This window comes from Daldinia vernicosa, assembly GCF_022497035.1.
Source record: "Daldinia vernicosa strain CBS 139.73 unplaced genomic scaffold F5Y00scaffold_39, whole genome shotgun sequence".
Taxonomy (NCBI): Eukaryota; Fungi; Ascomycota; class Sordariomycetes; order Xylariales; family Hypoxylaceae; genus Daldinia; species Daldinia vernicosa.
Window position 1 is genome coordinate 2,228 of NW_025953955.1, and position 243,647 is coordinate 245,874.

General features: G+C 47.5%; 74 protein-coding genes across 74 annotated transcripts; 44 read left to right on the plus strand and 30 right to left on the minus strand.

Annotated features, from left to right (window-relative positions):
• Nucleotides 1–926: 926 nt before the first annotated feature.
• On the minus strand, nucleotides 927–3,915 carry F5Y00DRAFT_128082 (uncharacterized protein). Its single transcript, XM_048004165.1, has 2 exons — nucleotides 3,805–3,915; nucleotides 927–3,340 (listed from the first exon to the last, which is right to left on the minus strand). The coding sequence occupies exon 2, from the start codon at nucleotides 3,234–3,236 to the stop codon at nucleotides 1,389–1,391; it is 1,848 nt and encodes a 615-aa protein (XP_047862777.1). The 5' UTR covers nucleotides 3,237–3,340; nucleotides 3,805–3,915; the 3' UTR covers nucleotides 927–1,388.
• A 4,789-nt stretch (nucleotides 3,916–8,704) lies between these two features.
• F5Y00DRAFT_264066 (CBF/Mak21 family-domain-containing protein) lies at nucleotides 8,705–10,442 on the minus strand (the record flags this gene model as incomplete). Its single annotated transcript, XM_048011592.1, has 3 exons — nucleotides 8,705–8,845; nucleotides 8,904–9,789; nucleotides 9,841–10,442. 3 exons carry the CDS (start codon nucleotides 10,440–10,442, stop codon nucleotides 8,705–8,707), a joined length of 1,629 nt encoding a protein of 542 aa, XP_047862778.1.
• Nucleotides 10,443–10,693: 251 nt separating this feature from the next.
• Nucleotides 10,694–11,884, plus strand: F5Y00DRAFT_242672 (uncharacterized protein). Its single transcript, XM_048008551.1, has 3 exons — nucleotides 10,694–10,838; nucleotides 10,902–11,573; nucleotides 11,623–11,884. Exons 1-3 carry the CDS (start codon nucleotides 10,808–10,810, stop codon nucleotides 11,646–11,648), a joined length of 729 nt encoding a protein of 242 aa, XP_047862779.1. The 5' UTR covers nucleotides 10,694–10,807; the 3' UTR covers nucleotides 11,649–11,884.
• On the minus strand, nucleotides 11,846–13,817 carry F5Y00DRAFT_242675 (ubiquitin-conjugating enzyme E2-binding protein). The gene is made up of 2 exons (XM_048008552.1): nucleotides 13,151–13,817; nucleotides 11,846–12,817 (listed from the first exon to the last, which is right to left on the minus strand). The coding sequence occupies exons 1-2, from the start codon at nucleotides 13,754–13,756 to the stop codon at nucleotides 12,182–12,184; spliced, it is 1,242 nt and encodes a 413-aa protein (XP_047862780.1). The 5' UTR covers nucleotides 13,757–13,817; the 3' UTR covers nucleotides 11,846–12,181.
• Nucleotides 13,818–13,981: 164 nt separating this feature from the next.
• On the plus strand, nucleotides 13,982–15,675 carry F5Y00DRAFT_242676 (uncharacterized protein). The gene is made up of 3 exons (XM_048008553.1): nucleotides 13,982–14,609; nucleotides 14,660–15,295; nucleotides 15,352–15,675. Exons 1-3 carry the CDS (start codon nucleotides 14,120–14,122, stop codon nucleotides 15,459–15,461), a joined length of 1,236 nt encoding a protein of 411 aa, XP_047862781.1. The 5' UTR covers nucleotides 13,982–14,119; the 3' UTR covers nucleotides 15,462–15,675.
• Nucleotides 15,676–15,762: 87 nt separating this feature from the next.
• On the plus strand, nucleotides 15,763–19,204 carry F5Y00DRAFT_242678 (Rad17 cell cycle checkpoint protein-domain-containing protein). The gene has a single exon (XM_048008554.1). It carries the CDS (start codon nucleotides 16,117–16,119, stop codon nucleotides 18,796–18,798), a length of 2,682 nt encoding a protein of 893 aa, XP_047862782.1. The 5' UTR covers nucleotides 15,763–16,116; the 3' UTR covers nucleotides 18,799–19,204.
• A 693-nt stretch (nucleotides 19,205–19,897) lies between these two features.
• On the plus strand, nucleotides 19,898–21,104 carry F5Y00DRAFT_128348 (uncharacterized protein). The gene has a single exon (XM_048004167.1). It carries the CDS (start codon nucleotides 20,058–20,060, stop codon nucleotides 20,550–20,552), a length of 495 nt encoding a protein of 164 aa, XP_047862783.1. The 5' UTR covers nucleotides 19,898–20,057; the 3' UTR covers nucleotides 20,553–21,104.
• Nucleotides 20,874–22,797, minus strand: F5Y00DRAFT_128337 (S-adenosylmethionine synthetase). The gene is made up of 3 exons (XM_048004166.1): nucleotides 22,473–22,797; nucleotides 21,735–22,400; nucleotides 20,874–21,656 (listed from the first exon to the last, which is right to left on the minus strand). Exons 1-3 carry the CDS (start codon nucleotides 22,539–22,541, stop codon nucleotides 21,195–21,197), a joined length of 1,197 nt encoding a protein of 398 aa, XP_047862784.1. The 5' UTR covers nucleotides 22,542–22,797; the 3' UTR covers nucleotides 20,874–21,194.
• A 1,644-nt stretch (nucleotides 22,798–24,441) lies between these two features.
• Nucleotides 24,442–25,903, plus strand: F5Y00DRAFT_242683 (GPN-loop GTPase). The gene is made up of 2 exons (XM_048008555.1): nucleotides 24,442–24,738; nucleotides 24,889–25,903. Exons 1-2 carry the CDS (start codon nucleotides 24,691–24,693, stop codon nucleotides 25,753–25,755), a joined length of 915 nt encoding a protein of 304 aa, XP_047862785.1. The 5' UTR covers nucleotides 24,442–24,690; the 3' UTR covers nucleotides 25,756–25,903.
• F5Y00DRAFT_242685 (uncharacterized protein) lies at nucleotides 25,904–27,336 on the minus strand. The gene is made up of 2 exons (XM_048008556.1): nucleotides 26,804–27,336; nucleotides 25,904–26,610 (listed from the first exon to the last, which is right to left on the minus strand). Exons 1-2 carry the CDS (start codon nucleotides 26,844–26,846, stop codon nucleotides 26,087–26,089), a joined length of 567 nt encoding a protein of 188 aa, XP_047862786.1. The 5' UTR covers nucleotides 26,847–27,336; the 3' UTR covers nucleotides 25,904–26,086.
• A 1,169-nt stretch (nucleotides 27,337–28,505) lies between these two features.
• Nucleotides 28,506–36,729, minus strand: F5Y00DRAFT_271516 (P-loop containing nucleoside triphosphate hydrolase protein). Its single transcript, XM_048012812.1, has 6 exons — nucleotides 35,063–36,729; nucleotides 34,184–35,005; nucleotides 33,554–34,029; nucleotides 30,361–33,502; nucleotides 30,031–30,312; nucleotides 28,506–29,871 (listed from the first exon to the last, which is right to left on the minus strand). The coding sequence occupies exons 1-6, from the start codon at nucleotides 36,585–36,587 to the stop codon at nucleotides 28,904–28,906; spliced, it is 7,215 nt and encodes a 2,404-aa protein (XP_047862787.1). The 5' UTR covers nucleotides 36,588–36,729; the 3' UTR covers nucleotides 28,506–28,903.
• A 313-nt stretch (nucleotides 36,730–37,042) lies between these two features.
• Nucleotides 37,043–38,542, minus strand: F5Y00DRAFT_271518 (uncharacterized protein; the record flags this gene model as incomplete). Its single annotated transcript, XM_048012813.1, has 2 exons — nucleotides 37,043–38,151; nucleotides 38,200–38,542. 2 exons carry the CDS (start codon nucleotides 38,540–38,542, stop codon nucleotides 37,043–37,045), a joined length of 1,452 nt encoding a protein of 483 aa, XP_047862788.1.
• Nucleotides 38,543–43,667: 5,125 nt separating this feature from the next.
• On the plus strand, nucleotides 43,668–45,048 carry F5Y00DRAFT_271523 (uncharacterized protein; the record flags this gene model as incomplete). Its single annotated transcript, XM_048012814.1, has 3 exons — nucleotides 43,668–44,338; nucleotides 44,399–44,696; nucleotides 44,755–45,048. 3 exons carry the CDS (start codon nucleotides 43,668–43,670, stop codon nucleotides 45,019–45,021), a joined length of 1,236 nt encoding a protein of 411 aa, XP_047862789.1. The 3' UTR covers nucleotides 45,022–45,048.
• F5Y00DRAFT_128462 (P-loop containing nucleoside triphosphate hydrolase protein) lies at nucleotides 44,802–47,512 on the plus strand. Its single transcript, XM_048004170.1, has one exon. The coding sequence runs from the start codon at nucleotides 45,139–45,141 to the stop codon at nucleotides 47,401–47,403; it is 2,265 nt and encodes a 754-aa protein (XP_047862790.1). The 5' UTR covers nucleotides 44,802–45,138; the 3' UTR covers nucleotides 47,404–47,512.
• Nucleotides 47,513–47,539: 27 nt separating this feature from the next.
• F5Y00DRAFT_128457 (PEBP-like protein) lies at nucleotides 47,540–48,695 on the minus strand. Its single transcript, XM_048004169.1, has 4 exons — nucleotides 48,423–48,695; nucleotides 48,330–48,358; nucleotides 47,781–48,284; nucleotides 47,540–47,714 (listed from the first exon to the last, which is right to left on the minus strand). Exons 1-4 carry the CDS (start codon nucleotides 48,566–48,568, stop codon nucleotides 47,677–47,679), a joined length of 717 nt encoding a protein of 238 aa, XP_047862791.1. The 5' UTR covers nucleotides 48,569–48,695; the 3' UTR covers nucleotides 47,540–47,676.
• A 622-nt stretch (nucleotides 48,696–49,317) lies between these two features.
• Nucleotides 49,318–52,867, plus strand: F5Y00DRAFT_242701 (uncharacterized protein). Its single transcript, XM_048008557.1, has 5 exons — nucleotides 49,318–49,882; nucleotides 49,974–50,068; nucleotides 50,126–50,243; nucleotides 50,297–50,395; nucleotides 50,447–52,867. Exons 1-5 carry the CDS (start codon nucleotides 49,691–49,693, stop codon nucleotides 52,343–52,345), a joined length of 2,403 nt encoding a protein of 800 aa, XP_047862792.1. The 5' UTR covers nucleotides 49,318–49,690; the 3' UTR covers nucleotides 52,346–52,867.
• Nucleotides 52,868–56,948: 4,081 nt separating this feature from the next.
• Nucleotides 56,949–59,615, plus strand: F5Y00DRAFT_271527 (uncharacterized protein). The gene is made up of 2 exons (XM_048012815.1): nucleotides 56,949–57,809; nucleotides 57,939–59,615. The coding sequence occupies exons 1-2, from the start codon at nucleotides 57,474–57,476 to the stop codon at nucleotides 59,373–59,375; spliced, it is 1,773 nt and encodes a 590-aa protein (XP_047862793.1). The 5' UTR covers nucleotides 56,949–57,473; the 3' UTR covers nucleotides 59,376–59,615.
• A 643-nt stretch (nucleotides 59,616–60,258) lies between these two features.
• On the minus strand, nucleotides 60,259–62,013 carry F5Y00DRAFT_128531 (Sec20-domain-containing protein). The gene is made up of 2 exons (XM_048004171.1): nucleotides 61,512–62,013; nucleotides 60,259–61,441 (listed from the first exon to the last, which is right to left on the minus strand). Exons 1-2 carry the CDS (start codon nucleotides 61,844–61,846, stop codon nucleotides 60,490–60,492), a joined length of 1,287 nt encoding a protein of 428 aa, XP_047862794.1. The 5' UTR covers nucleotides 61,847–62,013; the 3' UTR covers nucleotides 60,259–60,489.
• Nucleotides 62,014–62,301: 288 nt separating this feature from the next.
• F5Y00DRAFT_264083 (putative ribosomal protein YmL44, mitochondrial) lies at nucleotides 62,302–62,664 on the plus strand (the record flags this gene model as incomplete). Its single annotated transcript, XM_048011593.1, has 2 exons — nucleotides 62,302–62,482; nucleotides 62,549–62,664. The coding sequence occupies 2 exons, from the start codon at nucleotides 62,302–62,304 to the stop codon at nucleotides 62,662–62,664; spliced, it is 297 nt and encodes a 98-aa protein (XP_047862795.1).
• Nucleotides 62,665–62,978: 314 nt separating this feature from the next.
• On the minus strand, nucleotides 62,979–64,060 carry F5Y00DRAFT_254322 (inorganic pyrophosphatase; the record flags this gene model as incomplete). Its single annotated transcript, XM_048010150.1, has 4 exons — nucleotides 62,979–63,204; nucleotides 63,258–63,601; nucleotides 63,684–63,803; nucleotides 63,878–64,060. 4 exons carry the CDS (start codon nucleotides 64,058–64,060, stop codon nucleotides 62,979–62,981), a joined length of 873 nt encoding a protein of 290 aa, XP_047862796.1.
• A 2,998-nt stretch (nucleotides 64,061–67,058) lies between these two features.
• On the plus strand, nucleotides 67,059–69,910 carry F5Y00DRAFT_128584 (uncharacterized protein). The gene is made up of 6 exons (XM_048004172.1): nucleotides 67,059–68,162; nucleotides 68,211–68,349; nucleotides 68,422–68,759; nucleotides 68,815–69,112; nucleotides 69,168–69,362; nucleotides 69,424–69,910. The coding sequence occupies exons 1-6, from the start codon at nucleotides 67,560–67,562 to the stop codon at nucleotides 69,555–69,557; spliced, it is 1,707 nt and encodes a 568-aa protein (XP_047862797.1). The 5' UTR covers nucleotides 67,059–67,559; the 3' UTR covers nucleotides 69,558–69,910.
• A 119-nt stretch (nucleotides 69,911–70,029) lies between these two features.
• Nucleotides 70,030–71,967, minus strand: F5Y00DRAFT_254323 (Ppx/GppA phosphatase family-domain-containing protein; the record flags this gene model as incomplete). The annotated part of the gene is made up of 3 exons (XM_048010151.1): nucleotides 70,030–70,219; nucleotides 70,268–71,722; nucleotides 71,861–71,967. 3 exons carry the CDS (start codon nucleotides 71,965–71,967, stop codon nucleotides 70,030–70,032), a joined length of 1,752 nt encoding a protein of 583 aa, XP_047862798.1.
• A 3,882-nt stretch (nucleotides 71,968–75,849) lies between these two features.
• On the plus strand, nucleotides 75,850–78,961 carry F5Y00DRAFT_242732 (uncharacterized protein). Its single transcript, XM_048008558.1, has one exon. The coding sequence runs from the start codon at nucleotides 76,567–76,569 to the stop codon at nucleotides 78,313–78,315; it is 1,749 nt and encodes a 582-aa protein (XP_047862799.1). The 5' UTR covers nucleotides 75,850–76,566; the 3' UTR covers nucleotides 78,316–78,961.
• Nucleotides 78,962–80,041: 1,080 nt separating this feature from the next.
• On the plus strand, nucleotides 80,042–84,193 carry F5Y00DRAFT_271533 (ankyrin repeat-containing domain protein). The gene is made up of 4 exons (XM_048012816.1): nucleotides 80,042–80,344; nucleotides 80,395–80,594; nucleotides 80,682–81,020; nucleotides 81,084–84,193. Exons 1-4 carry the CDS (start codon nucleotides 80,187–80,189, stop codon nucleotides 84,095–84,097), a joined length of 3,711 nt encoding a protein of 1,236 aa, XP_047862800.1. The 5' UTR covers nucleotides 80,042–80,186; the 3' UTR covers nucleotides 84,098–84,193.
• F5Y00DRAFT_128693 (arsenical-resistance protein ACR3) lies at nucleotides 84,052–85,925 on the minus strand. The gene is made up of 6 exons (XM_048004174.1): nucleotides 85,904–85,925; nucleotides 85,819–85,852; nucleotides 85,402–85,761; nucleotides 85,180–85,322; nucleotides 85,007–85,093; nucleotides 84,052–84,946 (listed from the first exon to the last, which is right to left on the minus strand). The coding sequence occupies exons 3-6, from the start codon at nucleotides 85,694–85,696 to the stop codon at nucleotides 84,290–84,292; spliced, it is 1,182 nt and encodes a 393-aa protein (XP_047862801.1). The 5' UTR covers nucleotides 85,697–85,761; nucleotides 85,819–85,852; nucleotides 85,904–85,925; the 3' UTR covers nucleotides 84,052–84,289.
• Nucleotides 85,926–85,960: 35 nt separating this feature from the next.
• F5Y00DRAFT_128720 (GTP cyclohydrolase 1 type 2/Nif3) lies at nucleotides 85,961–86,794 on the minus strand. Its single transcript, XM_048004175.1, has 3 exons — nucleotides 86,325–86,794; nucleotides 86,182–86,254; nucleotides 85,961–86,098 (listed from the first exon to the last, which is right to left on the minus strand). The coding sequence occupies exons 1-2, from the start codon at nucleotides 86,618–86,620 to the stop codon at nucleotides 86,200–86,202; spliced, it is 351 nt and encodes a 116-aa protein (XP_047862802.1). The 5' UTR covers nucleotides 86,621–86,794; the 3' UTR covers nucleotides 85,961–86,098; nucleotides 86,182–86,199.
• A 1,174-nt stretch (nucleotides 86,795–87,968) lies between these two features.
• Nucleotides 87,969–89,070, plus strand: F5Y00DRAFT_264091 (uncharacterized protein; the record flags this gene model as incomplete). Its single annotated transcript, XM_048011594.1, has 4 exons — nucleotides 87,969–88,038; nucleotides 88,116–88,131; nucleotides 88,249–88,469; nucleotides 88,529–89,070. 4 exons carry the CDS (start codon nucleotides 87,969–87,971, stop codon nucleotides 89,068–89,070), a joined length of 849 nt encoding a protein of 282 aa, XP_047862803.1.
• A 1,429-nt stretch (nucleotides 89,071–90,499) lies between these two features.
• Nucleotides 90,500–91,860, plus strand: F5Y00DRAFT_128757 (uncharacterized protein). Its single transcript, XM_048004177.1, has one exon. The coding sequence runs from the start codon at nucleotides 90,705–90,707 to the stop codon at nucleotides 91,608–91,610; it is 906 nt and encodes a 301-aa protein (XP_047862804.1). The 5' UTR covers nucleotides 90,500–90,704; the 3' UTR covers nucleotides 91,611–91,860.
• F5Y00DRAFT_128751 (uncharacterized protein) lies at nucleotides 91,849–92,817 on the plus strand. The gene has a single exon (XM_048004176.1). The coding sequence runs from the start codon at nucleotides 92,087–92,089 to the stop codon at nucleotides 92,669–92,671; it is 585 nt and encodes a 194-aa protein (XP_047862805.1). The 5' UTR covers nucleotides 91,849–92,086; the 3' UTR covers nucleotides 92,672–92,817.
• Nucleotides 92,587–93,866, plus strand: F5Y00DRAFT_128766 (uncharacterized protein). The gene is made up of 2 exons (XM_048004178.1): nucleotides 92,587–93,331; nucleotides 93,416–93,866. Exons 1-2 carry the CDS (start codon nucleotides 92,805–92,807, stop codon nucleotides 93,735–93,737), a joined length of 849 nt encoding a protein of 282 aa, XP_047862806.1. The 5' UTR covers nucleotides 92,587–92,804; the 3' UTR covers nucleotides 93,738–93,866.
• A 110-nt stretch (nucleotides 93,867–93,976) lies between these two features.
• Nucleotides 93,977–96,424, plus strand: F5Y00DRAFT_242750 (phosphatases II). The gene is made up of 2 exons (XM_048008559.1): nucleotides 93,977–94,403; nucleotides 94,497–96,424. The coding sequence occupies exons 1-2, from the start codon at nucleotides 94,306–94,308 to the stop codon at nucleotides 96,241–96,243; spliced, it is 1,845 nt and encodes a 614-aa protein (XP_047862807.1). The 5' UTR covers nucleotides 93,977–94,305; the 3' UTR covers nucleotides 96,244–96,424.
• Nucleotides 96,425–100,390: 3,966 nt separating this feature from the next.
• F5Y00DRAFT_264094 (uncharacterized protein) lies at nucleotides 100,391–100,785 on the plus strand (the record flags this gene model as incomplete). Its single annotated transcript, XM_048011595.1, has 2 exons — nucleotides 100,391–100,534; nucleotides 100,603–100,785. 2 exons carry the CDS (start codon nucleotides 100,391–100,393, stop codon nucleotides 100,783–100,785), a joined length of 327 nt encoding a protein of 108 aa, XP_047862808.1.
• Nucleotides 100,786–102,204: 1,419 nt separating this feature from the next.
• Nucleotides 102,205–105,394, minus strand: F5Y00DRAFT_242751 (uncharacterized protein). The gene is made up of 4 exons (XM_048008560.1): nucleotides 104,990–105,394; nucleotides 104,635–104,928; nucleotides 104,473–104,582; nucleotides 102,205–104,419 (listed from the first exon to the last, which is right to left on the minus strand). The coding sequence occupies exons 1-4, from the start codon at nucleotides 105,131–105,133 to the stop codon at nucleotides 102,559–102,561; spliced, it is 2,409 nt and encodes an 802-aa protein (XP_047862809.1). The 5' UTR covers nucleotides 105,134–105,394; the 3' UTR covers nucleotides 102,205–102,558.
• A 1,759-nt stretch (nucleotides 105,395–107,153) lies between these two features.
• F5Y00DRAFT_242753 (uncharacterized protein) lies at nucleotides 107,154–108,133 on the plus strand. The gene is made up of 3 exons (XM_048008561.1): nucleotides 107,154–107,423; nucleotides 107,495–107,636; nucleotides 107,787–108,133. Exons 1-3 carry the CDS (start codon nucleotides 107,242–107,244, stop codon nucleotides 107,997–107,999), a joined length of 537 nt encoding a protein of 178 aa, XP_047862810.1. The 5' UTR covers nucleotides 107,154–107,241; the 3' UTR covers nucleotides 108,000–108,133.
• Nucleotides 108,134–108,369: 236 nt separating this feature from the next.
• On the minus strand, nucleotides 108,370–109,875 carry F5Y00DRAFT_242754 (uncharacterized protein). The gene is made up of 2 exons (XM_048008562.1): nucleotides 109,171–109,875; nucleotides 108,370–109,110 (listed from the first exon to the last, which is right to left on the minus strand). Exons 1-2 carry the CDS (start codon nucleotides 109,415–109,417, stop codon nucleotides 108,527–108,529), a joined length of 831 nt encoding a protein of 276 aa, XP_047862811.1. The 5' UTR covers nucleotides 109,418–109,875; the 3' UTR covers nucleotides 108,370–108,526.
• A 341-nt stretch (nucleotides 109,876–110,216) lies between these two features.
• On the plus strand, nucleotides 110,217–112,186 carry F5Y00DRAFT_242755 (Bicupin, oxalate decarboxylase/oxidase). The gene is made up of 3 exons (XM_048008563.1): nucleotides 110,217–110,880; nucleotides 110,940–111,279; nucleotides 111,331–112,186. Exons 1-3 carry the CDS (start codon nucleotides 110,494–110,496, stop codon nucleotides 112,017–112,019), a joined length of 1,416 nt encoding a protein of 471 aa, XP_047862812.1. The 5' UTR covers nucleotides 110,217–110,493; the 3' UTR covers nucleotides 112,020–112,186.
• A 3,752-nt stretch (nucleotides 112,187–115,938) lies between these two features.
• F5Y00DRAFT_254329 (sulfate permease) lies at nucleotides 115,939–118,145 on the plus strand (the record flags this gene model as incomplete). The annotated part of the gene is made up of 3 exons (XM_048010152.1): nucleotides 115,939–116,275; nucleotides 116,344–117,233; nucleotides 117,324–118,145. The coding sequence occupies 3 exons, from the start codon at nucleotides 115,939–115,941 to the stop codon at nucleotides 118,143–118,145; spliced, it is 2,049 nt and encodes a 682-aa protein (XP_047862813.1).
• Nucleotides 118,146–118,697: 552 nt separating this feature from the next.
• Nucleotides 118,698–120,610, minus strand: F5Y00DRAFT_242756 (putative methylenetetrahydrofolate dehydrogenase). Its single transcript, XM_048008564.1, has 4 exons — nucleotides 120,343–120,610; nucleotides 119,985–120,205; nucleotides 119,174–119,906; nucleotides 118,698–119,116 (listed from the first exon to the last, which is right to left on the minus strand). The coding sequence occupies exons 1-4, from the start codon at nucleotides 120,592–120,594 to the stop codon at nucleotides 119,024–119,026; spliced, it is 1,299 nt and encodes a 432-aa protein (XP_047862814.1). The 5' UTR covers nucleotides 120,595–120,610; the 3' UTR covers nucleotides 118,698–119,023.
• A 260-nt stretch (nucleotides 120,611–120,870) lies between these two features.
• On the plus strand, nucleotides 120,871–124,976 carry F5Y00DRAFT_242759 (Dos2-interacting transcription regulator of RNA-Pol-II-domain-containing protein). The gene is made up of 3 exons (XM_048008565.1): nucleotides 120,871–121,153; nucleotides 121,221–123,694; nucleotides 123,747–124,976. Exons 1-3 carry the CDS (start codon nucleotides 121,060–121,062, stop codon nucleotides 124,746–124,748), a joined length of 3,570 nt encoding a protein of 1,189 aa, XP_047862815.1. The 5' UTR covers nucleotides 120,871–121,059; the 3' UTR covers nucleotides 124,749–124,976.
• Nucleotides 124,977–126,086, minus strand: F5Y00DRAFT_242762 (SPC25-domain-containing protein). Its single transcript, XM_048008566.1, has 3 exons — nucleotides 125,885–126,086; nucleotides 125,527–125,810; nucleotides 124,977–125,412 (listed from the first exon to the last, which is right to left on the minus strand). Exons 1-3 carry the CDS (start codon nucleotides 125,922–125,924, stop codon nucleotides 125,068–125,070), a joined length of 669 nt encoding a protein of 222 aa, XP_047862816.1. The 5' UTR covers nucleotides 125,925–126,086; the 3' UTR covers nucleotides 124,977–125,067.
• Nucleotides 126,087–126,235: 149 nt separating this feature from the next.
• Nucleotides 126,236–128,042, plus strand: F5Y00DRAFT_242764 (uncharacterized protein). Its single transcript, XM_048008567.1, has 4 exons — nucleotides 126,236–126,399; nucleotides 126,461–126,494; nucleotides 126,558–127,080; nucleotides 127,145–128,042. Exons 1-4 carry the CDS (start codon nucleotides 126,353–126,355, stop codon nucleotides 127,324–127,326), a joined length of 786 nt encoding a protein of 261 aa, XP_047862817.1. The 5' UTR covers nucleotides 126,236–126,352; the 3' UTR covers nucleotides 127,327–128,042.
• F5Y00DRAFT_264104 (RNA polymerase III subunit Rpc25-domain-containing protein) lies at nucleotides 127,437–128,278 on the minus strand (the record flags this gene model as incomplete). The annotated part of the gene is made up of 5 exons (XM_048011596.1): nucleotides 127,437–127,665; nucleotides 127,724–127,787; nucleotides 127,846–127,932; nucleotides 128,020–128,215; nucleotides 128,267–128,278. 5 exons carry the CDS (start codon nucleotides 128,276–128,278, stop codon nucleotides 127,437–127,439), a joined length of 588 nt encoding a protein of 195 aa, XP_047862818.1.
• A 1,112-nt stretch (nucleotides 128,279–129,390) lies between these two features.
• On the plus strand, nucleotides 129,391–131,200 carry F5Y00DRAFT_254333 (uncharacterized protein; the record flags this gene model as incomplete). Its single annotated transcript, XM_048010153.1, has 2 exons — nucleotides 129,391–130,313; nucleotides 130,372–131,200. 2 exons carry the CDS (start codon nucleotides 129,391–129,393, stop codon nucleotides 131,198–131,200), a joined length of 1,752 nt encoding a protein of 583 aa, XP_047862819.1.
• A 1,229-nt stretch (nucleotides 131,201–132,429) lies between these two features.
• F5Y00DRAFT_128902 (ribosomal protein S8e) lies at nucleotides 132,430–133,734 on the minus strand. Its single transcript, XM_048004180.1, has 3 exons — nucleotides 133,513–133,734; nucleotides 132,911–133,437; nucleotides 132,430–132,793 (listed from the first exon to the last, which is right to left on the minus strand). The coding sequence occupies exons 1-3, from the start codon at nucleotides 133,513–133,515 to the stop codon at nucleotides 132,541–132,543; spliced, it is 783 nt and encodes a 260-aa protein (XP_047862820.1). The 5' UTR covers nucleotides 133,516–133,734; the 3' UTR covers nucleotides 132,430–132,540.
• Nucleotides 133,735–133,847: 113 nt separating this feature from the next.
• Nucleotides 133,848–135,032, plus strand: F5Y00DRAFT_242771 (uncharacterized protein). Its single transcript, XM_048008568.1, has one exon. It carries the CDS (start codon nucleotides 133,994–133,996, stop codon nucleotides 134,645–134,647), a length of 654 nt encoding a protein of 217 aa, XP_047862821.1. The 5' UTR covers nucleotides 133,848–133,993; the 3' UTR covers nucleotides 134,648–135,032.
• Nucleotides 135,033–135,056: 24 nt separating this feature from the next.
• On the minus strand, nucleotides 135,057–138,510 carry F5Y00DRAFT_242772 (kinase-like protein). The gene is made up of 2 exons (XM_048008569.1): nucleotides 136,426–138,510; nucleotides 135,057–136,345 (listed from the first exon to the last, which is right to left on the minus strand). The coding sequence occupies exons 1-2, from the start codon at nucleotides 138,304–138,306 to the stop codon at nucleotides 135,491–135,493; spliced, it is 2,736 nt and encodes a 911-aa protein (XP_047862822.1). The 5' UTR covers nucleotides 138,307–138,510; the 3' UTR covers nucleotides 135,057–135,490.
• Nucleotides 138,511–138,984: 474 nt separating this feature from the next.
• On the minus strand, nucleotides 138,985–140,085 carry F5Y00DRAFT_242773 (60s acidic ribosomal protein-domain-containing protein). Its single transcript, XM_048008570.1, has 3 exons — nucleotides 139,552–140,085; nucleotides 139,359–139,488; nucleotides 138,985–139,300 (listed from the first exon to the last, which is right to left on the minus strand). The coding sequence occupies exons 1-3, from the start codon at nucleotides 139,708–139,710 to the stop codon at nucleotides 139,254–139,256; spliced, it is 336 nt and encodes a 111-aa protein (XP_047862823.1). The 5' UTR covers nucleotides 139,711–140,085; the 3' UTR covers nucleotides 138,985–139,253.
• Nucleotides 140,086–140,555: 470 nt separating this feature from the next.
• On the plus strand, nucleotides 140,556–142,745 carry F5Y00DRAFT_242775 (uncharacterized protein). Its single transcript, XM_048008571.1, has 2 exons — nucleotides 140,556–141,012; nucleotides 141,081–142,745. The coding sequence occupies exons 1-2, from the start codon at nucleotides 141,007–141,009 to the stop codon at nucleotides 142,332–142,334; spliced, it is 1,260 nt and encodes a 419-aa protein (XP_047862824.1). The 5' UTR covers nucleotides 140,556–141,006; the 3' UTR covers nucleotides 142,335–142,745.
• Nucleotides 142,746–145,491: 2,746 nt separating this feature from the next.
• Nucleotides 145,492–152,327, plus strand: F5Y00DRAFT_128965 (Ion transport protein-domain-containing protein). Its single transcript, XM_048004181.1, has 5 exons — nucleotides 145,492–147,300; nucleotides 147,352–149,730; nucleotides 149,789–151,551; nucleotides 151,605–151,694; nucleotides 151,747–152,327. Exons 1-5 carry the CDS (start codon nucleotides 145,705–145,707, stop codon nucleotides 152,231–152,233), a joined length of 6,315 nt encoding a protein of 2,104 aa, XP_047862825.1. The 5' UTR covers nucleotides 145,492–145,704; the 3' UTR covers nucleotides 152,234–152,327.
• Nucleotides 152,328–152,691, plus strand: F5Y00DRAFT_128966 (uncharacterized protein). Its single transcript, XM_048004182.1, has one exon. The coding sequence runs from the start codon at nucleotides 152,421–152,423 to the stop codon at nucleotides 152,634–152,636; it is 216 nt and encodes a 71-aa protein (XP_047862826.1). The 5' UTR covers nucleotides 152,328–152,420; the 3' UTR covers nucleotides 152,637–152,691.
• A 544-nt stretch (nucleotides 152,692–153,235) lies between these two features.
• Nucleotides 153,236–155,382, plus strand: F5Y00DRAFT_242779 (uncharacterized protein). Its single transcript, XM_048008572.1, has one exon. It carries the CDS (start codon nucleotides 154,706–154,708, stop codon nucleotides 154,994–154,996), a length of 291 nt encoding a protein of 96 aa, XP_047862827.1. The 5' UTR covers nucleotides 153,236–154,705; the 3' UTR covers nucleotides 154,997–155,382.
• A 366-nt stretch (nucleotides 155,383–155,748) lies between these two features.
• On the plus strand, nucleotides 155,749–157,839 carry F5Y00DRAFT_242781 (Ferroporti-1). The gene is made up of 4 exons (XM_048008573.1): nucleotides 155,749–156,114; nucleotides 156,177–156,229; nucleotides 156,291–157,293; nucleotides 157,362–157,839. The coding sequence occupies exons 1-4, from the start codon at nucleotides 155,944–155,946 to the stop codon at nucleotides 157,812–157,814; spliced, it is 1,680 nt and encodes a 559-aa protein (XP_047862828.1). The 5' UTR covers nucleotides 155,749–155,943; the 3' UTR covers nucleotides 157,815–157,839.
• A 9-nt stretch (nucleotides 157,840–157,848) lies between these two features.
• Nucleotides 157,849–159,715, plus strand: F5Y00DRAFT_128999 (uncharacterized protein). The gene is made up of 2 exons (XM_048004183.1): nucleotides 157,849–159,272; nucleotides 159,329–159,715. The coding sequence occupies exon 1, from the start codon at nucleotides 158,390–158,392 to the stop codon at nucleotides 159,110–159,112; it is 723 nt and encodes a 240-aa protein (XP_047862829.1). The 5' UTR covers nucleotides 157,849–158,389; the 3' UTR covers nucleotides 159,113–159,272; nucleotides 159,329–159,715.
• A 343-nt stretch (nucleotides 159,716–160,058) lies between these two features.
• Nucleotides 160,059–160,856, plus strand: F5Y00DRAFT_264114 (uncharacterized protein; the record flags this gene model as incomplete). The annotated part of the gene is made up of 1 exon (XM_048011597.1): nucleotides 160,059–160,856. One exon carries the CDS (start codon nucleotides 160,059–160,061, stop codon nucleotides 160,854–160,856), a length of 798 nt encoding a protein of 265 aa, XP_047862830.1.
• An 813-nt stretch (nucleotides 160,857–161,669) lies between these two features.
• Nucleotides 161,670–162,485, plus strand: F5Y00DRAFT_264115 (uncharacterized protein; the record flags this gene model as incomplete). The annotated part of the gene is made up of 1 exon (XM_048011598.1): nucleotides 161,670–162,485. One exon carries the CDS (start codon nucleotides 161,670–161,672, stop codon nucleotides 162,483–162,485), a length of 816 nt encoding a protein of 271 aa, XP_047862831.1.
• Nucleotides 162,486–163,529: 1,044 nt separating this feature from the next.
• On the plus strand, nucleotides 163,530–164,275 carry F5Y00DRAFT_271539 (uncharacterized protein). The gene has a single exon (XM_048012817.1). It carries the CDS (start codon nucleotides 163,721–163,723, stop codon nucleotides 164,246–164,248), a length of 528 nt encoding a protein of 175 aa, XP_047862832.1. The 5' UTR covers nucleotides 163,530–163,720; the 3' UTR covers nucleotides 164,249–164,275.
• A 220-nt stretch (nucleotides 164,276–164,495) lies between these two features.
• On the minus strand, nucleotides 164,496–167,549 carry F5Y00DRAFT_242784 (A/B/D/E cyclin). Its single transcript, XM_048008574.1, has 5 exons — nucleotides 167,167–167,549; nucleotides 166,915–166,977; nucleotides 165,560–166,804; nucleotides 165,366–165,504; nucleotides 164,496–165,315 (listed from the first exon to the last, which is right to left on the minus strand). The coding sequence occupies exons 2-5, from the start codon at nucleotides 166,921–166,923 to the stop codon at nucleotides 165,209–165,211; spliced, it is 1,500 nt and encodes a 499-aa protein (XP_047862833.1). The 5' UTR covers nucleotides 166,924–166,977; nucleotides 167,167–167,549; the 3' UTR covers nucleotides 164,496–165,208.
• Nucleotides 167,550–168,290: 741 nt separating this feature from the next.
• F5Y00DRAFT_242786 (ribosomal protein L2) lies at nucleotides 168,291–170,030 on the plus strand. The gene is made up of 3 exons (XM_048008575.1): nucleotides 168,291–169,587; nucleotides 169,647–169,720; nucleotides 169,783–170,030. The coding sequence occupies exons 1-3, from the start codon at nucleotides 168,576–168,578 to the stop codon at nucleotides 169,891–169,893; spliced, it is 1,197 nt and encodes a 398-aa protein (XP_047862834.1). The 5' UTR covers nucleotides 168,291–168,575; the 3' UTR covers nucleotides 169,894–170,030.
• A 276-nt stretch (nucleotides 170,031–170,306) lies between these two features.
• On the minus strand, nucleotides 170,307–172,404 carry F5Y00DRAFT_129048 (carbohydrate-binding module family 18). The gene is made up of 4 exons (XM_048004185.1): nucleotides 171,933–172,404; nucleotides 171,706–171,873; nucleotides 171,310–171,645; nucleotides 170,307–171,246 (listed from the first exon to the last, which is right to left on the minus strand). The coding sequence occupies exons 1-4, from the start codon at nucleotides 172,304–172,306 to the stop codon at nucleotides 170,763–170,765; spliced, it is 1,362 nt and encodes a 453-aa protein (XP_047862835.1). The 5' UTR covers nucleotides 172,307–172,404; the 3' UTR covers nucleotides 170,307–170,762.
• Nucleotides 172,405–175,713: 3,309 nt separating this feature from the next.
• F5Y00DRAFT_254343 (acid phosphatase/Vanadium-dependent haloperoxidase) lies at nucleotides 175,714–177,092 on the plus strand (the record flags this gene model as incomplete). Its single annotated transcript, XM_048010154.1, has 2 exons — nucleotides 175,714–175,889; nucleotides 175,961–177,092. 2 exons carry the CDS (start codon nucleotides 175,714–175,716, stop codon nucleotides 177,090–177,092), a joined length of 1,308 nt encoding a protein of 435 aa, XP_047862836.1.
• A 637-nt stretch (nucleotides 177,093–177,729) lies between these two features.
• On the minus strand, nucleotides 177,730–180,193 carry F5Y00DRAFT_242791 (casein kinase II, regulatory subunit). Its single transcript, XM_048008576.1, has 3 exons — nucleotides 179,744–180,193; nucleotides 178,959–179,204; nucleotides 177,730–178,901 (listed from the first exon to the last, which is right to left on the minus strand). The coding sequence occupies exons 1-3, from the start codon at nucleotides 179,801–179,803 to the stop codon at nucleotides 178,425–178,427; spliced, it is 783 nt and encodes a 260-aa protein (XP_047862837.1). The 5' UTR covers nucleotides 179,804–180,193; the 3' UTR covers nucleotides 177,730–178,424.
• Nucleotides 180,194–180,346: 153 nt separating this feature from the next.
• Nucleotides 180,347–184,152, minus strand: F5Y00DRAFT_242793 (RIC1-domain-containing protein). Its single transcript, XM_048008577.1, has 3 exons — nucleotides 183,570–184,152; nucleotides 181,323–183,494; nucleotides 180,347–181,271 (listed from the first exon to the last, which is right to left on the minus strand). The coding sequence occupies exons 1-3, from the start codon at nucleotides 183,990–183,992 to the stop codon at nucleotides 180,573–180,575; spliced, it is 3,294 nt and encodes a 1,097-aa protein (XP_047862838.1). The 5' UTR covers nucleotides 183,993–184,152; the 3' UTR covers nucleotides 180,347–180,572.
• A 240-nt stretch (nucleotides 184,153–184,392) lies between these two features.
• On the plus strand, nucleotides 184,393–186,566 carry F5Y00DRAFT_242794 (WD40 repeat-like protein). The gene is made up of 6 exons (XM_048008578.1): nucleotides 184,393–184,697; nucleotides 184,831–184,904; nucleotides 185,024–185,262; nucleotides 185,313–185,682; nucleotides 185,738–185,782; nucleotides 185,845–186,566. The coding sequence occupies exons 1-6, from the start codon at nucleotides 184,585–184,587 to the stop codon at nucleotides 186,006–186,008; spliced, it is 1,005 nt and encodes a 334-aa protein (XP_047862839.1). The 5' UTR covers nucleotides 184,393–184,584; the 3' UTR covers nucleotides 186,009–186,566.
• Nucleotides 186,567–187,771: 1,205 nt separating this feature from the next.
• On the plus strand, nucleotides 187,772–191,052 carry F5Y00DRAFT_129176 (uncharacterized protein). Its single transcript, XM_048004187.1, has 7 exons — nucleotides 187,772–188,232; nucleotides 188,304–188,646; nucleotides 188,700–188,777; nucleotides 188,869–189,138; nucleotides 189,191–189,854; nucleotides 189,914–190,156; nucleotides 190,216–191,052. The coding sequence occupies exons 1-7, from the start codon at nucleotides 187,926–187,928 to the stop codon at nucleotides 190,924–190,926; spliced, it is 2,616 nt and encodes an 871-aa protein (XP_047862840.1). The 5' UTR covers nucleotides 187,772–187,925; the 3' UTR covers nucleotides 190,927–191,052.
• Nucleotides 191,053–192,054: 1,002 nt separating this feature from the next.
• On the plus strand, nucleotides 192,055–195,579 carry F5Y00DRAFT_242803 (uncharacterized protein). Its single transcript, XM_048008579.1, has 7 exons — nucleotides 192,055–193,279; nucleotides 193,333–193,849; nucleotides 194,089–194,183; nucleotides 194,239–194,416; nucleotides 194,484–194,564; nucleotides 194,626–194,751; nucleotides 194,807–195,579. Exons 1-7 carry the CDS (start codon nucleotides 192,558–192,560, stop codon nucleotides 195,062–195,064), a joined length of 1,977 nt encoding a protein of 658 aa, XP_047862841.1. The 5' UTR covers nucleotides 192,055–192,557; the 3' UTR covers nucleotides 195,065–195,579.
• Nucleotides 195,580–196,440: 861 nt separating this feature from the next.
• Nucleotides 196,441–200,171, plus strand: F5Y00DRAFT_242805 (uncharacterized protein). The gene is made up of 2 exons (XM_048008580.1): nucleotides 196,441–198,522; nucleotides 199,433–200,171. The coding sequence occupies exons 1-2, from the start codon at nucleotides 196,935–196,937 to the stop codon at nucleotides 199,471–199,473; spliced, it is 1,629 nt and encodes a 542-aa protein (XP_047862842.1). The 5' UTR covers nucleotides 196,441–196,934; the 3' UTR covers nucleotides 199,474–200,171.
• An 829-nt stretch (nucleotides 200,172–201,000) lies between these two features.
• On the minus strand, nucleotides 201,001–203,748 carry F5Y00DRAFT_242813 (cell cycle control protein). Its single transcript, XM_048008581.1, has one exon. It carries the CDS (start codon nucleotides 203,580–203,582, stop codon nucleotides 201,558–201,560), a length of 2,025 nt encoding a protein of 674 aa, XP_047862843.1. The 5' UTR covers nucleotides 203,583–203,748; the 3' UTR covers nucleotides 201,001–201,557.
• A 193-nt stretch (nucleotides 203,749–203,941) lies between these two features.
• Nucleotides 203,942–206,384, plus strand: F5Y00DRAFT_242815 (pre-mRNA splicing factor). Its single transcript, XM_048008582.1, has 2 exons — nucleotides 203,942–204,457; nucleotides 204,561–206,384. Exons 1-2 carry the CDS (start codon nucleotides 204,134–204,136, stop codon nucleotides 206,070–206,072), a joined length of 1,836 nt encoding a protein of 611 aa, XP_047862844.1. The 5' UTR covers nucleotides 203,942–204,133; the 3' UTR covers nucleotides 206,073–206,384.
• Nucleotides 206,385–215,621: 9,237 nt separating this feature from the next.
• On the plus strand, nucleotides 215,622–217,475 carry F5Y00DRAFT_129465 (uncharacterized protein). Its single transcript, XM_048004189.1, has one exon. The coding sequence runs from the start codon at nucleotides 215,920–215,922 to the stop codon at nucleotides 216,745–216,747; it is 828 nt and encodes a 275-aa protein (XP_047862845.1). The 5' UTR covers nucleotides 215,622–215,919; the 3' UTR covers nucleotides 216,748–217,475.
• A 1,178-nt stretch (nucleotides 217,476–218,653) lies between these two features.
• On the minus strand, nucleotides 218,654–220,712 carry F5Y00DRAFT_129498 (acetate kinase). Its single transcript, XM_048004190.1, has one exon. It carries the CDS (start codon nucleotides 220,302–220,304, stop codon nucleotides 219,057–219,059), a length of 1,248 nt encoding a protein of 415 aa, XP_047862846.1. The 5' UTR covers nucleotides 220,305–220,712; the 3' UTR covers nucleotides 218,654–219,056.
• A 3,170-nt stretch (nucleotides 220,713–223,882) lies between these two features.
• Nucleotides 223,883–226,621, minus strand: F5Y00DRAFT_264131 (uncharacterized protein; the record flags this gene model as incomplete). Its single annotated transcript, XM_048011599.1, has 3 exons — nucleotides 223,883–225,196; nucleotides 225,263–225,414; nucleotides 225,466–226,621. The coding sequence occupies 3 exons, from the start codon at nucleotides 226,619–226,621 to the stop codon at nucleotides 223,883–223,885; spliced, it is 2,622 nt and encodes an 873-aa protein (XP_047862847.1).
• Nucleotides 226,622–230,654: 4,033 nt separating this feature from the next.
• F5Y00DRAFT_264132 (SFT2-domain-containing protein) lies at nucleotides 230,655–231,826 on the minus strand (the record flags this gene model as incomplete). The annotated part of the gene is made up of 4 exons (XM_048011600.1): nucleotides 230,655–230,807; nucleotides 230,863–231,013; nucleotides 231,282–231,402; nucleotides 231,598–231,826. 4 exons carry the CDS (start codon nucleotides 231,824–231,826, stop codon nucleotides 230,655–230,657), a joined length of 654 nt encoding a protein of 217 aa, XP_047862848.1.
• Nucleotides 231,827–237,523: 5,697 nt separating this feature from the next.
• F5Y00DRAFT_254350 (uncharacterized protein) lies at nucleotides 237,524–239,149 on the plus strand (the record flags this gene model as incomplete). Its single annotated transcript, XM_048010155.1, has 1 exon — nucleotides 237,524–239,149. One exon carries the CDS (start codon nucleotides 237,524–237,526, stop codon nucleotides 239,147–239,149), a length of 1,626 nt encoding a protein of 541 aa, XP_047862849.1.
• Nucleotides 239,150–240,222: 1,073 nt separating this feature from the next.
• On the minus strand, nucleotides 240,223–242,906 carry F5Y00DRAFT_129627 (nitrogen permease regulator of amino acid transport activity 3-domain-containing protein). Its single transcript, XM_048004191.1, has 3 exons — nucleotides 241,950–242,906; nucleotides 241,484–241,880; nucleotides 240,223–241,394 (listed from the first exon to the last, which is right to left on the minus strand). Exons 1-3 carry the CDS (start codon nucleotides 242,776–242,778, stop codon nucleotides 240,275–240,277), a joined length of 2,346 nt encoding a protein of 781 aa, XP_047862850.1. The 5' UTR covers nucleotides 242,779–242,906; the 3' UTR covers nucleotides 240,223–240,274.
• Between the last annotated feature and the right edge of the window lie 741 nt (nucleotides 242,907–243,647).

Consider the following 243,647-nt stretch of genomic DNA (forward strand, 5'->3'; position numbering starts at 1 on the left):
GTTTTGCTTGGTTGCTTGGGGTATTCATATTCATCTCGACGTTTCGCTAATAAAACTGACTGATGAGTTACAAGACGAACAGCCGCAAGTGAGCTCCACCATGGATCGCTCTGCTATGCTATGCTATGCTGTCCCCTTCCATCCCCCCCAAAAAAGAACATGTCCCTTTCTCAGCTACTGGTAAGCTGCCTGTTCTTCATGCTGCCCCGATGTGCTGTTTGTCCGTGACATATCTTCGTCATTCTCGTATGATGAGTCTCACACATCCAATAAACCGCCCCTTGGCTTGAGTTGCCGCCCTTTCCATGGGAAAAAAAAAAAATAATACTAGGAAAAATATGTAGGAAAGAAAGGGAAAAAACAAAAAACAAAGCTAGACGTCTCCGTTTCATTGCTCTCGTCAGCTCACTCCCAGTACCGCCCCGCCCCTTTGAGTGACCCAACTAAGACCAACCCCCCATTATGTCGCGTCGTGAGACTGAGACCCAACCATATTTCCCCTCCTAAAAAAAAAATAAAAATAAAAAAAAAGTCCCGAAAAAGAAAATACCCCGCTTTGGGCGCGGACCTATTCAGCAAGGTCCCCGTCTCGTCTATGAGACTACGCCCACTCGCCAGAGGGTAGCACGAAGAGAAGGTGTAAGGAAAAGCCAGCGACCCGAATGTGAAGAAAGAACCTCGCCGTTTCGGGTTTCTCTGACCCTACCCCCAATTCCCAAAATGATCCCTTAGAACGTTGTACAAGAAAATACGTAGCCTCGACAGCCGGGCTTACATGCCAAGGTAATCCCGCTCCCCAATGACCGACCCATTTTCGCCATGCAGCACGTTTGTCTTGGTTTTTTTTACCGATGATGATGTATCGGGAAAAAAAGAGAGAAAGACATAGAGAGAAGATTTGGCGTGCAAAAAATATGAATAAACAATAACCAAGTTATTTCAATAATGGGACAATCGAAGATTAAATTAAATCAGAATGCTGGCTCGCTTGCTAAGTTTCGACACAAAATAAACAATAAGATTGACTTTGATGATGATAAGTTTCGATTCGAGATAGACAAAATAGATGATGATGCTGGTGATGATGTAGATAATGTAGATGATAATGATAAGTCGTCGTAGGTCGTTTCGGTGTGCGTGAGCACCGTCGAATCTGGATTTTGATGCGCGGGAGCGCCGTGTAAAAGCTGTATGAACAATGGCAATTGGAAAAAATAATCGATATTTAAGTTACCAACAAGCGAAAATATCCAAATTGTAAAAAGAAAATAGAAAAAATAAAATTGGCTGTTGACTCGAAGCCGTATAGTAGTAGTAGTGGTAGTAGTAGTCGTCGTCGTAATAAATTCGTTCTTTTCGTTAATATGTCGTTATGTCGTGAAATCGTCTCATGAGTTTGCGTCGTTGCCGTTCTGACCACCGTTCGCGTTGTTGCACTCGGCCACCATCTTGGCAAAGTTCCTGACTACGTCGCCCGGGATCTGGTCCCACAGCAGTGATCGCGTGTATACCTCAGCCGCCGAGTGCTTCTCGGCGTGGCGCATGTTGCTTAGCGCGTCGGCGAGGTTCCGGCGGTTCTGACCCGTCGATCGCGTCGGTGCCGTTCGAAGGAAATCTTGCGATGTCACACTGTTATATTGTGCCGGTGTGAGTGAGAAGATTTGCTCATTCGTCTGCTCCTGCGTCGGTTGGGTGAGGGAATCCGCCAGGTCACCAAGCATAGACGGTGCTACACCCTCCATAGCGCCGCTGGCCATCGGCACCGAAGCGCTTGAGGTCCAGTCCGCACCGGACGGCTGGGGAGCCGAGGGTACGATGGCGTTCTCGGCGTTGGCGACGCCTGCGTCCTTGAAGATGTTGTTGAGAAGCGTTGTCGAAGCTTCGCGAACATCTTCCGAGACGCGGGGGATCGTCGGGGCCGACCTGTTGGAGATGACAAAGGCACCAACGAGGAAGAGCATGAACAAGAGACCTCCTTGCGTGGTGGACTTCTCGCCATCGGATGAGAGCTGGACTTCGGCCTTCTTCTGGGGAACGATCTGGAGCTCTTGCTTCACTTCGGGTTCCATCTGGAACTCGTTCATGAAGCCCATGTTGTCCCAAGACGTATCCATAGTAAGGCTGTCCATATCGGTATATCCGTTGGAGTAGCCCGTATTGCTGGGGATAGCGGCGTGCTCGAGCCTTTGGACGTGGTCGGTCAGGACGCTAATCTTCTTGCGCAAGTCGCCGGTCTCGATGGTGTGGTTTCGAATCAACTCTTCCTTTTCCAAGGTCAAGTTCTCGACGTGCGCCACCAAGTACTCTCTCTCTCGCCTCTCCTGGTCTAGCTTTATGTGAAGCTCGCTCATCTCCTCTTCCATCGAGCTGATGAGACTGGTGAAGTGCTTCTTTTCATCCTCTAACCTCTCCGTGTGCATCTTTTTCCTTTGCCTAGAGTCCAATGCAGCTTGCCGGTTGCGAAGTAGTCGCTTTTGCTGCTTCAGCTCCTTGATTTCCTGCTCGTCAGTAGTCGATGCGATAAGCTGGTCGATGTTGCCGAGATTGCGCTCCGCGGGAATGTCAAACCTGGCATTCTTCTTGCGGATGCCATCACCGCGACGTAGCTCGTTGTGCGATCGGATGGTGGGAGTTTCCGGTCGCATGCGCTTGACTAACGAGGGGTTCTTCAAGTCCTGGCCCATCCAATCCTTCTGCGGCGAGTTCGGCATGGGAGGATTGTTAGGACCAACTGTAGCGAAAAGCGGCACTTGGTGGGCAGGATTGCTGAAGGGCGTTTGCATCTGAAGAGGTCGTTGTTGGAAGATGGATTGGTTGTTGTCGAATGCGTTCTCAAGGCTGTCATACTGTAAGGGTGTGCATGTACCGGAACCTTGACCCATTTGCCATTGCTGATTTTGCGAGCCGTATACGGCTTGCGGGTCAGCCCTCGTAAACGGGTTGTTGTTGTTCTGGGGCTCTAGGAAGGGGTTATTTGACGGGACCGACTGCATGTCGACGGATTGCCAATCTTCCGTCTTCGGTGAGAAGATCGAGCCGGGTACAGTGAACGAATCCCTCCTGCTGCCAGCCATGGGCGGCGACATATCCAGACCCGAGTCCATTGCGTTGCTGTCTAGGATGTTCTCGTCGAGGATGTTGCTGTCCTCTTCATCAAAGTACTTTTGCGCATGGCTGGTATCGACGGATAAGTGATTCGACCGGTAGAAGGCCGGCATCTGAAATGTTGAGACCATTGCTGGTCTGTGTGTGTATGTGTGAAGGTGGTGTGTGTCTTGGAAGAGAAGCGAGAGTTAGGAACTCTGCAGGTTGTTGTATAGAATAGTCGAAGAGGTTGGATCTGCTCTGCAGGGATGTGTGGTTAGTGTGCGTCGAGCGGTGAATGATTAAAACTAGTAGCGGTGGGTCGTTGATGGACTATTCTCTGTCTCCTCTTTCTTTAAAATCGAGTCTCAAGTTGGAACAACAAGATGCTTCGAGACGATGATTAAGAGTATATGTGTGTGTAGGTGTCCGTGTATGTGTGCATGTATGCGGGAGTATGTGCGAGAGAGACAATGGAGAGGGGGAGGGGGATGTTGCAATGATTAATGGGAGCGATAAGAGGTTGGTCGGCTTTGGAGGTGTAAGTGGTAGTAAGATGGTGGTAGTATTTGGTTGCAATGGTGGCGGCGGGGGAGAGACTTGCAGGGTAGGAGGAGCAGAGATGTCCGGCAACTTTAAAAAAGAATAAAAAAAAATAAAAATTTGAAAAATAGAAGGGAAAATTAAGGGAGTGGGAGTGTGTGTTACTACACAACTTACAACTTCTTCGGCTTGGGAGATATTCTTATGAATATTCGTGTGTCGTACAGGTATTGTCGGCCTGAATCCGTCTTACAAAATCTATGTAAAACAGAACGAATGTAAAAATGAGGGGGATAAAGTGGTTGTAATAGATGCTGTTAGGAATCGCGTGATTCACAATCTCAGCAACAATCAAGATGTTTTCTTATAAGTTATTTCCTTATGATCGGGGGGGCGATATTGATGGGGGGTGAAGGAAGGGCCTGGGTACTTAAACAAGAAATGGTCAGGTCCTTCTTTGACTGTCAGGATTTGCTTGTGCTAAGAGGACGGGGGTCAGTCACTTAAGCATTGTAGTGGGGAAGATGGAAGCCCATGAGACTTACCAACTGACGAACGGCATCTCTTCTGCTTGGGTTCGCGGTGCAGTGAGGTGAGGGTGTGTGGGAGGACGTGGGTATGGTCCCTTGTAGGTAACGGTACGGGGGTGTGGTAGCGAGATGGATGCTGTTCCGGGCCACTGGTTGATCCTCAGCCAAGGAAAACATCTCTCCACCGTCTTTTACCTCACTGGAGAGAGAGAGACGGCCGTTTTTGACTCCAAAAGTCTGTGAAACAGCAGATTTGCATCTTGGAGCAGCCCAGCTATACGGTTGGGTGGATTTGTACTAGGACGGGAAGCTATACATTCTTGTTAGTCAGGGATCTTGTACTATGCCTCTGGCCACTGGGAATAGGTGCCAGTGGTCTTGCAGCTAGGGACTTTTTAGTTACGGTAGGGCAACGGATAACTGTAGAACCCGTACATCTGCCCGTACATGATGATAGATGAGTAGGTATACGCCGGTGGAGATTTAATAGTCATCTTCTGACTGGCTACGTTGTAGATCGGACAAATAGAATCGAGATGGATTGCTATGCTTACGGCTCCGGAGTAGATCGAAAACCAATCGTCTCCAGAAGCGGAAACGCTAGATGCTTGAGCTTGAACCGGTAACCCATTACGAGTGAGCTAAGGATATCATAGGCTAGAAGTCGTTAGCCCTGCTGGGTTGGGCATCGATGACCTTAGGTGCAATTGCTACCTAAGACCATGCACTCAGCACCCACGAGCACGCTTCTTGCGCCCACTAACAGGACGCTGAGTTCGTTTTGGGCATCCCATTGCTCAGTAGCTCTTGGTGGGGTGACAAGAGATCTTTTTTTTGCTAGGCATTCTTACACTTACGAGTCCACCGGATCTGTCGATACAATAGACTAGTATCCTGCTTCCTGCTTTCGAACGGCCAAGCAGACTTTCCCGAGCCGTACATTAGTTAAAAGCAGTTTTTTGGAGTAGCTATGGGTCGTGCCCAAGATACAAAGATACGGTTCAACGCGATGAGCGCTGTGAGATGACGAATGTCCAGATACAATCCAGACGCTGAGACGAGGCTGCGCCATACAAAAGCGCGACGTGCTTCCCCGGGCTCCTACTGGAGACCTGAGAGCTCGGATACTAATTCTTCAACTGCTCAGTGCGACTGGTGTCACATGATTATGACTGATTTCTCTCTGGTGTTGTTTGTGCTGAAGCCGTGAGACGCCTGGAAGCCGGTACATAAACATAAAGATTGCAGCCCGACGCTTTGTGCATCCGAGGCTCCTACAGCTTACAGTCATGTTATGACTGCCAGCTGCGTCTCGATGTCAAGCAAACACTAATCGCGTTGTACCTAGGACCGCTAGGAAGCTATGCGTCGCCGGTTATCATACCTAGTTTGTCAGTAGATCACGAGATAATTACGACTACATACAGTACAGCCATTGATCGTTGCATTGAAGGGCCCCTCTATGACACTTTCTACACCTTCCTCTACGGTACCATGCTCAGATCTCGGAACGGGACGGCGGCAGTATCAAGTGTCAGATTGGAGCGAGACCGGGAGCCTGGGGCCGATCTTGCCTCACCCATGCTCGGAGGCAACTCTGCTACGACCGCACGGCGCTACTGCAATTACTTGGAAGAACATTGACGTTCTCCGTTCGGCGACGGCTAGATGAGTTCCTCTCGCCCGTCCGCTATTCTTGCCGATTATGAGCCAGTCCGCAAAGGTGTATCTAGTTTTCTTGGTTGGTAGGTTCACACGCGGGATTCTTGCGGTGAGGGCGATATTAGTCAAATAACGTTAAAAATAGCCAAGAATAAGAACGATTAAGCCGTGGAATCTTTGAGCACAGACAATGGGTCCATCTTCTAAAATCTTCGAGTCCTCCTAACGGATTTGACACGATGGGGCATGCTCCCCCTGTTGGCCGGCGGGTCTTCCGGAGCCAGGGTCCAGATGCGCGCTATCGAGCGTTGGAGAGATGCTAGGAAGAGAAAAAAAAAATTGCATTTTGGAAGAATTCTCTGGAAACTCAAGCTCTTCGGAGTTAGTACTAATTCGAATGCTAGCCTGAATTGCTGTCGCGAGAGACGCGAATACCTATACCAGCAACGACAATGATCGATCAAAACACGCTCCGCCACCACCGCGTATACGGCAGAAGGAATTCATAGAGCAGCCAACAGGAAATTGTCCGGTTTGAGATGACGTACAGGTGTAGATCCCCGACCAGCTTAGTTAATGGGAGCCTTGTGGAGGCTCCGTTTTGAGATTTACATTGTCCTAATATCTCCTAGTATCATGGGGACGGTTAATCGGATGGATCCCAAGATTCTGTTATAGGCAAAGATTGGAACGAGTCAATTTGATAAGAGTATGTATAGGCATGGCCGACGTTTTGGCTACAGCCTTCTAACATCAAGAACCGGTACAAGTAGGTATTTTCTGCGAGCCACCGTAACCGGGTTTGGTGGTAATGGGCTCAGGGTGTTTGCAGCCGAGACAGCCAACCGGAGAAATGATGAATAAGTCGTTGGCGACAACAATGTAATGCAATTGACGCCTGAATGATACGAGTAAAAAAAAAATCATGATCAATCAGCTCTAGTCGATTCAACCCGAGGAAAAGAAGCGCGAGGGAGAGTTTCAACGCACTTCAACGCACGTGTATTCTGCTGCAACTTCATGCTGAAGCGTTCGCCTCGTCTGAGTGATTGGCTGTGAATGAAGCAAGCTCTTGCGGGTCGGCTGAGAGCCAGGCCAAGCTTGGCGCATCGCGTTTCTGCTCTACCCGCGATACGCAAAACTGAGTACAAACCGGTTGAATATGAACCGGACGATTCTAGATCAAAACAAGGAGCGCCGGTAGCTTTTAGGCCTTATCTGCTTCAATGACGCACCGAAGACCTCGCCACTACTCGCGGGCGCGTCGCGGTGTGGACGAAATAGGCCGTCTTGGTTGGACCGGCGCTCAATGTATCGTACTATCTACACCGACTGTGGTTCTTATTCCGGACTACCGACGAGACCTCAAGGCTTGAGCACTTGCTCAGATTGGAATAGCTCTTTGGTTAGGCACGAACTTCTTACATCTTCATACATGCAGCTACTGTGACACCTAGCGGGCCGGCTTTTATGCGGCCAGAGGCACATAAGATGGATCACATCCCCTTCTGGTACGATCTGAAGGTGATGAGAGGACGAATTTGGGGTTGATGGAGAACACTAAGTTTAACTGCTCTCGTCCGTGCAAGACATGTGCGCCAGTCGGGGATTCCCAATGCCCAAAGGGGGATAGTTCGTAAGCAGCGGTGAGTGGCATTTTCGACCAACCAGCTTCCGGAATCATCGATCTTAGTATGGAACACTATGGCAGATAGTCAAATACGAAACCACCATTTCTGCCCAAAGGGATGAAAAATCAGGGCGTCATGGAGCCATCGACATTTGAATATGTCGATTTTCGAGATGATCCTAAGTCTGCTCGGGCGAGCCTGTCCAAAGAGTTCAGCTGCTCAATGCGATTGTTTATGCTGCTGATGTGGACGTGTTCGGAGGATGATAGCGACCATTGGGTCTATTTAGCGGCCTACATACTTCGTAGCCGTTTCTCAGATCTAACTTTTCATCGGAGACCTGCAGCTTCATCGCGACTCGTCAGTAAGGTACCGTCCGGCTCCACTAGCCACATGCGGCATTACGTTCAACCACCAGGACCCCGATAATCGCTTGCAGTATGCTTAAAAGGGGGAGAATAATGAGTCACATCCATGTAAAAATCTTGTCACACTAGGGAAGAGCGACGTTGATGTTCTCGTTCTGTCTTCGTGCAATTGCTATTTCATTCTGCCAAGTTGAACTGAAGTTCGTGTTTGCTCTAAAGGAATATCATGTTAGGACTCAGCCAACATGGCGGTGTAGTCCCGATAGTTCGGGAAGGCCTATGCAGACTTGGAGTTCAGACTAGGAAGTTTCTTTGAGAGTAATGTATAGTTGAATCCTTCCTGCGCAATTCAACCACTTATCTCCTTCGAACTTGAGCATTCTGAAACGAATTTCTCGCCCGACTCGAACACCTGAAATAGCGTTTTTCTCCACTTCGCGTTACGTAGTGCAGAGTGGAGTTCTGAGGCTGCGCGTCGAAGCAAATTCCAAGATCGAACGGTACGTAGCAGGCTGTCATCCTGTGCCTTGCACTGGAGGTACTTGAGTGATACGACCGTAGTAGTACAGAGTCGCAAGAAGCCGCGAAGTATTATGGCAAATTCATAACAATATCTCGCGATCCCGAGCGGAGAATATGGACCGCGACGGTGGCGACATATATTTAGTTGGTTGAGGCGGTGAGTGGCTTTGTAGCCAGATCGAATCCGTCTCCTCGGCATCGACCCGCGGTGGGCTCTCCATCGGATCGATGGCGTGAGTATCCCTGGATCGATAGCCGTAATAATCTCGAACCTAGTAATAACAGAAGGGTAGCTGCCGAGAATTCCAGGTTTAGGTAACGCACGCTCCGAGACTATCCTAGACCCTAGACGTCAAAGCGGCGATCATTGGAAGTCCCAGAGTTTCGCCAGAAGATTGTCCTCTACCCCCGAGTCTAGATCCTGAGGAAGGAACACTTTTTTGGGTATCATAAACTCCACAACAGGAGCCTTTTTGACTTGCTTGGACAGCTCCGCATCGAGTAGCTAGAAATACGTAAGCAAAACAAAACTAGTATGTGGGACGGTGGCACATGGGACTTACGCTGCTATACGAATGGTCCAAGAAATCCTCGAGGTTGTAGGACTGCTTAGTGAATTGCTCCGATACTATTTTCGCGATAGTCGCAACGTTCGGGTGGTAGTGTGACTGCAGCTGAACGACCTCCCATAAGCAGCTATCGATGGCGCAAGTCTCCATTGGATCTTCTTCGTCAGCAATGAACGGGTCAGCCATCCCTTCATTTTCCAGCGCCTCCTTCTCTTCCGGCGACCTAGGCACGCGATGCATCATGAACGTGCAGAGCGGGTGCTTTTTGAATAGATTATAAATCCAGGGTATGACTACAACGATAGCGGCAGGGGGAGCGCTAAGGCACAGCCTCGTAATTCGCTTGATGAAACTTGCGACAAGGACGGCGGGAAGATGCGTAGAAGAGAGGAACGTGTCCAACAGCCGAAAGAACCTGGATCGATGTTTTGAATGTAGGATATTTGCATCTAATAACGAGTACAACTTCCGATAGAACGACGGATAGTCCAAGTTCCGCTCTTGTATGAGATAAAAGACTCCCGATAGAGCTAGTAGAGAAATCGCGCCTCCGGCGTTATACGAATCCGTCAGAAAGTCCATCAGAAGCTCTGGTTTGGTAAACCACGGAGCAATAGACTTGGTCATGATTTGGAGCACCTTTTTCCTTTGCTCCCGGTTGAGGCCTAGGTCAAGCAGTGCTATCCAGGCTTCTTGAGCTTGTTTCTTCTGTTGGTTCAAGGATGCGACGGGATGCGACTTCTTTTTCGGCGCATCAATATAGAACTCGCCCATTTCTTCAGCAGAAGCCGGAACATCCTCAAAGAAGGATAGCAAGTCGAACACGTTATCAAATAGTGTTTCGTTAGAGGATATTAAATGTTCCTCAGAAAGAATATCTCTGTATATAGGTTAGTACCACACACATGTCAAACAGGAGTCAACCACGTACTTCAAGGTTTTGAACGTGTAAAATCGTATATCCGCATACTCGCCCAGAAACTTCTCACAGAATTCTTCTCTAATGTCTTCGGACTCGCTTAGGATAAGCGCTTCCACCACTTCTCTGAGGAAACCCTTCGGAAAGCTGTATTCATCCTTGTCGTTGGTGTGTTTGCCTTCAGCTTGCAAGATGCGCATAGCTAACGTCAACGCAGTAGACGCGGTATCCTCCCGACCCAATTCTGAAAGGATGATCTTCTTGAAGTCTGCAAGTCTTTTTTTCAGCCATTGAACGACTACGATATCTTTTTCCGACTGCCCGTTCCGTCGCGCTAGGTTGCCTGATGCAAACAGACGCAGAAATACTCTGCATAGCGATACTACTGCAAGCTGGGTAGAATCGTCGTCGCCGTCATCTTTTTGCGCGAGGTCAAGAAGAATTGTTATGTTATTGTAATTCTTCTTGGATTCTAGAATCTCGTTTTCGAGCTTCAAGATCTCAGCTTGGGGATCATGTTCGTCGCTGTCCTTTGGTTTAGCTCGTTTATTTGCCTTTTCAGGGACTTTCGATCGCTTCCTCTTCAGGGACTCCTCAGTAACGGACCCCGACATTTTCGCGTAGTTACGTAGTTGAAATATATAACTGGGCGTTGCAGGCGTTTGAATAGTGTAATGAGGAAATGATTAAAAAAGTTTAATTGCTACCAGCCTTGAGAAAGAATAATGCAAGGCTGACCCAAAAGTGCCAACAGCGCCAAAATCGAGTTTGAAGTGGGGAGGAATGGATAAATCACGTGTCTGATTGACCAATCACGGAAGTCGGTTGAACTGGATTGAGGGTTCAACTGGGTTAAGTGCAAGTTCGTTAAAACCTCATCGACTTCAATTCCGAAGCTCCTCTAGACAAGTAATAATTAAATAATTACTCCCATCTCCCCTCACCCGAATCCCGGTTTCTCTTGTCATTCAATTTCGCAATGGCCTCCCGCTTGGCTACCCGTGCCTTCGGTAAGTTCTTGCATTGCTATTAGCATGCCAATTAGGCCATGTAAAACTTATCGCGAATTGTAGGAGCCGCCCGTCTACGGCCGTCGGTCCCTTCGCGAACTCTTCCCGCAGTTACCACCGCATTCACTGCTACCCGACCGGCATCCAACGTTCCTGATCCTAAGGTCAAGGCACAGTCTATCATTGATTCTCTACCTGGAAACTCTATCGTTTCCAAGACTGCCATCCTATCCTCCGCCGCTGGTCTGTCTATCTACGCCATTAGCAATGAGTACTACGTCGTGAACGAGGAAACCGTCGTCGCCTTCTGCTTGCTCAGCGTCTGGGCTGCTTTGATCAAGTATGGTGGTCCCATGTACAAGCAATGGGCCGAGGCTCAGAACGAGAGGATCAAGAATATCCTGAACGCCGCGCGTGCCGACCACACCCAGGCCGTCAAGAACCGCATCGAGAACGTTCAGCAGATGCAAGGTGTTGTCGACATCACCAAGGCTCTCTTCGAGGTCTCCAAGGAGACTGCTAAGCTCGAGGCCAAGGCATATGAGCTCGAGCAGACTACTGCTCTGGCGGCCGAGGCCAAGTCGGTTTTGGATTCGTGGGTGCGATACGAAAGCCAGGTTAAGCAGCGCCAGCAGAGGGAACTGGCCGAGACGGTTATCGCCAAGGTGAAGAAGGAGCTCGAGAATCCCAAGGCTCTTCAACAAATCCTGCAACAAAGCGTTGCCGACGTAGAGAGTAAGTGTTGTTACTATCGGTTTTATAGTACAAGCTAACAAGTTTCCAGGAATTGTGTCCTCTAAGACTCAATAGACAAAGTCAGTTTAGACAGATACTCCATGGCGCGGGCGAAGTTCTCTTTTGTCCCTCCCTGTGTTTATAAACACCTTGTGCATTAGTCAAAAAGAAACTATCCTTCCAATACTAACTCTGCAACGTTTTGTGACACCTAATATGGCAGTCCTACATACCTGTATAGTATGGGAGCTTATAAAATATTTGAACATAGACTACGATAATGGAAGAATGATCTGCTCTTTTGTGATGAATATTAGTGAACATGGCTAATTAATCTTTAAGCTGCTGTTAACTACCTAACTTAAGAATCGGCCCTATGTTCTGAACCCATTTCGTTCGAGTTGCTTGGGTTCTTAAGCTTGTCTCATATGAAATAAGCGTGAATGAATCTCGGTACACATATGAGCCATCACCAAGTAGACTCATTAGATTACTTTCTGTAGTTTGTTGGGATCGTAGCTGTAGGACTTGGATTATGGCGAATATCTTGTATGAGGATACATGTCCAGACGGTAGCTTACACAGCTCAGCCACCACCTAGGTAGTATTCACCCGTCTTTCCCTTCCCACTTCTCTAGAAGACTGACTTTCCATTCCTTGAATTGACGATCACTCTGGGGTAATAGAAGGTTGTTACTGTTCAGGATATCCTTTACCTTTTCGATTGCCTCAGCCGGTAGCGTAATGTCTTGTACATCTGACGTCATAGAGTCAAGTAATTTGTCTGCTTCACCTTGGTTAACCATGCGATAAAACACCTTTATAGCCTTGATGGGCGACCTTCCTTCCCCCGTGGAAGAGAAGGAGATGTTGTTGAATACCCAGATGTTTAATAGAGACTGGGAGACGCTCTCTGCCGGCTGGTCTTTCAGTTTCATTGGCAGCAAGATGGATTTTGAACAACCGGAGCGGGCTATCGTCGAAAGGAGAATAGAGCCGACCCAGTGAACCAGATTGGGCGAGTTACTAGGGCCTCGTGGGATTTGCTCATCCACGTAGACCTGCCACTTGAATAGAGTAACGGCGGCTCCTAGTTCGTTCAGTATTCCTAATTGATTCTTACAGGATACACAGGAAATGGATATGCTTTCTGGCTGTGAGTTGTGCGGTTCTCCATTTTCAGTTACCTCATCATGGTGTTCTGATTCATTGCGTGACTCTAATAGGGATGGAACTTTTGTTATCTGAAGAAGCTTGCATTAGCAAACCTTCTGAGACAAGACACTCGATAAAAATGGTTAATATATTAGGTAGCTAAAAAGCGTGAGATGTACCTCTGGTTAATCCCGGAATTTCCACGTCCAAGGAAATTCTCAGTGAAAAACAGAGGGGTCTCCTAATACATCAATGCCAAATCCCTAGGGCGAGACCTCGGATTCGGCACTTACATACCAGGATAGGAAATTATGTTATTCTAGGGTAAGAGTATCGGTAACCATGCCACTGAGGAGCAAAAATGCCTGCTTGGCCACCTTCTATATACCCATTTCAAGCAGTTAATGAAAGGAAATACTTACAGCAGACGCAGAGATATCTGTCTCCGATAGTAGAAAGGAAGAGAGATCCACAAACCCGACACCTGGTTGGGCGGATATCCTAGAATTTGCACCATACGCTTTAGAAGCAAGACCATCATCATGATCGTGTCCGTGATCATGAGGTTTATGGCAATGCCAGAATTCCATCATTTCAGCCCAGTTCTCGCTAGGCAAATCTTTCCATACTTTGATTACACCGGGTTCAACAATGGTAGCGTGGCATCTTCGACACGTAATACGTGATTCTGGCTGAAGATCAGTTGCGGACCACGGAACTATTTGTTCCCCCAGCGTAGAAAAAGCGTGGTGCTCTAAACTTGAGGCAAGAGGTAATCGACAGGAGAGGCGCTTCTTGCCGATACTCTGTATTGGTAGTTGTTGAACTGAGACAACCTGTCCAGGGAGACGTATGGAGGTCTCTACGCCATCGTGGTGAATTGTGAAGAACCAGCCATCAGATGAGACGGCGGCTCTGGTATCGGGTGAGCTTGGTGTATACAGCTCGCATGCGACAGATACCCCTTGTATACGCGACAAAAGTTCGGCATATATAAGAACCTGACGTGATTCATTCATGTTGCACATAGGGAAATGGTTAAAACCCGAAAAGATGGTTTGACGCGATACATTTTGTAGTATTTCGGTGATGCACAGACCAACATTAAAGATGACTGCAAATGACGACAATGGTTTATACTTTTTCCTTAGCGCATTATTTAGCTAAAGCATTTTAGCCTCATTTAATACACCTCTTAATTGTATAATACTTCCTATCAATGCGATATCTGGATTTGCAACTTTTCATTTAAATGCATACCTATCTACATACAATAACGTCTTTGGATCACGCGGGTGGCACTTTCGATTTTTACGTCACTTCAACTTCAACCACTTTAGCCTTCTAACAGTTAATTTTCGTGATGCTCTAATTCTAATTTAAGACCAAAGATGGCTTCCGTACTTTCTTACGTTCCTATCGTGAACCGACTCGTCTCTAATACAGGTCGCACTCGGACCATTGACATCCCACCTGTTGAGGTTCACAATGTGGAGACGGCAGCTGAGAAACGACCAAGGACCCTTAAGCACCTATTGAGGGCAAACCACGTTAATCATTCCATTCTCTACCACAATTTGGAGTTTCACAACCATCTGCCCCATATCCTCGGGTCTGCTTATATCCTTGGAGCAGATGTTCAGCAATTGCATAAGATCTACGATGTAGAAGCACAGGATCTGGAGTCATGGAAAGAATCGCCGGCTGAAATAGCCCAGGAGGACTGGAGAGACTTTCTCGGAGAACCAGAGTACCAGCGTGCCTATGTTGATTTCTTCGAAGATTCTCTAGCATTGAGGCACAATTACCAGTGGAGAGGTGTAGTGGAAGAGTACATATATGGGGGCAAGGAGCCCTTAGTAAACTGCCTCATCGGAGGCCGTACGTTCAACCCCTAAAACTTCGTATATGCATAAACTGACCTGTATTAGTTGGGCATCCTCTCATTCACCTGGGCTATGCTTATGAGGTAGACAGTCGCGAAGTTGCCATGGAGGCACTTGGCATGGCGGCTACGCAATACAACTTCCTTCATAAGTATATTGACGATGCTTCGTATTCGAAGCCGTCTTCGATCAAGCCGTCTTCGCCCTTGGAGCTGCTCTTAAAACTGAGGAGTGATAATCGTCTGGATGGAGTCTTCAAGGAACCAGGACCTGACAACATTGAGCCGCTATTCAAGAAGCACGAGGATATTGTTCTAGAGTACTGGAACGCATGGACACTCGACGATCCGGTAAAGGACTTCGAACAATCCCAGGAAGCTGCGGTTGCTATCCTAATTGCCACAGTTCCGCCCGGAACTCATTCATATAACTTCTTTCTTTGCCACGTGCTGACGACGAGTCATGCCGTCAGGATACTGCTTCCATTCATCCCATCGGAATTTCGCATCAACTTAGTTAGGCAATGGTGGCTATTCGCAATTGCCGTTTATATCGCTGAACTCCGCCCGAAAATTGACCCTGATTACATCAAGCGCGAAGATGTTGCTGGGAAGCAATGGAATTATGTGGAGGACAAGGCATTAAATGGACCTTATGCCACTGACGCTCATTTTGTTAAGGGTAAGACTCCTAAACGAACCAAATATAGGTTACCAAGGTACTAATTTACTGTATAGTTGTGCGTGCTATTAAAGAAGCGGCTCGGACTTGGGGCGACGTACATGAACGTTATTTGGCTGCGGCCGTCCGGTTTGCCGATGACTTCCAGGGATGGACCTTTTCATAGTATTAGGTCTCTTGATATCTGTGTTGTAATACGAACTGTGAAATATGTATGAATCATGAGGATATTTGGACAAAATTGATCGCCGAGCTAGCCTGTTGTTATTGTTGTTAACAACTATGGGACTATTTAAAAATGTAATAAAATGAAATAAAATAATAGCAAACCATGATGATTGAAGCGTAACCATACATGAGGGGAAAAATATATATATAAGCATTACTGGACTATATCACGAATGTACTGAGACCGACTTACATATGAGAGCAAATGGTGGTACTTAGAGGTACATACGTATCAGGTAGCGTGATGCAGGTTTAATTGATCACATGATGGCGCATCGAAGTTACTGCAGGCTAGGTCTCTAGGAGACGCGCTATAAGCAACCCGCCCGCGACAAAAGGTTCCATTAGGTTGGGAATGACGGAAGGTACCCAAGTTTCAACTCAGCCGTGACTCAGCCGTGACTCAGCCGTGCCGTCTATTTTGTCCATAACGGCCACCAAATCAGTTCTTTCCTGGATATTAAAGTTTTGAGATTCCGATCGTCGCAACCAAACGAAATTGCATTACTAACCTTCATTATTCGTTTGCCTTCTCCATGTGAGCAATTACGCCCACTAGCAGATGCCGTGCATCTCACATCCACCCTATCGCCATGGCGCCACCCGCAAAACGCCGGAAGCGAAACATCGTTTATGCCTCTTCAGACGATGAAGAAGAGTCAAAGCCGAAGCCTAATACCCTTACCAATTACCTCCTTTCCTCGCCTACTCAAAAGTGCGCTTCTGCGACAGATGCCTCCCGCGCTACAACGCCTTCGCCACGCCCTGCAAGGAAGTCGTCTCGCTTGCAGGCCTCTCAACCGCCGAACTCAGCTTCGACTTCTATGCCACTTCACCAAAGGAACAATGGATTCAGGGGTTTTAGTACGAGTCCGGGGAAGCCCAAGGCCCAGTCATTTGCAAAAGGGAAACGAGTGGAGAAAGAGAAGACGGCGGATCTTGTGACTATGTTTTCTAGACAGGCTCAACGGGTTCCGACGGCGTCCCCGACCAAGAGGGACGATATTATCAGCGATCCAATATCAGACGATGACGATGTAGGTGAACACAGGGCGGCAAGCACCAGTCGAGTCGGGCAGAACGCCCGTAAGCGTTTTCGGGATACGCCCCAACCGAGTAGCGGCCCGATAATTACATCAAGTCAGAAATTCCTCAAACCGCCCCGTCCTCAACAGGACCCAACTACGGGCGACGAGCAACGGCCCTGGTCGGAACGGTTCGGCCCTACAAATATAGAAGAGCTCGCAGTTCACAAAAGGAAAGTAGCAGATGTTCGCCGGTGGCTTGAAGATGTCATGGCCGGCCGGATGCGACAGCGGCTTTTAATTTTGAAGGGCGCTGCTGGAACAGGGAAGACAACTACAGTTCGACTCCTTGCTAAGGATATGCGCTGCGAACTACTCGAATGGAGAAACCCTGTTGGTTCTCTAGGCGCAAATCAAGGGCTCCAGTCAGCCTCAGCGCAGTTTGAAGAATTCATGGGGAGGGGTGGAAAATTCGGGCAATTAGAAATTGATCTTGACTCGACTCCTCCGAATCTCAGCAAGAACGATAATAATGATAATAATACGAGGAAAATCATCCTCATTGAGGAATTCCCAAACACTTTTACACGCTCGTCAATGGCTTTGACGACCTTTCGAAATACTATTTTGCAGTACTTGGCCGCTAATACGCCATCTCTCGCTACTTACGGTCGGCCAACTTCCATAGATTCTATCACGCCTGTCGTTATGATCATATCAGAAACCCTTCTAACTACTACTTCGGCGTCTGCGGATAGCTTTACGGCCCATCGCTTGCTAGGGCCTGAAATCACTCGACATCCGGGCTCTTGTATTATAGAGTTTAACGCTATTGCGCCTACTCTCCTCGCAAGCGCGCTCGAGTTAATCGTACAGAAAGAGGCGCGGAAGTCTGGACGGCGTCGGACGCCGGGCCCACTCGTTCTAAAGAAGCTGGGCGAAATAGGGGATATAAGAAGCGCAATCTCCTCACTCGAGTTTCTTTGCCTTAAAGGTGACGACGATGCGGACTGGGGCTCAAAGGTAGCCTTCACAAAACCCAAACGCGGATCTAAGAATGAAGTATCCTTGACTAAAGGCGAGGTGGAAAGCCTAGAGCTCGTCTCGCAACGCGAAGCAAGTTTAGGAATATTTCATGCTGTCGGAAAAATAGTATACAACAGACGAGATGAGCGTCCGATGAGTCAGCAAACTCCCGAGGGTCAGGCTGAAATATTACCTGACTTTATGGCTCATCATTCTAGGCCAAAACGGTCCGAGGTCTCCGTCGATAGCCTCATTGATGAGACTGGAACTGATACGCACACCTTTATTTCAGCGCTTCACGAGAATTACGCCCTGTCCTGTGAACCTAGTGGGCCTTCCGATCCAAGTTCCTCACTTGACTACATAAACAATTGCATCGAGTTCCTTTCCGAGAGCGATCTACTTTCCCCATCTTGGGATATCTTCTTCCGGGGCCGAGGGTTTGGCGCTTCGACATTCTCAGGACGAGACTCGGCTAGCCATGTGCTAAGACAAGATGAGATTACTTTTCAAGTCGCGACTAGAGGATTACTATTCTCACTACCAAATCCGGTGAAGCGAATCGCGAAAACCTCCGGACGCGGTGGTAGTGATGCTCACAAGATGTTCTATCCTACAAGTCTCAAGCTATGGCGGGAGAAGGAGGAACTTGAAGGAGTCGTAGACCACTGGGCGTCAAGATTGCTAAAAGGAGACGAGACTGGCCAGAATCTCACTCAAGGTGCTTCTGCCTTTAGACGGCCTAAGTCAGCAGCAAGCGGCGGTGGAGATTGGATCAGTAAACACCAGGCTTCTACACAACGCAATAGCAGCCAACAAGCCAAAAAGGCCGAACAGGACCAGGATCAACAGACAGCCCCATTGCTCTTCCTTGGGAACTCAGCTCGTAGGGAATTGCTACTAGAACGACTACCATATATGGCCCACATAGCACGGGGACGTAGAAGCGCAGTAGGTAACGTTCGGTTAAAGGAGATTGAAAAGGTGACCTCTTTTTCCGGCATTGGAGAAGCAGCGGACGATGACGCCCTCGACGGAGATGATAATATGGAGCAGGCGGGAGAAGCATGGGCAACTGACAAGCCTACCGAAGAATCATCGCCACGAAAGAAGAGCGTCGCCTTTGGCATACGGCAAAAGAGCGATATGCCTTCCCTTTCTACCGCGGCAATACCTTCCATACAGAAATTGGTTCTAAGCGACGATGACATAGAGGACGATTGATCCGCCCATTTTATTTCGTCCCATCCCAGATATGCTACGCAGGATATAGCTTACACGGTGCTTTCCAGGCTCCGATGTCTTGAAATAATGGCTATTCCCTCAGGTTAGGCTATACACACAGATGGAGTGTGCGGCGTTTTGGTGTTTTACGTGGAAAGGGTAGGGATGTGTGTGTCTATATATGTATATGTAGAATTGGGAATTAGGGTCACTGCTGTTGAAGATCCGGGGAGCTTGTGTATGAAGAGCGTGCCGTTCGGCTGCAGAACGGGGATAAATCGCATTCTACTACTATTCCGTAGAGCATATGTCTTAAGTGCATAAACAGTGTTTTGACTGGACTGGTGTGCTTGTTTTCCCTAATAGCTAGGTATCTACCTTAGGTAATGCAATTTTTAGATCTTGTTGAAATGTAGTTCTGTATTTGCTCGTAAAAGGAGTGGAAGGACCCGGGATGCCGGATATAAGTAGCCAACCGTGGACCCGGTCGGTTGGTTGCGTCGTATTTCGTATTGCTCGCTTTTGATTAAGCGTGCAGCAGACGCCGCGGCTCACGCCTAACCTGGTCTAAGCCCGATAGAGCCACGAGGAAGAGCAGGTATGTCCACCAAAGACCAAGGTTATCGGGGCAATAGGTGACATTGTGCTTTTGGAATATTGATACCCGGCTCGATTTAGTTATTTTTTCACTTTCATATTTGCGTAGTACGAGATGTCTAGCCATATCTTCCAGTGCTTCTTCACCCTCGCTTCCTAGTGCCATGATAGGTCGATCTTAGGCTTATGCGGTATATGTTGAATCGTGGCTGCAGCAGAGCTATTCTGTTGTTCGTCCGTATTCTACTTCTGCGTATACGCGGCAGCCGTATAGCTCGCGATGTCCTATGTGAGAGGATAGATCAGATTCGTTTCTGGTGTCCTCTGGAGTTACCCAGATAGATCCCCGAGCAGGTTGAGATTTCGCGTAAGGAGCCGTATGGTAATATGTTAGTGTTATATATATATCTAGTCTAAGTACCTTAGGAGCAATAGTTGTTTCCTACTTGGACGTAGAAAATATGGCGTATAAAATAGCAACTTTATTCCCTGCACTATTATAAACTACTTCACATATCCATACTTTGTTAGACCCCTACTTCTCTAATACGAACCATAACTTTCGGGAAGCGTTTATCTACCACAAATATCAACTATAAACGAAGAAGAACCGTTCCTAGTACGAACATCATATTATATTTAAAACAGAAAAATTCCAAGCTATGAAACCCGAGGGAAGATCGTCGCCCTCTACCCTCATCTTCAGAATCCGTGTCCTTGACGCCGTCATCGAAGTTCCCATCAAACACGATACAGCAGAGGGATCCGGAATAGAAGACGCGAAAGAATTGGATCTATTCCACAAACCCGACCACTCTGCATCCGTATCATCATCATCAAATAACGACGATGGAAATAATAGTCCCACACATACCACATCCATCGACGACCACACTGTCTCGCCATTACCACGCACCAGCCGCTCCCAAGACGACTTCCTGGCTCTCCTCACGCTACTGCCCGTGGAGCGGTATCTCCCATCGCCATCTTCGTCCACATTCTCCTTTTGTTCAGCCCACTACTTCGATCACGACGAAGGAGATGCAGGGAAGGGAAAGAACAATTCTAGTGACAGTAGGAGTAACAGTGAAGAGGACACTAGCAAGGTAACACTGGGAAGCCATGAGCTACTTACAACAGAGACAGCGCAGTCATGAACGTTATGTAGAGTCTAAGGGATGCGAGCGGATATAATAGTACCATCGTATCTTCAATTACCAGAATAAGATAGGGACATTTTCCGTGGACAATGACTATGTGAAGCTCTTTAAGTAAAGTGATGACAAGGCGCAGAGTCCAATATTCCGCAAATTCTACAACGAGAACACTTGGGCTAAGGAAAAGGGGCCGAAATACCGGCCTGATTAAGAATTCTAACACCTTACGACGTGATGAAATAGACGAGTGTAAGTTGATAGGCGGTCACTAAATAGTAAATATTCACAATATTTAAATATCGGTATAGAGGTACGACAAATTGGTATCTTTATTTTTGTCCCTTTGGACGTATTGCCGTGTTGAATAAATGCAATGCGGATGTTTAAGGTATTTTATCCGCCTTTACCAGACCGGTGACCCCATAGATGCCACTTTATCTGTGCCTTTGCCCAAACCAGGTATGTTGAAACCGTACGCCATGCTGCCATGCCCAAAATTTTCATGACATTTTCCGATGAGGGAATCCTATGTCTTCTAGATAACACACCCAACAACGCCAGTCGCAATGCAGAAAGAAGTTGATTCTTCCGCTACTATAAATGTGACAAGATCCCCCCAGCGGAACTCTACAATTCATTAGCTTAGAACTTGAGCGCCTTGGGCTGCTCCCAGGTGAATTCCTGGTTGGTACCGAAGTGACCGAACTTGGCTGTTTGGTTGTAGATGGGGCGGATTAGGTTAAGTTCCTTGGCGATAGCGCCAGGTCGGAGGTCAAAGTTGGCCTTGACGATCTCGACTAATTCCTCGGCAGTCTTGTCAGAGGTGCCGTAGGAGTCGACGTAGATAGAGCAGGGCTCAGCTACACCGATAGCGTAACTGAGTTGGACCAGCGCTCGCTTAGCGAGACCGGCAGCGACGAGAGACTTGGCAACCCATCGAGCAAGGTAGGCAGCAGATCGGTCGACCTTGGAGAAGTCCTTGCCGGAGAAAGCACCACCACCGTGGGCTCCCCATCCACCGTAGGTGTCGACGATGATCTTTCGGCCGGTAACACCGGCGTCACCCTGGGGACCACCAATGATGAATAGACCACTGGGTTGGAGCTATGAATAATTGTTAGTATTGCGTACACAGAATCGGAAATCACAGTCGGAATGGACTGATTGGGGTACAAAACTTACATGGAGGATAGTTTCATCATCAATGTACTGCTTGGGGATAACGGTGTCGATGATCTTGGACTTCAGCTCCTTTCGGACCTGTTCTGTGTTGACATCGCCACTGTGTTGAGCAGAGATGACAACAGTGTGGACTCTGAGGGGAACGACAGCGCCGCCATCGTGCTTGTACTCCATAGTGATTTGGGTCTTGGTGTCAGGTCGGAGCCAAGGGAGAGATCCATCCCGGCGAGCGTCAGACATAGCCTTGTTCAGCTTGTGGGCGAGAAGGTGGGAGAGAGGGTGTAGTTCGGGGGTTTCGTTGGTGGCATAGCCGAACATAAGACCTTGGTCACCAGCGCCCAACTCCTCGAGGGCCTTCTCGTAGTGAAGACCCTGAGCGATATCGGGGGACTGTTGCTCAATGGCAACGAGGACGTTGCAGGTCTTGTAGTCGAAGCCCTTGTCGGAGGAGTCATATCCGATGTCCTTGATGGCATTTCGGATGACGGCTTGGTAGTCGATGGTGGCCTTGGTCGTGATCTCACCGAATACCATGATCATACCGGTCTTGGTAGCCGACTCACAGGCAACCTTAGAGAGGGGGTCTTGCGCCAAGCAGGCGTCTAGAATGGCATCTGAGACCTGATCACAGATCTTGTCGGGATGACCTTCACCGACGGATTCGGACTACAATTGATCAGTTTGCTGTCCCCGAACTTGCTAACGCCGAGAAAGAAACATCATGTAATCCGTACTTACGGTGAAGAGGAAAGCCCCGGGGTTTCGGGGGGTGCTCAAGGAGCTAGCATGGCCGTTGGTAGCAGGCATTGTGACGGTAGAGTGTGAAGTAAGAAAGTACGAGTTGATTAATTCTATGCACCCAAAGAAAATGCGTAGCCCAAGAGTGTCTCTCGGAAGAAATGAAAAGTTGGGTTGGATGAGGGGGGGAAGGAGAGGTTTATGAAGGGGAGAGTAGAAAGCGGGAGTTTTTCCTTTGGGAATTTTTATTGGGCAAGAGAAAAAAATCGGAGGGGCAGGAACTGAAAATAACAACTCGAATGGCGCAATTTTCCTCGCTTGTCGCTTGCACTATATGCCGACGTAGACTTATGTACTATGGCATACTTTTATACTATGGTAAGCTATGTACTTCTATACCTTAGGTACGAAGCTAGGTTAGTGGGTTAACCAAACCTAGCACTAGCTGTCCCTGAGCCGTGGATCGTGGCATCTAGACTAACTGTTGGTAGGAAGGAAAGACTACCTGAGTGGGGCAAGCCGAAGGAATTTTCTCAGGAGGAGTAAGAGGGGCGCAAATAATATTATGTATACTATGTACTTTAAACCTACAAACACTACAATTTAGTACATACGAAGGAAGACTCGGAGTAACAGTAACTTCACTAGTAAATCTTATCTAGATCACGTAAAGTAACTCCATTTGGTAAGGTAAGTTGGTATTTTATTTAAAAGCAACCATCTTATCGGATATCAATAACTTTTACATTTCCCCGTGCGAACGTGCAGGCTTATCTTCCAACACATGCTCACTGCGGTCCCGAGCACACGCAGTATCTACGTCAAGTTTGGGAACGATCTTTACCCGAGTAGACCGTCGAGTATAGAACGGGAGTGTTATACATAAGCTTCAGAATGCAAGGCTTTTGTGCCGCTCGTTCGCATCCTGTCAGCATATACTTGGATTTCGTAGTAACTGGGGAATATTCCTTTGAATTCGACAAAACTAGAGCTAATAACCTGGGAATACCTAGGCTGTTTACCTAATTCTCAGTCTCTTCAGTCTCTAACAAGATGTGTAAGAGCCATCCAGGTCTTTTTCCGACTTCCGTAACCTCCGTCCTAGGTCTTACCGCATCCCTATGAAGGCATGTACTACGCGGGGCAGTTCCATAGACTGAAGCTCATTCTCAATTATCCATTACCATTGATCCATTCGGGACCCTTGGCTGCCACGTCTGCCCCTCTCGAAAACGTGCACTAGGTCCACCGATTGACAGGGGCTCCAACTTCGGCACCTGTCTTGGAGTCTCAAAGGTCTACCACACTGCCACAGTAGTCGGGCTGACAGTAGTATGCTACAAAAAATCGGTCGAACACTTTCGGCGTTCGGCCGGCAAGGTTTACATTCATATAATACAGCCCGGCTCATCATATATCCAATAACTGCCCTTGCAGCTATTGCGTGCTATATAGAGCACTAGGTCGACTTTACTAAGCGAAGGATTCTCAGCCCTCCTTCGCTCTATCTCTCGTACCTTGGATTTTCATGCCCCAGAAGCAAGGTCCGCAACCGGTGGCCTACAAAGCTTGCTTACATGTATTACACCTTCGTAACCCACCTTATATTCCTGTAGCATCTCGGGGAGTGTGGCATCTCAGCACGGTACAGGATGGAACATTTTGCCGGAAAGCGGTAAATTCCATTGGCATCGGAGCGGTCCATATTCCGGAATTTCAGAGTCGAATTCCGTCAAGGCGGTGAGAGAATATTTAGCTTCAGGTACATACTATAGTAAAAATCTAGGTATAATGCCCATCAAAGCTAATCGTGACACTTATACCTGCAAGATTAAGATACAAGATACATGTTCATATTCATCTTATTCTTTATGCAGTAAGAGAGGAAGCTTACGAGATAACTTGGTCAGCTCAGCCCCACTCTACATTTTGGACCCTCAGTCTCAGACCCTTTGATTCTAACCCTTGCCCCTCCACTATCCTGCTATCTCAACCGTGCATCATGCAGTATCGTTTTTACCCCACCATCTAAGAAAAATTCCTCGACTGGCGCTGAGTGTTTACTATGTACGCCACGGTCAAGACGAGGCTGAACACTTACTAGGTCCAGTCTTACCAGGCATTCCGTTATTCCCTTATCCGATCAACTGAAACCGCCCAGGCTGCGACGTAATCGTCTCATCTAGATATTAAATAAACCTTGGTAATACACTACATCATGAGTAAGTTTGGGGTTATGGTAATGGGCCCCGCCGGGGCTGGCAAGGTATGTAATGGTTTCTTCTTTGCGCTACGTGTAACCTTCCCTTATCATCACGATGCTTGTCGAGTTTATCGAGCTTGTTGAGATGCTTGCTGGAGCTTTGTGCTATCTGGAGTTCGGATGATGGATCAGTATTAACGTTGCCGTCCAAAGTCTACCTTTTGCGCCTCCCTCATAACCCACCTACAACTTAACCGTCGCTCTTGCTTCTACGTCAACCTCGATCCCGCCGCCGAGTCCTTCGAACACACGCCAGATCTAGACATCAAGGATCTAATATCGCTTCAAGATGTCATGGAGGAGATGGGCCTTGGCCCGAATGGCGGTCTTATCTACTGTTTCGAATTCCTCATGGAAAACCTCGATTTCCTAACGGAGGCATTAGACTCCCTCACTGAGGAGTATCTAATCATTTTTGACATGCCCGGTCAAATCGAGCTTTATACCCACGTTCCCATCTTACCCGCCCTCGTCCGATTCTTAACACGATCCGGCTCTCTTGACATTCGGCTCTGTGCTGCCTATCTCTTAGAAGCTACTTTTATCGTGGATAGAGCCAAGTTCTTTGCTGGTACTCTGAGCGCCATGAGTGCCATGATCATGTTAGAGGTCCCTCATATCAATATTCTGTCAAAAATGGATCTCGTGAAAGATCAAGTCCGCAAGAAAGATTTGAAACGATTCCTCACGCCAGATACTGGTCTACTGGATGATGACCCAGATGAGCTTGCTCGGCGAAAGGCAGAGGGTGTGACAGAAGAGGAGGACGAGGCGGCAAACCCCCAGGACAAGGACGCCGTCATGCGAGGTTCAAGCTTTCGACAGCTCAACAGGGCAGTTGCAAACCTGATTGAGAACTTTAGCATGGTTAGTTACCTAAAGTTAGATGTGCAAGATGAGGACAGCGTTGGGGCCATTCTCAGCTATATCGATGACTGCATTCAGTATCACGAAGCTCAAGAGCCAAAGGAATTAAAGGACGATGAATTTGACGACATGGATGATGGTATGGACGGGTGATTTCTTAGTAGCGGACAAAAAGGATTTGCCCAAGTATAATTCAAAAAGAAATATGGCATAGGGATTAATCACTAAGGGCAACGTTGGACACATGTAATTGCATAGCGACGGCGTACTGGCTTGAGGCAATTCAGATACCAAAAATTGGAGTACATTTGGCACATACTGCATACTGTCATGCTGTTTATTCATTCTGTACAAAAAGAAAAGAAAAAGCAATTCGTAGTCATAACTCATTCCCAACCCGTGATAAAACCATTAAACGACGAGATGCCCTAACCCCTTTTTTATTTTTCAATCACACGCGTAGCACTAACCCTGTCCCGAGTCATCACCAGGCACTATTTCTCGACCTGGTGTAACCTCCCGAAGGTGCTCCCCGGGTCCCAGCAGGGGCTCCACCGCGCTTGGTCTGGGCATCAAACTTCTGGTATTCAGACCACCAGATATCCTTGACAAGAGAGGCGTAGCCGGCCAACTTGCTGACAAAGACAACCACATCGCGGATGGTGGCTTCGGGGCCTCTACCCCAGACAAAGGCTAGCAGGGCGAAGAATAGAGCCCAACCCATAAGCCGGAAGGCTAGACGCGTTACGTACATCATGGTGCGCTGTACGAAGGATATGACCTGGATGACAAGCACGAAGGCGGCTAGGACAAAGGCAAGGACGACTAGGTCGGGCGAGTCGTGCAGGGCTTGCATGCCGCGCTGGACGAGGGGCGCGAGAACGGGCGATAGTGTTGCGGTTGCTTTTTGTGTGAGGGTGGTGGTCTGTTGCCATATGGCTCGAAGGGCGGTCTGTGGGTCCTGCATGTGGGCTTGGATGAGGGTGAGGGTCTGTTCGGGCAAGATGCCTGGGGAGGAGGAGGGGTTAGCGGCTTGTTCGGATAGATATTTAGGAGATGAAGATGTGGAGTAGTGTAGGTGTGTGTGATAAATACTTCGTAGCACGGATAATAATGATATAAGACGGGGGAAATGGATTGAATGATTGAATAGAGATGAAGTTATTCTGAACGTGAAACGCGGTGAATGAGAACTACATACCTTGTAAGGCGTCGAATAACGCGGAATCACTGCCTCGGTCCATGGTTGGGATTGTGTTTATGTGTATTTCGTCCGGACTAGCCTTCTCTAGGTAGGCAGTAAAAGGAATGCGATGGTGCGACACCGAAGCTGTGTCGTGAAAAGTGAATATCGCAGAGGGAAAGAGCCGAGCTGAGCTGGGCTTGTTTTCGCTGAGAGAATCGGGTCACCGCTAGACCCCTAGAGCTAGCTACCTTGATTGAGAAAGCTAGAAGTGATAGGTATTGTACAAAGACGCTAACGGTGGCGAAGGACGACAGAGCAAAGGTGAACACGACGTCGACCTATGCGATAACAGATAGTTGTTGTCGTTATGTATAGGTAGGTGAGGGAATAGATGGGAAAATATAACACGTCGGCTGGATTGTGGGAGGAAAGAACAAGTTTACCGAGCTTTGATGGTGGTGGTGGTGGTGGTGTGCAACTCTCTCTCTCTTTCTCTCTTTTTTTTTTCTATGTATTATTTACTGACCCCAGGTCGACAAATGGGTTCACGCGATTGGTAACAGGCGGTGATGACGATAACTGGCGATAACTGGCAAAGAAGTGGAGGGATTTTCGCACGGCAAGATATGATTGGCTTAAATGCGGGTTCTAGAGCAAGGGATGATGTCTGTGCACAGGGTTCTTTGTGGGTCTGCCTTTTTTAAGGGGTCGCGAGATCTCGATTTTCACGTGCCGTAATGTCTTTCTCTTTCTTGTCATTTGTTATTCGGAGAATTAAAGTAACCATGTGCCTTATTCGAGGAATACATAGGTGTACATACCTATATATATCGAAGAACAATCGTGATGATTCCTCTCAATTTTTTACATTCGATGAAGATCTAGGCAGGAAATTGTCAGGGTTAAAACCTAACATGCACCCTGAATGCATCGTCTGGTTCCTTCTGGGGCTCTCCACGGTCTTTGTCCACGAATCTGACCTATCAAACTCCCCGAGCGCTGGCCGGGCATCGGCTTGCTTAAGAAATCAGGCGTTGTTAGCGACATGCCCGACTTCCTCTGCAGCATCATACGTGTAAAATATCCATTATCCAACATTTCCAATATCTTCATTTGATGCCTGAGTGGGACCCCAAGTTCGAGACCATAATTCTTCGCGCTTTATTGTAGTACCGAATGCTGTTGATGGCGTTACTTAGTTTAAGGCCCCACGGCTCCACCTGGGTCACTCACGTTCGTCTGTCACGTTCACGATATAAGCTTCTGTTAGAGTATTGTCATTATAGGTATGCGATCCGCGGGTAGTTGGGGCAAGAATATTATCAAATATTTCTAGTAAGGCCAGAGTCTCGTAGGTAAAAGAGGCACTTTTACTAAATTAAGTTTTTCTATGTCGCTCTATTGTAATGTTGCTCTATTGTAATGTTAAAACTACTATAGAATTATGCAGTGAATAGTATATTCTTAGCCTTTTAAATTGTCTACATAGGCTTCATTTACTTGAAGTCTTTTGAGGGGTTGTGATTGATATACTAACTATAATTGCTTAGTTGAGAGTGTGGACACCCAGCCGAGTCTACCTATTATCGTGAATATCGGACTCTCTTAAATATATAAAAGTGTTAGTTTAATAAGTATAATGGGCTCTGAAAAAGGTTAAGGGTCATTATATTCTAACAATAGCCCTCATCTCTATTCTTGATCCTTCAAAGGTTCACCATCCTGTATAGCCCGTAGAGAGTTACCAAGTAATAACTGTAACTAACAAGAAGCTCTTATTGGTTCTCGTACTAAATCGCACCAACAGTGACTGGATTCAGACATGGCCTTTTCTCTCTTCATTCCAAGATCCAGCTAGACAGTTACTTAGAACGTAGACATTCTCATACCGTATCATGATTCATGACATCCACATCCTTACCATGACCATAAGAAAAACCACATGCGCCATGAACCTAATCTTCTAAAGTGCCAACTTAGTAGTGTACAATTCCCAAATATCCATACACGATGCATCATCATATCCCATATATCCAGCTGAACATGATCACGCCAGGCACCTCCTTTCCCTCGATATAGGGGTCTCTCTCCTAACTCACACCTCTTCCACCAAACTTAAATCCCCAACTGCCCATTCGACATAAAATGCGAGCCCCCAGCACACCTATACCCATCTCCCTGCGGAATCCACTCGTAACCCACCGGACACCTCCCCATCCTCATGAGCTTCTCCTGCATCGCCTTCTCCTTCTTCACCCGTTCCTCCTGTTCGCGACGTGCCCGCTCCGCCAGCTCGTGTCTCACACGCGCCTCCTCCAGCTTCCGCAGTTCCTCGCGGCGCTTCGCCTCGTCCTTTTCACGCCGCAGCGCTTCCTCTTGCAGACGCAGCTGCCGCTCGAGTTCCTCGGCTTCGCGCTTCGCTTTGGCGAGGTCGAGCTGCCGCTGCTCGAAGGCCGCTCTGTCGCGCTGCAGTTGCTCCCATACTGCGTCGGAGACGCCGGCGTCGCGGATGCTGGCTTTGCCTTTTGGTGGGCCGCCTGGGCCGTCCGAGTCTTTCTTGGGGGGTTCTTCGTCTTTTTTCTCGGCGGCTGGAGCCGTGTCTATCGCGGTCGCGGTTGAGATCTTCGGCGGTGGTGGAGGGTCCTGGAAGGCTTGCTGGAGGGGTAGGGAGGAGAATGGAAAGGGGTTGGGGTTGGCAGTCTTGGCTCGCTTGGTGCGTTCGTCGAGCATGGTTTTGATGACGTCTATGACGATATCCTCGGGTACCGTGCGGCTAGGATTAGGCGTTTTCGACTTCATGATCTTGGAGAAGATGGACTTGACGAGTGTCTGTACATCGCGAGCGTTGCCCCAGGATGGTGTCTGCGCAAGTGTGCCGAATAGACTTAATAGTTTGCCGTCTAGTGTAGGCGATGCCTCTAGATCCTTTGTGTCTAGCTTCTTCTTCTGTAGGCATTGTAATAAGAGGTCCCGACAGTGGCGTGGTGGAAGGTTAGGGAAGGAAATTGTCTCTGGGAATCTGCTGGTCAATCCGGGGTTTTGGTTCATTAACCGATTAATGTCATTGTCGTAGCCCGCGAGAACTAGTATTTAAAGTCAGCGGTTACGATTTATAACGGTATTGGGAGTAGCTTTGAGCTATAGTTGATTTAAATCATAGTGTCGTAATATTAAAACTCATCTTCGAGGATGTAATTTAGGAATTGGTGCAAGAAAGATAAGCACTCTAGGATGATACTTACTGACTACAAGTTTATTGTGGTAACGTTCCTTGGTTAGACAATCGACAATCTCATCCATCGCTTCCTTGGCAAAGTGACCTTCGGCAAGCCTATAGGCCTCATCGATGAAGAGTACTCTTCCCAGGGCTTCATCGAACTTCTTCTGGACTTTGGGTCCGGTGTGGCCAACGTATTGGCCTATTAGATCTGTTGCCGAGCAGTCCACCACAGTAGCATCCGCGAGGAATCCCATATCATAGTATACCTTACCCATTCTTCTCGCCGTCGTAGTCTTACCGGTTCCTGTCATGGATTAGAAATAGTTAATACACGCCGGGGAAGGCGATTTACCTGGCGGTCCACGAAAGAGGAACCCGAAGGGGATTTGTGAACAGGGATCCATATCCATGGCTTTCATGTTCTGGACGACTTGTTGGTAGCCTTCCAACTGCTCGACGATTTCTTCGCACCCAATAACATCTTTGAAAAGCATACGGATATTAGTTCCGGCACGCTCGCTTCTGTCGAATTCAGGGTCAATATCCGCAGGAATTAGGACGTCGGTGTTCTTCTTTTGAGGGGACATCGACAGACGTTTCTGTTGACTATCTTTAGCCCGGTCGAGGATGATATCGACTTCGCCCGCATTGCCAAAATTGGGTCTATTACGCGCACGTCGGAGGACTTCGCCAACAACCCTCTTTGCAGGTTCTCCGGCCCTAAATCCCTGTTGTTTCAATTTCAGGTCGAGTATCTGCCGAAGTTCACCATCATCATAGTCTTGGAAGTTGAACCCAGATGACATGGGGAACCGTCGTGTTAAACCCGGATTGACCTTTTGGAACATATCCTCCATCATCTCCTTGTAACCGAGTAGCAAGACACATCTATCTTCGAGTGCGGTACTTTGGACTTCGGCAACGATGGTATCCACAACCGCTGTCTTATACGGGTCACTAAAGCCCCCTGAATCTGAACTCCCACCAGCAAGCATGTAGGCTTCGTCGATGATAAGAACCTTCCCTTTAGTAGACTCGAGAATAGCTTTAGTATTCTTCTCGGATTGACCAAGGGCCGCGCCAACAAAGTCTGATGGGTTTTTAATGACGACTTCACCATTGCTCAAGAGACCTAGGGCTTTCAATATCTTGCCGTAGAGCTTTGCAACTGTTGTCTTTCCAGTTCCAGGGTTCCCGAAAAAGACTTTATTCAAAGAGCATTCGACAGGGGGTTGTTCCTTCAACTCTCGCTCGTAATTTGTCTGTAGGCGGTCGACGAGAACCATGACCGACTGCTTGACCGAACCCAGTCCGATCATGCTTTGGAGTTTCTGCCAGTCTTTATTACTAGAAAATTGCTTGCTTGGTTCTGGGCCGATGAGATCAATTTTCTGAAGCAACAAGTCATTCGGTCGGTTTCCCTGACGCCTCTCGTGATGTAGGCGATCCGCCTGTCTTCTGAGGATAATTGTCAGTACGTTCTCCACCTGGCGGGCGTTGCCGAACCCTTCTCTCCCTCGACCGCGACCAATACGCCGCGCCGCAACCCGCATGTACAACCCTTCAGATCCGCCCTCGACCTGCATGCGGCCGTTGTACTTCTTCGTCAGCTGATAGTTCATGATTTTGAGCAGTTCATCATCTTCGTAGTCCTGGAAACTCATCTCGATGGGGATACGGCTAGGGATGCCTGGATTGTGGGCGAAGAAACCCTCCATCTGTTTCCGGTAGCCGGCGAAGACGAACACAACCTTGCCCGTGAGGTTCTCTATCTCTGCGAGAAGGAAGTCAAGCACCTGAGCGCCACCAAAAGAACTTCCAGACACAATTTGGTAAGCCTCGTCCAAGAAAAAAACGCCACCACCTTTTTCAAGGATCTTATCTATCAACGCCTGGCAGCCCTGTATACCGTCATTAGCCAACCTTGAGCCGGTAGTCTCCTCAAAGTGGTCACCGGGGATCGCCCCAACGGAAGATAGGAACTTGGCGTATAATCTGGCAACTGTTGTTTTGCCTGTGCCAGGATTCCCTAGCAAGGCGGCCCCGAATCTTTCATTTTTGGTGTCTACCCCCTGGCGAACGGCGGTATCGATCCTTGCCTTTATTGCTAAGAACTCCTTCTTCACACTCTCTAACCCAATCATCTGAAATAGAGAGTCGAGAGCTTCATTGAAAGCATTCTCGTACTTCTTCTGATACTGCCAATCTGTTTCGGCTGCTGAAGGTCCCCTAGATGGGAACGGCTGACCTTGAGGGGTTCCCGGTGTGCTACCACCAGGGCTATCATTCTCATCGTGATCAACGTGCTCACTATTGTGACTATCATTTTTACCATCGTTTTTACCGTCATTGCTAGCGCTATTGGTACTGCCATCATGACCATTCCCGTTACCATTGTTAGTATTGTTCTTGTTGCCGTTGTTGTTGTTATCATCATCGTTATGTTTCGTACTCGGAGTGGATGTATTCTCGGCAGGCCATTGGCCTGGCATGTTCTTGGTAGGTGGGTTTTCAGGTCGAGGTGTTTGGTTATCATCTTTACTAGGCTTGCCTGAATCCTTAGTCGGTTGTCGCTTACCTTTGGTGTCTGGTACAGGATTGCTATTGTTAATGACAGGTTTCCGGGCCTGTTTTGTCAACTCAGCAAGTTCAAGGCGATGCTGCTGTAGAGTCTGCTCCTTTATTCTCTCCTCCTGGGCATCTTTAATGATCTTCCTCTGCTTTTCGATGTCTTCTTGGAGGACCTTCAGCAGCTTGGCGTATGCGAGCTGCTTTGCTTGCCGCTCAAGTTCTAGCTCTTTGTCTCTGCGGGCTCTTCGGGCCTTCTCTTCCTGCTCTCGACGGCAAACTTGACAGGCGGGTGGGGTCTTGTTAAAACAAGCCCATGTCAGTTTATGCTTCTGTGGACAATGATCGTTGATGATCGCGTCGCAAGGCATTTTGGAATGGTCGACTCGTATATGACATCGCTTCGAGCACGTATGCTTACCGCAAGATAGCAACTCGTTGCATGGCAAAGTGCACCCCCCGTCTGGGCAGTAAAATTCAAATTCATCAGGTGAACGAACAATATGCTTCGTCTCTGGGTGCTTTTCGCATCTTAGCGGGAATCCGTCCTGGATTCTCCCATCCTTTTTCAAATGGTCAAACAATCTTATCCATTCATCTCGCCCCTTCTTAGCATTCATGAAGGTGCTCGCGTTACCGATCATGATCAACGCATTTCGAGCTCTGGAAATAAGCACGTTGAGCCGTTCTGGGGCACACATGAATCCAATATCTCCATCGTCATTACTGCGAGTCAATGAGGCAACGACGATATCACTTTCTTCTCCTTGGTAATTATCTATAGTTGAAAGTCGAATAGCCGTTTTATTTACTTCTGCACTTGCGGCTGGAATTTCTCCGGCTTCGACAAGATCGTGGGAGTCGAGGTCGTTCAAGGTCGGATCATGGTCCTTGCTGAGTTTGTTCCTGAGTAATGATAGCTGGCCCTATGGTATATTAGCGACTTCATGCTATGCAATTATTTGATCGACACTTACTAGGTATGGGGTCAAAATTACTATATTCGAAGTTTTATAATTTTGCTGTCCCAAGTAGCGAACACACTTCAAAACCATATCCGCTTCGAAAATGTTCTGCTTACTTGATCCAGCGGTGGGATCAAGCTTGTCGACAAGAATATTGTGCTTCGCTTCGAGGTTATTATGATTGATGAAGACAACATTGTCTTGAAATCCCAAAAGTTGTGGTCGACCTTGTGTATCGTTTGCGTCTTCCAGATCAGGATAATTATGTCTTATCAAAGCCGAAATCTCTGGCCTCATTCTGTGTTGGTTTAATAGTGTGCAATGCGGTTGCCCCTGGACTATGAGCCGCTCAAACAACGACCGGTTGAGATCAAACCCGTGTCCAGCTTCCACGGTAAGCTTGAAGTTCTTTACCTTCGGTCGAAGCTGCTTGTGGTCGCCGATTTGGATGAGCTGTTTCGTGCTAGGCCCCATAGCCGCGAGGATGTCTTGAATATCTCGAATTAGCGACTCATACTAAGAGAACAAGGCAACAGGATTTCTCTGTTACAACAGTCGACATATCTTTGCATAAACATGGATGACCACAGATATACCTGACAAGGGGATAGGGGTTGGTAAATAGCTTTGGAATATACGTACGGCTTTCTAAGATTTCTCCTGCCTCCTCAACGATAATAATCCCGGGCGCAGCGGACTGTATCTCTTGTGCATACATTGATGCTGCCGTAGTAGTACAGCAGATAATCCGCTTGCTCTGAAGAGTTTGCTCTGTTTTCTCCTTTCGCAAGCTTTGCAAGGTCTTGTAGGTTTTGTTGAAGTCAGTAATCCACTTGGCGAGCGTGGAAATCCTCTCTCGATGAATTTCGTGTTTCCACTCCTCGATCTTCGCCTGCCTATCTTGCTTCTTCATGGCCCATACCTCCTTAGATGAAGCTTCTGACTTATCCTTAGCGAACGGACCGGGTTGCTTTCCATTTGCCCAGAGGTCGAAGAGATAGTCGGGTTTCATCGAGGCACCTTTCTTTCCAACACGGGTCTCGCCATCCGCTGCTTCTGGAATTTCGAGCGCATCAAAAAAGTGACTCTCCGTGTCTGAGAACTCGAGAAATTCCAATAGATCATTATGAGATATTCTTGCTTCCGAAAAGGAATCGAAATGTTTTTCTACTCCTTCAGCCAATGACTGCAACTTGGCTTTCTCGGCGTTAATCAGGTCGTGCCGAGTCCTCGATAATCTAACATAGCCGGCCGTCTGAGAATTTTTCAAGGTAAGAGATTCAGTTCGATCAGTGAACTTCGATCCAAGTCGGACAATAGCATTGCGGTCAATCCCAATGTCGAGCAAGTCCTCAATGAATTGGTCAAGTGCATGGTTCGTGAATGATAAAACCAGCAACGTCTCCTTTGTTTCATCGAGTAAGATCTTCGTTAGAAGAGCGCCGACCAAGGATTTTCCAGTTCCTGTATTATAGGTTAGAGTTTATAGCCTTATAGCAGCCGTTCTCGGGACTTTCATACCTGGTGGACCTTGTATCTGGCATGTTTGATATTGTAACCCGTATATGAGGGCTCTAACTTGCGATGGATCTAGGTTGATGTTCTTTTCGGCATTAATAAGCCGCTGTAAATCAGTTGGGGTAGCTAAAGACGCCTCCAAGGCATCGATGATGGCCTCCGGCTTAATTGGCGACTCCTGTGGTTCCTTCGAACGAACTAGGATATCGTGGTCAAGTTCAACATCAGTCTTCCGCTTAAGTCTCTCCAGGATTGGCTCGTAGGCGAAAATAGGGGTTGAAACAAGTAAAAAGTCAACTGTGCCTCTTTGCAAAGCAAGCAAAAGGTCTGCAAGCATACTATCTTCGCCTACAACCTGTAAGCAGATACGAGGTGGGTTAAGCGATAGTTTGTCTTCGTTCCTATCCAGAGATGCAAATGCGAGGAGAGCATCATCCTTCATAAAACAACCAAAGCTTTGGTGCTTTAGGAATGCTGGCGTCTTCTTCAACTCCTTTTTCCTATCTTCGATGCTCGCTTTCTTCATGTTCAAAATATCCTCCGAGCATCTGAGCACTAGATTGCACGGTCGGTCGTTTGTCATCGATTCCTTGTGTATATCCTCCAACGAGAGATCTTTAATGACCATATTTCTCCAATTCTGCCTTCTGGCTTTGTTCCTCATGTTCTTGAGATCTTCGCGCATATCTGCGAGCATATCTTCTCTAAGGAGACGGAACTGGTTATCGAGATGATCAAGCGCACGATTTATGTTCCCTTCTTCGAATGCCACCCCAGCCTGCATGTAGAAGGGCCTCTCGGTAGATTCCATCTCGGCCCTAGTAGGAAGGATTGAGATATCATGGTAATTAGCAAAGTCGTTATCATGGCGGCCCCCTGGACTAAATTTATTGACCAGGTGAGAATTCGCAACAGACTGCGAAGGCTGGACTAATGCCCGGATCTTCTGAAATATGCTTCCAGATATCGGAGATGATGATTCCTCGAGTTTCTTGAGAGTGTCGTCCTGGCAGAGCGACAGTGCAGTTTCTCGGAACTTGGACGACCGCGGCTGTGGCAATAGTATTAACTGCAATAGTAGCCAAGCGAAGCCTTCCACGACTTGAGTCTCAAGTTGATCAGACTTTACGTTCTGGATTAAGCTATCCCAGAATAACGATGGGTCAACCATAACCCAGAGGACTTGGTTGAGGAGTTCTCCCTCGCAAACCCTCTGCAGGGCAGGGTCCGCGAGGAATTTCAAGAGATTGGAAACATGACTGTTGATGAATTGAGGGGAGGTATCTATAGTTAATGACTTATGGAGGGCTTCTTGACCACTTTTTGACGAAGCCAATCTCTCGATGCAATCTGGCCTGTCAGTTCTGTTCACAATGGACTCAAGGAACTTTTGTGCATCTCTAACCCCGGTTACTTTCCCTTTCCCTTCAAGTATTCTATAGAAAAACTTGTCAAGCGCTCGAGATCGGAAGCTAGTGTCCTGATCTTGATTTGGCGATGGTCCGCTCACAGCTGCTTGGTATGACATGGCGCTGTCGTCGATAATGAGCAATGTTACCTGATTAGAAGATTGACGAAGCTTTAGGAGAAAGTAAGGACATTACTTCTTCCACCAAAAAGAAGTAAAGCAACATAAGGCAAACAGTTGAGACTTTCTACTAGTTGTGGTGACAGACTTGATGCCCCTCGATTTTCGAGTCCAAGTCAATAACGTGGCTTTCGAACCGGCAGGCCGCATTATCTCATATAGGTACCTATCATATCTCATATTTCCATAGCCAACATGCATACATGTAACACAGTACCGTGCGGGATTCAACTCGATCATATAACAAGTGTCTATCATTTGGCCTAAGTGCGGAGTAAATTATGCCTATCATGCGGGCACACGAACACAAACACGCAAACGCGCGAACGCGCAATAGAGAAAATGGGAGATTCCTCATACTACTCGATGCTACTTGATGCCAACACACTTCATCTTTAGGCACACTTACCGCAATATCCGCAGCTAGGATCACACGCTGTGAAATCTAGCGAGAAATCATCATCAGAATCATCCGATTCGTCAGATTCGCCCTTCCGAGAAAGCAGGCTGGGATAACTGTCGTCCTCGTCCTCATCACTCAAGCAGGCTGTGCCATCGCTGCCTGGTCCCTGATTCTGCCTAGCCCATATATCCCTCCAATCACTTGGAAGTACTTCCCGAGGTTTACCGGCCTGCTCCCTTAATTCGAGTGGTCCTGAGTCAGTTCGACACAGTTCGAGCTTCAAATGACCTGCCCGTTTGGCCTCAACAATCAATTGGCGTAGAATGGAAGCGAATTTCTGGAGTTCGGATTGATGGCTACTTTCCCAATCGAGCAATTCTTTCTCGACGGCTTTTTCTTGAACATCTTCGAAGTTTCCTGTAACGTGATATGCCGTGACGAAGTTAGGAATTTGACGAAGCCATAGCCTAGGCAATTGCTCATCCATATCAACTGGCGCACCGACTTGAGATCTTGCCTTAGATCTCGTCTTAATTTCAATGATTGACTGCTGAGGTATGATCGCTCCGGCTGTCTCGATAGCGGGGGATTTTGAAAGGTTCAAGCCATCTAGTTTAGTAGTCGTAGCAGTGAAATCCTCTCCATCACTTGCTAAATATCCGTCGCATTCAAAACGAACGAGACATTTCAGCCCGCTGAAGGAATAAGAGACGATACGCTGATGTGATTTTGTTTCCCGCATCTTGGGTTCATAAGAAGTGAAGGAATCTAAGAAGGAATGGCCATATCCACGGACGTCAGGAATAACTTGATCGCGACAGTTACGAATCAGGAATAAAGTATCTCCAACCATTTCAACATCGAATCTGAAGGTTAAATTGACCGATCGTACGAACCGGAGAATGTCTCCTAGGGAACTCGCGCAACCCATAATGTCAACTCCTGAAGTGTCAAACCCTTCATTCAGAGAAAGAAGGGAATGGACAGAGGGCAGCATGGGGTGTTCGGGAAATCTTGCTCCATTGTGATCTCGAAGATAATCGCCACGATCTCCAGGAAGCTGCGAAGGTAATTGAGGTGGCGTCCATTTTGCTGGTTCTCCTATTTATCGTGTTAGTATTTTGGTGGCTATTGATATTGGTGACATACCTGGAACGATAATTTTGGGTGTTTTAGAGTCGACTAGAGAGTACGATGCTGCGTATTTGCAATCGCTAATCTTCGCATCACCCGCTTGCGTGTTATAATTTGAAGCACTTCCTAAAGTAATCTTCGTGATAAGCCGGCCGAGAGGGGCATCATCAATAGTACTCCTAGATGGTTGATCTTTGTTTCGGCTCGAGTTAGGACCTTGTTCTCTCCCACCATTGCCTCGTCCTCGTCCTCGCCAGCTACCACTACCACTACCAGTACCGCGACCGCGACCGCCACCACGGTCCCGCCATTGACCACGGGCGGCGTTCGAAGGCCCTCTAGGAATCAGCGTGCTCATATTCGAGTAACGTAAACCGAGAATTTGAATAGATGGTGAAGAGTATATTGCTGTGAGTATCTTTGAGATAGTAACTTTGGGATTACAACTAACTTATATAAAATGATACCTAGGTGATTTCCGTAGGCTCTAAGAAGTAGAACAGCAACGATGCATATGAAGAACTGTGGCATGTCTATTGGTCATGGATTCATGCACAATCATATGCAAGTTTCCGTTACACAACTCATTACCTCTGTCTACCAAAATTCGGGTAAGACGAGTGACAGCTTTCTCTCGCCTTGCCCGCCATACCCCGCGAAAAGGCAACCAACATCAAACCGACCCATGGCCACTGAGAAGAATTACGACGACATAGCATTTGGATCGTGCTTAATATTACTAAAATGAAGGCTAACTTATTGATTTACCGTGGACTTATGTGATGGGTGAGATAAACCAAAAAGGGGGTGAAGTATGAAATCGAATGAACAAGATAGGTAACCTGCCAGCAATACACCTAACAGGTACCTATACAGTATTACTACTTCAGGCTTTCTCAAAACACAGTGCGAAAAGTGCATAATAAGTAAAGATCACATATGTTGAGTTACTTCAGCTATAACAAGACTAAATACCTAAGGTACATCAAGGATAAAAATTAACTCCAGTTAATATTCACCTATTCTCTTACATGACTTTCAATCTCGTATAGCTATTATTTACTAGTCTGTCTATAAGTAGGTTCTTTTGCGAAGAGGTTATATCAAGGCCTACGCTTATTTGTACTACTATCATGAACTTCCAAACCGACCAGCCACAGCAACTGCCTCTTGATGATTATCCCCTATCCTTACTGCGTAACTTGCCAGAACCTCGATCTAATGAGCAATAGCCATCACCTTCTATCAAATAGTCTGAATTCTACTCTCAAAAATAGCCGCATGGTTTGATATGGACGACCCGTGCCCACCGGATCCGGTGAAACTTGCCGTTCATCCACTACCCCAAGCTCCCTTCCCACGACAGCTAGTACGGCATCGACGAAAAGTACTCCAAGTTATTTAAATCATAGGACGTTCCGGACTTGTACGCTCCCCCAAAATGGAATCGAACTGCTATGTCCTTACACCACGCTTCCAAATTAAGTTCAGGAGCATATCGACCAAGTGAATAGTGTAGAAGGGGACGATATACTCACAGATATAGATAAGCTATACCGTAGCTATGCCCGAATTATAATACGTTGGCTCTTTACTACTCTGAATCTTGAACGACAAAACCGGACCGATGATTCCCTAGTTCTGGAAGAAGAAACGTGCCCGTCTTCGTTACCGCTACGCGCTGTATCAAGAGACGCCAAAGAGCGATAGTATCGTGTACGTAATGTAGTAGTATATTGTACGAACTTTGGAGAGTGAGTTCTGGCTATCTATCTAAATGAGTGTATAAATAGGTAGGGTAGCCTAGCTAGCCCTGCATATCCCCCCCTTCTCTTTGAATCCTTCCCCCATTTAAAGGTTGGCGGATACTCCCGATCCTAACACCACTTGCTGGCCTACCCGTCGGAGACTTGAAGTGGAAGCTTTGAGTTAGTACAGGAAAAATTTTTGCCTTCGGGCATTTGGTCAATTTGAAACGATACAGAGAAGATTAGCATGGTGAGCCCCACTATTCAATAATAGACCTTCACTATGCAGAATTTATATACTAATTGATCGCAGGCCCCTGCACTAAGGGTGACATTTTCGAAGGAACACTCTATAAGTTGCTGGGTTTATCATACATCACTGTCTACAACTCCCGGAGCCGGCCCTAACGGAATCCTTCATGGTGGGCTATATCGTAGTTGACATATTCTACCCCGTTTATGGCGTCGAGAAAATCTATCTACACTATCAGTTTCATTTGCAAGCTAGCTGTTTTCATACTGAGGGAACATGCAACCCAAATAATCAGTCTTAAATTACGTTTCCGTTAAGTAAACCATTTTGGATATAGACAAGGTAAAAGTCATCGAAGGCACGTTTCCTTGGAGTCTTGGAAACTACCAACTGACTATTCGTAGCCTTAATGAGCCCGAAATATATTCTTTCTCGAGGTGTAAAATGGATAAGCCGAGATTGTAAGTATATAATAGGTACAGTGGAAGCGTAGCGAGATAGCCACGAACATCCGGCTTTGTATAGCGATGGGTGGCCTCCGGTATAAAAAATAGCAAATTCCAAGCGACCGCGGTCGTGGAACTATTCTAAAATAGAACGAAGAGTCCTACCCAAACATATGGCGTCAGCTTCGGCTTTATCATCTAACTTAAGATAAGACATCCTCCCTTGACAGATTCGTATAAAGACGACCGCACTGGCGGTCGAAAGCTACGTATAATTTATATACGTTTTTCGCAAAATCTTTAGGCGTCCGAGACTTGGAGGCAGAGCTTATTTCTTGTCTCCTATATTCTTCATTAACTTACCTCGTTTCGTGCTTCCCCTAATCCGGGAGATGATAAGCTAACTATTACCTGTTTCAAGTTTTATGTATATTTTGTATAACTTCGGATTGTTACCCTTATAGGGATTCTCGGTCTTGAAGTTGGCTGCCTTCAACGCTCATTCTCATGAGGATGTGCTTTTCAAAATATTATTATGATTGCTGAAATTTTTGTATCTAGATCGGTCGGTAGATAATAATTGCATACATATATATAATGCCTAATAGTAACTTCCGAATACTATAGTAGTCAATATCGTTCGTATTCATGCGTAGTAGGTACCTAGGTAATTAGTTCGCAGAGTTCACAACAGCAACATGAGTTGGAGCATATGTCATGATCTTGTTGTCAGGACTCTAGATGAGACATCTAGAATAAAGGACATGTTTATATAAGAGCCGTAGGCTCGTCAGACAGGTTAGAGTTCCTCGCGGAACAACGAAGTTGTTCCCTTACTTCTCGCTCCACCTCGTGGCATGTAGGTAGGGAGAATGTGGTGATGAAATAAAAAGCGGACTTGTTGAATAAATCATGTATTGATTGACTAATAATCTAAGAGATATTACTTGTGCTGTCTACGTAAACTCGACGACCGCACCCTAAAGGGTGCTGCGCTTTAATTAAGGATTGGCCCTGTAATTCGGGATTGATCCGAAATACTTCCGAATGGGAGGGCTTCCCATAGATTCCAAAAGTATTTTCAAACTTCCATCCATTTTCGTAATATTTCGTGATATTATGAAAATATTGTTTCCTTTTCAGGATTTAATGAAGGTGGGAATAGCCTCTTATTCGCCCTAATCCTTGTACGCTATCCCCATTTACAGGGCTAATCCTTAATTAAAGCGCAGCACCCGAAGGGGGCGGTCGTCGAATGTATGAAGACAGCACAAGTATTATTTTTTTTTTACAAACACTCAAGATGAATCTGAATGCCTGAATGACACGTGACGATCAGTCACGTGTTGAGATGTACCTTGGTACATCTCACAGGACTCTTGTCAAATCGAGGAAGGAGGTGCTAAAAGAAAGTTACGCTAAGGTGTTTTCTACTGAACTCGAACGCCCTTTCTTCTGGATTGGCGCCCCCACAATTTTAAGTTTTTCCCTCGGGTACTCCTTCGGAAAGAACCTTAGATGTCCAAAAAAAATTTTGAAGCTCACTTTGATTAAGCGTGTCATCCTTAGTGCAGGGGCCTGCGAACAATTAGTATATAAATTCTGCATAGTGAAGGTCTATTATTGAATAGTGGGGCTCACCATGCTAATCTTCTCTGTATCGTTTCAAATTGACCAAATGCCCGAAGGCGGAAGTTGCCTCGCTCTTTCCGTATATAAATTCGGAAAGTACGCATTGCACCCGAAATTTGCCCGGTCACGCCTTCCTTCTAGTAATTTATTATTACGTAATCTTGTCGTTATCTTATCGAAACTAACTTCTATGATCAGTTAGCATGGCCCCTGCACTAAAGATGACACGCTTAATCAAAGTGAGCTTCAAAATTTTTTTAGGCCCGCGCTCGCAAGCTCGCGCGGGGCGTTTCCAAGTGCTCGCAAGCTCGCACGTGAAGCTTTATAAAGTCATGTGCGCGTCTTATCAATTTTCCAGCTATTTTTACGTAATCCTATCTAAATTCCTTATTAATGACCTTATCAATTTCCAGAGTTTAGGCGCAATATTCTTTCAGAAAGATTAAACTTTAAAATCTTTAAAAAAGGTACTTGCCAGACTCGCTTTAGGTAGGTACCTAGGTAGTAACTGCTTAAAAAGTCATCTCTATATTGTTGGGTAATCACCCGTGTGCCAATCAGCTGGCAGCTATTCAGTACGCACCTGTCATAACGTACCGGGCTAAACTACCTACATAAGGCTAAATGCCAAGGCCATGCTTTCTACATACATACTATGCAGTCAACTTCATCCTCTAAACCGCGGTTTTTTACCTGGTCGCATTCTACCATCATCATACCTAAAACCCCTTGGCTAGGTCTTTCAAGTCAAATTTAACAAATACAAGTCGAAACTACAGTAGGTTGTCTTTTTATCTTATCTGTTGTGATCCGTGTCTTCTATGGTCTGTGCACGCGCCTCTATTTTGATTTCATCTGATTTGTGGGGAAAGAACCTAGGGCAAAGCTCTGATTGGCAAAATTCTCTCACCGCCCGACAGGCAGAAAAGGCCGTCCCGCATATCCATTTGCACAATTTGCACAACTCTTCCCACAAAATTTTATTCAACTTTCTCCGCAACTTTCTCTCACAATTAACCACACTTTACACTACCCGCAACCTCTCCCCTTGCGAAACCTTACGAAACATATTCGTTTATTATATGTGCTTGCCGGCGCGAATATTATACTTCGCGTTATCAAGTAGTTAACTTAACGCTAACATTATTAATAACCAAGCCTATTAATCTTTTTATACCTACTTAATGTGAGTTTGTTTAATCATTTATTTTATCTCTTTTGTTTATCTCTCTTGCATTGTGCATAATTTAAACTGACATTCTTTTGTTAGTAACTACCTACTTATAACTACCTTAAAGTTATCAAGGTCTTGTGGCCTTCAACCGATCGCCTCGAGTAAGTACATCATTATTATTGCATACCGCATACGTGAGATCATATGTAATTAACGATGCTTTTCTAGTCATGCCTCCCCGCAAGGCGGGCACTAAGGCCTCCGGCAACCCTAGCGCCAAAGCTGGAGGTTCCGCCCCTAAGGGACGACTCGATCGTAGACCTTGTGTCTTGTGGGCCCCCCAGACTAAGGCATTCTGCGGCGGTGGCAGTATGCTTGATGACCTTGAGGGTCACTACAAGTCGTGGTTTGTATGGAACGCCATCCAAGAATCCCCTCCTTACGTCGGCTTCACCATTCATTTCCCCCGTCGTGTGGATGGTGTATATCAGTATTATGCACGAGGTGCTGATAGGCCGTCCGACGTTCACAATATCTTTTTCGGCGCCCATCCGGGAAAAGTAGAGCTTACCTTCGCGGAAATCGCGCCCGATTCGGACGCCCTTCCCGAACAGCTCCGAGGTAAGGTGGATCAACCTTGGCTCAGCATAACCATGACCCTTCACGACGACGCTGAGTTGATTTGTGAAGGCTGGCCCTGGCCTTTCGAGGGCCGCGACCAGGCTGCCGACGCCGCTTTCCACCGCCACGGACGCGTTGATGGCGCGCCCATCACCCTCTCGCAAATGCAGCAATTGCGGACCTGGTCCTTCCTCATGAAAGCAGCCGGAAATCAGAGATATATCAGCGCAGCTCGTGACTCCGTCGTGGGCTTCGAATTCTCCTATCCATTTGGAAACCAGTAAGTGGCTAATCAATATTTTACCTTATGCTTGATGCTAATGTTTCTGTCTTAATCTAGGTTTCATTGGGATATGAAACGGTACCTACAGACCATCCCCAACTTCCGGGCAGAGAAGCAATTAAAGAAGGTATATGTTCATGCCTCTTTGAACAATGCGCTTACCTGCTTTACCCAAAGCGTCGTTCAAGATGCTTTCCCCTTGCTTCAGGATGCAAACCAGATTTGTGGTATGGAAGTACAGGCTGGCTTCATGATCCCCCAGAACCCGTCTTTCTCATATGAAGCTGGTGGTGATACTGAGTCGGAGGTGATCGAGGAGTACGAAGTGGTTGCTGAGTTAACTCCCGAAATCCTTGTGAGTCTATAATACCATTTCTACCGTAACTAACATTCGAGCTAACGATGATTCATAGGCATTCAGAGACGCCTTGCGCATCCTGACAAAGCCCGGTTGCCCCTTGAAGATCTTCTTTCAGCCGCCCCAATTTATCGATGGCGAGGTCATTGAAAACGAAAACTTCTGGGAGGGTACCATAAGGGGATTGGACACAAACGGCTTCCTCAGGTTCCGTGCGTGCCGTCCTAGAGATCCCGAGAGCCCACAATACAGGACACATGAACAGGCTATAAAGGTCGTGGAGAAATCCAAGATCTCAGATCAGAATGACCGGGTCAACTAGGAGAAGATCTGGGTGCTTTTTGATCCATCGCTGTCTGTGGCAAAACTGCGAGTTAATGCAGCCAATAATTTGGCTAAACGCGGATCTTTAAACGCAATTTTAAAGCATTTCAACAAAATGCTTAAAATGCCTAAAGAGGACCAAATGCCTGAAAAAGACCAAGTGCCTGAAAAAGACCAAGTGCCTGAAAAAGACCAAGTGCCTGAAAAAGACAAAGTGCCTGAAGAGGACCAAATGCTTGAAGAGGACGAAGAGCCCGAAGAGCAGACTAATAGGTCCGACAAGATGGACAAGTTGCTTCGCCGACGCCTCCAAGGCGAGATCCTTCAAGGGGCCTCTCTGACCTCACTCTTGCCGGGCTTTTCGTACGCCGCGGAAAGCCCGGGTCCATCTAGCTGGGATGAACTTCTCGCGCGCCCTGACCCCCAGCAGGATTCCGAGTATGGCTCCTACCTACCCGGATTCTCCCTCCAGCCTCGCGGTCATTGTGGCCAAGGCATCGAGGCGGACGTGTCGAAGCCAAGCTTTAAAGACAAGCAACTTTCTCCTGCATTCAATGCCGTGGGTGCCTTTTATAAAGAGAAATGGAAGAATCCAAATCTCGTGGATATCATTCTTAGACCTATCGGAAAGGATCTGCCCAAGTTCAAGGAGCTCCTTTCTAACGTCCCCTTGAGCGTGCTGCCCATCCTTGGTTTCCCGGGGTCTGGCAAGACGAACATGCTTGCTACGATTTTAAACATGTGTTTGCAGGACCCGGAACACGACAGAATCATGGCGTGTGCTCCGACCCATGTTGCCGTTAGCAGCCTCGTCGAGCGTATAGTACGGCTGAATAAAGAGGCAGTCGACCACTACAACAAAAATTACCGAGGTTCTCAGTGTTCATATGCAATCATTGTCCATGTCACCAACGTGGATGTGAATATTGCAGCATTTATAAACATGGTCCGATCTGGTCGTAATGATACCTCTGTTTGGGAACCCTTGAAATCGGGCACTATACGCCGATGGTTCCACGAAAACTCGCTGTGCGAGTGGGCGTTGAAGGTAGTCTGCTATAAGGGCTGGGGTCTCGAACGTAACGATGACTCGGCCCTCTATGCAATCCGCTCGCGTCTCGAGGAGGATGATAAGTGGACCATGTTTCTGTCTTGGGTTGACGGAGAGACGAAATGGGATGCGCTAATGAAGGACTCGAACGAGAAGATGGCGGCTTGGGAGCGAGAGTTCGGAGAGGAGCCTGAGGCCACCCAACCCCCTAAGCCGCTATCGCCGAGGGGATTTGTGAGGAAATTGATGGAGGAGATCTGCCTTGCATCACACGTAGTCGCCTCTACAACCCATGGAAGCAAGGACAATCCCGTGGCGAAATTCAACCGCGACATAGCCAAGATGACTGCATTGGACGAGGCTGGCTGCATGGGCATTGCCGAAGCGTGCGTCCCCTGGATTGATGGCCGACCTGTCGTGATGGCGGGAGATCCACGACAACTCCCTCCTACGGCCATGACTGCATTATGGCGCGTGGACGGAAAGTATGCGAACATGTTCGCACAGATGGGCAAGATTTCTGTTCTGGAGCAACTCAAATTGATATGTTGGCCGTGCTTTGTCATCAACCGTCAGCGTCGTATGGTTATCGGTGGATTTGATTTAGTCTACGAGTTGTTTTACAAGGATGTTTTCGATTTCTCCTACGACGAGGACCTCTGCGCTAGCTCCAATCACACAATTGCTATCATGGTGGAGAATTGGCTTGCGAAGTTTGGTCTCAAAGCAAACTACGAGAAGTTCTGGCCTGTGTTCTTTCACTGTGAGAACACTTCTTGCTATGTTGACGAGTCCGGATCGGCATTCAATCCCGGACAAGCAGCACACGCTCGAAAACTAATCTCCGACGCTATAACAGCCAAGATCACTACTGCAAAAAACTTTGTTGTTATTGTTCCATATAACGCCATGAAGAAGTATATGCAGGAGCAATGGAAGTCGGACCCATTGCTCTCAACTATCCCCATCAGTACCACAGATTCTTTTCAGGGCAACGAGAGTAATATTGCAGTCTTCATTATGACTCGCACGAGCAACCCGGGATTTCTTAAGGATGCACAGCGGCAATGTGTAGCTTTTACCCGACACAGAGATGTTCTTTGGGTTGTTGGTGACAAAGACGTCTGTGGTAGCTTGGATGCCCCCTATGAATCTGTCAGGCCGAAGGTAAAAGGTACCGAGTATGCTGAAGATGGAGCGGAAGCTGTGTACACGAGCAAAGCACTTCGACTAGCGTTGGAGTGGTTCCGTGACCGTGATCGCATAGTACACCTGACGCCTAGAGAGATAGTCACAACTACACATGAGGAGATGATGATAACGATGTAGGGGTAGATGGTGGTAATGGGGTCGGAGTCATGAATTTACTTATGACGATGATACGCATTGGTGAGATGGTGGTGTGGAATGGATGACAATGCTCAAAACTACCTCTTAATTAGTGAGCAATTAGAAAACACTTATGCTTCTCGCTCGATTATTCCCGCTTAATTGAAACTTTACTCTCATAATAAACGCCTCATGAACGATATTCATAGCATAAGTGCTTAATACCACTCAAAACATAGGTATTTATGGAGAGTACGGAGGGTATGGAGGTCATTATTGTGCCTCATTCTGAGCATAGATAAAATTCGCGGCTACGCTCTCGTTAGTATCGAAAGTGCCATGAGGATGATATATTGTCGCGTTATTCAAATACCTACCGACAGGTTTAAGGCCATTCTCCTTTGCCCAATCCCTCACGCCATGTCTTGCTTTACCCGTGCCCCAATGCTTTCTGTCCTCCGGCTTGGTCAGGTGAAGCGGGTCCGTAGTACCGTTCGCGGGAGCTAATAGCAGGAACACGTATCTATGCTTTCCAGTCTTGGGTGGCGGGCCAGGCGGCTTGTACGGTATAATGTCCTTTAAGCTAGATAAACGGAGAGCAGCGGGCTCCGATGATGAGATATCCACCCCCGTGGCGATGAAGTGGCAGAATTCGGACCACTCCGGGTTATCGCGAGATGGAGCGTCCGGATCAGTAATGATGATTGTGTAGGTCACGCTGGAACGCTGCTCAGCCGACAACAATGAAGAGTGGCTCTGACGTACTGTGATGGTGGGTTCGTCTTGAACGTCGTCCACCTTCACGGTATTCCCTAGCTCCGTACGCTCTCCTGACGGCCATTCCGCGTCGAGGAGAAAGGAGGGGAGGAATTTGTCAACGACTATCATTGGTTAGCCATATATTAGATCTGTAAGTAGAGACTTACCTGTTGGAAAGATTTCTGCCTTTTTCAACCTGATATTGGCTCTGTTAGTTGGGTCCTACGTTGGCTGTTATTGGTATGCTGAGATGCACGTACTCATGCTGGACCTCGTATACGTCTGAATCTAGCCGATGCTGCTCAGATGGAGCAATGATGATCTGCTCGATAGGTTGGTGTTTACCGGTCACAGGTAAAGCTTCTAATAAGAAAAGGAGTATGCATGTGGGTAAATAGATCAACATGTTCTCAGGTTTCAGTCTTTGGTTTTTATTTATTTCATTGGTAATAAACTTATTAGAGTTCCGGGTTTCGAAGATATCCTCCAAGGCTTTTAATATTGAAAATGATGTTGCTCCGCCCCCGCATTATATTGTCGTGATGTCACTTAACCTACTAGGTACCTAGGTATAAAGTGGCAACCCTTATAATTACTGTTAGGATTGCTATTAATTTGATTTTTGAAGCCTTTGGAACGATTAGAAATTATCATTTAGATCTAGCACCTGCAAAAGACTACGGTGTTTATGTCTAAACCATCATCGGCGGAGATAGTAGTTAGTGAAGGCTGGAGGGTCTCTAATGAGAGTTGATGTTGTTTCACGGGATGGTTAAACAGTATTCTAGGATATAATAGGTGATTATACGGTATATGATATAGATAAGTATACACTACGGATATAAAAGTCTTCTTATAATCTGCAAGTCAAATCATGACTTGGGCTTGAGCGTCTCATGCCTCTCTAGCATTCATTCATTCGTTACCTGCATATGCATGTATAGTATGAGATAGGTACGTACCTAATATACATCTAGACTCTGTGGCTTGGCCCCACGGTCTCCTCTTTTTAGGTGGGCTGCGGCGCGTAAGTGAGATCCACATGCTATTCTGCTTGCAGGTAAGTATCAATTCTGGGTGTACATTTGCGTCGCGTAAAATAGGCCTGAAGTGCAAACTCCCAAATCGCGCCTAGAAATTTATTCCCCAAAGTTACATACCTACCACAGCTATGTACATATAATCAACTTCACCTCACGTCACTCTATTAATTGCCGAATGTAGCTGTGCGCTTTTCTAAATGTCAACAATACCCACGACGTATCCTGCCCAACTTATTTTAGGTACTGACCATAATCAAACTCTACTTCTCTCGTCGCTATGAAATATCTCATTCTATCTGTACCTACCCATCTTTAACTTCCCTTAACCCTAATTCTATCTGCCCTCCTCTCGCCTGCCGACGACACTGACCACACCGACCAACTCCCACTTTATTTCTAAGCCCGCTTAAACCTCCCTTGAATCCCCTGCGCATTTGTTAACCGCATATATTTCGGTCATCAAAAACTGCGGTGCACTCGTCGTCATGGTTTCATCAAGGAAGCGCGCCTTGCGCGATACCGAACCGGAAGCTGAGGCGCGAGGGCCTCCCAAGGAGTCTCCCAAGGAGCCATCTTTACTTCATCGCATCAGAAATACTTGGCAATTTGCCAACCTGTTCCAATGGATATACTTGTTTGGCAAAGTCGTGAAGATAGACGATAATCTAGAGATAGATGTACGTGCTCTTTGTCACTCTTAACTTCAGCTAATAGTCCCTGTCGAGATCTTTAATATCGATCCGTAGCGCTAACACTGTGTTGTGGTAGGATCTGGAAGCCGAGTTCCTAAAACCCCGTTCGACTGTTCTAATTAACATTGGCCTCGCCTTGCTCAAGTTTGTATCGTCGCATCGCGGCTTAACGTATGTCTCATCGCAGTACACATTTCCAAAAAGTTATATTGTTGACTCATCTTTAAGACCGGACCTCTTCGACGAATATACGCGGCGGCAATACGTTGCTAAGGCCCCCGATCGAAATCCGTTTGGTACCGCGGACACGCCCGCCAAGTTCGACGACTTCGACGCTTTCACAAAGGTTTGTCGGTCGCATAGTAGACAATCGTACAATACTAAATATTTCGACTGTAGATCAAAATATTGCAGCAGCTTACTCAATGGGTGATGTTGCATCCCGAAAGAATTCGAGAAAAGATGGATGAGCAGAAGCCAAGCGATCAAACAGAATGGGTACGAAGATCTCTCCCGAGATTTGACAAAGAAGCGCTAATATTATATCAGAGAATCGAACCCTCTGGATGGGATAGTGACGATCGCATTTACTATATCCTAGACGATAACCGAATATACCGCATGACAGAAGCCCCGCCGACCCCTGCGCCCTGGAAACCCAAGAAAAATACCAAAAAGGCCAAAGCAGCAGCAAGAGCTGCCAAACGCCGACGCGTATCAAGATCCGCAGCGCAAAACGGTGGCGATGATGATGACGGCTCTGCTTCCGACGTGGATCAACCTGCTGAACCGGAGGATGACGGTCTGGGGGGTGCGAAGTGGGAGTGCATTGCAGCGAGCCTCACAGAAGTACAAGAATTCCTTAATACCATTCGAAAGACCCGTGACGACAATGAAAAGGTCCTAAAGAGTACTATCGAAAACCACCTTTTACCTATTCTAGAGAAGCAAGAGGAATCTCGAAAGCGCAAAGCCTTACAGAGGGAGAAGGAGCTTCTCAATCTCGAAAAGATGGCACATGCCAAGCGTTCGAGCCGCCTTGCTAATAAGGCCGAACAACAACGTTTGGAGCAGCAGATTAAAGAAGAGGAACAGAAACGCCGAGCGGAAGAGGTGACGGCTCGAAAAGAGCAACAAAAACGTATAAAAATGGAGAAAGAACGCGACAACCGCATGATGTCTCGGGAGCAACGACTTCGAGAACGGGAGGTCCGCCGGCGACAGCACGAAGAAGAATTAGCCCAGCTGTCTGAGGATAGTAGAAACCTCAGCGCTGGGACCGGTCGTTTATCGGAGAGGCGGTTGAAAGCGGAAATCGAGAAGAACAGGCAAGCCCTGCAAGAGCTTGAGGAGGAAGAAGATGACTGGATTTTTGACTGTGTCTGTGGCGTCTACGGCCAGGTTGATGATGGAACACACAGTATTGCATGCGAGAGATGCAACGTCTGGCTGCATAGCAAATGCGTTGGCATTAGCGAAGAAGAAGCCGATCGCGATGATTTTCATTTTATCTGCAAGAGTTGCCGCCGAAAGAGTTCAACGCCAAAGTCCGCTACGGTCATCAAATTAAAGGTTAATCGACAGGATGCTTCATCTTCACCTCCTATCACAAAGTCGGACGGCTCGCCTACTCCAGACCGTGCTCGACTCACCCAAGGCTCTGGCATTGCGGTCGAGATACCGGCGAGACTTACTAGTACGCAGCTCACTACTCAGCCGTTGATCCCCGTAAAGCAGGCAGGTCAACCTAACGCCCCTCCTCCATCTTCACCCTTCACTAATGGTGATGGGCTTCATCCATTCTCTTCGCCGCACCCAAATTTATCACCTCCAGAGCAGTCGCCCAACAAAGCAAGGGCCTACTCAACCATGTTCAATGCGTCGCCAACCTCTGGAAGTCGTTCCGGAGATGTCCGGGCGCCGCAAAAGGGTGTATTCCGCGTGTCACCAAAAGCTAACGGCGTACCTCAATCCGCACAGTCGAGTAACCTCCCGCCTAATGCGGACACCTCTATACCTCCCGTGGCCGCCAGAGCTGATTCGCCTTTGAAGCAGCCTTTTGATGCCGCAAGCAGTAGTCTTCCAGTTCTTTCGCCACCATCTGTATCATTTCCCGCTTTAGCACGCCCTTCGAGCAGTGACACCAATGCTCAACAGGCAATACTGTCTACTCCACAGCTTAAGAAGTTTGACCAAGCAGGAGCACGGCTTGACGCAACGCCTAGTCTGCCGCCGATCCAAAATGGGATCTCGCCGCTAAAACGCTCGCCGCCTCCACACCAGCAATCGGGCAACGGCCTATTTTCGACACCAGCATCTTCGATTCTTCCCCCAGTGACGGCTCTGTCCCCTTCACCTTCACAGCAAATACTGACGCCTCCTGTCAAACCTTCCGACCCTATACGGCCGGCATCACAGACGCCAGGTGGTATCACTAGGGATGAATAGTCAGAAACGTCTTGGGATGATGGCTTAGTTGGCCCGCCAACTAGGCTGTTACAGGCCACCAAGAGTAGACCCATCTGTCATGTAGTCTAGAGACTGGTCATATTTTCAGCACAGTCTTTTCGGCACCGCGAGTTCGACCGCGTCCTAGTTGAGATAGGATACAGGTTTCATATGCGCCCAATTCTAGCATTGATATTAGGCAGCTTTCTTTAGCATACGGATGCAAAGGTGGATAAGCTTAGGCGTTCTAGTAACGTCGATCTCTTCCCCGTGGAATGGGAAAGGGATGCGTCTGCAAACTCGTTAGAAGCATGCAGGAGTAGGGGTTTCTGATTGGTTTAGACGGATAATGCATTTTAAGGCGCAGAAGACAGGTAAACCAAGCCTGAAATGTAAACTAGAAGGGAAACGTTATAATACGTTGTTTTTGCATGCATTAACGCATAAGTAGTGCTGAGCCTGGTAGTTTTCTAAGGTTATAGCGCAACATTCAGGAGAATACAAGATATTATGAGGGACCCATTTTAAAGATTCTCAGCAAGTACCTACAATTAGGTACATAAGGTAGTCGGCAGCAGCCGTGTGAGGTACATGTACCCGCCTACATGCATGTACTAAGGTTGGGTCGCGACGCCTTACCGCTCATTGGAAGTCTCCTTCCCTACGGTAATTACTTTTTAGCAATTACTTTTTAGGGGTCGATACTTTTCTAAATCGTCGTGCTAATGAAAACAAGAACACGAATTCATCACTTTTCATCTCAGTTGGCATCATGTACCTAAGGTAAACGAACTGTTCAGCGTATTCCGTACCAATAACAGATATATCGCTTGCACTTTAAGTGTATCATTCTATTTCGTCTCCCCATCTACTTCTTACTTGTCATCTTCTATCGTGGTATTTCTCATCTTAATGTCTAAAGCAAAGCTCTCCCAGTGGTAGACAGCTACACCGACTCCACGTTTCTCTCCTCGGTAAGCTGCAGATTGCATACATAAATGCACAGCAGTTCGCAGCTCGAGCGGGTCTAAGCATCCTACTAGACAGGGCATATTTCCTAGAGCCTAGGATAAGCTGGCCGGTCCTGCATCTGTCAAGAGATTTATTGGAAAGCCCAACCTAATCAACCCCAGACTTCTGGTAGCTATTATTGGGTAATGCGTCATGCCGTCGAAGTTGAGCTGTCACACAAGTCCCGAATGTTCGCACGAACTGTTGGCCAGAGCGCTGAGACAGAATAAGAGCAGACTGGTGCGTGCGGAAACGCTATTAGCAACGCAAAAGCAAGTTGGATGGTGCGCACTTGCTTGTATGCTTCTAAGTGCCATTACCTACCTAAAGTCAAGCAAGCAAGCGAACGAACAACGCAAGACGAAGGAGTCATACACGCTTGATAACCAGCATTACTAATATCTGATTAAATATTATTGTATGGAGATGTTGAAGGTGAGGGGACAGCTCAACTAGGTTCTTTCTAATGGTTTCATTGTTATAGCTCTACACATCCGGGTTATGAGCAAGACAGTACATAGCAAGGGAGAAAAAAAAGAGACCCGAGAAGAGCTAACTGCGTGATGACCTCAAAGACAGACCCCGAGTCCAAAAAAGACGAAAGAAAAGAAGAGAATACAAGCCGGTCTTTCAACCAAGTGGCCAGCTAGTATATATGTATGGGCGCATACGCGATGCTGCACGTTAGCATCCTTCCACTATGATGCCCATCCATTTCTTACATACCTCTCTTCGAAGGAAGATGATGATTAAGCCTCCTTAAGCCATGGTATTTTTTTTTCCCTCAATATTCTCTCAATACGACTAGAACTACCGATACTGCTTTTACTAAACTAATTTACCTTCTTATTCATCAACATAAATGTACGTCAATTTTTAGTTGTTGGGCTTTCCCCCTTTTAGCACTTCTAGGACCGAGGTTCAAACAGTCTGCGGAGCTAGTGCAAATACCCGTCGCACGGTACAGGGATGCGGCTGCAAACAAATGCCCAGGCACGATCTGATCTGCCAGTCATACATGCTCGTCACTAGGAAAGGCAGCACTAACAGCCGATGAATACTGCAGTTAACGTCCATATTGCAGATAAACGGGACTAATCAACAGCCAGTAGGACCCTCTTGCTTGGCTACGGAGCTGATGCCGAGATTAACCCACCCCCAGGATAAAGGGGTTGGCCTATAGAGCTATGAAGACACTACATGTTGAGAGCTCGGAGATGGTCTCTTCACTCTGCTACCTCTCTGGTGTAGTTACTAAGGCCTATTTAGCGGTTAGTAGCAACGCGTCATGGCCGTCTTGGCCGGCCGCTTGTACGCTGCGATCCGGCTAGGCAAAAGAGGGTACGGTGAAGAGGGGAAGAAAGAATCCAGTGCCAGTCTGTCTGCATTGGGCTAATCTTCTCAGCAAATTCTCAAAGGAATGTTGGGGTATGCGCGCCACTGGAGAATTTAGCTGTGGGAGACACGTTTTCGGGACTTATACAGGAACCAACATTCCAGTCCCTCACATCGACCAGGAGTAGCTACGACGGTACCCAGTGATGGCAAACCTTCAGAAATCAATGTCAAAGCACTACCAAAAGCAACTCGTAGTGGGCAACTGGATGATAATTCCCCCCTAGTCGTATTGAGGATGTGGCAAAAAAAAAAAAAAAGCTGGGTTGCTCGGGGATCAAGTTCATTCAGCTCCCCGGTCCCTTATGCAGCATATCTCATGCAATCTTGCATGTAGTCTATCAGCCCAGGATCTGCGGCCATTAGTATCATGTGGGTACAATACGCTATCCTTTTATTTTATTTTATTTTTTTGTACATGTCTTACCCTAGCGGGCAATAGTTAAGTGGGAGTCCATCGCTATCGGCGTTAGCAGGTGTAAGAGCATATGTGAAAGCGAGAAAGGGAGAGAGAACTAGGTATAGGCTACATTTCATCTACGTTAGGAAGCACAGCACTAACGATACCAGTTACGCTCTCTCTCGCTCTCTACCGGCCCGGAATGTTCGGTGCCTAGCATAAGTACAGTTCCTAGATTCTCTCCCTTTTGCCCCCGAACACGGCTAGGGCTACCATAGCTCCATAAGTGATCTAAAGTAATTTTCTAGGCCAGCACATGTTGTATAGTTGTACAATGCCTCGCATTTTTCCCTCTTGCGTTCCGAAAGCGGTAATGTGCAACCTTGCGGCCGCATTCTACCTCCCGAAGAAAGCCGCCATACAAATACTATAGCCCCAGGAATACTACTTTGAAAGGGAAGTTTAGAAAGATGTTTCTTTTTGTTGTTGCTTGTTACCTATCGCTGCTTTTCGTCGTTCGTGCTGGGTCAACAAAGGCGGCATCTAGCAGTAGTTCTCTATCTGGTCCTTTCCACTTATCCATCTATACATGCAGTTTATTGTCGTGCTATACAACTTGTTGGGTTGATAGGGATAGGGAAGGATGCTTATACAGTTGGCCGGCAATAATCGATAACTTTACATGGTCGATATTCAGATCAATTTCCACGCGCTCCATCAATTTATCTGGCTCAAGGAACCGGGATCCATTTCAAGAGAACAGTCACATCGATAGCCAAATTGCCAGCCTTACGGAGATACTAGTTCCTCTCCTGCTACTTCTGCGGCACGTGGGTAGCTGAAATTCCTTTGGCGAGGGAGTGGAAACAAAGAAATAAAGGAAGCTCGTGCGGACCATAGGCCGGGGAGGCTGCATCAATCAGTAACTCGTTGTGCCTACCTATTGCACTGTACCCACTAAGAAAGGGGTGTGAACTCATCAATCAATCACATACTTCACCCCTCGGAGAGAGAAGCCTTACACATATCTCTCTATCCCAAGACTCTGGTTCAGCTTCTGCCATCGGCTCTCCAGATTTAACAACGAGACAAAGTGAGGAAGCACCCACATATAAGCGATAGCGAGAGAAAAGAGAAACCTCGTCGCGGCGCTGCTAAAGCAAGGATATTACAGACAGCTCAACATCCCATCAGGCAGATATCATGCAATAGGTACGTCCTTCTGGGTCTCTACGCTTCGTCTTTCTCCTCTCTCCTGCTCACATGACCGAATGCGGCTGCATGCCCTCTTCCCTTGCAGTGTCACGGCCAGAGACAAACCTGGTTTCTGATAGATCTATGCCTGCGGCTGCAGGCTACACTATCAAGAAACGTATCCTATGTTGTCTGGACGCGCACATTGCTTCTCCAGTTGCAGAAAGATACAGCTTGATGGCATATATGTGGCGAAGCAGGAAGGCAATGCAGGCCACTAGAATTGAAGACTTACTCACCTATTCACAGACCGAGAAAGTCCAAATGAAAGCACCGGCATCTCTGTAGTTGGAACAACCTCAAAAGTGGTAACCCGAACCGGTTGCCCGTTACATATTCGATATTCTTCCAGGATATCTGAATCAATAAGATACTGATTTCTGCTTTGAGACGTCTTCTTCCTTGCCTCCTTGCCTTCTTGCTGTATATGTCTCTCTCGACTTTACTCACTATTTGATCTCACCCGCGGCCTTATCGCGTCCACTACGCTCTGGGTTATTAATATCAGAGACATATCTGAATAGACAAGTTAGAGACTGGCAGCCAATCTACGTCACGGTAAAGCTGGTGGAGACCATACACAAGCACGGAGACGCTGTGTACTAGTCCCTCCTTGTACCTACATTCATCTTATCGGTCTTCCTAGTTGGCAACTCATATCCGAAGATATTCGCCACCATCAGTACTTCATCTAGGTTGACGGACTTGGGTATTGGTAGATGAACGTAATATCCATTACTCACCAATCTTTTATCTGATAATAGTCAAGCAAGAGTCTGGCCGGTTGCTGGTTGTTGGTTAAGAGGAAGGAACGAAACAGAACAGGCAACTAGTTGACGAGAAGACGCCCTCTAGTTTCCCTTACACGTGGGCGTACGCTGTCTCTATCCTTGCTCAGGGGAAATCCCGCGGCTCTTTGAAAGTGGCCTCCTTATTTATCTTCAATCTTTACGGTTATCCATCTTTCTTCAATATTTACTACAGTTTCTCACTGTCCCCCCTAAAGATCGATTTCAACGACCTACTCCCGCTTGTCGCATAATAGTGTAGTACGAAATAACCTATGACATGGAGAAAGCCGGTCCGTCATCACCAGCACCCTCAAACAGTAACAACCCCCCTTCCTCTACAACCGCCGACGACGTCCTCCAAAACCAATTCCAACAGCTTATACAGCATAATGCGACCGTGTCGTCGGTCCAGGTGCACGGCCAGATAAATTCAAAACCGCCCTCCCGATATTCAAGTCCGGCTCCGGCTTCGGCTCCGGCGCCGCAGCAGCAGCAGCAGATGGCCATGCCCATATACGACCACGTCACTACATATAGTAGCGGATATCAACAGCAAAATTATCAGATGGAGCCAAGCCCGTATCCTCAATTGCCCGATACAGGCTCGTCGTTGGTATGTTATTATTAGAAATAAAGGACATTGATCAACTTCAATAGACGAACAATCAACTTGATTTCCTTTTGTTCTTTATTGTTATATTCTCTACTGAGATCAATCTTTACTAATGTTTTCTTATAAAAGACACCCCACAATGCTTATAGCACTCCCGCAACCTCACCACCAACCCCTTTACAAACAGACAGCATTAGAACAAGAAGCGGACGAGCTATAAACCGGACGCGCGAAGGGACACCGATGATGAATTCTCGAGGTCTCAAGAGGCAATCCCCAATGTCAGGGGGAGAAAGCATAGGCGCAGGCGCCAAGAAGAAGAAGAAGACTAAGGGGCGATCAGATGAGCCGTCAGTAGAACTGGACGCGCCGCTAAGTGTCTTAGTAAAAGATATTACGACAGTGCAGGACACCAATATCGAGGACTACGTAAACCGAGGCGCGGAGGTGCGGCAAAGGGAAGTAAGAGAGTCGAAAGATGGCAAGGTGAAGCGGCCGATGAACGCATTTATGCTTTATCGAAAGTCTTACCAAAATCGAGCCAAGGAATGGAGAAAACACGACAACCACCAGGTCATCTCACGGATCTGCGGTGCAAGCTGGGCTATAGAGCCACCGTCTCTGAAAGAGCAATTCGACACATATTCCAAGATTGAACGGACAAATCACGGCATTGCTTTCCCTGATTATAAGTTCGCGCCAGCTAAGGCTAAGAACAGGAAGACCAGTAGTAGAAGCACCACTGTCCATGAGTCGGATGACGATGGGTCTGACCTGGAAGGTTACCATTGGGATACCGCACCGCCGTCAAGAAGTTCCTCAAGACCGATGTTCGACCCGGATAGTGAATATCGACCACCAGGGATGAGAGCAGGGTATCAGACGTACCAGTCACCAGTCATGCATCACTCACGACTGCCACATCCAGCACACCCGTCCTCGTTCCATCACTCAAACCCGGGCAAGCCTCGGCCAGCCGAGTACGGGGTTGGACTTGGACAGAACCAGTACTATCAACAGACGAGCGACTACATGCGCCCAACTTATCCACATCATATGTCGCCGTACGGCAACCAAATGTCAGGACACATCACCCCCTTTGTCGAGAACGTCTATATGAACAAGACAAACTCGCCCTCGGGGTCATATCATAGCTCTCCTATCGACCACTACGGCAATATCATGGGATCCGCGTACCCGCCACCACCTCATCCGCACCAGCGCCCCAACGAGCATCCTATAGACCCGTCACTCATGAGTCAAGGTGGCGAGCACTTCGACGCGCTGGGTATCTTCGGACTAGGAGGCCAAGGTGAGGGGCTCCAACCTCACTACACGCTGGACCAGGGGGGAAATCTAAGCGGACACATAAGCGAGGAGCAACACCACCAACAACAGCAATTCGAACAGGCTTTCCACCATCCTAATCAACCCGTACCCGAGGAACGGCCATCGTGGCACGACGACGTGCCGAAGCTGGCAGAGGGCGAGTGGGAGACGCTGGCCGCGGGTACCGACTTCGACATCGACGGCATTCTGGGGACGACGGAAAGCCCGGGGGGTTAATTTAATATATCCCTGGATAGATAAATGTGAAGATCAAAGACGGAGATGATGATTGATAGATGATACAAGCGAGAAATAAGTAAAACGGAATAAGGAACTGGAACGCAAAAAAATATTCTGCGTTCGGAGTTTTGGGAGTAGACACACACTTTTATGTATTTAAATTTGACCTTGCTTTCTTTTCTCTCTCTCGCCATGTTTTCTCTCCGGCGCTATTGTGCCTTGGCTTACATGTATGTTTCTCCACACGCTTGTGTGTGCTGTGTTTGTATGTTTGTTTGTGTTTGATTGTGTGTGTGTGTGTCGGGTTATCCGCGCTCGGGGCAGTAGTTTCGCGGCGTCATCATCGTTTCGTGGACATAGACTTGGGCGGCTTGGCTGAAGCGGTGGTGATGATGATGATGATACCCTCCCCCCTTTTCCCCCGTGGCCTGGAAGTTGGTTGGAGATCTAGAATGGATGGACGTCAAGTCAAATTAAGTTAGTGAGTCGGTTGGTCAGATAGACGGACAGACAAACAAACAGACGGAAGCCGCATCGGAATTTGTTTTTGGGGGGTTTTCAAGACGGCTGCGTGCTTTTTATTAGTTTGGAGTAAGTAAGGAGGACTTTGGGGATTAAGATTAGTAGAATGAAATGAAAATTGCTGCATAAATGTACCTAATGTACGAGGTAGCTAGCTAAGCCGTACCTTGTTTAGTTGCCCTGAGTTAGAAGTTAGGAATAGAAACGAGAATGCTCTCCAGGAGTAACAAAAAAAAAGCAAAGCAGACAGACGATCGTATATATCAAGCCACTCCGCTCATCTCTTTTGTCCCTAACCATATCAAAACACCTACGTGGCTATCTATTTGACATCGCCCACCCTCCACCAGCCGCCTTTTCATTGTGCAAGTGAAATGCCGCCCAAGTCAATAATAAAACGGTCGAGCCCCGTCTCCCGCGCGGGGACAAAGGAATGTTTAAGCCTCAACTTACAGGAGCTTTCCGCGGCCGCGGGCCTTGAAAGGGATTAATATCCGTCGAAACAGACAGAACTATATACCGCGGGAACGCAAATAAAGAATTTGGACTGGATAGTGGTAAGGATTATGGTTATTCGTTTTTCTAAATGTTACAGCTCATCCTTGGGTCTTTCTTCGCTGCTGGGGGACTGGGGGCCCGTATGCTCTTCTACTTCTACTTCCATCACGCGCTTCTTTGGATTAGGGGGTTCGTCATCGTTGCGCTCCCTTAGCACGGTTTCTTCCTTTTCTTCTCCCTCTGCTTGCGCACCGTCTTCTGCTTCCGCCCTAGGGGGTTCTCCTTCCGCCGTTTCGTTATTAATAATCCTATCGACTTCCTCCATGATAGCTTCTGTGCTCTCACGTGACACCTCCGACTGATAATTGACTTGCGCCGTCTGGACTCCCTCGTTATTCATATGTACCTGCGGCGACCTAGATTGCGTTGTAGACGCGTCGAGGTTGGGACTTGATACTTGTGCGTTTCGCCGGGAGACCGTATTCGACACGCCTACTGCGCCCTTGAATATGAGCTTTAAGGGGAGCCAGACAAGCCACCATGTCGGACCCCAAAGCAGACGCCGGAATATTAGCCACCCAATAGTGACCACCAATATATAAAAAGCTGACTGCAAATACCAAGTATCAGTCTTCTGGCTCTTGAGCAGCGTACCAAGCAGCGCTCTCGAATTCGACAGCATGGTATCCAGACTCGAGTAATTCTCGGACAGCTGCGACAGCGCGGCCGTCGACTCTTTCAGCGCATTGTGCGCGAAGTCGCTCTTGGACAGCTCGGCGGCCATCATATCATGAGTCCTGCGCATCGACTCCGTCACATCGCTGCTAGCGCTGAGCATCTGCTCCTCCTTGGACATCTCGGCGCGGGCGCGCGGTTTCCTTCGGCTGGGCGGTAGCAAGGCAGCTGATTCAGGGGGTAAGGGGGACGAGGCGCCGGATCGGGGGCTCGAAAAGGAGGCGTAGAGAAGCTCGCGCTCTTGGCGCTGGGCTAGTTGTAAGTTGCGCTTCGCTGAGACTTGGGCTCTCCTAAAAGCCTTTCGACAACTATAAGGAGTTAGATTGAGTACCTAGATAATATCATAAATATAGCTTGTGTGTAATCCCCCTTACGTACTTCTGCAGCTCCTCCTCAAGCCGGGTTGCGCCGTCTTTCAGCCTATCCTTGTCATGTTGTAAACCGCCCCCTGGCTTTCCCGGGCGGATATCTATTATTTCCTCATGCAGCAACTCGAGCTCCTCTTCCTGTTCGCGTAGTATCTGGTTGATTTCCGAACCGAGCTCAGACCCGACATTGTCTTCGTCGCTTGCGCCGAGGGGCACAGAGCCCGGCTGGAACTTGAAGTTGGCTAGGCGGTCGATCAGCACCTTGAGCTGGTTAGTCGCATCTTGCAGGAGCGCGAGACGGACTTGTAGATCGGTGAATCGCTTCTCTAGAGCTTCGGGAGACATGTTGTTGTTGTTAGTCGAGTAAATCGAGCCGAAGCCCTTTATAGGGGTTGCGTGGCACTATTCATAAAGGATAAAGGTGAAGTGTGGAATTATGAGACGTGTAGGTTAATAGGTAAGAGTACTTGTATGGAAATTATTAGTTAAGGATTATGTATTTATTGTTAACGGTGACGTTGCAGGTTCCGCCAAATTGAATTGGAAGCTATGGCGTGGCTAGTGTAAGTGATGCACGGCCACATTCCCTACATCCCACCCGCTTATCAACACCAGCCACACCCCGAATTGCCGGCTCCAGAAAATCTTCGGAAGCTCCATCGTACATCGTGAATCTCTTACACTAGCACCGGAGGGACGAGCCAATTCGATGCACAGGTAAGTAACACAAATTAATTCAAAATACAATATACGGTTAGACGTATTAATAAATCTACCTTCATAAACAGACAGCCGGCACAATGATCACGCGCTTCATCACCGAGGTGAACACCAAGTTCAACCCCTTCTCCATGCGCTCGCGGGCCACGAGGCTATTCCTCAGCGTTCTCCCTCCCAATGCGCGACAGCACGGCATGCAGATAAACACCACTCTCCTACCGCGAAATTCTACTTTACCAGCTACCCTAACCGTCAAATTTAGTGCGTACAGTCCCAACGGTAGCGTTAGGCGTTTGTCATTCGGGCTTTGCTAACTACTTGTTTAAGAGGATGGGAAGGAGATGGCCTTGGATGGCGAGCAGTTGGGTATCAAGGGCATAATCGAAGAAGTCGATAGACATTCGCGGGCCTTGCAAAAACAGGCAGACTTGACAGATGGTTAATGGAACAAATTTATTCCTATAATTTATCCCTCGACTTAATAAGCATTGGCCGGCGTCTTGCTTGGGTTGTTATCACGGAGCACTCTTCAACTGTACATGCATTTATAATTGCACGGGGATGTCATTGCATTTGTCATTTATGGGAACGGATTGGGCAAATTCGATGCCTATTTTACGAATCACCATCTATTCATCCTAAGCCAACGCATGCGGTCGGGGCATGTCAGACGGATATGCTACCAAACAGAGCTCTTTTAAGATTTACGCCCATCAGTGCGCCAAACTTTTCTCTACCGGACCCTAGAATATCCAGCTTACGCGGCAGCACCGCTGATGAAAAACCACTTGTCGATCGAGCTGTCGATCTTCTCGGGCGTGAGGTCCTCGTTGGGAGGTAGGGGAGGCAGCTGCTCGGGTCCGACGCGGCTCGGCGAGTGGGACACGGTCAGGTTGGTCGTAGAGATGCCGCCGGGCTGCGTCTTGCCGGTGATCAATCGTTCCCAAGCTTCACCGCATTCGCGAATGACATCTAGGGCGTAACTACGTGCTCCGTTAGCAGTAAATCCAGTATAAAAACAGGGGTTAACACTCACGCCTTGTTCTTGCATTCGCCAGTGAAGGCGAACTGGTTCTCGGGCTTTCCATCGGGGATCTTGTAAATACGGAACCACTCGTTGGTGGCACGGAGGAGACCGGGGAGGTGTCGCTCAACATCCTCGACGTCGTTCAGCTTGGAAGCCAAGGGGTCGTTGATGTCGACGACGATGACCTTCCAGTCGGTCTCCTCCTCGTCGAGCAGAGCCATAACACCGAGGACCTTGACTTGCTTGACCTGACCCACGTAGCCAACCAGCTCGCCGATCTCGCAGACGTCGAGTGGGTCATTATCACCCTTGGCCTTGGTTTCCGGGTGAATGGAGTTGGGGTCTTCCCAGGTCTACGTAAGGTACACATGGTGTTAGTGAATACCTAAATTAAGCAAACACGCAAGAGGTACACAACGACGTGGAATGTATTACCTGGGGGAAAGCACCGTAGTTCCAGAGATAACCCTTGTGGGGGAAGCAGTTGCGGACGTATCGTAGCTTGCCCTTCTTGATGTCCTGCTTGATGGGGTTTAGGAGCTCGTCCTTGGAGATCTAATAAAAGGAAGGCCCTAGTTAGTAAAACAAGCTGCACCAATATGTCAGAGCTATCCTGGCATGGTGCATACCTCAAGCTTAGCATTGGTCCATCGGGGAATCTCAACGATCATGTTCAGGATGGTCTGCTCCGCGTTGGCGAAGAGAGGGACGTCGTGGAAAGGAGAGACGGGGACGCCATCCTTCTCGATGTAGACTCGGTGCTCCAAGGTGTTGGGAGCACCGACCTTGCGAACGCCATAAGACGAAGCCATTGCGGATGCAGATGCTGAATTACCCGAGTTCTGGTCGACGGTCGAAGAAGGAGAGCCCTTAAGGTGTTGGGCGAGTTGAGTAGTACGACGAGACGCAATCTTGGAGGTTGGGTCTTTAGGAGTTGAGGAAATAGGAGAAGGTTTGATATGTGGATTTGGATTTAGTTGGCGAAAGTTAGAATTAATTAGGGGCAAGTGGTCAGAGGTGGCAGAAGAAGGAGGGGGAGGGGTCGAAGACGTGTTGCTGCAGTGGACCGCCAGCTTGGTCGAGGGGATGACGTGATTGGCTTGATAATTCCGTTGTATTACTAGTCGTCCAAGTAGCAGCCGTTTGTGTGGATAACGTGCATAATGATAGGTGAGCAATCTTTTTTCTAAAGAAAAAGTCTGCTGGCCAACTCTTGGTAATAACATACGGGATAGCCTTGTTGAAAAGACAAAAAAGGGAAGAGAGTTAAACAAATAAACAAATAAACAATAAAATAGCTGGTTATTATCCCACAAGACGAGCCGAAGTTGGCCGTTTTCCTTTTTACCGCTTTCTTTACCGTGGTTGCTGGTTGCTTAAACAAGTGCACGATTGATTAGATTAACCTAGGTCAACATTTTTACTTAGGTTCTCTAAAAAACTATATCCCCGAAAGACTTACTATGCGAGCCACAAAATCGGTCCGGTCAAGTGTGGCTCGAACGCGGGCTTTATTACCCAATTAGGGATATCTTACTAGCCACAGCTCCCCGTCGGTCGTATCCCAGTTCCGATATTTTAATAGGCCCTACCTAGGTAGGTTAGTTACGTCAGCCTACCTTTAACATATCAATATGCTGATATGCAAACAGCCAGTTCTAAACTGCCTCTCACGCAAACTTGTGCATCGCTTGTTTAAGTATAAAATTTTAGTTACGGGCGGATATGTAATATGATAATTGAGCTGTCAGCAGTCGACTATTCTCGAGGATACGTACTTTGTGAATGGTTGACCCTCATTGAGATACGACACATAAAGCTGCATGCCACCATTCGAGCAATCATTGCCAACACCCTCATGAAAGAAAACTAAAGAGTGTTTGTTGTTGGTCGTAGATTTCTGTGGCTTTCGGAGTAGAAATTAACTTACATAACTCGAGTCTCTAGATCCTGAGAAGATATTGCTAAAGAACCTCCGCCTTAATCAAGACTTATTGTTAGATCCTCAGACTACTAAGAAACCTATGACAAAGGGGTTCTTTAGCTATGCGGGGAGCCTAATTTGAGCTATGTTGACAGCTTCTCATACTGAAATACAACTGTATTCTTACTCACACATGACCTTGCAGTGTGTTTGGACAACTAGAAAGCCATAGCTCGAACCTCGAAGTTTTGGTGAATAGATCGATCTCGTGTTGCTAGCGATGGTAAAGAATCGGACGCCTTTCTAGCGATTGAGCTTGGCTTAATTAATATCATTTGACCCTTCATCGCGTAGATATCACATAGCAACAAGTCGTGAGTGGTGTTTCCAACCTGAAGTATCCTTTTAAAAAATTTCAGGTTTCGGAGGATAACATGTTAGAGCTGAAGCGGCGGCAGGTCAGCTTGTTCCCGAAATTAGCTGTCATACCCAGCCCCGTCGCCTGTCATCGGGTACTCGCAGAACCGGGCCACAACAATGAATATACTGCCTACAGGTAAGTGTCTTCTAATTTGAGAAGCTCCCTAGGCCCTTGTTGACTTGAAATGAGCCCATATCGATACCGTTGCCTCTCCAGTTCCATTGGATGCGTGTGCTCTCTCAATAGAAATATGTTGGAAGAACCAAGGCGCGTCTATACCAGGCTCGTCGTCTCAAGTATACCGAGCTATTTCTAGGATCAATTCTCAGCGGGAATTAGCTCGGACGTAGCAGGAATGCTTACTTGGCGTATGATCCAGGTAGCCATAGGTCCAAAGTAGGCCCATATCAGCTTAGATGTAGCAGGAATGCTACGAGACCTACTCCTGGAAACCGTTCAAGCTCTGCGTCGTCGAGATGAACACCATACTCAACCTTCCTCAATTGAATGAGAATAGGGTTGGAAACCTAGCTACCGCGTGTGATGGTATTGTCGGAATAGATCCCTCTCGCGCGAGTAAACGGGAAAATACAGCTCCGAAGACAATGCCTTCAGATAACGAGAACTAGGCACTTACCGGACTGCTCACGCCATCCTTTCAGGATGGAGAACATGGCCATTGATGACTTTACTATTGACTCACCATGTGTCGCTCTCAGAGCTCGTCGGCGACTACTGGTACCCAGTTCCACTTGGGCCAGTCTGCTTCCCAGTCCGATTTCCACTCGGAAATATCTGCGCGCACCGGCAGGAGGATTGGGAGGATAGAGGAAAAGGTCAAGAGTTTGGGAGAAAGGATAGTCGGGGGACCAAAGCCTTATATACCAGACCTCTAGCCCATCCAGCCCATCCGGCCCATCGATCCATCGATTGGCAACGTGGGGGCATTCCCTCGGAAGGTTGATACGATTATGCAACCACTTGCCCAAGTTCGGTGAGAGACTGGAGTCTGGAAATCTGGATGGGAAGGATCATGGATCAGGGGTAAGCCAAATGCTGGTACGGAAACGGCCTGGCAATATTCGATACCCGCTGCTACATCATACATGGAAATGCACACCCTACCTACCTATGTAGCTACTCATGTAGGCGCGGCGTTGGAGTCGTCTAGCACTCCAATAAATACACACCTGGTACGTGTGACAGAATATTCAAAAAGTAACAAGTATGCGAATTGTGCAGAGCGACTGGGTTACCTAGCAAGGCCTGCACGGTCCTTGATTGGACCCCAGTAAAATTTCCCTATCTGTTAGCGACTCTGTCGGAAGAGCTATTACTGGGATTTTGGAGTCTTTTTTTCTAGTGTATTTGGAACTTTGTAGTCCAAGACATCTATAATTGTCTTCAGTTAGACTATACACCAAACCCCAAATTTACTATGGAGTTGCGATTTCTCAACTCTACATAGCTTGGAGATAATTGGCTAGCCCCCAATAATAAATGTCTAAAATCGGTGCTTCAGCCCAGAAGAAATTCCGTCATGGGCTGCATGCTGTCACATGATTTCAGGACCCAGCGCCTTGGGTGCGACACAATCTTCCGCAAGCCGTAAGACTTCCAGTTCGGTACAGACCGGGGTATCTATAGGTCAATGGGGTGGCCCTGTGGTGGCCCGGTCCTGGGGTGTAGCCAATGAGAGTTGACGGCCGCAATGCGCACTCTCAGAGGTACTCGCAGATGCGGACTTGGGGTCGTCAAGGCCTCGACATGAGACGATGTCTTAGCAGGAATTCATGACAGTTCATCACTTGTGCCCCTTTGGTCCTCAACATCACTTATCGTCGTTTTCCCCCACTTCAGGTACCGAAGCGACCCGCTGGCGTGTGCTGATTTGTCTCGTGCACGGTCTGACAAAGAGACGTACCTACATATACAGGCGACTTACACGAGCCACGCAACTGCCAACATGAGCAACAGTGACCTATCCCAGATCACCTCGGAGATCCCTGACTTTATTGGCGGGCTCCCCAAGAGGAGACAACCCAAGGTTCCTGCCCCACCGGATGAATTCGACCAGTACTTTGATTATAAACGTTTCTACGAAGGATCCCCAGCCGCCGATGCCGACTCGCGGAGCCGCTCTGACGCCTCTTCTATCCCGGGGCTAACCTCCGGTCCCTCGGAGGAAGACGGCGCATCCTCCCCCAGGTCCACTGAGGACTCTTTCCACTTCAAGGAAGCCGTGGAGCAGATCAAGCAACACGATGATCGCTTCACTGTACCAGCTCGTGAGATCAGACCTAACGGCGTGGAGCCTTACCCATGGCATATGGATATAGACGGTACGCTAGGTTCGAGTGGAGCCGAAATCCAGGGACTCGGTGGTAGTAGTAGTCCGCTCTCCCCAGCCTCTTCCAACGGAACTGCGCAGTCCTCATATCACAGCTCGTCCTCAGGCGAATTGCCACTTAGCCGTGGCAAGCGGCATCGCCCCCTAGATAACCCAGATAAGGTCGCCCAGATGCGCAAAATTGGCGCCTGTTTCCGGTGTAAGACGCGCAAGGTCCCAGTGAGTAGCCACGGTCGTATCTCGGCTTCCTTCCTAATCAACTAGAAGTGTGACCAACAGATCCCTTGCTCGCGTTGCAAAAATGACGCCGATAAGTACTGCAACGATGATGACGGCGAACTAGCAGAGCACATGTGTTTCCGCCGTCTTTCCGCTAGTAGCGACCTCGTCTTTCATGTGATCTGGAGTATGTTAATCCCACCATCACTGTCACCTAAGCTTAGGTTCGAATGGAATTTTGAATAGCTGACCCTAGCAGAGATGAAAGTAAACCCCCATGTTACGTCGCAGAGAGGTAACCCATTGCGTTGGGACGTATACTTCAAGCCGTGTCTTGCGACCCAACAACCCCTAGCAATTTCGGTCTCGCGCAACGAGAGCAACCACAATAATAGTCAAACATGGCAGAGGTGGCAAGCCAACCCAGGGCAGGCAGCTCCTCAATATGTTTTGAACCCTCACGGCGCGCCCGAAGACGTTGCACTTATTAAATGGGCTTCGTGGCAGATGCTCACAGACGAAGCCTCCGACTTCCAATCGGCTCTAGATGTTCTAGTTAGCAGATATGCCCAGGATGAACACTCATTTCTACCATATGTTAGTCAAGTATTACTAATCCCCTCGCATCGTATACCTACTAACATGTCGCCAGCACTCTCTTGTTCGCAAAGTTTATGACATGAGGTGCATGTATAAAATCTGGCGGCAAAAGAAGTTTTTCTGCCAAAAATATCCCGGATCCGATCTAGAGGAGCTTCCTAGACAGATCTGTCAAGACTTGAAGCGGATCATAGTTTTCAGGATGAAGACGCTCGAGTCCGATATCTTGGCGCAGTTCTGGAAGACTTTGGACGCGGCCTTGAAACCACATGAGCGATTACCCCTGTGGGCTTGTATGATGGAATTTATTCTGATGTACCGGGATATATATGCGCTCAATCAATCGGAAGGTAATAAGACTACCCTAATTTAGAACACAAGGACCTGGCTCACATTGTTCCATAGACCTTTGCGGGGATCCACTCCAGATCCAAACCATAACCACGAGCGTCTTCAGCAACTTAGTCGTAATGTGTGAGATCTGTTTCGGCAAAAAGAAGCCGGAAGCTATGACTGAAGACGGAGGCCCGATGCTGAGCGCAGCGAAGAGGCAACTGAATGCCGATTTCAGGAGGGTGGAAATCCGCAGGGACGAGTTCTGTATGTTGCAACGGAGGTTCTCGGGAATTGAAGTGTCTAATGGACTAACCATTTACTTTAGACAAGACCGTCCAAGACTGTACTACGTATCCACACTCTTCCACGCTGGACCGTCTGTTCTGTGTCCTGTTGATCGGTGCACAAAGAGGCGGTACAAGAGCTGGAGCCCGAGCGTCTAAGCGAGCCAGGCGATAAATGTGTCGTCGTAGCACGAGGATTCTGGGTAATTTTGTTTCTTGTTATGTCTTTTAAATCTGGTTGGGTTCGGGGTTGGTAAACAGAGTTTCGGTCTGAGTTCATTTTTGGCCTGTTGGGTGATCGATGGTTTAGCGAAGGAGTTTAGCGACAGGCTGATACCCATCTACCGTATTTGAGCTTGCATTATGCCTCGCGATGAAAGAAGGAGGAAGCATTTCGAAAGGCATATTACTTGTTCGACGACACTCGCTGCCGGTATCAGCGTCGCGGGGGCTATGACTGACATTCCCTAGTAAAACTGCGAGGGTCGTCGTTTCGGTTGTGTTTGCATAAGTGTCATGTTCTCACCATATTTGAAATGTGGTGTACGATACTCTTAGACAGCTATAATAGTAGCTTGTAGTTAGAGCGAGTACACTTGCTGTGCCCAGAATATCGGGCTTATAATTTAAGACGAAATAACTAAAGTTTAAGCCCCTCTCTGGATAGTGAGCTTGACCTTCCTCTCGGTCGTGTCTGCGACATCTTGGTACTTCCCAACAATCTTGAAAATGCTGACCAGCTCTTCCGTATCTAAGGCTTCGAATATCGTCGGAGACAACGAAACTGTCAGTTGAACCTTGGTTTTCTTTTTTGTAGTTTTCATTGTCGAGCTGAATCTGTACGCTTGTTAATACGCAAATAATTCATCGTTACAACTTACTTACTTGACGACTCTTTTCAGTCTATCCGTAGAATCTGGGCTTGCCGGACAAAGCACGGCAAGCAGGTTGGCAACTGCGCCGAGATATTCCACCCAAAAGTTGGCTTCGGGGGTTGACTGGCTGACAAGCCTTTGTAGATTAGCTTGAAGTAGTTTATCAAAGGGGCCAAGGCTAGCTCCCCATCTATAACAAAGGGTCAAACCCAAGACTGCTCGCGCCAAATGACTGAAACCAGGTGCACTAGGGTCACGGTTAATAGCTTGGTGCAATTCAAATGCCGCGTTGGCGCTACTTGGCTCTCCCATACGCGTCCAGATATTGCTGGCAAAGAGTGGACCAAGTCCTAAGGTAAATACTGTCGGGATGTTGGAGAGATCGAGATTGCTCGGTAGAGATGATTGCACAGTATCGATCACCGATTGCAAAATCTCGAGCTCTTTGCAACTAGCTTGATGGAGAAGTGGCAAGGGGTTTTTCTCCCTCACGGCTTTGGGGAGCTTCATAAATAGAACACCCTCTCGATTGCCACCGCTGCAAAACGTTACCGTGCGGATCCGAGGAATGGCACAGACCAGTGCCTCTACGACTGTAGCGATAGCTGGAAATTGCTGGCGCCGTCGTTTTGACATACCATAGATCTTGCTCTCATATTCGGCATTAACCTTGCGCATGTCTTCGGTCCGGCTAAAGAACGAGCCTTCAACAGTGTATGTCCCAACCGCAGGAATTGGGTATGGCTGAATAGGATCGACATGCATTAGAAGACTGCCATAACCCCTAAATCCGCCGCCGCACAGGAAGATGTCAACACCGCTACTGTCTTGGTTGATCTGTGTCTCCCTTAATAGCGGAAACTGCTGTTGGAGCCGGGCGAAGGCACCTCGCATACCCTCTTGCAAACTGTTCACAGCAGCAACTTGAACCTCTGTCTCGTCGCCCTCCAGGATCTTGATCAGCTTGGCAGCTCCAAATGGTAGGCTCTTTCCAGCTTGTGCAGCTGCAATTTCGTAGCCATCGACAGAAGAATTCAAATAAGTCATCTGCACCGAACCACCTCCTAAATCAAGAAACAGGCCGTTTACTGTGTCGAACGCGCTTCTCGCACCCATGGAACCAAACAGAGTCTCGACTTCTGGCGCTAGCACGTGAATACTAAGTCCCGAACTCTCCAAGACAGCATCTAGCATAGCAGCTGCATTTTGAGCCTTCCGCATAGCTTCTGTAGCGAATACGGAGATATGCTCTGTCGGTACGCCATAGTCATCAGCGATAGACTTAAATCGAGCTAGGGTCTTAGACACCTGGGTAATAACATCTGAAGAAAATGTCAAAGGACCACTTGAAGCCGATGTATGAAGAGCGTCAAATAAAGAGATAGCAGCGCGCTCGCGATATAAACATTTGAGAAGGCGACTTTGCGGAGGCGATAGATCCGAGATAGAGAATCGTATGCCATTACTATCACAAGGTTACTAAGAAGCAAATAGAAGAACTACCGCCGGTTGGAATAGAGGGGTGCGAGGTAGCTCGGGCTAGGTTTTGGGCAGAACTGCAATCTCAAGATAGACAGGGTGACGATGTGATGATGTGACAAACCTTCCCATATCAACTAGGGCATAGAGGTGGTTGGAGAGGTTGGGGTCCCATCGTGGCATCTTAGATGCAAAGTTCTCGAGTGTGATAATATCAGTAGTGGACGACATATTGAATGTAACTTCATGAGATAATATCCGAAGAGGAGGTGTTGTGCCAGGGCCAATGATGGGAGTTGTTGAATGGAGGTAATGTTAGTGTAAAGCAAACTGAGGCTCCACATTGCTTTTTAATCGACATCATTCGGAGCACAAGCTATGGCCAGCTGTCAGACCAATTTGGCGCCGTTTAGGAGCACGTGAGATGCAACGCTTATATAATCCAGCAAGCGGTTACGGAAGGTAGAATTGAACATTGATTGGGAATATCAAAGTGGATACCAAATACCTAACCTGCACTCTTCGCAGGTCGTTACCTGTTGCTCTTAGACATTTCGTATCTTTTACTCAGTCAGCTATTTAGTTTACAACAACAACACTATGGCCTATAAAGTTTCTAACATTCTATCGACGCAGATTATAACTAAAGGCATGATCGGGTTCTGATAATGTATAACTATGTCAACCAATTACTTTGTAAGAATAAATCGAAAGCAATATATGTTCCTTTTGCAGGGGTTTTTCTTTCTTTTTCTCGTTGTGCCTTAAGAAGCTTCGTGGTGGAATTTATGAAAGAAATTCTCCAACTGGTTTCTATAAAACTTGGTTACTCGCTAAAAGCACATCAAGTTCCTACTTTTAGATAGATAAGTTAAGTAATGGAAGAAGAAACCTTAGTAATCTATAATTTAATAAGATCTGGTGATAATGTTCTGTGACGGCAAGATCGTCACCGGGAATTGATCATACGGCCGCTAGACCGTGAGGCGTTATGCCGTACAACATCAGCCTATAAACGATCTCCTCCGAATATAGGACCTCGTTGGAGATTTACGGAAGTGCGCATGCAGGCCAGACCATATTGATCCTCGAGGCTGCTCGGAATAGGACCGAGCCCTCGTGGTATTATGTAGGTACTAGGTACTGTAGTATTTTCAAAATAGTCTTTTTGAATGGGTTGGACTTCCGCTTAGGGAGGGATGCATAAGGAACGTATATAGTAAGACCATTCAATGGCGTCAATCTTCACGTAATGGGGATTTACCTTATTTCTCAGCCAATCATCACTTCTTGGGTAGTTTTATGTTCACTGTACTTCATGTATGTAAGTGCATCATGATAGAAAGCTGTCAGACAATGTCCTTAAAAATCCACGAACCAAATAACCCAATAACCCAATAAGCATAGAGAAGCTCGTATGGAATATATTCTTGACACTTATTAGGAACCGAATCCAACCTCCCAAACCATGTGGAATGTACGTGGGGTAAAAGTAATGAAACCTCTCATACTTCTTATGGAGTACAGGCATGCTTACGCGTCGATTCGCGTTAGTTTCGCGTCGTTTTCTCTCAACGGAACATTCCGATTCGTCAGTCAAGCAGCCCGCTAGTAAATGGGGTTGAAAGTGAGGCTACAACTTAAGTTTCTTCGTGAGATGATAGAATGGTTAATTCAAATTGGAAATGGTATGATGAAAGTATTATTAAGCATTTCAAGACATAAGTATAAATTATCTTGATCAACTTTATATATTTCCGACTTCTGTGGTGGAAGGTCCTTTAACTCCATACTCTATTAACAACGCCATCGATAGTTATTGCAATAACCACTTATGTTTAGTGGATATTTAAATTATTCTCTGAACAATCTGCGCGTAGCTTGTGTATGTACTCTTACAATTTATCAGCTTAGGATTGATCTTATAAGCTATCCTCTATATGTTATAGTGTTTCCTTAAGTCTATGATCCATCTTCATAATATCTACTAGCGGCGTTGCCCGTCCGCTCAAACGCGGACGGGGGAAAGGGGAAGAGGGAAGAGGGAGGAGGAGGAGGAGGAGGAGGAGGGGGGGGGCCGGCGATTATGCGCAAAACTGACGCCACAACTAAAGTCTGGCCTCTGATTGGCTAGCCACACCTTAGTGCACGTCCGATGAATTTTTTGTAAAATCAATTGACCTATTCCAAGAGCGTATAAAAGTTTTAATAATTGGTATTATAAGATAGAGCTCGTTTTGCATGACCTTTCTATACCATTTGCACCTTTTGCAGACGTTATGCGATAGAATGGCAAAGGGAAAAGTCGCAAACTGCGGGGCGATTCTAAGCATCTGATTGGTTGAAAAAATTGTGGCAGTACTAATTAAATATATAAGACTTGATAACAAAGGAATTTTATTCTAAGTCGATAAGTCTTGGGCGTTATTGTATAACTACGGGTCTATCGTCAGCCCTTTCGGTTATAAATCGCATATAGTCTGGAGGAATTGTTGCAGTCTAAGTACCAGGTAATCTAGATATGTACTTTCATAGCCGCAATATTCACCCTCGAGACATTGAACGGTCGCGTCACGTCACATGCCGTCACATTTTATGATGTCTTACCTTGAAGGTCGGGTCTCGCCCGTACCACACAGATCTTCTAACCGCCATCCCAACACGTCCTCCTAGTCATGTTCCTAGGGTTAGTTACTGATATAGAAAAGCTTGGGCAGAAAAAATGAGCGATCAACTGCTTGCTATGTGTTCTGATTAAACTCCACTCGTATTGATACCCATTTTACTACGTGTTTGCATCTTATGTATGTACTATCTTATGTATGTACTTCGAGTCGACTAATAGTCGATAGTGGACGAATAGGCTAGCGACAACCAAACACAATACCTACATACGGGAGACACCCGGGATGCGCTAGGTGCCACTAAACCTGCCTAACTTGATCTCACAATCACAGCTTCGACTACCTTAGGTATGTTAACATCCAGTTAACATCGCCTCACTTACGTTTGGGTATATTCGGGGTCTTCTAGAACTCGAAAGCCTAAGCAATATGTGTTGTTCGCAGTGGCATGTACCAAGCTCCAGTGCGCGTACTGCATAGTCCAACGAACGAAACCGGCCAGGTCGAGCGAATAAAAGAATAGAGAATGTGAATTCACGCGTTGCATGAAACATTCTCGTCCACTCGATTTCGCGCTTTTGGCCAAACGCGTACAGTGAGCATATGGCCAATTCGCACGGGTACGTTCCTCCGGATCTAACTGGAACCCCATCTCCCCATCCAACTCCATCCAATTCCCCCCCATATAGGCTGGCGGCTAGGGGGTCTTGCTCAGCGTCTGTGCCCTCTGCCTATCATCGGTATCCTCTTATCCTCCCACTTGGCGATCACTGCATATGCACTCCTGTCGTGTCCCTCCGCTGGCCAAAGCTGCTGTCCGGAGTGCATGAGCAGCGGCGCCAGTCGTCGCAAGTCGCAAGTCGCAAGCAGAAGTGCGTCAAGACAGGTAAGTTACTAAGTAGCCAAGTTAACAGTTTTCGGCCACATATCCCAAGTACCACTTTTGCTCTTCTCAAGGTTCAAGCATCTTTTTTTTTTCTCCACCGATTTAGGTACAACCTTGTTAAAATATCCGCGACCTGTTTTACAGTACAATCGTACCGATATGTAGGTATCCCCCCGTGTCTCTCGGTTTCTCGTTCCTTTTCCTCTCTAACCCCTTTGTTTAAAATTTTCTTGTTGCATCTATGTATTGTACCTAGTCGGCTGGTACATATAGGTAGTGCATGTAGTAGTAGCACGTACATACAATACATATATATACATGGCAGTTTAGTTGATGTTAGGTACACTTGCCAGAAAATAAGGTCTAAAGTCACATTAAGCCCTAGTCTTTGAGATTTGTGCATCCAATGTTGGCTTGGAGCAAGGAACCCCAACTGACCGCTTGAAGTTTCCCACTCCTTTATAGTGGGGTCTAGTAAAACTTTAGGCCTATAAATGGCTTAGCGCTGTATTTCATGCCGCTAGAACTGCCAGAATCAGCACGCAGGGTTCGCGCCAGTGCCACTCCCGCCTGCTGATTTTGGGCAAAGTACAATTCCAGTGGGCCAGTGTAAGGATCAGCACGCAGTTACGATGTACGATCGATAGATACAAGAGATACAACCTGGGAAGTTCCTAGTTCTGTTTAACTAAGTCTTCCTAGTCTTTCCTAATCGGCCCCTGTCAGTTGCACCTGCAGCGCAACGTGATTCTACTACCCATCCACCTATTCCCTCTCGAGCCCACACCTTAACTATCCTCTCTTTCGCATCCTCTCTACATTTTGCCTCCTATTTCTTTTCAATACCTAATCTGTCGTTCCTTTTCCTCCCCTAATCTTTTGGTTGGGAGGGTGGCTACCGATCCCCCTCGTGGTAGCCACTATTCTACCTACGCACGAAGCGCGCGCGCGATCGCATACTACTTAACTCTACGACTTCACCTATTCCCTTAACGTGAATCCTGCGAACGCATGTCCACGAGCCCGTCCGTTTCATTCCCGTCGAATCTAGCTATGCGCTATTACAATCAATCAACTAAGAAAACTTAACCGCGATCCTACGAGATACTCCTTCGATCTTCCCAATTGTGCGACGAAACAGATATAGACATAAACTCTTCCAGCTTCGTACTTCGAGAAACTGCAACTAGCGCCCATGATATCCCAGACCCCGACGTCTTAATTACCGGTGTGATTAATGAGGTGGATTTCTTGAACGGTCATGAATGCACCTATCTGATTGATTCTGGTTTACCGCGGCGGATAGTATAGGAATTGTTGATGCGCCATTCACATTCCACAATGCTACAATTCAATTCCAGTAGTCGCGGTCTAGGTCAGGGGCCGAAGACACCCGAACCTTCGGTCCCTGGCGATGAGTTAAGACTACCATCTCCACCACGACCCCGATTGAAACTAAAGAGACGACATGTCTCTCAGCACCTAAACGCGCCAACTCAACAGTTTTTGGCGTCGGTCGCGGCAGCAGATGTGCCAGTTCCAAGTATCGAGGTAGAGGAGCCCGACAGCATGGAAATATACGAACACTTAAATGCGCCAACCTTTTCGCCCCCGAAGACGCCTGCAATAGAGTTCGCGCCGTCTTCCGAAACAAAGTTCCCCGACTGGTCTGTTGGGTCCGAGTGGAGCTACTCGGATGTCGAGTCAAGTCCTGAGTACGAGTCTAGCAGGCCGTCAACAGCATTTTCCACTCAGACTAGCTCTTCGCTGTTCAGCCAATTCTCGCATGCTTCCGAGGATGAAAATTACATGAGTCCAGAGCTTAAGGCTCTAGAATTCCCTAAACTCGAGTCTGATACTAACGTAGATGTACCGCGCAAAGAGAGGTCTCGGAAAGCACCATGGACCAAGGCTATGGACTCGCACCTATGGTCGACTTACATGTTATATCTACAAGACCCGCGAGTAACACCGATACGCTTAGGTAGAAGTCGTATTCCGCCTAATGGGGTCTGTTTGCGCGTTGCACGCGAGGCCAAAAGAAGTTGGAAAGGTTCTAAGGGACACCTAACAGTGGATATGAAAAGTGGAAGCAACACCCCTACCGCAGAGTCCGCCAAACCATATATTGAATGGCCCCATACTTGTGCAGCTACCCGAGCTCATCTACGTGAGCTTTGTAGGATGAAAGCCGCAGCTAGTCCAGGCCGATACAAGTCCCGGAGCCCTACGCCCTTTCACAAGGCGGCTCATCGTCGCCGGAACCGAAAATCCGTCCCAGCTCAGTCGCCCGCAGCGTTCTCGGCTCGTGATATGGCCTTTTCTTTAGCCGTCAGCACTTCGGATACTATGAAGCTTGATGCCCCTCTCGCTCAACTCACAAGTTCCGAAAGTGAACCCTTCCCAGAGTTCGCAAAGGATGCTGAGACTATCGTTAGACAAGCACTCCCGTCTCCGGAACTTCCCCGTCTCCCATCTCCGGTCCTGGCTAAGAGCTATGGTCCCAGTTCATCCTCGTCCTTTGTTTCCGATATAACCCCGCCACGGCAGTCAAATTCTCTAGGCTCTCGAAAGATTCTCAAGTCGCCTGTTCGCATGACTAGGTCGCGCTCGGGAACACAAAAGCGGAGGTCAGTTAAGGACGTCGAGGACCTACCGCGAAAGCGACCGAGCCTAACAGCCGCTTTCTGGAAAGAAGCTTCGGAAAAGGACGATGCATTCACGAAGGAGACTCATTGCGGAGAGCCTTCTACTTCATCAGTTTTGCACACCATCTCAGCTACAGCACCTCAAGACCCATTTGTGCAACCGCGCCGCCTAGGATCCCCATTCTCTGGCGCAGGTTCCAGCTACAGTTTCCCTAATAGACTATCAGCACCAATTAATTTCAATTTAACAGCTTTACGCCGACCTTTTGCGACTGTACAGCAGCCAATCAGAGAGCGTTCAGAAGCACGATCGCCATCTAGACCATCGTTGGCGTCTCGATTGGCTTACCTCGATCAACGATTAAGAGAATTACGAAACCGTGGCAGCGATCGCAGACGTTCTCAATCACCCCCATCATAAATTTCAACAATCGAATCCTTAACCTACTTCAACAACACTAACCCGCACTTTTTTTTATTTGTATACGACTATACCAGACCTGACGATTTCCTTACGATGAATGATATTTACGCTATCTGGATTATGCGTATTTAAGGCATATCCCAGCCATTGAATTTTTTTATACGAGACTACAGTCCTTCGCTCCCTCATATGTACCAGAGGAGAGGGACATTTCACAGATTTTCGCAATTTCATGAACTTCATATGGTTTGGAGAATGAGAGCTTGGAGACCAATTTATCAGAAGCCCGGGAGCTTACCCCAGCAGAAGGAGATCCCTTCACACGACAGAATTTTCTTGATTTCCTTTTCTAATGAGTATCACGAAGGATGAATGATTGATGAGATAGCAAGAGTACATTCTTGTTCGGATCCACGGTTACGACATGGCATATCTCTTGGCTGACCCAGAGCAGTATGAGATGATGATTAGCTATTAGCTACTAGCTACGATTAGATCTAGGCGTCTTTGGCTCGTACTGAGACAGAAAAAGTACTGATGGCGTGACAATAGTTACGTGTTACAATTCTAGTTCGATAGAGGGCAACCCTCTATAGATAGATAATGTTGATAGAATCAACACGATCTGCTATAACTTTAAAAATACCTTTCATGAAAATGATTCGTAGTTTGAATCCTTGTGAAAGAATCCTCGCACATCCATATATCATATAAGTACCTTAGGTAGGTACCTAAGTACTGAGTCATCGCTATTATTGTCATCCCCAAAACGATTATGTCTGTAGCTATGGTCCAGACTTCGTACTACGAGGTCAAAATCAACTATCATTTCATGCTCAGTCTTTCTAGTATATCCATCAAGCTTTGCCTTAGGTATAGAGTTTCTTAGCTACAAACGTATGTAGCTGTCCGTATATTGGTTCGCTCATGCGTCCATATAAGACTCACGAAGCTTTCATCCGTGGACAGTGTCGAGTTCTGACCCACCACGATAGACATTCCAGCGTAGACTCGGCGCGTTAGGTGACCGGATTATAAGCGTGTCAACCCTGATGTTCCTCTGTTATACATTAGCGGCTTGGGCTATTTTGTGTACTAGGTAATAGTTGCTTACTGTGGTATAGAGCATTCCACTCTCGAGTGAAGCTAACTCATCAAGTCTAGAGATTGGATCAATGGGAATGGCTATATTCCCCTGAGTTGATTGAACCCTTGGACGACGAACAAACCGTATGAGTGAACGTAGACCTGGAAGAAGGCACATTATGAGTAAAGTGATTATCCCGACAATCGTCTCGTTTGAAACTGCCATTCTAAGTTCAGGATGGGAATATATTAAGTAAATGAAAGCTTGGAGACTTACTTCCAAGAGCGGGTTCATGATTTATGATAAACCTCAAGGGCTAAAATTTTTATACAGTTGAATAACAGACGACAGAGAAACATGTACCCAAGCCTTCTCACTAGGAAAGGGGGCTACACGTGACCTAATTGTAAGTACTGCGCCAATAAGCACATTCAGACTTCGGACAAGATTTTGGACACTACACAGTCGAATCAGAGAGGGTAGACTTTGGACAACACAAGCAGAGTTTGGACAGTCCAATCACAAAGGGCAGATTTTGGACGCAGCTTAACGAATCAGCCATGAAGCTGATATGTCGGTAAAGTGCGTCCAAAATCTGCCCAACTCAGAGTACTTTCTATTCTATAACGCTCACTACCCGACTCTCCCTCCCTCTTAGGTTTGTATATATTTGTCTTCCCCATCATGGGAACTAGGTAGAAGGACAAGCGGTCCCCAAGGTTCCACCTCCATCACAATAACAATCGCTACCCTTTATCCTCTTTATAATTACTCATTAACTATGTCATCTCTTAAACGCCGCTATCCGGACCCGGATCCTGAAGACAGGATATGGGAACAACACAGACTCACCTTCCTGAGGCTGTATCAGGCAGAGCGAAGAACACTCAGAGAAGTAAAAGAGATCATGGAAAGCGAACACGGATTCCCTGTCCATTCGTATGTCAATGTATACCGTCTTTCAGTTACATTGTTAATAATATCAATAGTTTGTCAACTTACGAAACCAAGCTCCGCGACGAGCTTCACTTGCGCAAAAAACTCAAGAAAACTGATTGGGTTTCTATACACCACCATCGCTTAAAGAGAGGCGACAAACCCACTAGGGTCTATCTTAACGGGACGGAGATTCCACAGGATAAAGTGTGGAAGGAGATTAGGAGATCGGGAGCTCGATCGGTAGACAATGGTAAGGGTTATAACCTGGCCTCGTCCAAGCCCAAGCGCTTTATCACCTACCCATATGCTACATCGTTAGAGACTAATCCTAATATAGTTCAAGACATCCCGCTTCCGAGAGATGTAGTTGTGAGAACACCATCCCCTGTCGGGTACCTCGTCCCTCGCGCCTTGCCAATACGGCAAGAGGTATCTCAAGGCGTTTCACCTCAGCTTCTAGTCTCCTCAATTACGATGCCACCTACTCCATCATCGCCTGGGGCTTTGATCTATAGCTCACAAAATACGACCTGGTCATCTCAAAGCTATATAGGATCTTCAATGAATTCAACTCAACAAAGGGGTAAACTTGCGGAATTACTAGAAGTCGCTTCGAGGGGCGTTAGCACTGCCTTACTGAGTATCCCGTGGCTCAAGTTTAATAACTTTATGCATCGTAAGTACCCATATAAGGCACTTCATACCGGAATCCCAGTATTCAAGTTAACGTTGGCATTAGAAATGGCTACTACCATACATTGCCCAAGTGAATCCAGCAGGGTACTAGACCATCGATTAAGCTTCGAATCATTACCATTTACCTTCTATTTGGAACCTGAGTTTGTGTCGCCTGAAACCTGGGAGGCCGCATTCCCATTACATAGGTTACTCGTACCTGGAAGCCACACACCCTCGTCTTCGGTACCTGCATTGAACATGGACATATTTTATCTCCTATCGAAATTTCTCTATCTGATTTCTAACAATAAGTTAGAACCGAGGCACATTCTCTGTCGCCCCAATATTATTCAACTTTTGCTCGATCGAATTCCCCAGGCACTCTTAAACAGCCTCTTCCGGGAAGATCTACCTACAATGAGGGCTGCGTGGCAGTTTTTAGCACGCTGTGCTGGCGGACACGGTTACCGGGATGTATTCATCTCCTTATTGAAGATTGGGCTTCTTCACCGCGACTGGGTTATCCCTGAAGGAACATCTTACCTCTCTTTCGCTGCGTCGATGGGCGCCCTCGATGTTATCCGGAGTCTATTGGAAGCTGGGATTCGTGCTGATGACAGAATTCGGCCTTATCAAAACCCTGCTATCATCGAAGCAGCTGCTACTTGCAACATAAAATGCATGGAGCTGCTGTTAGCAAAATGTGATGTGAATCGTGAAGTTCGAGAGTGCCTATGGGAGGAGGGGGAAATATCTATTTTCTGCATATTTCTCTCTGCCTTGGTTAAGGGACTGATCATAACTCTCGCAAAACGAGACCAGGCATATCCTCCGAAGTCTTTGAAGAAATGTGAAGGTGAAAAGCTCCTGGTCCGATTCAGTCTTGAGGATGGGCTACAAAGCCAAGCATTAGATATGCTGTTGCAAAACGGTGCGGATGTGGATGCAATATGGAAATGTGATTTCTTCATGCTGCCGTTTCCAAACATAAGGGACGGAACCCCCGAGGAACATTTACCGACGATCCTCGAACAAAGTTATTATTTAAATGTGGAACTTTTTCACAGATTACTTCCATACAGTACTCAAACAACTCGGCTTTTCTTCCGCCCAGATATTTGCCTCTCGGCGAAGCAGGGATGTGAATTTCTCAGAGAATATTGGACATCACAGCTAGACCGGCATGGCTCTGATGGAACTGAGATCCTAGAGTTGGTACTTGCCGAGCAGCTCTTAGTCGCAGATCGGGCTATCGACACAGATATTATTCGAAGTCTTGTTGAGTTTGGAATTCGCCCAGATACTGATGTGATACCATCGGACGGCTATATCTTCTGGCATATGGTAAATAATATACGCACGTACGGTTACAACGAGCAATTTACACTTATATTCACGGCACTTCTTCAATCAGGGGCGATCATAGATTCGAGGGCTCTAGAAGCTGCAGTTGAGGAAGAAGGCGTTGACATCTTAAAATTTCTGACCAAGTTTGGTGTCAATGTGAAAAAATACGGCGTGTTGGCATTGTCCACGGCAGCTCGACACGGTAATTACGAAGCGGTCTCGTGGTTATTGGAAGCTGGCGTAGACATCAATGCTGTGGCAACCAACCTGGAATCGTGGTCTATCGATGGTAAATTTGGACCGTGGAGCGTAATTGCATTAGCAACAACTACCTTATGGATGCCAAAGCTCCTCGAAGAGTTTCCTCTTGGGTGCCGAATACAAGACACTAATCCAGCAAGTCTTGAAATGCTCGATTACTTAATCGATCACGGTGCAGAGTTGAAAAATAGCCCTCACGATTTAAACGCCGCCAAGTTTCTACAACGTCTTCTCGTAATTGCCTGGGAAGACAGTTCAACCAGAGCAGGTTTGCTTGATCTAATGACATTCTTTCTTTCGAAATTAGACCGTGACGACCTATCCAGCCCCGAAGTGTGTCTATTGGAAGACTGTGCTACTCTAAGTCTGCCTATGAATGACGACAATAACGTCGAGCAGCTGAAGATGTCCTTGTTTGAATTGTTTCGCTCCCACGGTGCCCCAATGCCGAATGGCGATATACTCCCATATCTAATATGCGAAGAAAGCCCGCCCGGGTTAATCCAAAAGCTTCTAGAGGATTGTACAAGCATTGACACATATCATACAAGCAAAACCATCAAATTTCCTTGTACCCTTCTCCAAGCCGCAGCCTACCGAGGTGATAGGGATCTGGTCGAGCAGTTAGTGGGTATGGGAGCTGACATTAATATGCCCGCATTTGAGAATTGGGGGAGAACGGCACTTCAGGCCGCAGCCGCCCGAGGTCATATGGCTTTGGTCGAGCGATTGGTACGTATGGGTGCTAACATCAATGCGCCCCGGGCTAAGAGGATGGGGATGACGGCGCTCCAAGCTGCGTGTGCATTTGATGCGGAGTCAACAACAGAGAGGGCTAATATGATTAAAGTCATACGGTTCTTGATAATAGAAGGAGCGGATGTGAATACTCCTGTGGCAATGGAGGGTTCTTATAGCTTCGATACGGCACTGCAAATTGCTGCTAGTAACGGGGATATAGAGGTGGCCATCCTACTAATCCAAAGGGGGGCAGACGTGAATGAACCCTCACACAGGTGGGATGGAAAACGGTATTCTACGATAGATTACGCTGCTGTATTTGGAAAGCTTGACATGGTACAGTTTTTATTGAGCCTTGGGGCTCTCAGTCATAATCGAGGCCGAACAGGATACGATGGAGCAATCCAAGTGGCAGAACGTGGAGGCCATTTTGCCGTTGCCGATTTGATGCGGCAACATTACGCTGATGATTGCAAGTTGCTGGGCACGAATATTGCACGAACATTCTTGGAGGAAGAGTCATCAGAGGAAGAATTATCAGAAGAGGAATTATCGGAGGAAGAGTTATCAGAGGAAGAGTTGATGGAAGAGGATTCATCAGAAGAGGAATCATCAGAAGAGGAATCATCAGAAGAGGAATTATCGGAGGGAGATATCACGCTAATTTCAGCAAGGAAGTTTCAATGCTCTACCGCAATCAGATGGTGCGAATCGCTGATATTTTGATAATATCAGTATAAAATATGGGAGCGGGGTATAGTAGCCGTGTAGTAGTATGAATCTATTTTTTCCTATTACACGTGGTATGCTATTGGACAAAGGCAGTCATCGGTAATGAATATTGTTTCGGGTAAATCTTTTCGATATTACTTAGTTACGGCCGCAACATACCTTGGTTCGAATTCAATACCATACGGATCAATCCTTCCAAGCCCATCTACCCCCTATTGCCTTGACGACGTATACTAGTCCAAGCAGTACCGGTACCTCAATAAGCGGCCCTACGGTAGATGCTAAAGCTTGGTCACTGTTAGGACCATAGGTTGCGACGGCTACAGCGATAGCAAGTTCGAAGTTATTGCTAGCGGCAGTAAAACTCTGCGTGGCGCCGAGGGCATATCCAAATCCGCACCGATACGTGATCCAGAGCGTCAGGAAGAAGATGACGATGAAATATACGATGAGTGGAACGGCAACTCGCAAGACTGACACGATCTGGTGGACGACTTGTTGACCCTGATAAGCGAATAGGACCAAGATGGTGTAGAGCAAGCCGACTAGAGACCACGGTGCGACAAATTTTAGAAAGACGCGGTCGTACCACTGCGAACCGGCCAAGGCGCGTAGCCCAAAGCGTGACAGCATCGCCGCGCCTAGTGGGATACCGAGAAAAGTCCCTACGCTTGTTGCAACGACCTCATACGAGATGTCGAGAGGACCGGATTCGCGACTGATTATACGAATGAAGAAAACAGCTAAGGGGGCGAATAATACCATCTGGAGAATGGAGTTAATTGCCACGAGGATGGCACAGTACTCGCTATCCCCACCAGCCAAACCCGTCCATATTAGTACCTTTGACAATCAGTTAGCCTTCTATTGTTATTGAAACTATATCCCGTAAGATGTTCGTACCATTGCGATGCATCTACCTAGGCCAACTAGGATTAGACCTGTACGAAGCTCGGGTTTATCTGGTAAGCATGCCCATGAAAGTGCTAGCTATAGGTAAAGCTATATTAGCCACTGCTGTAGAAGAGTATAGAGACTGAACTCATTGAAACTGCCATAGATCAAATGCTACGAACCATTAAGAACGGAGCGACGACCCAATTCATGAAGATGCTAAACCCGATCTGCTTCCAGACGCCGCGGTGCGAGAATATCTCATGTAAGGTCTCGTACCGCACCTTGCATAGTATGGGGTACATCATCACGAGCAACCCGACAGCTGTGAGTGTTATGGGTTAATGAAAAATAAAGCCTCTAGAGTAAGGTAAGATATCGCTTTATAATAAGGTATAACGCACCTATTGGAACCGAGACACCGACGAATTGACCTTTCTGTAGGGCGTCACCTATCTCCGGCACAAAGTTGCCTAGCACGATCCCGATGGCCATGGCGAGGAATATCCATATAGCAAGGAAGCGGTCCAGCCAACCGAGCGATTTGAACACGGAGTGCTTTGGCGTAATTTTTTCATCGTCGCGTTGGTCTTTGACGTGATGACCTTTCTCTATGTCATTATCTGACGGAGGTTGGATATGAACATGTACTGGTTCTGTGTTAAGGAGGTGAGGATCGCTCTTCGTAAGACTCTCCATGGTCGTCGATAGGAATTTTAATCATGTAAAGTTCTTATAGTTATACGACTTGTAACTCCTCGTGTCTTCAAATATTACTTAGTATCGAGACTTAAAAAAATTTAGAAAGGTAGAGTAACTACCTATACTTATACGCTTTCCAAGCGTTGTAGAAGACTGTATTCAGTTAGTGGGGGTTAACCAGCGTCAGTGGAATCGAAGGGTTACTTTTTAGCCAATTAGAAGAGGCCGGTGACAGATCTCACATCTTCGGGTCCCAATTTTTGACTCCGCTAAGGAAACAAAGCCGCGATAGTGCGCTTGGTCGGATGGATAAGGGGGCAACTGCAATCAACCTGAGGATATAATAGCTCATGTCAAATCGTAAATACCGATATTCATTAGTTTAATATAGAAATGTACCTGCGTGAGACTCAGCCCAATTCCACGAGTCGCCCTATTCATATAGATAACATTGCGATGGGTTGCGATATACTACTACCTACTCCTTGCTTTTAAGGGGGTTAGATATCCTCTACCTTGTATACTTCATACCCCGGTTCTTCATAAGGATGTGCCCTATTCTCGTCCAAGTGGACATTTAGCAAAGTTCGATAAATAGCTAGGCGCATTCATTGACGCTACTCACCTCTTCAGCGCCTCGACAGCTTTTCTAACGGTATCCTCGCCAACGCAGAGCGTTTCTACTCTGGCTTCCGGCACCTCCTCGAGCTCACCCACTTTCCCGATGTGGGGATTTGCGGCGTCTCCGGGCCGGAACTGACCGGTACCCATGGTTGTCCAACAGCATTCGGTGTAATTGCCCGGTCCCGGATAGCGGCCCGCGCCCGTAGAGAAGATTGCGCTTTTAACGGACGCTAGGGCTGCCGGGGGCACGCGAAACACAAGTTTGAAGCGCGGGGCTGCTGAACTGATCGTCGCCATCTCGGCCAGTTAGGTATCTTCTGTCACAGTCGTCTAGTATATATCTGCGTGTCGTTTGGGAAGCTATTGTATTGTACACACTGGCTTACTTCACTGGCTACTGGATTATGGATAAGCCGTGTCGGTTTGAGGATCCACGTGTTGATGTTAGATCAAGCCGAGCCATCTCGTCGATGGAAAAAGAGGGGTAGGGGTAAGTTATCTCAGTTATTTTAACAGCCAATTAGGTCTGTCATTATACATACTTCCTTTTTACATACTCATCGTTTAGAAGCTAATGCTGTTGAATATGTTAATCATGCTACCTAATTAAGCCAAGCATGCTTAATGTATGCAATTTTGCAATAACTAGTAGACGTTATAGCCTCTTATGCTCGTGACTAAATTCTCTTGTATTGATACGCCTCGTATTAACTTTAGCAATATCGTGATTGGTGCTTCTCGGTTATGTATTGCGATAGCGCTAGGGCACCTTAGGTACCTAATCTAGGTTAGGTATTGTACATTAGGTACCGTAGGTAAGGTAGCTTTAACATTACATAGGTACTTAGTAGGTCGCGATAGTAACCCCGTCACGCATAACAAACACGGTATAAACATCGGCCAATAGTAACGTCAAATTGTAAACATTATTCTTGTAAACATTATTTAGAACTTGGTATTACATGGCGCGCTGCCATCGTTGTGCCACGTAGGTTGAATGTCGAAGTCTGAGACGGCAAAGAGCTTTACGGTTTCAAACAAGATGTGCTGCATGTCGGCGTTATGTTGCTATGACGAAAGGCTTCCAATAGGTCATTCGTGGCTGTTGCCGACTCCGTCTGGATTGCGGCTGCAAGTGCCAAGGTAACATGCCAGGTAGAAGCTGCGTACCTACCTAGGTACCTAAAGTAATCCGTACCGAGGTAGGTACCTCCTAACCTATCACCTCAATACATGGCAGAAGCTAGGACCACAATTTTCCAACTTTGATGACGCATCGGCCATTCAACAGATGTAAAGTCATCATAAGTTACGGATTTGTACCTTGGGTGGGTAAAGGTGGGTAAAGTGGGTTGCACAAGCACAAAGCATTGGCTCTCGTCGTCATTTCTCCCACCTCCAGTACAAATCTAGCCACCTCACCAGCTTTCTTCAGCTCTTTTTTTCGCTAATACGACACAATACGACATCATCCAACTTCAAGACATCTCATACCCACCAACATCTATCCTCTACCTTACAACAGTAGCACGCGACTACACCTTCATCTGAGAATCAATTTTTGATACTTTTTTTTTCAATACGTTATTTTTTCCAACTGCGAATAAAGACTACCTCTATTTCTATTCCCGCCGTTTCCGTCAAAATGGCTCCTCCGCCCTCCGCGAGTCTACCTCTCGGCGAGAGGATTCTAGCTCTGGCCAAAACGTTGCAGTGTAAGTGACTACGAACTTTCCCCCCAAGCTTCCTAATTTCTATGCGACTCTCGTTAACATCCTAATCAACGATACAGTTGCCTGGTTTAGCGGGTACGTCAAGTCCTATTACATTCCTCGACTCGTTTCGGGGCCCGCTTCCTCGATTCAAAGCCGGCATTGTATTGCGTAACGAGGAACACGATTACTGACGTCTGATATGTATTATAGACACCTTGTACTTCTCCTAAGTTTATTCCGATATTCCCTCGGTCTTATCGCATTTAACTGGACCTCACGTTGGGCTCGATTTACCTATCGTACAGCCTTCTTCTCGGCGGCTCTAACATACGGAATTGTTGTATATAAGACATGGCGAGCTCGGCAGAAGGTCGGGGCCAAGAGTCCAGGAGCTCTGGGCCTTCTCGCAGATGAGAACGTTCAATATCTCGGTATGTCAGCTACATTTCCTTGTATCGTGTGCGAGAATGCTAATACTCGCGTTTGAAAGCCATGGCAATTGTATGGTTTCTAGCTCCTCAGTACACCTTCGCCCTGTTTCCGTATGGTATTTACTCCATATTCCACGTCGCCACCTACACGCGAAGCAACCTTATTCCCACCATCCAACCCAATAAGACTCCCGCTGGTGCTTCTCCTGGTGCCAAGCCGCAGTCCGCTAGCCCTCTTGCCGAAGCCATCGGGAACTTCGTGAAGCAATATTATGACATGTCCATGTCTGTCGTTGCGGGTCTAGAAATTCTACTTTGGTTCCGACTGTTTCTATCGGCCGTATTCTTCCAACGTCGTTCTTGGATTCTCATTACTATCTACACTGCATTCCTCCGAACTAGATTCGCACAGAGTACGCATGTCCAGGACTCCTTCAGAAGGCTCGAATCTAGAGTTGATTCCTTGGTTGGTGCCCAGGGCAATCCCCCAGCTGTGCGCTCTGTTTGGGAAGCTATCAAGAACGTTGCGCGCCAGTTCCACGATGCCACGGATCTTGGCAAGTATACGAACGGATCTGCGGTGCCCAAAAAGACTTCCTAAGTCTGCATGGTACACCATATCTTAAAGAAGGTCGATCATAATTATACGCCTACGGTGATATGGCGTAGAAACATACCTGCTTAGTTGTGAAGGTGGGCGATATTAAGACCGCATACGATACCGCGCAACGTAGTTCGGGAGGCAAGTTGGTTGCGGTCGTTGATGATGGTGGGAGGTACAATAACGCAGTCGGCCAAGGTCATGGAGTTCAGAATGAAGTAGATAAGCTCCACGCCAGGGGTGGTTGTGGGCGCCCTGCTTCTTGAGTTGGTAAACGGGAAAGAAGAGCGGAATTCGACGGCTTGTTTTGCCTTACTCAAATCTTGGGCTTTTGTTACACTTATTTCGCATACCAGTTTCCAACCTGAAGTAGATAACTTCACATCCAGGTTCCTCTTATTAGTAGCTGCCCGGGGTTTGTTAGTACTCGGCGAGAATTCACTGAGGAGGCCTGGGATGTAATAAACCCCTTAGTCCCAAATTTCTAGGCGCTTATCCGCCGATGTATCTGTCCGCCATGCGGATTACTGATGTGATTGACGTTTGAAGATGCTATAACTTACAAGCCCCATGCCTCTTGGTTAAATGCAGGTACCTTTTATAAAAACCCCCCGTGTAAAAGGGGCCCCTCATAAAAGCTCTCAAATTATAACCAGCAATGCCGAATACCTATTTATGACTACATGCTCATTTCTCAGCTAAGAAAGAAGACAGCTACACTTGACAGGTTGTTAAAAAGTGCAAATACTATTAATTTATTTTAATTTTATCGAATATCGGATAGCATCGAACTATAGTTTACTCATGATAAACGCTATTACGTCCACGCCATATACGCCGGTCTTCTATTTCTTTGATACGAGTTATATGAATTCGTTAAAGGAACTATTGTATTTCTATAGCTGCTTAGGTATCTAAACTGGGCGGGAACTCTTATTTGGCTGGTTGATGTAATAAATCTTAGTTGGATTCGGCATATTCCAGTCTTATTGTTGTGGTTTTCAGGTAAGGTATTCGATTAAAATAATAGAGAGAGCTGTTGGATGGTTATATTATCTTTGTGCTGAAGTTTAAACAATGCAGAAAGCATCTGCGAACACCACCGCATCCTTAGTAGAATAAAGGTAACCAATACGACCGCACAAAGAGAGCGCCGCAAACATCTCTTTTCCTTTGCTCCAAAGCCTTCTAGCCAAGGTTCCGTCTGCGGACAGTAGTCTTGATGCTCTTATATACCTAGTTGTTACCTATGGCTTCGACGCTAACATGGAATTTCGAATGCCTTCTTCTGGTTACATCAAGTTGCGAAAGCGAACATAAGTTTACATCTGACTAGAGATTACACTTTTAGAGAGCGAAGAGAGGTATAACTAAAAACACTGCCAACGATGAGGGAGACTCTTCGAGACTGGCGACAGTCGCTACGGGGGCGTCATGTACGAAGTGTAAAGAAGAGAACTCCTCTTGAATCTGCGGCATCGGGAGCCCCTCTTGTTCCTGCGGCATCGGGAGCCCAACAACCTCTTCCTCAGCCACCAGCACCAGCACCAGCACATGGGACCGGGGCGGGTCCGGCCCAGGGAGCGCCCGGTAGGGCCGAAGACCAACCGCAGGCATCACAGGTGGATCCGTCCATGAGAAGGCTACTTAAAAGAATCTCAGGTTTGAATATTGGGCCAAATGCGTCCCAGCGGAACATAATACCCGAGGACCAACCCATGCCTGATGCTCCCGATAATCCTCAGCCGCCGTTAATTCCAGAGCTGCCGCCTGTTCCTGTTCCTGTGCCACGACCATATGCTCCACCGGTGTCACCATTTCCAGTACCAGAACCGCCAGATGTTCCTGTAATACCACATGTTCAACCAGTCCCTCTTCCTGAGCCCCCGCCGCCTATTCCGGCATCGAATGACCCAGTACCACCACCAGTAGATCCAGTGCAGGATGAGTGGTGGCTCCCGCCTAGAAACCCTCCGGTCCCGCCTATAAACCCTCCGGAAGGTCCCGGAGCTGAGGCTGCAGCTCGAGCTATCCAGGTCGCCCAGGTCGGATTTAACGAAGTCAGCATCCCGAGCACGGACTGGGCCATCGACGTGCCGCCGCGTGAACCCGTAAAAACCAGGGAAGGCGACTCGGACTGGTTGCACCAACACGTTCCGGGTTGGGGGACAGATGATGAAAATAAGGACGAGCCCAAAAAGAAGGACCGGAATGACGGCGACGACGACGACGGCGATGACGATGATGACGAGTTTGAGTATGATGACGAGGACGATGACGATGACGATGACGAAGATACGGATTGGGGGCAGGGCAAAACGGAGCGGTGGATGGAGGACTTCGCTCCAAATAAGTTCGCGGACAGAGATTATAACATTGACACAGGCGAGCCAGACGATCTCGAAGTGTGTGAGAGAAACTCCAGTGAAGACGTAATGACTTACGGTATAGGGTTAGTTAAGAGACACCCCTATGTCCCATTATCACTTCAGGATGCTAACTATACTGCAGTACGTAGCGATACTGGTTTCCAATCATAACTACCCAAAGCCCCCCCTTTAAGCCATTCTACGGTTATGGCCAAGAATACACGTCTCAACAAGTATCTTTACCCGCGCTGCATATGAGTATTATTAACAGGTAATAAATAGAGCTCGAGTTTCTCCTCGCAGTAGCATCTGCCATGAGACCAAGACCTGGAGAACGATATCGTATAGATCCACATCCACGAGAAAAGCGTTGGATATCACGAAGGCTTGAGGCTCACAAAATCAACCGCACTGATGACGACGACCCAGAAACGATATATTTCAAACGATACGCTACTAGGAGACTTGTCAGGTTCGTAAATAGGGGCCCCCTTTCTTTTCGTCGTTTTTCTTTCCAGCATTCATACTATCCCCAGAAACTATGATGATCCTTCATCTCTTCGAAAGAGAGAATACCTAACCACTAACATTGGGATTATCGCAATAGACTACTGGTACGCAACGAGCTACCGGCCCACGAGGGTGCGATGGCGTTGCACATGGGTGATTTGTCAGAGAGCGACTTCACTGATGATGAGTCGCCGAATTGGAAGAATGTTGTGCGAAGATTTACTGTCAACGAAAAGTACGATGATAAACGAACACATTACCAAAACGGACAAATTGGCTTTAGATTTGTCGACGAATTTTGCCGTTTTTGTGAATCCAATAAAGTCGATATAGTTAAGATGGAGGATACAGATGTTGAATTGGCACGCGAAAGGGTAGAGGCATGCCTTTTTGATTGGCCCAGCGACGTTCATCGACATCAGGTATCAGCAAATTTCGAATTTAAACTCGCCCAGAGCTGCGAGGATCAAAGAGCGTTAGATAAAGCTGCACTCTCTTCAGCAGTAGATCCAATGCATGTCGAGGTAACGGGCTTAAATCCGAATTACCGAGCGTGGTCAGTCGTGGAAGACCTTTCAGTGGATGGATATGGTATGGTGCCTAGCCGTTATTTGATACCTATGTGGAACCAAAGCAAAGTGCCCATGCGAGACTATTATGTAGGTAACATCTATATCATCTGGATATCCAACCCCTCCAGCACACATTTAGAAACTAACTAGCTAACATGTGTTTTCGTAGTGGTTTGGTGCCGAGGTAATTAGCCCTCCATTACCTTTTGGTGATCACAAGGCACGCAAAGCCGTTCAAAAGGCTTGCGGTGTACTTCGTAATAGCCTGCGTTGCCACAAGCCTATGGAATGCTCAACGGGATTCCATGTGCACCTAGGCCATAAGCACGGATGGAACTTATTACAGGTTAAGAGATTTGTAACGCTCTGGGTGCTGGTGGAGCCGATTCTCATACACCTTCATAGGAAGGACCGCATTGCGATGGCGAAGTGGTGTCGCAAATTAGAAGAGGGTACATGCCTCGGACAGGCTCTCTTCCATGCCGATAGAAATGTTCGTTATAGGCAGGCTGGTTGTACACCACGTTCTAGCCCGGCCGAGAGAGCTCGTAATAGAGAAAACATGGCCGCTAACTGTGAGATTTCGGGCGCCGACGCACGCAAAAGAGAATTCCTTCACAACGTGTGGCATTATACGACAATTAGCGAGTTGACGGATGCTTTGGCCGGCGGCGAAGATGAAGAGAACGACTTCGCCAGACCGTCTATCCGAGTACGCATACGAGGCTATAAGAAGTCTGAAAATCCGACTGTGAACAGCCCTGGGACGATAGAAGTTAGAACGATGCACGGAACGCTCGATGCTGACCAGTAAGTGACGGTCCCCCCAAGTCTATGTTCGATGTTGGAAATAGTCTCGTATTAGAAAGGGTATAAGCTGACTTGAGTGATTAGCATACTTCAATGGCTTGTTGTCTTGCAAAAGATGCTGGACCTTTCGCGCAACGCTACGGCGGAAGTTTTTAAGGGCACAACAGGTCTCATGGTACGTGCATTAAACCGCACCGATCAGAGAGTGTATCATGTACTACTCGGGCTTCAGATCCATCCAAGAACGGTACACTACTTCATGAGCGAAACCAATAGAGTTGGGGATAATACCCGTGACCAAGACTGGTGGGTATATCCAGATGTGGATAAAGTTGATTGGCTTGAACCGTTCATGGTTCCTGGGCACAGCGCAACGCATGGGGCACAGTATAACGTTCCAGTTTAGGATGTTTGTATTGTCTTGAGGTATCGCGGCGAATATGAAAAGGTGATGGATAATAAATTATCATGTAACTACGATGTATCTTACTATGTACACTATACTAGTATATGAACCTTAAGCCTTAAACGTCATAGTGGACCCATCTACGTTAGGTCCATGTCATGTACCTATGTATCTTTCCCTTTCAAGCCACAACTCTGGCCACAATTGCCACAACTACCAAAGCAGCAGAAGCAGTCGGTCCCGTAAGTACCTAACATAAATCTACCTAGTGATTTAAGCTTGTGATCCACTTGTGATCTGACGTTCTCATCTCCATTTGTTACCAATTCCATGTCTGATGACGTACAGACTACCTCCTATGTATGTACATAGAAGCAACCAGCTTATAGCCTCGAGCTGTCAATTCAAAAAGAAAAAAACAAGGTTGCTCTCCACTCTACATACATTACCTACATCAATGTATGCATAATACAAGGTACCTTCATAAATAAATATCATGTAGAGACGAGCGGTTAGCCCACGATGCCAGTACGCCGATCAAGCCATTCCGATAAAGAAACTCGAAAAAATGGCTTCTTTGCTGCGCCAAATCGTCGCAGGACCCCGCGCCAGACATCCTGAAGCAGGGTTAGATCTCTGTTATGTCACAGATAATATAATTGCAACGTGCGTTCCAACTAGCTCCCTTCTCTATTACTATTACTTCTCTCCTGCTTCGCTACAGTAACAGACCAAGTGCTGACGAGATCCTACCGTCAGGTCCGGTCCCTCTCAAACATACCCCCAACGTGCCTATCGTAATCCGCTCGACCGCCTTGTCGAATTTCTCGATTCTAAGCATGAGAATAACTGGGCGATATGGGAATTCCGCGCCGAAGGTACCGGCTATCCGGACGAGCTCGTTTACAACCGGATTCGACACTATCCCTGGCCGGATCACCATCCACCCCCGTTCAGGCTGGTGCCGATGATCATTGCGAGCATGCGGAACTGGCTGAACGGAAATGACCTCGATGCTGATAATGTGGAGACTCCCGCCGGAAAGAAGAATCTAGTTGGGAAAGTCTTAGATACGTGGAAAGATAAAAAAGATAAAAAGGATAAGAAGGGTGGCCGTGTGGCTGTTGTGCATTGTAAAGCCGGCAAGGGTCGCAGCGGAACGATGGCTTGTAGCTATCTCATTGCCGAATGCGGCTGGACGCCGGAGCAGGCACTTGCGAGATTCACCGAGCGAAGAATGCGACCTAAGTTTGGCGCAGGCGTGACCATCCCGAGTCAGCTACGATGGATAGAATACGTCGATCGCTGGACTAAGGGAGGGAAGAAGTATGTTGACCGAGAGTTGGAAATTGTCGAGATTCATGTTTGGGGGCTGCGCTCTGGCGTCAAGCTTTCTGTTGAAGGTTATGTGGATGGAGGCAAAAAGATCAAGATCTTCCACACGTTTTCGAAAAAGGAGCGAGTCATAGTTGAAGGCAATGCGCCAGGCGACAGCGGAGTTATGGATATGATATTTGATATGGCCGGCTATGGGGTTAACTCTACAACGGGTCAGGAAGCCGTCGAAGAAGCAGAACGAACCGATGGAGTAAATGATAATGAGTCTGCGACTACGCCTCCTAAGCAGACCTCACCATCGCCAGTATCAAACCTAAACAGGAAGCCGGTCCCGAAACTTATCTCCAATTTCTCCCGGAATTCATCTGATGAATCCGTACATTCTGCTCGTAGTATGCCCGAAAGCGGTCCCCAATCCAAACCCACGATCCCCATCAGTTCAACTTCGTCAATCTCTAAGAACGATGCTGACGTCGAACCTGGAGGCATGGCCGTCATTTTTAAGCCTCACGAGCCGATTAGGTTACCTAGTAGTGATGTGAACATATCCATCGAACGACGTAATCGTACGCCCGCCGCAATGGGATTCACCATGGTCACTGCCGTAGCACATGTATGGATCAATACCTTTTTTGAAGGCAACGGGCCTGAACAGGACGGCAATCCGGATTTGGACGGAGTCTTTGACATCGAGTGGGATAAATTGGACGGAATAAAAGGGTCAAGCCAAAAGGGCACACGTGCTGCTGATAGAATCGCGGTGGTATGGAGATCTGTCGTGTCGGAAGGTGAAGCGAAGGAATCAGTCTTGCCTATGCCTAGCATCAACGCACCTGTCCCGCAGATGCCAGCCGCCGACTGGAAAGGCGATAACAACGAGGATCCGTACAGTGAAAGAAATCTAGGCTTACGAGTACAGAGTCCCGATAGCGCAGATATCAGCCAAGCTAGCAGCATCAAGGACGAAGCTACCGGGGATGTTAAAAGTAACAATGAAGAAACTCAAGACGATATCATAGCTTCAAAAACCAATACGAAAGGGGAAGACGACGGGAACCTGGAGGTCACATCTGAGCATGCTACGGAAGGGGCTGGGAAGCAGAGCCGTGACGAGCAACTTGCTTCGTACATGGAGAAGCTTCCTAAACCTGAAGGCGATGAGAAATAAACACGAGGGGTTATGATAGATCGTCGTCGCTTGTTAATATGTATATGAATTGGCCGTAATATCATGACTAGACTCATAATAATGATAGCGCGTAAGCGTGACGGTTCAGTTTACGTAGTACCTGGCGTATAAGTTTCCATGCTCATGAGGATCTAAAACGGGTTATCTAGTCCGTTTATAAGGTACATAGGAGGTAGGTAGGTAGGTAGGTATATAACTTTACCTGGCTCAAGCCGTATTCCTTTCCAAGTCGGCCGAGATTACGGTCTCCCTAGAAGCCCGAGTTCGTCGGGATTTAGTGTATGGCTGTTGAACGATTAATTATCATGACGATAGACGCATTTTTGTTAAATAAAGCAATCGATCAATCGCAGCGATAATACCTTCTTTGGTATCTTTGCGCATCCGAGGGCAACTCTCTTTAGCCTCTCCGATGATCTCGCGTCTCCAACGTCAATCCGCCGGAACGTGGGTTGCGTTGACGACATTGGTAAGATCATCATTACTCGAGATAGATATGCAACTAGATATCGTACGAGAAAAATAGGGGCGGGAATAGACTTAGGAACTGATAGACGTCGCATGTATACCTTAAGAACGATATCCAGGTGGGAGTTGGGAGAAGATCGGTGTACGTCCGGAGGCTTCGTATTGATGGACTCTCTAGGTATGTCCAGGGCTGTTGAGCTGTAGCTCGTTGCTAGGTAGAGCCTCCTCTCGTTTCTGTTCTAACCGGTGGGATCCTATCTACCATGCTGCTACCAGGGGCTGACCTGGCAGCGGAAAGTGTTTGGATGAAAGCTTCAGCTAGGTAGGGATCGAAATGCCACCTTTTCAGGAAAGTGTAGGCCTAGCCTACCTATACTTAGTTGATACCGGCTGTTGTCAAGATGATAAGTCACTCTAGCTATCTGTGGACGAAGCCTAAGTCTTTACGCCAATCAAATACCTAATATCCGTTGCGGGCTGCTCGAAGCTTCGCCGAGATACGTGATATTCGATGAGGAAAACGGCTTGCAGGGCCCTATAGCATATACCTGGAGGAATATAAACAGGGACCTTGTGTTGAAGTAATATTATGTTGATAGATTATAGTAGAAGAGCAAGAATAGAATACTACAGAATCTACTAGACCATGCTAGCCGGCTGAGCGGAAGTCTTCACGCCCCTTTCTATTATCTCTTGTCAACTTGCTGATTTTGGTCAACAAATACGAGAGACGAGACTGTCCACAGCAGTCGAGCATGGGAAAAAGAAGCTCCAGAACCCCTTCCGAGTAGACGGATATATTATGTTGTTCTCGGTCGTGTATAGTCCGAGCCCCCGAAGTGTCATTGATGGAGGGTTTATATTATTATATTTGACGCCGACTCTCAGCGCTACACCGCTCTGTACCTAAGCAGAGTCTTCCACTAGCTCACCTTCTCATCACTTACCTAGGTGCCTATCTTCGAGGCGGCTAATATTCACGTCGCGCAGTAACTGGGACCGAGCGCGTCGATGATGGGGATCTCTGTTTTGGTAGAGGATCTTTTTTTATATTGCAAACCTGGGGTATGGAGCCAAGACGTTGCAGCTAAGAGAAAAGCTTCTTAGAGAGGTACGTATAGGAATCTGTGATGGCGCACGAAGTGGCATTCATGGTGAATAAGCGATATCGATCAGGTACATACATGTTCTAATTACAGCATCGTGAGCGGTAGATAAAAGAATCATTTATTTGCCAAGGGCCTCGCTCTAGCAAATTTAAACCTTTAGTGACAGCTCTTATGAGACTAGCGACCAGAATGTTCTTATAATATAAGCCGTGCTTCTTGATTGGACATGATGATAAATAGGCTTTAAGGTTGTAGATCTAGAATCGAAAGGGATGCAAGTTACCTACGACTTTTTGCTTCTTGGTAAGAATTTGTTGGGAGAGACTTCTATAGTAGGGGGTATCGCCCTACCACGTTGTGATGCATCCGGCGCGATGGCTCCCTTTTCATAATCATATTCTTCTTCTTCTTCTCCGGGTTATCTTAAAAGTCTTTTGAGGTATTATACATTTCCGAGTCTCCGAAGATCGCCGTTATTCCATCCTGATAACGAATCTTCTGCTGGGCTTCCTTTCGGATGAAAAACCAGTTCTACGTTAAGGGAAAATTCTCCTAACCCTGATGTAAGAGATGATCTTCAGATGATCTTCAGATATTCGGAATTCCGTATACGGTAACTTCGCTATAACCAGAGCTCCGGGAATCGTCCCCAATCTTTTTTGCTTCTTTGCTCAGCGAGAAGTACAGGTCTTTTCCAAGAAGATAACGGAGGTTGCTTCATGCAGTCTGCATGCCGCCTACTGATAAAGGTGAAGATCAGCCTTAATTGACTTCTTCCGTGCCTGGGTGCCTGGCAGATGGGTAATGCCAAGAAGGACAAAGATTTCCCTCGGCTGGTAGCGAATCTTGCATCCTTTACCGTCTACCGTCCCCTGTTATTATCGGGCACTGAATCGAGACTGACAGCACGCTATGATCGGCACTTGGATTCCCCTGTTGATGCGGTAATGCAGCTCAGTGCCGTTCACCTTCGTAGCCTCCACTGGGAAATTCGGTCTATGCGTTTCGTAGAGAATGGGGGTTACATGTCAATAGTCATGTCTATTCTTACTATCTACCTATCTCTCTATATAAGTTCCTTGTAACGTAATAATGCATCGATGACAAGTTGACTTATAATCCACCACACGCGGCAGAACATCCCCTATTGGTCCGTATCACATTAGAACCCCATATCCATTGACTCGTACGAAGGAAACGTAAATAAATTCTTGCATGAAAGCCCGCACAACACGCCCCTGGGTTTCTTATTTCTTATCTCCTCTATAGAATATCGCAGGCCGGAAGCATAGGTCCTAGTATCTCGCCAAGGAGCTAGACAAGCTCCCTAAGCTTTTACAATTTTCCCGTTTATTTCAATGTAACATCTTGGCCCGTCACCGGCTTTTTTTAATAAATAGGAACGCCGGCTACATTGGTTGGGATTTACATACATAGTACACTAGGGTCAACGAGTTGATGTTGTATCACCCCACTTGCAGAGGACCCCTTCGATATTGATTGCCAGTTTAGTTCTCTCATGCACGTTGAGTTTATGTAGTAGGTAGACCGGGGTTGATCGTGGACTAGTAACTCGCCTCTATTTCCTCCGTGGGAATTCAACCGTACGCGTTCTCGAATAATGACGACTTTATTATAGAGCACAACAACAAGAACTGTAGTTTAACTCAGCAATGACTTAGTGTTTCACTTCGAGGGGGAATACACGCGTAGCCAATTTAGATAATCGATTTATAAGTGAGTAGGGTACCTATTGCCAGCTACGTTGAGTCTAATATTGTTACGCAAAGTGATATCAATCGCTTGGAAATAGTCGTTCGAACGATGACCAAGCAATGAAGTTCAGGGAAAAGACAACGTGTAGACCAGGATGGCGAATACATATCGTACTTGGCCAAGCATTATCACGTCGCCGCAGTCGCTTAATTGGTAACCGAGTGGGCAGTATGTAACGCTATTTACTTCTTCCGGTCTGGGTCATAACTGCATGATTCGCGCCGCGTCTATAGCTGCAGTAGGATATTTCTCAAGGAAGATGATAGGATAAAGCTGGCGAGGGTAGTTGTTATTCACCGACCCCCCATGCCACCACCATCTGAACGTTTAGGCATGCGGCTGCTCCAGTAGCGCCGGCTGCCGATCTTCGAACACAGAACATTACTGGTTTAGACTTTTGCCCCTGGCCTTGCCTTGTCTTGGGGTGGCCCTGTTGAGATAGGCATAAACCCCGGTGGGATTTGTTGACGGGGTGGGTTCGTCTGGGTTGGTCTCTTCGATAATGAATTCATATATGTAAATGTTGCTATGAGGCAGATATGAAGATTCCCCTGGGAACATCAGTAATTACTTACGAACACCGCAACTCATATGCCGATCCTTTGTTTTGCGGTACGGCCGTGAGCCGGCCACGACCATAAAAGGAGGTCCGCCTGCTCCCCTGAGTTGACGAGAGACCTCACAGCAGTTCCTATAGCGATTTCGTCAACCGCATCCGCAGCTCTCAACTCCCAGTCACTTAACTGTCGGTACAGACCCCCCAAAAATCAAAAATGGCTCGTTTCTTCGCTGCTCTGCTGGCTGCCGCCGCCATGCTCCAGGTCGGCTCTGCTGCCCCTTTCCCGTTCACCAACGGGACTTCCCCTGCTGCTCCCGCCCCGCCTGCATCAGGCATTAACACCACGGTCTCACATGAGGTCCTCAAGCGCCGACTCAGGGAGTACCCCATTGCCCTCGTCCGACCTTAGATGTATATCTATTCAAGCACCGTCCCGACCGCAAACCGACGGCGCGCTACATTGGGGAGCTCGGCGGGCGACTTCAAGCCACCGGCCCATTCACTAAACCGGATCCACCACCACACTGGTGGAAAATGGCGTTCGCTGTCTTCCAATACGATTTCGGTTCTCCCCGTTCCGAAAACTCTTATAAAACCGAAAACGACTAGTATTTGTATTCATGTCAATAGACGATTTTACGACAACCGGGAACATATTTCCGGCTTCCGACTATCAGAAAACCGGAGGAAAAGGAAAGGGGCTCGCTTTGATGTATATTTAATAGCTAGCTTCTAAATCTTGTAAATGAGGGAATGAGGGAGTTGGCTGCGAGTGGAGTTGAGCGGAAAGATACCATCGCGAGGTTTACTGTCCTTCATGTCCAAATTCCACAGCCAATTCAATTCGTTATATAGTATAATTTAGACCTCCCTCGCTCTGCTTTTATTATTGAGTATGACTTTCGTTTGCGTGGCTGCATTAGTCCTAGGCACGTTGCCTTTTGGTAACTGTGTACTTGGTAACCGAGGACCGTGATATATTGGACTCTTAGGTAACCTATCTATTGACAAAGTAGTCTAACATGTATAATATCAGTATAAATTTATAGCCAAAGTAACTGAAGGGAAGAAAAGTCATTCAATAGCTCTAGACATGAAGGCTGAACTTCAGACTCTATGAGTTGTCTCATTGACGGATAGGGTGTGATCATATTTACCCCTGAACCCAGAACTGACCTTTATAATGTTGACGTACTACATGCTTCTCACGGAATCGCGAGTCCATCGTTTCATTTAGAGATTTTAGTCATTACCTATTTAAAAAGTCGTACTTGAGTTATCTGACATGTTATAACTAAAGACTGAAGAATCTTCCTAGCCGAGCCGCATAAGCTGCCGGTAGAATGCAGGAACGGAGCGAAACTACCGCCAATCCCATGCTTAACACATATCTTTAGCGTGCCAATAAAACCACAATCATGGATCGAGTAGTCCTAGCTTACGGTCTATAAAACTCTTAACGTATGTACCCATTAACCCCGATTTAAGAATTTCAACCTGTACACTACCTCGTGTCATTTATCGTGGGGTGGAGTAAGAAGCAAGGAACTGTAAACTAGCTATAGGGGCCTGCAGCTATAAAAGTATCATTTGATCTACATGTCTCATCAAAAATCCTAATACTGATAACTTAGCAAACGTTACAATAAGAGGACATTATGGAGAGAAACAAATGATTACTAGGGAATGTGATAGATTTACCACACATCAGGTCCGTGCCCTGTGGGCATTTGGGCTACCTTGGGAGTATCCACTTACTTAGTTGGGCATCTTCCTCTCATCTCATTCGCTCTTCTATCAACTACCCTAGTCCTTGTCTTTAATGCGGCCTTTGCCTTTGCTAGTCAGTTTAGGTTCCAGGAACGTCAACGTTAGGTCCTTAACCTAGATATTCAAGAATGCCAGAAAGGCACATGTCGATTAGATATATTTATGTTTTTAGCTTATTTGGCCTATCTTCGAGTTACTGTAGTAGGCATGAGGCCACCTGCCTATACAAATGCCCACACAAGGCAAAATAATTAAGAGCATTGTAAGGCGTCGTAGTATTAGCGCCTCGAGGATGCGTGCAGCATATAAACCGAGAATTCACAACCAATACATCTTGGTATCGTTTAGTTACATATGATGATAGAGCTCATGACCGTGATAAAAGGACAATCGTGCTTCAATCATTCTATTCATATGCATCTCTTCATATCACTCATTTAGTGACGAACAGGGATGGAGCGCATCAATCTCAGCTCCATTCAGCTCACGTATCCGAAAGCAAACCATCAACGCCGATGTGGTTATCGTAATACCCATCTTATCATACCCAGTTCCGCACTGTAGTCATTATCCCTAGCCAACCATCCTGAACCTAACCCAATTGTTCCTCGCTTAGTCGACGATAAGGCCTTCAAGAGCTTGCATGGCTCTCGTTCCTTCTTTCTCGAAGGCTGTAACCATGGTCTCACACTCGTGTTTTAACTTCTTCTCGGCTTCTTCAGCGTTGTGGTAAATCCACTCCTCGACGGTCATTCGCTTCTCAGGGCTAGTGAGATCAGCACCACTTTTCAAGAACTTCGCTGATCCTGAGGTATTCTCTTTATCTATATCCTCAAAAACCATATCGACATCGACAGCAGTCCAGGGAGTATTGCTCTGTAACCCAGCCAGAACATTTCGTTTAGATGGCGAGGTGCGTACAGGCGTAGCAGCAATGGGAGCCAGGACAACTCGGGCGCTACTTGCAGTATTTGAGGGCTTTGAAGATGGAGGCTCGTTTTCAGCATCAGAAGCCTGAGGCGATTGGGAGGGTGACAAAGCCGCCTGATTTGCCGCTGGGGCTGAAGACGTTAAGGCAATAGGTGTTGAAGGAGGCTGAGGCTCATTCAACTCTATTGGAGGCGGAGGTAAAGGTTTACTGACTAGAGGAGAAGACGGTGCTGCGGGGGAGGGAGTCTTCGTCTTTGTCGCAGGTATGTTTTCAGCGGAGTCGCCAATATCAATAGCTTCGGAAACGGATGGAGCCCTAACCTCAGCATCGGCAAGTTCATCAGGATTCGGGTCTGGAGTTACTATCGAGGCCTTTTTACTCGGCCGACCACGTTTCCTAGGGGCCGCATTCGACGCAAGGCTAGTTCGAACCATAGTTGAGTTGCTAACAATACTCACGTCATGACCTTCGGCCAATTCATCTACGGTTGCTGTCTCAACGTTTGGCGCAGCGGACTCGGCGTCTTTAGCTTTCTTTGTTGTTTGCTTCGAACCCTTTTTAGAACCTACTTTACGGCCTTTCTTTGGAATTGGAGGTGCTTCGACTTGCTCAATTTCCATCTCGGCTTCTAGCGCCTTTAGCTCATCTTCAACTACTGCTTCGTCGATATGAGGGGGCTGAGGGTCGAACATAGCATGGTCATCAGATGCCTCGCCTTGACTTGCAGGATCTTTCTTCTGAACGGCAGCCTTCTTGCTCTTATGCTTAGGTGGGACTTGCTTTCGGTCTGAATCTGAATCGGCTGCAATATTTTCGTCGTCTGATAACGGTCGGTCAAGATCAGCCTGTAGTTGCCTATCAAGTTCTTCGTCATCCATCATATGAGCAGTATCTCCTTGGAGGGAAATATTTGACATAGTAGATGCTGTAGAGGCCTTTCTAGTCTTGCGACTAAGAGTCGATCTGGCCTTCTTTCCTTTCGCTTTTGGCTTAGGAGCTGGATCTATGTCGGTCATTTCCTGGTCGGGTTCTCGTTCAATAACGGATGTCTCAGCAACATTCGCCTTCCGTGTGCGTGTGGCTCTCTTCTTAGCTGCCGGGGCGTCCACCGTCGTCAGCTCCGAGTCTTCAAGGGGGTCACTAGCTCGCTTGCGTCCACGAGTAGCTTTCGGTGGCGGCATTGGGGGTGCTAGCTCCTCTTGTGGTTCAGGAGAATCTTCAAGCACCTCAACCACTTCTTCCTTCTTCGTTCGGGTCCTCTTGCCCTTAGAGGCCGTTGTCTTTTTCGCCTTGCTCCGCTTTGTACCACCTTGGGTCATGACGGATGTGGTAGTCATAACACTATCATCGTAATCGACATGAGGCTCAAGTAGTGATGTTGTGTCAGACGCAACACTCGTGGCAATGGACTGAGAAGATAGTCTGGACGACTGGGAGGCTCTAACGCCCTTGCCTCTACCTTTCTTCTTTGTTGGACCCTTCTTGTATTGGTTCAATAATGCGAAAAACTGACAATCTGGAGACCGCCTATAATGCTCATCCCTATCACGGCACGTTAGTTAATGCGAGAGCAATGAAAAAAGCACGTTGCTTACAATGGGTTATCTTTGGGCTCCCAACCGTCAAGCGCAAGAGAACAGTAAGTGCAAGTTGCCATATCATCCGAGTCTGCAGTCGGGGTGTATTTCCAACCGGCTTCCACAAGCTGCTTCGATTTAGCAAAATCGGACTGGAAATCATGGGGGACATATGCTGACCTGTTTGGTTTTGCATTTCCATCCTCTCTTCCCTTCATGAGGCCAGAGCCCCCCAAACGTAGCTTTCCGCGCTTCGGCCATTGGTACATCGTTAGGATCATCCAAGCCATAATCTCCCAGGCCGGCCTCGATGGCAGCCACAATAGCCCAGCCGCAACGTGGTGATAGTCGTATGTGTTCCTCTAACGGGTTATCATTCTCTTCCCATCCCTTGAACGCCTTTACGCAAAGGAAGCAAACAGTGTTGTCAGGTGCTTCGGGGGAAGGGTCGAAGTAGAATCCAGCTTGAGCAAACTTCGAACAATAATTAGCATTTATATAGGCCAGTAAAGCCTCTGTACGCGTAGAGACTTACTTGGACTGGGTCAAGTTGCTTGTGCGGCCAAGTAAGTGCCTTTGAAGCTTTTCCTTTAGTACCAGATGGTCGGTGCGCTGATTGAAACGATGCCAATCTACCATCGTAGGTAAAGTAACGATCGGGAGACTCGTCGGTATCCATGTCTTAAGAAGCTGTCATGCGAACGTGGTTGGCAAAGGAGGTTGATCGGATGGAAGCGGGATCTGAGCACAGTGGACTACGAGTCTACTGGCGCGTCGCAAAAAAGATATTCGAGATTAAAGTGGGAGGATTGTGTATCATATGCGCAGAAATAGCATCATATATTTGCGAAGAGTAACACGAGTAAAGACTGCAAAGGAGAAAGCAATTGCTTGAAATTGGGTTGTGAAGTCGGCTGCAATGTGATGTTAAACGCCAAACGTGGTTCAATTGGTTGCTTGACCGCGTTTCTGTTTACTTTCCTTTCCGTTCCGGTCCCACCTCCATTAGCCCCACCGTTACTTCAGCCACAAAAAAATACGTGCATTAGTGGCCAAGCTAGGATAGGTAGATAATCGATTGCGCAGTCCTTCGGGACATAATACATACCAATAATCACGTAAAAGTTCATAAAAAGTAAGAAAAAGTAATAAATGGATACAATGATTTCTTACGAATATTATGATACATAAATTCTTTTTCATTTACTGCGGTTGTAGTTGTTAGTATATTTCTTTAATTCTTTAAGAAAGTTAGTAAAACTAATATGCCAAGACTGCGCAATTCTGCTGCTGACTTACACCAGCTGCAAGTACACAGCTTTAAACACTCTATTTCGTGCGACGACATGCTCATAATGACAACCAATAAAATACAATGCAGATATATATATTCTTCAAGCGGAAAGATTTGCGGATGAGCCGAATTAACTAACTAGCCTTGATAATTAGGTGGACTTAGTAGTTTATTGACCGATCGACGTAATAGCTAATTCATCACACTCCTACTCAGTAAGCCGTGAGGTGAGATTGCTAGGACTTATTGGCCTCTTCATGCCCCATAACAAGATCTGACATCCAATCCCCTGGCATCAAATAGCTGCAGGTACAAGCATCGAAAACCTGGGGACGTTCTCATAAGAGTGAGTAAGGCTTCCCTAAACTGCCCACTAACACGAGTTGGGGACGAGTATCGCCGCTTACGCCAGCACCGAGTCGACAACGAGCTAATTTAACATATTCCTACTACCTACTCATCAATATCTTAGGCTAGGGAGCCTTGGTTGCCTCGAATGTATCGCTATGGGGCTTATTGATGACATACAAGATCAAGTCTTTAAGGATCACTACGGAACAATGGCTTACACAGGACGATCCCTTTATTCCACAATAACGAATTGGACCAATAAATAATTTAGCAGTCCGATCTTATTATTAAAATACTGAAGTACATAGGTATCTTCGAAATGAGAGACAGCACCTAGCTATACGATACCTACCTTATAACTTAGTCTAGGAGATGGGGAGTAGATATGTGGCATTAACCAGGTGTCATATAATATTGGTGTAAATTATTGAAGAAAGGTCCCGGATGTGTACCAATAAGGTTATTAATAGGCTTTTATTAAAGTGAGCCTCAAGGATGACATAAATGCTGACTTCATCGTGCTATTCTAGCCCTTTGGCTACGTAAGATGTTGTATCTTCTAGGTAAGATCCAATCCAAGTCTGACAAGGCGAGTAAATAAAAACTAGGAATGATAGGTCACACGGCCAAGCTTTGCTCAGCTAATCCGCTATATTGTAACTAATATCGAAGAGCATGCTGACTGGAGTGAAGGTGAAGAACAGTCAGCAAGTTACCAAAGGACACATTGGGAAAGAAACTAGCCTTGTAACGATTACCTGTACGGCTATGGCTGCCGGCTAGAGCTACGGACAGAAGACGGGGAATAGGGGAAACAAGGAGAGCCCATACGATATGTGGCAGTCCCAACTCACCTGGCCACGAGATGCGGTCATGCATATTCACACCATAGCACTGCCAGCAATAAGCTCTCTTTAGGGAAACAGACGATGATAGAGTGGAGGACTTTTGAACCACGACCGAGGATGGTTGCACACCTAGGTGGCAAGAGAGAGGACTCGAGAAGATATAAAAGGGGGCAGGTTGGCAGTCACTGAGTTAAGAGAATCACCACTCACAACATCCACTCACAACAGCAAGCCTTGATCAACACTCTACTACATACTTTCTACAACTCTTCGAAGTTTTAAAAATCAGTCACAATGGGTTTCACTCACTACTCCGGCCCTGCCTCCAGCTTCCCCGGCAAGGACCAGTGGAAGTCGTTCGAGGAGATCTTCAACGCCAACAAGTCCGCCATGGCAGCTACTGGAGACACTGGCGAGGACATCGGCCGTATCTGGAACGCCGTCAACGAATGCGCCAAGATCGGCGTTGAGGAGCGGTTAGTCTATATCTCTTTATCTCCCTGAACCGCTTCAATCTAGAACACGCTACTAACTATCCTAATATCAGCGTCATCTTCGCCATCATCATGCAAGAGAGCACCGGCAACGTCGGTGTCCGCACCACCGTGAACGCGGACGGCCACGGCACTGCCGGTCTCATGCAATGCGACGGCAGCCCTGGTTTCCCTGGCCAGCACGGTCTCAGCCAGGTACGTAACTCAACCACAGCAAAAGGGGTTGGGTAAAAAAAGAAAAGGGGGGATACATCTACATGAGACAACCCCATATACACCCGCCCCCTATTACTCTATCACGTGCTCCAAAGATTCAAAATAACAACACTACTAACAAGACCCTAGGACCAAATCACCTCCATGGTTCGCGCCGGCACCAACCACTTCAAGCAGAACCTCAAGGACTTCGGCGACGCCGACACCGCCGAGTGCATCTACAAGGCCCTGCGCGAGTACAACTCGGGCTCCGTCAACCCCAACGACCTCAGCGACGGCCGCGGTGCTACTCCCAGCTACGTCTCCGACATCGCTAACCGCCTCCTCGGCCGCACCAACTAAGCTGCTGCTTTGTCCGTGATAAAAGGGGGTGAAGGGGGAATCTGTAGTATATAGGGGGTTTTGAATATATGTTATAGAGAGAGAGAGAGAGAGAGAGAGCGAGCAATGGTTACAATTATGTACGCTTAGAACACATTCATTTCTGTATATAGAAGTCTAATACAATCTCTTCTACCGCTTGAAATGTTTTTGACTGCCTAGGTGGCGGCTTATGTGTATCTCTAAACCATTAATTTCCAGTGAGGATACTCCGACAAGGTGCAACAGATCAAGATGCCACCCGCAGATAGATCCCACATATTATGGACATTTCTAGGTTATCACTATTTTAACTAGAATCGGTCTCAATTAAATGTTGTTGAATTTGGAAGTCGAGTCTATTGATGCTTATCTATTTATTCGCCCATCTAAGTGGCAGATTGAATCTATGCATTATTCAACAGTTCGAAAGTATTTACTAACAAATCTCGCCGTCTATATCTAAGTCATGACGACCTGTATCTAATAATATCATGCATGCGCGACTGTTATTCCTTTTCCGCTGGCCATAGCAGCCACGACACAACGACAAGTAGCTTCAAAGCTGCAGCAATCCAAAGTACGCCGGCAGTACCAACTGCACTCCTAGCCAGTATCCCACCAAGCACAGCACCGATGAGAAGCAAAACAGGAGCGCCGACCCTACGGTTTCGCTCAGGATTCCGCGGCGCGAGCAGCGCAGCATCGGAGAACAAGTCGCAATAAATGCTGGTCAGGACAACGCTAGTAAGCGCGTTGTATTTGAGCGCACGACTGGCGACTGCCTGACCACAGCTTTGAAAAGCGATCAAGGCGATTGGTACTAGCACCGGCCAGTCGATGGACTCCTTGGACTCACTGTCGGACTGGGGCCCGAAGGTAAGAATTGCTGCGGCACCGGCGACAAACAGCATCTGGATAATGAAGGATGCGCAGAGTACCCAACGCCGTTTAGGCGAGGGCGATAGCATTCGGTGGAGGGCGCTGAAGAAGACAGACCCGATGCAGAAGCAGCCGAGCGAGGTTCCCGACTTGATCCACCGCGTCGACTCATGCGGTGCGGTAATGCCGAGGCCAAAGTACACCGTATTTCCTAGGTAGATACTTTTTTAGCAAGGCCCAATAGTACTACTCATGATAATAAGTGACGAACCTGTCTGCATAGATACGAAGGAACCCCAGGTGGATATAGATGCGCTGTCAAGCATGCCAGTAATGATATAGCAGGCGAGCAGGACCAGGTCGGCCCAGTCGCGGCGAACGTCTGCCGTTAAGCTCTTCCGCCATCTCGCTGGTTTAGACGTCACATAGCTACTATTAAGTAGAGGCTGCCGTTCCTCATCGCCATTGCCATTTATCCACGAATTGGTAAGTAATGTGTTATTACCATTGGAGGCCATCTGAGCGTCGATCCAAGCACCTGCGAGACGAAATCCGAATAGTATATATTTTATAAGATATGACTGCACCCACGAACCTAGGGACGTGCGTAAAATATATAATAAGATTGGATGAGTGAAATATTCGAGGCGTTTGCTGCCTTCGAAATGAAAATGAGGGTTGCCGCGTCCCCGTCCCGGGGCTGTGTGTGTGTCAATGTCCTTGTGACACCAATTGAACTGTTTTGGGGAGATCCCCTAACGTCATAGAACCTCTATATACATAGTACTGTTTGCCAAGGTTGACACTCAACGGCTCAACGGTTATTTGACAGGGGCAAGTTGAAGACGACGTCGGGCTGTGAGTCCCAGATAGGCAGGAATATATAGAGCAACACTAGGCAGTGTCCGGTATGGTTTTACTGCCCAGGTACCTTAAAACGACCCTAGATCTTGGGCCGTGTAAGCGCGAAGGTGCATATTGTAAGGTTGTATGGTTTAAGCTAAGTCTGTTAATTCACGTTTAGCTCATTCTTTATCGGCCTACGGCACCCAAGTATCCACCTCTCTATACCTTAATTCGACATAACACGGGTACCTAACTTAGCGCAACCAACTATAGCAGGTACCATGGACATCGTACCTAGTTGATCCCGGAATGCAGGCACAATCACACCCATTTCCCAGCGCTTGCCTTGTAAAGGCCTCGTAGGGCTTTACTATGTAGGTCTAGAGCCGAGCTGGAATGCGCTGGAGTAGATTCGGCATTTACTCGGTGTTGATCCCCGTTTGCAACCGGGTGGTGGATTTACCAGGTACATGTGAGTTGGGTAGCTTAAGTGAAACCTTGAAGCTTGAATAGGTAACGAATAACGAAGCTCTCCAACGAGATTTCTTAACTATGACGCTCATCCCATTTACTTTTACTTATACTTATACTTATATTTTATTTACTCTCTTGTATTTTATTCTGCTATCTTCAAACCTAACTTCAGCTGAGGTTTAATTGCCTTTTAGCTGATTTCTAGATAGATACCTCTTAGCTTTATGTTAACTAATTGACCAACGACTTATAAGCCAACCGGTCATTCTTCAAAATGCCGTCCCGAAGCTATCGCGGCATTTCTACGTGGCAGTTATTAATCACTGGCCTCGCATTGAGCAATTCCGGCCTCGCTGTTCCTGTAGACGACAGCCCTCGCCGGTACCTCGCAGCTGGTCTTGATTTGCCCCCGAAATATAGCAAAAGGTCAAATTCGCCTTATACACCCGGCTACAGGGACCCCTACGACCGTGCCGTCGATGCTGTAGGCGAAAAGTTAGATCCGCTTCCCTACCGCAATGGACTAGGAGCGTCTGTTCTTGGTCCTTGGAACCGAGAGAGGTCACGCCAGTCTCCGGATTTAGTGAGACCGCCCAGTACGGATCATGGAAATATACAAAATCTGCGCTGGAGTTTTGCTGATTCCCATGTGCGCATTGAGGTATGAAATAGGTTCCAATATAGCTTTCCCCGCGTTCGACCTAACCAAATTGTATCTAGGAAGGTGGATGGACAAGACAAACCACCGTCCGCGAATTGGGTGCTAGTGTCGAACTAGCTGCCGTGAACATGCGCCTTGACAAGGGTGTAATTCGCGAGTTGCACTGGCATAAAGAAGCCGAGTGGGCATTCGTCCTAGATGGCCAAGTTCGTGTCACTGCTATCGATTACGAAGGTGGCAACTTCATAGACGACCTCAAGAGAGGTGACTTGTGGTATTTCCCAAGCGGCGTACCTCATTCCCTTCAAGGACTCGGCGACAACGGCACCGAATTCCTCTTGATATTCGACGATGGAAACTTCTCTGAGGAATCGACCTTCATTATATCTGACTGGTTAGGTGTGTATTACAACCCTATCGTATAGATTCTTGAAGCTAATATATTACAAGCGCACACTCCTAAGTCGGTAATCTCAAAGAATTTCAACCTAGCACCCGAAGTGTTCAAGCACCTCCCCGAAGGAGAGAAATACATTTTTCAGGGCCGTGAGCCAGGTTCAATCGACGACGAGAAGCCCACTGGTAAAAATGTCAAGAAATCCAAGTACAACTTCGTTCACAGGATGCTTGACCAAGAACCCCATAAAACTAGCGGGGGTGATGTCCGGATTACAGACTCGAAGAACTTTGAGATTTCAAAAACCGTGGCAGCAGCTCACGTTACGATCGAGCCTGGTGCCATACGCGAGATGCACTGGCATCCCAACGCTGACGAATGGAGTTTCTTTATTAAAGGTCGAGCACGAGTCACCGTCTTCGCCGCCGAAGGAACGGCTCGAACCTTCGATTATGTACAGGGCGACGTCGGCATCGTGCCCGCAAACAATGGTCATTTCGTCGAGAACATCGGCGACGAGCCGGTCGAGATGTTAGAGGTTTTCCGTGCAGATGAGTTTAGGGACTTCTCCCTCTTCCAGTGGTTGGGAGAAACCCCTAAGAAGATGGTCGTCGATCATTTATTCAAGGACGACCCAGAGAACGGTGAAATCTTTTGGAATAGGGTCAAGAGCGCAGAGAAGGATGAAGTTACTCTTCCCAGCTCTGATAATGAAGTAACGTCGGAAGAACGCGAGTTATAAATCTGGCTCCAATATTTAGTTTCAACGTCTATTAACCAGTTCTGCGGCGGTTATTCTACATTTAAATCTCTCTGTATTATTTCTCAGATATTTATTAGTACTAGGTATATAGCTTGAAGATTTACCGATGGTTATTAACAAATAACGTGGCAAAAACATCATAGTTCCCTATTTTTAACACATTATAAATACCAAAACATCTTGACCACTGATAGAGTCATTGTGAACCAACATTAACTTCTGCCTAGGAAATAGAAAAAGACATTCATTAGGTAGATAGTAATTGATAATTAAAAGAACAAGTTATTGCACGACCACACATAAATTCAATTAATCCAGGAAGATGCCGTTAAGAATGTCTTGTCGTCGACCTGGAATATCGATAACAAATAGATACCTACACTATTCGATTACGGCTATAGAAATCTCAAGTCCTCCCTTGTAAAACCTTCCACTCACGATATTCACATTTCTAGGTCATATTTCTGCATAGGCCTCCAAACCTAGTATTGTTTAATTCCCCAGTGTGTAGCATATTATTGCGAGTTTCCTTATCAACAAGAACATACCGAAAAATGATCATCTCAACATTTGGGGGCATATTGGTAGAACGAACGCCTCTGATCCTCTTGGGAAACCTGCTCGGCCTATTATGCGAGATCCTTGTTCAGTTTAATTTTTCTTTTTCGAAAAAAAGGAGGGATATTGTAAAGTTACCGAATACCGAAACGAGACGATGTCCTGCATGGAAGCTGTAAAGTGATAGGGAACAAAGAGTATAGAATTACCAAGTGTAATCGCCGATAATAGCAGTGATTATAGTTAGCCACTCGGAATAAAATAATGAAGCCATCTTAACGAAACCTCTAGATAGTCGTCTCGCTTTCTTTTCGAAACCGCCTTCCTAGCTGGGATCTCGTTCGGCAGGTCGGCTTTCGCCTGCTCAGAGCTCGGAATATACACGGCATTGTGCATGGAATCTCTAGAATCACGACTCTAGTATTGAGGCGACGCGACTATCGTGCAAACCCTTCCAAGCTCACTGTGTAGATGCCTCCTGTAACGTTAGACAGGCGAAACACCCTATACCGCCGAGAAATGTCCAGCTGACCATGCCGCCAATCCCGAGATGAAGCAAATTTGAGAGCCTCCCTATTTCAAAGATCGAGACTAAGGCTGCGGGAAGACGGCAAGGCGGTTTCCTAGTCCGCTGTGGGGAGTCTGGGGGCTTCTGGACTCCACGCTAGAGTTTTCGTCCAAGCATAGGATGTATGTCCTAGGCTTAGTTTCCCCACGGCTTTAGCTCTAAGAAGGATTAATAGCGATAATCATTAGGAAGCCTTCGTGCATATAAACATAGAATAGTACGTTGTTCGTTTCGTAACAGTCCAAGCGGCCTCGTAACACAACATAAGAAGGATTCATGCTTCTGTGTACAATCTACTTACACGGTAAGAGTATAGCCCTTAAACATACACGACCTCGTCGTCACTATGAGAAGAAGATTATGCTAAACTATATTATACTCTGTTCTCTATAAGGATAAGGCAGCTTCTATTGCTAATATGTTGTCTCTTCTGCAGTAGGGTTACGTACCTCTGAGCAGCAACCAGGAAGATATCCAATCGCAACGTTGTCCTAGTTCGGATCCATAAGAATCAAGCTACCCTCGAGTTCTCGCCTCGCGTACCTAATCTTCTCAAATAACTTGAGAACCCCACGGGGGTAGCATTAAATTGGCAATAACCCCCGAAAGGAGCTTACGAATTCCGGCTTACGGCACCAATAGTGGCAGTGCGAACCGTTCAATCATATCTCGTTCCGTTATGCCCCCCGTGTCACGGAAGCATACCGGTTTATACTATCTACCAGTTAGGAAAGTAACTGTAGTATCCAGTAGGGGCGGGTATGTATGTAAGGGTAGCTGTGTCGCAATTGATACTCACCAACCTATCAGAACCCTTACCGCTCATACCCCGAACTTAGGATCGCCGATATTGCACCTTTGCACAAGTTAAAGTTATAACTATTTCTATTTGAAACCTTGAATAAAGATATCACTTCGCAGGAAGTAGAGAAGAAAATAATTAGTCTAACTGATGGAATTGATAGAAGTCAATACGCCTATCACTTGGCATCAAGATTCAAGAACATGCCGCATAACCAAGGTCTTGTCCATGCAATGTGACCGTTACACCCAAAGCTTGGTACGTGTCAAGCTTTCTCTTACCCTTGTAACTTAACCGAGAGGGGAAACGTTAGAACCAGTGGCGCTGTTCGACGGTGCTTGGCCGCATCGTCCAACTAAAATCTCCGGCAGTAGAAATATACCCCGGTTATACGGCAACGTATTAAGTGACCCGTTTGTTTCCTACGGACGCAGTCCAAGAGTCTTGGACTTCTAGGCGGTATGCTTAACTACCACGCAATCGCATTGCGAAGCGTGACTACAAGCATGTCAATCCTTAATTCCTTGGGCCTTGGCCTATGTACTATCGCGACCGTGATCCAAGGACTCGGAATGCTTTTGAAACTTATAGAATGCCAAGAGATCTAACTAATCAAGACTATAGATCGCAGTTTTGTATTCGTGTAAAGTTGGCCAAGATGTGCATACTACATTTGCGAAATTGAATTGAGTTATCCTACCTTGTGATACACGGTAGACAAGTATCTAGATGCACACAAGGGGCACTGTTGCCACAGTAACCAGGTGTACAGTACGCCCCCTGTAATCATGTTATTCAGCGGACCCCTAGAGCTACTTCTCTAAGATCCTAAAGCGTATATCTATTGCCGCCTTAGGAGGTTGTTGTGGTTCTCCAGAAACGTTGTTTTAGAGTATTTTATGCCATAAAGCCTTGGTATAATAGTTGAGACGTTTTAAAGGGCGTTGTTTTATTTAGAATTAGAAGCCTTGTTTTATATCGTGCACATCTGAAAAGGTAATATTATTTCAGGGGGTGTACTGTAAGAAAGATAATTATAAGATGATTCTACCCCAGATCTGCTATTTCTAGATATCAGCACAAGGAACCGTGAAAGCCCACGGTGAAGTTCCACTAACGATGAGTCCATTCATATGTTATACCCAACTCCGTTATAATCACAAAACAGCTGCGTGACGGCGATGCTAAACGCTGGACGAAACGCATTTCTTGGCACTGATTGGCTCGCTGAACGACCCAAGATAGGTGGTAGATCACGAATCTACTGTTTCTATTTTAGAAGACAATCCCGTCTCATATACATGCTCCAACGTCCCACATACGGTCAACTACCCCGCGTCTCTATATCACTTCCTGGACGGTACTGTCACCCCAAAGTTATGATCGACTATTAACACTGGCATACAGTTGCATTTAGCCACGAAATGGCGCCTAATCCTGTATCTCAGATTCGCCTGTGCGAGTCGTTTGCATAGCAGTTAAAGACGGAAGACTCTTTTGCTTCCCCCTGAAGCCCGGGTCGTACCCTGGGCCTCCGCGTGGGCTATGGAGTGTGACTGATGCTGTGCTCCCTCGCACTGCCGTTTACATGAGCTGAGCAGGAAAAGGAGGTCGATACTTGAAGAGAATCTCTATAATACCGACAGAGTGGCGAGAATGTGCCGAGGGGGGGTGTGATCGCTACGGAGGTGATAGGTTCTCTGAGTTGAGGGCGTTGTTGTCTCCATGATTGAGTATCTTCTTCATGGAACCTTCTGTTTACGGATGCCACCCTTTCAAATGTATTGATTGGAGCGTAATGTAAGGTAGATACTGACTCTCTATAGACTTGAGTTCAAGGTCTATATTAAGGTCTATATTAAGGTCTATATTAAGGTCTATATTAATATCTATGTCGAGATCAGCCTCATTAATCTGAAGACATAATTCATCAGCTTCAATCTTTTGATCCCTTCTTCTTCTTCTCAACCATGGAGAGGCAAGCTACAGCCGTCAAAAACGCCGTGAAGGAGGAGTTCCGGACGGACGTTACCTTCAACCGGGTGGCCAAGTTCGCCCGCACTGCACCTAGACACTTCCCATCGGCTGCCAAACAGTATCTTGCTGACAAGCTTCCTATCATCCAGTGGCTGCCACGATATTCCCCGCCATGGCTTCTCCAGGACTTCATGGCTGGTCTCACGATCGGAGTCCTACTCATCCCTCAAGGTCTAGCTTATGCCAAAATCGCAACAATTCCGATTGAGAATGGTCTCTATTCCTGCTGGGTTCCTGCTGCCGTGATGGTGTTTATGGGGACATCAAAAGGTGAGATATTCCCTAACTCATAACTATTACACAATGGCATAATTTAAGATACTTACAAAGAAGCATAGATCTATCAACGGGGCCAACTTCGATCTTGGGTCTACTAACCGCAGAAATCATCCGCGATCTCAAGAACGAGTACTCCAGCACCGACATCTCATCGGCCGTCGCTATGATGGTAGGCATCTGGTCCCTCCTTATAGGCTTGCTTGGGCTCGGATTCCTCCTCGACTACGTTTCGATCCCCGTCCTCACCGGATTCATATCTGCAACAGCCTTCGTAATCGGCATGGGCCAAGTCGGCTCCCTAGTCGGACTCAGCAACGTACCGGACGGCGCCTTCAACCAGTTGGGCAACATCCTAAAACGTCTCCCACACTGGGACGGTCCAACTTGCGGAGTCGGTTTCGGAACCATAGTCGTCCTACTAGCCCTCGAGAAGATAGGCAAGAAATGGGGCAACAAGCACTTCGCCATCAGGTACATGTCGAGCAGCAGGGCGATCATTGTGATGGTAATATTTACTCTGATCTCGTACCTCGTCAACAAAGATCGCGACGATTACCTCTGGGGTATCAGCGAAGTTGATACCCATGGAATTCAACATCCGAAAGCCCCAGGCGCCGACCTTCTCGCGAGGGTCGCGGCTCGGTCCATCGCTCCCTTAGTTGCGTGTACCCTTGAACACCAAGCAGTCGGCAAGGCATTCGCTCGCCGAAACCACTACGCTATCGATCAGACTCAAGAGTTCAACTACCTCGGCGTTACCAACATCGTCAACTCATTCTTTGGCGCAATGCCGGTCGGCGGAGCCATATCTAGAACGGCTGTCAACTCGGAGTGCCACGTCAGGAGCCCCCTAAACGGCGTCGTTACTGCGGGTTTCATCATCTTGACTCTATACGTGTTCTCGCCTGCTCTCTACTGGCTACCTAAATCAACCTTGGCTGCTATCATCGTAAGTCTCCCCCTTGGTTTTACCAACGAGATGAGACTTCCGTGTAAAATGCCTAGTTACATTACTTACTAACACCTCCCTTCTAAACAGATCATGGCTGTAATACACCTCTTCGGACCCCTCTCCCTAATCTGGCGCTACTGGCGCATATCCCTAGCCGACTTCATCGCCTGCATGGTCGCCTTCTGGGTCACCATCTTCGTCTCGGCCGAGATCGGCATCGGCGCCGCCGCAGGATGGAGCGTCGCATGGACGCTTCTCCGATCCGCATTCGTAACACCGTCGATCCACGCCAGCGAAACGGTAGACAACTCGGGCACGCTGCAGCCGCTCGCGCGGGTCTCGACGCAGCAGGTGCCGCAGAACGGGGCGACGGAGAACGTCGGGGGTCCAGCTATCCCCGACGATACGGTGGTAGTGCGCTTCGCGGATTCGCTGTTCTTCCCGAACGCGAACCGCAATAAGGTCAACGCGCTCGAGGCGATTCAGCTCGTGTACCCGTCGGTGCAGAGCCCAACTTACAGCGCGGATGCGGAGCGCTTATGGAGCGTGGCGGCTGAGCAGCGGCTAGAGCGTCTTCGTACGGCACGAGGCGTCGTCATGCGCCAGATGCCTCTAGCCGTTGTGATTTTGGACTTCGGCATGGTGCCATTTATCGACGCGACAGGTATTACGGCCTTAGCAGAGCTCAAGGATGATATCCGCCGCCAGCTCGGATTCGGTGTGCAAATACGGATCGTGGGCATGACGAAGGGCGTACGCCGTCGCTTCAAACGCGCTAGCTGGAAACTTGCGGACGCGGACGACCTGCTTGATGGCGATGCTGATATTGTGTATCCTTCTTTGGAGAGGGCAATTTGGGACGAGCGTGACCGGGACAGCTTGAAGGGTATTACGACGGAAAAGGCTTAAATATATTAGGGGTGGAGTGTGTAATGATTTCGTGTTTTGCCTTGCTCTTACCGCTATGTAAATTCTGGGTATGGGGCAGAGGGATCTGAGTCTGAATATTGAGTGTTTGTAAAAAGGAAAAGGATACCTAAGCACCCAATATGCTAACTTGGTGGATTTCAAGGAAAGAAATAGGTACCTTTAGTAAATCGAGACACCAATATACTACATATCAGATGAACTAGCTATATCGCATCAACATGAAGTATTGTTGAAATAGTTGGGTTAGAATTAGATGTTTACTCCATGAAAGAATAAGAAGCTCCCTGTTTACAATTTCCTTCATTACCCTGAAAGCTCTTAACTCTGATCTGGTATTTTCACCTCGTATTCCTCTATATAAACCGCTAAATGATAAGAATTCAAGTCTCTAGGTGTACTATATAGTTAAGGATCTCATTATAACACTCCTAAAAGCATCTTGTTGTATAATATTCAAGTTGTAAGAATTCGAAGCAAGACCTGGACTATTTCTAGATAGTTCCTCTTTCACCATATCACGACGGTTTTGCTCGCTATAATACGCAAGTCTATGTGTACGACTTCCTTTAGTTTATCAATATACCAAAGTTTCCATACAACTGGGTATCCCTTTAAACCCTATCAGCTTTAAGGTTTTCTTACCGGTTAAATATTTGCTTTTCCTCATGGTCGAGGCTCTATTTAGTTTTAAATCCATGCTAAAACATGAGCATAAATGGTTAAGTCAAAAATGTCGTTTTAATAACTTATAATTGAAATCAAGTCCCGCAACCTTTTATAGCACGCCTCGGGCATGCATTCCTAATGAGATCTAATAGTATATGAGATATCGGGGTATCAGCTTGTGGCTTCTAATTTTAACCATCTACAAATGCTTCGCTCTTGGCCTTCTGCGTACTCTCGTCGGTAGATCCGTCTTTGTTAGTTGAAGGGCGGTTTGCAATTAAGCGCTGAGCTGGGGGTCAGTATGCCGTAAAAAAATCTAGCTTAAGTTATAGATCACATACCACGAGATTTCTAAGTAGCACTGCAATTGTAACTTTGCCGACAGAAGGCACGTATATTGATGCCTTCTCTTTGATAGCAGGCCCATCGAAGTTTCGGAAAGAAGAGAAGTTAATGCAGACGGTTCCATCGCGGATAAGTTCCGTCGGCACCTTGAATTTCTCTGTGGGGACACCGCCAATGATGACGTCGCTGATGGGTATACACTGCTCCAAGGTCCAGCCCTCCTTGTCTTGAACCTGATGCCGTGGCTGCTTGATGCCCTGGCCACGAGTGAAGAGCTGAACTCCTGTTATGTCGACAGAGTACACAGTGGCGCCATCATTAGCAAGTAGAGCAGCCAATGGACGGCCATTGACCTCTGAGCGGTTGATGACGGTGATGGTTCTCCCAAAAAGTCGGTTTCCATAGGGCAGGATAGAGTTGTAGATCTGAAGGTACTCTAAGATCTTAACGACGGCCAGCGGGGTGCAGGGCAAGATAGACTTCTTCAGGTTCTGTGGAGGATCCAGAAACCTGACATTGTAGTACATGTTGTGAATATGTTTATGGCAGAGGCCCTCAACATCTTTGGAGAGCGAGACGGTCTCCTGAACATAGCGGTCGTGAGCTGGGTTGCCAGGGAAGATGGGATAGTAGACGATAATGCCATCTACTTTGTTGTCCTCGTTGGCATTCATAATTTCTTCTTCTAGTTTATCCTTGTCTACTTGACGCAGGTCGAAGGTAAAGCCGCTAATCATCAGTAAGCATTATGCCCCCAGTGTAAGTGAGCAAACAAATCCACTGCATTGAGAGCATGCGATTTCTTACTTCTCTTCACAAGTCTTCTTTGACCATTCGGCATACTTGACAGCTGCTGGGTCACCGTTGGCAAGGAAGGCAACTAGGGTGGGTTGACCCTCGTTATCTTTCTGAATAGACTTCAGTGTATCCTTGACCTCAGTGAGGAGACCTCTAGCAATGGTGTCTGCTAATATGACCTTGCAGGTCTTTGGTACATCTTGCGTAGCCATAGTTGGGTAGGAATTAGACTAGTTAGACTGAATTAGCTGATAGATTCATATATTATAATAGTAAGACAGAAATTCTAAAAGTGTTGTATCACAAATGGGACGAATGGGATATGAAGGTATATATATAATACAGGGGCGAGTGAATTTCGACATACCTGCCCCACCACAAGTGCTTGTAGTGCCCCGCGATCTAAATTGAGGGAGCGTCGCGGCTTGTGTAATTTGTGTTGGTGTTTGTGTAGAGTGTGTAAGTTAACGTAAGCAAAGGGACGCGTATAAGAAATGTTAAGCTTATGGTGAAGAAGGTCTTGTGATAATGGAAAACCACGAATTGGACGGTTAATTGTATATCTAAAAGAACAGTATGGGGAATGAGCAACTAAATGAGGTAGATTAACAGATCTCATCGTCAAACATCCGGAGTCGCTGTTGACTGAAGCCAAGTTTTTTTTCTTATCACCCCACCACGCTAGCCGATATGACCTGTGTGAAAGTGCCTGAAAAAAAAAATTGATTGCCCCTCTTACTTCTTTAGGTATAGAATTGGCCCTAAATCGGCATCTGTACAAGCAATCTAGCCGGATCATCTTGCAGCCGCGGGGCATTTCGTCATTCAGATTAGATTAGGTAGGTACAACCTCAGGCCGGGCGTTACCTTTATGTATGTACATCCATAAGCCTTATGGTGTTAACAAAGTACTGGATTTACCTACTTCGATACCTATATTCTGACTGTTGCGATAGCGCGTCATCAATATTCACCGCATTTTCTAATAGGATAATTATTCCAGGCGCGTTCATTAAAGAAAAAGCACACCAAAAGACGCCTGTTCGACTCTGTCGAATAGCGTTGTCTTGTCCCACTGCGAAATATGGCGGGCGTCAAGTTTGACGATCTCGCTTTGCAGTATGTTCTCACAGATGAGAAAGACCAGGAACAGGCAATATCAGAGAAAGCAGCTACAGGTAAGCTTTTCCCGTAACCCCGTAACACAATAAAAATAAAAATGACATGCCAACACCATCTTCCAAGGAATCCAAGAATCCACAAACAGCAGAATAGCCGTCGGCCAGTGGGTCGCATCTATAAACCGTTGGATTCAACCGAGCAATGATTCCAGCGATGATAACTTCATCACACGGGCAAAGGCGCTGGACTTTCTAGCTAGCACCCTTGGGATTCTAAAGAAGAGAGATGTGTCCCTGAAAGCTGACCAAGTTAAGCTCTTGGTGACTTTCTTTGGTTCCCTCTTTTCGAGCGATCACCGAGCTGGTGTTACAGCTTCTGCTAAAGCTTTGAAACACCTGGTTAGCATGAAGTCATTCCAACCCACTCTAGGAGATGATATAATTTCAAGCATCTGTAAATTGGGCGATGATTTCAAACTACAGACACCAGTGACACGCCTAGAGCTCTATGAATTATTTCTTGGGCTGCTTCAGGATCCTGCTGTGGCCAACGATCTTGAATACCGCCACGGAAACACGTGCGGATTTATAACCAGTCTTCTGGACCTATGCCGGAACGAAAGGGATCCGTTGAATTTAATGAAGTGGTTTGAGATTCTAAAAATATTTCTACAGAACTTTTCACCGTCGGAAGAGATTACGTTAGAGGTCTTCAAAACATTCTCAGCTTATTTCCCCATTTCTCTGCGGTCGTCAGCTACACCGTCAGGTATTACCGCCGATGATCTGAAGGGCGCTGTGCGATCATGCTTCGCCGCCCATTACCGCGTAGCTAACCATACGATACCATATCTTATTAACAAACTTGATCAGGGGGACGCGGTGACCGTTGCCGTAAAGGTCGACATTCTGCAGACCCTTGACGCATGCCTAGTACAATATGAGCATCCCAAGAAGAGTGTTGTTCCATTTGTTGATCAGATATGGAGCTCACTTAAATACGAGGTTCGAAACGGCGAGATCCCGGACACTATCAAGGCAACCCTGAAGGTCATACGATCCCTTACCACACGGCTTGACGAGGATGAACTTCGATCGTTCTTAGCAAGCGCTTGGAGGGATCTCGTCGAAGACTTATCCAGTCCAACCTACACGGCCCAGGCTGGTAGACTCCTGGTTGCAATTTCTGGGGCCGGTTTCCAGTCGTTTTCGAGTATCACTCCCCAGGCCATATCCCATGCTCAATCTACACTTAGACATACCCAGTCTACATCGCATAAACAAGAACTTGTGGCGTTACTCAACTCTATACTCACCATACGATCACATCTAGTAGATACACTGAAGGACGACCCAAATGTCGATAGGAGCTTGGGTCTACTGAAGGACGAACTATTTGGTGATTCACTCTTCTCTGAAGTCTATGCACCTCTATGGGAAGAAATATCGGGTTCTCAGGAAGCAGAGAAAGTAGGCGTCTTCAAGAAAGTCTTGGAAGGACTTGCCGTTCTTGTAGGACAGCGATCTAGTGATGCCGGGCCTTCTCATCAGCTATGTTCTCCTTCCACTTGCGATAAGATCTTTAGTTGGCTCGCAAGCCCCTCTATCATCTATCCCTTAGAAGGTAAAAAGTTCAATGAAAACAACAGCGATACGAACCAAGACATCCGGGATGCTGCTGTTACTGCGCTGAAGGAAGCTGTACCTCTATACCCCCCAGCATTCCAACTCCTGCTGCAGCAGTACCTCTCCTCACTCAAGGTAGCATACCAGCAGCAACTCGCTCTAGACGAGCTCCCATTGGAGATGAAACTAGTTGCTGGTACCCTATGTGAAGTTGGTAGCTCAAATTTGGTCGGAAGCCGTTGGTTATTATCAAACTCCGTCTCCTTGATCAACGTCCTACTCGAGAGTCTATTATGGATGGTGTCAGAGCAGGCATCAATAAGATATTGGACTGCGCTCATCTGTTCTATTCATTTTTCTATTATACAGTCCTTGAGTTCCACAGCAAAGCAAACGTCTGACCCCTTACAACCAAAGCGGCCTAGTATTACAAAGGAATGGTACATGCGATTTACCAATATTATTGAGAATTCCGGTGCCCCTCGGCTTGACTTGAACAAATCTGGAATTCCCGGACCTACAATTAAGGCGCTCGAAGAGTTAGGGACAGATGAGATTGACGTCCATCAGCAGCTATTGGCGTACTCTTTATCCGTCGTGGAACAATTATACCGTCGTTTCACTACCGTCCAGTACCAAGGTGACGGGGCAAACGGAAACGGACCCCAAATAGGACTCGGTGAAGATTTCAAGGGGGGACGTGATTCCAATGTTGAACAGGATATATGCCTTCATCAACTTGGTCTTTTAGCCGCGTCAGTTGTTCGGTCTTTGAATGAGGATGAACAGAAGGCTCTGGACTTAAGCAAGGATGCGTTCATTCTTTTCCATAGTATTGATTCCACCAACGCCACAACTATGGGACATCCACCTTTGGAGACTATTGGAGTAAGCTCACTGGACGAATTCCGTACAGCACCTTTATCGATGGGTATCCTTCAGGGTCTCTATCCTGGTGTGATGAACGTAGAGGTGAGCAAAGGTCTTTTCGGCTCGCACTGATAGTAGCTAACTGTATTTCTAGTATCATGCCAACGCACTGAAGAATATTTGCACAGTCCTGACCACCGGCCCGTTACCTGGCCCAGATACAACAAGGGTCGCGTTAGATATTATCCTTACGATATTGTCAAATAAGCTCCGTATGGAAGATGAAACTCACAGCAACGAAAAACTACGAATTCAACAAAACTTGATCGATGCCTTAACAAACACTTTGAATGATGTTTCGGGATTCAGTGTTCGCGTCATCCGTAGCATTCTTCACTTCTTAGCCGGCGATGTGGCACGATTCAGGAGTAATCCTGATACACATAACGCGTTACTCAAGTTGGTGTGTGAAAGAGCGCCATCGGATCCCACACTAGGCCGCCGGTTCGCAGTGAACTTCGAAGTACTCGTTAGTCCTAAGGAGTGCCTTGAGAAAGAAAACCATGCGATTCGAAAGAGACTAAGTGGCGAGTGGCTGTACTTTAAGGTCATCCAGCCTTATTTGAAGGACTGCTTCCCTACCTCTGGGGTGGATGAGAGAATTACAGTTAATCGCGCTATAATGGTGTTCGCGATCCTAAAGCACTTAAAGTACGAACAGTACTCTAGCGACATTGAACAGATCGTGCGGATCGGTATCCGGTCCCTATCTACCTTTGATAACAGCGTGGAAATGGAATCCTGCGTTAATGTCCTGCTACAAGTACTCGAGAAGGAGCCGGACGCACTCAAAGAGCATATAGCTGGTCTTATCTCAGGTATGATGGTAGTCTACGAGACGTTTAGAAAGGGAAGCAAAACTGCGGGGTCTGTAGAGGATCATACGACGGGCAAGACAAAAGGAAACAAGCGAACCCTATGCCGGAAGTTTGCGCTAGAGTTCTTCCAAAAACTACCGAGCTCGTATGAGTCTCAGTATCTCGTGCCTTACCGTCAGCAACTACTACGTCCTCTATCGGCAGCTTGCGGAGACCCGGTTAGAGAGATTCGACGAACGGCGCTAGAGGCTAGGAAGGCCTGGGAAGCGCTTGCTTAAAATTTTACTGCCGAGCATTTGTTGGGGTCATAGATGACCGACTGGAATACTATCATACTTGGCTACTATAGTTCAGATAGGGGTTGGCTTTTAAGTGGTAGTTGCTCTTAGTATAGGAGATACATACCAAAGCATATGCGAACTGTCCTCGACAACTATATTTAAGTACGTCTTGATAGTTTCGTAGCATCCCCATTATAATGGACTGACGTATGAATACATTGTAAACGGCAAAAAGCTATTCACGAGCAAGGCATCGTATCGGAAGGTATGGCATTATATTTCAACACATGGACCCATGCATTACTAGATTATTCCACTACGCCTTTCTGCGCTTCGACTTTTTGCTAGCTGGCGCCGCCTCGGCGCCAGTAGACGTAGACTGAGAAGCCGCAATGGCGTCTAGGACATCCGCATCGGCATTGAGAAAATCAGGCACTTGCGCAGCGGCTTGCACCCGCTTGGGGTCGGCCTTCGCGATCAACGGCACGGCCGTGGCGAAGACGGTTTGGAAGGGCCGCGCGATGAAGTGGCCCTGCACGTCGAACCACTCCGTGAACGATCGCGCTAACTCAATCGTTTCCGGCGACCCGTTCTTGGGCGTCACGGTGATCTTGACGTTGTAGATTGGCACGTTTTTCTTCGTCGAGGTAGATATCGAGATCTGTAGTCGTTTTAAGTATTAGTCGGAGCCCTACAAACTACTACTACTACTACTACTACTATTACCACTTCAAGGTAGTAGGTAAGTAGGTAAGTAAGTAAGTGAAGAGCATACCTTGGACCCGTCCGGCGCGACGCCCTGGTACACGGTGCCCTTCTCCACGAAGCTGATCCAGTACGTCAGGATGCCGTTTAGCAGGGCGTAAGCGGCGACGGCGGCAGCGGTGTAGTATTTGGTAGCGTCGAAGCCGAGCTTGTAGTCCCAGGCGAAGCAGGCGGCGGCGATGGCGAAGGCGCCGTACCCGAGGGCGAGCCGCGTGTCGATCAGCCGGTGGTCCTGCTTGAACTTGAGCGAGTTGAGGTAGTTGGGGATCGCATCGTCGGACGTGTTCTTCAGGTCTGCGTGGGGGGAATTAGTAGGTAGGTAGGTAGCTGGCTGGGTTTATTGTAGAGGGGGAGGATAATAATAATACCCGCGAGGTTGTGGACGGCAATTCGTTCCTGGGAGGCCATTGCCAAGCTCGATTCTCTATCCTGATGTTCGGAGAGGAGCTTTGTGAAAAAATATTCGCACTCGGATCGTGGTCGGTTGTGATGGGATGTCGAGGTGAAGGGGACGATAGCTTAGGTGTCCTTCTTAGTCGAATGTCTTGGTTGAGTGTAAGCTTGTGGAGGTACAAAATACTTCATAGTATAAGTGAGAGGTACACCATCTGCATAGGTGGCTTTGGGGGTGGGGCGCTTTAATGTTCAGCCCTGTACCGAGCTAAGTGTGTAATGAACGCTAATGGAACTTTACTCGGTATCGCATAATTTCATACATACATGTATACACCTACCTAGGTACCTAATCAATGCCGACTTGAGCTTTAACCACCATCAAGTGTGTTATACTATTTTGACAGCCACCTACTGTTAGACCACAGCATTAAGTTCACACGATGGCTCAATTACCACCGCAGACGATCCATAGGGATCCCCAGCTCTTGTAAGTGTTAGCTGGAGTATAGCTGGAGTAATGCTGAAGCTCTACTAACTCCGCTTCATAGCTACTGGATCCTACTTCCAATTACTGCCGTAATGGTAAGCCTTTATGTCCTTTTTGTCATTTCTATTCGAGGGGCTCGTGTGCTAATCAAAGAGCAGATTCTAACTGGTGTACTGCGATACTATGCCACCGTCCTTATGCAAACGCCTCCCAAGAAGCTCGACCAGAAAGCCATGAGAGAGCAACGGTCTCTACTACATGGCGTTGCCGTGCGTAGTAACTTTCACGTATTATCTGAGCCGTCTTTCCGCGCGAGGAGAGACTATCTCACCAATGCCTACGAATCCGGTGCTTTCCTGAAAGACCCCGAGCGCCGCGGCCAGCCTCCCCCGAATCCGATGACCGATCCCGGTGCCATGGATGGTATGATGGGTATGATGAAGAATAACATGGCTATGATGATTCCGAACACCCTTATCATGAGCTGGATCAATGCCTTCTTCAGTGGATTTGTTATCATCAAGTTACCTTTCCCTCTTACTATCAAGTTCAAGAGTATGCTACAGGCTGGCGTCGCAACCAAGGAAATGGACCCCAGATGGATGTCGAGTATCAGTTGGTACTTCTTGTGCTACTTTGGTCTGCAATTTGTATTCAACTTCTTGCTCGGAAACGAGAACGGTAAGTCCTTTTGGAGTCGTGTTTAACTACCTAGGTAGGCGTAACGAAGCTGACTATATACCAGCTGCCAACCAGATGGCACAACAGATGTCGGGAATGGGACCACAAAACGCCCAAATGTTCGGGCCTGGTGTCGATCCTGATAAACAGTTCAAGACAGAGGCTGAAAACCTTGCTGTGGTTGAGCATTACTCGGTCCTGGACGGAGTAGAAAATCGATTACTCGAGGGTATCAAGTCTAAATAAGAGGGCTGGGCAGCTAATCAGCCAAACCTATGCAAATAGCGGTCCCCAACCGAACGCCAGCATATGCAGTTGTATACAGTATACAGTTAGTTGAAGAGAACACTATGAAATCACTCCCACCACAAACAGACTCCGAGACCTTCTTTCATCATGGTCCCTTTTATGCGGTAAGGGGATAATTTCTTGGCCTTATCGACTGCTTCTTCCTCGGCACTCTCGGGAGTCTGGTCATGCCATTCCTCTTCGATCACCTGAAGGCGGACCATCTCGTTCTTGTCGTACCACATTGGATCGCCCTCGGGGTCATAGATCCATGTCCACGCCTTTTCCATATGGTTGCTAGAGATGGTGGTGAGTTCATTTGTAAGGAATATAATATAGACCAGGTGATACCTACTATTGTGTGTTCTCAGGCAACTCCTTGTACTCCACAAATATATCTTCAAAGAACTCAGTACGGACTGGTATCGGTTAGTGGTAATTCTCTATAGAGGTGCGACAAGTTTGATGGAAACATACTATGAATTCCATCTGGACTAGCTTCACTGATCCTTCCAAATATGGTCTCGCCCTTGAAGGGCCTGAAGACGATCATGCGAAACTCGACTATTATCTAATAGTTAGTATTGCTATTTACGGGCCGTTTCCTCAAGAAAATAAAATAAAATAAAAAGTAGAAAATGATATATATACCGTTGACATTAACCATACCACTTCCATGGCCGATGAGACCCTCGGACGCCCATAGTAGATCATACATGCAGATGCAAAGACCGATCTTCTGGATTACCCGGTTCGCGTACTTAGCATTGATGCTATCTTCTATCGCGACATGACTGGGCTTCTCAAAATTGTCTGGCCTGATCTGCACTAGATCGGCAATCTTTGTCTGAGGTTTTGGTTAGCTATAAAGATCTGGCATCCGCATAAGTTAACTGACCAGAATGAACATGGTTGCGACCGTAGCTGTAGTTGTTGTTATGAAAATCTCATCATACGCTCATTTACACAGTCTTGTATACTCCACCATGGGAAAGTATATAACAGAAGCAATGGGCCTTTTTTTTGTACTGTTTTATGTCTTGTGTAGGTAAAACGTAGTGAAAAGCATACCTAACCGTGTGATTGCAAAGACTAACACTGTACGGAAGTCCCCATCAAAAGTTTTGTCCATACGTGCCACCTGACAGCTTTTGATGCAGCTGTCTGGAACCTGACACCATGCGGCAGCCAAGATTAGAAATGTATACAAAATTTTAGGTTCAATATGCCAATAAAAACATTAAAATTGGATCTATTATAAGTACAAAAGCTTCTTTATACGCCTATGTAATTTTTATTGTTTGAGGAGAAGATTTTGAGTTATTATGTATAAGCGAATTATGGATAGTACATGCGCTCGATAGCCTACAGCTGTTGCCAAGCCCTGTTAAAGCTAGTCAAAAGCTAACAAGGGCTGGCCTATGGACAAAACTTTTGATGGGGACTTCCGTATAAAGTATAAAATTAGGTATACGTAAGATTGACAGTGCAGGTAGGTGCGGCTGAGTCGTATTATTGATGTTCCCACTCCGACTTGAGGAGTCAGGATTTTAGATCTGCGCTAGTGTCGCGCTAAAAAGTATATCGCGTTTCCATAAAATCCTGCAGGGGTCCAGCTGTACAAGGCCTTTCATAAATAGAACCCACAACCACAATCATTCATCATACGTACAACTCAGAAATCTTCGAGCGTTATAACTTCCATCGAAGAACAACGCCTCTCTAGATATCCTAGATATCTTGATTCTCTCCACGTCTTCAATCGTCACCTTTTCTAATTAATTCTCTTCGCACTCTGTGTTTCCTACTTTTCATTCTAGTACACTAAACTCACCGGTCTTGAAGTCACCAGGCGGTGTGGTTTTACCCCTTGCCTATACGGCGGGCAGCTAGCCTTTGGTATGTTTAACTTCACCATATATTTTGGGATATCGTGGCGTATATTTTCTAACATCAAGTCTTCTAGTTATCCCTCTGGCTAACCTTTACTTACCTCTCTTTCTCAACGTTTCCAAATTCAACATGAGCAGCTATCCCTACGCACCCCCTCCGCCAGCTCCTTCAGCGGCTTCGCCGGGCCCGTATCCCCCGTACGGTCAAGGACCAGGGTATGCTCACACGCCTCGTGGTGGCCATGCTGCAGCAGCGAGTAGCGGCAGAGGGCATGGCCATCACCAAGGACCCGGCCGTACTGAATACGGCTCGCCTTACTATCAGCAACAAGATTACCCTGCCCCTAGCGGTGGGCAGTATAACCATCCTCTAACGACCGTTCACTGGCGAGGGCCTATACCCGTGAGCCACGGTCACCCCAACGGCTCGTCTCTTCCGCCGAACTATCCTCCTAGTTACGCACCTCAGGGATTTCACCCTCAACCCAGCCAGTCCTACCAACCGCCGTATCCCAACCAATCCTCCCGTCCTCCATATGGAGTTCCCTACGGTCAAGCGCCTAATGAGTATGCTCAACAACCTGTTCAGCCATGGGGCGATCAAGCTCAATCATTTTCTCACTATTCTAGTCGCGGCGGACGTGGCGGATATCCGAGTGATCGAAGTGGTCCTCTGCGCAGTCCCTATCCTCCTACACATCACCAACCAGCTCCCCTCCAGCAGCCGTCGTACGGCTACCCCCCAGCCCCTTCTCCGTCATATTCCGGCCCACCACAGTCTCATTACGGATCTAATAATAGAGGACATGGTCGTGGTGGTCACGCTCACTCAAACAGAGGAGCTATGAACGGTGACCGTGGCGAGAAGTTTCGCCCTCGGGACCAAAAGCCGCACCAGCCGTCCAACAATTATCAGAAGTCTGATCATGCTGGCGCCAAGAAGAAGAAGCGCAAGACAAACACACTGGGACTAACCCCAGGAGACGAGGATTCAGACGATGGTGTAGATGAAGAGAAGCGCCTGGAAGAGCTGCTCGGCACAGATGCCCCAGGGTATGTTGTAATTCCATATTCATTTGCTCTATATTCTAAGCTAACTGAACAGTTACAGTATACCTGATGGTGATTTAGCGAAGTGGATAGCGGAGCGTAAAGCGAATTACCCGACCAAAGCTCGTGTGGCGCAGAAGAAGGAGGCAGGAGTGCTCCCGACGCCGGTAGCTAATGCTAACGACGGCAAGGAGACTGTCGTCGCTCAGGTCGATCCGGTCGAAAAAGAAGCAGATCGTCTACGTAAGAAGTTGGCGAAGCTTGACCGCCAGATTGAGAAGCGCAAACGTGCACCTAATGATGAAGGTGACGAGATGCGCTTGGAGTCTTCGGACGACGAGTCTGATGACGAGCAACCTGAAGCCTTACCGACTGACAAGTCGGCTAGCGGATTTCTACCTCCTCCCCCGATCACGCGAGCTGACCCCTCAAACCACTGCAAGTACTACTCTACGGGAGGGATTTGCGGCAAGAAGGGCAAGTGCCGTTTTGTACATGACCCGGCTGTTCGCGAGGCTGCTCTTCAGGAGCGGACGAGAAATGGAGGTCGAATGACTCTCAAACAGCGCCTCCTTCTAAATGACAAGGATCAAGACGACATGGAAGTGATTAAGACGATTGTGGATATGCGCTCTAGCGGACGCTTACACGATCCTCATACCTCTACCGATCAGCAGGACAAGGAGAAGGTCGCCGTCGCCGCCGTTTCTTCGCTACCCACTACCGGTGGGGAGGCCAACCTACCACCCAACCCGTACGCACACCTGAAGAACGCGGATAGAAACCAACAGTATCGTAAGGCTAAGAAGCCTGGTGATTGGACCTCCCCTACCCAACAGCAAGGATGGAATGCCCCTAGCTACGGAGGTGCTGGCATGCCACCTAAGTAGTTGCCACAGTTATGTTTTGGATGGGCATAGCTTTCCCACCAATCCGATACCAGTTTGCAGTGCACGGATTATAATTTTCCTCATCAATGTGATGAGTTTGAGCGATAAAAGCGATGCCATGTGGCACGCAACAGGCCGCACGCGCCTTTCGGATTAGTTATCCACCAAATATTATGGGATGCTGAGAGTTTCTAACAATGGTTCGACATATTTGTCGTTACCAATCACAGGATGTCATTGTTCTCACGTCATTTTCAACCTATTCGTCGTTCGTTTTCTTCGTCTAGGCCTGCCAAGCTGTAGCAGGCGTTATAACGTTGGCGTTTACTTCGGGTTATTACTGTTTCCCATATTCTACACTCCTCTTCGACACGAGCGGATTAAACAAGAGATTGAATTTTACTTCACTACGTGGAGCTGTTTCCGCCTCTGCTCTAAATTGTGTTCCCCGACATTTTCCACTTTTGGTGAGCGAGTTTCGAGGCCTCTCCGTACACTTGCACCCGATTTATCCGCTGTCATGGTCACTATGGCATTTGGGGGGCGTCTGGCGCGGGCACCGCTAAAAGGGCTTGCAAGGACAAGCCTGGTTAGGGAAGGATCGCGGGTTAAATTCCTGGCGTATAAGGATAGATGTTAGGCTGCTGGCGTCTGGATTCATAGGCTGGCTGGTAGCGTGTATACTATGTAATTTCTAGTTCCTACTATTCAACTTTCATACTGGATCATTTGACTATCTATATTGTGTTTTCAACTTGATTTGTGGATGTGATTTAGCTTGTAGTATGTATAGTAACGTGATTTGATTACAGGAATCATAAACCAAGGTTGGGTGCTGTGGTTTGTAAGAGGCTAGATTCAAGCAAATCAAATAAAGAGTCATGGTTGATGAGTGTTTCGTAATATCTTTTTTAAATATCTACTTTTTTTTTTTCATCTCACTTATCTACCCCAGGTATTGGTGCCGGCTTACTTGCATGTCCATCAAACGCCTGACGCCATTTTCAATGCATGATGATGATAGCTACCTAACGTATCTCCCTTTTTCGGTGGCGAGGGCTCATCTATTCCCACTCCTGAGATGTTCACCTGAAGAGTTTACCGTTGTAGATATCTGACGCCGCTTTCTGTGTGGCCTTTTTGTTCGTGTCTCTGTTGGCTGAAGTTCAATTGGTCAACCAAACTAGGGAAGAAAACCCCCCACCCCTTTTAAAGTCAGGGCTTCCTCCGTCTCCGTCTCCGTCTCCGTCTCAGTCCCTTTTCCTTTTCCTTTTTTTATCGTTTCCCGTTTCCTCGACCGAAGGTGGGTTGGGTATAGGAGTTCATAAGCCAGGCCACGTTTAAACCAGTAGCACCGCATTTACGCAACCGTCGTTCTCGCAGTTGTTCGTGATCTGGGCGTACCGGGCCCAAGCAACCTTGCCGCCGGCAGTGACAAGTCCGAGCTCGGATACGTTGACTTCGATGATGGTACCTTTGCTTAGAACACCGAGCTGCGTGTACAGCGGCTGCTGGGGGTTCTTCTTGACGCTGACGATGGGGAGCTGAAGCGTTACGCCTAGTTCGGGGTGCGTCACGTTGGCTTTCTTGTATCTATAGCGGGGGGATTAGTATAAGCTGCTGGATACTGATATATATATATATATATATATATATAACAACGGCGTGGGCAAATAAATAAATGGAAAGGGAATAAAGGTATATGCGTACCGTAGACCCATAGGTCGTATGAAACGCTCGTATTTGACAGGGCGCCTCGTGAAGTCGGGGCCGACAAAAGTAGGCTTGGTAACCATACGCTTCCAGCTCTTCTTGTTGACCTTCTTTCCGGTGCTGATGACCTTGAACATCTCGTCCTCGCTGATACCGCGGACCTTGGGGAGGGGCACGGCGAACTTGGCGGCCTTCTCGGCGCGCTTGTTCTTGACGGCGGTGCTGAGGGCCTTGGCCTGGGTGGGGTTGGATCGGTCAAGCAGGTAGTTGGGCAGCGGGGTCTTGGGGTCGTTCTCGGAGGCCGACTTGACGTTGCGTTCCTCGTGGGCCTTGATCTGCTTGCGCATCTGGATCTTCTCCTTGTGCCGCTTCGCCTGGTGCAGCTTCGCCCTTAGACCTCGCAGGTTCTGGGCATCCTTGGACGCCTTGTGGCCTTCTCTTGCTTCGCGCTTCCGCATACGCTCCTCGTGGTCGAGACGGCGACCGTGGGTCTTGCGGAATCGCTCCATGTACTCATTTTGAGGCTATCGTAGACGATGTGTTAGTACCTATGGACGGGGCTGGTCGCTGGTCGCTGGTGGGGAGTAGAGAAATCTTACCATGATGAATGGACTTGCCCTCGAAAGGGTCTTGCGAACTGGCTAGAAAAGTTTCTCTTAGATCAATTCCGAATTCCAGTGTCGAGCCAACGGATAATTAGAGATTCTATTGTATTGAAGGTGTCGGTTGTTAGTGACCAGTGATAAAAAAGTTACGGCGGTAGTTTGTTATCGATCAAGGGACCCGCCACTATCAAAATTTCTAATGTACGGGCACTAAAGCTCCAGCCACATTGATTATGTAGATCAGACTTGTATCTAAGTACCTACATAGTACGTACTCCTACCACTAGTGTACGGCGGAAAAACCAGAGTCCCCACTTTAACTTTTCGACCCTCCGTCAACTTCAAATATCACAATTCGGAGCTTATCGACACCTTTTTTCGGCGACTCGAAAACGCCGGGGATAGCCACCAATCGGTCCAATTCTCCTACGACACGGAAGAAGGGAGGATAGGATTTCATATAGCAAATAGCAAAATGAGCCGGTCACTACTGCGCTCCGTCCTGGAGCTTCGCACGCCTATAACACGCCTCCCACCAACCTTCCTCCTGCCGATCCACGCCCGCACCCTCGCGACGACAGCAGCACGACGCAATGTCGAACCAACAACAACGCCTCCAAGCGCAACACCCACACAACAAACCACCGCGCCCCCCATAGCGCCCTCCAAACCGTCCCCCGCCCCCTCAGCATTATCCCCCTCCTCTCAGTCCCAAACCCACCCCCACCCCCCCGCGGGAACGACATCCAGCTCCGTAGCCGAGCTCTTCCCGCTGCTGCGCGCGCAGCCCGCGCACTACATCACCATCCACATCCACGGCCGCCCGTACCTCGTCACGGAAGGCGACCGCATCCGCCTGCCTTTCCTGATGCACGACGTCCTGCCGGGCGACGTGTTGCGCCTGGACCGGGCGTCTACGCTCGGATCCCGGGACTACACGCTTCTCGGCAGTCCGCACGTCGACCCCTCGCTCTTCGAGTGCCGCGCCACCGTCCTCGGCGTCGAGTCCGAGCCCCTGCGCGTCAAAATCAAGACTAAGCGCCGGAACCGCCGCTCTCGCCGCGTTGCGAGTAAGCACCGGTATACCATCTTGAGGATCAGCGAGCTTAAGCTACTTGGGCCTTCCTAAGGGTGTCTTTGGTGATATGAGTGGTGGTGAGCTTTACGCTGGGGATTCCTCCCTTATGGGGCAGGTTCTGCTTGGGTCGAACGGGGACGAAAAGGGCGGGAAGGATCGGTTATCTATTCTGCTACCTTTGTGACTGCATTTCTTGTCGGGGCACTATAGATCCAAGTCAGTCAGCAGTGGATATCATGTATGTAACACTTACGAAATGGGCTTGCAAAATATCAGACAAGCTCCATGTATAAAACATGAATTCAAACATCAGACAAACAGTATACTGCTAAGACAATTACACACATGCATAAGAAATATGAACATGTCCACTTGAACCGCAGGCTCAGTTATCACAAAGTACCGCCCATTCCGGTACCAGCAATACCTTGCAAAAGACTACAACGCATAGAATTAAACATTTAAACAATGATCAAGTTTGAGTTTTCATTAAAAAGTAAACTTTCACGGAGCGCGTAAAAAATAAAAAAAACCCAACCACAAACGTATCGCTAAAATCAACCACAGCTCCAACAAACCGTGTCTAACGATTGAAGCATCATCCCATGCCTATCCTGAACTCCGTGGCTAATGAGGCATAAGCGTGAGCAGAACATCAGGGATATCTCTCGTCGATGGAGACGGCACTCCACCCCCAACGACTTCTTGAATGGTATAAAAAAGAAAAACGGGAATTCAAACAACGGGATTATAGTATCCCAAAAAACAATTATCCATCCACGCGAACCCATATGCAAATAGGCTACCATCCCCTCTTATTCAACCGTCATTTTTTTCAGTTCCTCAGTCATAAGTCATGTTTTATTATTAGCTTTCCAAGCCTGTCCTGTCCTGTCACCTTGTATTTTCGGGAGTGGTTCTCGAAGCTACCTCCCTGCCAACGGCTTTAGCGACGCTGCCCCAATAAGCCTGAGGCCAGACGCTTAGTGCCTCGGCCTCGGTTGGCATCCGCTCGCGACACCGGGTAACGACGCTCTGAATAATTCGTCCCAGCAACTCTTCGGTGATAGGTAACGTCCCTGCCGGCGCTTCAACAGGGTACAGGAATGGATCCGTCCTGGACAGCAGTTCTTCACAGGTAGGACGTAGGTGCTGATCACGGCTAAGGCAGCGCTTCATAGTTCGCAGGAGGCTAGGTGGGACAGGTGCTCCGCCAACGCCCTTATCACGGAACTCGATATCGTACTGCCAATTAATGATGGCGTGGCAACGTGCCATCTGGTTAGGGATATGACCGAAAGGCGGTGTGCCGTATACCATTTGGAACAGTATGCATCCTAAGCTCCAGATATCGCTTGGTTTACCCAGCTTCATAAGCTTGGGGCGCGGCGCATTGCCCATGGAGGCAATGCGGCGACCGGCAGAATCAGTAGTGTTAAAGTCAAGAAGACTCTCCGGGCTCATGTAGTTGGGGGTGCCGACCTGGGTCTCACGATGCACATTAACGGTCTCGTCGGTCTGGATAGCGTTGGCAATGCCAAAGTCGATTAGCTTCAATCGGCCTTGAACCACAACGAAGTTGGCAGGTTTCAAATCCGAGTGCACGATATCATGGACGTGTACCGCCGCTAAACATTCGAGCATCTCCTGCCAGTAGTAACGCACGAAGACCGGATCAAATTTGGCATTCTCGGGCGACAGCCGGAGGCGTAGGAGCGTGTTAAGATCCAACTCGCCCATTTCCATAAGCTATTTTTTAGATAATAACCCGGTTAGCCTAGTCACACCTGACCTCTCAAGAGGCAAAAGGGGCACCATGTAAAACTCACCAGGCTGAGGACCTGTTTCTCTTCGTTCATCTCGTAATCGTATAGAGTGACAACACGCTCGACGTTATTTAACTTCTTCAAGAGGTCGATTTCGCCTTTATAGCCTCGGACCGTATTCTCGTCCGCGCCCTCGATAGAGACACGCTTCAACGCAAACATCTTCCCGTTGTCGGCTGCTACTCGGTATACTTTTCCGCTACCTCCACGGCCGAGGGAGTCGAGCCTCGTGTAGCATTTTCCGTTGACTTTCATGTAATTTCGTCGCTTCGCCGCTTGTACCGTAGTTGCTGCTCCAGCTGCGGAGGTAGCAGCATCTAGGATCGACATCTTGGGTGGAGGCGCCGGTGCTGCCCTACGAGGTGTGTTCTGGCTCAGCGAGCTTAATGCCTTGCGGTCCGGTGAGATAAGTCGTGCGGAACCCACCTCGGCAGCACTCGAAGGACGGGCTGAATTCTTAGGCATGTCTTTCTCCAGAAAGCTTCCTGCAGGGGGTTTGTTCCTCTTGAAGGTCGGCGGGGCCTCGTTCTCCTGATCTTGTCTCGCCGGCATTTCAGATCGAGGGGGCGGGACTCGATAATGTGGGATCGGAATTTCGTCGTGTTCAGGCGAAGTCTGTCGTGACCGCGAGACGTGTCCATTTTCCGCCGCGGTAGATAGCTCCCTTCTCTGGGCCGCCCTTGCAGATCCCCTAGAGCTAACGGGGCTTCCCATGGCGAGACGGTCAGGCACGTAATATGAGGACGCAAGGTTATCTAGCGGATCATAGTCCTCGGGATCCCGAGCATGATGCGCATCGGATTCCTGACCGGATCGGATAGGTTCTCTTCCATTTTCGGCGTCCTCTTCGCTTTGCCTCCTTCGTCCTCGGCGTGCTGGGCCACTAAGAAAGCTGCCGGGAATTTTTCCTACTCTCTTAACACGCATTGAGCTCTGTACTGCTTGATTCTCGTCGTTGCGATTCCTAGATCCGTTAGAGCCTAACCTAGAGGCGCTTCCCGGATTAGAAGACCCCTGTTGCCGGGGGACAGTCTGAGGAGCATCAGGAAGGTCAGTTTCGTCAGATGGTACGTCGCGAGAATGGAAGGATGAGGCTAGATCGGTTGGCCTAGAAGACATCCCCGACGAAGCCGACGAGCGACCCCTATTGCCGGAGGATCCGACCGCGATTCTGACCACGCGCCCTTGCTGAGCCGGCGTATTTAAGTCCTTCTCCTTGATCAGCGAGCCATTAGCCTTCTCGTCCGCGACACTATCAGCTCGACTTGGAGGACGGTTCCTGCTTTGCGAAGCGGAGAACGACGTCGACGTTGACCTCCTCTTTGCGGGAAGTTTAGGTTGTGAGGTAGCGGCGGATGTTGCAGACGCGGCACTTAACCGGACGACGCGCTTCCTGACAGGGCTACTTTCTCTACTAGCCTGACTCTTGACGGGTGAGGTTGGTCTTGATGACAACTGAGTGCTGCTGGCACGAGTATGCCTTCTCTCTTCGCCGATTGAAGCTACCGACGCACCGAGGACGCTGCGCCTCTTTGCAGGCTTGTCCTGCTCTGCGTAGACGGGCGATGAAGGGCGATGAGCTTGAGCTCGAGTTCTAACGCGTCCATTGTCCCGTTCTTGTTCAGCACCTTCATCGTTGAGAAGAGCTTTAGTAAGAGCGCTGAGCTTCATAGGCACAGGGATCTCGTCATCTGAACTATCATTACTCGCGTATTGCGATTTGGAAACATGAGCGATATGTACTGGAGCCGGAATATTGGATTCGGGACGACCGATCTGCGATCTAGAGGGAGCTCTTCTCAACCCCGATCTTAGCGACGACTTTCTCGTTAAAGCGCCCGGGTGATGACTGGACGCTCCGGGCGTTGGCGATGCGGAGGTCATTATGGTGTAAACTATAATTATACGGAATTTAAAAACAAAAGCAAAGCGGGTTATAGCGCGTCGAATTGGCGAATTGGGATATCTTATTGTCGATTTAATGGATATTCTACGTGTCAAAGCAGATAATCGTCCAAAACATTATGGTTTGGTAGTTCAGATTGAGCGGATGGGGCGCGGTAATGCAGAAGTAATTGGCGCGGTTCTTGCTGGTTTGAAAGACCAGTTGAAAGTCGTCTGAATTGTTCCTGACTTCCCCTGCTTCCATTGGCTTGGCGTCTTTTTCGTTTTTTTACCCGTTGCTAGGAGCAACGCCCACATTCCCTTTTTGGTAGCCAATTACGTGTTGTTCGCTAATTCTACTACCGATACGGATCCGTATACCGATACTACCTAGCCCGCTTATGCAATCCACAAATATGGGATATTGCATAACATACGCTGGATATAAACAGCCCCTCCATGATCGACTCGTAATTTTAGATGATGTTGTAGGTGAAAAGCGATGAGGATGTTTACCAACTGGTAACATCGGGTGAGGTACCCAACTTAACTTAACTTAGGTACCTAAGGTATTAGGTCATCACGCTAACCAAACCTTCTGTTCCAATGTACCATCGTACATAATAGATAGGTACCTAGGTACCTTATGAGGTAGGTAAGTTATAGGTAGCCTTGCATGCTGGGTCAAGGCGATAGAAGATTTAAGTTATGCAGGTAGTTAATGCGGATTTAAAGTCCACAAGTACATTCACATGGGGCAAGTCAAAAACTGAAGGACTCAAGATTCGGAGAAGCAGCACTGTATTTTTCCTTAACCGTCTCTAGATGCCCTAGTTGATCAAACGCAGACCCTTCCACGCCGGATGCCATGCAAGACCACTGCCCAATTCCGTGCCACCTCCCCGAAAACGCATGACTTCGTTCTCGTAACCATGTACGATATCCGCTTAGTCGAACAGACCGAAGCCCATGTCCTCGTCGGACTCTTCCTTCTCTAAAGCCATTTGTCAGTATATCAGACCGGATAAAATCGTAGTAGGCCGTAAACATACCCTCTTCCTTCTCTTCGGCCTTCTCCTCAGCGGCGGCAGCACCACCGGCGGCGGCAGCGCCACCAGAGGGAGCACCGCCAGCACCGCCAGAGGGAACGGAGGCAAGCTTGCTGGAACCCTCAGAGATCAACTATGATATCGTGTCAGCTCAATTGTGCCCTTTTCATGCATTTGCAGTGTCGCATAATCGTACCTCATTGATGTCCTTGCCCTCTAGTTCGGAGAGGAGCTTCTCTAGACGCTCGCTATCGGCCTCGATACCGACGGACTCGAGGACTTCCTTAACGTCGGAAGCAGAAGGCGAGGTGTTGCCACCAAGGCCGAGGAGGAGGTAAGCTGCGAGGTGCTTCATTTTTCTGATTTATTCTGCGTGCGCGATACTTTGTTAGCAAGGTTGCTTTTCTTATGCGAATTGATTTTTGCGATGAGGGGCGACCGCGGGGTGAGCGAGTACAGTAATTCGTCGACGTCAAATGTTTCGACAATAATATGCGAATGCTTCAAGAGAACAATAGACTTACGAGAGATGAGAAGAACACGAGAAATCAATCGATTTAACCGCGATTTTGGGCGGAGACTGAGCCTTCGAGTTCTGTGGGAAGTTCGGTATTACGAGGTTAAAGATTGAGAATTGATGACTCTGTTCGGCCAAAAAAGTTTCCTTTGGATTTTCGGTGCGCCTGGATTTGACTGTGGGCAAGTGGAGGGTGGGTCCTCGCCTATCACCTGATTAGGGTCGTCTTGGATCTTTCTCCAATCCTCCAATCAAATTTTGTGTTCTAGCTTCATAATATATGTGGCTTGCCTTCCAAACCTACCTCCACTCGGGACATCCCTAATGGCGAATTACAGCCTTGACATGACGTAGCTCAGCCACATTTCCCCTTGCCAGAGTACCTTAGGTACTTTGGTACATACTACCTAGGTAGGTACCTATGGTTACAGGCCAAAGTTCAACGAGAGGGTCCGGTACCTGTGGCTGTGTGCGGGACGGGCAGGTATATCGAAAGACTTACAGATCTATACATGAAATATTACCTTTTTTTTAGCTAAATCAATAGTTATTGCAATATAAAATATACCAAAATTATGCTTAAACAACCTAGAATCTGAATATGCCATCAGATCAAGTTAAAAGTTACAGATTCCCATTTTATACAGTTGTATTCATATAAGGTCACGCTATACTATAATGGGTGCAGCACAGGCCGCAATACCTGGCCCACTCGAAGTTAAATCAGGCTCAGGAAGTACTTCTTACTTCGGACGTCTTGTTATGGATGTACATATGTAGGAGCGGGAACAGCACGAGACTTTCTTTTTTGTTCAAACGCCTTCTTATCACTTCTAACCTTAACAACCCTCCAGATAACCTTATTCTTTGTTGTTAAATCAGCTGACGCATTCGTTTTCTTGCATAAATCGCTAGTGATACTATATTTCAACTACAGAATTGTGACAACCGGTTAATCTGGCCATATTTTATCAGCTTTTTCGGGTCGCATTGGGGTCTTGGGAAAAGAGTCATCGCACATGCCACAGCCCGCCGACTTATGACGCCTCAGGCACACTATAAGCTCCTGGCGGCAATCGGGATACCCTTCAGAGACTCTCCCCTGTCATCCAACTGACATCGAGTCTTATCATAATGCCGGTACGTGTCATTTTTTTCGACTTCTCTTCTATCATGCTTACCTCGGTTCTAACATCTTGCGCATGAAGATTGGTGACCTCCTCGCCGAGATCTCTGGCGGGAATCCATCATCCGAGCCACGGCCCAAAACACCAATATCGACCGCTGTGAAGCGCAAAGCCGATGATGATTCGCATAGCACGACGTCGAACAAATACCCCAAGTCGCGACAACAGGATGGAACTTACTCGACAAGTAAGACCACCCGTGATGTGAAGACGGATCCTGTCGATCGGCCAAAGCCTACCACCGCGTCCTCGTCCGTTAAATCTTCGTCCCTACCTCATCGTACGAGTTCGCCATCCATAAATGGTCGCTACCAACCTCCAGTACCAAGTGTGCAACGTACAGGCGTCTCATCTTCAAATGGCAGGCCTGGATCCGGATCGGTATCCAACATATCCCAGCCGAAGAAGTCAACAGATCAGATTGCTAGTCGGCCAAAACTTAGTGCATCTTCACTAGCAGCTGCTTCCAAAGCGCCTCCTGCGAAATCGTCACCCACGACTCCGACCGCCTCAGACCCGTCTAAAGCGCCAAAGAAAGGTTCGTATCAGGAGATAATGGAACGTGCTAAAAAGGCCCAAGCGTCGATGGGTAAAGTTGGTATGATTCAGCACAAGTCCATCGGAACCTCCAAGAAAGAGCAGCCCGCAAAGGCGGAACAGAAGCCAAACGGTGCCAAAGGAAGAGATGGAAAGCCGTATCTTGGGAATAGTCGGTCATCCACTGCACCTCCTCGTGGAGGGGCGAGACCCGGAACGGCGGTCCGTGATGCAGGCCGGAATGGAGCCGGAAATGATGCTAAAGCAAGCGGCAAGTCAAGGCCTGGCTCAGCTGGGGGGGAAACACTGGAAAAGAAAATAAAGAAGTCGGCGACAGCTACTACAGGTTATACCGGAACTGCTCGTCCCCGACCTGGCGCGGCATCGGAGAAACCATCAGCATCCAGGAAAGGCAGCTCCTCAGCTTATAGAACCGGTGGGCTTCTTGCACCCCCACGGCCAAGCCGTCGGGATGACTACGCAGATGAATATGATGAAGATCTAGACGATTTCATCGAGTACGATGAGGAGGACACGCCCGGTTACCGAGGCGAGAGATATAACGGATATGATTCGGATGGCTCCAGCGATATGGAGGCGGGCCTTTCGGATATCGACGTAGAGGAGCGAAGAGCTGAGCTACTAGGCCGCGAAGAGGACAAGCGGGAGCAAGCCCTCGAGGAGAAACTCAAGCGGGAGAAGGAGGAACGAAAACGACGACTCGGCATAGCTCGTTAAGATATCACTTTAATACTCATCTACCCACAAACGACAGAGTTCAGCGCAGATATTCGCGGGATGGCGGCTTCTTCATACTTTACTTCGTTAACGCTTATTTTAAAAGACATGGTTTACGTAGATGGAAATTGCATGGAAGACGGCGTTCTATGAAATTTCCACGCGCCCAAGGCATACCTGGGTGAGCACTGGCGTTCGTCGTTCTTCATACATACCCCGTGTCAGGGTCATCGACAGGATAATGCAACGGTTTAATCATATCGGTGTAGTATAGCCTTAGATGTCTTCTAACAATATTACAGTACTGTACTTTTTTAGGGACTAATTAAATGATAGTTGGTAGTTACTAATACGCGCTTTGCTTCTTCTTTTCGGTGTGGTAACCTGACACTTAACCCCTTTATCCAGATGCCTTAGCCATTAGGTAGACCTCTCAACATTTTGTTTAATCATGTGTTATATATTGCAGTTAGACAAAAGATACGAGGTCCACTTGGTTATGGATCTCAAACTCCATTTGGTAACGATTTGGATCAAACGAACATTTCATAGCAGTAAATATTGGTGTTCGCTGACGTCCAAAATGCCCCTTCTTCATAACCTTGAATAGTGCAAGGAGATTTTGGTTTCCCGCCATGCATACCTACCTTATACATATAAAAGAATAAAATAGAACATCGTAAATGGAGTAAAATATTAAATTATATAGTAACTTCATGTTTCTTTATTGCAGGAATTTTCAAGTTGTGTAAATAGCTTCGATTGCCTAGCATACAAGCAACCCCTGCCAACCACGTTCCACATCCCATACCTTAGGTAGATATATATAGTATGTTGATTCAGCTTATACATCATAATCTTTCATTTAGTATAGTCCTATATATAAACGCTCTATATCGCTAGATATTCCGAGGCGGTCTAGCTTGCGATGTATCTACCTAGTAGCACGACTCGCCCTAGTAGATATAAATCCAAAACCATCGTCTAGCAGCTAAACAGCTTGCAGTTTTTCGCGTCTTGGGTATGTATACTGCCTGAATTCTTAGTATTTAAAGGTAGTAGTAGCTCTAAAAGAGCCGTTCCCAACTTGCCGAGCTCGTATTACTGTTGTAGGGGAACCCGGCCTTGCCTGGGGCTGCTTGGCATGGGGCTTCTTGATGCATATAAGGGGCAAAGAAAAGGGTAATATCGAAATATTTCTCTGGCACTCCGTACCAAAATAGTGTCCCTTTCATATCTCTAAATGCGTTTAGAACGTCCGAAGCCTGAGTCAATTGCCGTGAAGAGTTGATACATAGATACGTAACTGAGATACGCCGGAAGAGCTTATCATATTTGCCAGGAGAGTACGAAGCATTTCTCGAACCAGCCAGAAGTAGCTGGGAACCATATATCTTACTCCGGCTGGATTTTCAGCAATATACTTTTTCATTGCATCAATTACTAGCAAGTCTTGACGTCCAGTATCAGGGCTGAGTATCTCTCCATCACGGCGAGTTCCGTAGTGTGTTTCACGCAAGTCAAGCCAAGCCAGTTACCGACTAAATTAAGACTGAACCTAGACGGTATAGAATACTCAAGGGAGGTCCTCGAGCTTGGAGCTCTTAGGGAATCTTCCTCCAGGAGTTAAATATCGCCGACCTAGCTATTACCTGGACTGCTACTATCGCGATCTTCAGCCCGATCAGCAGTTCCAATGGGCACCGCTCTCGAATTCGGCTCGTAGTGCCAGAGTTGGTCGTTTTTTCGCCGAGTAATAATTAGGTATACAGCCAACATTCTCGAGGCTTGCTTGGCGCAATTTCACTTTCAAGTAGGATTTTAGGTGTCCTTTCCGTCCCTACCGTTGTACAAACAGGTTGCACAACAACCCAGCAAAAAGGATAACTCGGGGCCTTTAAACGGATATCCCGAAGATAGGTAACTAGTCGCTCCGCAGTCGATGCGGCTTGAATAAAACCATTACTGTCTATCAAATCGTCTTTCTCATTTTTGAAGTATTCTATATATCGTAAAGGCCGAGCGGTCAGCTTGATATGTTTTGAGAAATTTTTACTTTCTTGTTCTCTTTATTATTAGTATCGTTGGATATAATAACCATTGAATGTACTAAGGGTAAAGTGTCGAATGTCGTTCTATTGTGAAGTACCTAAATCCAATCCCATCCCTTTTCTCCCGCTAAGATGTTTTAAGAGTATAGAGTTTCAAGGCTAAAACAGCTGTTCAAGCTAAATTTGTTTCTGTTTTATAGCCTTAAATTGGTTTAAACTTGTCAAACCGGCACTGTCTAAATAAGAAGCTTCCTGCAAATGAATACTTGATGTACCTACCCCCTACAAAGATTAAGTATTACGTATGCGTGGAAACAAACGAAGTGCATCGTCATCAGCAGCATCGTCATAAACTGAGGACGATCCACATGTTAGCCGACTTCTGTTACCCCTGCAGATAATAGCCCCATTTGGGGTATTGGGGATGCATCTTTAAAGAACAACTCGTATTTTAGTAACCTATCGATAGTGTAACAAACTTTGTATTGATTGTTAAGGATAAGTGATTAAACCACGTGCAAAGTATAGCTATACTGAGCTATTAGATTAGCATTGGACTAGCAAAGGATACAGCAGTATAAGGCTTAGTTTAGTTTGATCATTCCTTTTTTGGGTGTCCTCCCGTTCTGTAGTTCCCTAAGCCTACCTCTGAGCCACCGGGTCGGAAAGAGGCTGAGCTTCCATTAACCCATAGCGGCTGGCCAACCAGCCAACTAGGAGACCTCAATTCTTTTGATGCAGGCTGGCAGGTCAGCAGCGAAATGCGGAAACTTGTAAATCGTCGGCTTGGAACCTTCCCGTCTATGTCTTTTTATTTGATATTTTTGTGTTTTATTTATTCTTTACTGTAACAACCTCCTACAGCAGCGAATTTTATAAGAATTTGAATTGAAGATTGTAGGGAGGATTGCAAATTACCTGAATTTGATAGAAAAGCGTGCAACATTTTACGTCCATCAATTTGCATGTCCTTCTTTTTTTCTAATCCGCAACCACAACCACAACCACAACCCGCAACCTGCAACCCGCACTCTGCGACCCACGCGTCCTAATTAATGTGTTTCATACTCTCTTTTCCACGTCTCTCATTCTCTCATTCGAATCCGACTTCACACCTTTTTAACGGTCTTGGCATGACCCCGGATTTATCTCGATACACTATTCGAAACGAATTGCCTATTCCTATGTGATGCTATTTGATATCGTCCGAGTAATCGTCTTGCCAGTGCGCTTACTTGCGTATTGCGCTCCGGCGTCTACGTCTCTTCTCTCTCTTATATATCTCTAATTAAGTGTCATCTGGATGACACTATATCACCATGACTAGGTCTAACAATCCGCCTCGAGACTCGCAACAAAATCCTTCCACATCTTCGTCCCAATCCATCCCCTTACAGGACCTCGCGAGACAGCAACGCCAACATGATAGCCAGTCGCAAGGCGGGGGCCAGAGGGGATCTGCGGATCGCAATCTAGGCGTCTCGACATATTGGGATGGTTACCAACAGCACAACCACAACGCCGACTTGGGCCCGAGTCCTGCCGTTTCACCGATAGACCCTACTGCTCTACAGTTCGCTTTACCTCCGGGGATCGATCCCTCACCCCCGGCGCCGTCTCGATCTACCTTAACGTCCGCTCAAAATTATGCCCCCGAAACTCCATATTATGACGAGATGGCTCATGTCGACTACTTTGAATCGGATAGTTCGCCCTTGACGTCTGCTGCGCAGCCGATCGCTGGTACTTTGCCCACCCCACAAGTTGAGTCGCAACCGAGAGATAGCTTCCAGACGGTGTCGGATATAGACAGCTCCCATCCGCGTGGACGATCTGCTCAGATGCTTGGATTTGATTTGGAGAACTCATTTGCGTCGACCAAGCACCGCAGCTATGGCAATTCTCTCACGCCAAATGATAATCGAACTTCGCGGATGCCAAGCACGGCTGATGCCTTGTATAGAGCTGGGTCAATTGTTAGGGCCATGTCCCAGCGTGTTGTTAATATTAGTAATGAAGCGGAAACTTTCGAGCAACAGCAAAGACGGCAGAGATCAAGATCACCGAGTGCAGACGGCCGGGCATCGCCAAGATCGCCAAGTCATCTTTCCACTGAGCTCGGCATTGACACATCATATCCTTCTCAAGTTTACACGAACACCGAGAAGAATGGTGGTCCCGGATGGACTACACCAGAAGTTGCTCCCCTGTCCCCTCGACGTGGAGCGCCAATGCCGAACCCTTTGAAAGGTCGTTCGCTCGGAATATTCGGACCCGACAATGTCATCAGAAGGAAACTTTGCGATGTGCTCGTGAATCCGTATATGGAACCCATTCTACTTCTACTGATCGTACTCCAAGCCGTTTTGCTCGCTGTCGAGGCCGCAAATAATGTATATATTCCCGGAAATGAACGCCCCAAGCTTTGGGATCCCTCTTCAGGAATAAACTGGGCCCTTCTCATCCTCTTCATAATATTCACCCTCGAGACAATGGCTCGGATCATCGTATCTGGTTTTATATTAAACGCTGCAGAATATAGCACCATTGACCGAAAGAAAGGAATCCGTGTGGCTATATCGGATCAGTATAATGCGGTTTTTCGGCCACAACGTCAGAAGTCGGTGAAAACTCCTCGCGAGCAGGCTTACGGGCCTTCTACATTTGCTCGGTCCTTCACTATGATGCATAGTAGTATGCCCGAGACAATCGAGGAACAGCAGAGGATGCAGTTAGCTCGCCGAGCTTTCTTGAGGCATGGTTTCAATAGGTTGGATTTTATTGCGGTAGTGTCCTTCTGGATAGCCTTCGTCCTCAGTATAACAGGCATTGAAATGGAAAAACATTTATTCATCTTTCGCATGCTCAGCTGCCTTCGAATTGTTCGACTCCTTGCCCTTACGAACGGAACAGCGGTAAGTTATATACAGAAATTATAAGGAGCATCATTCTAATTTACTAGCTAGATTATATTACGAAGCCTAAAGAAGGCCGCACCACTCCTACTTCGGGTTTCCTTCCTTATCGGCTTTTTCTGGCTCTTATTTGCCATTATCGGCGTGCAAAGCTTTAAAGCAAGTCTAAGCCGGCAATGCGTTTGGCGGGATCCCTCACAACCCAATAACATGTCCCTAACGTATACAAATGATATGCAATTCTGTGGCGGGTATCTTGATGAAAATGGCACAGAAAAACCCTGGGTTAAAAGTTTGGACCCGGACACTTTGGAGCACCTCTATAGTCCAACTCAAACCCCTAAGGGATACATTTGCCCCAGGAACTCCATTTGCCTTGAACAGTCAAGCCCATTTAACAATACTCTCAGTTTCAACAACATTCATCATTCCTTGGAGTTGGTTTTCGTGATCATGAGTGCCAATACATGGTCCGACCTTATGTACTACACCACATATTCCGAGTTCCTCCCGGCAGCTCTATTTTTTGGTGCTGGTATTATGATAATGATGTTATGGCTGACCAATTTGCTCATTGCTGTCATTACCTCGTCGTTCCAAGTTATCCGAGAAGAGAGCAAGGCCAGCGCTTTCACAGCGGATGAAGACTTTCAAATTTCCGATCCCCAGCAGGAAGAATTACGTAGGATTTCGACATTTGAGAAGATATATAATAAGACACGACTCTTTTGGGTGTTCCTTATCGCGGAAGAACTCTTTGCTCAGGGTTGGCGCAGCTCAGATATGGGACCTACGCGAGCAAATTTTATCAAAGCAAACAGCATCCTGGTGACGACCCTCCTGGATATCGAAATCATGATTAGAATCGCAGCTAACTGGAGAGCCTTCCATCGAAGCTACCAAAACGTATTCGACCTCTTCCTAGCATTTGCAAATACGATAATAATCATCCCCCCGATCTTGGAAAGCGGTCAAACGTACATGTGGCTCACGATATTCCAGATCCTACGGTCCTACCGTGTGGTTATGGCCTTGCCGCTCACGAGGAAATTGATTGTATTGGTCCTCGGAAATGCTACAGGTATTGCAAACCTCATCGTTTTTGTCTTCTTAATCACATTTATCATGGCAATTTTCGCGGTCCAACTTTTTCGGGGTGAGATCCCCTTATATGACGACGGCGGTGACCTGGTCAGAATATCATTCTACAATATTTTCAATTCATTCCTTGGCATGTACCAAATTCTATCCAGTGAGAACTGGACGAACATCCTTTACGATGTGACGTCGTACACCGTTGGTTACGGTACGTCCTGGTATGGCGCAATGTTCCTTATTGGCTGGTTCATCCTCGCATTCTTCATTATTGTTAATATGTTCATTGCTGTCATTCAAGAGAACTTCGATGTGTCGGAAGATGAGAAGCGGCTGGAGCAAGTCAAGGCGTTTTTGCAGCGCAAGGAATTGGGCAGCAACGCGACTACTAATATTACCCTCTCGGATATTTTCTCCTTTGGGAAAGCCAAGCAAAGAGATCCGTTAGATTACGGACCGGCGACGATGGAGATGTTATTGAAAGATGCCGTCGTTCGAGAATTCCTTGACGATTCGATGGACCCATTAAAACAGGAATCCAGCAATAGCTCCTCTCCCCAAGAGGGAGTGGCCGGCGACGGTATTCGGCCTGGCTTTATGTCGTCCGTTTGGGGCCGAATCCGAGGTATATTCACTAGCAAGGAGCCGAATCCGTTTTATTCTAATATCCGGTTCAATCTGCCTAATGACGCTCTCGATCCGCGGCAGATGGCTCGTCAAGCTGTGTCTGCCACTGCGGAACGCCGCAAAGCTCAACGCGAATATCTCGCCCGTCATCCTACGTATAACAATTCTCTCTTTATCTTCACCCCCCAAAACCCCATTCGCCGTCTTTGCCAACGACTCGTCGGGCCGGGAAGAGGCAACGAGCGCTTTGATGGCGTGGAGCCGAATAAGTTCGCCTGGTATGGGTTTACAGTGTTCATCTACGCAGCCATCATCGCCATGGTGTTGCTAGCTTGTATTACCACGCCATTGTATCAAAAAGAATACCTCCGAGATCATGTGGGGGAAAACCGGTATAAAAGTTGGTTTGTTTGGGTTGACCTGGGCTTTGCGATAGTTTTCTCCGTCGAGGCGATGATCAAAATCATTGCAGATGGTTGGTTCTTCACGCCCAATGCCTACTATAGGAGTTCGTGGGGTATCATAGACGGCATGGTCCTTATCACACTATGGATTAATGTGCTTACCCTCATATTTCGCGACGGGGACGTCTCTAGGGTCATCGGTGCTTTTAAAGCACTACGCGCTCTCCGCCTACTCAACATTAGCAACAGTGCAAGAGACACCTTTCATTCCCTAATAATAGTGGCCGGGTGGAAGATTATTAGTGTAGGTCAAATTTTGTACTATCGATACCCTAAAGGGCTATGCTAACTTTACAATCCAGGCTGCGCTGGTCTCCTTGTCTCTACTGATCCCATTTGCCATATATGCCTTGAATTTGTTCAATGGACAACTGTTGGAGTGTAATGACGACGATAACATTACTCACCTATCTGACTGCTTCGGTGAATTTCTCAGCACGCCGTCTAACCCAGACTGGCCGATACTCGCACCTCGTGTTGCAGACAATCCCTATTTCAAATTCGATGACTTCGCCTCCTCGCTATTTATTCTCTTTCAGATTGTCTCGCAAGAGGGTTGGGTCGACGTATCATTCGCTACACAAGCAATTACCGGTCGCGACCTTCAACCACAGCCAATGGCAGCGCAGGGTTATGGAATGTTCTTCGTGGTCTTCAACCTTCTCGGTACAGTCTTCGTGTTGACTCTGTTCATTTCCGTCTTCATGCGAAATTACACTGAACAGACCGGCGTCGCATTCTTAACGGCTGAGCAGAGGTCATGGCTCGAACTACGGAAGCTTCTACGTCAAATCTCGCCGTCAAGAAGCTCTTACAATGACTCGGAGAATAAATGGAAAAAATGGTGCCACAAGCGAGCAATCGAGAAGCGAGGCAAGTGGTATACCGCGATTACCGCGATATTAGTCCTTCACTTGATCTTGTTGATGTTGGAGTATTATCCCGAACCGGAGGAGTGGTCTCTTGCGAGGGACGTCGTATTCCTGCTCTTCACATTGATTTACATGGTTAATATTGCGATTCGTATTGTCGGCCTCGGCTGGAAGCGATTTAGAAGGAGCACTTGGGACGTCTACTCACTGATCTCTGTATTCGGTACTTTTGTAACCTCCGGTCTACTGATCGCCGACTATAGGAATCAAACCTTCACTCAATTTCACAAGTACTTCCTCGTCAGCATCGTCCTCCTTCTCATCCCCAGAAACGACGCACTCGATCAGCTCTTCAAGACAGCGGCAGCGAGTCTCACGACCATCGTCAATCTACTTGCCACCTGGCTAGTGTTCTTCTTGGTATTTGCAATAGCATTGACACAAACTTTCAGTCTGACCCGCTTTGGGGAGAACGAGGACGTCAACATCAATTTTAGGACAGTCCCCAACGCTCTTCTTCTACTCTTTCGCATGAGCGTAGGTGAAGGTTGGAACCAGATTATGGAAGACTATGCAAATATCGAGCCTCCACTCTGCGTGGAAAGTTCCGAATTCCTTGATAGCGATTGCGGCAGCACTAATTGGGCCAGATGTCTATTCATCGCCTGGAACCTCGTCAGCATGTATATTTTTGTCAACCTCTTCATCTCGCTCATATACGAAAGTTTTAGTTATGTGTATCAGCGTTCGAGCGGCATGGCAAACATTGATCGAGATGAGATACGGAGGTTTAAGGAGGCGTGGCGCAGTGTTGATCCTGCTGGTTCGGGCTTCATCAGTAAGGAAGCATTCCCAAGGTTATTAGGAGAGCTCTCTGGCATCTTTGAGATGCGGATCTACGATTCAGAAGATTCGGTTCAGCAGATCTTAGACGACGTTCGGAACGATAAGACACATATGAGGCATTCGTCGATCGCTACTACAAGTAACGCTGGTGGTGAACTGAATATCAAGAAGTTGAACGAGAGGCTCTCTAAGATCGACGTCCGGAAAGTGCAAGAAAGGCGCCGCCGTTTCAATATCTTTTACGAGGAGGTGATGGTTTCTGCAGATCCCGTCCAAGGAATATCTTTCACGACGGTACTCATGATAATGGCGCACTATAAGATTATTAGCGACAGCAAGAGCTTAAGGTAACAAATACCCCTATCCGGACTCGACTAGCTCAAAACTGACATGATTTTAGGCTTGAGGAGTTCTTGCGTCGTCGTGCGCGCCTTCAACGAGTTGAGGAAGAAGTTCGTCGAAGAATTGTCGTCGGTTTCTTTGACACAGTGTAAGTTTTCTACCAAGATGCCAGGCATCCCGTTTACTAACCCATATGCTAGCTATTGGTCTCGCCAATTCAAGAAGCACATGGAGAAGAAGAGATCTGCACGAATGACAGCGATTCCTCAATTAGACGTGCCCGACATCTTTGTCGATGACGAGGACGACCGTAAACGGACAGCGACGCAACGCACTACAATGGCAGCTCCAGGAGCTAGCGGTACATCTGATTTCCTTGGCGTATCCGACGCATCCCGGCCACAGCATAAGAGCTGGACTTCGGGCGCCGACATATCATCATACGACTCTTCGCAGACGCATCCCTTGAGTTTACCACGGGCAAGCCCGTCGATGCCGGGACAGCGTTCCCACGCATCTGCTTTAAGCTTTGAATTGCAGGACCCGGGGACGAATTCAGGCGAGAATAGCAGACGGGGTAGTTCAGTGAGCCGGGCCCAAGTCAGAGAGTTGCTTGACGATTCTGCTTGGGTTGAAAGTATCAGGCGGAGCGCAACAATACGCAGGTCGGTACGGCGTCCCAATTGAAACTGACCTCAATGAGACGGGTCATTTATACGATGCCGACATTCCACTACATTACAAGATAGCATGTGCCGGAAGAGAGGCATAACAGCGGGTCAAGCTTCCCCGCAGATCTCGGAATGCATTTTTCATACATTGAGATTCGGGGTAGGTTAAAGCAGCATATAAAGAGGCTCAAAACGAAGCAGCAATGACTTGGATGAGGTCAACAGGCGTTCTAGGCACTTTAGCGGGGTTTACATTAGACGGGATTGTTTGTCTACGCCGTGAATCGGCGGATATTGTTTTACACTATACCTACGTATTTGTCCACCGGTTGGTTGGATCCCAAATGTCCCGGGTGCATTGTACAGGTGGAGATACCATTATTATATTGTATGTGTTTGACTACACTTGTATTTGTTAGAGTTCTAAGATCTAGAATAAGACTAGAGAAATAAAGCATCGGACATGAAGGCAAGGCTTGTTTGGTAATAGGTTTTCCGCTTTGCCAAGGACTGTTTCTCTTTCGTGTTTCTTCTTCGAAGATGATGTCGACGTCTGGAACATGGGCAGGCTCTTACTGCATAGGTAGGTAGGCACGTAAGTGTGGGGATAAGAGTTTACGTACGTCCGGCTAGACTTGCGTTCCTGAACGATGGCCTCCGAACCGATGATGGTGCGGCGGTGCCAAGGGTAGGGTTCATTGGCAATGCCTGCCAGTCAGTCCTGGCGATAGCAAATCTCTGGCAGAACCGCTTTCCAGCTAGTTAAAAGTTTATATCACCTAGATAATAGTATTAATGGGTAGGTTAGGTTATTATTGTGATCATTTACACTAATCGGCTTGTAAACTTTTTATAGCTACACGTAAACACTTACGTGTACGTGGATGCTAATGAGTGTAAGTCAAGCCACAGCATTAAAAACGGTATTATCTCTTCGGCCGCTTAAATGCCAAGCCTGATAAGCTTAAGTAATGTTCATGTGCCACTGTGTAACCGTGTAACTGTGCCACATGCAAATGCAAATGCAGATGCAGGTCCGTGTTTAACCCGCATATCGCGTCTTTCCCCTGCCAATTTCAACGACCTGGAACATCTTCAATACTGGAACACCATTCTTAATTCTCTCATCCGTCGTATTGTGATGCAGCTCATCCATACTCATAGTAGTACGTACGACTCTTAGTTCATATTACTTACTTACTACGTACGCGTATATCATCTCACTTACACTGCAATAATCTTCTAAATCAAACCTTTAAATCCAATGTTGTAGTTTTATCGCCTTCGGAATTCCAGAACTCTTCTGTCCCACAATCACCATTATAGGAAATCCATTCGCTCGGTCAAGCTAGTCATGATATGCATATTTCTCTGCATCTATGATGAATTGATGTCTCTGATAGATTGACTATGTCATGCCTGTCATGAAACAACCTGAATCATCGACCAACCCATTTTCAGCAAACCCCTAATCCCGGCTGGCGATCATACGCCCCTGAGAAGAGGCCTCTTTACCCGTTTCGGACATAAGAAACTGCCTAGCTGCCCAGTTCAAACAATCTGGCTGTCGATGGTGCGAAACTCCATTACTTCCGGCAGGGCTACGAGACAACGACATTGTTATCTTACGAAGCGAGCCTAGAACGAAATGGGCAGCGAAGAAGGCTCGTCTGTTTCACCACTACTTACACTACAGTAGGCGAAGAAGAAAAAAAACGGTTTTCGGTCGGCCGCAGATCTAGCCAGTATCTATATCTCATCATTGTCCTACAGTTCGTTACCTTTCCAGTATCGATCGTTAGCATTACGCTATCGCTTGCTACATGAGAGATCTCATAAATGCTGTTCTCGTACAAGTGTACAGCCACGGAAAATACGTAAGTCCTTGTCGCATTAATAAAACTAGACCTTGACGTTCAAACCCCTGAGCAGGAGATCTGTGTGCTTTAACGAAGTCACATAACTTTTGATGTCCTTGTCATATCTCCCTGTTCCCTCAAACCCATGACCAAAGTGGATCAGATGTTTATCGACTCCTTACTATGCGCATTCCTCTCTATCTTGCACCGTTCCGTATCCAACCTCACAACCCTACAACCCTTGGTTTAAGGCTGGAGACTTGACGTAGATCCTCCCGCGCTCCTACTACTTAAAACTACGCCGGGCCGTATCTCATCTGTGTTCCTTCTTCCTCCAGACTCCTCTGCAGTGTCTGTTTCTTCCATCACTCCTCACCTAGGACCCAGTTGCCTGACAAGTACTGCTTGTTTGTTCTATTCACAATTCTCTCCGGAATAGATCGTCCTATCTTTTTTTTAACTAAAGCCAGCTTTGAAACCTTCGTTCACTTTTTGCATTCTTCCAAATTCACAGGCTGTGCCTCGTTTTTACGCACTTGTAATCACCAAAGCCAAGTCTTAACGAATACCTGAGCCCCCTTCAGCCTATTCAAACCCCAGTTACCAAACTAGAAGACAATACCGTCAAGATGCAGTCGCGATTCCAGACCATCCGATCTCGGTTCACCCCTAACGGGATTCGCACATCTTTCCGCCGCTCATCTACGGCATCCACTAGCTCAACAAGCTCATACCAGTCGTACAGCTCAAGCTCTTCATCGCCTGTGAGCACGATAAATGCTGTATTAGTTAGACAGCCGTCTATTGCCGACCTGGAAGAAGAGAAGCGTAGCTCCGGGCCTGAGTTGAACATGCTCGAGCCCAGACCCATCGTCTACTGGGGCGGCGTTGAAGAGCGAATGGGATCCTTACACTTCTAAACAATTTTCAAGCTTGCTTCTTTTTTTTCAAACAAACCTTTACTATAGACCTTGATGGCCAGATGAGATGCGCTTCATCATATTTAAAATGGGGGACTCCTGGAGGAGTTTCACAGATGACTTGGGCCATGCACGATGTGATGGGACGGGACTTATTGACTGAGGACGTTTCCCCACGATTACGGGACACGACAAACAGAACTTGAAGATATCACAATCGCGGAGCACACAGGGGGTTAGTCGGGAATGGAATGGGGGTTTAATGGCGCACTAGGATGGCAGGATGGGTTATTCGGAGTTTTACAATTGCCGCTCTATAAGATGGAGTTTTAGAGAGATTTTCCAGATACTTACGAGGAAATGAACAAGATACAGCTTGCTCAAGCAGGTTGGTGTTTGCCAAATTAAAATTGCTTGTTTGAATAGTTTGTGTTGTTTGAATAGTTTGTGTGAGCTTTGTGATGTTAGTCACAATAACAATCAAGCAACAACAGGTCTTTTATAAATCAAGCATATTCTTTATTGTTAGGATCATTTTACTTTCCTTAGATTCGTACCAATTTATCTATCAAAATCTGTTAATGAATAAGGGATGGATAGAGCGAGTACCTTGTAGGCAAAATGCTCCGGCGACCGGCCGCCATCCCGGTTGGTGCCCCGCTAAGGATATAAAAGGATATAACATCATAGGTCTACATTATGGCATTCGCTAATAATATAACATTATTCGATATAACATTATTCAACAACTTCTCGGCCTGACTCACCTATTGGCCAATTCATTGTAAACCAATAATACAGTTTATATATAACAGCTGTTTTACCAAGTATTTTATTATTTATTATAGTAATTAGCAGTATCCTGTATACTACATAGTCGTGGTCAGCTTCCCTTAGGTACCTGATATTTAAGTCGAATTATACCCCCTGTCACAACTCAGTATATAATGGATAGCGATACCGAGAGCGAGAGTAGCTTCGAGCTACCTGACGATAACTCTCGCGACGGCGGAAACGGCGGTATCACTCCGATCAGCCTCACGCGAGCACAAGCCCTGAATCTATACGTCAGCCATGCTTTCTCGACTTGGAACGCTCGTGGTTATGAGTTCGCCGCAGTATGTCTTCCGGAAGAAGCGGTTCAACGAACCAAGTTCATACCGGCTCACCAAGTCGATAGATCCTCTTCACGGCGGCCGCATATCCTGATACCCTTGTAGCGGCTGCGTTACGGCAAGTCTCACCGACTATTGCTAAATCCATTCTAAGCTTGTTGTTAACACAGGCTTTGCAGCATGATCATCGTATACTTTGCCATGATCTTGTTCTCCAGCTCGGTTGGGCAATGGGTCGAGAAGTCTCCCAGTAGGCTCCGCACCTTACTCTGGACTATCGTTTGCAATCGCGGCTCAGTTATCCTCGGCTCCTTTTTCTGGATCCTGATATTGAGTCAAGAGGACTTGGTAGGACGTCAAGCAACCTTTGTGTTACCTACAAATGCTCTCCTCAAGGGTATAGGGTTTGCTATCGCGGTGACGTTGGGTATTATCGAGCGTTTGAGCGCGTCGGGGAACCTCATCTCGATGGAGCGAGATTGGGTCGTCACCGTTGCTGCTCCTGCTGGTAACCCCTACGACCTTACTCATCTAAATGCTGTTATGAGGAGGATTGATCTTGTCTGCAAACTAATATCGCCTATCTTAACTTCGGCTGTTATCTCAGCCCTTGGATCGATCCGGCTGGGTGTTGTATTTACGGGACTTACTAGTCTTATTAGCATCCCAATCGAAGTCTTCTCTGCGAGGCGAGTGTGGAATAGCAGCCCCTTGCTACAAGCACCACGTGCAGTACCTACCTCACAGCCAGCCGTGGTAACGCAAGAAACGTCAAGATCGTGGATATCGAGGACTCGGCAGTACTTTCATGGCTTCGAAATGTACTTCAGCACCTCCGTCTGGGTCCCGTCTGTCGCATTAGCGCTTCTACATTTTAATATGCTGACCTGGAGAGCCACCTTCGTCACCTATCTAATCAATATAGGCTACTCGCTCAATATAATTACACTCGCCAGGGCTATCGGTTCTGTATTCGAGATAAGTAGTACGGTTATCACTCCCCGAGGTATCGATTACATGGGAAAGACGCATCATCACGCTTCTACCCCCCCTATAGACGAAGACGACGAGTCAGGGGTTCGCTTGATCGCCGGTGATCAGGAGGGAAGCCGGGATGTCCAAACCTTGATAGGATTGCAACGGGTTGGGCTCTGGGGTATGACTTGGCAGATAATAAATACCGTAGGTTACTTGTCCCATCCGATTATATCGGGTTCTAAAGTATCAATGCTTACATAGGAATTATCAAGGTACCGGTTGTTCTAGCTTTGTGGGCAATCTCAGTACAGCAAGACGAGGCAGAGAACCTATTTGATGTTATCCGGAGGGTTATCAATGAAAAGGTTCCACCCAATGCAGGTTGGAGTGTCATCTTATTCTCATTCCTGGCCTTCTCGCGGCTCGGCGTATGGGTCTTTGACCTTACTACCCAGCAATTGACGCAGACACTTGTCCCGGAACACCAACGGTCGAGTTTTGCGGGCACAGAGAGCTCGGTCGTGAACATATTCGAGCTCCTCGGCGCCGGTGCGGCCATAGCTTTCCCTCGTACGGAGCAGTACAGGTGGCTAGCGTTGGCGAGCCTCGTGTCTGTGCTAATTAGCTGGATCATGTACGCCGGTTGGGTCCGTCGACAGAGAGGACACCTGATTCATTGGGAGAAGCTAGCCCAGGGGCTATGCGTCAATGAACGGGGTTGGTGAATGGTCGAGGGGTAGATAGGGGGGGGACTTCACTCGTTAATTGGGTGGGGATCACATGACGGGGATGGTGGACGGGCACGACAAAGATGTGCCACGGCGTATATCGTCGTTGATGTCTTCGTTGATGTCGGCGCTGTATGTCATCAAGTACCTCCCCGCCGTAAGTCAGGTTACCTAGGTGCCAACAACTAAGCACCCCCTAAGCTCCCCCCTAAGCACCCCCTCATGGCTAAGTTCTACGATAGGCCATGGTCCTTTTTCTTAAAACAGCCGGCGCACTTACTACGCGTAGCCTTAACTTATCTATTCGCGCTCGTTCTTATCCAGCCCCGTATTTTCGAAGCTTGTGAATATTTCTTTCTTGGTCATTATTTGTGAGTTGTACTGTTGTCGAATATATATTCTAATCCCTTCTTTTACAAACTCGCAAACTACTCAACCGCAGCTATCCCCGCAGTTATCTTCATATCCATCCTACTACGCATTTTCTTTCAGCCTCCGTTATTACCTAGCATACCGGCTCCGACATAAAATTATCTTCACTTAATTTCCACGCACGAGAGCTTCTTGCAGTCATGTCTTTCCCACCAAGGACTCCTTCTCCTACGCGTCAGCGCTCATCGTGCACTGACCATGGACACCATTCCGTAAAGTCCCCAACCATTGTCAAGCAATACATGCCGGGACTAGAGCTGCCTTCCGCCGACCGTAGAGCTCAGCTTTTGCAGCAGCCGTCGCCATTTGATTCACCAACTTTCAAATCCCAAAGCACATCAGCATGGGAGCATGATCGCAGACAGTTCCAGATACGGACGTCTAACCGCGTTCCTCTTGAGCGCCCTCTTAATCGTCTATCCTCAGTCGGCACCCCGTCCCCCTTACCCTCCGAGTCGCTTCTCAACCCTAGCCCCGCCAGCTGTGGCGTACCTAACCCGAGCAAGCCGTTTTCCTTCGACAAGAGCAAGCGATTCCTTGCTGCGGAGCTTTACAGGCTTGTGTTGGATGAAAATCCGGTTGCTCAGCACAACTATCTCGAGGCTGGCAAGTATGGCCGCTCTAAGAAGCGAAGTGCAACTACGGATACGGACATGGATAGCGGTGATCAGGACTTTGGTACCGGACAGCAAGCTGGGGATATGATGGAGGACGCATGCCCAGTGAAGCGTACAAAGCTGTGCAATCCGGATACGAACACTACTAGTCCTACCAACTCGCAACAGCTCCCTCACCCGCGAGTACATCCACTTTACGCTGCCCGCCACGGTGAAGACTCGGCTTGGCACGTCCCGAGCCAGTAGAGGGATGATGTGTGGTGAAGTTACGTGAATCACATGCGATTCACGAAAGACGTTAACGTTTGTAATGTGGCTTAGCACACAACTTTTACAAAGATCGTTAGCATGGCCAATATTAGCAGATTATGAACTAGGTTAATCGCTTTGAACACAAACCTACAAGGTGAGTCATGGAATTCGAACTATATTTCTTCTTGCTAACGACATCAAAATCTCTAGTTTGGCTCTATTATGTACGACCCTTGCACAAGAAAATCACTAGAAGACTTTAATTTTGCACGATAACTGAGCATAATCGAGATTAATGTATTTCAAAACGAATAGGAGGTAGCAGGTTGCAATAACGACAAGGGAGAGGGAGAGGGACCCAATAAGTCACATGTGAGATAGGAATACCTAGCAAGGGGGAAGGTTTATTTTATGTCTACCTCTCGTCGACTATGCGAATTAGGAAAGGCAGAAACGGAAAATCACGAGCATGAGGCATGGCTTTGATATTTGCAAAACCCTATTACTGCTTTTAGTTTTTAATACACCCGTGCCACTGACTTAACAAAGCCCGTTAACGTTTAATACAAGTTTTAATACAAACTAAACTTCACAGACTGCCCAAGCAGTTTTACTTTGCTTGTATATCGCCACCGCAGGGTGTTTTTTTGGAGTTTATTTACTTTGTGCACCTTCCTCCCACATAATTGTTGTTGGTCTGTTCTATTTAGTTTGGAACTCTTGCACAGACCTTACAGACCGTTTGAATTCTTGTTAATAGACAGCTGTCTTCCCCTCTTGCAGTGCCATTCTTACGTTTCTCTCTCCTCATCTTCACCCCCACCAGCATCTTCCATCTCAATCGACTCTTTTTCTCGCTACAGGGAAAACACCAACTAGCATACGGACTTACACTCTATCGACATTTGATATATTACAACCATCCATCATCATCATCATCATGTCTACCGTACCGCGAACCCCTTCTCCCCAGCCTAAGGGCTCGTCAGACAGCCCAAAGATACCCAAATATCGTGCTTTTTCTCTTAGCACTCTGAAAGGAAGATTCAACCATGGAGTTTCGGGGCCAGTCTCACCTACCAGTCGTGCCATAGTAAGCCGCTACTTCGAGGGAATACCGACGCCTACCCCCAACAACCAGTTTAGAGAGCCGTCCCCATTCTACTTGCCCTCCTCTGTCGTTGGGAGCAATTCTACTCGCCATAACCGTCCCAAAGAGCAACATAACATGAAACCTACCAAACTATCTGAAGTTGTGCTACCTCTTCCTCCTTCAGCACCAGGATCACCTTGTCCTCGGCACAGTCAAGAACAACAGTCGCGTCCAGACGCGACCTCCGAATACCGCACAGCTAAGGATGTGCCAAAGAAAGCCTCAGCCCGAGAATTGAGAGTGAAGAAACTCGACCGTTCGGAATCCAGATATCATATTCCTGGTATCCCTCATAAGCACAACCACTCTAGAAGCGCTCGGCTCTTGGGCAAGAAACCCTCTTCGAAAAGACTTACAGACAACTCCACGAAGAAGCGAAGGGCGTCTGAATATGAAAGTACGGAAAATAGCCACGGCAATCGGGAAGATGAGGGACGGCCCATCTGCTCAACAGGAAGCGCAATAGACCAGGAGCCACCAAAGAAACGTACAAAACGACACGCTTCAAACCCCGAAGCCGGTAGTGGTACTGGTCATCCAGTTCCTAGTCACGGAGAAATCCACACGCGCCACGGCGCTAAATAGAGTAAGTCATTCATATAGATATTAGTTTCTGATATATAACACTACTAACAAACCACAGGAATGCCTTTCCTCTGCCTACGCTGCCTACGCAGCCTTCGCAGAAGCGCATGACTCAAATCTTTCGACCTTGGAGACAAACGATCGGCATCTTTATAACGGCGGACTATCAGGGACGGATTGTGCTGGATGTACTGAGGAAAATATAAAGGGCGACTCAAGGTGTTTAACTTATTAGATGTAGTGAAGAAGTACGGATAATGTTCAGAAGATCGACACCTGTATATAAACCGAGTCAATACTGGTCGGAGAGACGAAGGCATCGTCGGTATAGACCCGTGCTAACCACTCACGGGCAGACAAATAAACAACCAACCAACCAACCAACACTTCCCAAACATCATATAGTCCTTCGTAACATTCACCTACCTATACTATCGACACGTCGCGTCTGATACCCAACCCTACACTTATGTTTGTACCTTTCTGATATATAGACTGCTCGGGTCACCAATGCATCTTCGTACCTCTCTTGTGAACAGACCACCTAAACTAGTTTTAACAGGTTTGCTGCTATGTTCGTACCTATTGTATATACTCGTAGGTACGTCACATCTGGTTTGTACCTCTCCTTGTACAGACCTCCTAGTTTTTTTTTTATAAATACCTGGCCTCCCCCCCCTGAAGCTCCTCCCGAGTTTTTCTCTCTTACACATCTATCTTCATCCCTGACTGCTCTCTCTATTGATATCCAGAAACACCAATCTGAAATCAATTCGTCAGTCTTGATATCTGGCACTTCAGACACTTACCATCATGTCTCCCGTGCCTAGGACACCTTCGCCCGAGCCACAGTGCTCATCTAGCTCATCTGATGAGCTATCACCTCCTACGCCTGATACAAATCCACGTCGAGGCTTGAATCCTGCTATTGCTCACGGAATCGGCAATGAAGGCGACGTCAAGTTGACTTCATTCTCGGGCCATGATCTATTGCAGAAGCATTACCAAATGCCTCAGATGCCCGCCTTGCCGTCGCCCTTTGACTCTCCAACATCAGACAGGATGAGCTCATCGGCTTCCAAGGATCCCCTTGAGCAGCGGAACATTATGGGGTCTGTACGTATGACAGAATACCGACCAGACTATCTCCTTTCGGCGTGGGGCACACCATCTCGCTCCTCCAGCAAACGAGAGGGTCGGGCGAATCAGTCTTACTCTGGAGGTACATTCGTCGGCTCCGAGTATGAGCCTCGAAGGATATGGCCTTTTGAAAAGGATCCTGTCCGGCGGTTCCTTGCTGCAGAGCTCCATCGAATGGCAGGCCGTCCACCTAGCAAAAAAACCCTCACCAATACCAGACCACCTAAAACACCCCATACCCCCAATAAGACGCCAAAATCTCGTAAGAGAGGCATCGCTACAGTTGAGAATCAAGACAAAGATCTCGACGGGATTGGGGAAGATGGTGACGAGGATTTGGTAGACACGAAGCTAGTCCCTGGCATGGCCGAATTCGAGCTTTCTCGCAGAAGTCCCACCCCAACAGGGCAGCCTTCAAAGCGAGCAAAGCACTCTAAGGCAGGCTCAGACAATGAGGGCATTACCGACTGTCCTCAGACCAGTCATTAACGGGTACCGTCCCCTATATACTAAGAGACAATCCAAACCGGAGCGTCTCGTCTGAGAAAAGAGCCGTAAAATAGTGCGCTACTTGCGCAAGTCTGTAAGTGATACCCAACATCCCCCTAAAGTATAAAGCTGTTCATATATACTAATAACATCTACTGCAGGCATATTACATACCTTAGCTACTTAGCTTTAGGAGTTCCTTGTCGGAAAACCCAGTACGGCAACAACACAGGAACAGCAGACTCCCCAACACCGACTATTGGTAGACCTACGCCATGTGGATAGGGTGACTTGTCACCTATCCGGTTGGATACTATTGTTGGAAAGATTGGCAGTTGTAAGAAGTCTATAACGTCATTAGGGGATATGGGCAACGGACGCATGGTCAAAAGGGCTAATTGGATAATGACGAGACTTCACTGCTAACTAATATATGTGGCCCTCTGTACGTGAAAATGTCACTACCTACGGCATCACATCACGTACATGGCATCACACACACAAACTCTTTTATCTTGATCTTTGGTGACTTGATAATGATATATGCTGTAGACTGTAGTCGTTAAGTGTTGGTCATGTGACATGGACAACCCCTGAAAGTGGAATTGTTTGCTGAATTGCCAACTTGACATTCGTGACAAGTACAAACTTGGTGAATATAGCGACTTATACATATCCATTCATCTCATGTTATTTCATTTATGCTCTTGGCTTCACATTGCGCGGGGAAAGAGTCAGAACCTGGGATCCTTTAGTTGAATAGATGGTCACTCATATATGCCATGCCACCTTTAGAGGTATCTGATGTCCAAGAGCCTAGAAGGTGAGTACCTGATTATGAAAATAAACTATCACCCTTATTTTCAAATGGTAGTCATAAGATAGTGGTACATGAATCCCAAACATACTCCTTAATTACGTATATAAGAGTCTTTGTACCTAGACTTAGGACCCTAAGGTAAGACTTGTTAGTTACATTCTCACTGACATTTTACTCTCTATGCGGCGGTATCAACTTATAATATCTTAATACCTAAGTATCCCTAGAACTATATATGTATGTCAACACCCCCTTTTTTTGGCACTGATCTTGGACTAATCTTATAATCATTAGCTAGGTCTTTCAGCTCTGGTAGGTCCATTTCTCCTAGGTTCATATTATAAAACTATTACGCGCCCAAAACCACATGTAGCCACGAGACACCATGAAGACTAACTCATATTAGACTATCACGATGTCTGCGACAGCCAAATCCAATGCTGGCAGCGGCATCAACTCCCATACCAACAACGACGCCGAACCCAACCCCGATATCAATATCAACGGCACCAGCGAACCCCAAGACAACACCAACACCACCAATATAGAACCGGAGAATACCAATCCCAACAATAACAACGACCCCGAAAGCAACACATCTGAAATTCCCCTACCCAGCAACATCCAACCCCCCACCTCACCGCCAGCCACAGATCACAAAAGTCCCCAGCCCCAGGGCCCGGAGCTAGACAACAAACCCCTTCCTCTCATCTACTGGCTCCTCACCGGCGGCACCGGCGCACCGCCCTCGACGAGCAATTTCCTGCGCATGACGAGCGAACGCAACGCTATAACCCGAGAGGCAGAAGCGCGGGTAGTTGCTCGACAGCAGGCCCTTGCGGAGCGTAGGGCATACCTCGCTCGCTGGGACGAGGAATGGGGCCCCGTGGGTGCAAGGGGGTTGCGGGCTAGGGTGTTTGGGAGCAAGAAGCGGAAGACCTGAACAGGTTTAGTTGGGAGGTAGGTAGCCCCTTTCAGTAATGGGACCATTGATTTCATTACTAGAGGTAGTAGTAGTAGGGTTAGATATAAATAAAGTAGAAGAACGATTTATTAAGTTTGCCATAATCTACTGATTCCCTATCCTCTACGGGGCAATACAATTAAAGAAACATTTAAGTTCATAACTCAGGTATCATCAGTAAACATTACAATAATATCAACAACTCACACTTGAGAATAGGCAAAAGCATCACGCGCGGTCTCACGAAAAACAACAATTAGTTTTAACGTTAATGAAAAACCTTGATTAATGCAACGCAAATCTCACTGCCAGCCCCCCCTGCCCTTGTTCCCTGGTCTAATCCGAACCGCTTAACAGTATAATATGTACAACTTGTGAAGTTCCCTCCGAACCGCCTATCGACAGCCAGCTCCGGATGGCCGTCTACCAAAACTTCTCGGAGATGAGTAGCAGGCTGAGCTGGCAAGGCTCCGTTGATAGAGACGGAACTAAGCTCGCGAAAACCGAGCAGAGCATTACGATAGCCGCTGAGCAAGCGGTAGTGACCGGAAAATTCGTAAATTAGGCAAAACGCCACCAGCTCTGGACGCCCGAGACTTTTTACCGTAATGTGGTGTGCCTAGCACACAACAGAGGAAATGTGAGACCAATGTGACAACGTAGCTGCAAGCTATCATAACCGGGGGGCCTGGTATAATGAAATGACTTCCAGGCAGCATCTAGAAGTCGATTTGCTCGTGGGTATGGAAATTGGACGCCCGGATCAAAAACGCCCATCAGCTCAAGGGGCAGGATCCGCAATCAAGATTATGAAAGTCATCGGCCGAACGTCATGCAAGCTGGTATCGTAAGGCCATCATCCAATGAGACCCTGAGTATCCTGACACTCAGTAAGGCTCTTAAACGTAGGAATATCATAGTGCAATTGAATGGTATGTATTAATAATCCGGCTCCAGCGACGAAAGGTCGTCCACAGATAATTTCGTGTCCGTGATACCAAAAATAGGTGCGTTCTTCCTAGCCCATTGGCGAGTAATCAACGAAGCTATGGGATGTTAGTAAAGTAAATAAACGCGGCCATATAGTATCACATACCTTTCATGAACTTCTTGCTAGCGTACTTCTTGTAGAAGGCCTCGTGACAGATGGGACGAGCTAGATAATCGACCATAAGCTCAAACACGGGTTCTATCTCTTCTTCCGTGTATCCGGCATAGTAGGCGATGGTAGGATCCTAAGAGGAGTTAGAAGACGGAATAAACATAGGTTACTACAACATAATTACTTACCCATTCACCACGGTCAAGTATCATTCGAGCAAGATACATAGCACCAGCAGCAACATGGCTAGGTCGGTATGCCAGGAATCGGTAATCAACAATGCTGATCTCCATTAAGAATTTTCCAATGGTTCGACATTGAATATCGTAATCGTCCGCCTTTGAGATCCGTCGGAGAAAGTTCATGGGGTTTGGATAGCTTAGGTCGTAGTTCAATGTCTCTAGAATAAACCGCTCTGCACTAAGGATCTCGGCATCACTAAAGCCGTCATCGGATACCATTCTATAGTTGCTGACATGAGGCGACAACACCTCTTCGTACTTGGCTGCAATAAACATGGCTGTAATACCGACAAGTTGGACGCGGTCCAGTTGGACAACCTTCTGAGACAAAAATCGATCGATAATGTTAATAGCAAGGAAGAGAGTCTCGGGAAGGAGGTGGAATCGGGTATGAACTTCAATCATCCAGTCGACAAGGATACTTCGCGTCTTCCACTCCAGCTCGTCTTGATGGCTCATGTAGTCAGGATTAGGTACCGACTTGGATTCGAGGTCTTTGAGGTATTCGAAGATCTCATGGGCATATTCAGCCACCATCACAGGGTCGTCTAGACCTTCTTCTTCTAGATCTTTTACACCTTCAGGGAGCACAATGCCAACCTCCTCCTTGATGGAGGCATCTTCTTTCTGAACCGCCTTCTCGGCTGCGATATCCGACTTGGATGACTTGGGTTCGGGGCGTTCGAGCTTCGCGGGTTCGTTGCTCACAGTGTTGGCCTTCTTGCGAACCGGCTCTTCTAAGAGGACATCTTGCTTGATTGTTGTTGACGTGACTTTTCTCTTGTGGGTTGTACCGAGGGCACCGGAGCCGGATCCTGCTCGCTTCACCTCGGGCTTTTTCGCCTCCTTGGCGGCCAAAGCAGATCGAGTTGAAGTGGCACGGGCAGTGGCCTTCTGAATTCCTGTAGGTTGCGCGGCCTTGGAGACTAGGCCGACCTTGCTAGCAGCTTTCTTGCCTTCGGCGGCCTCCCCTTTTCCAACGTTGCTGACATCACCAAGGGCGGCGCGCTTTCTTTGGGCGGTGGGATTCGCGTTGACTGCAGACTTCTTGGACTGAAGGACCTGTTTGGCCGGCTGAGATGAAACATCGAGATCAAGGGCTGCAGCCTTTGCACGCGTCATACGCGTAGCATTTGCAGTGGCATTTTCATCATTCTCGTTGGTAGCGACTCGCTGTCTGACAGAGCGTCCCTGGAGAAGTTAGGTTAGACCATGTTGAATGTGTTGAATAGCGCGATATAGCATCGAGTTTGGATAAAAGTCGTGATCGGTGAAGGAGTCGGTGAGATAACTAGACTTACCGGAGGCATCTTGTAGGTGGGTAAAGTCGCTTTGATTTAAAAACCACAATTAGATTTTGAGGTCTGAAAGGATAGGTTAGCAAAAGCTTGAATGAACGTGCAGTGCATATATGCAGGGTGGATATATGTAGGGAATGCTGCAAAGCTACCGCCTTATATACACGCGTAATCTGTGATTATGCGATGATGCATTGGCAGGACAACAAGCAGAAACCTAATATGCTGCAACAAGAATAGAAAAACATTTCATACATATGAATTGATTGTTCAGAGGGTGAGGGCGAAAGTGTATGTCAACAAGCTTTAGAGATCAAGCGCTGAATAGTGCAAATGCAAAAATAGGCAATGAACCTTAAAGACAAGACGCGATGCTGGTAAGAAACGTTCGTAGACAGCGTGATTGGAGAATAAGGTGGTGGAGTAATGAGGGATAGAAAGGGAAAAGAAAAGATAATTGGGTTCGTGAAGAGGTATGTAAGGTTGTAAAGGTGGATGATTGAATGTTGTTGATGAGTAGAGGAACAGTGATGTTTTTGAAGAGTGCGGCCAATGTTTGGCTTTTGGGTGGGTTTCGAAAGCAAAAGCGTGGTGGTGGAGGTACCCGTAACTTTGACGTGAGGGATGTTGTTTGCACGTACCTATTTTACTGCACGTAGCAGATACACGGTACCCTTAGCGCGAATTTGGGGGGCTCTCAAGGCAGCTTCTAGGGCAGAACACCCCTGTTCAAGCTGTTGCTTCAACTTAGGGCCTTGATAATTCTTGATACTTCCGTACCTAGTAACTGAGAATTTCTGGTGTACACGCGCGCAATCTCGCTCAAGCCACCAAAAGTCAAATGCCGATTAGACTATGTTGGATATTGGAGAGGCTATTGCTCTTGAAGTGAAACTAGTGAACGAAGATTCAAAAATGGTACTTAAGGGAGGTAATATGGTTTAGAATTGCACTCCCAATTGCGTGTTTTGAGAATGGAAGATGGTAAGTAAAGTGAGTAAGGTTAAGTAGAGTCGTGAAGGAGAGAGGTTGGTACTGGTTAAAGAATTGCGGTAGCTCCATCACTGCAAGACGCGATCTAAGGATCCCACACGGTACAACAGTACATAATAATGGGTCTGCCACCAGACGACGGTTGTTGCGGACCTGCACCTGCTTCTTTTTTTCCTTTAGATACGTGACTGACCCCACAGTTCCACTTGAATCAACAGAAGCAACGGAGGGGCAACGGTTTTTTCATTGGTCAAACTTCGCCGACCCGGAGGATTCACTTCTTCTTGACCAATCCACTGACGTGATCCCGTGTTTGCAGGGGTTCATAATTCATCCGTACCTTACAACTCACAGCAAGATGTGGCTGAATCTACTAAATTTCGTACCTTGAATCGTTAAACTGAAATTTCAGCCGCATTCACCTTACATAATCCCTAACTCACTAGCCTCAGTACTGGTAAAAACTCGGTTGATCAACGAAATCTCTAATTAAGATATGTACCTATGGTGCCAAGCCTCTACCCTTGGCCTCGGAAGAATTTGAATTCCAGAATAGCTTCAATTTCTGAATTTTAGTTCTCAACCCCATACCCTCCAAGGCCGGCCTAGCTTTCCTCCGCCGAGCGCGTCTCAATCGACATATATGCCATCGCTGGCTGTGAGATGATATAATGCTACAGCCGCGGATATTGTCCGTCTCAGCCCGGAGGGCGCTGGCTAATTGCCAATGCTCTCTAAGTCTGCCCCTCCGAGGCTATGCGACAATTCGCGAGGCTGCACGCCCCCCTAACCCCGATGTCGATTTTATACCTAGGGTTCCTAAGGATGACGAGGCCCCCCCTAAACCCGCGAGACAGCACGCGCCGTCCGGACTCAAGTCTGAAAGGGAATCGACATTAATTCTACGTACATACAAACCTAGGACACCCGGTGTGCGTCACCTTAAGCGACCTATCAACGATCACTTATGGAAAGGCAGGCCCTTCCTTCCATTAACCTTCCCAAAGAAGGGTATGGGGAAGGGTGGCCGTAACAACAATGGTAAAATTACAGTCCGGCATCGTGGCGGTGGTCACAAGCGGAGGATAAGGACAGTGGATTTCCACCGTTGGCTTGCCGGTCCTCATCTCGTCGAACGAATCGAGTACGACCCGAACCGTAGCGCACATATTGCGCTGCTCACTGAGGAAGCTACCGGTCAGAAAACATACATCATAGCAGCCGAGGGTATGAGGGCTGGAGACGTAGTGCAAAGTTATCGGTCTGGTATCCCTCAGGACCTCCTCGACAGCATGGGTGGAGTCATCGATCCGGGTATTCTGGCTGCTAAGACGGCACATCGTGGAAATTGCCTGCCATTGCACCTTATCCCCGTTGGAACTCCGGTATATAACGTCGGTTCTCACCCGAAGGGAGGTGCTGTTTTCTGCCGAAGTGCGGGGACCTTTGCCGTCGTTGAGAGTAAGGAAGAAGAGGTGAGGGATGACGGAGTCAAAGTCGTAACGGGTAAATATGTCAATGTTAGGCTACAGAGCGGAGAGGTCCGGAGAGTCAGCAAAGATGCCTGTGCAACCATAGGCGTGTCGAGTAATCCTCACCACCATTACCGACAGCTTGGTAAGGCTGGTAGAAGCCGATGGTTAAACATTAGACCGACAGTACGTGGTGTGGCAATGAACAAAGGTATGTTAAATATACGATCCAGGTTCATGTCAAATATGATATTAATTATTGGCTTCTAGTGGATCACCCTCACGGTGGTGGTCGTGGTAAATCCAAGGGTAACCGACACCCAACAAGTCCTTGGGGTACACCGGTATGGCTCACCTCATTCCTCGAAGACAAATTTAGCGCTCAATTACTGACTTATACTCTCAGTCGAAAGGTGGTTACAAGACACGCAGAAAGAACAACCCCAACAAATGGGTTGTGGTTCCTCGGGTACGGAACATGGGCAAGCGGAGAGACAAGAAGGGCAAAGAATCATAGAATCGTCCTTCTTCGAGCGAGTCCTATTCACTCTGTCTATATGTACGACCTACAGTCTCAGCAAAAAGAGCGAGGCTTCTGTATTGAAGTGTACTATATTAACCGAGTCATCAAACAACTCTGGCTATCACTAGCTACCTAAGGCATCTTACAACGTTGTGCATTTTCGACAGGTAAGTTATGCTTAGGTGTGAATTGCAACGGGACGTGCCATCTGTGTTTATTTTATTCCTATAGGCCAGCCTGTCTTCTCCTAACCATATAGCCTAAATACATGTGGTGAGGCGTGGGCACGTGGTTTATGCACATCAACAACGTCAAATGTAAGTAAATTACACATTGACACATAAGAGTATGTCTCTTCCAAGCTTCCAAAATGCTTTGGTAAACTCTATTGACATAATTAAATTCTCGGCTACTCCTGGATGCAATGAAATACGGTCCGAAGTGGTGACGATTGGTGGAGGCCAGTGCTGTCCATAACTCTCATGTAAGGAGTAGGCAAACAAGCTTCGAACCTAAGCCAAAGCCAAACGGTCCACAGGCGCCTGCAATATTCCCTTTCCCATTTCTCAATGCTTTAGGTACACAAGCTCAAAATTTTGGACTATAGCTTTAGAGTTAAGGCATCTCTCATTCTTTGATAGGAGTCAAAGCTCTATTATATCAAAGTTGAAGAGTTCATATCGCGTTCCTCCTATTACCCGACAGCTATGGAGATGTTCTGGCTAAGTAGCTCTATTAAGACATATCGACATATATAATTAACTTTAATAATATAGGGAGAATAATATCCAAGGTCCACGTCCAAGCCTCTGCTCCAATACAACATACAAACCCAGAGGCGAGGCCTAGAAAGCCGCCATCTACTAAAGCTGCCTATACCAGTTTTCAACCGGATCTCCAAGACACTCGCCTACAGTCACAGCCTTATAACCCCGGCTCTGAATACCCTTGAGCATATACTCGGTCAAGTTATGCACAGTCTGCTCGTGGATATCATGCGAGATAACTAGGGCGTCGTCCGAGTCAGGAGACAGGCCCACGAAAAACTGGTCAAAGTTGTCCTTGGAATTCTGAATCAAGTCCGGCGAGTCGTTGAGGTAATCCGCGGTGTCAAGGTCGAAGTATATGACGTGATACCGCAGCGCGGCCAGGTCATCCTCGCACCCGCTGGCCTTCGTACACGAACTGTACGGCGGCCGCATGTACGTCGGGATGAAGCCGAGGATGTTGCGGAACGCCATCTCGTTCTTGATCATCTCATCCCGCCGCCGGGCTGACGTGATGGCGCTTAGATCGGCGTGCGACCACGTGTGAGACGCGATCTGGTGGTTGTCGGCATGCATGCGCCTGGGCAGAAAATGCGTTAGGAGTCAAGTTCACTAGTTGGCGTTGTGGGTGGGTAATGCTCACTTAATTATGGACGGCCATTGGAGGCTCGCGTTATCGATCTCACCCTTGCCGTTATTAATGCCGGTGATGAAGAAGGTCGCTTTAGCGCTATACTGCGCTAGGAGGTCCAGAAGCTCAGATGTGTACTGGCCAGGCCCATCGTCGAAAGTCAGAGCCACATCACCGTCGCTCTGACAGTCGTAAATCCCCACGCCGCCGACCGCCACGCTTCCGAGGGGAGACCGGGATAATGTCGAGGTATTGGTGCCGCTAGGAATCTTATTTGCGTCGCAAGCCGGTCCGTAATCGAAGAGACAGTCCGGAGCATTGCAGTAGTCTGAAGTGGTACCGCAATATCTACCAGTGATACATAGGTAAGTAAGCAAGAAATATCTTCAAGAGACGGGATGAACTTACCCGGAAAGAGAGCAACATTCCGTCGCACCGCAAACTTGGTCGTCGAAATCAGGCCCGCAGCGCCCATCGCCGGAACTTCCACCGTCCCCACCACCACCCGGCGAACACGTTCCAAATGCAGATTGACATCCGATATCACAGTAATCGGTCGAGTTACCGCAATACCCACTAGGTAATAAGAGGTATCAATATGGAATCCAAGAAGAAGTTCGTCTTAAATTACTCACTACTGAGAGCAGCACATGCCAGTAGGGCAGATATAGCCATGCTCTCCGGCTCCCGTATTCCCGCACGTTAGATCCGGCGAGGTCCCTCCATCACCGTCGTCACCAGATCCGTTTCCGTCGCCGCCGGACCCGCTACACAGGCCGAATTGTTCCTGACAGCCGGTGGCGCAGTAATCCGTAGTGTTTCCGCAGTAGCCGTACTGGGAGCAGCACAGGTTGTCAGAGCATGTGTAACCCTTTGTCCCGGCCCCCGTGTTCCCGCAGGTTAAGTCGGGCGAGACATCACGCTGGCTTAGCGATGGAGGCACTACGAAGGCGAAGCCAATCACCAGCTGACATGCGAGAACGAGGAGCAATTCGATGCGCAAATACATCCTGGACGAGAGTTTTTCAAGCGAGCGTATTCATGAGCGAAAGTAGGAGGCTAACGAGCGATGCTGACAGACGGGGTTGAACAGCAGAAAATTTTCAGGTACGTGGGAGTCGACCGCTCATAACGTATTTACACAAGTGCGGCTGACTATTTAGGGCGGCGCCATTGGAATCGGATGGTACGGACATCTATCCATCTCAGCTTTCGTCTCGAACGACGGCGGCGTGCCACAGAGCCACAGGAGCTCGGGAATTATGACCCGGGGGACAATAGGGGGTCATCCCGATGGGATGGACGAGTGTGAAGAACAAGATGCATGCATGAGCGTCCGGGAACCCAACGAAAAAGTCTAGTATCATGGCTGCATGCGAGATAGATCATAGCATATACGACGGACCATATAAAAAAGAGGTTTGCGCCAATTACATTGCTCGGAGAAGTCAGTAAGTCCGTATTCCCTCCACGTTGCTGTATGTATGAGCAGGAATTTCTCGAACGATGATGTGTGATGGCGGGATCTTTGAGGCCTAGATCGCCAATAAAAAAAAAATCTGAGGCTCTTCCCCAGTCCGCCAGATCGGACCTGAGATTTGAGATTGCGTAATCTAGGACGTACAAAGAGATTACTCGATCAGCTCGGAATCGACAGCATGTTACAAGCGAACCGAACACTACCGCGCATTACACAAACGGCTATATCACAATCTCGAGTTCGTACGCATCCTCGAAAGCCAGGACTTAGGTATTCCTCTACCTACTCCAAATATTAGTAATAGAAATATATAATACGGCTGCCAAAAGGGGTGATACATTATTACATCTTGCAGGTTCACATCGATATTTCCTGCGAAACCAGCACATCACGGCTAGCAACGTGCAGGTTACATGCATGGTCGAGACCTATGGGTGAGTTATCTGCTGGCGTTGCCAAGCCGTTATTGCAGCCACCAAATACGAGATCACATTGTTTTTTTCTCCTAACGTCGTAATACGCAATAGGGCGGAAATGATAACCGACATGAAAAAGCTTTTAAAGCCCCCATTACTACCTTAGGTAGTCAATGAGTTATGACCAAGATGTATAAGTAAGTGGTTTGCTCCTTACTCTTAAAACATGATATTGATCATGACAGGAGAGAATGAGGTGAGACGTTATCTACCTCCAATTACCTATAAGGCTATAACCTGCGAGAAGGTAATTTCATAGCCAATTTGGCTAGAGGAAACAATAGATAGTTATGATGATTATCACATGATAGGATACACGTAGCACCAATTCTAGGTAATTGTAAGACTCAAGAACAAATTAGTTAACCAAAGCCTTGCTGGTTATACAATAGCCTTGTGTACAAAGGTCCGGGCCAAAAGTCTTATACATGTGGAGGTCTTTAGCACCGTATTCGAAAGTTATCCCTTTCTATTAATACTATATCAACTACCTACTAAAATAAAATTTAAATAGTGGCTTATATGTTAAGTATAGGTAATTTACCATTATATTTATAGCGGCATTAGCCACTATAGCTTAAGTAATACCGTGCGGTCCTTTTTTAACTTATACATGGTTTACCAACATTAAATGTGCAAGACTTTTAGCCCGGACCTTCGTATACTAAAATATGGATAAATACCAACAGGGATTAACCTCTGCTAATACCTACATCTAAGCGACGCTTCAACGTACGCAATTGGGGCTTTTGCCCTAAGCCGTGTTGACACAGATAGGGAGCAATACCTATATGATTGCGTCTCTACGACCATGAATTACGGAGGCCAAGCGACACCAAGAGTGGCAGTGTGGATTATCCGTGAATAGTGTATGTAAAAGTCGACATCACAGGTTATGAATTATTGTGCTTATTAAGTAGGAGCACAGGAGCACCAGTGCAAGTTTAAGCCACGCAAGCCACGTAATGAGATGCGACCTGTCTTGTCCCTGTAAACAACCTTAACATACCTATTCCATGTACCAAAGTACTCATCTAAACATTAAGGTACACTAATAGTCTTAATTTAGCAGGGCAACTTTCACTGCCGGTAGAGTTAAAATAACCTCCCGCACCTTGTGTCACATTCAGACACCTATGATGCAATAATGTAACTGCTGAATACCTACGCCTTTTAAAAAGCCACTTGATGTATAGGTATATTCCGGAAGCATTTTCTTTATATGCCATGGCAGCATACATATGAATATATACCTAAGCGCGCTCTTACAATGAACCGTTTTCCGCCATAGTTCAGAACTATAGTATTGACAATTGTACATATAGAATAGGACAGCATAGCCTACCTGCCTAGGTACCTCTTATACATAGCAGCATAATATTTTAGCGTATCATCTGTACTAAACACTTCAGATGCAAGACACTACCTAGGTACCTACCGTCCTACCTACCTATGTAGTAAATCAAATCGAATCCCATCTATTTATTTACTTTGGATCGAAGGGGCCTCGCCACGCTACACATGACTTCTCCCCCTCTCTATCTATGTAGATCTTGATTTTCTCTACCATCTTGTAAACCCTGTCTAAGACCCCGACCGAAGCAATACGCGAAAAGCGCACCTGCTGTACAATACATATAGGTATTCCGCCCGACGAGGGACAATTCCATTGAACAAAACTACCTATTCATTACACAACACAACCACTCTTGTGCTGCCACTTACATATGTACAATACACTGCCACATTGCTATTGTTTGACAGCGGCAGTTCGGCCGGCCTGACCTGGTCTAGCATTTAATAAGAAAAGAAAAAAAACGGAGGCTGAGGGTCCCAAAGAGAAACAATACATAAGCATAAGGGAATCCCCATCCGCGCGGCAAACTCGTCCCTAGCGCTCGTCCCAACCGTAACTCGTAACTTTTACCAAATTCGACGCCGTCAAACGGTACCTAGCCAAGACTCTGGACCCACGCGACCTGTTACCCCATCGGGCTTGGCTCGTCTCGAATTCCCTATTCCTTTGCCCTGAAAGGCGCGGCATAAGACGATCTCTCTATCGGCATTCGTTGTAAGCGAGACGCTGTCGTTTTGCATTTGGATTTCTTTTATTTGGGTATTCTCTGGTCTTGTCAGCTTTTCTGGGAAAAGGACATTAATTTGTAGTTTGAAGGAATCTCCTGAGAGCAATTTTTCGAGAGCAGTGACCAGGCAAACCAAAACAACGAGAAATTCGGGAGGCACTTTTACATCTCTCTCCACACCTTCTCCATACATACATTACTGTACATACGTACAAGCATCGTCATCTGATGTACACCTAACTCACATGCATACCCGTATTCAAGTCATTTAAGACCTTAAGGGGAAGCGGATACAATCATCCTATTATTGATAATGCCCGAGAGCGACAGCGTTGTTCCATCTATCTCTCCTTTGCTTTCCCATCCTTACAGCAAAATGCCCGATCGCAATTCTTCAGGCTTCCAGAGCCGTAAATCTAAGCTCAGCTTCATCGTTATTGGGTCCTATGTATTCGACTGGTTAATACTTATAGTCGTCGGCATCGTTGGCGTTATTCTGGGCAACGTTACTCCGAATAAGAGACCCTTTAGCTTACAAGATCCTAACATATCGTACGTATTGCCCCTTTCCCAATTGTGAGGGAACTCCGCCGGTGTCGGTGTAATTGGCTAATCGTCCACAGCTTTCCTTTCACCGTTCACGAGACCGTAGACTCCAAACTTCTGTTAATCTGCAACGCCGTTATCCCCATCGCCGTTGTCCTAATCGTCGTCTTCATTTTCGTTCCGGGCCCGACAGTTCCGAAGGGCACTCCGAAGTCCTTAATATGGAAGCGTAAATTATGGGAGTTACATACGGGATGGCTAGGCCTGGCCCTCTCTCTCATATCGGCTTGGATCATCACGCAGGGCATGAAGAACCTCTTCGGAAAGCCGCGACCGGATCTCCTCTCCCGATGCCAACCGGATTTCGAGCATGTCGCTAAATATATCATTGGGTTCCACACGCCTGCGGACGATGGTTCATTGGACGGCCCATATAATGGTCAGCTTGTTAGTGCGGATATCTGCAAGAACCCGGACCGTGCTCTACTCGACGACGGCTTTCGCAGTTATCCTTCGGGACACTCTAGCTCTGCGGCCGCGGGCTTGATTTACCTTTCGTTTTTCCTAGCCAGCAAATTTGCCATCACGTTGCCTTTCGTACCGCATGACGCAGCAACGGCCGACACGAGTACGGTTACTGCTTTCCCGTCGCGGTTGCGTAACATCGACACGTCTTATGAAGCCGTGCGAAACGAACGGGAAATCGATAGGTCTGCCTCTCCTGTTGATCCAGCTACGGTCAAGCAGATCGGGGCCCATAACTCGGCTGTTCTCTCCACCCGAAGACAAGCGGCTGCCCCGCCTATATACCTACTCGTTCTAGCCGTTCTCCCCTTCTTTACATCTATATTCGTCGCTAGTTCGCGTTGGTTTGACTTCCGGCATCACGGATTTGATATCCTCTTCGGCTATATCATAGGAACGATTTGCGCATGGTTTGCATTCCGATATTATCACATGCCGATCCGTGCCGGTGCCGGATGGGCATGGGGACCTCGTAGTCACGACAAGGCGTTCTGGGCAGGCCTGGGATCGTGGAGTTACGCGACGGATAAGAAGCACTGGGAGAGACCCGGAGACGAAGTGGAGAGGATGACGGGCCACCGCGCAGATGATATCGAGCTAGGCATGCGGTATCGAACGAAAGTAGATGATCCATCTCATGCAGAAAGTTCGGGAACTCCAGCTCAAGTGGAGGGGAGAATTTAAAAGGTGAATATCATGGAGTTCTAAGGAAAGCGAGTTGTTATTTTTTGGTCGGTTGTTCAACATACGAGGGTGGCATTTTCGCACTTGTAAACGACATTAGGTGTGCATATAGACAGAATACGAAACAAACTACTGGTTGGATTATTACCAGCGGAATACGAATTGGATTGCTTATAGTGACTGTCATATATCTAGGTAGATATATCTAGGTAGGTAGTAAAGTGTGTAGGGTAGGTAGGATGATGGGTTAGTCTTCGTGGCTTGCGTCTCGTAACGAATCCAGCTATCGCCCTTACGTCTTATCATGTGTGTCGCACAGTCCCTCCTCGAAGTTTAATAGCAGGTACGCTCCTGTCATCAAACCATAGCAAACACCTAGCAGCTGCCAGACCACCTGAGAAGAAGCAACAGCAGCCCCACCCCAGTACATGTATAAATACCCGCCCTGCCCATCCAATCTTTCACTTTCTCCTTTTCCTCTTTTCTTCCTCATCTTAGTGCACGGGCTTTAGACGTCACAGTGAGGAGTAATCCGAGTGCGTCTTTTTGCTAGTTGAAAACTATTTCCTGACCACTTCTGTCTGGGCTTGCCCGGGCAGGGAATTTTTGAAGCCCCAATGACGTCCCAGTACAGATTTTTTTCTCTCTCTCTTTTCTTTTTCGTCATGGCTCTATCCCTAGTTGGACGGAGGCGAGGAAGAAGACGAGGTGATGATTAGTACGGTATCTGGGATGAGCTAGCTTTCCTATCTACGTGGAGATGGTAGGTAGTGATTATTTACTGGCTACGTCTTAGATATCTAGGTAATCTATTGGGTTTATCAACTGCTATATCATATTATCCGTTACGCAGGGCACTACGTGTATGCTACCAATATAAACCCGAGATACCATCCTGTGGACATAACAACCTTGGGAAGCGTCTTTAATATCACCTCAACCGTATTATATCCGAAGGGAGAATTCAGCATACAAAGAAATATCATTAGTGAGGAACTTTATTAAAGGTATCCTGGGGGAATCTTGTAAAACGCCGTGGAATGACAACCAAGTCCTTCTCAAACGCCAGCATAATAACAAATCTGCATCTTGATTATGAATACCGCCTATACCATCCACTTTGTACTCGTGCCTTACATTAAAATCGTTGTTGAAGGCATGGGACAAGACATCGTGCTACACAAATAGAAGGATTTCGTTGCTTTGATTTGGCCGTAGGTATCGGAGCATTTTCCCTGTGACTCTTGTACGAATAAACTCCGACACGGTATACGCTCTTAGTGTTGATAGCGTGGTCATGCTCAGACAAAGATATCCGGCCAGAATCATAACCTAACCGACAACGTGCATGGCATCACCTTCCATTCCCTCTAGCTCTATATCGTCTTCCTCATCATCCTCTTCTTCGAGATCCTCATCACCCACGTCTTCCTTGAACCCGCTTTCTATTTCCAGCTTTCGTAACCGTCGGAGCATGTCTGCTCGCTGGGCATTTTGCCAACGGATCAGCGCCGCCGAGGCGTGTACCTTGAAACCGTAGACGCGGGGTATGTATCGGTCGGCGCTCTTCGGGGGGACTAATGCTGGGTAGACCTGAAACATGATGTTGTGGAACGAGGTACCGAAATACGCGCCGTCGATGGCTGCGTGTCGTGAGGACTTGGGGTTGTAGACATCTTCGCATCGAACGCAATAGAGCTTCACAGGTTTCTGATGTGGGATATCGGTCTGGCCCATCGGTAGGAGCGGGTGTGAATGACAGAAGACTCGCGGGCATTTGCCGAAATCGGCTTTTTTATATTTGTCGAGCTACAAATGGTTATAAGTTAGGCCCATATGAAATCTAATGAAGCGGGATGAGCATACCATCTTGGCCAGGCCACGCGTAGTAACAATGTAGCGAGCATGTATTAAACCATACAGATGACGGGCCGATTTCTCAATAGTCTCCCTCATGTCGTCATCGCAGTCGAGGTCGAATACGTCTGTGATAAGATCGAGAGCATATTGATAGTACTGGACTTCCGTGTTGAGTCCAGTCAGGTTGAAGCGGTCAGTGAGATAGTCTTCGTCAATCTCGCAAAAATACTCGTTTCCACGCGAAGATATAAACTAAGGGCGCATAGTTAGCATCAATATAAGAATAACACCTGATAATATGTCTAGGGAATATAGGCTTAATTTGGGGTTCGCGTAGATAGAGATGAAATATAGCTCTGGCGGGCTGGCGGGCATGTGGCTAAACATTCCGGTACTGACAGAGGAGTGCATCCAGTTCATCAAGAAAGATAAGTTAGGTCTATCTCGAAGGAATAGGGTCCGCGACGATGGGGCCGGGCTTCCCATGATTAATGCTGGCTAAAAGAAAAACAAATTGACTGATGATGATATAATTCTTTTGTAGAGAGTAGAGGGAACGCGTCACTGTACTTGGAAGACGAGTTTCCCACAAATCAAATACGGGTGAAGAGCAGCCATCGATACTTTCGAACAAAGGATATGTCGAACAAAGATAAGAAGTTAAGGTATTCTTAAAGTGGAATGCGCTCTCGCTCTCGAGAGAAGCTCTTGTGCCATTGGAATTTCGCTACCCACTACACCGCCTGCGTACTCGCGTCGGAAGAAGGTTCTGAAGAACCACATGCACTCACCCAATCTCGCCAATAGCTAGTGTAGTCACTATCAGATTCGGAAGCGAACTCGTCCATCATGACCACGTCGGGCAGTCTTGGTAGAATTGTTGGGTTTATAGTCGATGCGACGTTAAGTCTGGCGGTTGGGTCCCCGTGGGCGGAAGGGACAGAATGGAAAAGAGCGAAATGAGGTTTAAAATGGATAATGCTCTTAGGTCGCGTCGTATGGGAATACGGAGATGGAGGGGTTCAGGCGCAAACCGAGCAGCCAAAATTGATGAAATGCCGTCAAGGTCCAGTGGGCGCTGCTAGTGGGGGGGCTCGAAAAGTATAGTGGGTCCATATTTCAGCCTCAGCAGCCTCGCAGATGTATCCGGGGATGGAGACTCTACCTGCCAGGCCCAAACAATGGAATGCATTATGTGCAGTAGGTACATGTACCTCATAGTACTAAGATACTTAGGCACGTACATATAGGTGTAGATTAAACATCATCAATTACCTAAGATTAGATAATCAACCAAAGATGGACAATCCTCACTTATCATTGGTCGCATTACAAATGCAAGTATGCAATAACTAGTTAACCAGAGTTCCAAGATAACTCTTGCATCAACTTTTGCACCTTTCAGCATGTATTTGAACGTGTATTCAGGCCTCATCTCCTCTGGATAGGTATCTGTTTCAGGAATAATAGAATTACGTCTCATCAGACCAGTCTTCTGGGCCTGCATTCTAACCAGACCCAAAGGTTTACATTTACAATACGATCCCTTTAGCACCTAACCATGTGAATAATATAAACCACTTTTCGCTCGTCCCATTTTATCCCAAGTAACTCCTTCTATCATATTGGACTGGCTGTTCCCAAGCTGCTTATGTCGCTCGCTGATTGAGCGTCGGAACCTGTCTCCGAGTTCTGTCTCGTCATGCGGGAGCTGCCGTTAGCTTTCCGAGCCGGCACCTCGAGTCTAGACATTATATCTGTATCATCCGACTCTTGCTTGACTCGGATGTTGACTAGTTCCATTGCCTCTCTTAATGTCTCCCCGCTTTCGTCCATCGCCGCTAGGAACCGAGCTAGCTCTTTGCAAAGTTCCCAATCCTCTTCCCGGATCGCTCGCGAGAATAGCCGTACCGACTGCTCCGATGCTGCACTGAGCTCATCAAATGTGTGTAATATTAACAAGTAGCCCCCTGCCGTTTTTAACGAACCACGTTGAAGAGACTCTTCAAAAAGTTCTTGCGGCGGAGGTAGGTATGCAAAGAGCGTTCTCCAAGACCTGACCTCGGTTTTTCTTGTACATTGAACTACAATATCTAGATATTGCTTAAAAGACGATAAGAGAGAAAGCACCCTGGGAAGAATGGCCGCCTCTGGTTTAGGTGCCGAGTCGACTTCCTCGTCTAGAACGTGATGGAGTAGTACCTCTAGGCCGTGTGCAAAGTACTCGAGGTTTTGGTATTGCCGGGCCAATTTGAGTGCCGCAGCGGCGTTGTTTGTTACCAGATAAAAACGCAGAATTTCAGGGAGGAAAAGATGAGTCTAAAGATCATTAGCCTGGCACGGGAAAGGATAACCTAGGTATTTACCTACCCTGATAGAGAACCGGAAGAAAGAGAAACTGATGTCTCTTCGTTGGACTAATTCGGGCTCAACTCCTAGCACAATTCCTTTACCTAATAAGATGGAGAGGGGATAAAAGTCGATAGGCATGGAGACCGTAGATGGTAGTTCTTTCGTCGGTTCAATTGAAGTAGCTCGTAGAACTTCTTGGACATCGGGCCAGACTTTCAACTCATGGCCTTCAAATACCCATAACGAATTCCGAAGACTATTTTCTTCGGCCTCCGTAGAGAACCGCGCACTGGATTCGCCTAACATGTTAACGGAAAACTGGTCTCTCATGCTAACGTAGAACTCGACGTTGTGAGATATGACGCGCATATCGTATTTGAGCTGCCCTTCGTTATTGACGGACGGTTGAAGGAGGACGAGTTTCCCATCTACCAGGAACAAGACTGAGGCAAAAGCGACATCTTGTGAGGGATCACCATCGATCATTTGGTTCTCGGGTAATATCCAACTAAGGCCCCTCACTCTGGCGGGAGATCTGACAATACCGTGGAAGGCAATTTGTCCCACTTGTATGGGTCTTATTGCACCAGAAACGGGCGCAAATACAAAGTGATAAAGAAGGTTATCATAGGTGTAGACCAGTAGAGAGTCTTCTCCGGACGGAGTGATCAAGACAATAGGCGCTGGCATTTGCTGAGTAAACATGACGGTCGAACTCTCTAGAGCAGCTTCTCGCGAATATAATCGGAGCTCATACGATCTATTCGCTTCGACAGCTGCTACGAGGATGTGTTGATACCAACACATCCCGCCTCTGACCTGGAACTCGTTCTCCATGGCCTCATTCGCAAACGTCTTCCACCTACCGCTATTAACGCTGTAGTGTGCGAGTCCACGCCTGCCCGCAACCGCAACGTATCTACCGTCGGAAGATACGACGGTACACTTGATCGGCCATTGGTTCAGAAGATAATTAGCGGGGATCCTAGCATTGTGCCAAAGGAAAGGCTCGGCGGAGATACTGGTGAGATCTGGGAGATCGTAACCCCGGTAAACCATAACGCTAGATGAGCTCTGTAGTACGGTACGGAAGAGATTAGGAGGAGTGTAGCAACCGGTAACTGCACTCCGCGCCATCTCAAGCAACCAGATGGATTCATTCTGACGAGCAACCATCAATATCTCGCAGGCTCCGCCAATCCAACTAGCTTCCGTGATACCACTTAACCATGCCTCTTGATTAGAGGATGTGATAGAGGGGTTATTATGGAAGCTGTGGCCGGCAGTCTTTCCAAACACGCTCCACGTTGCCCATCCATCTTCATAGCCAGCGAAAAGACAGTATCCATCTGGGGAATAACTTAGAGTTCTTAAGGGACCTGCAGATTCGGACGAGACTGGGATTCGGTGGACGTGAGATGGGGGGATGTTGCCAGCGTAATCTCTAGCAGAATATACGCGGATACTCCCGTCAATACAGCCTACAGCTATCAGTGAGAATCTAGCATTAACGACCGCTTTGACGGCGTGGTCGCTACCGCTAAGAGGCGAATGGAAGCAGTAGCCTTTGAAGAGTTTCTTTGGGTCGAATTCGGGGTTATCTTTGGCCTGACTAGCTGAGATTCGTTGAACGGCGTATGCTTTCCCATCACTTGTAACCCAAGTAGAGAGGTTCATAGGCCGATCATGGGTCATTTCTTTGATTGATACCTTTTTCTCCAACCAACCCATGCGACTTACGAGCTCAGTGCTCGTCTGACCACCGCTACTGTCAGGGGTCCACTTGATGCATTGGACAGCCGCTGGCTTCTTGGTGGCAACGACCAACTCGTCGTCAAGGGCAATAGCATGTTCAATACCGGCGTCCACCTTGATCACCCTACGAAAACGGAGACTTATATCACGAACCCCGGCTCCTTCACCTGGACCTAATAGGATCTGATCGGGCGTATTATTACCAGGACCCCCAAAGTGACTTTGTCGTCGCCTTTGGATATTGCTATGGTCCGAAAAGTGAGGTTTGTAGACGCGGGACTCGGCATCGGTAGCAAGTGAATACGTAATTAAGAAGCCTAAGCTTGTTTGAACGACGAAGATAACGGAATCGGGCCTTAATAAGAGGGCGACATTAGTACCGTAGGATTTAATGGATGCTTCGGATCGGACGACGACGGCTTGGATCACGGTAGGCTAGAAGTAGACATCGTCATGGTTAGCAGGTAAAATTAAAATATAATGCTAAATATAATGTTATAGAGGACGAACTTTGGTCTGCCATATCGTCATGGTAGTGGCTGTAATTACGGCAAATAAATGACCAGTCCTAGACACTTTCAAAGCAATAATTGGATCTCCAGCTGGAATAGTACTGCCACTAGTCCCTGCAAGATGCTGCTGGGAAGTAGAAGTAGAGCTGCTACCATCATGATAAATGTCATGCTCCACCGAGTTTATAGCTGGAGTAGCTGGAGTTTTGAGACCAGGGGTGAGAGGTGGTATATATGTGTCCGGTATGGTCCTGTCTTTTTCATCGAGGAGTAAGGGAGGGGGTGGCTCAGAGCTTGACAGCGAGTCGCTATCTGCGGCGATAGAAGAGACGCCATCGTTGGATATGACGAAGTTCGTCTTAGTAGAAACTTGACTGGTGGTTGTCGCATATATTCTAGGAGTTCCAATGGGCCAGTACATGGCTAATACAGGCCCCCGGAACCTTCATCCGTATGCCCCAAATATTGGCAAGTCATAGACAAGGTGCGATAAGAATATGAACGGCCAATTGTGCCGCTATCTGAAAACTGCGTCAGTCGGCAACATCACGAGATGTGATGATGGACGAGCTTCTGGGGAAGGTTACTAAAGTTCTAGTTGATACATAAAGTACCTAGTTACATAGCTGCAGGTGCCCGGCGGTATGGCAGTATGGTTGGAAATCGCAATAATTGATTACAGCAGTTACAACAATACCTCTTAAGATAAGGAGGATACATATGTGGTTAAGCGGGAATTTAGACTCAAGCTAAGGTGGATCATTCACTTTAAGTACATCAACGTAGGTTAGGTACTTAGGTACGTCTGGACCTTTGTATCTGTTGGCTTTACCTCAAGCTTTAAAGCTTCAAACAATAAATTCACAACCTCAACTTTCGACAAAAAGCATAGAACTTTTTAGTATCTGCTGAATTTCCGTCGAAAAATATTATGAAACACCATATATTGGCATGAAATTATTTCTACTCCATCCGCAGTAACGACATAGTGATAATCTACTACTCGTGAAGCCATGGCACGCGTAGTACCAAGAACGTCCGTGGCAGCTGATAAGTTCAAGGTTATACTTCCCACTTTGAAGCCGACAATTTACCACGACCCGGCCGTGAACAAGACCCCAAACAAGTAAGTTACCGCTTATCTTTCTCCCTAGTCGGTATTCATAATATACGCGCTGTGGTCTCGTACCTACTCCCTAGATGGTACGACTACTGGACCCTGTGTTATAATCTGAGATCTGACTAATTACTTTTGCTAGCATTCGCACGATTGCTTGGAATCCACTGGGTACTTATATTGCGACTGGTTGTTTGGACAAAACCTTACGCGTCTGTACGTGATTCGTCCTCGGCTCATGATCCGACAACATAAGAATGCCCCTTTAGGATGATGTAATTGGGATTTTATGTTTACTGTGGTATGGAATGCTAATTCTTAATTACCGGTTTAAGGGAATGTGGACAAGCCTAATGTTCGTCAAACGACCGAGTTGAAAGGTCATACGGCATCAATCGAAAAGGTTGCTTTCAATCCCGTTAAGGAGCTCGAGTTGTGTAGTGTGAGCAGTGATGGAGTGGTTAGGTTCTGGGACGTCAAGACTAAGCAAGTCCTGAACGAGGTTAAAGGCTTAGGCGAGACCTTCACTTTAGCGTGGCATCCCCGCGGCGAATGTGTCCTCGTCGGGAATAAGGTAAATATTATCATCCAGCCTACTTCCCAAAGACTAACCCATTGCTTTAGGAAGACAAGCTCTTCATTATTTCACCAACCCAAAGCACACCGATTTCATCACATCAACAGCCTGTGCAGACTAACGACATTGCATTCTGTTGGAGTGGCCAAAGAATATTTGCTACTACTGGAGATGGAAAAACAAGAATCCTCTCATTCCCGGATTTTGAGCCCGCCTACCAGTTTGACTACAAGGAAGGTCCAGATGCCGAATTCAAGTTGACCGGGCATACCTCGTCCTGCATATCTGTTGAGCTACATCCATATAACCGGTACTTAGCCACGGGTGGAACTGATTCACTGATTTCGCTTTGGGAAACAACGGAATGGAATTGTGTTAGAACTGCGACTAAGATGATCGGTCCAGTTCGCAGTCTCAGTACGTATATTGAAATCATACGTCATAAATCATCCGTGCTAACTTTTCGACACAGGTTTCTCTTGGGATGGTCTCTATATAGTAGGCGGAAGTGAGGAGGGTAAGTATCATTAAGTCGTACATTTGTTGACACCGAGACTAAATTTCTTGTCATGCTTGTAGGATCCGGACTAGAGATATTCAACTCCGAAACGGGAGACCATCTCTGCACATATAAGACCACGACAGCTTCTCCTGTTATTGCATGGTCTCCAAACCGATATTCACTCGCGTACATTGACTCGGGAAGTCTACGAGTAATAGGGGCCAGCGCAGGGACGAAATAGGAAGACTCGGAGTCAATCTGATTGACGGTTATGAAAGCAGATACTCGAGAGAAACCAATGGTTCCGATAGCCGCGACGACGGCCAAGACCGAATTCTGAACGAATATAAGATATAAGAAATCACGTCCGTATAGGCAATTCTACTGAGAAGGGATTGACGCGCTGAGCTGAAAAGCAGCCTCTAAAAAAAGGGTTCCTAATTTAGACAGATAGGGGGTAGCATATGGGATGCTGCTTATTGTCATCATCATTAGAGACAAGTGTTGGTTTAACAGAGTTGGGGGCGACATCCGATACAACATATAAGAGGCTATCTCGCGAGATAATGTTTCACCAACAACCCTAGATTACCACATGAAGCTTACTGGGAGAGACGGTACTTTAATAGGAAGCCTGTTTGATAGCACTACCTTTCCCTGAAAGCTTTGATACCTTAGGTACATAGCAAGAGTGTTATACGGTGAATTGACATCGCAATGCTCCACGGCCTTTACTATATAATAATACACTAATCTTTTCCATGCCACTCGCTGTTTTCTAAACTGCAACCTGCTTACAGTCGCCTACTTGATGGTGCTGAGATGGAGAAATTTTTAGGTCATTTGTCATTTTAAGCTTAGATGTAGGCTTAAGTTGGCGCAGTTTCGCCAAGCTTTATGGACTGCGCTGTAGAATTAGGTACTTCGTATAGTGTACGGAGTGCTATCTTACATAGTACAATACAACAATTCCCCACTATCTCCTTAAGTGCGAGGGGTTTCAGACAACTGAGTGTTCGTTCCGATAAATTCTAGAAAATAGAATAGCCAATCAGATTTAATTATAGCTTACGTTGCTTACATGTAGGTACCTACATAGTCGATGTGAAACCAGTACTCCGGGTTCTATGAAGACATCTCATAAAGGTACTAGTTAATCTTATAACAATACAAGATTGACCTACGAATATCAATAAGGCTGCAATATAAATAATAGCAAGAACGGCACAAAGAAGGAAATACTAGAGTACTTGAGACCCCGCTAATAACATTATCTTATGTGGGCTATGGAATCGATTTAATCTAAAATCCACTTTGTTGCTTCTACTACTCAGCCCTACTAGTGTAGACAAGTCCCTCTTACATTAGTAATTCATATTGGCTCGACTTTTTCTTTGTGATTGGCAGGATATAGCGACGTAGCGACCGGGATTCAATCCCATATATCTCCTGAATTTGCATGAGTATATGTAGGTATTGGTAGGGGACAGTCATTCTTCCTGTTGCCTATGTCCTGACAGTCGACTTGGTAACTTAGGTATCTACCTGTCTACACACCACCTCGGGATTTCGTATAGAGAGGTATACACTATTTTCTTACAAGGCGGCGCGTGGCTATTGCTAATCCCGTCTTGAAGTTTGGGGTCGCTCTTCAGCCCTGAATGTTCTTCAACTACTTGGTCCCAAGCAACAATATCATTGCGAATTCCACTTATAGAAAAGAGATTCTATTAAGATCATTCCCCACATTACGAGGCCCGGGATCCCCTCTCCTAAAGACCCTCTTCACGGCTTCCATACATTTTCCCCGTCTACTCGCCAATGCTTATCGACTCGATTTCCCGCCGTAAGATTTAAGGCTTATACCGCCTGGGGCTTAACGACACACGTTAAAACATCGAGACAGAGTGTCGGAGGGAGAGAAATATTTTAAAAGAGAAAAAAAAAAGAACTTGGAAGGGGTTGGATTGAATTGTTTCTGTCGCCGATATCTCGTTTTGACAGTGGCCGTCGAACTGGCGCGCGTATCCAAGACGCTATCGTGGCTTGAGGCCGAAGCGCATCCCGAAATACATACAGCTCTTCCGTTCGGGGTCTTCTACCGGCGCGCTACGGAGTCATCGCCGCTTTCCCGCACTATCTAATCTTGTCTTAGATTATGTCGACTTCGACTGGCGAAGCCCCTGGCGCCGCAGCCAACGACTCTGGGTCTCAGGGAGGCACAGACAACAGTCCAACCGCCGATACGAGCCCACCCGCCGCGCCTCAAAACCAGAATAACGGCAATGTTCCCAGGCCGAAGCGGCTAGCGTGTATGATATGTCGAAAACGCAAGCTCAGATGCGACGGCGTAAAGCCGAGTTGTAGTACATGTACGAGGTTAGGACACGCTTGCGCTTACGATGAAGTGAGACGAAAGAGTGGCCCTAAAAGGGGATATGTGAAGGCTCTAGAAGAGAGATTGAGTAAGTGTCAATTCAACAAGACACCTATTGGAACCAGTGAATAGGAACTAAGGGGTCTTGCTCTCATTTAGAACAAGTCGAGACGCTCCTGAATAAAACCCAAGAGCCGTCTTTTACCGTTGGGGTTGATGCGGGCAAAACGCCAAACGTCACCTTCGAACAACCGAATCGCAACCAACGAACCGCTCCGACGCCTAATTTTAATATACCAAATCCTCAAATAAACATATCAAGAGATCGTGATATGGACCAATGGCATTTCAATGCCGAGTCACCACAAGCACCCGCCGGCTTAGATGAATTTAATTTTGGCGGGAACATGAACATGGGCGGTATGGACAGTAGTTTTACGTGGGAGATGATTGGTCTTGGACTGGAAGAACCTCTCCCGCCGCAGGAGACGATCGATGAACTGTTAGAGTCCCTTAACGTATATGCACACGATCTTGACTAACAGAAATTCGCAGGCATCAAATATACTTCGATAAGATCCATCCATCGTTGCCCATGATTCATAAATTCCGGTACCTGGCGGCGATGAATTTGTATGATATACCCTTTGCATTTCTACCGTGTACCTACCCTTAACTTTCTAGGCTGTGTTCATGCTGGTCTCCATACTTATTCACTCGCTAGGGCGCCGAACCAACGACCTCCCGTTGCATTGCGATATGCGATTTGGACCCAGGCATGTGCGGTAGCAGACAAGTTTGCGGATTTAAAAGACCTCTTTTACCAGCGCGCTCGTAAGTATATCGAGGCAGATTACGTCAAAGGCTATGGCGAGCACATGATTTCAGTAGCTCATGCTCAAACTCATGTGCTGCTTGCGTCGTATGAATTTAAGATGATGTACTTCCCAAGAGCGTGGATGAGCACAGGCGCTGCTGTGCGCTTATGCCAGATGTAAGTACTAGAGTAAAGCTGGCTTGGACGACTCACTGCTCACAAACTTTAGGATTGGACTGCACAGACTTGACGGGACGGGCCTTGATGTGAAGCAATGCCTTCCGCCTCCTCGCGACTGGACGGAGCGTGAAGAGAGGCGAAGGACCTTTTGGATGGCCTTCTCGCAGGACCGGTATGCAAGCATTGGTACCGGTTGGCCCATGACGATCGATGAGCGAGATGTTATGACCAATTTGCCATCTTCGGAGGAGGCGTTCGAAATGAGCCGACCAGAACAGACGCAATCGCTTGCGGACTCGATGTGCCCAGCTGGAGCCGCCAAGCTTTCATCCTTCGGAGGTATCGTATTGATGGCCTGTTTATTCGGCCGCAATCTCGTCCATCTTCATCGGCCAGATGCCGACGATCGCGACCACGATCTCAATGGGGAGTTCTGGAAGCGCCATAGGAATATGGATAACATTCTGCTAAATACGTCCCTCTGTCTACCAAACCATCTAAAACTTCCTGTCGGGCTTTCTAATCCCAACATCGTATTTACTAATATGAACATCCATACTTCGACGATATGTCTTCACCAAGCGGCTATCTTTAAGGCAGACCGGAATAAACTCCCGCCGTCTGTTAGTGCGGAAAGCAAAGTACGATGCATCACGGCAGCGAACGAGATTGCCAGCATCATGAGAATGGTATCACACTTAGACTTGTGTGCTGTAAGTGCCCGTTGAAGAACCCTAGACGAGCATGAGCCCCGCATCTAACAAGATTGTAGATGAATCCGTTCATATCTTTTTGTTTATACGTTGCTGCGCGGGTATTTGTTCAATACCTGAAGAGTAGGCCGGACGACAGCCAGACAGCGGATTCGCTACGGTTCCTCCTTGCCGCTATGAATGCATTGAAGAGGAAGAACCCCTTAACCGAATCATTCTTAGTGCAATTGGATGTCGACTTAGAAGCGTTAGGAACGCGAATACCTAAGCTCAAGTCTGCCTTCCCAAGGAGTGCAGATAGCGTAAGTTTCATTCTAAATCATTCATTAATGAGTATCCTGGATTAACTAACAACTTCAAGCCTGGCTCGGGTGTCAAGCTTCCAAAGATGCCTTATCGAAAAAATGGTGTCGGAGATGCTACTAACTGCGCAACGGATCACGAGTCAGGAGGTGGTGGCCTTCTTGCTTATCGCCATGCAAACGTGGGTAGTGACAACCCGCCAAATGCTTCTAATAATTGTCAATCTGAAAATCAGCATCCGATCAACGGTAGACAACTGGTGGATGAGTTCGCGGGCCAAAATTGGCTTGCGGGAGAACAAGGCCAGGCCACTCGTGACCAGATTGCTAGTAATAATAGTTGCAACCACGCAACAATTCCGCCTATAATGTTCCCGGGGTTCGTAGAAGGGACTACAAGCGACTCAAACGATATATCACCATCGTCAAATACTGATGGGCCATCAAATAGACCAACGCCAAATTCGAGTACCGCCTCAGATAATCGCCAGAGCACGACGGGACCTGGTCATATGGCAAGCTCGAGCGGCAGGAGGTCTTTTGATACCAGTCCTATCGGATCCCACCAGTCTCTAGGGCCTCAAGCCGAGATGGACGCGACTACAGCCGCTTTCTTTCAAATGGGGGGTGGTACAGGCATGACTCCAGACCAAGGTTTCACACTTCCAGATAATTGGGCTGGGCAAAGTGATATGACGCCCGTAGCCGAGGGGGTTCTTCAACACCTATTAGATGTGCGAATGGACTTGGGATGGGAACCTAACACATAACGCTGTCACGAGGGCCGGGCCATTAACTAATCGAAGCATGTCCGTTCTCTCGATATAAGCTGAATAGGAGCAAGGCAGGATTGGATATGTACAGGGTTGACCATCGGGCCAGGCGCTTTATTACGACTTGGGACATACATATTGGGGCGTTCTAGGTGCTGCGCGTCCGATATCGACACGGAGGTTACGTTCATTTTGGAACTGTATAGTAGACTGTCATGACGTGACGCACGGGGGTTGGATTTTTCTAATATGTCGGTAACGGAAGGCGAAGGAACCCTTACCTCACTTATCCATATACTCCATTCAAATTCACATAGACGAATAAATGACGAAATCCTACTACCTACCTATGTACCTAGGCAGATACCCAAAGAAATGCGTATTTTACAAAGATATCCAGTTGGAGTTGAAAGCTGGATATAGTATTGCATTATGCAATCTATAAACATGATGAGTGGAAAATATGTTTTCTATTAGGTATCTAATAGCCCCTTATCTGTCAAATATCGCGGCAACAGCCTAGGATTGGCGACTCGATGCCTATCACGTACCCAGACTGCCAGGTTTAGAAAGCTGCAGATGCGGGCACGTAAGCTCCCTTCGTACCACGACGCCGTAATTACCAGAAAGGGGAGGGTCCTTCTCACGAGGGATAACTCTCAACGTGGCTCGTGATGAGAGGTTGATTCGTAGAAAGCGAACCAGACTTGGTGCATTTTATTTTATTTTTTCAGCTTCTTGGTAGGTGTCTCGGGAATGAGGGGTGAGGGGCAATACGACGAAGTGTGCGAGTTATAGATAATGGATGAGATCTTATTAGATCGTCAGGGTCCAATTCCTGCTATTGGCGACGATTATTGGCCCAAAAGTATATTACATATTACATGTAGGTATTACCATTACACTTACATATGTACAGCTCCTACATTACGGACTTTATCGTCCTTGTATTATGCCGCTTGTATTATGCCGCCGGTATCTTTATATGTACTCTTTACGGATTATACTAGTGCAACTTAAGGGTTAGCGTTAGGTAAGTTAGGCCGTTCGTCGGGATGTGGGGCCTATACTACCTAGGTATATAGAAATTGATGGGACGATAAGGTATAGACAGGTGGTCCATTGCCACTTTAGGATTAGACTAAGCTTTTCAGGGAAGTAGGTCTGGCCGCCCTGGGGCAAAGGACCCCATAAGGCGGGGCAATTTCGTGAGCTGCGCTTTTCAGCTTCTATCGGCGCTTTTGGCATTTTTGGCATTTTAGCATTTTCACATCTGATCGTACTTTTATTATATTATTACTATTAATATTTTACCTTTGTACGTTCTAGGTAATTTCTAGACTCTTTCCCGCCTTGCCGGTATTGTCCGATTCCGATTCCATTAACCCAATTCGTTGCCTTTCCGCTACCTCTTTACATTGGCCTTAGGTACCTTGGAGTACCTTGGACAAACCAATTCCTCGAACTAGCAGAAGTCAAATCATGACGGCGAAGACGCTTCGCCTACGACATCCGACTTGAGAATGGGGTAAAACATGCTTGGTGGGCTGCGCCGAGTTTGTTCAAAGGCATTATAGCAGCATCGTCACCAAGCAGCAGCAGACAGACTATATACGAAAGGCATAATCATGATGGACCCCGCCTCCGTATCTTTTCCACAACCGCCGCCGCCGCCGCCGCCGCCGCCGCCACCACCACCACAGCAGCATCAGCAGCAGCACCAACAGCAAACGTCTCAACCACCTCCTCCAGGAACCGAGGCTCCGCTGTCGCACGAACTTCGTCGTCATCATAATCATCACCCTCAACAGTCGCATCACTTCCGTGTCTCAACCTTCTCGTCGCATACGAGCATCGATCTATCCGCTCTCGATCCTACCGATACTGTTTTCCAACAACACCTCCAACGCCTACAAGCCGTACCTGCTATACCCGCTATACCCGTCATCCCGAGCGACTATACTTCGCACGTCCAAGATAGTTTCGATAGCGAGCCAAATGCGGTTCACATGCTCCAGCGCTCCCATAAAGAAACAACCTCCGACATCCGCCGAACTCCACATCAACACCATGCCTCTCTCCCTCCATCGTCGCACTCGGCACCGCCTGCCTCGGGTCAATTCGGCATCCTAACACACAATGGCATGTCTCCAAATGCTATTCTCCAGCTTCAACAAGACGAGGATATCTTTATCCAAGCGGCGCAAGTCAATTCCTCAGCTGCTGAAGCCTCTGAACCGAGACCCCATGGCCAATTGGTCAATAGGATAGTCGTCGACCCACCCGATCTTCAAGCTTGGCGCGAGAAGCTATTCAATGTCGACGATACAATTATCTTGACCAATGACCAGTAGGGAACAGGATTCCTTTTGGAACTGAGCCCTTGTACTAATTACCAACTAGATTCGAGACGTATTTCCCCCATATCGATAATGTTTACTCGCATCGTTCCACGCAAAAGTACAAGCGCAAACCTTTTATATCGCATTACTGGGATTGTCGAATGAAGGGACGGCCACCGGGGACGCCCAAATCGGATGACCCTTCCAAGAAGAAGCGCAAGCGGAGTGCGCGCGAGAGAGATCTATGCGATGTCAAAATCAAGATTACCGAATACTTTCCGGGAGCGACGATGTTACCCGGTGACGGGGACTCGAACCTCAATTTAGCTCCGCCGAGTGTTTACCAATCTCCACAACAGCCCATGTTTAACGACGGCCTACCACCACGGCCCATAGATGCTCATCTCAACGGAGAGAAATTCTGGACAATACAAAGAGTCAATGGAAATGGCGGGAACGGTAAGGGCGACGGCGTCGCTGGTCCTCACAAGCATAGCCTAGAGAAGAGCGATGAGATCAAGAAGTCAACCGTACAGAGGTATGTTGCCGCGCAAGAGAAAGAAGCAAAGAAGATTCAGGTGGGTTATTCCTTGTACCATAGTTGCGATTACCTTTATACCCGGTTTTATATATGGAAAACTTCTGTCAAGATACAAGTGATCTAGAACGGTAACATCTCCCTTTAGCACAGCGGAGGAAAGCAATTGTTTATTATAATAGGGGGGCAAACAGTTCTACTCAGCTCCTATTATCTCCCATTCATATTTGGTAGTTCTAAAATCTAGCCAAAACTCCTCACACTAACTTACTCCTATAGAAGCCTCTACCTAGGAGGATGTCAGGAGCCGCACTTGCAACCGCGAAAAAGCACTCGAAGGAGCACGAATTAAAACTCTATGCTGCTTGCTTTTGGTAAGCTAACCTCCTAGAACATAATGTAGCTCAAGCTAACGAGCCTCCTTGTCAGCCCCTTTTCACAGAGAGTGTGGATTGCTCTGGAAGCGAAGGGTATGCAATATCAATATTGCGAGACAGACCCATTTAAGCGCCCTACCCAATTGCTAGAAGCAAACCCGCGAGGCCTAGTTCCAGCTATTCGTGAAGGCGACTGGGCCAGCGGTGAGAGTGCCGTCATATTGGAATACGTAAGTCGTTAGAATTATGAGATGATTATAGATGGTCCCCTCCATCGCTGACCGTCCAACTTGCTAGCTTGAGGACCATAACCAAACGGTGCCCCTTTCTCCCACGGACCCTAGGTTAAAGGCAAACTGTAGACTATGGATCGACCATGTGAGCTCCCCTGGCGAACTTCCACCACATAGAGGACACAGAGTTTGACTGGCTGGTTTAGATCAACGCAAGGATAGTTCCGGCTTTCTTCGCTCTCGCGAAGGCTACCGATTTCACAAAGCAATCAGAATACGCAGAGAGGCTCCGGAGTGAGATAACAGCCCTTGTTCAAGCTGCTAATGATAGGGTAGGTTCTCCACCCCTTACTTTACCCTTCAAAACATCTCTAATCCGCAACCCAGGGGCCATACTTCCTGGGAGAAGACTTATGCCTTGTAGACATCCATTTTGCTCCCTTCGTCCTTCGGATGTCCCGCATACTCCGAGAGCTCCGTAACTGGGGCGATCCCGTGCCGGGAACGCGTTGGCAACAGTGGACTGAGGCCCTCGAGCAGAATCCACATGTCCAGGCTACAACTAGCCAGAAGGAGCTCTATATCGAGACCTTGGACCTGTTTCTTAATAGCCGTCAACCCTATAGAGAGCAATTCGGATCGTAATATAATAATGGGATATATCATCATCGTCGTCGTCGCTACATACGCTTCTGCATACATATTGGGTACTTATATACGCGCATAAATACGAGGGGTTGTTACCGGATTCGAGGAGTATATACGGTATATACCATATCATGCCTACCATGCGCAACAGGACCGGACAACCCGCTCAGGCTTGTTCTTCTTCTTCTTTTTACATTTTTTATCTCCCAATTTTTTTCCTACCTTCCCCTTTGCAGGACGGAGCTGATCCCGAGCACTTCAAAAAGGGGTAACATAGGATCGGAGTTCGAGTGAGTGGTCTAGATCATCCCCGTTTTGGGGAGCCAGACTTTGTTAGGTTAGGTACCTACATAGTAGGTCGTACATATTGCATGGTCATGGTCATATTCAGCGCATACATACATTAAGCCAGGGGTGGGTGGGCAGGTGGACCTGGAAAAGTGTGCATAGAAGTTTTGTTTACTGCTAGTTGTCGTACATTCTTTATAGGAGCAATACATATATATATATATATATACAGATATATCTCTAAGGCAGAAGCAGCTCCCACCTGACCTTTAAGCCGCATTCCTGCGCGGTGAACTGTTCGGCGCATAGGACTTTGGATGTTCCGTCTTACATTAATACATTAGTAGTCGCCATGTATTCACAGGGATGTAATCAACCATTAATTCCGGGCGAAGGCTGAGCTGTCACGTTCGCTTTTACGAACGAAGATAGTCGAACTAGCATATGCCTAGTGCAAGTACCCTTACATACATGGCAACTCGGGCAGTGAAAGCCGCTAGGTTCTAGACTTTCCTATAACTAAGGGGGGTTTGTTCATGTGCTACTCGCGGAAAATATGATCTACGGTTGGGTAGATATGCCTTGCAGCGATGGCGAACTATATATGTTGAAGGTGAATCTGATATTTATTAAAAGACAACTCTCTTATATACACGTATATACACCACAAGCTGCTCATAGGCCACAGTTCGAATAAGTGACGTTATACTGAGACATAGACAAGACACTAAGAAGGCATGGATATCGTCTGGGTTCTGATTGTGTAATGAACACAACGCCCAACAGCAACTTAATTTGTTCAAAATTGGGTAGCCAGATACGATATCTGTTGTGATACGGCGTACGTAGCTATTCAGCTATTCCACCAGATTCCATCTTCAATCTTGAGTATGAGGTATGTATTAAGTTGCGGTTGCAATATTATGAAGACGTCGTAGGGGCTACCCTGCTAAATACCAGGATTACCTAGGTACTGAGTATATATGTTAGGTAAGTGTATGTATGCCTCGTAAAACCGAGCTGCTTCAGCAAAACCTGATGACGTTAGTTTATATGTATGCAAATTCAGTTAGCACATACGTGAAGGAGCCACTTAAGTGCATCATCGCTCTCACCGCGAGGCGCAGCTTAGGATTGATTCCTTTTGAAGAATCTGCCCAGTCTCGGTAATAGCCTATGTATGTACTTACAGGGGTTGACGTCAGGTTACACAGGGCTTCAAGCTTGTTTTCGCCCGGAGCAGCAGATAATAAATTGCCCCGCTCCAATTGCGACGCACTAACAACACCACCATCATTGGCACTGCATCATAGTGTACATGGTGTACATAATGCGCCTAATACTCGCCCTTGCCCCTCCCCTTCCCCCCCTTCCCCCCAACCGCCGTGAATTATTGTGCTACTGTTCTGCCGTTCTGCCGTTCATTACTCATAGCTTCCCAACTTCGACACTTCTTGAATCAGTTTAGAGTTTGATCCGTTTCCCAACTACACAAACTTATCAATTTACACTCTCACACTTATCACACACTTATCACACTTACTAGTAGTAAGTTACTACCCACTAACACGCGCCAACAATGTCCGCGTACGACCCTTATGACCCTCCCCCGCGCGAGTATTCCCGTCGGGTTTACCATGAAGATCGCCGTGAGAGGGCAAGTCCCCGGTACGCCGAGACTCAGGAAACATACTACAGGGTAAATCCAACGAGCCGCACCGCACTTGTGCCTCGAACGAGGGAAGATAGTGACCAGCTTTCCGTCGAGGAAGTTAATAGAGACTTTCCCCCTCCTGGTTACTCCCGAGATATCCGTAGGGCCAAATCCGCCGACCCTGGTTACGATGATTACTACTACGACTCCCGCCGCCACGACGGTGCACGGGATCACCGTCCTCGTAAGAAGCCCGCTAGTGTTTATTACGAGGAGGAGGAGAGAGCCCGCAAGCGCGTACTATCTAAGCAAGAAAAGATCATCGCCGCTGTCGCCGGTGGTCTCCTCGCTGCTGGCGCCAAAGAGCTATGGGATCGCCATGAAGCAGAGAAGGATGGCGTCGAAGTTCAACGCAACATAGCCGCCTCCGCTGCTCTTGGCGCTGCCGGCGCGCTTGCCGGCTACCAAGGAGTAGACTATTACAGCAAGCATGCCAATAAAGATGACAAAAAGTCAACCTACATTGTTCACAAAGGACGAGACGGTAAAGTTGTCGAGTACTATTCCGACGAGGACGATGACGACTCCAGACACCAAAAAGGCAACAAGTCTTTTCTTGAAAACGCCCTGGCCGCTGCTGGTCTGGGAGGAGCTATCAAGGCCTTGACCGGTGGCGGTTCTGAGAGGGATTCAAGAAGTCGCCGCGGTAGTCCAGATTCGTACCGTTCGCGAGGTAGCACAAAGAGCTCGAAGGATACTCCTGCGGCTAGAATGCAAAAGGCCGCCAAGGCGTCGCTCGTCGCAGGCGCCGCAGAGGCTTTCCGTGTTGCGAAGGAGCCTGGCGGATGGAAGGGAGAGAAGATGAAGCGAGTTCTTACCGCGGCTGCTGGTGCTGCAACCATCGATGCTGCTCATGATCCTTCCAAGGATGGCAAACGCCACCTTGTGGAATCCGTTATCGGTGGCCTTCTTGGCAACCGCATGCTCAATGGCTCCAGAAAGGACATCGAGGAGGATCGAAGTACAGGTCGGAGCAGGTCCCGCTCTCGTGCCCGCTCTCGTGCACGCTCCGAGGGTGGCGGAGGACCCGGTCTTGCGGCGCTAGCTACGGCAGGCTTGGGTGCTTTGGGTGCCAAAAAGCTTATCAGCGGCCGGAGTCGGTCTCGATCCCGTCCTCGCCGGGATAGTGTCGACTCATACGATAGCCGAAGCCCCTCGCCCCCAAGGCGCCGTAGCCGCAGCCGCAGTATCGTTGATAAGACACGACGCAGCCTAGCTAAAATTGGCCTAGGCAATGACCCTGATGATAAGGACGATGACTATTATGACGACCGGTCTTCTCGCCGGAGTCGTCATAGAAGCCCATCAGACGACCGCTATGATGATGATCACAAGTCTCGTGCCTATATGAGAGGAGGCCGAGGCCCTGCTAACGACGGTTATGATGATTATGATGAGGAGGAGCGTTCTATTGGTAGTGGGCGACCGCGTAGTTCGTCCCGTTCACGAGGAGGTAGGTCAAGTTCTGCTTCTAGTAGCGATCTTGGAGATTCAGACGAAGATAAGAAGATGACGTCGAAGATGCGACGTAAACAACTCATTACGACGGGGTTAGCAGCTGTTGCCACTATCCATGCTGCTAATAATGTGTATGGTAGCATGGGGCAGCGCAACGCGAGGCACAGAGCAGTTAAAGAAGGTAAACTGAGCCCGGAGGAGGCTCGGAAGTTGAAAACCAAGGCACTCTTGCAAGATGCGGCCTCGGTTGGCATCGCGGCACTGGGCGTCAAGGGCGCTATCTCGGAGCTCAAGGAGGCACGAGAACAGGCCAAAGCAATTACAGAATGGAAAGAAGAAAGACAAAGGCGTCATGAGAAGCGGTTGGAGCGACTTAGGCAGGCAAATTCCAGCTCTAGTGGCAGGTCAAGGACTGACAATTGGCGTTCTTCAGCTCCTCCGCGGGAGAATCGGTATGACGATGGGCCCCATTACACTGACGGGAACCCTTATTCTGCCTTACCTCCACCTCCGGAGGGATACGACAGGAGGTGATAGGGTAGAGTTATCCACCACTATGCATTGACCTGCATAGGCCCTACTCCTTTCTGCGCCAACTACATATACATATAACGGCTTGCAGAGCATAACACCTGCACTGTACCCCTTGACGACTTAACGATTTACTGCTATTGATGATTTTGGGGAAATATACAAGATTGGTGTGTAGAGGGCGTTTGGAATAAGATGAAAACTGCTTGCCTCTCGCGTCATTGCTGAACTAACCCCGGCTGTTTTGAAATAAAAACAAAATCTCGCTCGTCGCAATGATTTCTTTTCATCTCTTCTGAATCTCTTGAGATACGCGAAAATTTACTATTGATATATAACTGAGCATCTCGCTGATCCTGATTAATGTGTGACAGATGGGCGTCATCGCCGCCACCACCACCATCGCGACGACTAATGTACCTATATATCCCGCTGTAATGCAGCAAGGGGTTTCTTGTGCTACCTGATTCTTACCTGCGTCACCGAAAACGGGTCCAGGCGTTTGGAGCACCGGCCCTCTTGCAGCACAAGCGCGGAACAGGGACGTCTACCAGTGGACGTTCTCTCGCTAACCGGATGCCACGGATTTGCATCTCTGCTATCACGAAATTCGATTTGGGACTTCGGAACCAGTCAGCGGCCGTAATGAGGATGCGCACGGGGGTGATAACAGGATCTACAGGGTATTTTTTTTATTGGGACTCGGTAGGATCGAGATTACAACGGTTCCGACAAGTGGGAAGGACAGAAGGGGGAAAAGTGGCACAGATTAACGCACGCGTGGCAAGTTGGGATGGGGATTTGATAGAAGATTCGGTTGGGAATCGCGAACGGGATCTAAGGATACTATTATAGGTACACGTACCCGGGGGGGCGGTGTGTATAAATGGAGAGAGGAGAGGGGAAATTGGGGATGGAGGGATGCTGCAGGTTTTCTAGATGTTTGGGTATTTCCGGGGGTGCTATACTACATATCACCACCTGTTTGATGATGACGATGACGACGTTGAGATTATTTCCGATTGGACGATATTATGAAAGTCTTTTCCCTTTTCTTTAAAAACAAATATTTTATATATATTCTTTCTTTTATAGAGTCTATTGCAACCTAAATTAAGAGCCTTTATGCTTTTTTTGACGCTGCTATAACTATCTGTATCCTCATATAGTCCGTTTACATGTTTAATGACCATGTGATTTGCATATGTAGTACTGATACCTGATACCTGACGAGATATGATATGGTTGGGCGCAAGTATAAGCCTATCAAGCAACCGGGAATACAACTCGTCACGAGGACTGCGTTTGGCCATATCTGACTGCAGTGAAGTCCCCTGTTTGCATCGGCGTACATACGCACATACATGATACCTACATGCTCCCTCGTTTGCATACGTTGGGATAGGTAGGTATATGTAGTGCAGGGCCGAGTATGTATGCCGGTGGGAATGGGTACATCTAGGGACATATGCTCCGCGCTGAAATACATACATACATACTTTTATTTCATGCTATATTCGTATTGTACATACCGGTTTATTCTACCATTCAGCCAGCCATTCCAGGGGAGAAATACTAACGTACCTACCTAACCTACTAACTTGAGATCGGGAGAAGCAGTACGGATCGGAGATAGTCTTGACTAAAGTAAAATACCTCCCCGTTTCTAACCTCTACCAATACCCAATAGATCTATCTATCTATCTACCTATCTATCTATCTCTCTTACCCCCGAGCCTCTACCTACCTAGGTATGTACTAATGCAAGTATGTATACGGCGGTACAATACATTAGGTGCCTCCCGTGCCGTCCTTGCCAGCAAAACTCATGACATCATCGTGCTGACCGCCTCCCGCCTCGCACCTGGCACCCCCACGATGTGATTTGATTCCTGGAACTTTCTCTCCGTGGTTGGATTGAAGAAGAAAGAAAAAAACGTGGGCGCGCGGAGGACTGCTCCTTGGGGAAAGGGGTACGTACCTTGGAGACTGGGAGTCGGATTCCCCAATTCTGGGTTGTGGACGGGATCCTGCCATGCGCCTCTGGCAGCTAACGATCACATTTTTTGTTCCGCACGTGTACAAGTAGCTTATCAGGCAGGTGGTGTAGTATGGAGGTAGTCGGTAGTTCCTTCAAGCTCTGTCGATGACTTGGCGATATGGAGGCAGCCGAGCCGCATGGCTGCCCTCCCCACCAGCCTTCTTGGCATAGTCCACTGGGAACAGAATTGTGACTACTTTGATATCTCTTACGGTAATGCAATTTATGGTCCTATAGAACCTGGAGGGAGAAATATGGATATGAGCAAGGTTTCTCAAGGTGATGAGGTTCGGTTTCGTACTGGTAATTTCATATTCGACCAGTTCGCAGAGGCTCTATTAGACCGGCTTCTTTGCTCTAAATATGTAAAACAGCCTATTATGTACAGTATCGAATGGTCGATTCGTATGGTATTTCCATCTAACACACTAAGGACAGAATGCGCGTATCCATCTCGATTAACTGACGGCACCGCCTCCTTGCTTCCAGGCCTGAGCCATGGCAAGCATCTTGGATAGATCTTGCTTCTGTTCGTCGTCCGCCGGGAATACGTAATCGATATATTCTTCGAACGTGTCGTCTTCCAGTCTGCGCCTGCGCTTCGTCCTCCGCGGCATCTGTTTCTGGACTTTCTCGATGTCCTCCGCCGATCCATGGGTACGCTCGAACGACAACCAAGCGTTGAGTAGAGAAACTCTTTCTTCCTTGAGCTCCTTCTCCTTCATGCGCTTGTGAGCACGCTCGAACACATTGCGGGCTCTAGTCTTAGCCTCCTCGCTAACAGGCCGCTCCTCTTCTTCGCCTGTTTCTTCCTCGTCTTCTTCTGGGATGTTGATCTCGAAGTGCGCATAGCTGATCCAGACCTTGACATGATCTGTCTTCTCCAGAAGTCTCTCGTACAACTCGCGCGTCTTGTCGTACTCGCCCTCCTCTTCCTCGAAATCGATGTATGCTTTCCATAACAACTCCGGCATATCGAGCACGGGCTGGTTAATAGCGAGCTCGAAGATGGCTCTTGTCCTGTCGAGGTCGTCCAATCCTCTCTCGAGCTCGGCAAACTTGATCCACGTCTGGCAGTTGGCTGGATTCCACTCGATGTGCTTTTCGTAAAGGGTTCGACACCGCACAAACTCAAATAGCTTTAATTCCAACTCGATATAACCCTTAAACAGCTTGTCCTTCGGACACATGCCGATTGCTTGCCCTAGCGTTTTTCGTGCGGTTGTGAGCTCACCTTGCCGAATTTCAAACTGCGCCCTCAACAACCAGACCTTAGCAAATGTGAATTTCTTGTGGGGTATCAGGTCGAGGCATAGCTTATATATTTGGCGCGCTCGGTCAACATCCTTGGCTTCCATCTCCTCCCAGATAGCATAAAAGATCCACAGGTAAATGTATCGGCGCCAATGCCTCTTTTCTTGCGTCGGCGGGATTTGAGCTACAGCTCGCTCGTATACATCTCTCACCCGATCCAGGTCACCCGACGTCTCCTCTAATCGAGCATAGTCGAACCATATATCGTAGTTCTTCGGATTCTCCTTGAGTTGGTCTTCGTAGTGTCTCCGTCTCTTTGATAATATCACGTCCTCTACCCCGTCCCTATCACCATACTGCTTTTCAAAGGTCGTGTACGCCTTGTGTAAACCCATAGACTTTGAGCGAGGGAGGCGGTCCAGAGCGTACTTGTAAATGGCCCTAGCTCGCTCGTACTCCTTGAGCTTCGTCTCGAATCTAGCGTAAGCAATGAAAAGCCTCTCGTCAACAAATTCGTCGCCCAAGGCCTCAACTGCAGCGCCGAAAACTTCCCTAACTAAATCACTTGTCCCAAACTCTTCTTCGAACTTGGCCCACTTAATCCAATTACGCGGTTCCGGGTGTACTATCGTGAAGCGCTCGAAGATATCCCGGGCACGTTGGAATTCGCCGTAACGTTTCTCAAGCTTAATGTACGCGCTCCACGCTGCCTCGTCCGGCTCCCAGGCCATCCATCTCTCAAATACCTGTCTCGTACCAGGAATATTACCCAACATCTCTTCCATGTAGACATATTTGTACCATAGCTTGTCGATCCTAGGTAGGATAGTGACGGCACGGTCAAGTAAGTTTCTCGCATGATTGATATTCCTGTTTTTCATCTCGGCCTCGATATAGCGAATCCATAAAACGACAGACGTTGGATCAACATCGAGGGCTCGCTCGAAGATGGATCGCGCGCGCTTGAACTCTTTCTGCTCAAGTTCCCATGCAGCATAACGCATCCAATTATTCATATTAATCGTATTTCGGCGAACGAAGCTCTCGAACTCCCTTCGCTTCCGACCCTGGAATTCATGGAGCTCTTCTAGGTCACCAAAGCGCTGAGTCGGTGCTTGTAGGGACGTCTCCTGTCGGTCTACTGCTTCTCGGAGCAGCTGCTCGGCAGAGATCTGAATAGGCGCGGCGGCCTTGTTCTTAACCCTTGGAGGGCCGCGTGAGGACTCCATCTTGACTTCGGTGAATGAATGGTAAATGTAGGGTGATATATGTGTAGAAGACGAGATGCAGAGTATAAATAGAGGATGATTGGAAAGTTATGGTGTGGTATGGCTGTGCCAACCAGAGCGTTTGGTCTTGAGCCAAGGGCAGAATTGTATGTTATAAGAGGTTGGCGAGGCTGATTAGAGATAACAAAACGCGACGAGATCAGTTCAATTATTAAAGTGGGCTTAATCCCGGCAAGTTCACGGAAGAATTGTTTTACCGACCGTTGAATCTAATGAGAAGAGCTGTGATTCGATGTAAAGCTTAGGGTTCCATATTAAATTATAGTCGCGACTAAGAAGGCAGGAAGGCTGCGACCAAACTTCTACATAGTACATATTTTTGTCGCAATTGGAATTTGCCCACCTTCATACACAAAGAACCATCGACGCTTGCCGGATTTTTCCTCACCTGTCGTATAAACATAGTAAACTACGTATCCGTTTACTTTTAAGTTGATAATTTATCTCGTCGAATTACGCGATCATCCGACCATATATTACCTTTCGACGCCATGTCGACTCTAGCGGAGGAGTTGCTGCAGGACTTCGAGGACTCAGGGTCCGAAAATGGGGAGGAGCAAAATGACACCGGACTTGACCTCGATGGGCCGGCTATTGGCCCTCCAGCAAGCCGCGATGATAACGATATGGTACTAGACGGCGATGAAGAAGAGCCCGATGAAGACGAAGAAATGGGTGGCGTGAGCATGGGCGCCGCCGAACCCGTGGAAGACGAAGAAGCCACCAAGGCTAAGGTCGAGAAGATGCAGCTAGGCGGAGTTAAAGATATCCGTAAGGTTACTACCGTTATGGACAGACTGGACCCTCTGCTTAAGGTTAGTTTACCCTCTACTCCCTCACTTCACACTACGAACAGTGATGAAATGTTTACATCTCCTGTCTTGAGCTAGACCTGACCGACTGGTTACGACCTTATAGGACATCGCCCACTATCAATCAAAACCTCTCACGCCACACACAACAAATATAGGTAATATTGAGGACAACCCCGAGTACAAGATCCTCACTGAATCCAACACGCTCTCCACTCAGATCGACGGCGAGATCATGAAGGTCCACAAGTTCATCAGAGACCATTACTCCGCTCGATTCCCCGAACTTGAAACGCTTGTTCAGAACCCGATCGAGTATGCTAAAGTTGTGGCCATCCTGGGAAATGGACCTATGGATTCGGATAGCATCAGAGCGCTTCAAGGCTCAGCCGACAATCCTCTAGGCGAATCGCTCAAGTCGGTTCTGGATGGACCGTCGCTGATGATTGTCACCGTCGAAGCTACCACAACGAAAGGCCGTGAAATAAGCCAGGAGGAGCTTGAACGCATTCTGAAAGCCTGCCATATGATGATCAAGATGGACAAGGCTAAGAAAACACTTACAGACTACGTACAGTCTCGAATGAACATATTTGCCCCTAACCTTACAGCCCTAGTTGGATCGTTAACTGCTGCGCAATTGATTAATACTGCTGGAGGCTTAACTAATCTTTCCCGGGCGCCCGCCTGCAATCTTGCAGCTTGGGGCTCGAAAAGATCAGGCAATACGGCATTCGCCACCAATGTGGGCGTGAAACAGCAAGGTTACTTATACCATTCTCCAATCATCCGTGGCATCCCAACCGATCTAAAGAAGAAGGCTATGAAGGCGGTGGCGGCGAAGCTCGTCCTAGCTGCACGTGCGGATACCGGCCACTCAAACCCTGATGGGTCATATGGCGAAGAACTCAGGGGTCAATGTCTAGAGAGGTTAGACAAACTGACGGAACCGCCACCAAACAAGGGTCAACGAGCGCTACCGGCCCCGGATGACAAACCCTCACGAAAGCGGGGTGGCCGACGGGCTCGCAAGGCCAAGGAGGCAACTGCGATGACTGACCTTCGCAAGGCTCAGAACCGCATGGTGTTCGGCAAGGAGGAGAAGGAAACAGACTACGGAATTGGAGACTCTACTACGGGCATGGGGATGATCGGGCAGACAAACGATGGACGAATCCGTGGAGTGCAGATTGACAACCGGACACGAGCGAAGCTTAGTCAAAAGCATAAAGGCTGGGGAGGAGCTACGCCTATTGGCGGCTCAGCTTCGTCATTGCGCGGCTTTGGCCAATCAGGCAACATCGACCTTCGTGGTAAGGGTCTACGAACTTCAGGGGTAGGGTCCACTATCGGAGGAGGTGCAGGGACAGCCTCGTCTCTAGCATTCACACCAGTTCAGGGACTAGAGCTTGTAGACCCCAAGGTTCAAGCTGAGCTTAATCGTAAGCGAAAGGCGGAGGAGGACCGCTGGTTCAAGGGCGGTACCTTTACCCAGGTAGCCGGAGGCGGGACAGCTAGTAGTGCCAACGGTGGCTTCAAGGTCCCTGAACACCCCAATAAGAAGGTCGATACCGGTGCTGGCAAGATGGGACCACCGGCACTACCCGCTAAGAAATAGGGCGGGCGAGGTGCTGCGCCGCTATAGGATCGCGCGAAGTAAGGGGTTTTTGTACAACGTTATATGTACGCAGACAGACAAATGTAAGTAAGGCATGGCGTCTAAAGGGACGGTGGGGCCACTCGCTGGTTTTTTGGCCTTTTTTTCGCAGCATGGGGTCGGTCGCATGGTTACGGCGTTCTTGGAAGGCGGGGGTTATCGGATGTTATGTTAGACTACGGAAGAAGAGGCTAAATCGGCTTAGTTCCAGTAGTTAATTCTTATCATGCAATGTGTGCGTTTCTTACGTACAGCACTCGCTTTTTCTACAAACTCAATTCTCCAAAGGCCGCGCGCCGTCTGAAATCTGTTTTGAATGGATCCTTCCCCGCCTCGCTTGTCTTGTCCAACTTTATCTTTACGTATCTGTTCGCCTATGCCAGCTATGCCTAGATACGTATGGAGCCGGCTCCGGCTCCGTCGCCGTCGCCGCCCCGTACATTGACTTTGGCTAAGGGATATTAGTGTTTGCCGCTGCGGCGTTACGAGATATTTCTTTTCTTTTATAAAGTATCTATCCGACCTGGTCCCTACCTGCATATGGCATGTATGTACCTATGTATATATGTATGTGCGTAGGTAGGGAAGAGATGAGGCTTTTCTGTCTTTCTTTTTTTTTTTTTTTTTGCCTTTAGGGTTAAGTACCTAGGTTAGGTAAGTAAGTAGGTAGGTGCTCTACGCTTTGACGCGGGCGCGGATAACGGCTACGGTTCAGGGAGGGAAGGGAAGGGAAGGAAAGAAAGAAGGAAGGAAAAGAAGTGTCACGACGTACGTTTCGAACAGGAGGCTCGCACAGATCTCGATCGTCGGGCGGGAAAAAAGGTCCTTGGGCTGGGCCGGACTGGATGGAGCGAGGGAGCTGCCGTGGTATGGTATGATATGCTGGTAGGTAGGTAGGTAAGGTAGGTAGATATGATAGCGCGGCGCGCGTGGGTTACACGATACGTGGTCCCCCAGATTCGATGTCCGCTGCAGCGTTGCAGCCTCTTACGTAGATGGGTAGGTAGGTTAGGTAGGTAGGTATGGTATTTGGTATTCGCGCGTACCGTACGCAGAGCGAGCTCGGTACTACTACTGCCGGTAGGTCAGGTCAGGTCAGGTATGGCATGGGCATGGGCATGGCATATAAGACCTCACTCACAGGCGTACGGACCGTTGTCGCACGTGAAGGCGAGGGGCGAGATGAGAGGCAGGGCAGGGCCGGGTTCGCAGTGTTGGTGTGGTGTGTGGTGTTGTATTTGTGTGTGTTGGGGAACGCGAGAAGCGGGAAAAGGGGAAAATGCGAAAAGGAAAGATGGGATTCTGGTGAAACTCGCAGGTCCCGGACATGGGATTTTTTGGTTTTTTTTCTTTTTCTGATTCTGATCTAGATTTTCCAATTTCTGGATTCTGGCTGCATGGGCGATTTCCCAACATTCGCATCCCGCGCGGTATGCCTTAGAATAATACCATATTTCTTGTTTACTTCGTACACACACACACACTTACACATTTACGTACACTACGCGTATCTATATACATACCTAAGGTACTATGTATATAGACACTGCGCACCGCACCATCCATCATAATCATACTTTACTATGTAGCTGATTATGTCGTAGCTGCGGTGCAATTGGGTGAGGTGAGATGGGGGTTGGGGGCAGAAGAGACAGTTCCGAATAGTTACATTTTCGACGATATTCTAGGGTTAATTTTCTTCTTCTTTTTTTTCTGGCTCTTCTCTTTTTTTCTTCGTCTCTATAGAACTTGTTTGCCTACTTGAAATCTGCAGGGACTCGGCCGGGAGAGTACATGATGTATCTGATATGCACATATATAAAATGCATACATAGCAGAATAAGGGGTGACTATTCAGTATATATGTATGTATAATGTATGTATGTATGTATGTATATCCTTCGTCCGAGTCCCACAGGACGGGTCGAACTGAACTGCTGAGCGCCGATCAGTTGAAGATGGCAACGCTGAAAACCGGATTTCGTCATGACTGATCACGGTGACATATCTCTATTGTATGTGCTGTGTGTTATAGACAAGGTCTGCACCGCCATGCGAGTTAACAGCTTACAGCCCACAGCGCGGGGTAAAAAACTGGTACCTTAGTTTAGCAGAGCACCACACGGACGCACATGTGAGTGAGGAGACGTGAGGAGGGAGAGGAGGACGAGGGAAAATCCCATCCTTGTCTGTCCTGCCGTGCACATGTATTACATATATACCTACCTATGTACTTGGGTATATATATTGTACTGGAGGGGATCTGCGTTCGGTACCAGTTGTATGTATCTACGTATAACTACGTCTTCTATATCCATGTATATATGTTCTATGTATATGTATGAGGTATGTATGTATGCGTGTATATATGTATGTATATACGCCATGGAGGTCGCGAGTCAGAGTCGTGCAGTTGGCGTTGGCTTTGGCTAATATCGATATAGAAATGCCCGGCTTCTATGTAGATAGTGGGGAAGTAGGTATCTAGAAAGTAGCACCACGTAAGTGTGCGTCTGTATGTATTAAAGAAACCGACTAACTAGGGGAAGCTACGGAATCTCGGTTCCAGACGATCCATGGGAAGAAGCTTGTGAATGAGCTACATACATATCTACATACATACACTAGAATAGTGCGGTTTTACGACGCACGTAATAGCGACTATCAGAAAACCAGAATATATACGGAATATTGCTGAAAAGATCGTCCACCGTAAGGCTGCACCGTCGTTAGCGAGCACGGGGCGTATCCTGTGGGCCGGGTCAGTACCTACATAGTGTATTGTATATAAAAAGGACCCCAAGAACCCCAAGGGCCCACGATCGTGCGCAAGCTCGGTAAGGCCTGTTTGTTGCATTATACCGAACGGCCGGCGGTCGTCTCGGGTTGTCGTGGTCGCGGAGCCCCGGGTCGAGCGACAACTTTTAACGGCGTGTCCCGGAACAGCATACCGCTCTATACGGTACGGTCTGGGTCGATATTTAGCATATGTATTAGATAACAAATTGGTTTCTCCCGCATGTATAGCATGTTACCGTAGACATGCCTGTGGCTCGTGGCAAGTGCTTACACCCTACCTTACAGAGTAGCTATGTATCATCTACTGTACTACTGTAGGTATGGCACAATTCCTATTGGTCTCTTTGCTTGCTGCTATAATTCTCGTCGTGATCCTTACATTATCCTCGGTGTGGAGGTACGTATATTTATTTACTGCAAAGAGTTTAGTGTAGCTGGTGTAGTCTACCACGTTCTCTACCTACAGCTATATACTTTAATGTGCACCTTGTTGGCGATATTTCAGCATGTTTATTCTTTTTTGTTTTGTTTATGTAGGTATAACATATAACTACGTGTAAAGTACGTATGTAAGTAGTATCGAGTGTAGGTAGAATGGGATCTGGCCAGATCCTTAGATATAGCTTGCATTGATCTCATGGCGAAATTCGCATGCGGCACGTAAAGTCGGGTCTATGGAAAGTATGGCAAAGCTCTTGGGCGATGCGACTCGGTCGGCCTATGTATATGCATGGTAAGCATTGTGAATGCTAAATAGGCAATCGAAAGGCCATTATAACATGCCATGGCTTTTTCGACGACTCTTTATCAGCTCATGGACTGATGCTCGAATGTTGGCCATTGCGCATTTGCTTGTGTGGGCCATTCTTATGCCATCTAGACCTATAGACCTAAACACACATACCACACAAATACTACACACATGTAAACGTAGTAGTTTTGCACATTATCTCAGCAGGGGTTAAGGTCCTGGGCTTGCGCTACTGGGTACGGGGTTCCATCCGGGCATCCCATCCCATCCATGATCCATCCAATGGCCAATGGCTCAACTGAATTTTGCATTCCCGAAACAGATGACATCTCATCCCGGGACAAGGTCCAGGCCTTTTTAGAACAAATAAAGTAATCCGTAGCAGATGTGTAAATAGATGCAGATGGATAAAACTTGTATAAACCATAAACCGAATAAACACGAGCAAATTCCGAACTTCCAAGCCTTTTCCAAGCCTTACGGAGCCTTACGAAGCCCCGCGAAGTTCCTTGGGACAGTTAGCGGCCAAGATGTCGAGCTGTCGAGCCGGAAACAAGGCATCCACGGACGTGGAAGTATATCGAAGGTATCGAAGGTATCGAAGGTGGAAGCGAAGCCCCCCCTCGGAAGCACGGCCGAATCGCCTTGCTAGCTGGACCTAAAGCTCCGAAACACGCGCCCCGTCAGCCCGTGTGAAACTTCAAAACTGAAAAGTCAAAGCTTCACTTGCGTCATCGTGACAATTGCCGTGTCCATATTTCTTTTATCATGTATCTGGATGCGAACGGATGTATCGAATTGGTAGAGCCAAGTAAGTAAGTAATAGACCCGTCATCGATAGCATGCAAAAAGGAAAAGAAAAGAAAAATGCAATGTTCTTGTAAACATAAATACGGAATAGTAGTTTTGGATGTACAGAAGTTAAGTGAAGTTTACCGGAAATAGAAATTTCGAATGACTTAAAATGCCATAATGCCATACATATAACAAAAAAGATTGCGATAATCTACTATCGGCGCCATCGCCTGATAAGCTTATAGATGATCTATAGTGTAATGTGCCGCTTTTAGACGATGTCGCTCTTGTGTCTCGGCGACACTCGAGGACGTACATATAGATCATATAGATAACACACAGATAATATTCCACAAATATTCGTCTATCCTCATTGCAAAACTCGTTGGATGAGAATAGTCCAAAGATCTGGGAATCCCATGAGATACACTAGACCCCATAAAGTCCGTTTCCGTCTATATACCAAGAAGGCTTGTACTCTGGTTGGCGCGCATGGACAGGGTATTAAAACAAACCGCATTCAGAATTCCAGGGACCACCATCGTACCACAGGCAGATGTATGTATTGTACATATGTACAATGCGTGAGTCGGCTCTGCTTCGTAGGCTGACAGGGCTTAGTTAATGAAGATGTAGTATTATTAGACCGCCAGAAGCTTTGAGAATTTCGAGGCCCGCGACGGACAATTAACGAATCCATCCAGGGGAACATAACGTATGTACATACATGCCTACATACATAGGTAGGTAGTCAGGTAGTACCTATGTATGTAGCGTATGCCATGTATGCGTGGCCGGGACCCTGGCTGTCAAACGATAAGTTGGCCCTATGAGAGACACGAAGTTCGCGCCAAGATTTTTAAAAGGTGTGTTCCTGTAATGTGGACCTCGCCGGCGATCTCGCCAGCAATCGACGATTGCCCAACATTGTTTCGATCTCTGTGCTGCTGATGCGCGGAGCCAGTTACTCAACCCTCAACCCCTAGAAATTTTGTTGCTACGTTTGTAGGCCGGCATGCTTCGAGGGCGGGTTGAAGGAATTGCTGGCCGTCTTCCATTCCACTCATTCTATTCCGGTAGGTAGTACTCTTTTATTAATTATCATCCGCATCGTCCTTGTTCTAATCGTGCCGATGCGCTTCCCTTCGATGTACCTTTTTTTAGGTATATATTATGCAGAAGGGAACTCAAGACTCGAGAAGGTCATCGAGTTGTACATGCATACCTACATAGGCATACATAGGGAGGGGTACCTAGGCTGTGCAAGAAGGCTCAAACATAGTTAGCGCATGCTGAATGAACCCTGACTTTTTGATCAGTTCCAAGAGTTGGATAACTAGTTGGATACCCAGTTTCTCACTATTGTATTAAACCCCTACTCCTGCAAGGCTTCTTGCAGTGTACCGTATATGCATTATGGCCGTACCGTAGGGTTAATGGACAATGCCGTGTATCATCAGTATGTAATGTGCATATGTCCATGTTATCGGGGTACAAATACCGAAGCAAGCCACGCTGAGCCTCCTTTGGACGTTGCACGTTAGGTTAGCTGGTTAGGTAGGTACAATACCTAAGTATAGTATAGCTTCGTCCCTTAATACCTAGGTTAGGTATCGTAGCCTGCGTAACGTCTATTTCTCAGGGTATCATATTCAGGGACTTGGCAACGGGAGAGACAGACCATAATAGCAACCCATAATAACATGGGCAAGCTAGACAGGGCATAGAACATTGAGAAAGAAAAAAAAGAACCCCCCAGTTCCATGTGGGGCTTGACTATCCGCTTTCATTCAGTCCCTTGCTAGAATTCTGCGGCCCTCCATCAGGCGGAGACCGATCTCCCTCCAAAATCGAGATCGCTCTTAAATTTCCTTTCCTCGGGTCCCCATCGTTAGAATTTGCTGGCTATCGAAACAACCGCACACGGATACGGATACTCTCTCCTTCGCCATTTGGCATCGACCCGCTCTGTGCTTACCTTGACTCCGGAGCGTTTATTCATGACATCATTATTTTCCTCTCATTTCTTCCGCTTTCCTTGCCGACATTAACAAGTCAGGTATGTATGTGGGATACTATTCGGAAGCCCGATAAATAAGTCGTTATGCTCCGGTCTTGCTATGTGTCTCTCCCCCGCATGCGGCATACGGCGCAAGGAAGGGCTAAGGGTTATTCGTGTGCTCCTGGTCAGGACCCCTTAATAACAAGTCAGCGGACTGCAGCACATCAATCAACTACGTATGTACATGTCGCATGGGTAGACTTGCCGAGTTGGCGTTGGCGCTTTGTGAGACCTACACTAAAGGTAGATGTGGCTAATGTAAATGTACACTAATATCTGCTTTGTGTCCACACGAGAGAAAAAATGATGGAGTGGCAGAGTGGATGGGCAGATGGGTAGGAGGGATCGAGATGGAGGGGAGTGGGGTGTGAGTGGGGACTGAAGGAAAGCATCGAATTCTGAAAAAATCAGGAAGGGAAAAGAAGAATGCCATCAAGGGCAAGCGGATGACAAAGTAACCTTACATACCCCGACTCTACCTATCAAGTGCTCAAGTTCCAGAGCTCCTCCTGTTATCAAAAACCATTCAAATGAAAATCTAGATAATCCAATAGCTGACATGGTAAGTAGTAATGGTATCCTATTTTTTAAAAGTTGTTTATTCTGCATATTGTAGTTGTCATCCGTGATGGAGACGCATGCGAGGGTTAGTGGACTTCGTTGGAGCACATGTAACTTTAACGTATTGTAACTTTGTAACTTGTGTATTCTGTCAGTCACCATGGACAGTTTAGATGATCTCTGTCGCACAAGGTTTCCGGCATGTACCTTCTCTACTTGTTCCATGTACCCCGAGCTTCCCCCCTGTCTCCCCTGTCTCCCCTTTGACTCCATACGTCTTGGCAGATTTAACAAATAATCTTCGATCTATATTTCTATCTAACTAACCTAAGAGATTGAGGCGTCGAGGGGGTCGACGATACCGCAACTTACATGCATCGGAACTTGACACATCAAGGGCAGCCTGGTATCCTAAGGACCCTGAAAATTTACCGTCTCTGGCTAAGTTAATAGAAAGCGACGGCTTCCGTTTTAAGTCTTATCCTCCTCCTGTGGATCATTTACTCTGGATCTTAAGTATAATATTGCTAGTCTAGTGGATCGTGTGTTGGTAGATACACTATTATCGAAGAACAAGACAAAGGATTACTAAGTTACGAGCCTCATTCTTTACATATGTAGTAAGGTGAGAATAAAGGCACGGATTTTTCAATGTACCCACAAACATAGTAATAGTCTCTCATGAGTCATAAGCTTACCTTACTCTATACCGCGTTTGTACGTATACAGCGTATAGTAACAGATGAACACTACCAGCTCTTAACATCTCTTACTCGTCCCTACTTAATAGAAGACCCGTTAAGCACGTACCCAAATGTCGTTCTACACTATAGTTAGTAAATAGTAATATATGAGGCGGACGTGGAAGACCATAAGAGCTAGGTCAGCTCAGCCTGCTCAGGTACCTTCGATAGCCTCCTACGTCACCGTCAACATCAAAAACTAGACGGTCCTGACGATAGCGTAGGCCCGCCTTATGGGACATTGTTTCTCCTTGCGAGTGGGTGCTATATGGAGACTGGGAGCACGAGTTACTCCTCGGATTGGAATGTCAATCAGGGACCCGGGTGACCGGTCTGGTGGTGCTGGCATCCTGAAATAGACACTAGGTGAAGGGAAATATGCTAGCAAAGATCCGAGCAATGCAACATCCAAACGTGCCTGCTGATCATCTGTACGCAGCCTGGCAGCGCGACGCAAGGTGAGCCACCGCAGCGTACCCGTCTCGTCCGTGGCGTCTAATTCGTCAAATACCTTCTTCACCTACCCTTGCATGGAAGAGGTACGTATCGTACTCCACGGGACGGGATCGGCTTTGTCGAAGCTTCACTTCCTAGAACGGATCAACGAGAAATCTTGCTGCATAGTAACGACGCAACGACATAACGACGATATGTAAAATGCCCAGACTGCCAGATAAGCGTTTGCAGAAATATTACTGCTCGCTTGCGTCCTTGACTGAGAAAATTAAGTTGGCCTCGGCAGCAAGGGAAAAAGTCTCTCCTCAAATGCCTCAAGTCAACTTGGTCAAGGTTGCGGTGCGTCTTGATAAAGTTCTATTCTACGCATAAGTCTAACTGCGTAAAAGTCATACACATGCCTAGATACATACCTAATGCACATAGTTAGTGATAGGTAATACGAGCAATGGTTCTTCGGAACGGTCTTGGATAAGGATGACCTGCATGCGCACATATTTCTAGAATAATGAATCACGGCTTACCATGGCGATATGTAAATGGTTATCATGCAGGATATCTGTAGGTTACAGGACTATCTTGGCAGGACATCTGAACATATCTGAACGAGCAGAGCCTTACGATGTAACCTCGGTACTGGTCAATACTGGAAAAGAAATGGATGTAACTAAACAGCTACATGTAAGTAAGGAAGTAAGGAAATAAGCGGTGACGACGATCTTTTTTTTTTGGTTGTGTTCTTCGGTACTACTTCATACATACATACATACATAGGTAGGTAGGTACCTACATACATAGCACGCCCAATGCGCAAAGGGTACATTTGTGATACTCGCAAGACTCGGTCAGGTACAATGCCTCAGTCCCATGTGTCTGCAACCGCCCCCCCGCTTCCTTCTGCTTTTTTGGAACCACTTGCTAGCATGTAGCGGAACCCCTGATCCCTGTAATCTTTGTGCAATGTAGCGAAGTACTCCTTGTACCTTTTAGTCTCGTCCTTTTTGGTTGGAAATGTGGAGGAAGCTGGGAACTCGATGGGATTCATGCCTTTCCCATGTTTCTTTTTAACCAACTCACTTCCCGTCGTATCTCGCACGAAAAAAAGCTCCTCTGGTCCTGCCTCACCTTTCAACCTTTATTCTCGAAACCACCCCCCCTCAAAATAGCTACACTACAGCACTAGTCAACCACATACTTCCGCCTAGTAGCTATTTATCACAATTGTCTTCACCTTATACTTTGGATGAGAATAAACCAGTCCAACCTAGCTTGAGCTTAACCGTACACACACGCACACACACACACAACCTCAACCTGTCGAACCGTACGTCTTTTCAAAGACCATAAACCATCCCCACCTCAAATCGTCTCGTCGTCTTTTCGACTCGTGCCAGTTTTAGCTGCCGCCCACACAAGAAACCTTCTATGTGTTCGGAGTGTGCTTGATTAAGCATAATTCATTGCTTTTGGACTTTTGTCTACTCACATTACAATTTTACTCGGCTGTGCCTTACCTTACTACAGGGGTTTGAGCTTCACATACATTTTTCAAAGACCGAACGACAAGCACGGTTTAAGCAGTCAATTGCAATTGAATCTTTATCCCGCTTTCCGCGCCCTATCCCCACATCTACAGACACAATGCACGCACGAGACGCCACCGGACGTCAGGTCTCTCTCTTAAACGATGACCCATACGCCAGCCACCAGTCATACCACACGGCTATCCACTATCAATCCACCGGCGACCAATCGCCGCCGCCCCACACTCCAGAACTCCTTCGTTCGGATTCATACGATTCCAACGCCAGTTACGATGCCTACTCTCCACTAACACCTAGTCTATACGACTATTCGTCACGCCAGCTCTACGATGACTACCTTCCTGACCAGCAAGTTGGCATGAAACGCCCTGTCTATGTTGCAACCAGTCGTTCCAATTCATATGAAGACGACAGCTCTGCTAGCTCAGCTGCACCCGAGAAGACGGGCAAGCGTTACCCCTGTCGGTATCGTGATAGTCACGGTTGTGAGAAGACTTTCACTACTTCGGGACACGCCTCGCGCCACTCTAAGATCCACACTGCCGAGAAGGCTGTTCAGTGCACGTACCCTGGCTGCCACAAGAAGTTCACCCGCGCAGACAACATGAAGCAGCACCTTGAAACTCACTTTAAGGACAAGTCGAGGTCCTCTGGCTCTTCCAAGTCTAAGAGCTCATCCCTATCTTCTCCATCCAAGCGTGGCTCGGTATCTTCTAAGTCGTCATGCTCTCACAGCAGCGCTCCGTCTCACGAAATTCAAATGTGGGATTCGGATCAATACGGTCCCGATGCTTCACTTCCTTCCCCCGGTGGGGCTTGGGATATGCGTGGTCTTAACCTCCCACTTATAGGCCGGCCCGGTGCAGCCAGAACCAGCAGCGGACTAGACGCACTAGCAGCAATCGCTTGCCAAGAGGGTGCTTAAGACATGCCCAACACAAGCTTTCTTATTTTTATAAGCCGACTTAAGACCAACATCTAGTAATGAAGGGGTAATGGACTTGTTTTTGTTCCCATCTGTGTAAGACAGGGACCGGTATGGGCGGATATACGTTATAACACGGCGTTTGGGTACATTTGGGAACAGTTCACGACGGCACTATTGATACCACGGTGGCACGCATACGATGGGCGCACCATTTTTACTTTGCATTTTTGACAGACGGCTGGGAAAAGCATTCGAGCAGCATGGAGTGCTTCTCACGCTTCTCTCTGCTCACAACACGATAACCCGGGCCAATTGGCTTGTCGCCCCCGGTTTTTTTACTTGATTGGAAAAGGATGATGGAGCAGTTGTATAAACATCAGCGAGGGCGAATAAGTGTGCTCTTGCATATTACACATGGGAGCTGATTAGCAGGCGCACACGGAGATGCGCCGGAGACCCGCCGTAAAGGGTCCACATACTTCGTCGGGCGGCATTTTGTCTACTATATATAAATGACGTTGGAGTTAGGCATTAGATACCAACGTCCGCCCAGGACAGAGAAGGGGCGGATGGCATACGAAAATGAAACGCAATATTTAATGATAAAACTTAAAAAATCCTTTTTTACCTAGTAGCTTCAAATTGCCTACTCGAAAATGTTCAGTCTTGAGAGATGTGCTATGGTGATGAATTACTTTGTAATAAATAACCAAGTGTCCCTGCCGCCGATCCGGCAAACGGACCGGACTCTATTCATTATGGGATACGACTATGTAGTAGGTTCCTAACGTGATTATTTTCCGCTGACAACACATCAGGGTCGGGATGATCTCCAGGGTTCTACCGTGCCAAAACAAGCCAAAATTCAACTAATTGCAAGTCCCTGATCTTGGCATTGGACCCTGATGATCATCCATCCAACTTCTTTCCCCTTTTCCCTGCCGGGCAGGTACAAGACGCATGTCGACGGAGAGGGTTCATATTAAGGGTGCGTGGGGTGCGCCGGCCTAGGTACCGGCCGATCTGCGGGTTAGGGTAGGGTGTTTGTTGCAACGATATTTCGGTACCATTTCGACGGGGCGGCCGTTGAGCCAGCCCAAGTGACCGTTTAGCCGTCCCGTGGAAGTGGTGTAATATATAGATGGATAGATAGATAGATAGATAGATATACCTACATATTATACGTAGAGAGGTGTTCTCGAACGAGACTATTACATACAGTAGCGTCAAGCATCCTAGCTAATTTAGTAACCACCTCCAAGGCACGCGTGTGGTTGAAGTATGTAACGGTAGGCGAGCAAGCGAAGAAAGGGTAGGTTACGGAGTAGCGTCGTCCGCAAAGGGGGGCCGCTCTTGGGAAGTGGGAAGCGCACTATTATTACGCTCCCGGGGACCCCTTCCCCCCCTTTTTCCCCTCGATCGACGTCATCTTGCATCAGTACGTCATCACCCAATGCCCCCGGGCCTTACCCTAGACCCTACGTATGTACCTGCCTGCCTCTTTTCCCCATCTAGCCAATTGTTTTTTATTAGTCCCCGTCCAATTCCTGGCCTGGCCTTGCCTTGGAAACCTCACTTTAAAAGAAAAATCCTTCTAACGTCTCCTGATCCAATCACCAGAGGACACCCCATACAGGCGGTAATTTTAGTTTTAGTTCCGGTTGTATGTAGTGTGGACTAGGTATGTATGTAGGGACCCGAAAACTCTCCACTGCTCGTCGTTTCGTCACAAGTCACTTTTCCCAACGATCTGCTAACGAACGATCGTCGGTGCTGACAGGCGGGGGTCCCCCATCCCCCGTGCCTGTCGATCATCGGTTTTAATTCTTTATTTAGGCGGGAATAATTATTTTTATTTTTTCTTTCTTTCTTGGGAAGTGGACTTGCGGGCGATCCCGAGATTTGAGCAAATTATTCGTCGCGCTCGCTGGAATAGCTTCACCATCCCGCCTCGTCTCACTCGCTCGTGTTCTGACCCTTGCCCCACACCCCCGTCCCGGTTGCTGACTACGTGGGCGGACCCTAAAACGCGCTCGGGCTCGGATTGCGAGGCGGATGGAGAACAGGGTGTTGTTTCGTGCTATGATCGTCGCAGGTCAACGGCAAGGTGAAAGAAAACAGCAGGAAGATGCATCGATCATTTCTATAGTTGGATAGTATATACCCCTTCCCTCCAAGTTGACATGATATTTCCCATATTACATTACCCCAGATTGTTCCCAAAACCCTTCCCCGTACGGCTCCCTAATATGCAATGCATGTAATGTCTCTATATGAAAATAGATAGCAGGTAGCTATCACGTGTCTCACCACAGCTCGTCGTTGTGGGCGCACTCCCTTGCCATCTCGTACTGCTCGTCTGTGCGGCATACTAGCGTGCGGTGCCTAGCGTTCTTGGCGCCTACGTCCTGCACGATATTCGAGATGTTAGCCGCGTTGAGTGCAGGGTCGATCCCGAAACCAAGGCACGCGGCCTGCCCTACGACGGCCGCGCGCAGCTTATCGCTCTTCTCGCCGATACCGCCCGCGAAGACCAGAGCATCCACTTTGCCGGCTAGGGACACGTAGTATGAGCCGACGAAAGCGCTCACGCGGTCCGCGAACAGGTCGAAGGCCAGTCGGCACTCGGGCCGGTCCGAGGTGGCGATCTTGCCGAAGTTGGTGGTGCCTGTCAGGGCTTTCCACCCGCTCTGTTTGTTGAGAATCTCCTCGGCCACCGAGATGTGCAGGTCTTTGGTCGACGACGGCGATAGTTTACCCACGTCGCTTGCGTAGTGAAACACCAGGCTCGGGTCCACGCTGCCGCTGCGCGTCGCTCCCGGGAGCCCCGCCAACGGCGTTAAGCCCATGCTCGTGTCCCAGCTGCGGCCGCCCTTGATGGCGCACGCGCTGGCGCCGCTACCCAGGTGCAGGGCGATTATGTTGAGGTCCGCCGGGTCCTTGCCGAGGTACTTGGCGACGGAGTGAGTGATGAAGGAGTAGCTGATGCCGTGGAAGCCGTATTTGCGCAGCTGGTTGTTCTTGGCGATCTCCTGGTCGATCGGATAGGTGCAGACGTGCGCGGGTAGCGTCGAGTGGAACTGCGAGTCGAAGCAGGCAACATTGAGGGCACTGGGCAGTTCGTCCATGCACGACTTGATGATGCGCAGCGAGTTGGCATTGTGAAGCGGTGCCAGGTCTGTTAGCCGCTCTAAGTGGTGGTAAGTCTCTTGCGTGATAACCTTGGAAGTTTTGTAGTCGCCTCCGTGGACTACCCGGTGGCAGGCAACCGAGATGTCCCCCTTGGCAGATAATTCGGGCAGTTCCTGGTCCCCGGTGAAGGTATCCAGCAGGATTCTGAAAGCGTCATCTTGGTTTCCGACATTCTCTTTTACATCTCTGTGGTCAAGAACCTTTACATCGCCTCGCGAGTACGTGAGCTGCGCTGGTGGCGCCGTCAACCCGTCAATCTGGGCTTCGGCAAGCTGCTTCGGGGGCTCGCGGTGCTTAGCCGTGTACACGGAGATCTTGACGGAGCTCGACCCCGCGTTGATGGAGAGGATGACCTTGGTCATAATTTCTCCTCTTTTTTCCCTGGGGTAAGTATCCAATTGGCGGGTATAAGTAGAGTACCGATGTAAGTAAGGGAAGTAATTGTAACGGTTGCAACCTCGTTGGTAAGGCGTCGTTACGATGGTCCTCTTTTTTATATATTTTCAGTTGTTGCTGTCGCCTTCTACTTAATCTATGCACGAAGTAGTAGCAGTCCCCGCTACGACGCTCCTTGGCTGTATACAACATGTGCATATACCTTGCATGGCATGATCGTCCCATGACGTCTACATATGGCCTGACTTTGCCGGCTCCAGCCACGCATTAGCCTCTCTTCGGACGGTCGCAGCGCCGCAGTCCGATGCTTATGACTTACACTTACAGGACCGATTGCGTGGGGCGGCCGGATGCTATCGAGTTCCTACATATTTTTCTGTCCTAGGATTGTTGTTAGTTGGGCCGGTATAGGATATTCAGTCCGTAACATAGATTTCTGGTAAGATGCACATCGTATCATTGATTTCTAGCTTCTTTCTTTTGTGACTAGGAGACTTGATAGAAGGTGGATTTGGTAATCCTTTCGGGCCGGGTGGCATCGGCGATTAATACGGGTTGCCCATTAGGGTATGGAAACAATATATTAGTATATAACCGGATTTGTGTTATTATATTTTAATATGATGGTTACTAGCCGGAGACAACATTGAAGGAAGCCTTATTTTTTAACAGTTTTATAAGAACTCAAAGTGAGTAATGGGAGTTTGACATTTGTGTATATGGCTAGCGTATGAGGAGAGCTAACGGCGTGGTATAAATACGATGATATACTTCTGTAAGTCACCAAGCCCAAGCACCATTATGAAGAAAGAAATGGCTGAAGCAATCCCACCTATATAAGAGGATATTTCCTTTGGTGTATTACGATAGGTGTCCCCCTTACCTCTCAGGCGGGCTCCTCTGTGTATAATGATATGAACATACACCAAGCTTAACTTACTCCAGGTAACTCAAGACGAGAAGGCTTAGAAGCACAGGCATCCAACCACGGGGTGCGGTGCACTCCTACGGGGCTACCATTTGATAACCCACCGGGCTATGATATATACCTGGGTAGCCTACGAAAATCAAGGCACCGGAAACGTCGCAGTTGTGCTCTTCCTTTCAGCCCGGTCATGACATATCTATACTACATTTTTGGGAACCACCGCTAGAGCCCACAAGGAACTTGTACTTCCAGGTGCCTATACGCATTGACCCGCTGTCGCCAACTATGTAAGTGACTCATAGTCCGGCTTGTTTAGACGTATTAGTTAACTATATCTTATTCGATTTAGTTTAAAGCCTTCACGATGACGAAATCCAGCAAACGTAAACTTCTTCCGAGACTTGAGTAGTTACAGAATACACTTACGCTGAATCGGCCAAATATATACCAAATATCGTCGGGTTGGCTAGGTTTGAGTCTGTGATGAGTAATGCTTGAGGCAGCAACTAAAACAACGAGGCAGCTGTTGGTTTCTTAGGTGTCTACACTAGAAGATGACAGATGGAAGCTAGGTAACAAGGGGGCATTGGAACAGGTTCTCCGTCTGGGGGTGATGGGGAATTTTGGGTGCATGTGCCTTGGGTGGTCAGCTACAACAGGGTGTAGTTCAATATCAACGGCGCCCAGATGATAACCCTGTAACATACCTCAAACCATCGACGGTATAGGTACGGGATAGTAAACCTTATGGGAAGAAGTCCACGGACCCTATGCCACGAAGCAAAGACAGGACCGCGATTAAACTATTCACATACAGAATCTCCAATCAAGACCACACATCAGTGAAGTCTCACATGGTTATATGTTGGTATATAGGCTATTAACTACGTCTTAATATATTCCACAACTGCATTAAGCATTTGATACTTCGGGTTTTACCCCCTTTTAGATACTTGCCCCTATCTATATTACGTATAACATACCTATTTCGTCATATACGCCTTTTAGACTATAGTAAAAGTAGCAAGGCAGCTTCTCGCCATCACCGAGCCCCCTGGTATCCTAGCGCAAGGGGAGCGTAGAATAGGTATACAGGTAGGTATATATAATAATCTTGTTTGGTATGTACGGGCGAAGTGCAATATATATACAGTTAATCTCGAGCAATAAACAACAAAGCAGTGGTAGCAAGGCGGTGTTCTCCGCCAATCCACATATATAGATAGAAACAGACACAGACCAACCATCCGCGAAGAAGAAAAGAAAATAGAATATATACTGTGCTCACAGAGTCGAGATTCCTGAGGATTAGTATAGTTCCTTCAGGGTAAAGTTTATCTCCGTCATAGCTCTCTAGATATCCTTTAAGTACCTAGCGATGACGAAATAGCATGAGGAGGCGATATAAATGGCGATAGACGATGGAATTGACGCGGGAGCAAGATGTTTCGGAGCACCTAAATACAGCACTCAGATATCTCGAAGTTCCGTTGCGTTTTGTTTTTGTTTTGTACTTTCCTACTCATACATAATATAAACCGCATAACAAGAGATAAAGACCCTTTTGTTTCTCCTTTTATGACGTCGAAGTCTATTTGCAAAAGTTCCCCTTTCCGTGAGGCCTTCCCCTTATGCGAACAATCCACGCCGCGAATGCAATTGCGAGAAAAGAAGGAAGAAAAAGAAAAAAATTCAGTGCTCAATACTTTTGTCTAGCAGCGAGATGCTAACCTCCGCGAGCGCAGAGGTATCTAAGGGCCAACGAATCCGCAGAGACGAGTGACCGAAGGCGAAGGAAGGACTAAAAGAGTCGCATTGATCACAATCACCACCTAGATTTGCTTCTTAGTGGAATCCGTATTCTGTGCCATCAAGAGGACAGGCTTGTGATAATCCCCCGATGCAAAGGCCACTATTATTCGTGGCAGGTAGGTTGTTTTGTAGTAAACAAACGTAAGAGAAAAAAAAAGTAATTGCGATGTCAAGTTTACTGTGACCGAGATGGTTGGCTCGAATTGTTATCAACGAGGTGGAATCCATCTCTTCTCGTTTGTGTGATAACCTACATCAGTAGGCCACAAAGATATATGTCTTCGTAATCCTTCCATTTGGGAGGTGCAAGAGCTTCCCGGGAGTCGGGCATCGCATCCATCATGTGTTGCATACTAATCGTTCGCAATCGCCAACGTGGTAAGTCCATTGGCTATAAGTCCATGAATTGGTAGGACTCACAGCGCATCTTATTCAGACGTATCCAGGAGGTTTCATCGAAAGTAATCGATCATCATTGGTAAATGGGCATCCGTCTGCTAACCGCACCAAGAAATTCCACCGAAATCGTGGAATGCCGCCGTTTTGGCTCCATAAGCCGGAGCCGAAACCAGAAGGACAATAAAAAATTCAAATGGTCCAGGTCAAGAAACATGATTTACCAGTCCATAGGCTGGCAATCTTGTACAAGACCCGTAAGATGTCGAAGCGCCGCATAAACTTCATCATTTGGTGATTCATCATAACGCTAGAATCGAGTAAGGTAGACACCTGTCTTAAGAACGTAATATGGCCTAGGTATCTAAGCTTCATGGATCATTTTCATAGCCAGTCCTTCGGACTGGTTTAGTATGTCTCGGTTTCGTGACTAGCACTGGTGCCATTTGTGATCGTTTGGTCACTTGTGCTAGCCTGTTCTTCTCTTCCAGGGCTGTGAGAGCCATTGGAGACAGAAGCGACTTGTTCACCAAAAGGCAAAGTTGCGGCCTTTTGGTCAGCGTTGTCTGACACTAGGCCATTGCTAGAGGAGGTCGGCAGGGCCTCGTCTTGCTGGCTCGCTGTGCCCGTTGTGGGATTACCGATTGGGGAGAACTCTGGGACTGTCGCAGAAAGTTGGGAATCCGAGGGACGAGCATGGCCATTGATCCCGTTGCTCGTTGGGGAGGCCACGCCATTTCCATAGAGGTAAGGTGCGAAATGAGCATCCGCATTAGTCGGTGAGAACATGGGAGGCGCCTCGCCCCCATATGGCATCATCTGGGGCCAATACAACATCTGGCTGTTGAAAGGACGGTAACTCGTTGGTCCGTCATTCTGGGCGTTCGGGAATCGCGTTCCTATCTCCAAGACCCACTGCTCCCAGTTCTCGCGGCGTCGTACCTTGTCTTGCCCGTCTTCCGTTACGATAAACTCGATATGGGGAGATGTGTCACAGGCTATGCGAATGATCTGATAATCGGCTATTTCTTGCATTCGCTTGAAGGAAGCTATAACGCCCAAGGGTACAAATCCTTGAGAATCCATGCACTTTCGAAGGTACGTATCCTTGCAGAGGTTGTCGATAGAGAAGTAGTACTCGACTTGTGATAATACTCCACTTAATAGGTGATTGGGGTCTGCGTATCCATTGTACGGACCGTTGCCGTGAGGATACGCCGGGGGTTCGTACGGCATGCCGATTGCTGGGTAAGACGAGGCTCTCGAGGATGGGTGTCTAGCATGCTGTGCGCGATTGCTCCCGGAGCTGGGCCGACTGCGGTGTTGGCTACCGGTTGCCTGGGCAGGATATGCTCCTCCGTAGGGCATTTGCACATAGCCGTTAGTGTATAGATGGCTAGGTTGACGTACATTTCCATTGCTCGAGTAGTTGTATCCGTTAGGGCCCTGGTTAAACTGAGATTGCGAATGGCCAGCTCCGTTCACGGCGGAATGACCTCCGCGGCCGCGGCCGCCACCTCTCACGCGCTCATTACGGCCCACAGGAATCTGGCCCTGGAAGTTGGAATCCTTAACTCCATCTCTTACGGGCTGTGACGACTTCTGTGTCTCATCAGCTCGTTGGTTCGAGCTCGCAACACGAGCAGGGGCATGTTGGCTCCCAGATCCATTAATTGCAGGATCAGGCGAGTTTTGCTTTGACGCATCCGCCTTTGAGCCAATCTGCAGTCAAGATTAATACATGCTTGAACGGCTTCCCTAATCGGCTGAGACAAGTTTTTTACTTACGGATTGTGCTTCTCCCGAGGTCTTCCCCGAGGCTGCTTGTGCCTGCGCCTTCCGGCTGTCGCGGGCCGTGGGCATATCAACAGATCCACGCTTAGACGCCGATGCTGTATTCGTAGCCGCTCCCGTGGCCGTGCCATTGTATTGAGTTCGATCTGGAAAATAGTTAGCGGGTCGGCGGACTGTAGAAAAGCCTGGTAAATTACCAAGTGAGGCGGTAGCAGCGTGATTGCCTCTTGCCGCAGCGTCTCGTCCACCCCTAAGACCACCACGACCACCCCGCGAGCCTCCTCTCGAAGGTATAGGCGTGTTGAATGACACACTAGGTACAAACTCTATAGGTTGCCATTCCTTCTTGCTCCGAGGCTTGCTCGGGCCAGAATCATCCTTCTGCTCTTTCTCGGACTTTCCAGTCTGAACTTGAGTCTTCAGTCCGCTTGCTGCTGTTTCAGGCGTTGGCCAGGACGAAGTGTTATTTGCGGCCGGGCTTAGAGTCTCAAAGGTGGCTCTATCTTCGCCGTTGTTCAGCCTAGCGCCCCTTGGCGCCGCCCTACCCCGGGGGGCTTGATTGCCATTGCTTCGGAATTGATCGAATTCCTTCTTAGGCTTTACATTACCTGACGACGGCCTACTGTGAGCCGCGTTTACTTCGACACTCTCATTCTGGGGTAACTTCTGCTTCTGGTCCTGCGTTGTTGCATTGGACAGTCCGTCAGGTTGGTTTGCTGTCGCGCTGCTGGAACTACGTGGTTGTGTAGCTGTTGGGGGGGTAGTCTTGATCTTTGCAGCCCTGGCTTCCTGCCTCTGTGTCCATACGTTAACTGCTGGCACCGGCGCTTCAGAAAGCTCTAGCTTAGGAGGTAGATTCTCCTTCTTCTCTTGGTCCTGATCTTGACCAGACTCCTTTTCGGTTGCTCTGCTCTTCTTGCCCTTTCGGCCTCTCTTACCATCTCCACCATCCGTCGTCTGCGAGGTAAGGGTCTGACCACGTCCTCGCCTCCCGGCGCTTTGGGGTACAACTTCACCCAGTACTTTCTCGGCGCCCTGGCTCGGTAAGCTAGATAGCTCCGCCGCTTTATCGCTGGTGGAGGTGATATCTGAATCGGTGCTATTTAAGCTAACAGATTCGGCTTTAACAGAAGAACTCCCAGTGTTTTGCGAGCCATCTAATTCATTCGAAGTTGTCGAGATTGCGACGGAGGGGGCCCGCGTGCTAGGCGTAGGGACGACATCGCGACTCTGTATGCTCGTCGTTGACGGTGCTTGACTCTCCGAACTCGACTGGGACGTAGTAGTGGACTGCATTGTAGTAGGTTGGCCTTTAGCGGCCTGCGCGTACGAAAATGCTGCCGAATTGGACATAGCGCTGGGACTCGACCTGACGATATTCGTATGCAAATCCTGCAGCTGATCTGGTTATGCAACAGGGTAGCGGCAAGCTACTGGTCTGTCGCGTACCTTAAATAGACGAGGGGTAAATAATCTACCCACGTCCACCGACACGCCGGGCGCTCAACCAGCCCTGAAAGCACCTCACCAACCAAGGGTGGCCCTCCGCAAGTATAGATTCAGGTTGATCAAGCTTCCAAGGGTAAATGGAACTCGAGTCGAAGCTCGCGGATAAATCAATCAGCGCGGTAGTAGATAGAAAGTTGGTAATGTGAAAAATCTGTCACACCAATAGTAAGATTTCGTGTCGAATATATTCGCGAAACTGGCGATGGGTGAGAGGATGGAGTACCGGCAAGAAGAAATTTTTTTTACTTCTTATAAAAATTGTCCAATCGTAATCGGTTTATCGATTTTCGAAAGTGAATGCGGGGTACGATCAACAAACCTCCCAGGTGTAATTCGACGGAGAACAGGGGAAGAAGTAAAAATGAGTATGTGTGATATCGAAGAGGGGGTTTGGGGGTTAGGTAGAAGAAACTGCAACTTCTAAAATAACCGTTCGCTAGTTACGTGGGTGACCAACGAAGTGGTGGCGTTCAGGTTTGGGAGGATTGAAGAGGGGAAAAAAAATTAATGAGAGAAAATGTGACAGTTATCCGAAAAATGACTGTGCTGTGCTTGGGGCTGCAGCGGATTTTAGTTTGGGAACCGAACCCGATGTGGCCTGACCAAATTCAACCTGCTTAAGCTAGAAATCCCATGGATTTCGTCCTAGTTTGTGTTAGTAACTGGACGTTGATCTTGGATAGGCGAAATAGAGAAGCGGTTCGGACCGTAATGGTTGCCCACAGTTTGCGTACGTTGAGGGTGCGGGACAGGTTTGTTGTGGTACCAGTAGCAGTAGCAGTAGGAGTGAGTAGGTGTAGACAGGTGTAGACGTACTTGAGTTGGTGATGATGGAAGAGAATAGAGTGAGAGTGAATGCTAAATGCAAATGTAAGGGAAAGACAAAGAGTAAGGTACCTTGTAGAAGCAGGATTTACAAATTCGCGGAAGCGAAGTGAAGCCTGTGCTGCTTCTTGGAAGTGGATTGTCTTCCTTTTTCTCAAGAGTAACTGTAAGCAGGGTTGAGAAGTAGGGTTTTAACAAATTGCAGGGTAATAAATGAGGAAGTGTGTGTTTGCAATGTTGTAAGAGTACGGGTGTGTGTAAATGGGTTTATTTTGTGTGCAATGGAAAAAAATAAAAATTTCCCTCTTCTTCCTAATAAACGACCTAAGGAAAAAAAAAAAAATTCTAGCTAAGATCGGGTAGCCGGTGGTTGTACGGGTTGAATTTTGGATTTTGTTACCTACCTCAAAAAGGTACGCCTTGGTCATTTAGTTGGAAACTCGCAGCTACTGATGGATGGTGCTTGCTCCGTATTGTACAGGCACAACCCTCCACATTAGTAGCTCATACAGTATGTAAATGTGTATGCCTGTAAATTTATTTAACCTTTTTGCATGTCCGTTTTTATGTTAGGTACATTGTGTTACCTCCCTAGAGCATTAGGTACCTAGGTATTTTCTTCCTCATTTTTAACCTATTTCCATCTATTATAATAACCGCAGTGGCACTACCTGAATTTCTACCTCGGGGGAGCCAGGGGCAATGTATGGCAGGTGCCTGATTTGTAGCATGTAGATATGTAGGTACATACCTATTAAGGTAGTCACGACTTGAAGTTGGATATCCAATCCAATACACGCGGTAGGGTAAGTACCTAACCTAGGTAGGTGGTTATCTAGTTAGGTAACCTAGAGGTCTAGGCGGAAACAATCGAGGTTACATACATGTATGTGTTATTTCACGGCTCTTGCTCGGCACGAACATAGCATCTTCTATGTTCCATGGACATAGCTTTGGGGGTAAAACCTGAGGTAATACCTGCAAGCGAATGTCCGACTAAGAAATAAAGCATGACGCTTAGAGACACTAAATAACCCACATTATCAAAAATAATTCGTGGGCGCGTACGTGGGCTGCATAGTTCGCGGCAGACCCATTATCTATGAGGTGGGTGGTGGTGTAAGAATCTTCAGACTTCGAAGACAAGCAAGATCGAGACCAAGGGAATACAAATGTGCTGTCTTGTGCTGCGTCGCATTTATAAATACCTACCTTACATGCTCATACAGGTAGTGATAGCTTGACCGGTCTATATACCTAATCAGATGATAAACTCAACGTATAAAAGCTAGCTCTGTTATCACTACTAGGTAGGTAGTGACAGCTTCTGAAATAATAAAAAATAATCAACCGTGGCTTATAAGTGAGGGGCACAGTTAGCCATAGCAAGCCGGTGACCAGACCATAGCTATCACCATAGCTTAGGTACCCAAAGTAGAGTATACGTATTTTTCTTTTCTTTTCTTTTTTTTCTCTTCCTCTATCTACGCGTTCTACGGAATAGAGTTACACTTAATTAAAATTACATTTGGCTGCCTGTTCGGATTGCGACGACTTCACCCATCATACACGATTTGCTTACCACTTTCTATGAGCAAGACTGATAGACACTTACCCAAATAAGACATGTATGTCTGAGTAGACATGCGTAGTGTATTATTCCATGTCAAGAAGCTTCTGGTTAGGCTGAAGAGGGGTACGCCAACCGGATCCCTTCTTCTTTAATGTCTTCCGTCTGTCCCGTATGTATCCCTCGTAGGCCGAGCGGACCTGATTTGGAACTTTCTATTATCTTAACTTGAAGGTCTTCTATTCTTAAATGACTCATTTATTATTGATCTCTCTCCACGTGGGGGAGAAGGGGGAGGGTTTGATGAAATCTTTAATTTAATAACCACATTGTCTTTTCTTTCTGCTCTGGCCAAACATCCCTCATTCTGCCCCGCGTAAATAGAAATTCCATTTTTAGAACAATAAAACATGTGAATTGCAATGTACTCTTACATTCCGGTAAACTCTATTCGATATCGCTACGCGACGTCCATGCTGGATTCTAGATCCCCTCACCGCGTATATCTACGTAGTACCGCGACTATCTCCTAAAGTCATAGTCACACTGAGAACCAACCACAACGGCCATCATGCTGCTCCGCTTTCTCCATTCGATCATCCACTGTATATCTTTTATTGTATATGTACTTACCTCGTCCCTGGACTCGCTCCGCTTCTTCCGCCCACCTTGAAGGTTTTTCTTGGAGTCGTAATACATCACCCGGAATTTGTTTTAGTGACATGTGAGTAATAAGTTAGACAACTATATATTGTTGCGAGTGAGTATTATTGAAGGTAAATCTGTGTCTTATCCGAGTCTTGAAACATGTCTCCCGCCGCTACGGAATTTTCTTTTTGTACCGGTCCGGCTCTTTTTCGACTTCATGCTTGCTAACCTACCTAGGTATTTGCGAACGATCTTTAAGATCGGGGTTTCCCAAAGCATATATTATCTCTAGGCAAAACGGGGTGCAGGCTCCGAGGAGCTTGGCCAAGGTATGCTAAACCCCAATCGGTTCTCCCAAACGATCAGCCAGGCCTTTCCAATGGTGCCCTTTGAGCATGTTCAAGTTCAACATCTATAATAGATGCGTTAGGTAAGTAATACAATGCGCCCTATTTACGTCGGGTTGAGCTCTAGATTACCTAAAGCTTCATAGACCATTCTAGGCGGATTTGTTGATTACGACTTTGCAAGTTAGTGAACTATAGATTTTCCCTATAGTTAGGCCCTGTTTGTATTTGGTAGGATAATTGATTTATTGTCTTGCACATACCTATCTATCAACAATCAATCACTTATGAATACAGAGTTTAAGACTTCAAAGCACAAATCAACACGAAGGGATAGAGGCAATGCTAACGCTTTACCTTCGCCCCTATTAACCTTCTAATTGTTTTTTCATGCCAGATGAATTCCAATCGTGGTACCCTGTAAGTGAGCCTAATAGATTTCTAATCGCAATACAAGCCAAGCACAATAATATACAATAAATGGAATCTAGCCAGTCATCCATGTAGCCGCCCTCCGCGCCCCAAAGCTGGTAGCTAGTCGAAGACCACTTGAGCCCATCGGAAAGTAACTGACAAGGTACCAGAGAAGGCATACAATCTGGATGACCGCAGCTATTAAAGTAAGGAGACCATTATGAAGCTGTACTAGGTTAGCTGCCTCGATCTTGCCTTAGAGTAAGTGATCAACGACTTACACCCATGGAGAAGTAGATAGTTAGTGCGATGGATCCGAAGTAGGCTGCCGTGAAGGGCAAGCGCGGTCCAGATGCTAGATGTTGAAAGTACGCCATAGGGCCCATCATAGCTGCGAAGGAGCAGAGAAATAATATGGAGCCAAAGGTCCATCTAGGAGACAAGACAATGTTAGCACGTTATCCTCAAGTTGTATGCCGTCTGCGTCGAACCTGAACAAGGCGCAGAAAATGTCATGGAAAGAAGGTTGGATCTACCGGGCTGATCACCCGTGTGGTTATGCAAGATTGATACATATGCAGCAGCGGCTGCTTGCAGAGATCTTCATCTTATCTAGAGTCTTATGGGTGCTATCTTTGACCACGAGGACAAAATAGCAGGGGTAGCAGAAAGTGAGAAGTTAGGAGAGTCTTGGCCTTACAATATGACGAATTTGCTAGGCTTGGTCACGAAGACCGGCCACAGAACGAAGCAGAGCAGAAAGCAGATGAAGGCAGCCAGGTTACAGGCACCGAATATTAACATCCGGTCCCACCGGCTCACTAGGTAGAAGAATCAAGATTTCAAGTTAGCCTTGAGGAATAGCTACTACGGTGGGCCGTCACGTCCATGTGCGAAGGTGAGACAAGATGCGCGCCCGCGCGGAAGACACACGTGGTGTCAACCATTAAAGGTCCGCTTAAAGGTCCGCTGCAGGGGAAACTATAGGATTAAAATAAAGGACGAGGACGACTTACGGACAAACCATCCTTCCTCCTCTTCGCGACGGTTGCTAGCTGGTAATGGAGCGCCAGCGCCCTCCGTGGTGGGTAGTTGTACATATCCGCGGTCTCCAAAGGGATTGAACGACTTTATCGATGATAGGAGTCCGGACCGCTGTGACGTATTCGCAGTAAATTCTCGGTCTGGTTCACGGCGCGACCACCCTAAAGAGTTCATGGATTCTCTAAAGGATGCAGACGCCATCGTATATAATATCTCTCACTCGTTGGACGTTAAGTCGACTCGATAGTATCGGGTTCCGGGATCGCAAGGGAGGGCGATTTCGGTCTCGGTAGGTATGTGTGTGTCGTATGGTCTGGAGATATACGGAGCGGGATCGTGCGGGAGATGCTACTTCGTAGTGGATGTTACTATGCGTCAAATGACCCCTCTCCTCTCGCGTTGGAGCTGGATGGTGCTAAGGGAGGAGGCTGTGGGTTGATGGGAGATGAGATGCGTCGATGCGTCTATGCGTCTAGTTGATGTCGCGTTTAAGAAGCACTAAAAACGAAGTGTGGTGGAGATAAAATGCATCAGCCAGAGCCATGAGCCACACAAGCACAAATACGGTTGGTGGTCTGTGCGAGTGGGACCGCTAGCATGACATTCGGATGTACGTCATTGGTTCCCTAATCTGCATGTGGCTTCAAAATGATCCCGCTAAAGTGGGACCCGCTCAACCTTGTCCTACATATACCTTGTCTCAAGATACTGTACGTTTGCATACCCGGTACATACACAGATGTTTAGTATAAATTGATTCTTGCTTTTATAGAAGTAAAGGTGTTGCTATACTCAGATGTCTTTAGAATAGTATCCTAGTCGTTATACCACAACAATTCCTAATCTAGTTTAAAAAGTGGACATAAACACGTAGTTTGCGAATACCTACCTAATCTATTGTAGCCTACATATGTAGATATTTGCGAGTTCAATACGTGGCTTGTTAACGCATTGAACTCGCTAATCTGCTTCCCACCCCTCGTAAATCTAAGCATCCGTCTACTCCGCAGGTGGACGTATGCAATGCCCCCCTATCAGGCAGATATTCCGAGTTGTCGACATGGTACGATGTTGATATAATTTATACGCAAGTTCTGATGATCGCGTAGATTCGACAGTTACACGCGCTTGCGTATAGGTACCATATCTATATTATATACTATATACATATACATATACATACAGAAGTCTACCTACCTTGCTTATCGTTAAGGTGTGTTAGAAGCGACACATCCTATTGGTGGGAAGCACTTCAGTCATCTAAACTTGGGATGTGCTTTTTTTTTCCTGGTGGTTGCAAGACTGGTCAACTTCTTGGAGCAGCGGAGAGCGCGGTTGCGCAGATTGTAAATTATTAACCTGGGAGTAATGCTTGCTGGTATAGACTCAAGTCTCACCTAACTAACCTTCTCAAATTTATTTTGTTAAATTTGGTTATGTTTTCAAAGGTCGGTATGTTTATAGCAACTATGTTTAGTGTTTTGTTTCTCAAGACAAGCCTTATCCGTCCACTTGAAGCATCAGCTAGGTCCCGTTGTTGTTAGGCAGGTGGGATTGCCAATCACGCACCGTGCCGAACGGACGCTATCCAAACTTTATTAATGACCGCCCACGGTGCTGGATGCGCTACGAAATTGATTGGCTCCCACTGTCAATGCTGGGGATGCACCGATGCAGAAGCCGCGGATCGTCATGGGCAGCATGGGGAAGAGGCCGGCGACATTTGGGAACCTGCAGCCTTAAGTTACATCGGAGCGGTCGTCGGCCGGCAGAGGCCAAGACTTACTCCCCATACTCCACCTACCATAGCATCCCTTCACATTAACCTGCTGCCATTCTATAGAGCATGTATGTTCCAAGATCTACCCCTCCATCGTCAACAGATCATACTACGTTGTATATGCAGAGACACTCTAGAGTCTATCCTACCAACTGCCATGACCTCATAGTCTTCGTATTAACATGAAGATATTCCGGAAACGCTGCTGCCGCGCAGGATTCTAAAATATTCAAAGCTTCAAAGCTATCCTTTCTTCTGTCATAAGCAAATATAGCTCCGTCTACACACCACGCGGCTCGCATGACTACCCCCTGCGCGGGAGATTTATAATAGACTGGAAGCTAAGCTGAGTATAGAGCAAAGAAGCATTAAGCTTAGATAGGAAGTACCGTTTGCCGTTTGCAAAAATGCCTGCACCCCGCCATCAGATGTAAAATAGAAAGACACTTAAACGCGAGTTCCTAAACGAGTTTCTAAAGCGGGTGCCTTACGCAAAGAGCCAGATCTCGCAGTCTTCGGTCAGCCTACTAACTGGTTCAAGACATGGCCTCAGTGACTGTGACTCACAATAGGGATCATGCTGACAACGTCCAAGGTTCTGCCGTCTGGATTTCCCAAAATCCCATGTCTTCGACCACACTTTCCGATATATCCTCGTTCTATCCTTGAGCCAAAATAAAGGGGGCACCGTGTCTCACCTAGGTGGGTGGGTTGGCTGACTTCGGCCGGGTCACGAGTCTAAGTGCCGCCCACCCTTCCCCTTTTGTCTTTCGCGAACAGGGAGTACAGTATCCTGGCGATAAGATAAAGCTCAGTTGCGCGGTTCGCGGTCTAAGATGGAGTGAAGCAACTTCGTATGAGTCCGGTGAGAGTTGGGAGAGACACCTCCTTCCCGCTGCCCTCCTACACACCATTATCAGTTCAAACGGGGCGATTCCAAGTTATACCAAGTCATCAGACGCATGAATAACCTGTTTGGATAGAATAAGGTAAAATGAGATGTGGTTTGGGGGTTTGTCATCTCGCCGGGGGGTATTTTTAGACGTACGTAGATATTTTGAATATAAAAGCTATGCACCCCACGCTCATAACCCAATTAAACGAATGTTTCTGTCATCTCGACGATTGCAATCAATCAATAGGGCTGACGCGACTAATTTATGGAACGCCTTCCTACCAACAGAAGAGGTTAAGAATATTATATGCAGTGGATTACTCCCGGGTGTAAGCTGAAAGACATCTATCCAGAAACAACAACACTCTCTCAACTATCGAGAGGATAATAGAAACAGCAAGCAAGAAAGCAGCGAAAGTTGGACGACCTAAGGCTATATTATCTTGGGTTCTTCCTCTAGTAGGACTATTCGAAATTACCCACGGTATCGACACAAAAGCGATCGACCTTGCAGGAGATCTGATCAGGGATTCGGCAGACACCCCGCGGAACCTGGCCAGATAAATACACGACAAATTCCGACAACGCTTGGTTTACATGGACGATATTGCCTGTTTATACTGGACTATCTCGACTTCTTCGTCCGGATCGCAGAAATACACACTCAGTAATACGGAACGATTAGTACAGCAGCAAGGGCAGACCGGAAGGCCGGAGATCTGGTCGGTAGTATCTAAAGGATATCTTGGAACGGTACAAAAGCTCCGACAAGACACCATCTCACTCTGCCGGTTGCTCTCCTCAACTATACGACACTTGACCCTCGTTCGGGAAAGGTGGTTAAGTTTGGGCCTTTTGGGTTCTTCGGTATAGTCGATCGGAAGCCGGAGTCACCAAGTTGACCAAGTTGCATGTGCCTTCATACGTAACTGGTTAGTAACTGGTTAAGGGCACACGCTAGGGTTTAGCACTATCACTCGCTAACATCGACAACTATCTTACACCCAGACACCCTACACCACCCCTAGCAACTTCCTAGGAAGTTGCAGCACCACTGCGCAACCCCCCTACATAATACACACCTAAAAGTTACCCAAACGTTACCAGGTGTTCTCTCAAGGGTCTCTAAGCCTTTATAGGCAACCAATCAATCGCCCGAGAGTAACAGGGAAGGCACATAAACGGTGCGCTTGCATTGGCTTGTCTTACCCTGTTCATTCTTCACCTTGCGCTATCCCAAGTTCTTTCCCACCTTTGTCCAACATCAGATCGCGCAGCTACTTGCAACTCGCTCTCACTGGAGACCGCCTCCGCCTCCTGCAAGTTCCAAAAACTCACCGCACGATTCCTCCTAGCTCGCATTTTCCCAATTATCAGTTAGGCAACTGGATTTGTAGGTCCACGATCTATTAAATCCATCTGTACTACAAACAATTCTGTGCGGCCACCCTCGTCTAGTCGAACCTATCAGCACCTATCAGCAATTCCTCCTCGTATAGGACTTTAACCCCGGCGCTTCTCGGCCTCCAAGCTTCGCCCACAGCTATCAGCTACCAGCTACGCCCGCTTCATCTGGAAGTACATATGTAGACGGAAGAGAGAGAGAGAGAGAGAGCTGACAACCTAAATTGCCCTACCAACGAACTCTTTGCTACTAATAAGCCAATAACCTTACCATTCTCGCCAACCGAGTTCACCCAACCCAGGCTAGGCTACCTACATCTTCCCTCTTGTTCAAGGACTTGAACACACATTTGTACCTTCGGCCTTTACCGCCTCAATTCCTAAGAATCCTAGTGTCCTCCTCCTCTTACACATATAGGAGGAACATTCCCAACCCCTACCTTTCCCACACATCTAGCCGAGTTTCCCTCTACCTATTCTTTGATCTGTACGGTCTACTAGTCAGTCGCTTTGCGCTTCGGACTGGTATTTTGATCTGATATACGATTCATCACCTCTCGTGCAACTGGCCACCCTTAATAAGAGCCGACTAATCCCGGCGTCACCTCCGTGCTTACGGTCTGACAAGTCTCGTCATTTTTAACCTCTTCGTACGCTACTTAGGTGTTACCTTCCGTACCCTGCAGCTCACCACCCTTCTGAGGTCAGAATCGCCGTCATCGAGGGCTACCGGCATTGCCTCGGTCGTCTTTCACATCTTACTGGTGTAGGGATTATAGCGATACCGCCTTTCAGATCCGACGAGGCGCAAAATATCTCTTCGCTACCTATCCCCGAGGAAGCCAAACTTTACTTCTTTTTTTTTTTCTTTTTTCTCTTCTTATTCTTTCCCACAAAGTCAAGCGCTTACTCAAGCTGACCAATAAGCCACCCCAACACCCATTGTTGGCCATGCGCATTCAGTAACCTGTACGTATATCTCTACTTAAAGTATTCATTCATTTCTCTCCGCATCTCGGACAACTCGCGTCCGAATCAACAGGACAAGGGACAAAAGCAAGAAAAAAGGAATGCGAAAAGAAAAAAAAAGAATATACCTATGCGCAATTTTCCTGATTCAACTCGACTTAGTTTACTCTAACCAAAGATGCAATAGATATTCCTCAACGCTATTTCACGTCCCACACCCGCACCCCCATCTATATAGCTCGGATCCCACAAGATATTTTATCTAGGCGACACATTCGCGCAACGTTGTCCGTTATTTATCTGCATGGCTACGTAATCTGTGGCCAACGTTAAGAAAGACTCTTACACGACTTCGTGCATCTTTTACCCGAGGTAGATAAGATATTTCTTTTTGTATCCTTGCTGTTACATAAACGCCCGACGACATTGGCGGCTGCCTTCTATTAATATTAGTTAGGTTAGGTACTTGTTAGCTGAGTTTCCTCGGTGTATCAAGTGTATCAACCCACAGCCATAGTATACCTTAATGCTTCCTTGCCCCACACACATCCCACTACTCTCCCACTACTCCCACTACTCTTCACTTCCTTCTTTCTTCCATTACCCACTCACCAACTATATGTAGATGCGGGGCTGACTCTGTCCTTGACAGAATAATTATACCAGACTCTCAATTGCCGACCATACTCGACAGGGCACGACAGCCTCACATCTACTTGGCCACCGCTATAGTCCGACAATAGCTTGAGGGGCTATACATAACTGATCAACTACCAACACTATTATCGCTATCGTCGTTGTTTTCTTTTTTTAGCCTTTTTGATATTTATCCAACCCGACGCCGGACGCAATGGCACAACACGCCTTCAACCATTTTGGTGGCGGCCAGAACGCTGGCGGTGCCAACGGGAGTGTCGACCCGAACGATCTAGCGATGTCCGGAACATACGCAGCCTCATACTCGAACAACTTCAATGGAAATAACAATTCCTCCAATTTCTTCGGCGATGACGAGTTGCTCGACACCCTCGGTAGCCCGACGGATCCTATGTCCAACCAACCCGGCATGCACAATCAAGGCCAGGATTTCGGTGGCATGAACGAGATGAACATGGGTTTTTCGCATGGAATGTATCCATCACATCAAGGAAGCCACGGCCTGCCCATGGAGCAAAACCACATGAACGGTTATTCCAACACGCCAGATGGCGATCCCATTCAGAGCCCGTTCGTCCATAGCTTCAACCAGGCGCAATTCCATCAGATGCAGCAGCAACATCAACAACCATTTGGAAATTCCCTTCAGTCGCCCATATCCTATTCCGGCTCTCCTTTGGCCGGTTCCGATCCGAACAACGAAGGTGGTGATCCTAATTACCTAAACGCCAAGTCCCGCCCTCAGCTCTCCAATATGCAGCGCAAATCATCGAGTACCCGAAGCCCGCTTACACCTAAGACTGGTGCCATGTCTACCTTATCCGTAAACTCTCGGGAACAATCAGGATTCGGCGCCCAGCCAATTCGAACCACCAACGGCCATCACGAGAAGTCACCTTCGGGCCAATGGATGCACACTCCCAACAGCCTTTCCTCCTTCCCCGGATCGGGTTTCTCCTCACCCATGCAACACGGCATGCAAAACCCACAGATTGCAGATGTGCTACTTAAAGGTGGTACTTCTATGCCTACCAAATTAAATACGCCACCAAACGCAGTTTCGTCACAAGAGATGAAGAGGAAGCGACGTCGCGAATCACATAACCTTGTTGAGCGACGACGCCGGGACAATATCAACGAGAGGATTCAAGATCTAAGCAAGCTTGTCCCAACGCATCGATTGGAAGACGAGAAGATTAGAAAGCTCATACAAAATGGCACGCCATTGTCTCCTAGCTTAACCGGAATTTCTCACCCAGCGCAGGCCACTTCGGGATTGGCCGGTCCAGGCGCAAAGCGAGCTACCGGGGTGGGCAACATTACCACCGGCCTTCCTCTCGAAGAGAAGGACAAGGGCCCCAATAAGGGGGATATTCTCAACGGGGCGGTCAGCTGGACAAGAGACTTGATGTGGATGCTGCACCTTAAGCTTCAGCAACAAGAAGAGCTTATCAACACCATTGTAGAACTCGGTGGCAATGTTCCACTTGGACTTACTGATGATGAGAAGCGAATGCAAACAGAGTTGATGGAAGCAATGGCCAAGAACGGCCCGCATACCTTTTCATACTCTCGCTTTGCTGGGTCGGGTCTGCGAGTGCCTCAGCACACCGACTACAGAGGGGACTCCCTGAACGGGTCAGACAGTGCGATCGCCGCCACTTCCGTGAGCCCTGACGGCCGGGATGGCGTAGACTTGGCGGCGGATATGGGTGACGCCGGTCAGTTCTGGAATGACCCGGATGATGACGACAGCGGTCCCGCGTCGATTAACTTTAAGGAAGAGGATGAATTCGGGATGGACCTCTCACACGATTAGTGATCTTTGGGCGTTTCATACCCCTTACATCATCACAGCATTTTCTGGTGTTGGCCAAGCCTTTGATTGCTCATTTGATTTTTACTCGTTTGGTCATTGAGCATCATCGTCATCATCACATTTGAGTTCGGGTCTTCAGGCATTTTTTCCCCCATTATTCCAGGCATTTTAGTCGAGGAAAGGATTCACTACTGCATATGGCGGCTGTTTTGGGTGGAATGGACTGGCGTTCTATCATACATACCCCACGAGACGGTGGGAAACCGGCTCGGAGCAGCCGGGGGTGGTCTATCATTTTCATAGGTTTTGTGTCCGGGACATCCGGAACAATGGAGGGCTCTTTCGCTTGTTTCTTACATGTCTTTCCCATGTCGTCTCACATTGTCTCGTCTCTTTTTTCTATGCCCCCCGGGCATCATTCATCTGCGGGCTGGGTCTGGTTTTTCTTCCAATGATACCTCGAGGGCTGCGGAGTTAGGGGAGGGAGGGACTATGTTTCCGAGATTGCGTTCATTTTTTTTTCCTTTTTTTTTCGCATTTGCATCGTCACATTGCTGATCGGGGAGTTCAATATTTTTTATTTTTTATTTTTTCATCTTTGGGTTCCCACATGTAAGCTGCTGCAACCCGTTCAAGGGCGTGGTCTCGGCATCGTTTAACTTGTGTATTCGTCGACCCTCGAAACGGGAACCCGATCTGGAGAGAGAAGACATTCGGAAGGCTGAAAGGTCATATATACGCCGCTAACATATCCCGGGCTATCCTAATATTCCAATACGTTTACTTGCATGATGACATCCATGTATTTGCTTTCATGTGAACTTTTCAACTTGTATTGGCGAATCTACTACATGTTATTTAGAATGCGATCCAAGCCGGTAGCTACATGTCTTGTCCCTGAAAATTACGTAGGTAGGACCCGAGGTAGTAAAACCCGGCTTTCATTTTCTTCGGCCTGCCGTACGACGTCCCCGTTCCCTTTCGTCCGGCTATTACGTAAAGTTCCTACCGACACTCTATAACTACGCCACCTATCTATCTACACGTAGGTATTACACGACATGTATGTAGGTAGGTACAAAGGGTAGAGATTTAGATAGTTAGGTACCTAGGTATACAGTAAAACTACCAATGTCTCACGCACAACAGGTACTCGCTCATAGAATTAAGCAAGTTCCACGCGTCGCGGCGCTTCAAGTCTTCGTGCAGGGCGACGCGCTCCAGGGCGTAGCGGCCGTTGAAATATTTCCAGAAATCGGGCCACTTGGCGCGAGGGTTTAGATTGGACGAGCCCGCCCCTACCCCTTCTTTGCCTTTGTGACCGCTGCTGGTGGTGGTAGAATGTGTGGTCCTCTCCGGCAATCTCCGGGCAATGGCAAGTAAGTACCGGGAATCCCGGTCGCCGACACGGCCGGCGTCGGCGATGATATATGGGGTTAGATGTGCGAGGTACGGGGCGTCGTTAGTAGATGGGTGGTCCGTCTGTCGGGGCGGGGGACGGCGGGCGTGGGCGGCGGCTTTTTCGGCGGCGGCGAGGTGTGCGCGGGTGGCTAGGCGGTCGAGACGGGCTTGCTCGGCGGCTTGTTCGCCGGCCGTAGTCGTCATTGGAGATTTTATTGTTGCGGTGGAGGATGTCATTGAAATAGAAATAGTGCCTGGCGGTGGCGATGATACCGCCGTCGGGCTGATGTTGCCGGCGTGGTCGTCGGTGGATGTTGAGAGAGGGGGGGAAGGGGAGTGTGCGTCGTCGGATAAGGAGTTGGGAGGCGAAGAAGATGCGTGGGAGGAGGACTCGGCGGAAGTGTCGGCTGCGATGGAGGCGCGGGCTTCTTGGAGAAGTTCCTCGGCCTCGATCTCGTAGTCGACTTCGTATAGGATCTCGGGCCAGACGACGACGTACGCAAAGGTGCACAGCTGGGTAACCCAACCGCCGCGCATGAGCCAGGCCAGCATGGATAGGTAGGTTGGGCGATGGTTCTTGCTAGGCGCGAACAACTTGTAGGAGCGCGGCGCTGCTGACAGAGCTGCGAGGAACTCGGGGAGAGGGGGTGCGAGGGGGAATACACGCGCCCACGTCTGACTGGCTCTTGGTAGCCGGCTCATGTCGCTGTTTGGGGATAGGATATAAATGTCCCGCGCGTGTAGGGGTGGGATTGCGATGGCCCGTCGCCAGAATATGAAGTGTTGTGCGTATTTGCGCACTTGAGCTGGAGAGAGTGCCGTGCCTTGACCGATCTGGTAGAATCTGTTTAATATCAGTGTGAATAGGTCTGTCTGCATTGATTAAACCAAGGTTTGGAGCGTAGAAAAACGGCACCAGCCATGATTACTTACGACATTGTCGGCTTTGAGAGCCGGACGAACTCGATCATCGCCGCTGTCGTCTCATCCGGGTCGGCCTGGAGCTCCGCAATGATTTTTTTCTCATCGCTCATGAGAAGCAACGCGAAGTTCTTGTCGAGGAAGGCGGGATCGTTAAGACTATCTTCCTCGACGAAGGTGTTTGCGGTAGTGATCCACAAGCCTTTAGAGCCGGCCTCGTCGTCGGGTGGAAGATCAGGGAGGTAGAAGGGCACGGGGATCTGAACCGAATGCGTTACAGCACCTTCAGCTGTATCTAGCTGTAAGGCAGCGATCCTGTTGTGGGAGACGGCTTCATATACGTCCTGCATAGATGCTGCTAGAGAGGATACCTCTAGGATTTCTCTCCATAATGTGCTCATCCTAGTCCCTACGTGTACTTTGTCAGTTTACCCATTCGTATATACATAATACGATAGAGAGTTTCTTGAGCACATACTTGATTCTCGCCCCTTATCCTTTAAAGCTAGGATCCGCTTCGATTCTTTCCAGACAAAATCACTCTTCTGCTGGCTGTACTTGTAGGCCTTGTTAACCTTCTTGATGATGTGAAGATAGAGGTTCTCTGCCAACTCCTTGGCCTCGTGCTTTTTAGGGTTCAAAATAAAGACGAGATTAAACATAGTCATGCCGCTCTTTTTTTCGTCAGCCTCATCCGGTGGGTTACCAGTAGTGGCTTCATCAGCCATGTCCCTGGTTTCTATTTGTGGCACGTCACTCGCAAAGGTAGTAGATGACTCGCCATTATATTTACTTGTCGCCTCTGTATTCTCGGGAGACTTGGGTGGCTGATACTTTGGCTGCTGCTTCTTCTTCTTTCGCCATATCCCATTTTCCGGGACGTATATAGGATACGATGCGAAGCAAAGCTGCTCCAAGGAAACATGAAAGAGTTTCTTGTGAAAAGCCCGGTTAGGGGTGAGGAGACTCTCGAGATCCCTAGTAGGATAACCAGCTACGTGCTCCCAAGGCACTATCTGGGAACCACTATCGGTCTCTAGATGGTCGTCATGGTTCCAGTTCTGTAAATCGAACGACTTGGGCAGCGAGCCAGAAGGCGCCTCAAAGGGGGGATGAGACATCTGATTTAACAGGTCATCGTCGTCGTCCAACTCGTCCCTGGGGGCACTATCGCTAGAGGGCGAAGCACACGGCGCCTGGATTTGAGGTGGATAGTGGAAGACAAACAACGGCCCATCGCGTAAGCGGTTGACAACTAAGGCCACGCCCAAGAAGTTGGAAGTGTTTGGTAGTATAGGGGACGCCATGTTCTCAAATTCTGGACCTGGTGTCACGGATGGCGACACAAGTCTTAGATGCAATCGTTATTTCCCCAAGCCCGAGGGTATGTACGCATGTACGCTGCGGTCTCCCGAAGACCATGACCATTTCAGCTGGTTCGCGACGTCGCCTATGCAAACTTGATTTGAGTAGAATCGGATTTAAATGATACTTCGGCGTTCAGAAATGAGTACCTAGGTCTAGGTATCTACTTTCTTAAGAGGTAAAGTGCTCTTGGAATTGTTTATGTAAGTATTTGATCTCTAATATGTAGATCTCTATGTAGATGCACTTCAAGATGCACTTTAAGATGTAACCTCAAGGTGAGTCCAACATGTACTATGTATTCGGCGTATACCGACCCCACTTAATTAGAGTATCTACAAAGGTGACTTATGTAGGTACCTATTATCGATAACCACCCGGGCAGGTAAGTACCGTAATTACATACATGTATTCACTATTTTATTATATTAGTGAAACCAAAATCACATTCTACAACACTAAACAATCCCATTTATTATTATCAAATAATTTATTTGGTCAAGCCTATTTGCTATGCAACATATTTACATATACGTAGTATCCATTCTATTTGTCACATAGCCATGTACATACTCACTCAATTCCTCGACCACCGAAACTCCTATGCTTCAACAGAGACTTGTTGTTGTCCCTGTTGCGTCTTGTTCGCATCCTCCTCATAGGTAATCTTTTTAGTATCCCTTTGACCTTTACCCCAGCGGCGGATGAGACCTGTAGACACTCGTCTTGTTAACAAAGCAGGCGGTTCCACGCTAGTCAACCGTAGAAGCGACCGGAAATGGCTCTGTTTCAATTCGTCGGGACGCAACTC

Bases quoted from the DNA above. Each gene is read 5' to 3' on its own strand.
- F5Y00DRAFT_128337 (XM_048004166.1), bottom strand. From the start codon at position 22,541: ATGCCTGCTACCAACGGCCATGCTAGCTCCTTGAGCACCCCCCGAAAC. The intron at 22,401-22,472 runs GTAAGTACGGAT...GATCAATTGTAG, and splicing joins CCGGGGCTTTCCTCTTCACC to TCCGAATCCGTCGGTGAAGG. The intron at 21,657-21,734 runs GTAAGTTTTGTA...AATTATTCATAG, and splicing joins ATGATGAAACTATCCTCCAT to CTCCAACCCAGTGGTCTATT.
- F5Y00DRAFT_242764 (XM_048008567.1), top strand. From the start codon at position 126,353: ATGGCTCAATTACCACCGCAGACGATCCATAGGGATCCCCAGCTCTT. The intron at 126,400-126,460 runs GTAAGTGTTAGC...TCCGCTTCATAG, and splicing joins CATAGGGATCCCCAGCTCTT to CTACTGGATCCTACTTCCAA. The intron at 126,495-126,557 runs GTAAGCCTTTAT...ATCAAAGAGCAG, and splicing joins TTCCAATTACTGCCGTAATG to ATTCTAACTGGTGTACTGCG.
- F5Y00DRAFT_242750 (XM_048008559.1), top strand. From the start codon at position 94,306: ATGGCTTCTTTGCTGCGCCAAATCGTCGCAGGACCCCGCGCCAGACAT. The intron at 94,404-94,496 runs GTGCGTTCCAAC...TCCTACCGTCAG, and splicing joins ACAGATAATATAATTGCAAC to GTCCGGTCCCTCTCAAACAT.
- F5Y00DRAFT_129176 (XM_048004187.1), top strand. From the start codon at position 187,926: ATGTCGACTTCGACTGGCGAAGCCCCTGGCGCCGCAGCCAACGACTCT. The intron at 189,139-189,190 runs GTAAGTACTAGA...CACAAACTTTAG, and splicing joins GCTGTGCGCTTATGCCAGAT to GATTGGACTGCACAGACTTG. The intron at 190,157-190,215 runs GTAAGTTTCATT...AACAACTTCAAG, and splicing joins TCCCAAGGAGTGCAGATAGC to CCTGGCTCGGGTGTCAAGCT.
- F5Y00DRAFT_242759 (XM_048008565.1), top strand. From the start codon at position 121,060: ATGGCGGGCGTCAAGTTTGACGATCTCGCTTTGCAGTATGTTCTCACA. The intron at 121,154-121,220 runs GTAAGCTTTTCC...CCATCTTCCAAG, and splicing joins ATCAGAGAAAGCAGCTACAG to GAATCCAAGAATCCACAAAC. The intron at 123,695-123,746 runs GTGAGCAAAGGT...CTGTATTTCTAG, and splicing joins CTGGTGTGATGAACGTAGAG to TATCATGCCAACGCACTGAA.
- F5Y00DRAFT_129498 (XM_048004190.1), bottom strand. From the start codon at position 220,304: ATGACCAAGGTCATCCTCTCCATCAACGCGGGGTCGAGCTCCGTCAAG.
- F5Y00DRAFT_128348 (XM_048004167.1), top strand. From the start codon at position 20,058: ATGAAACCCGAGGGAAGATCGTCGCCCTCTACCCTCATCTTCAGAATC.
- F5Y00DRAFT_242683 (XM_048008555.1), top strand. From the start codon at position 24,691: ATGAGTAAGTTTGGGGTTATGGTAATGGGCCCCGCCGGGGCTGGCAAG. The intron at 24,739-24,888 runs GTATGTAATGGT...TGCCGTCCAAAG, and splicing joins GCCCCGCCGGGGCTGGCAAG to TCTACCTTTTGCGCCTCCCT.
- F5Y00DRAFT_242793 (XM_048008577.1), bottom strand. From the start codon at position 183,992: ATGTACTGGCCCATTGGAACTCCTAGAATATATGCGACAACCACCAGT. The intron at 183,495-183,569 runs GTTCGTCCTCTA...GTCTACTTCTAG, and splicing joins TGACGATATGGCAGACCAAA to CCTACCGTGATCCAAGCCGT. The intron at 181,272-181,322 runs GTAGGTAAATAC...AATGATCTTTAG, and splicing joins TCTTCCGGTTCTCTATCAGG to ACTCATCTTTTCCTCCCTGA.
- F5Y00DRAFT_128082 (XM_048004165.1), bottom strand. From the start codon at position 3,236: ATGGTCTCAACATTTCAGATGCCGGCCTTCTACCGGTCGAATCACTTA.
- F5Y00DRAFT_242675 (XM_048008552.1), bottom strand. From the start codon at position 13,756: ATGTGCAACATGAATGAATCACGTCAGGTTCTTATATATGCCGAACTT. The intron at 12,818-13,150 runs GTAAGTATTTCC...AAGCTTCTTCAG, and splicing joins CAGATATCTCTGCGTCTGCT to ATAACAAAAGTTCCATCCCT.
- F5Y00DRAFT_242773 (XM_048008570.1), bottom strand. From the start codon at position 139,710: ATGAAGCACCTCGCAGCTTACCTCCTCCTCGGCCTTGGTGGCAACACC. The intron at 139,489-139,551 runs GTACGATTATGC...ACGATATCATAG, and splicing joins AGGGCAAGGACATCAATGAG to TTGATCTCTGAGGGTTCCAG. The intron at 139,301-139,358 runs GTATGTTTACGG...AAATGGCTTTAG, and splicing joins GGCCGAAGAGAAGGAAGAGG to AGAAGGAAGAGTCCGACGAG.
- F5Y00DRAFT_271516 (XM_048012812.1), bottom strand. From the start codon at position 36,587: ATGTCATACCAAGCAGCTGTGAGCGGACCATCGCCAAATCAAGATCAG. The intron at 33,503-33,553 runs GTAAGTGTCGAT...AATATACCATAG, and splicing joins TAATTTTGACCCCATACCTA to GGCCAGCTATCATTACTCAG. The intron at 29,872-30,030 runs GTAAGTATCATC...TTTAAATACTAG, and splicing joins CCACAATAAACTTGTAGTCA to TTCTCGCGGGCTACGACAAT.
- F5Y00DRAFT_242805 (XM_048008580.1), top strand. From the start codon at position 196,935: ATGTCCGCGTACGACCCTTATGACCCTCCCCCGCGCGAGTATTCCCGT. The intron at 198,523-199,432 runs GTAGGTCAAGTT...AATGTGTGACAG, and splicing joins TTCGTCCCGTTCACGAGGAG to ATGGGCGTCATCGCCGCCAC.
- F5Y00DRAFT_242672 (XM_048008551.1), top strand. From the start codon at position 10,808: ATGGCCTCCCGCTTGGCTACCCGTGCCTTCG. The intron at 10,839-10,901 runs GTAAGTTCTTGC...CGCGAATTGTAG, and splicing joins CTTGGCTACCCGTGCCTTCG to GAGCCGCCCGTCTACGGCCG. The intron at 11,574-11,622 runs GTAAGTGTTGTT...ACAAGTTTCCAG, and splicing joins AAGCGTTGCCGACGTAGAGA to GAATTGTGTCCTCTAAGACT.
- F5Y00DRAFT_242753 (XM_048008561.1), top strand. From the start codon at position 107,242: ATGGGTTTCACTCACTACTCCGGCCCTGCCTCCAGCTTCCCCGGCAAG. The intron at 107,424-107,494 runs GTTAGTCTATAT...TCCTAATATCAG, and splicing joins AAGATCGGCGTTGAGGAGCG to CGTCATCTTCGCCATCATCA. The intron at 107,637-107,786 runs GTACGTAACTCA...ACAAGACCCTAG, and splicing joins GCCAGCACGGTCTCAGCCAG to GACCAAATCACCTCCATGGT.
- F5Y00DRAFT_242685 (XM_048008556.1), bottom strand. From the start codon at position 26,846: ATGGACCGAGGCAGTGATTCCGCGTTATTCGACGCCTTACAAG. The intron at 26,611-26,803 runs GTATGTAGTTCT...CCTCCTCCCCAG, and splicing joins GTTATTCGACGCCTTACAAG to GCATCTTGCCCGAACAGACC.
- F5Y00DRAFT_242815 (XM_048008582.1), top strand. From the start codon at position 204,134: ATGTCGACTCTAGCGGAGGAGTTGCTGCAGGACTTCGAGGACTCAGGG. The intron at 204,458-204,560 runs GTTAGTTTACCC...ACGACCTTATAG, and splicing joins GACTGGACCCTCTGCTTAAG to GACATCGCCCACTATCAATC.
- F5Y00DRAFT_242813 (XM_048008581.1), bottom strand. From the start codon at position 203,582: ATGGAGTCCTCACGCGGCCCTCCAAGGGTTAAGAACAAGGCCGCCGCG.
- F5Y00DRAFT_128766 (XM_048004178.1), top strand. From the start codon at position 92,805: ATGGAATGCTCAACGGGATTCCATGTGCACCTAGGCCATAAGCACGGA. The intron at 93,332-93,415 runs GTAAGTGACGGT...TTGAGTGATTAG, and splicing joins GGAACGCTCGATGCTGACCA to CATACTTCAATGGCTTGTTG.
- F5Y00DRAFT_271539 (XM_048012817.1), top strand. From the start codon at position 163,721: ATGTCTGCGACAGCCAAATCCAATGCTGGCAGCGGCATCAACTCCCAT.
- F5Y00DRAFT_242701 (XM_048008557.1), top strand. From the start codon at position 49,691: ATGGTTTCATCAAGGAAGCGCGCCTTGCGCGATACCGAACCGGAAGCT. The intron at 50,069-50,125 runs GTATGTCTCATC...CTCATCTTTAAG, and splicing joins TCGTCGCATCGCGGCTTAAC to ACCGGACCTCTTCGACGAAT. The intron at 50,244-50,296 runs GTTTGTCGGTCG...TTTCGACTGTAG, and splicing joins ACTTCGACGCTTTCACAAAG to ATCAAAATATTGCAGCAGCT.
- F5Y00DRAFT_128999 (XM_048004183.1), top strand. From the start codon at position 158,390: ATGTCTTTCCCACCAAGGACTCCTTCTCCTACGCGTCAGCGCTCATCG.
- F5Y00DRAFT_242754 (XM_048008562.1), bottom strand. From the start codon at position 109,417: ATGGCCTCCAATGGTAATAACACATTACTTACCAATTCGTGGATAAAT. The intron at 109,111-109,170 runs GTTCGTCACTTA...GTATCTACCTAG, and splicing joins CTTCGTATCTATGCAGACAG to GAAATACGGTGTACTTTGGC.
- F5Y00DRAFT_242781 (XM_048008573.1), top strand. From the start codon at position 155,944: ATGGATAGCGATACCGAGAGCGAGAGTAGCTTCGAGCTACCTGACGAT. The intron at 156,115-156,176 runs GTATGTCTTCCG...CCAAGTCGATAG, and splicing joins GTGGTTATGAGTTCGCCGCA to ATCCTCTTCACGGCGGCCGC. The intron at 156,230-156,290 runs GCAAGTCTCACC...CAGGCTTTGCAG, and splicing joins CTTGTAGCGGCTGCGTTACG to CATGATCATCGTATACTTTG.
- F5Y00DRAFT_242803 (XM_048008579.1), top strand. From the start codon at position 192,558: ATGATGGACCCCGCCTCCGTATCTTTTCCACAACCGCCGCCGCCGCCG. The intron at 193,850-194,088 runs GTGGGTTATTCC...TTACTCCTATAG, and splicing joins AAGAAGCAAAGAAGATTCAG to AAGCCTCTACCTAGGAGGAT. The intron at 194,184-194,238 runs GTAAGCTAACCT...CCTCCTTGTCAG, and splicing joins CTCTATGCTGCTTGCTTTTG to CCCCTTTTCACAGAGAGTGT.
- F5Y00DRAFT_242786 (XM_048008575.1), top strand. From the start codon at position 168,576: ATGCTACAGCCGCGGATATTGTCCGTCTCAGCCCGGAGGGCGCTGGCT. The intron at 169,588-169,646 runs GTATGTTAAATA...ATTGGCTTCTAG, and splicing joins TGGTGTGGCAATGAACAAAG to TGGATCACCCTCACGGTGGT. The intron at 169,721-169,782 runs GTATGGCTCACC...TTATACTCTCAG, and splicing joins CAAGTCCTTGGGGTACACCG to TCGAAAGGTGGTTACAAGAC.
- F5Y00DRAFT_242794 (XM_048008578.1), top strand. From the start codon at position 184,585: ATGGCACGCGTAGTACCAAGAACGTCCGTGGCAGCTGATAAGTTCAAG. The intron at 184,698-184,830 runs GTAAGTTACCGC...TACTTTTGCTAG, and splicing joins GTGAACAAGACCCCAAACAA to CATTCGCACGATTGCTTGGA. The intron at 185,783-185,844 runs GTAAGTATCATT...TCATGCTTGTAG, and splicing joins AGTAGGCGGAAGTGAGGAGG to GATCCGGACTAGAGATATTC.
- F5Y00DRAFT_129465 (XM_048004189.1), top strand. From the start codon at position 215,920: ATGCACGCACGAGACGCCACCGGACGTCAGGTCTCTCTCTTAAACGAT.
- F5Y00DRAFT_128965 (XM_048004181.1), top strand. From the start codon at position 145,705: ATGACTAGGTCTAACAATCCGCCTCGAGACTCGCAACAAAATCCTTCC. The intron at 147,301-147,351 runs GTAAGTTATATA...TTTACTAGCTAG, and splicing joins CCCTTACGAACGGAACAGCG to ATTATATTACGAAGCCTAAA. The intron at 151,695-151,746 runs GTAAGTTTTCTA...CCCATATGCTAG, and splicing joins GTCGGTTTCTTTGACACAGT to CTATTGGTCTCGCCAATTCA.
- F5Y00DRAFT_242791 (XM_048008576.1), bottom strand. From the start codon at position 179,803: ATGATGGACGAGTTCGCTTCCGAATCTGATAGTGACTACACTAGCTAT. The intron at 179,205-179,743 runs GTGAGTGCATGT...ATGCGCCCTTAG, and splicing joins CTAGCTATTGGCGAGATTGG to TTTATATCTTCGCGTGGAAA. The intron at 178,902-178,958 runs GTATGCTCATCC...AACCATTTGTAG, and splicing joins CGCGTGGCCTGGCCAAGATG to CTCGACAAATATAAAAAAGC.
- F5Y00DRAFT_129627 (XM_048004191.1), bottom strand. From the start codon at position 242,778: ATGGCGTCCCCTATACTACCAAACACTTCCAACTTCTTGGGCGTGGCC. The intron at 241,881-241,949 runs GTATGTGCTCAA...AAGTACACGTAG, and splicing joins GGATAAGGGGCGAGAATCAA to GGACTAGGATGAGCACATTA. The intron at 241,395-241,483 runs GTAAGTAATCAT...GATATTAAACAG, and splicing joins CTCTCAAAGCCGACAATGTC to ATTCTACCAGATCGGTCAAG.
- F5Y00DRAFT_271527 (XM_048012815.1), top strand. From the start codon at position 57,474: ATGGAGAAAGCCGGTCCGTCATCACCAGCACCCTCAAACAGTAACAAC. The intron at 57,810-57,938 runs GTATGTTATTAT...TTCTTATAAAAG, and splicing joins CCGATACAGGCTCGTCGTTG to ACACCCCACAATGCTTATAG.
- F5Y00DRAFT_128757 (XM_048004177.1), top strand. From the start codon at position 90,705: ATGAGAAGGCTACTTAAAAGAATCTCAGGTTTGAATATTGGGCCAAAT.
- F5Y00DRAFT_242784 (XM_048008574.1), bottom strand. The intron at 165,505-165,559 runs GTAAGTAATTAT...AACTCCTCTTAG, and splicing joins TACTTGACCGTGGTGAATGG to GATCCTACCATCGCCTACTA. The intron at 165,316-165,365 runs GTATGTGATACT...AACATCCCATAG, and splicing joins TAGCAAGAAGTTCATGAAAG to CTTCGTTGATTACTCGCCAA.
- F5Y00DRAFT_128720 (XM_048004175.1), bottom strand. From the start codon at position 86,620: ATGGCGACGATCAGTTCAGCAGCCCCGCGCTTCAAACTTGTGTTTCGC. The intron at 86,255-86,324 runs GTGAGTAGCGTC...GGACGAGAATAG, and splicing joins GCTGTCGAGGCGCTGAAGAG to GGCACATCCTTATGAAGAAC.
- F5Y00DRAFT_242762 (XM_048008566.1), bottom strand. From the start codon at position 125,924: ATGGCCTCCCAGGAACGAATTGCCGTCCACAACCTCGCGG. The intron at 125,811-125,884 runs GTATTATTATTA...CCCCCCACGCAG, and splicing joins TGCCGTCCACAACCTCGCGG to ACCTGAAGAACACGTCCGAC. The intron at 125,413-125,526 runs GTATGCTCTTCA...AAACGACTACAG, and splicing joins TCGCGCCGGACGGGTCCAAG to ATCTCGATATCTACCTCGAC.
- F5Y00DRAFT_128457 (XM_048004169.1), bottom strand. From the start codon at position 48,568: ATGTTGATCTATTTACCCACATGCATACTCCTTTTCTTATTAGAAGCT. The intron at 48,359-48,422 runs GTACGTGCATCT...AGCCAATATCAG, and splicing joins GTATACGAGGTCCAGCATGA to GTTGAAAAAGGCAGAAATCT. The intron at 48,285-48,329 runs GTAAGTCTCTAC...AACCAATGATAG, and splicing joins GGCAGAAATCTTTCCAACAG to TCGTTGACAAATTCCTCCCC.
- F5Y00DRAFT_128693 (XM_048004174.1), bottom strand. From the start codon at position 85,696: ATGGAGAGTCTTACGAAGAGCGATCCTCACCTCCTTAACACAGAACCA. The intron at 85,094-85,179 runs GTTCGTAGCATT...CTTTACCTATAG, and splicing joins TCGTCGCTCCGTTCTTAATG to CTAGCACTTTCATGGGCATG. The intron at 84,947-85,006 runs GTACGAACATCT...TGATTGTCAAAG, and splicing joins TAGGTAGATGCATCGCAATG to GTACTAATATGGACGGGTTT.
- F5Y00DRAFT_128966 (XM_048004182.1), top strand. From the start codon at position 152,421: ATGACTTGGATGAGGTCAACAGGCGTTCTAGGCACTTTAGCGGGGTTT.
- F5Y00DRAFT_128531 (XM_048004171.1), bottom strand. From the start codon at position 61,846: ATGTCTCCCGAAGCTCTAGAGAAGCGATTCACCGATCTACAAGTCCGT. The intron at 61,442-61,511 runs GTACGTAAGGGG...AACTCCTTATAG, and splicing joins CTTGAGGAGGAGCTGCAGAA to TTGTCGAAAGGCTTTTAGGA.
- F5Y00DRAFT_242732 (XM_048008558.1), top strand. From the start codon at position 76,567: ATGCGCCATTCACATTCCACAATGCTACAATTCAATTCCAGTAGTCGC.
- F5Y00DRAFT_242771 (XM_048008568.1), top strand. From the start codon at position 133,994: ATGAGCCGGTCACTACTGCGCTCCGTCCTGGAGCTTCGCACGCCTATA.
- F5Y00DRAFT_128584 (XM_048004172.1), top strand. From the start codon at position 67,560: ATGAGCAACAGTGACCTATCCCAGATCACCTCGGAGATCCCTGACTTT. The intron at 68,163-68,210 runs GTGAGTAGCCAC...ATCAACTAGAAG, and splicing joins GTAAGACGCGCAAGGTCCCA to TGTGACCAACAGATCCCTTG. The intron at 69,113-69,167 runs GTAATAAGACTA...ATTGTTCCATAG, and splicing joins TGCGCTCAATCAATCGGAAG to ACCTTTGCGGGGATCCACTC.
- F5Y00DRAFT_242676 (XM_048008553.1), top strand. From the start codon at position 14,120: ATGGCTTCCGTACTTTCTTACGTTCCTATCGTGAACCGACTCGTCTCT. The intron at 14,610-14,659 runs GTACGTTCAACC...GACCTGTATTAG, and splicing joins AAACTGCCTCATCGGAGGCC to TTGGGCATCCTCTCATTCAC. The intron at 15,296-15,351 runs GTAAGACTCCTA...TTTACTGTATAG, and splicing joins TGACGCTCATTTTGTTAAGG to TTGTGCGTGCTATTAAAGAA.
- F5Y00DRAFT_271533 (XM_048012816.1), top strand. From the start codon at position 80,187: ATGTCATCTCTTAAACGCCGCTATCCGGACCCGGATCCTGAAGACAGG. The intron at 80,345-80,394 runs GTATGTCAATGT...TAATATCAATAG, and splicing joins CACGGATTCCCTGTCCATTC to TTTGTCAACTTACGAAACCA. The intron at 80,595-80,681 runs GTAAGGGTTATA...ATCCTAATATAG, and splicing joins AGCTCGATCGGTAGACAATG to TTCAAGACATCCCGCTTCCG.
- F5Y00DRAFT_242756 (XM_048008564.1), bottom strand. From the start codon at position 120,594: ATGAGATCTGTTAATCTACCTCATTTAGTTGCTCATTCCCCATACTGT. The intron at 120,206-120,342 runs GTATGTCGAAAT...CAGTCTAACTAG, and splicing joins AAGCACTTGTGGTGGGGCAG to TCTAATTCCTACCCAACTAT. The intron at 119,117-119,173 runs GTATGTGATCTA...CCCCCAGCTCAG, and splicing joins TGCTACTTAGAAATCTCGTG to CGCTTAATTGCAAACCGCCC.
- F5Y00DRAFT_128751 (XM_048004176.1), top strand. From the start codon at position 92,087: ATGGCGTTGCACATGGGTGATTTGTCAGAGAGCGACTTCACTGATGAT.
- F5Y00DRAFT_129048 (XM_048004185.1), bottom strand. From the start codon at position 172,306: ATGTATTTGCGCATCGAATTGCTCCTCGTTCTCGCATGTCAGCTGGTG. The intron at 171,874-171,932 runs GTGAGTAATTTA...CTTATTACCTAG, and splicing joins GGCATGTGCTGCTCTCAGTA to TGGGTATTGCGGTAACTCGA. The intron at 171,247-171,309 runs GTGAGCATTACC...TTTTCTGCCCAG, and splicing joins CAATGGCCGTCCATAATTAA to GCGCATGCATGCCGACAACC.
- F5Y00DRAFT_242772 (XM_048008569.1), bottom strand. From the start codon at position 138,306: ATGACCTCCGCATCGCCAACGCCCGGAGCGTCCAGTCATCACCCGGGC. The intron at 136,346-136,425 runs GTGAGTTTTACA...TCTAAAAAATAG, and splicing joins AGAAACAGGTCCTCAGCCTG to CTTATGGAAATGGGCGAGTT.
- F5Y00DRAFT_242779 (XM_048008572.1), top strand. From the start codon at position 154,706: ATGCAGTCGCGATTCCAGACCATCCGATCTCGGTTCACCCCTAACGGG.
- F5Y00DRAFT_242678 (XM_048008554.1), top strand. From the start codon at position 16,117: ATGGCGCCACCCGCAAAACGCCGGAAGCGAAACATCGTTTATGCCTCT.
- F5Y00DRAFT_242755 (XM_048008563.1), top strand. From the start codon at position 110,494: ATGCCGTCCCGAAGCTATCGCGGCATTTCTACGTGGCAGTTATTAATC. The intron at 110,881-110,939 runs GTATGAAATAGG...AATTGTATCTAG, and splicing joins ATTCCCATGTGCGCATTGAG to GAAGGTGGATGGACAAGACA. The intron at 111,280-111,330 runs GTGTGTATTACA...ATATATTACAAG, and splicing joins CATTATATCTGACTGGTTAG to CGCACACTCCTAAGTCGGTA.
- F5Y00DRAFT_128902 (XM_048004180.1), bottom strand. The intron at 132,794-132,910 runs GTACGCATATAC...CCCCCGCTATAG, and splicing joins ATACGACCTATGGGTCTACG to ATACAAGAAAGCCAACGTGA.
- F5Y00DRAFT_128462 (XM_048004170.1), top strand. From the start codon at position 45,139: ATGCTTAAAATGCCTAAAGAGGACCAAATGCCTGAAAAAGACCAAGTG.
- F5Y00DRAFT_242751 (XM_048008560.1), bottom strand. From the start codon at position 105,133: ATGGATACCGACGAGTCTCCCGATCGTTACTTTACCTACGATGGTAGA. The intron at 104,929-104,989 runs GTAAGTCTCTAC...TATTGTTCGAAG, and splicing joins AGCAACTTGACCCAGTCCAA to TTTGCTCAAGCTGGATTCTA. The intron at 104,583-104,634 runs GTCAGCATATGT...AAATCGAAGCAG, and splicing joins GGAAATGCAAAACCAAACAG to CTTGTGGAAGCCGGTTGGAA.